Source organism: Amphiprion ocellaris, chromosome 23, assembly GCF_022539595.1.
Source record: "Amphiprion ocellaris isolate individual 3 ecotype Okinawa chromosome 23, ASM2253959v1, whole genome shotgun sequence".
NCBI classification, from domain to species: domain Eukaryota; kingdom Metazoa; phylum Chordata; class Actinopteri; family Pomacentridae; genus Amphiprion; species Amphiprion ocellaris.
The window spans coordinates 23794963-24076006 of record NC_072788.1 but is presented as its reverse complement, the minus strand read 5'-3'; the positions used below and the strand labels follow the sequence as shown (position 1 = coordinate 24076006).

The 281044-nt window shown below is 38.4% G+C and overlaps 26 protein-coding genes, 5 long non-coding RNA genes and 1 other non-coding gene across 69 annotated transcripts in view; 12 read left to right on the top strand and 20 right to left on the bottom strand.

The window, feature by feature from the left end:
- Positions 1–15683, bottom strand: part of LOC111583236 (butyrophilin subfamily 3 member A2-like) — a 16396-nt gene extending 713 nt beyond the window's left edge. The window contains exons 1-9 of one of the 7 annotated variants that reach the window (XM_055007476.1): positions 14309–14403; positions 13232–13449; positions 12218–12280; positions 11629–11868; positions 10070–10315; positions 9342–9584; positions 9054–9179; positions 8348–8403; positions 6641–6979 (exon numbers count right to left, since the gene is read on the bottom strand). In XM_055007476.1, coding sequence (XP_054863451.1) covers positions 8396–8403; positions 9054–9179; positions 9342–9584; positions 10070–10315; positions 11629–11868; positions 12218–12280; positions 13232–13262 — 957 coding nt within the window. In that variant the 5' untranslated portion in view covers positions 13263–13449; positions 14309–14403 and the 3' untranslated portion in view covers positions 6641–6979; positions 8348–8395. Of the gene's footprint in view, positions 969–1177; positions 1292–1371; positions 1651–3079; positions 3422–4718; positions 4810–6640; positions 8404–9053; positions 9180–9341; positions 9585–10069; positions 10316–11628; positions 11869–12217; positions 12281–13231; positions 13483–14308; positions 14404–15586 lie in introns of those variants that run through there. The other 6 variants (XM_055007477.1, XM_023292217.3, XM_023292220.3 and 3 more) reach the window with 6 other exon arrangements.
- A 340-nt stretch (positions 15684–16023) lies between these two features.
- Positions 16024–22195, bottom strand: LOC129348191 (low affinity immunoglobulin gamma Fc region receptor II-a-like). Its single transcript, XM_055008035.1, has 6 exons — positions 22144–22195; positions 21880–21927; positions 21376–21636; positions 20237–20512; positions 19554–19820; positions 16024–17648 (listed from the first exon to the last, which is right to left on the bottom strand). The coding sequence occupies exons 1-6, from the start codon at positions 22193–22195 to the stop codon at positions 17485–17487; spliced, it is 1068 nt and encodes a 355-aa protein (XP_054864010.1). The 3' UTR covers positions 16024–17484.
- On the top strand, positions 16549–16619 carry trnag-gcc (transfer RNA glycine (anticodon GCC)). Its single transcript has one exon. It is a non-coding gene; the product is annotated as a tRNA-Gly (tRNA).
- An 804-nt stretch (positions 22196–22999) lies between the features above and the next one.
- Positions 23000–30188, bottom strand: LOC118471777 (uncharacterized). The gene is made up of 10 exons (XM_035958118.2): positions 30170–30188; positions 29797–29847; positions 27196–27441; positions 26854–27111; positions 25945–25980; positions 25751–25810; positions 24262–24393; positions 23886–23960; positions 23668–23727; positions 23000–23501 (listed from the first exon to the last, which is right to left on the bottom strand). Exons 1-10 carry the CDS (start codon positions 30186–30188, stop codon positions 23455–23457), a joined length of 984 nt encoding a protein of 327 aa, XP_035814011.2. The 3' UTR covers positions 23000–23454.
- Positions 30189–31950: 1762 nt separating this feature from the next.
- On the top strand, positions 31951–39428 carry LOC111583234 (immunoglobulin A1 protease-like). 2 transcript variants are annotated; one of them, XM_023292214.3, is made up of 7 exons: positions 31951–32079; positions 32177–32261; positions 35769–36110; positions 36187–36444; positions 36538–36654; positions 36934–37254; positions 37430–39428. In XM_023292214.3, the coding sequence occupies exons 1-7, from the start codon at positions 32071–32073 to the stop codon at positions 38149–38151; spliced, it is 1854 nt and encodes a 617-aa protein (XP_023147982.3). In that variant the 5' UTR covers positions 31951–32070; the 3' UTR covers positions 38152–39428. The 2 variants fall into 2 exon arrangements, with proteins under 2 accessions (XP_023147982.3, XP_054863474.1); XM_055007499.1 differs by having other exon boundaries at positions 31953–32079; positions 36934–37245.
- On the bottom strand, positions 39420–46048 carry LOC111564312 (low affinity immunoglobulin gamma Fc region receptor II-b-like). 2 transcript variants are annotated; one of them, XM_035958134.2, is made up of 10 exons: positions 45736–46048; positions 45338–45595; positions 44673–44918; positions 43708–43857; positions 43465–43518; positions 42710–42787; positions 42507–42572; positions 42369–42428; positions 40981–41080; positions 39420–40449 (listed from the first exon to the last, which is right to left on the bottom strand). In XM_035958134.2, exons 1-10 carry the CDS (start codon positions 45890–45892, stop codon positions 40422–40424), a joined length of 1197 nt encoding a protein of 398 aa, XP_035814027.2. In that variant the 5' UTR covers positions 45893–46048; the 3' UTR covers positions 39420–40421. The 2 variants fall into 2 exon arrangements, with proteins under 2 accessions (XP_035814027.2, XP_035801139.2); XM_035945246.2 differs by having other exon boundaries at positions 40981–41077.
- Positions 46049–47515: 1467 nt separating this feature from the next.
- LOC129348128 (selection and upkeep of intraepithelial T-cells protein 6-like) lies at positions 47516–58944 on the top strand. The gene is made up of 16 exons (XM_055007724.1): positions 47516–47560; positions 48243–48336; positions 50465–50806; positions 51828–52118; positions 52204–52329; positions 52493–52647; positions 52853–52954; positions 53052–53156; positions 53378–53428; positions 53846–53956; positions 54847–54933; positions 55155–55238; positions 56154–56222; positions 57834–57944; positions 58209–58316; positions 58471–58944. The coding sequence occupies exons 2-16, from the start codon at positions 48252–48254 to the stop codon at positions 58555–58557; spliced, it is 1914 nt and encodes a 637-aa protein (XP_054863699.1). The 5' UTR covers positions 47516–47560; positions 48243–48251; the 3' UTR covers positions 58558–58944.
- Positions 58945–62885: 3941 nt separating this feature from the next.
- LOC129348190 (high affinity immunoglobulin gamma Fc receptor I-like) lies at positions 62886–64227 on the bottom strand. The gene is made up of 5 exons (XM_055008034.1): positions 64203–64227; positions 64053–64094; positions 63539–63790; positions 63201–63446; positions 62886–63046 (listed from the first exon to the last, which is right to left on the bottom strand). The coding sequence occupies exons 1-5, from the start codon at positions 64225–64227 to the stop codon at positions 62886–62888; spliced, it is 726 nt and encodes a 241-aa protein (XP_054864009.1).
- Positions 64228–65568: 1341 nt separating this feature from the next.
- On the top strand, positions 65569–74789 carry LOC111564317 (butyrophilin-like protein 1). Of its 3 annotated transcripts, XM_055007725.1 has the most exons (16): positions 65569–65625; positions 66646–66739; positions 68091–68426; positions 70891–71178; positions 71274–71399; positions 71555–71685; positions 71919–71966; positions 72051–72125; positions 72184–72231; positions 72367–72453; positions 72686–72727; positions 72825–72941; positions 73405–73458; positions 73698–73853; positions 74067–74174; positions 74284–74789. In XM_055007725.1, exons 2-16 carry the CDS (start codon positions 66652–66654, stop codon positions 74482–74484), a joined length of 1905 nt encoding a protein of 634 aa, XP_054863700.1. In that variant the 5' UTR covers positions 65569–65625; positions 66646–66651; the 3' UTR covers positions 74485–74789. The 3 variants fall into 3 exon arrangements, with proteins under 3 accessions (XP_054863700.1, XP_054863702.1, XP_054863701.1); XM_055007727.1 differs by lacking the exon at positions 72051–72125; XM_055007726.1 differs by lacking the exon at positions 72686–72727.
- Positions 74790–75759: 970 nt separating this feature from the next.
- Positions 75760–77460, bottom strand: LOC129348134 (high affinity immunoglobulin gamma Fc receptor I-like). Its single transcript, XM_055007757.1, has 5 exons — positions 77426–77460; positions 77302–77346; positions 76907–77170; positions 76588–76833; positions 75760–76403 (listed from the first exon to the last, which is right to left on the bottom strand). The coding sequence occupies exons 1-5, from the start codon at positions 77454–77456 to the stop codon at positions 76270–76272; spliced, it is 720 nt and encodes a 239-aa protein (XP_054863732.1). The 5' UTR covers positions 77457–77460; the 3' UTR covers positions 75760–76269.
- A 4579-nt stretch (positions 77461–82039) lies between these two features.
- LOC111564326 (golgin subfamily A member 6-like protein 4) lies at positions 82040–84794 on the top strand. The gene is made up of 3 exons (XM_023263827.3): positions 82040–82246; positions 83413–83506; positions 83747–84794. The coding sequence occupies exons 2-3, from the start codon at positions 83497–83499 to the stop codon at positions 84166–84168; spliced, it is 432 nt and encodes a 143-aa protein (XP_023119595.2). The 5' UTR covers positions 82040–82246; positions 83413–83496; the 3' UTR covers positions 84169–84794.
- Positions 84795–85478: 684 nt separating this feature from the next.
- Positions 85479–89841, top strand: LOC129348139 (uncharacterized). Its single transcript, XR_008600597.1, has 4 exons — positions 85479–85557; positions 86870–86946; positions 87220–87378; positions 89608–89841. It is a non-coding gene; the product is annotated as an uncharacterized LOC129348139 (long non-coding RNA).
- Positions 89842–90096: 255 nt separating this feature from the next.
- LOC111564325 (butyrophilin subfamily 3 member A3-like) lies at positions 90097–96728 on the top strand. Its single transcript, XM_055007740.1, has 6 exons — positions 90097–90366; positions 90758–90856; positions 93042–93383; positions 94475–94762; positions 94849–94968; positions 95290–96728. Exons 2-6 carry the CDS (start codon positions 90766–90768, stop codon positions 95844–95846), a joined length of 1398 nt encoding a protein of 465 aa, XP_054863715.1. The 5' UTR covers positions 90097–90366; positions 90758–90765; the 3' UTR covers positions 95847–96728.
- LOC111564328 (uncharacterized) lies at positions 92865–98989 on the bottom strand. Of its 2 annotated transcripts, XR_008600593.1 has the most exons (4): positions 98723–98989; positions 98233–98331; positions 94490–97169; positions 92865–93186 (listed from the first exon to the last, which is right to left on the bottom strand). It is a non-coding gene; the product is annotated as an uncharacterized LOC111564328 (long non-coding RNA). The 2 variants fall into 2 exon arrangements; XR_002745773.3 differs by having other exon boundaries at positions 92865–94942; positions 98723–98987.
- Positions 98990–110152: 11163 nt separating this feature from the next.
- Positions 110153–128457, bottom strand: LOC111564314 (uncharacterized). Its single transcript, XR_004846829.2, has 3 exons — positions 128245–128457; positions 127057–127071; positions 110153–110890 (listed from the first exon to the last, which is right to left on the bottom strand). It is a non-coding gene; the product is annotated as an uncharacterized LOC111564314 (long non-coding RNA).
- Positions 115895–118069, top strand: LOC118469853 (putative C-type lectin domain family 20 member A). The gene is made up of 4 exons (XM_055007751.1): positions 115895–116384; positions 116500–116865; positions 117381–117731; positions 117830–118069. The coding sequence occupies exons 1-4, from the start codon at positions 116345–116347 to the stop codon at positions 118000–118002; spliced, it is 930 nt and encodes a 309-aa protein (XP_054863726.1). The 5' UTR covers positions 115895–116344; the 3' UTR covers positions 118003–118069.
- A 1396-nt stretch (positions 128458–129853) lies between the features above and the next one.
- Positions 129854–137909, top strand: LOC111564319 (tripartite motif-containing protein 16-like). 2 transcript variants are annotated; one of them, XM_035945214.2, is made up of 3 exons: positions 129855–129934; positions 133993–134050; positions 135196–137909. In XM_035945214.2, the coding sequence occupies exon 3, from the start codon at positions 135427–135429 to the stop codon at positions 137107–137109; it is 1683 nt and encodes a 560-aa protein (XP_035801107.2). In that variant the 5' UTR covers positions 129855–129934; positions 133993–134050; positions 135196–135426; the 3' UTR covers positions 137110–137909. The 2 variants fall into 2 exon arrangements, with proteins under 2 accessions (XP_023119579.2, XP_035801107.2); XM_023263811.3 differs by lacking the exon at positions 133993–134050 and having other exon boundaries at positions 129854–129934.
- Positions 130175–141381, bottom strand: LOC118469854 (macrophage mannose receptor 1-like). Its single transcript, XM_055008033.1, has 10 exons — positions 141311–141381; positions 140830–141195; positions 139883–140236; positions 139693–139784; positions 139147–139294; positions 132831–132891; positions 132375–132505; positions 131170–131535; positions 130484–130837; positions 130175–130385 (listed from the first exon to the last, which is right to left on the bottom strand). Exons 1-10 carry the CDS (start codon positions 141348–141350, stop codon positions 130213–130215), a joined length of 2085 nt encoding a protein of 694 aa, XP_054864008.1. The 5' UTR covers positions 141351–141381; the 3' UTR covers positions 130175–130212.
- LOC111564315 (class II histocompatibility antigen, B-L beta chain-like) lies at positions 139215–144929 on the top strand. 2 transcript variants are annotated; one of them, XM_035945232.2, is made up of 7 exons: positions 139215–139333; positions 142993–143176; positions 143363–143430; positions 143509–143622; positions 143825–143938; positions 144445–144472; positions 144579–144929. In XM_035945232.2, exons 2-5 carry the CDS (start codon positions 143121–143123, stop codon positions 143875–143877), a joined length of 291 nt encoding a protein of 96 aa, XP_035801125.1. In that variant the 5' UTR covers positions 139215–139333; positions 142993–143120; the 3' UTR covers positions 143878–143938; positions 144445–144472; positions 144579–144929. The 2 variants fall into 2 exon arrangements, with proteins under 2 accessions (XP_035801125.1, XP_035801124.1); XM_035945231.2 differs by having other exon boundaries at positions 139216–139333; positions 144445–144929.
- A 193-nt stretch (positions 144930–145122) lies between these two features.
- On the bottom strand, positions 145123–148568 carry LOC111564321 (RLA class II histocompatibility antigen, DP alpha-1 chain-like). The gene is made up of 4 exons (XM_023263814.3): positions 147458–148568; positions 147106–147351; positions 146440–146724; positions 145123–146325 (listed from the first exon to the last, which is right to left on the bottom strand). Exons 1-4 carry the CDS (start codon positions 147525–147527, stop codon positions 146204–146206), a joined length of 723 nt encoding a protein of 240 aa, XP_023119582.2. The 5' UTR covers positions 147528–148568; the 3' UTR covers positions 145123–146203.
- Positions 148569–150733: 2165 nt separating this feature from the next.
- LOC111564320 (tripartite motif-containing protein 16-like) lies at positions 150734–153482 on the bottom strand. The gene has a single exon (XM_023263813.3). It carries the CDS (start codon positions 153038–153040, stop codon positions 151364–151366), a length of 1677 nt encoding a protein of 558 aa, XP_023119581.2. The 5' UTR covers positions 153041–153482; the 3' UTR covers positions 150734–151363.
- Positions 153483–155165: 1683 nt separating this feature from the next.
- On the bottom strand, positions 155166–162563 carry LOC118469856 (macrophage mannose receptor 1-like). Of its 2 annotated transcripts, XM_035945228.2 has the most exons (7): positions 162377–162563; positions 162250–162287; positions 162125–162163; positions 160277–160621; positions 158326–158682; positions 157179–157270; positions 155166–157029 (listed from the first exon to the last, which is right to left on the bottom strand). In XM_035945228.2, the coding sequence occupies exons 2-7, from the start codon at positions 162278–162280 to the stop codon at positions 156865–156867; spliced, it is 1029 nt and encodes a 342-aa protein (XP_035801121.2). In that variant the 5' UTR covers positions 162281–162287; positions 162377–162563; the 3' UTR covers positions 155166–156864. The 2 variants fall into 2 exon arrangements, with proteins under 2 accessions (XP_035801121.2, XP_035801122.2); XM_035945229.2 differs by lacking the exon at positions 162377–162563 and having other exon boundaries at positions 162250–162373.
- Positions 162564–167799: 5236 nt separating this feature from the next.
- LOC111564322 (uncharacterized) lies at positions 167800–172011 on the bottom strand. 7 transcript variants are annotated; one of them, XM_055007744.1, is made up of 4 exons: positions 171916–171938; positions 171588–171628; positions 171128–171202; positions 167800–169599 (listed from the first exon to the last, which is right to left on the bottom strand). In XM_055007744.1, exon 4 carries the CDS (start codon positions 169570–169572, stop codon positions 168391–168393), a length of 1182 nt encoding a protein of 393 aa, XP_054863719.1. In that variant the 5' UTR covers positions 169573–169599; positions 171128–171202; positions 171588–171628; positions 171916–171938; the 3' UTR covers positions 167800–168390. The 7 variants fall into 7 exon arrangements, with proteins under 7 accessions (XP_054863719.1, XP_054863717.1, XP_054863720.1 ...); XM_055007742.1 differs by lacking the exon at positions 171588–171628 and having other exon boundaries at positions 171916–171996; XM_055007745.1 differs by lacking the exon at positions 171588–171628 and having other exon boundaries at positions 167800–169596; positions 171916–171930.
- Positions 172012–175370: 3359 nt separating this feature from the next.
- On the bottom strand, positions 175371–178854 carry LOC129348132 (uncharacterized). Its single transcript, XM_055007752.1, has 2 exons — positions 178794–178854; positions 175371–176725 (listed from the first exon to the last, which is right to left on the bottom strand). Exon 2 carries the CDS (start codon positions 176696–176698, stop codon positions 175775–175777), a length of 924 nt encoding a protein of 307 aa, XP_054863727.1. The 5' UTR covers positions 176699–176725; positions 178794–178854; the 3' UTR covers positions 175371–175774.
- Positions 178855–182950: 4096 nt separating this feature from the next.
- LOC129348133 (uncharacterized) lies at positions 182951–185492 on the bottom strand. 2 transcript variants are annotated; one of them, XM_055007754.1, is made up of 2 exons: positions 185445–185492; positions 182951–184386 (listed from the first exon to the last, which is right to left on the bottom strand). In XM_055007754.1, exon 2 carries the CDS (start codon positions 184360–184362, stop codon positions 183457–183459), a length of 906 nt encoding a protein of 301 aa, XP_054863729.1. In that variant the 5' UTR covers positions 184363–184386; positions 185445–185492; the 3' UTR covers positions 182951–183456. The 2 variants fall into 2 exon arrangements, with proteins under 2 accessions (XP_054863729.1, XP_054863728.1); XM_055007753.1 differs by having other exon boundaries at positions 182952–184389.
- Positions 185493–189609: 4117 nt separating this feature from the next.
- LOC129348135 (uncharacterized) lies at positions 189610–192222 on the bottom strand. The gene is made up of 2 exons (XM_055007758.1): positions 192181–192222; positions 189610–191126 (listed from the first exon to the last, which is right to left on the bottom strand). Exon 2 carries the CDS (start codon positions 191097–191099, stop codon positions 190467–190469), a length of 633 nt encoding a protein of 210 aa, XP_054863733.1. The 5' UTR covers positions 191100–191126; positions 192181–192222; the 3' UTR covers positions 189610–190466.
- A 6747-nt stretch (positions 192223–198969) lies between these two features.
- LOC129348138 (uncharacterized) lies at positions 198970–202748 on the top strand. Its single transcript, XR_008600596.1, has 3 exons — positions 198970–199186; positions 200708–201029; positions 201218–202748. It is a non-coding gene; the product is annotated as an uncharacterized LOC129348138 (long non-coding RNA).
- A 13180-nt stretch (positions 202749–215928) lies between these two features.
- Positions 215929–221836, top strand: LOC118469857 (uncharacterized). Of its 7 annotated transcripts, none has more exons than XM_035945236.2 (2): positions 215929–216017; positions 220389–221836. In XM_035945236.2, exon 2 carries the CDS (start codon positions 220416–220418, stop codon positions 221397–221399), a length of 984 nt encoding a protein of 327 aa, XP_035801129.2. In that variant the 5' UTR covers positions 215929–216017; positions 220389–220415; the 3' UTR covers positions 221400–221836. The 7 variants fall into 7 exon arrangements, with proteins under 7 accessions (XP_035801129.2, XP_035801130.2, XP_054863724.1 ...); XM_035945237.2 differs by having other exon boundaries at positions 215935–216017; positions 220392–221836; XM_055007749.1 differs by having other exon boundaries at positions 215972–216113.
- LOC118469858 (uncharacterized) lies at positions 216515–224617 on the bottom strand. Its single transcript, XR_008600595.1, has 3 exons — positions 224369–224617; positions 223511–223571; positions 216515–217623 (listed from the first exon to the last, which is right to left on the bottom strand). It is a non-coding gene; the product is annotated as an uncharacterized LOC118469858 (long non-coding RNA).
- A 1982-nt stretch (positions 224618–226599) lies between these two features.
- supt16h (SPT16 homolog, facilitates chromatin remodeling subunit) lies at positions 226600–250343 on the bottom strand. Of its 2 annotated transcripts, none has more exons than XM_055007722.1 (24): positions 249959–250343; positions 247090–247182; positions 246539–246709; positions 245603–245755; positions 245379–245525; positions 243526–243677; positions 242077–242249; positions 240998–241088; positions 240837–240910; positions 240617–240729; positions 239833–239898; positions 238869–238967; positions 238346–238461; positions 238114–238267; positions 235873–236000; positions 235467–235729; positions 233923–234041; positions 232088–232326; positions 231918–231993; positions 230471–230640; positions 230231–230359; positions 229477–229610; positions 229182–229256; positions 226600–227474 (listed from the first exon to the last, which is right to left on the bottom strand). In XM_055007722.1, exons 1-24 carry the CDS (start codon positions 250022–250024, stop codon positions 227377–227379), a joined length of 3099 nt encoding a protein of 1032 aa, XP_054863697.1. In that variant the 5' UTR covers positions 250025–250343; the 3' UTR covers positions 226600–227376. The 2 variants fall into 2 exon arrangements, with proteins under 2 accessions (XP_054863697.1, XP_023119592.1); XM_023263824.3 differs by having other exon boundaries at positions 229477–229603; positions 230230–230359; positions 249959–250342.
- Positions 250344–252434: 2091 nt separating this feature from the next.
- tox4b (TOX high mobility group box family member 4 b) lies at positions 252435–273665 on the bottom strand. 4 transcript variants are annotated; one of them, XM_023263818.3, is made up of 10 exons: positions 273545–273665; positions 266135–266203; positions 265176–265226; positions 263299–263586; positions 262296–262550; positions 261776–262096; positions 260471–260551; positions 257520–258155; positions 256587–256741; positions 252435–253402 (listed from the first exon to the last, which is right to left on the bottom strand). In XM_023263818.3, the coding sequence occupies exons 1-10, from the start codon at positions 273548–273550 to the stop codon at positions 253345–253347; spliced, it is 1920 nt and encodes a 639-aa protein (XP_023119586.2). In that variant the 5' UTR covers positions 273551–273665; the 3' UTR covers positions 252435–253344. The 4 variants fall into 4 exon arrangements, with proteins under 4 accessions (XP_023119586.2, XP_023119584.2, XP_023119587.2 ...); XM_023263816.3 differs by lacking the exon at positions 273545–273665 and adding an exon at positions 270014–271038; XM_023263819.3 differs by lacking the exon at positions 265176–265226.
- A 4360-nt stretch (positions 273666–278025) lies between these two features.
- Positions 278026–281044, bottom strand: part of LOC111583416 (solute carrier family 12 member 6-like) — a 36897-nt gene continuing 33878 nt past the window's right edge. For all 7 annotated transcript variants that reach the window (XM_055007715.1, XM_055007716.1, XM_055007717.1 and 4 more), the window contains 2 exons: positions 280910–281043; positions 278026–279954 (listed from right to left, as the gene is read on the bottom strand). In XM_055007715.1, the coding sequence (XP_054863690.1) occupies positions 279863–279954; positions 280910–281043 (226 nt within the window). In that variant the 3' untranslated portion in view covers positions 278026–279862. The remainder of the gene's footprint in view (positions 279955–280909; position 281044) is intronic.

The following is a 281044-nucleotide window of genomic DNA, read 5'->3' as shown; positions in this document are numbered from 1 at the left end:
TCTCTATAATGTTGGAAGATCTTGATATTAACATCTACACTGACAATTTGAACCTTTTAACTTTAACACTAATGTAGAGATCAGGTCTGTTAATGCCACAGAATGGAAAAGAGACAACAAACCAGTGATGATGAAAAACAGCATTTCACTTCACTTTGACTTCATCCTGTGTCCACGTTTGGTCATGATCTGCAGGATGTGAGGAGATCAACCAATACAAACTGATGAAATCGTGTTTTTTACTGTTCAAATTGTCCTTTGGACTAAAGACAGACAAATTAATCAGCAAGGATTGTTGTGTTCTTCTTCTGGCTGATCCAGTTCTACCTGAGGTCTCCCTTGTAGCTGTTCAGTAGTTTGTTTATTGAGTGGTGGATTATCTTTGTCCTCTTTTCTTTCTGACTCTTCCAGTTTCTTCTGAAGTTCTATCTGCTGCTCTGTAGATTTAAGATGTTTCACAATTTGTTCCTTGTTTGTCTTTAGTTTTCCTTTCCTCTCTGTCATTTTCACAATCATTTCCTCTGTTGTTTCCAGTAGTTTCTCTGTGTTCTTTAACAGTTCCTCATGTTCTGTGTTTTTCTGAGCTGCCTCTTGTTTGGCCTTTTCTCGCTTCTGTTGTTTGTTCTTTTTGTCCAACAGTGGATCTTTCATCATGTCTATTTCTTTTATCTTCATCTTCTCCTTCTCCTGTAGTGACAGAAGTTTCTCTTTCTGGGTCTTCAGATCTTCCTTCTGCTTTTTAAACACTTCAATCACCTGCTGCACATGTTTTAATTCTTCCTCATTCTTCTGTAGTTGTTCATCAAATTTTGCCTTTTTCATTTCCAGATACTTCATTTTCTCCCTTCCTAACATGGACTGCTCTCTGTCTCTTTGTCCTTCCATCAGAAGCTCAAGTTCTACATCATTACCTATCATCCACATTTCTCTTTTCCTGAGTTCAGTTTCTTCTTTTTGCCTCTTGGTTCCTGTGTGAATTCAAAGCAGAGGATTGAGTTTTAGTTTTACAGGGATGTGATGTAAAATGACATCAAATTTTGGTTTAGTCTGGCAGAATTATGAAGTAGCTGAAGCTAAATAAACAGCTAAATAGCTAAATGTGGAAAAGCTAATCATGACCCTTCACTCTAAAGTGAAAATAAAAATAAAATTTGCAATAGGTAAGAATCAAACTCACTAGTTTGTCCCCATTTCCATACAATGAATACGACCACAGCAATAGTCATGACACAAGCAGCCATAGTGGTGGTGATACGAGCAGATAGATTAGAATGGACCATAAAGAGATCAGCTGAAAATACAAACACATGAAAGACATGTTTATAAAGCCACACTTCAACTATCTGACTGTAAATAACTCATAAATCTCACCGGAAACATGGATCCATGTGTCTCTGGTCTGGTTGATGTTGTTCTGCTGGACTCTGCAGGTGAACTTGTTTCCATGTTTCTTCTCCACAGTCACTCTGCTGCTGACACTATAGAGGTCATCAGGACCTCTGACTGTCTCTGTAGGTCCAGCAGAGAGGAGGTTTCCCTCAGCGTCCAGCCACAACACCTCAGGTTCTGGATACCAGCCTGCAGACTCACACTGTAACACAACTGAGCTGCTATCCTTTGAAACCTCTATTTCAGGTGAGGAAACAGAACCTAATAGAGAGAAAAATTAGTTGGAAGGTAACATTGCAACAACAATTAAATTATTCTTCAATCATCTTAGTTGTTCAACTTGGTCCAAATTCTATTCTAATGTACCTATATGCCCCTGTGGTGAACCTAAATACTCCTGTTGTGACCTCAAGTGCCCCATTTGGTCGAAAACACCATTCATTGAACCCCCATGCCCCTACATTCTCTCCAAGCACCCCTGTGGTTGTCCCATTTAAGTCCTGTTACACATCCAAGTGTCTGTCTAGTCACTTAAAAAAGTGCCCCTCAGGTTGGCCCAGAACACTCAAACTGACATTAACCCCCATAGTTAGCCAAACTACCCCTGTGGTAAGTCCTCATGCCCTTATTCCAAGTGGAAGAACCATTCTGGTTGGCCTAAATACCCTTTGGGTTTACCAGATTCCCTCTGTGGTTGGCACAAATGCCCCTTCTGTCAAACCAGCTGCCATTCTGACTGGTTCATATTCCCCAGTGGTTACCTGACTCATCTTCTGATAACTTTCTTGACCCAAGTTCACTTTAGCTCAGCAAAAATATCATTTTTTAAAAAATGTTTTGTCTTTTTTTTGGCCTTTTTCAGCTTTTTGTTGGATAGGTGTAGTGAGAGACAGACAGGAAACGGGGAGAAGACATGCAGCAAAGCGCTGTGAGCAGGAATGGAACCCGGGCCGCTGCGTCGGGTATCAGCCCCTGTACCAGGGTCACCCGCTTAACCTGTTGAGCTATACGGGTACCAGCAAAAATATCATTTTGACTGGTCCCAGTGCCCCCAGGTTGACCCAGTACACTCAAATTAACATTAACCCCCGTATTTAGTTAAACTCTCCTTCTGGTAAGCCCTCATGGCCTTCTTCCAAGTGCAAAAACCATTCTAATAGGTCCAGACAGTCACTGGGTTTGCCCTGCTTGTCCAGTGTGCTCTGGTCAAAGAGCTGCCTTAGATGGCCAGAACACCAGTAGATCAACTACACTGGACCAGTGATCAATGTAAGTCCTCTTTTTGTCAGTTTAAGTGCCTCGCTAGTCAGTCTAGTCAAATGTCCTTTTTGTTAGGCTTCCTGTCCTACATGCTCTGGTGCACTAAAGAGCCACTTATTGGCATTTGCCCCTCTGGCGCAAAGTGACTCTGGACTGGAAAGAGCCCATCTAGTTTGTCTGACGACCTGTGTTTTCAGACTTGATGTACTGGTGGTCAGTCCAGTTGCCTTAAGGTGCTACTCATATCATGTCAGCTTGGACAAAATGCCTTCTGTAGTCCGCTTTTGTCAGTTCCATTGACCTATTACACTGTGGATGATACATCTGAATCAGCGAAACATCACCTGGACATCCCAAATGCCCCTTTCATGGACCAAAATGCCCTCAGTGCCCTCGTCCCTAAGTGTAAAGGGAATTAATGCCAACTTACCCACAACAAGCTCAACTGCAGACTCTGTACCATATTTGGAAACGATGCATTTGTATGTTCCTGCGTCAGACAGTTTCACTTTGGAGAGTTTCAGGGAAACGTCTCCGGACTTCAGTTTGCTGATGGACAGTGATGTTCTCCTCGTGTACGATGGATTCTGCTCCGTCAGAAGATCTACACTGTCTCGCCTGAAGTGGATAATTCTTTGCTTCAGGTCAGGTCTGGACCACTCCACAGTCCGGGCTGCAGCGTCTACCGCAGGCTCCAGGCGGCATGGCAACACAATGTCATCACCAAACATCGCCACTATTGGCTGAGTCGGACCAATCAGCTGATGCTGACCTAAAGGAAAAACACAAGTCTGTTCTGACAGTTTTGTTGCTACATGACGTTAACAGATCAGACTGAATCACATTGAGAATGTGAACATACAGCAGTGATTCTTACTGCTACACCTCACTGTGACTTCCTTTGTTCTTAGATAAATTCCAACAAGGTTTAGCTAAGCTGTTGGTGCATCTTGCTTCATTGTGGTGGTCTGTGAGCTGTTTGTAAGGAACTGAGAGATCATCTAGGATCATGCATGGTCGACAAAGCAACCCACACACACCAAACTCACATTGTCCACTTGACTTACATTTTGAAAACATCCATTGCTTGGTTGGTTTTGTGCTTTCAAATGAGGTGATTTTGTCAGCTACGAAAGAATATCTTCATTAACAATTGCTAGTATGTTGTCAGCATGGCCACAAACAACAATGTGTCAAAGTTTTAGGATGACACTGTGTGTATTTGTGCTGCAGATCTGTAATTATTTCGATTTTTAGAGTAGCACAGACTTACAAAGTCTAATGTAGGAACTAGTCTGGTCAGGGTGGTGGTTTACCCATAAATGGGGCTGTTTGATATTCATTAGAGCATGAAGCCATTTTTTATTACTTTTATTACTTGAACCACAATCTTTCTCTGATTTCCTGACCTTAAAGAGCTCATTTTATATGTTCTGGAGGTTTTCCCTTCCCTGCATTGTGCTATATGGGTCCTTTTTTCTGCAACAGGTCTGCAACCTCCACAACAACGGGAGTGAATATCTCACACAGAAAACATTCTTTACCTGCCTGAAACTCTTCATTTACAGTCCAAGTTTTTCTTCCGTTACTTATATTTGTCATAATGAAATACATTTATAAGAAATATTCCATAAAATATTAAAACAGGGTGCTTAAGACAGAGGTGCTGAAACATTGTACAGAATGAGAAAAATCATGTCTTTTTTTTAAACATCTAAACTTATTCTACTAGACGACAAAAATGATATTATTTACTTGTAAGAATAATAATCAATTTCAAGGCAAATCACTGAATAAACCACGAGTTATTTGCTTTGAGGTATCTCATCTTATCCGCTCATGTAAAATATAACTTTATTGTGATTTTTATAGCCTTTTCCTACTTAATGCATGAATATTCAACTTGAAACTCTGCAGCAAGAATATTTCCATTTGCCCTTAGTCAATCACAAACTGAACAAACACCAGGAATGGATTAAAAAATGAAGTTTTATACACATATTGGTGAAAATGTCCTGCATTAATCATTGGTGTTGACATGATAAAGAGTGTGGCTGAGTGCAGTTTACCTTCAGAACAGTGAATCAGGAGAAGGAAAATCCAAACACTGAGCTCAGACTTCAAGAGGAGTTGGTCCTTAATGTGACTCATCATGGAGTTCTGAAAGTAGAAAAAAACCATAAAACTTAACTTTAAAACATGTGAGATACAAAATCGAAATGATCTTTGTCTAACTGTCAGAACATACAGCAGGTGAGAACATTAAACAGTTAAAGTAAAAGAAAATATGGCGGCAAATACAAGGAAATCCATAAAGAAATGCTGCTTTGTCCTTGACTACCGACACAACTCGAAGTAAAGAAGGAAATGCTTTTGATGTTCTATTTATGTTTAGTTTTCTCAGTTCTGTTGATAAACCTTCTTCTTTCGTTGCCCCTCATATACACTGTGGATCAGTTTAAGTTGCCACTTCACAGATTATACACTCGTTTTGTGTCGAACGGCTTCACAATCTGAAAAGTTCCTCTCAGATACAGACATACACCTGAGTTTATGCTTCACAAGCTGCTAACTGGTGCTGAAGAAACAGACGGAAATATATATAAAATAAAGCAGAAGATGACTGTAGTTTGACTTTCTATGACATAAATAATGATGTTAGATAAAAATCAGTAAATTTAATGTTTCATGTAAAAGTCCCACGTACCTGTTGTGCTGCCGAATGCTGCAGTCAGCCCTGAATAAAATATCCTGCAATAAAACATGTGGACTTTAGCTACTCTGTGGAGAGATAAGGTTCCTCTGCTCTACATTACATTCAAAGTGTTTCACATTTGCACGTCTGTTTGGTTGTAAACCTAAAAGAAATCATGTTCTGTGGATCTGCAGCTGTTGCAGTTATACAGATGGTTTATTTTCCATCTCAGCTTGTGGACATATTAAAGGTAAATTAAACAAATTAAAGCAGCTTCTACTCACATCTGAGGGAGTAACACTGACTGCTTGTTATCAGAGGTCAGTTTTTATCACATGGTTAGATTGAATGTGTGTTTGTGTGTCCTTGTAACACACTTTCTGTTTCATTCTCCATGTTTGTTTATAGTGTAGTTGTGCACAAAAACTGGTTTAAAAAAAAGAAATCCCACAGTAGCAGGTAAAACCAGACAGACGTACAAATGTAAAACTCTTAGAATGTAGTGTAGAACAGAGGAACCTCATCTCTCCAGTCTAAAGTACACATTGTTTATTGCAGGATATTTTATTCAGGCAGCACAACAGGTATGTGGGAGTTTTACATGAAACATAAGTTTATTGTTTTTTTTAATCTAACATCATTATAATTATTTATGTCACAGGAAGTCAAACTGCAGTCATATTCTGCTTAATTTTTTATATCCGTCTGTTTCTTTAGCACTAGTTAGCACCTTGTGAAACATAAACTCTGGTGTACGTCTGTATCTGAGTGAAAACTTAATGATTGTGAAGCTGTTTGACTCAAAATGAGTGGATTCCTCCTCAGATAAATCAACAGCCTCCACTCACAACCTTCACTGTTTTGGTTTTCCATCTTCTCCTAACACACTTCTGCAGAGGTAACTCACACACAAATGCAGTCCTCAGCTCACATTCAGGCTTTACAACTGAACAGGACATTAACATTCTACTCTATTCTAAGCCAACATAGAGTCCACAGCTGAGCTTTTTACAATCATGAACAAATCAAAATATACATAAATTTAAAGTCATGAAGAAATGTACACATTAATTTATGCTGAAAGGGAAATAAGGTCAGAGAAATAGCTTTGATCAGTGACTTCACTCTTTCTGATGATCTCTTTAACGTTTTCCATTTATGTTCTTGTGAGAAATGCAATTCAAACAAATACAATGATTCTTTCACAACAGTTTCCAGCACGTCTCCAAAGACGCCCAATAAAAGAACGGATAGATTTGGCAGAAACTGTATGTAAGATGAAAAACAAGCAGAATCTGGAAGAGAATATATTTAATGTACAAAACCAGAAATATACAAAAGACAATGAGTCTGAAGTAGAGCAACAGAGAGCAACAAGGAGAAATAATTAGAAAATATCATCTGCATTCAGACATTCTGTGTTGTGGAGAAGAGCGACAGCAACAACTTCAGCTGCAGAGTCCAGCAGAAACACAACCAGAGCAGATTTCAGGTTGGTTCATCCGAAATGTGGCTCACTTATGTTTTTGTCCTTTTTAAAGATTTTAAATTGACACCAGGGTGTTCCAGGATTCATTACTGCAGCTGAATGTTCATCAGGTTGTGCTGCTTATGTTGGTGTTTCCTCTTTGTTTTCTTTGTTGTGTGGAAACAGAAAAAAAAAAACAAACAAACCAATGTGTCAGAAGTTCCAGCTCTTTGACTATTAACTAACCAGTACAACATAAAACAATCACAGCATGATGCCTGTCTGCATGTCATCAGCTTTTCCTATACAATAAATTTGCATTTACTACAGAAAGAAATGGAACATTTTGCTTTTAATTATTCCTTACCCCCCAATCTTTAAACTCTAGCACTGAGAGGCATCTCCAAAACGACCATTTATTAGAGCCAGAAGCAAGAAAAACTTTGAACTACTCATGTGACATTTGTTTCTGTCAACAATGAACCAGATCAAAGCTTCCATTTGTGATGTTTCATCAAAAGTGCATTATTTTAAAATGTCGCAATTGAAAATTCTGTAAATATACACAATTTATTCGAAACAGAATTGGTTAAAAACTTTAAAAAAAATAAAATAAAAAAATCAGTATCTCTTGCTGCAACCTTGAAGCCTTTAATAAGAAAAATGCAGGAAGTTTGTGGAGTACCAAGTTTTCTTGTTGTGAAAATTGATCAGTTTGTTTTTTGTCAAATAAGTAATCAAAGAAACTTCAACTTCAGTTTTCTATTTTTCACGATTAACGTCTTTATAACTTTGTGGTACTTCACTGAAGATATTTCTGACTTTCTCTCTGCATCTTCATGGTTGTTTTGTTTCTATAGAGGTGCAAGATTTTAGATTGAACCACAGTGATGAATAATGCAACAGAAATAAAACACTAAAACCTGCAGCTCAACTTTTGTTAAATTTATGATTCATTAAGTCATGAAAATGCCTGTCAGTGTATCATTTCTCATAAGTAATGTTGCTGTGACTTATTAATTGTACAAATTATTTTCGGACCCCAGTGTTTCAGCAGCTTTCTGTCATGTTTGACTGACCAAACATCAACCATGACTTCTTTTCATAGAGACACAAGACGCTGTGGTTTGTCTGCTCAGGGTTTCAGAGACGCTTTCTGTGGTCAGAGAGGATCCAGAATCTGGAGACACCTGAGCTGAAAAAAGTCTGAACCTGAGCTGCTTTCACTTCTCAGAAATGTTTTCTCACACTAGACAGCAGCCACAGCAAAACTTCATCTACAGCTTTCAGCAATGAAATCAGCCAAGAACATCTTTAAACAGACAACAGCAGAAACCAAAGATGTTTTCCAACAGTACAATAAAATCACAAATTATTTCTAGAGAAATTTGCAAACAGATGGGAATTCCCTTTTCTTGAACAAAAAAGATAATAAAAAATATACTGCTTAAAAAATATACAGTTTGTCAATCACTGTTAAAAAGTACAGTGTGATACTAAACAAATGCAACTTAGAATGCTAATAAACATGATACCTCCTTTCTTTCCTTGTTGGATTTATTTGGATGCGATTTCCGTCCAGATTAGTCACCTGTGGGAATTGAAGCAGAAACATCTCACATGTTAACATCGTTCACATAATGGAGGTAATGCTGATTCGTCTTCAGTTATTTACAACAACATTAATGTTGATCTGCTGACTGCAACTAGTTCATCCCTACAACATTTTGTCAGTGCAAATACAACATCCATGTATTTAACTTTACCTCTATAAAACATTTGAGGCTATTCTTACAGTAATTTCACCATTTTTACTTTAAAGCTCTTGTCTTGGTCATTTTAAGGACGAGCCAGAACATTTCCAGCTCATCCAGATAATCCATCTTTTAATATGATGCAAATTTTAAAAAAAAATACGTTGACTGAAAGGTACAATTGTCTTTACATGAATCTTACCTTAACATGCTGGCTCACTGACATTTTGTTGCACCAACAAGCAACTAAAATTGTCGGAAAGGTAATTTCATGCGGTGTTTTTTTCCATATATCTTACACCTCGCTACAATATATACTCAGTAATTCAACCCAGAAGAAGAGCTTGTCGGGCATCTATCAGGCTCCAAGGCTTTCCTAGGTGTTGGATTATTGTTTGACTTTGACAAAAGTGATAAAGCATCATACTCTGTTGGTGTCAGACTCTACTTGAAGTGTATTTTGTCAGTGGAAAATAATTTATTTTACCTCCATGTTTCCAGCGGTGATATTTTCCCAACAGCAACAGCAGAAGCGTCGCAGATAAACTGGTACAAACAGTCTTTATGAGGAGGTAAATGAGAACTGGTACTTGACTAGAAGATGCTGGACACTCTGAAAAGATAATATAAAGTATTTGTCGAAAGTGATTTCAGTCATTTTAAACAATAAAAATGTATCCTCATGAGATATGATGAGCCACATTTGGGGGTTTAGGGTCCTCTAAGGAAATCTCATATGTGTCTTGAACTTATTAATGCCATAAGCTTTATGTACCTCTGACAGAGAGCCACCTGTCTTGGGATTCTCCAGCTCCAAGGATGTTACACTTGTATTGTCCTTGGTGTGATTTGGAAACACTGTGGATGCTCATGTTCCCTGTAGAGCTGCTTCCGATGAAGCGTCCATCTTTATAGAAGTCAGCAGTGATGTTGGCGGTCACCTTGTTCTTGCAGTGCAGCATTAGATCTTCCCCCTCCATCACGGGAAGGTCAGGACTCTCCAGGACCACAGGAATAACTAATCAAATATGAATTCAAAGAGGCAAAACTGACTAGCATCATACAAGACAAAGCCTCAGATACAGACAAGGAATGAGAAATAGGCTTTAAAACTATATTTATAGGCTAATCTATTATTGTTAAACTGATTCACACATTTTAATTAACATCCTGCTCCATATTTTATACATTATCTGTGTATCTATGCAAAATACATTCAGTCATTGGCAAGATTAATGCTATTATTAGCATAAAACCTTAAAATTGATTGTCACTTCGCTGTAGCTAGCTGCAAGATGGAAGGAAGTCATGCTACATCTTAGAAAACATGCAAAGTCACAGGTTTTTTCTTTCCGTTTTCTATGCAAGGGTCAATGCAACTGACTGCAGCAGTCTTTCTAGGCGAGGCATCCGTAGAACCACACAATCACAGCACAAAGTTCTAAATTCTCCAGATATCCTGTGCTGTGTCTGCTATGTCCATTGACTGACAAGTGCACTTACCTTTGACTTCCAGCCAGTTTTCTGAAGATTCACCGATTCCAGAGAACTTGCACTTGTAGGGTCCTTGATCTGACTTGGAGACACTCTGGATAGTCGTCTCTCCGTTGTAGCCGGTTGCAAAATGGAAGCCACGTCTGTAGAAATCCGCGACGTATTTAGCGAGAGTTTTACTTTTTCTGCAGCGAAGAGTCACAGAATCTCCCTCTGTCACAGGGTGGATGGGACTCTCTAGGATCACGACACCAACTGAAAACGTGAAAAATACTTTTCATTCTGCGGTCTGCAAATGACAATCATCCCTATATCTTTTGTTCATTTTGCTGTATTACTATGGTTTGCAGTTATATTCTGTCATGGTGTCCTGAATTGTTTTTTTTTTTTTATTAATAGTTTAGTAAATTAAGTTCTTGTTCCACGCATCATCCACAGATGCTCATAGAATTCCAAAAGAAAGAAAAGCAATACAAGTCACACCTTTCTATGTACTTCTCTAACCTCTAGAAGAACATCAGATAGAACCTAATAGAACAGCATAATATTATATAATGGAACTGCATATAAATTGCACAACAGTTAAGGCACATTTTGCTCGCCAGACCTACACATTTTAAGCTTTTCACTTTAAGCATTTCAAAACAACATGCAAAGTAGTGAGGACTAAGGTTGAGGACAGGGTCGTTTGTCACAACTACATGGCATACAATAAAATGCGAAATGAAAAAAAAAAAATTCTAATAGCATGCAAAACAACTTGGCTTGTTATCCACACATATTTCAATACCAACTTGAATTGTAAGCCTAAAGAGTAGGTGTCAACCAAGGCCTTAAAGCAGCAAGCCTCGCTTTCTGCTACTCTGCAGGAGTAACTTGCCGAGAGTTTTGTCATCTTCCAAAATACGGCTGTTTGCATCTGTATCAACTGCTCATTTATCAGGAAAACAAATGGTGGTATAACCCATCTTTTAAAGAACTGTAACTTTACCAGTCACTGCCAGACATTGGAGGTGCTTCAGTTTGTTCATGCTTTCCACCAACGATACGCAAACATAGTAGGAAGTTCTAAATTCTCTGGATATCCTGTGCTAATGTCAGCCCACTGACAAGGTGCTACAGCCTGATAAACAATGCAAGTTGCTGGTTTTTCAGAAACATCTACAGGGACCCAATGTGCTTTTCTGTCTTCTATGTAAGGGTCAATATAACTGACTGCACCAGACTGTCATGTACTTAATATAGCATAAACAAAACCATACAAACACCGTAGAAAGTTCTAAATTCTCAAGACAAGATATCTGATGTTATGTCTGCCCACTGACAAGGTGCTTCGCCTGATCTGTAAGTAGCTGTGATGTCCTGTAAAAGTGCAAACATTCACAGGAAACCTGTCTTTTTCTGTCTTCTATATGAGTCAATGTGACCGTCTTCAGCAGACCAACATGTACCTAACGTAGCATGAATAGAACCACTTGATATCTGCACCTGAAAGAGTTCTCCTACTTAAACAGACACTGATCATATTGCATGCTCTGGATCACTGACATCCATTCGAATCGGCCCACCTTTGACAACCAGCCAGCTCTCCTGCGATTCTCCAGCTCCATAAATGTTACACTTGTAGAGGCCTTCGTCAGATTTAGAGACGCTGTCGATGATCATGCTTCCTGTGTTGCTGCTGTTGATCAGGATGTCATCCTTGTAGAAATCAGCAGTGAGGTTGAAAAACGGCATCCGGTTTCTGCAGAGCAGAGTCACCGTATCTCCCTCCAACACCGGAGATCTGGGACCCTCCAGGATCACAGCTGAGCAACACAAACAAGTAATGAAGAACTCGACCTGTATCGACTCAAAACTGGTCATTAATGCAGAAGCGTAATGTTGACTGTAGTTACTAGTATTTATTCTGTTCATGTAGTATCATTGTGACCACTGTGCCACATCAGCAAGTGTAGGAAAAATGTATTACAGATTAAAAGCTTCACCTGATTTGTGGTAATTTTAGTAGAAACGTATATGCATGATGATAGCAAGCACAGTTTTTTCCCCCATTTATTCCGATGCATTACATAAAATTTTACTCGACATTTTTGTTCAATAATAGAGATTCTTTCTTTTAATGACAACTTTTATTGCAGTTTATCTTCTACTCACCAGCCTCCTGAGCATCATATTCGTCCTGTACTTGTGCAACAGGCAGCAGCAGCATGATCATCACTGGAGAAACAAAGGAACTGAGTTTATTTCAGATATTTCCATGCTGGCACAGACTAACAGTTAATGCATTTAGACAGAATTAAAAAGCAAGAATTATTTTGATGCATGTTAAATAATCGATTTAGCTGAGACTAACTCTTGTGTGCTACAATGCATTAAAATGAACAAAAGCAAATAGTTAAATTTAAAGTAACTGCGAGGTAAAAGATGGATCATTTGTCTTTGAAATGCTACAAAATTAAAGTATTTAGTTGTACAATCTTGAGGAACTGAACTTAAGTAATGCACTATGAGCAAACTCTACAGTAGACGCATGTAGTTACTCCTGTGTTACATTTAAAACTCCTGCATATGATCTAACATCGTGCTATTATCTTGAGGAAAACTACTTGTTAGGCATTTGCACACAATATTTTATGGAAAATAATCAATATTGCAGCAAAAATCCTTTTGCTTTACAGACTGATAGCCCTAAGATTATCAATCCAAGATATATTTGCATGTACCCAAGTTAAACTCTTCAACTTGCATCGCTGTTATAACATCAGACTCTACTACAGTAAGGTTTTCTAGATGAGGAATCAATCCTGAATGTAATTTTGGTGCCAGATAGTGGTCAGAGAAAGCAAAATTACATAATTTAAGAAATGCAGTGCCTATAAAAGTATAAGATCAATAAGATATAAGTACTATAAAATACTGAAATTAAACAATTAAGCTAAAATTGGGCTGGAACAGAACAGTAAAACATAATGCTGGCAGTTATATATGTATGACTGAATATTACACATAATAAAGAAGTATTACACCTGAAAATGAGATAAAAAAGGAATTTTGTCCTTCACACGACAATATAAAGTTAGTAAGAGGTGTCAGGAGAGCATATAAATCAATATTTAACCCTCACTGCTAGCCTATCTGATGTCCTACTGCATAAACAGACAGACTCACACAGTCCGATGCAGAGAGTTGTTGCCTCCATGTCGTCTTCTTCTTGACTGAACGTCCGTCTGAACTTCAGCTGAAGTGAAACAGTCGAGACCCTCCTCTTCGCTCTGACACTTCCTCATTTCTGGAGCGCAGAGGCTCATCTTAAGGTCGTGTCTTGCAGATAAAACACTGTGCTTCTATCTGATCTTGACTGTGGGTCACAGACCTCGTCTTTGCTGCTGGTGTAGAGTTACCACGAAACATCTGACAAACTGATTTGATCGTATTTATGACACAAACCACCCAACAAGACTGTATTCTTATAGTGGCAACAGTGTCCCCCATAAACTAATGTCTGATTCATTTCTAAAACTCTGGCCTCACTAGTTCTAAAACACCACTAGTGACTCCTTAAAACCGACTGGTACATCTCAAGTTTTAACTTCTTAAAATTATGTTGCTGCATTTCAATTTAGGGAGATTATGTAGCACCAAATGCAAAAAAGCACCTTCACATTCAAAAATAACATGAAATCAGTAACACACAGTAAAATACAAATTATAGGTTAATCTTTTTCAGTTAAGTTGATCTCAAGGTAAAGTATCCTTACAGTATGTAAAATCTGTGGATGCTTTTTTGCAGTGTGACTTTATTGACAGAAAATCCTACAGTTTGGGTAGAGGACCTGAGCAAAAGAGAGCAGACCAGGATGAAGAGTTAAAGCTAATTATTTCTCAAAGTTTTCAGCAGGAAACCACATTCTAACACTGTGGATACATTGAACAACTCAAAGCCTTGATTGTGACTCAACAAACTTAAACTTGTTGCTCTTATCCTGCAGGAGTATGCTAGGGACACTGTTTCATACGTGCTGCAAAGATCTACAATTACACAAGAGTCTGAATGGCTTGAATTTAGTCATTTCTGAAACCTTTACGTGGACCATTGAGACCTTAGTAGTGGGTATGCACAGCATATATGGATACAGCCAAAGCTCTCAAGTCTGGTGGAGCCGCTTTAATTCTTTATACACTTGAAAATTACTGTTATTTCTCTCTAAATGCTGCATCCTGCAAGCAAATTCTGCAGCAACTCACCACTCCCAGCGCTCCTGCAACATCTGAAACGCTGCCGACAAATCTGACTGCTTGCAGGTGTGAATTTGCAGTTTCACCGTGGATCTCAAAGTCTGTGCAAAGAAAAGACGTGAAATTCTGGTTTCAATGATTGCTTCAAGAAAAATAAAATTTAGACCAAAGAACTAGTAAATTAATTAAAAGTACAAGGCAGATTCATCAACAATGAAAGTAATCAGTAGTTGCAGGAGCACTGGGAGCAGTGTATCGCTGCACAGGGAGACTACTGAAGGAGATTTGGTTTTTATGTTTTCTGAACTTTTTACTTGCACCTCATATTGTAAGTCTTGATTATATTGACTATTTTTTCCCTCAGCTATCAGTGTTGATTATCACAGCACAGAGAAGAAAATGTCAGTTTCCAACTTTAATTAACCCTCCTGTTGTCCTCATTTACAGGCACCAAAAAATTTTGTTTCCTTGTCTGAAAAAAATCCAAAAATTCAGCAAAAAAATCCCCCAATTTCTGAAAATTTGCAAAAGCTTCAGGAAGAAAATTCCAATAATTCCTTAAAAGTTTCCCTTCAAAGTTTTATTTTAAAAAAATCCACCAAATTTGGCAAGAAAATTCTTGTAAATATTATCAAAAAATTAGTAAAAATCTTTCAAAAAAATCCTAAAAATATCTAAAGTGATTCCATATATATCAGTAAAACTTCTAATATTTTCTTTAAGAACATTCACATAAAAATTAACCAAAATAGAGCAAAATTTGTTGGATTTTGGTTGATTTTTTGTGAATATTCTTAAGAAACATTTTTAACCTTTTTTTCCACCAAAAAATGTTCAAAGATTTCCCAAAAATGTTGAAAATGTGGACATCAGAAGTTTCACTGTGAAAATATAAATTTTTCCCCACATTTTCGAACTTTAAAACGGGTCAATTTTGACCCACAGGACGACACGAGGGTTAAAAAAGGGACAAGAATATTGTCACGGCTTATCAAGGTGAGGGAGAACCCAAGTGCAAAAATGGATTTATTTACAGGATGTGAAAGTATGTACAGGTTCCAAATCAGGTGAACTAAATAGACCAGGGGAGTGAGGTGTGGAGAACGAGAAACCAAGCAAAACCAAACTAAGGACTACACACATGGGGCTACGTGAAACATCATGGGCTGAACCAAGTCCAACAAGGCCGCAGGAAGACAGTAAACAGAGACACAAGGACAGACTGAAATAAAGAACAGAGCAGAAACACCCAGAAAGTCAACACTAAAGACGAGGAAAACTTAACTGGGGGTGGAGTCCAGTGTGTTTTCCAGGCTGGAGATGGAGCTAAATCCAGGGAAAGATTGACGATCCTGCTGAGTGTGAAGGCTGAGCTGGGGTTTGATTGAGAGGAGTGATGATTGGAGGCAGGTGAGGCAGCTCTGCTCAGGTGTTCTCACTTCCTGCTGACTGGGGAGAGGAGGAGCAGAGACTGCAGCAAATCAGAGTCTGAGGCAGGATCCTGATAAAAATACTACTGAAACTGTCTCAGTACTCCATAAACTAGAAAACACAGCATCTTCTGAACACAGATAAACAATGAAGCTTGACTTTCAGATGGAAAAACAAAGAGAAAAACAGCTTGTGGAGGAAATATAGAACTAAAAAAGGCTGCAAATGAGAAAAAGTTATACATTTATAGGTGACAGTAGGGACAGCATTTTATTCATGAAGACTCCACAGACTGTGCTTTAAAGACGCTTTCTTTATTTGAGCTTAAAAACACAATCACAATACATGCAGAGCAGCTCAACTTGAAAAGCAACTTCATCTTCAACCAATAATACAAACATGAAGAAATTAAAAGGTGAATGTGATGCTAATGTTTCACTATATCTGTTTCCAAAGTGTAATAATTTAACTCCCTATAACTGAACATTACTGGTGGCCTCAACTTTACTTTGAGCCTTACAGTGGGTGCATTAATTGTACTGGGCACCATTTCTGCTGAACAAACAGTGGAATTAAGTTGCCATTTTTGTTCATTAGGTTTAAATAATAAATAAATTCATTTTACTTTTACTATGCCATTAAATCAATGCTGGTTATTTTCTGCGTCACCTCACTTTATTTGCAGCTAAATATTACGTCTCTGGTAAGGAAAATCTGTCGTTCTGTTTTTTGGGTGTTTCACAGTGTAGAAAGCTGTTGCTGACGTTGGAACAGCAGCTTTTCCTGTATTATTTTGTGCCAGTGACTCAGGTTGTCCAGCATTGGTGGTTCAGTGGTAGAATTCTCGCTTGCCATGCAGGAGGCCTGGGTTCGATTCCCAGCCAATGCACTCACACTTTTCTAAAATTCCCCTGCTGCAGGATCGCTAAAGGTTTAATCTCTCTAAATCTAGAAGGGTGTGCATTTACAGAACAGCCAATAGGAAAAATGACCTCATGCAGGAAAGACCTGCAGAAGTTTGGCAGTACTGGTTAGATATTCTGAAGTATAAAATCTGAATCAAGAGGCGTCAAGTTCCCTCTCAGACCAGGTGAAGTACCAAAAAACACAGAAACAACCTACATGATCTAGTTATAACTTCTCGCTGTCCAAATGTCAAATGTAAAAATCTATTAAAGCATGAGGCACCAAACAAAGGCGATGAGACAAAGTTGAGTTACTGCAGCACAATAATGAGGTTGAAGTTTGAAGTAAGCGAACATTATTTATTATTGTGGCTTCGAGTATTCATTCCACTAAAATAGACGTGCATTTGCTTGAGTGGTTTGTGTTTGAGAGGCTTGAATTTTAACCTGCAGCGTCTAAATAAAACCGAAGAAGACGTACTGATGAAACTCAATCGACGCCTTTTAAAATAGGACAACTGCATCTACAACATCTGTGGTTTTTGACCTGTTCTGCTTTCAGAGTGAACTCAGCCACTGCAAGCGTAAGACAGCAGAACTTCAGCAACAACTGTTTTCCTTATTTACTCTTCAAGGTATTTTCTGTGGTAAAATACATTATACGCTGTTCTTTTTCTCACGTAGCTTTCATAAACCTCAGACTTTGCACTTCTTCGATGTCTTTGCAGGCGCAATGATGCATTTAAGTGCACAAAACGTAAGTAAAATTAAACATATACCGATTGCAGATTAAAAGTAAAACATACAACAGTGCATAGTTTGTTCTTTTCTGTTTCATTCATGATCCTTTCATCTTCGAGTGAGGTCTTTGTGTCTACCTCCAAGTTTCCCAAAGTGAAGGAGTCCCACCAGCAGAAGCAGCAGAACCACCATCACCACAGTGAAAACAGTCCTCAAGAGCAGGAGGCTGTGGAAGAAGTGGTCTGACCAGAGGCAAGTTTCTCTGTGGAGCTCTGCAAAGACACAAGAAAAAAGATCTGCAGTCACATCATTGCAATGTTTGCCTCATTGTTGTTTTTTGTCACAGTTGATAATGCCACCACCATGCTCAAAGTGGTATAATGTTGTCATATTTTTGAACTGGTCAACATGTTGATCTACTACCAAAAGTTCTGTTGCTGTTGTGCATGAATGTAGTGCTTCTGGTCGTGTGCATAGGGGAGTTGCAGGCTTTTTTGTGACCACATGCAGGTGCATATTTGAAATGTTACTGTGGACATGGAGAAGACGATGTTGAGGATTATTGCTGGTTGTGTACATTGAATTCGTCCCCAGGTGTTAGACGGGCAACATGAGTTCTTCTGTAATGTCTTAAGGTGTCTAAGGGAGATATCTGACACAGATGACCTAAACTGTGTTGTGATTGGGGCAACTTCTTTAGTTCCCTGCAAGCTTTTTCTTATTTTCCAAAATTCAGTTCAGGTTGAAGGGTTTCTGCGTGGTGGATTAGATCCAGCTTGCGTTGCAGATGGTGCTCTATGTGTTTACAAATCAGGACTTTCAGGGAGGGTTATAAATATGGCAGAAACACTGGGAGCAGTTTTATGATTTTTGCCTTTTGTAAACACAGTAAAGAACTTTTGGATTGTACTCGCCCTAGCAGTGAAAGATTTGAGTTGGTTTAAAGGGTATGTTAAAAAGCTCATCAAAAAATGTCATACATGCAAGAATGACTGTTCTTGCGTTATTACTCTGCCAAAGAACACAGCAGAGTTATGTGATGATCGGTGTACGTTCGTCTGTTTGTCTTTCTGTGCACAACATTACTCAAGAACAGACTGATGGATTTGGATGAAATTTTCAGGGAAGGTCAGAAATGACACAAGGACAAAATGATTAGATTTTGGCAGATTATAGTCTGATCCATGGATTTGTTTAGGATTTCCATATCGTTGCAAGATAGCGACACAGTGTCACTGTAACTATGACGACAAGTGAACGCTACATCAGCTGCCTGTTGACGATCACGGTTGTGATCCTTCTATAAATCCACCACTACGGACTTATCAGAAATTATCCGTCGGAAATCATACAACAACTGAGCAGCCTTGGCAGAGTGCTGCACTACCTGAGTGCTTTTCTTGTTTTTTAACAGAGTCTCCTTTAACATCAATGCGTTAAAACTTCACTATCTCTTTGCAGAAAAAGGCCACACATCTTGAGCCTCCTAAAAAAGCATGCATGACTTCATTATCGCTCTGAAAATTGTGACCGCATCAGTGGGATTTCATTTGGGAAACAGATGGAAGTCAGACGGTGCAGGTCGGGTGAGCATACTGAGTAAAGTTTCCTCTCCTTTTTTATTTGATCGCTTCAAACATTCGAGTTTTTGTGGACAGTGACATAAGGCTTTAAAGTATACAGTTACACTCCTTGTTTCCAGGTGAAGCCAAGAACTTTTACTTTATATTGTAAAGTGGCATAGTGTTGGGTAGCAAACATCCATTCATCCATCATCTATACACTGCTTAATCCTCACTAGGGTCATGGGGGGGGGGGGGGCTGGAGTCTATCCCAGCTGACTCAGGTGAAGGCAGGGGACACCCTAGACAGGTCACCAGTCTGTCACAGGGCTACATACAGAGACAAACAATCACTCTCACATTCACACCTACGGGCAATTTAGAATGATCAATTAACCTCAGCATATTTTTGGACTGTGGGAGGAAGCCGGAGTACCCGGAGAGAACCCACGCATGCACAGGGAGAACATGCAAACTCCATGCAGAAAGATCCCGGGAAAGCCGGGACGTGAACCAGGGATCTTCTAGCTACAAGGTGAAAGTGCTAACCACTACGCCACTGTGCAGCCCGGTAGCAAACATAACATCTGTTATTGCCACATATCTACGTCTCACCTTTAACAGTCAGCCAGTTTCCTGGTGATTCTCCAACTCCAGATATCCTGCACTTGTAGAGTCCTTCATGAGACTTGTAGATGTTGGGGATGGTCATGGTCCCTGTAGAGCCGGTCCCAATGAAGAGCTCGTCCTTATAGAAGACAGCCGAGAGGTTGGCCGATAACATGTTGCTTCTACAGTGCAGCATCACAGCTTCTCCCTCCATGACAGGGTGAGCAGGACTGTCCAGGACCACAGAATCAACTGAACAACATGAAGACATACCTGAAACAACAAGAGAAGTGACCAAAACTAGTTAATTAGAGGCAATGAAGATCATACTTGACAATGATTCTCCATGTTTCCGGAACTATACCGGACATATAGATGCCATTCTTCCATAATATTTTTACATTTTTAATATGCAAGTTTGAACTGTTTGCTTGTTGCATCACTTCAGAATTTTCCACAGGTGTTTGGTTGGGTTGGAATGTGGCTTTGCTCAACATTTTTAGACTGTAATAGGAAGATAATGGCTTCATTTCTTAATGCATACAGTTAACATAGCTACCATTTGTACAGTATTCTTATTGTTAAAAAAAAGTGTAATTACTGTTAGACGCCATCGAAGGTCAGTCCCAAAAATTGTTGCATAGTGTGAAAACAAAAAGAAGAAGAATATGTAAGTAAAATCTAAATACCATCTTTGGTTTCTTCTTTTAAGCTGTTTTCCGTCACAGTCAGCCAGCTCTCTGGTGATTCACCAGCTGTGGAGATGCTGCACTTGTACAGTCCTTCATCCGACTTGGAAACATCCTGGATGATCATCTTTCCGAAGCATCCGGTCCCGATGTGGAGGCCGTCTTTGTAGAAATCAACTCTTTGGTTTGCAAGAGCTGCCTTGTTTCTACACACCAGGATGACAGTTTGTCCCGCCGTCACAGGGAAAGCAGGACTCTCTAGGATCACAGAACCAGCTAAAACACATTTTTACAAAGTATGTATTAGCATTTTTGAAAGCTGCTTTATGAGCATCACAAGAGAAAAAAAAATTCAGGCCCCGGATATTGAAATATAACAAAAATCTGTACAACAAAGATAAAAAAAAAACAGACATATAAACGATATCGGACAAAAAAGTGACTCATCCAAATCCAGCACATCTTCACAAAATTGCTGCTGCTAGATGCTTGCCAACATTACAAAAATTGCAAAGCTACTTGCTAAGCTAACTAATTAGATTGGCCTCCGCATGGACCAAGAATGAGCATAATTAATTTAAGAGATACGTTTGTCAGTTGTGAGTTTACCAGAGCTAACCTGTACTTGTCCAGCTTTTATTTTGTCCATTGAGTTATCATTTATCATTTCAACTCATCACGCTGGTGTGGAGTCAATATGGGGGACATTATTTTAAGTTATTCCAGTTGAAAAATTTTGAGTATTTTATTTGTATTTTGGCCGTAAGCCTTCACCAATCACTTCTAGTTTCCATCCATCTCTCCTTGGTTTGGCAGAATTTGTATCCTCAAATAGACAAACAGGCAAACAACCCAGAAACCGACAGCTATCATCGGCGTATTGCATAATAAGACAAAAATATGATCATGTAACTTTACTATGTGATAAGTTTGGTCAAGAAAGAATAAATGTTCCGCTACAATGTGTTAACTGGATCATAAATGGCTTTGATTCTCTTAAGTATGAGCAAGATGTTTGTGTCTCCTGCTCATCATAGAGTTGCTGCTGTCATTTTTGTTGTCTGTGAGTTATAATTGAGTTCACTGCAACGTTGTGCAAACATTTAGGTTTTTGGAAAGAATTCTTCTCCCAAACCTACCAGTAACAGTGATGTTGACAGCGCTGCTTCTCTCTCCTTCTTCGCTTTCACACCAGTATTTTCCACTGTCCGTTTCGAAACCGTGGAAGATGCAGTGCATCGTTGGCTTTCCTGTGTCGTTCATACACGTTGGAAGAAAATTGTCGGTGTTTCTCACCCCTTTCCATTTAACCGAGGGATCTAACCCCACACAGCGAAAAAAGATGGACTCGTATTCAAAGAACTGCTGTTTGGAGGTAACAGTATGAAGAGAAGCTGCATCTGAGACAAAGAGACCAAAAGAAAACGAATGAACAGACACAATTAGACTGAAGAGACACAACATATCAGGAAAAATAAGCTTAAAATTGTAATATTCAATCAAAATCTATTCATTCAAACGTTCATTCATTCAACCTGACTTTGGATTTCAGATGTAGTCTGTTATCCAACACATTTAAACAAAAAGGAGTAAAAAAACTTAGTTTGTGTCTGTGCATAAATGGTTAACTATTCATCCCTTACCTCCTTTCAGAGAGTAACTCAAGTGACCAAGTGCAACTAGCAGCAACACTGGAGAGAAAAATGACAAAAAGCTGCACGTCAGATGCTTTCATAAATGAGTTTGACATGATGAAGAAGGTGTTTCTTGTTATTGGACGTTACATCAAAGTAAACCTTTGAAATCAATACCTCCAACTTTGCTGTTCTTTTAGACTGACCTGATTGTTGATGACTTTAAATGCCTGAAATATGAAAAATAAACCAAAAGTTAATGCAGATACTCACACGCTCTGAAGCAGGAGGCTCTAACTTCCATGTCGTCTCGTCGTCTGAGCATCGCGAGTCTGCAGATAAAGTGAACGTAGCTCAGAGCTTCTTCCTGTTTGGTTTACTGTGGAGGACGGTGCAGGTTTGAGCTTCACCAGAGCTGATGTCAGTGGGAGGGTCCATGAAGGTGCATAAAAGGCAAAAAAGGAATCTTCTGCAGTAGAGGAAGAAAAAATTAAGACAACTTCCTCCTTTACTTTGGAAGTCTGTTAGTTCAGCATCAGTACAGTTCTTTTGGGAATATTTTGCACATAAAGCATTTCTACTTTTTTCGTGCAATAACATTATTTTCCACATTTAGAGGAATCTGTGCAACATGTAGAGTTTCTGCATGTAGAAGATTTTACACATTAGCAACAGTACTTATATATGTATATTGTTGGTTCATTTTAGTTTTTTTTCACCCAGTTCCATCTGTTTATGCACTTAGCTGCTGTAACGCTGTAGTTTTATCTTATCTTTTATGTTCTGATCTCAAACCAACCTTCACAATGGGAGCTGGATGCTTTACTAGGTAGTCATTACTACGTCTACTACAACTACTATACTACTGCTTTGAAAGTCAACTTTTCCAGTCTGCATGCAGGACTCTGTTCGATACTTTGCCCAAAATCTATGCCCACTCAGTAACCACGCTACAAGATCAGTGTAGTTTTATGCAGTACCTGAAATACAAAGAGGTTAATCTTGTACATGTGTGGAATATAGTCCTCCAAACCTCCACACAATCTTTTAGCATCTTCATGCACATGTACATGCAATAAAACAGTACTGTAAAAACTCTGACGAAACGACAAAACCTTTACTGTTTTGATGTTTTATATTATCAAAAACTTGAGAATACAAACACACTGGCATCGAAATATTTCACTAAATGAACATCTAAGAAATAAAACTGAACACAATCTCAGTAACTGTAATTAGAAAGCAAATTATCCCATTGTCTCCTTCATTCAGGGAAATTCTGCTGTCAGTGATCTTTAAGAAACAGAAACAGGCTAATAATCAGCTGCTTGCTTGAATTATTCATCATGAAAACAAAAAGAAAATCCTAGATTAACTTAACAGCATCCCAAAGGTAGCAAATAGAGTCTCATGACCACAATAGGGCTCTTTGTTGGAAAGTAAAAAGTCATTTTTGGCATTTCAGAGTTCTGCCTCCTTAATCGTGGTTGTTCTGTTTCCACAGAGGTGCAGGACTTCATGTTAGAGAGAAAACTGAGCCTCCAGTGAAGAAAAAAATGACATTAGCAAAAAACCTGCAGAGAGTCACCAGTGAGTGGACTGAAAAGTTTGAGGCAGGAATTCATCTTCATCTGAAAAAGAGAAAAATGGACAAATGAACATTTGCAGGTCTTTATAATGCACAGTAGCAAGTTAAAGCTAATTTTACCTTCCTGTCATTAACTGGGATAGGTTTCAGACTAACGTCAGAATACTTTTTAAGCTGCATCACGTAGCTGCAGACTGAAATGGTCTCACCTTTTTCTGGGTTCTTGCTGTGGTTTGTCTCGAAGTCGAGGCTCAAACTATCTGCAGCATCTGAAACGAAACATCAGAGATGGTGGGAGCTTCTAGCACAGCGCTTCTCAAGCATCTCTTGTTACAACACCCCAAAATAGCATCTCACTTCTTTTAACCTTTTCTAATTTAACTTTAATGCTACAAGTTGAACTTTACCATCGAGTGCGGTACTTTACCTTTGTTTTTCTTGACTTTGTTGGGCACTGGGTCCAAGTCCTTGCTGGGGTCAGTCATCTGTATCTCTAGTAAGACTGAAAGACCAAGGAAAATGTCATCCTGTGGCAGACAAGCATCTTAAAAATACTAAAATATTAGTAGAATTAGTCCATGCTGTAGAAGAAGTTTAGCATTTACTGTATTCTTTGGTTCTCTTAAGATGAAAATACAAGTGAGGTCCACAATTTATGTGAAGATTTATTTGCAAACCTCAATTCACTTAACATTTAATTACCGAAGCTTTGCTAAAAAAGCCACCTGCTGAAGGAAACGTGAATGAATGAAAGTCTGTAATTTGAGTTTACAAATAGTTTGTATTAAAAATAGGTGTTTTACCGAGTTGTCTCTTCCAGTAAAGCAGTCCCAACACTAGCAGCTGCAGAGTCAACACAACAGCGATGGAAACCCACAGCAGGACGTAGATATGGAGCAGAAAAGTCATCTGTTTGTTTGCTGCTGGGAACACAACTTAAAACATGACAGTAATTTCATTTGGTGATGAAAAGTCTTGAAATAGTTCATCTTAGAATCTTTCTTCCTTGTAGTGTCCAAAACCTGCTCACTGCATACTGAAGATTTAATCAATAATTAACAAGATTTAATTCCTTTGACTTGTTCAAATGGTTTTCTTTTGAACTACTGGTTAAATAAACTAGACATCTGAAGACATCACAATTCACTTTAAACTACATTGTTTTAGTATTTTTACAATTTTCTGACCTATTAAATGTCTCACATAATAAGATTTATTTCCACATGCCTGCTTTGGAGAATGGTCTGATTGCACCTCATTATTTTTTGGCTAGAGGAAAAAAAGAAGTTCTTTCAAAGGCAATTATAATAATCTTGGGCGGTGCGAAGCCCATTTACAAAAGTGTCCCTGCAAAACAGTGACAGGTGAAGTATTTTTGTCCAACATTTGTACACTGGGGAGTCGAGACCTGGTCACTGAAACAACAATTTGCCAATTTTCAGAATGCGAGTTGCTGCTTGGATTCTGTTGTTGCTTCCCCCTAGTGAAGAGGATTTTAATGTTTATATCTGCTGAGTTGGACGAAGCAAAATGTGGTATTTTGAGTGTTGGTTGCTGCTTGGAGGCCGGTGTTGTTTCCTGTCATTAAGGAGATTTGCATCTTAAATTTGCATCTGGGGAGTTGGCCTAAGCTTTAATGATCTTAATCTTTGGGTTTTGGACTGTTGGTTTGACAAAACTAGACATTGTAAGACATCACCTGTGATTTTGACTTTATAGATCAAACGACAATTGAGAAAGTGATCGACACATTACTTAAAATTGAGAATCAACCCTTTGTACTAATTTGTATGCCATTTGTACACTAGAAAAAGAGTAAAAACTGTTGATTTTTGACTTTTTGTAGTGTACAAATGGTGTACAAATTAGTACTAAGGGTTGATTCTCAATTTTAAGTAATGTGTCGATCACTTTCTCAATTGCCGTTTGATCTATAAAGTCAAAATCACAGGTGATGTCTTACAATGTCTAGTTTTGTCAAACCAACAGTCCAAAACCCAAAGATTAAGATCATTAAAGCTTAGGCCAACTCCCCAGATGCAAATTTAAGATGCAAATCTCCTTAATGACAGGAAACAACACCGGCCTCCAAGCAGCAACCAACACTCAAAATGTCAAATTTTGCAGAAGATCTGGATCATGCAATGAAGTAGTTCTCTCATGGTTGTTTAGGTGAACAGTTCTCACCTCCAAATGTGCAAATGTTGGGGAAAAAAGCCCCAAAACCCATCGATCGCCACTATTTTGCTGGGACACCACGGTTATAATTGGTGAAAATAAACTTTACCTTACCTGTTTTGTGTGTTTGTTGTGTGTTTGAGTCCTGACTTTGTTTCACTGAGCCTTTAGAATCTGAGATGTGTAGAATTTATAGCAAAGTTGTGTCAGTTCAGGGTTTTGCTGCATTACATGAGCACATGTGGATGAAATAACCTTTCAGTCAACAAATGTTTAATTGTATCTACACAGAGAGGCCAGCATCTCACCTTCATTCACAGGATTCTCTGGGGTCACGCCTCCACCTGAACACGATATAACATATTTTGTAATGACTGCCACTATACCATGAGAAATTCAGTCATACTAATACATGTTAAATAGTTTAAGACTGTGGCTGCCACTCAGAGTCCTGGAAACATGCATACATTGGTAAGTGAGCAGAATGCAACTGTTTGCTACCTGAACTTTAAATTATGAACAATCCATTGAACTCCCAAAATCTGTTGGTGGGTTTGAAAAGCATATTTTGTTTAAAAAGAAACTCTACAAAATGACACCAGCCAGAGCAGATAGGAGACCACAACACTGAGAGGAAAGAATTGAACCTACTGGATCATTAAAATAAATGCAGCATGGCTGAGAAACAGTGAACAGAGGAGCAAGTTGTTGGAGATACATTCAGCATGGTGAAACATCTTTCTATAAATAATGAGCAGAGTAGACACAAAAAGTTTTACAAAACTGTCACGAAGAGACATGAAATGACACAAATGAGGCAGGAAATGACAAAAACAGAGACAACATGAACCAAAAGAGACACAAAATCAAAAGAATGAGAAAAGAAATTATATAAAACAGCAAAAACAAGAGAAATTGACAGAAACGAGACAAAAACAACGAAAAAAACCAGACACAAATGACCCAAACTAGGCACAAAATGAAAAAAACAAGACAGAGAGTGCCATGAAATTACACAAAACAACAAAAATATGACACAAAATGACAGGAGGAGACAACAAGAGAGATTGAAAGGAAAATCAAAGCTACTGGATGAATAAAATAAATGCAGCATGGCTGAGAAACAGCGAACAGAGGATCAAGTTGTTGGAGATACATTCAGCATGGTGAAACATTTCTACAGCTGACGCTCACTAAAAGTGTGAAAGTAAAAATACCTGTGTTGGATTTACTCCTGACTGCCAGCCAGCTTTCTGGAGATACTTCATGTCCAGACATACACTTGTAGAGTCCTTCATCGGATTTAGAAAGTCTTCTGATTGTCAAGTTTCCCGTGGAGCTGCTCCCAGTGAGGCGGCCATCTTTGTAGAAATCAGCTGTGAAGTTGGAGGACGTCGTCTTGTGTCTGCAGCCAAGAGTCACAGCTTCTCCCTCCATTATGGGATGAACAGGACTCTCCAGGATCACAGAACCAGCTGACAAACACAGCAAACTTTGGTTTGCATCAGTGTGAAGCTTTACACTTTCATATTTGAACCCTTTAGTGAAAATAAACCTACCGGTGACGTTGATGCTGACAGCGTTACTCCTCTGTTCTGCATTTTCACACCAGTATTGTCCGCTGTCTGACACAAAGGAATTCTGGATGCTGCAGGTCAACGTTGGGCTGTTGGAACATCTCTGAATGAATTTCTTCATGTTCCTCACTTTCCATCCGGCGGAGGTGTTCAACCCATCGCAGATAAAAGAGACCGGCTCGTATTCAAACAGCTGAAGTCTGGATGGAACGATGTGAACATTTGCACCTGGGAAAGAACCGGAACACCAGAAATTAGCAACTCAATCACTAGAAGACAGAAATGAGGTTTGTACATTATCAAAACATGGTGAAGCAACACTGGATAATTTAACAACTAGAACAACAACTTGTCGAAGAATAAATATCAAAGAACCTACAGCCCACAGATAACATAGGAGATCCCAAAAAAAGTAGATCTGTATCCATAATGCTACAACAACATTTGTTCACAGCGCTGCTCAAAATCATTTTAAAAAAGTGCTTTAGGAACCATAAATGAAGAAAACAAGATTGCAAGGCATGGACTCAAAGTGTAAAATAAAACACTGTAATGTGCACAGAAATGGGACAATAATAACCGGGAAGCTCATATAAAGCTGGGACACTTCAAATGAAACATGCCGAAGAAGTTCTATTGAGAAAAGGAGTGGCAAAATCAGAGCATTGTTGGATAAGATGTGATGCAATCATGATAAGGAAGCTTCTGCCAGCTTCATTTGTTGTTCTTTAGATGCATAAGTGGGTCAAAAATAACCCGGTGAGGTCGTTTTCTTGCAATATCTTTCCAATGAAAAGCTGTCATTATTTCATTTTCCAAATATTCCTCAAAAAACATGTTTTTGATATCATTCCATTAAAATTTTTAAACTTCTTTTTATACTTTTTAAGAAATTCTAATATTTGTATTGCTACTACAAGCCTCCATAAATGGGTCATAAATGAGCCGCATGCATTTCACTTAGAATCTCATGTAAACTTGTGATTCTTGTCAACTGTGGCAGTCAGGAATATATTTACTGTGGACCACACACACTATGTCTGTCTCTCTTTGATTTCGGCATTGTAACAGAAACTTAAAATTAAAAACAGAAAATGATACAAAGGCAAGACGTAATATTGCAATTAAAATCAAACTAATAAAGTCATAGTGCACATGATAATAAAGTATCATCAGCATAGGAACCAAGGTCTTGATCAAACTCATTAAGGGGTCAGAAGTTCAGAAAGATTCTGGGAAACCTTTGGTATCATCAGCTAAATTGAAAAAAAAATAAAAAAAAACAACTTTAAACACATTCTCCAAAGAAAGGAATCCTCATAAAGGTAGGATTACATGGATTTACAGTCCAAATAACCACCAATGTCTTAAATTTACCTGCTGTGCAGCTAAACTCCATTCTTGTTCAAGTATTGAAAGAAACAAATCTATTTTATGCCTGAAAAGTAACACTGAGATGTCAAAGGAGCCTCAAAATCCACATAAGGAGGTAAGATGAAGGCAGCAGCAGGACTTTTAACCAGGAGACCAGAGTTTGAGTCCTTTGTGGAACCAATGCTCTTTGACTTAAGTTTTGTTTGCTAAATTTTGGCACCAGAACAACACAGGTAGACATAAGGAAACACCACGACTAGGGTTTAGATATATAAATATGCTACCATTCAAAAGTTTGGGGTCACACAGACGATTTCATGTTTTCCATGAAAACTCACACTTTTATTCATGTGCTAACATAACTGCACAAGGGTTTTCTAATCATCAATGAGCCTTTCAACACCATTAGCTAACACAATGTAGCATTAGAACACAGGAGTGATGGTTGCTGGAAATGTTCCTCTGTACCTCTATGGAGATATTCCATTAAAAATCATCTGTTTCCAGCTACAATAGTCATTTACCACATTATCAATGTCTAGACTGACTTTCTGATTCATTTAATGTTGTCTTCATTGAAAAAGCTGCTTTTCTTAATATAAAAAGCTGCTTTTCTTAAATAAGGACATTTCTAAGTGACCCCAAACTTTTGAACGGTAGTGTATATAGCTGTTGTTGATGAGTAAAGTGGCAGGTTCAGGCCTAAAGTCTACATCTGGTGAGTCAGACGACACTTTGGTCGACACTTTTACGACAGCAAATGTAATTTAGAAGCTTTGTCAAGTTTAGGCACCAAAACTACGCAGTTAGATTCGTGAAAACATCACAGTTTGGGTTAATATATGAAACTTTAACATCTTCTTCTCCATTTTCTGTGTTATGGTTTGAAAATCCCAACACATCTGAGATATTATATGTTAACTGGAAACAAACACATTTTCCTTCTGAGTTTAGCTGTATAATAATGCAACTTTTAGGAGAAAAGCCTCAAATGATACGAGATAAAAATACTGAAAACCTTCTTTGGAAGTCAAAAAGCAATAAAAGATTGGAAGATGAAGTCTTCACACCAGTGTTTAAGGTTATTACAAGTCAAAAAAAACGTTGGGTGGGCTTTTTAAAACCAACCATTGTGGTAAATGTTGGGAACAATTAACACAAACACATTTCTTCTACTTGAGTACGTTTGATGAAGTATCAGCTCCTTACCAGATGTCTGAGGATAACTTTGCTCCACATGTACAACCAGCAGCATCAACACTGCAGAGACAAAAGAAGGCAGTCATGTACAATTTCTATAAAGTTCTATCTTCAAGACACATATAATCATTGTAGAAATCTTAATATTTGCACTTATTGTTTCATTAAACTTCAATAATTCATAAAAACCAACAGAATTAGACAAAAAAAAAACCTCCATCAAAAGAGTCATTGTGCACACAGTAGATCTTTCCAAATACTTAAAATCTGTTTCACATGTTCAATCTTACAGAGAAACATTTTGGCATTCTGGGGAAATTTCAAGCAACTTACATGTGTATATGTTAAACATATGAGGAAAAACGACTAGTGTGCTACTCACTGAGAGCTGCAACCTCCATGGCGTCTTCCTGCTGGCTGTCTGAGCATCATGTAGCATTAATGCTAAATATAATGGAGCTGTAACTTCCTCTTCCTGAGCAGGTCATGTCTGGGGTTCAGCAGACTCTAGCGCCGCTTCAAACGTGCTCTACAGCAATAAATTATGTTAGATTTGGGTGAAAACGGCTTCAATAAAACACTTGAGGCTTTTATGCATCAAATGAATGCCAGCATGCCCACTTTGTAGTGTTTAGACACCAGTAAAAATACAAAATTGGGATTTAGAGATTCATTCATGTCTCAAAATCGTCAGAAAAGCACAGAAAATATGTTGGTTCTGTAATTGTAACAACACATTTGAACCAATGTGTAGCTGGAGATTTTAATAGATGAAGGAAGTCTTTCAACTGAGCATGAACTGACTGGTATTATCATGCAGTGACTTTAATGAACCAAGTTTTCTGCCAGTTTTACACATTTTCTCCATGAAACTCAAACTGGAGCTGAGAACAAACTCCATATTCATGTGGGTCTGTGGCTACCATCAGGAGAAGAAACAGCAGAAATCCCAGTGAAACCAGGATCATGTTCACTGTTTATGTAGATATTCTTCGACTTTGTTGCCCAGAATCAGACTCCCAACGCCAGCTTTAACATCTGGAGGTGTCTGACGGACATCATTTAACACAAATGAACCATGGAAAATGATGACAACGTGAGCTTTTTTCTGGCCAAAACAATCCTAAGTCTTTATCCACCCAGTCTGACAGATTTGGGTTCTTGCACTTTCTTCTTCTCTAAAGTTTTTGATCTCGTATGTGAATGTTATGGCTGCATTTTTAAATTTTAACTGATGACACCAGTAGAGTAAACAATGTTTTTGTCATTCGGATGGTTTGCTGTTAAGCTACCGTGAACTGGTGATGAAGCCTGAGGTAGAATGGATCGGTCTGGGTTTGGTGGTTGCCAGGACAACTGTACTACCTGACTGCATTGTACCAAGTGTAAAGTTTGCTCTAGGGGGGATTATGGTGGGGGCTTGTTTTTCAGGAGTTGGCTGCTGAGTTCCACTGAAAGGAACTCTTAATGCTTCAGAAAACCAAAACATTTTGGACAATTTCATGCTCCCAACTTTGTGGGAACAGTTTGGGGATGGCTCCTTCCTGTCCCAACATGACTGACACCAGTAAACAAAGCAGGTCCATAAAGACATGGATGAGTCAGTTTGGTGTGGAGGAACTTGACCGACCTGCACAGAGTCCTGACCTCAACCCAACAGAACACCTTTGGGATGAATTAGAGGAGACTGATCCAGCATCAGTGTCTGACCTCATAAGTGTGCTTCTGGAAGAAAGGTCAAAAGTTCCCATAAACACTCCTAAACTTTGTGCAAAGCCTTCCCAGGAGAGTTTAGGCTGTTATAGCTGCAGAGGGTGGACCAACTCCATATTAAACCCAACGGATTAAGAATGGGATGTCATGAAAGTTCATGTGTGTGCAAAGGCTTACGTCCCAATTCTTTTGGCAATATAGATGTAGTATTTTATTACAGTGGTGATCTGCTATCTGACAATTGGATCAAAGTGCAGCTTTTTATTTATATGTAACATATTAACTGTGACAAAGCAGGTACAGTCATAAAAGTTAAAAACTTGACTTTTGTTTATTAGGCATTGATGATTTCTGTCATTTATCCTTCTATTTTCAGCAAAAAAAATGAATCAGATTGATCTTCTTGGAGGCTTTTCCATCAGTAAAACACATTTCTCTGAATACTTTGCTGTATGAAAGTGAATCATTAGTTTTTACAGCAGGTCATACAGGCTTTAATCTAACAAGCAGAGTTCAGGAGATAAGACAGAGCAGGTTCAGGTCACAATTTTGTGTGAAGATCGAGGAAACATGCAAACTGTAAGGAACTCTTTTCATCTGTGATTTAACCTTTAATTTGCACCAACTTCTTGTGAATTTAAATCGTGATTTATTTTGATTTCTCACACTGCCACAGATGGACAGTAAATCCAAACTCCGTGCGACGAGCGCCTTGGTTTTCCACACTGTTCTCATTCTTCTGGTAGCACGCTTCTATACAGGTAACGTATTCCTAAATATATAATATTACAGAGTCCTTTTTCAATTTTAGATGTATTATCCTGCATAATTCACAAAGTAGTGGTGTAGATAAAATCTTCCTGAGCTTCCTGAAAGTGTTGACTAAACTGGATTATGGGCTTCAACAGATCAAACTTTTTTGAAAGTCTCTGAGTGTGTCTAAAAATTATACAAATGCTTAAAAATTAAACGTGTTTTTAGTAAAATCAACAACACATAAAGGGATTTAAGATAAATTTTAATTTTAAAAAGTTAGATTTAATATACGAGTGCAAAGAAGGGTGTGTTTCGTAATGTCAAAACCCGTATCCTTGTTCTTATTCATAGTGCATATTAAATATCAAAAATATGTTAATAACTGTAACCATTAATTGCCATTTTTATTTTAAAATATATGTAATTGTTTTATATACTTTTTCTATATTAACAAATATTTATATACACTACCAGTCAAAAGTTTGGACACACCTTCTCATTCAGTGGTTTTTATTTAATTATTTTATACATTGTAGATTATTACTGAAGACATCAAAACTAAAACAATACATATGGAACAAGAAAAGCACTCAGAGAACGCAGTACTCCACAAAGGCTGTTCATTCCCCCATCTGGCATTGTCAGAAATGCAGCATATTTTTGTACAAATGCAGCATTTTTTAAAATTAATGTTAAGCAACATGAGGTTTATATGCCTTTACTCATTATGTTTTGAGCAATGCTTTTATTCTGAAGGATGTGTGCACTGATACGTGGAAGTGAAGAATTCTGTGAGAGCTGGGAAATTGTTACTTGTTGTTTGGCAGTCTGTGTTGATGAAGTTCTGAATGAAGATGTGGTGGTTTTACTTGTTCCATGAAGAAGCCAGGAATTAATTCCTTAACAATTAGTTATTGATGGTCAGAAATCACAGCACCATAGAATGGAGCCATTTAATCTAAATGTGCCCACAAACAAAATGACCTTGTGCTGAGTACAGGCATGTGTTATGCATGTGTATACATATATATATATATATATATATATATATATATATATTCAGGACTTTCACTGAGAACTGAGGGCTGTGTGTGCAAATAGAAAAGTTATTCTGATATTTTCAGTCTTGTTTGAGAGATTCTGAATACACCATATATTACCATGATATTTTTATTCATTTTTTTTTGTAATTTTTCCTTGCAGTGGCCCAGAGTGTGACGTTGCATTTATGAATGATGTGTTTAGATTTCTGTGAAAGATCTTCAGCTGAGCTCAGAAATCAGATGAACAAAGATTCACGTTTGGATTCCAGTTAAAAAAGTGGAGTAGCAGCTTTGAATGCGGATAATCTCTAGTTACACTTTAACTCCAGTCTGACTGTGGAGATCAGTTCGCTGGTAAAAGCGAAAGTGAAAGTGTCTCGTGTTTGTTTGCATTTTATGGCTTGTTTGACTGCAGATAAGCTCTGACCTCGATAACGACTGGATTGTTTTACTACTGAGAGATAAATGCACCAGTTAATCATTAACCTTCTTCACTGTGCTGCCATGTTGATACGCAGAGTTGGTTGAACTGATTATAGTAGCTGCTGGTTTGCTTTTCAAATAAGGTTTAGGTCATTAAAACTGGATTTTTTTATGTTCCCAACTGGATAGAAAAGCTTCAGATTATTCAAACTCATGCCGATTTAAATTTATAGAGACTTTCTGATTTATCAATGCGTGTTTTTTTCTGGCTGGAAATCATATAAACCAGTGACATCAGATAGTAAGACATGAATGTTTCAGGTAAAATGGTCGGTTGAACTCCATAGGGGCATGATTGGAATTGATAAATTTTCCTAAAATGTACTTTGAAAATGACATTAAAGGGTTTTATTTCCCTACTAGTCTGGTAAGATGGAATCAGTTTTTTGAATTCATTTCATTCAACTTTTCAAAAGTTTAAGATTATTTTGTGATTATTATTAACAATAAATACTGTTATGCAGCTGGAATGAACCCTTAGTTTGTTGTGTTTAGTCAAACTGTGTGAGTACAAATACAGAGATTTTCCTGTCTTATATATTTGCAAGAAAAAGTATGTGAACCCTTTGGGATTACTTGGATTTCTGCATAAATTAATCATAAAATGTTTTCTGATCTTCATCTAAGTCTCAGCAATAGACAAACACAGTCTGCTTAAACTAATACCGCACAAAACATGATGTGTTTTCATGTTTTTATGGAACATAAAATGTAAACATTCAGAGAGCAGAGTGGAAAAACTATATGAACATTTGTATTTAATAACAGGTTGACCCTCCTTTAGCAGCAATAACTTCAACCAAACGCTTCCTGTAGTTGCAGATCAGACCTACACAACAATCAGGAGGAATTCTGGACCATTCCTCTTTAAAAAACTCTTTCAATGTTCTTGCGATGTCTGGTGTGAATCAGTCTCCTGACATCATTCCACAGCATCTCAATCGGGTTGAGGTCAAGACTCTGACTGGGTAACTCCAGAAGGTGTATTTTCTTCTGTTGAAGCCATTCTGCTGTTGATTTACTTCTATGCTTTGGGTCGTTGTCCCGTTGCATCACCCATCCTCTGTTGAGCTTCAGTTGGAGGACAGATGGTCTTAAGTTTTCCTGAAAAATATCTTGATAAACTTGGGAATTCATCAGCAATCCATCCAGGTGTTGAGGCAGCAAAGCAGCCCCAATCCACGATGCCTCCTCCACCATATTTCACAGTAGGGATGAGGTTTTGATGTTGGTGTGCTCTGCCTTTTTTCTCCATACAGCATCATGTGTTCCTTTCAGAAAACTCAATTTTAGTTTCTTCCATCTACAAAATATTTTGCCAGTAGTGCTGTGGAACATCCAGCTGCTCTTTAGCAAACTTCAAACAGAAATGTCTTTTTTTGGACAGCTGTGGCTTCCTTTGTGGTGTCCTCTCATGAACTCTGTTCTTGTTTAATGTTTTACTTCATGTAGATTTGTCAACAAAAATGTTAGACATTTCAGGTCAATCTCATCACATTGATTGGACTCCAGCTTGTCTGATTCTGGGCTCCAATTAGCTCTTGAAGAAGTCATTAGCCTAGCGGTTCACATACTTTTTCCACCCTGCTCTCTGGATGTTTACATGTTGTATTCAATAAAAACATGAAAACATATTATTTTTTGTGCGTCATTAGTTTAAGCAGGCTGTGTTTGTTTATTGTTGTTACTTAGATGAAGATCAGAACACATTTTATGACCAATTTATGTCGAAATCCAAGCAATCCCAAAGGATTCACATATTTTTTCTGTGACATCATGTGAATTACCTGGAATTTGAAAAGGTATAACCTTGAAAATAAATAAATAATAATATGTAATAGTCATCTTTATTGATTAAATTACATTAATCAATAAAGATTGATATATAATACTGCTGTGGCTCTGTTTTTGATGCAAACATTCTTGTCTTTAAAGACGTCTGTTTAACTGTTCTTAAAGATATAAAGAAGATGTTTTCTTACTCAGGCGAGGCAGTTGGTCAACATCAACTAGTGGAGGCGTCCATCGGCATCACTGGTGATGTCATGTTACCGTGCCACGTGGAACCTGCCACGGACGCCACCGACGAGTTGCTGGAGTGGTCGAGGCAAGACCTGAACCCCAGATTCATCCACGTGAGGCGGGACGGTGAAGACCATCTGGTTGATCAAAACACATCATACATGAACAGAACATCGGTGTCCGTCGATGGACTGAAACAGGGAAACATGTCGCTGAGACTCTCCAGAGTGAGGCTGTCTGATGAGGCCACTTACAGGTGCTTCAGTCCAAGATTGAAGACAGATTCTAGAGTTCAGCTTGTTGTTGGTACGTATACAAAACTCCACAGAAGGTTTTACTGTCAGGTTTAGTTTTCCAAAGCTTTTTCTCTTGTGTTTATCAGCTGCTGCCATTGAGATAACCAAAGACGGTGCTGGAGTGCTGAAGTGTAAATCTGCAGGCTGGTATCCAGAACCTGAGGTGTTGTGGCTGGACGCTGAGGGAAACCTCCTCTCTGCTGGACCTACAGAGACAGTCAGAGGTCCTGATGACCTCTATACTGTCAGCAGCAGAGTGACTGTGGAGAAGAAACATGGAAACAACTTCACCTGCAGAGTCCAGCAGAACAACGAGCACCGAGACACCAAGTTCCACATTGCAGGTTTGGATCCATGATCTGATCCCTGTTCTAGCTCCAAACAGCTGATGTCTTGTTAAAATAAACATCATGCTGTTTTGTGGTTTAACATTTCAGATGATTTCTTCACGGATCCATCAGTTAATTCTGCCATCCTCGCTGTGATTGGGCTCATTCTGTTTGTTCTGGTTGTTCTTGTATTTGCTTTATTTGCCTGGAGGCAAAACAAAATCAGTAAGTCTGTTATCACATCACATATGTCTTATAATAACAATGATCAAACTTGTCCTGATCACAGTCTCAGTCTCTGAACAGTGAGAAGATTTTAAAACTGATTTTCATCCAGGATGTTGCCTTGTAAATACATGTTTGTTTGTAGAAAGTTTACATTAACTGGAGGCTGCAGCATTTACTGTTAAGACTGAATAAATGTGTGTCATCATTTACACACTGTTGGTGCAGAATCACCAGGTTTCATTTGATGTAAATGATGTCTACTGTTTCTGCACGCAGACACCAAGAAGAACCCTGAGGATGAAGAATCACAGAGTGAAGAAAAAAAACCACTGATGAAGAGTGAAAAAGAAACACAACACAACATTGGAGGAACACAACAAGAACCAAGAACCCTTCAGGAACAGTGCGTTGAAAGAGGAGATGCAGAAAGTGTATCAACATCTATAAAAACAGAAACAGCAAATCAGAATCTGATGAATGAAAATGTGAAGGAAACATTGACTGAACATAGTGACACAGCAGCTCAGAAACCAACTAAAGGAGAAGAATCACCAGAAGATCCCTCAGCAGCAGAAACAAAGACAAAAAGTAAATCCAGTATGTTGCCTCACAAATATGTCTTTTTTGTTTGTAGAAAGTTTACATTAAGTGAAGGTTGTGGCATTTACTGTTAATGCTGATAAGCTAAATGTGTGCTTTCATTCACACACTGTTGGTGCAGAATCAACAGGTTTCATTTGATGTAACTGATGTCTACTGTTTCTGCACACAGACACCAAGAAGAACCCTGAGGATGAAGAATCTCGAAGCGTTGATTCAGAAGAAGAAATAGAGCAGCACAAAGAAGAAGAAAATAACACATCAGTACCTGAAACATCACAGAAGATAGTCGATAGTTCGATTAATGGTCAACAGCAAAGTGATGAACAATCTGTAAAGTCTGGAACAACACCTGAGTCTGAGATGGAACCTGGAAGACAAGAAGATGAGGACCTGACAGATGAAGAAAACACTGAGAATCAGACGACAAAACAAAATCAAGAGGAGTCTGAAAACAATGTGGAGGGAACACAGTCAGTTGAGACCAAACCAGATGGAGAACAAAAAGAGGCAGGTGCAACAGAACCAAGAATACCCCAAGAAAAACGTAATGATGTTGACAAAGGAGATGCAGAAAATGTATCAACATCTATGACAGCAGAACCAGCAGATCAGAGTCAGATGAATGAAAGTAAAGAGGAAACATCAGCTGACAATAGTGACACAGCAGCTCAGAAACCAACTAAAGGAGAAGAATCACCAGAAGATCCCTCAGCAGCAGAAACAAAGATAAAAAGTGAAGAAACACCGAGTTCAAGTTCAGCAGATGAGAACAACGGAAAAGATGAGCTGCCAACAGACACTAAAATACCAGAAATAAATATAAAAAATGGAGTAACAAAGACGGACCCTGCAACGAGAGAAAGTGAAGAAGCAAAACATCCAGAAAGTTGAACATCAGTTTAGGGTCCGAGACCGAGTTAAAGACGACAAACAAACCAAGACGTGATGTGATGACAAACATGGAAAGAAAAGTAGATAAAATGAGAGATGTGGTAGACAGAAGAACACAACTAAAGAGGACGTTGTCATGTTTAGCTCTTTTACGTGTCGGTTCATGGACATCTTCTTGGGACGTTTGAAAGTTTTTAGCTCTTTTGTTTGCTTCAGGATCCTTTAAAGTCACCAGTGAGCAGTTTCTCCAAACACTTGATATCTTTCTAAGTTTTGTTCAACGTCTTTTATCTTCTTCAGTTTTGTTTTGTTTTTTTTAGCCTCTTAACAGCTTCTGGGACCAAACTCCAAAGCTGCAGAAACTTTTCCTGCACTGATGAAGTCATTAAACACACCGACGTCCAGAACACCGTGGGGCCTGAACTCAGCTTAAATAAACCAAATTTATCAAATACCTTGAAGTAAAACCTGGAATGTGCCTTTAAATCACATAGAAATTGTGGAAAATATGTGTATTTGTCCCAAACATGAAGGAACTTTCTGAACAGAGATGCAACTTTCTGCTTCGATCTTAATCATGACTGATGATGCAGATTAATTTCATCATTTTCAAGGTTATACAGTTTAAATTGTCCATAAATGAAGGCCGATTTAACTTTTATATTTTACTTTTTTTTTCTTTAAATGAAACACAGTCTAGACTCTCCAGATCTTCCATCATTTGATTTGATGATACTTGGCCTTAACCTTTATTTCATGGGGAATAATCATATGTTTTTACACATATCTTACCATAAAATGCTGTCAGTAGAGATATTTTTTCAGATATTTTCACATGATGAACAGAAATGTGTCATTTTTTTAATTACTTCATTGTTCATGTACTTGCAGAGGTGGAAAACAATCATTTTTTTGTTATTATTATTTGGACATTTCTGACATTTTTGAATTTATTAGCAGCTTTTGTTCCCTAATTAAATATTCAGGCTTCCAGAAAAAAAAAACAAAAAACAAAAACATTGTTTCTAATCAGTTAAAAATGTGCTTTTTGTTTTATTTCAAGTCTTTTCTTGAAGTCATGTCCATTGTAGATGTTTGTATCACGTACTGATTATACATGTGATGTATTATATATGAATGCAGTTAGAAAAATTAAGGCAAGTTGGGAAAAAAAATCATATTTTATTCCATTTTAGATTTATCTGGGAATGTAAAGAATGAAATGATCAAGTGATTAAATAAAAAGTGAGATCAATAAAGCAGATATCAGTGTTGTAGCTCTGTGTTTTAATTTTTATTTGCTAAAGCATAACAGGGCAGTAAAGGATTTATTTTTCATTCTCTGATTCCATAAACAAATTATCTATAAGAATCGATAATAAAACTGAGTATTGTCTCAAATATGATAAGAAATGATCAAATAGATCAAGTTGTTCAGTTGTAAATGTGCTTTTTATCACAGAAAAATGTCACAAATATTCCAACTAAAGTCACATTTTCAGGTGCTTCATGTCACATTCGGTAAGTTTTCTGGTGAAATTCCTTCCAGACGTCACAGAAGACAAAACTGAGGTAAAGTTTTTATTTATAAAGCTGCAGATATAATAAAAACAGACGCTGATGCTGAATTAGATGAAGAACTGAAAGGATTAAAGGTGAGAAAGAAGCTGAATTTTAATTATTTAACTCCAAAAGAATATTTAGTTTAATTTATGCACCTAAACTGGATTTCCTTCTTTAACTTTATTACCAATAAAATACACTAAATTGACTCTTTTTTGTTGTTTTGAATTGGGTTTGAAACTTTTCTTATTTATGAATTTTGTCTTTTTTTTTTTTTAAACATACAACAATAAGACATTTTCAAACATTTTTTCAACATTAACTTCCTTATTACCTACTATTCACGGCTATTTTTAATTTTTAGGACACACTGGTGCATTTATTTTATATCTATGTTATGGTGTTTTATTAGAAAGAGACAATACAAGAGGAAACAGACAAAAAATCATCCATCAAATACAACATTTTGATATTTTCTGGCTCTGATAAATGCAGCAAGGTTTCAATAAGTATTTCCTTTAATAAACTAATAATGCTTTAAGAAGAAACCAGCTGACAGTCGTTTCTTACAGCAGGTTATTCACTAGTTCCTGTGTCTTAAATATGTCAGGAGGAAGAAAGTAAATTAAAAAAATGTCCAAAATCAACAATATTTCAACGCAGCTCAACGTTCAGCTCAGCTTTAATCAGAGTCTCTCCTCCTTTTCTCAGTCAGGCGTCTCTGATCTTTGTTGTCTGGAAGACAGAAAATCAAGCTAAAAACCAGAGATAAATTATTAAAGATAGATACATCCTCTGATTCAGGTGTTCTTCTGGGAACTCAGCATCTATTAAAGCCACATCTGCTGTATGCTATCACTTATACAGGTTTTATATTTTGAATTAAATGACATTACTTTGTAGAAATCTGGCTTCAGTTTGACATTAAATAGTCTTTTTTGTAAAATGTTTGTCAAAAAAAGCAAAATTAAATTGACCATAATTCAGTGTTTTTCACTGAATGTAACCTAAACAAAATTACAAGTACAGAATTAAAGTCATGAGTCAAAAAAGATCATTGAATATGATTGAAAACGTCAGTAAAATGTGAGACTAACAGTAATAATAATGAACCTGCTTCACTGAAGTAGAACACGTCTCTATAAAAACATCAAACTGTTCATGTTGAATCTTTCATTATAAATAAGGTTGACTTCAGACAGATGAGGAAGTTCATCACGTAGCTCAGATCATGCAGTAAATATTTAAATAATGAAGAAGATTCACCTTCTGGACGGCAGAATAGACGATTTCTTGCTCTTGTAAATTCGACTCTCAGCTGCTGTGGGATTTAAGGCCGACGTGGAGCCTGATAATCCTGATTCTGCTTCAGAAACAAACAGAATTCAGGTTTTATTTCAGGATACAAGAAATAAAACAACCTACAAAGAAGATATTAGTAAAATTACATAAACAAAAATGGTCAAATTGTCAGATTTTCCATCGAACATTACAGCAAAGTTGGTTCTGGACAACATGTTTGATTGATTGTCACCAAATGATTCCACCTGGTCAATCAGGAACTGTCTGGTTGTTTGTCTGGTCAAACTGTCAGGTCCCAGTAGATAAATATCTTGATCGACCCAAATCCATTAAACTCACAACCAGATATAGGAAGTGTTGTTGCCATGGCCACAAGTGAAGATGGAAAAGCTGCTCTTTCAGAGTCTGAGATTCATGCACAGGACATTAATTCACACTAAAAAAGTGGCCAAAACTGTAAATAACGTCCTCATAAAAAAATCTGTATTTTTACATGCTGTGATTAGTTCTTTCACAATGTTTGACTGAAAAATAAACTGTTTTACTGCATTCAAATGAGCAAACCATATTGTTATTTTTTCTATATAATTACCAGTATTTAAAAGTGTATATTAGAGGTTTAAAAACTTTTACTGCTTTTGTTTTGCTTTTGTTCAGTTACAGGTAATATCCAGTGGAGTCACAAAAGATACATTAATTTATATACTGACTGTAAAAAGAAAAAAAAATCCAAAACTGTACCTAAAGTAAAAAAAAAAAGATCTTTATTTTACACATTTTAGTTTGTTTTTAACCAACAAATTGCAGAGCTTTTCTGTATGCATCAGCAGAAATACAGACATTTGTCATTATCATCATTTTTATATATATTTTTTTAAATATTAAAGTATACAGTAACAGTCTTTTCAATTTATAGTTATAAGTTTTAGTATTATTTTACATTAGACATAAAATGACATTTTTTTTTCATTTATTCATGTTATTGTATTTATATTTAAAATATCTTAAAAAATAATATGCAAAATAAAAAGGAAAATATCTGTAAAATTACAGATTCTTTATTTAAGTGGACAATTTGCTGCCTTAATGTGGTCATAATTGTTGAATTCATTCATTTAATTTGTTTTTTTTGAATAGATTCCAAACGGACATGATAATAATTGACTATGATTAACAGTAACTGACAGCTAAAGTCTGCATTTGAACCTTGTTTGTCACATGCATTGGAAGGTTTCACAGCTAAACATGTTCATAAAGGTTCTTTCAGCGTCCCTTCATGGTTCTGCATCATTTCATTAAACATATGAAAAGTAATAAATGATCCAAACACATGCAGTTGATCAGATACCAACCAGGCCGTCGTGTCTCTTTCAAAGTGGAGTAAACGGCTTGAACTGAGGAATCGTCTGCATCTGGAGATGAGAAACCATCAGAGTTAAATATAAACACTGATGCAGACACACTGAAAGGTTTTTTTTTAACCCTCCTACCTTCTGTTGCTGGTTTTCTGCTGTGGTTTGACTCACGACTCAAATTATCTCCTGCATCAGCAGCGTCTGAAACCAAAATAAATCCAGGAGGCCTCAGCTTTCTGTGGTAACTGACACTTTGAGCTGCTTTTATTCTCCTGTTCTGAGAATCAGGCCTGGTTGTGTTCTTCACATGATGTTAAATGATGAAATTAAAAATAAACCTTTGTCTCGTCTCTTCTTAGTGAAGACGACTGCGTAGGTCAAACCGTCCACATCATCTCCAGCTTCACCTCCAGACACTGAAACATAACAGTTAGAAAATGTTAGTGAACATGAGCCAATATCTGCATTTAAACTAATAAAAAACAACTAAATATTCTCACATACACACATTTATAAACCAATGAATCCACTCTGAACTCTGTTTCTTAATTATTAGCATATGTCAGTAAAACTAAACATATTCTGTTAAAAAAAATCTCAATTTAAAGTTTGATTTCAGTTGATAGTCAGTTGCAGAGTTATTTTTTTTAAATGTAGATTCTTTCAAATAATTTCAAATTTCTGTAAAATCATGATAAAAACAGTGGAATATAGTGGAGTTTTCCAGTCAAACACTGTAAAAGAATAAAAAATAAATCTTTGTGTGGACCTTATTAACACTTTTGTTCTGTTTTCTTTCATTTAAGATGGAAATTTCCACATTTTCCCTTTTATTTCTTTAATTATTATCTGTAAAGTAAGAAAACAAGAAAAATTTGTAAAATAGCAGGAAATTTACATTAAAAACTGTGACAAAGCTTCATTTTTTACAGCGTAAATGAACACAGCACATTAAAATTATGATCAAAACTAAACAGTTTGTAGCCTTCAAAGTAAAAATGAATATTTAAAAATGTCCGTTTGACTATCTGGTTGCAAAGAATCTCAATTCAGACAAAATGTGCAGTTTTCCATCAGATCTGTGTTTTCTCACCTCCTAAAGCTGCTTCGTCTGAGTTTGATGCTGCTGTTGGCGTCTCTGAAGAAGCTGGTGGAGAGAAAAGCAAACATAAAGATCATAAAAGTGAGCAGAGACACCACAAAAAACAGGTTTCAGATGCAGATTATTGTTAAAAGGAATCTCTGTACTGTTTGATGCACTTCTGTTAGATGTTCTTTGCACTTGTGCAACACCTTAAAACTGTATATTTAGAGGAAACAATCCATTTTTCAGTACCTCTGCGTTTCCTGCAGTAAATAAATGCGACCGGCAGCAGAACCATCAGAGGAACCAACATCAGGACGAGGCCAAGAGGAGATTCAGGTTCATCAGACGGCGTCTCTTCATGAGGTGTTGGAAAGATGATGGAAACGGAATTTGCTGCAACTTTACAAATGACACCAAACATGGAGTTTTTTCTCTCTTTAAACCACATTTTGTGACTAAAAAAGGAATAAACAGCTACAACTTTGAAACTGGAGCAACAAAATGCTGAAGTTAGACTTTATTTTATACCCTGTGAAGTCAAAAAATCAGTTTAACTGTCAAACTAACTGCAGTTTGTACATTTAGCATCATATCATCAGGTATAATATCTACACTCTTATTGCCACTATTGAGTTCAAAATGGTTCCTTGAGGTGATGTTTCTAAAAGAAATGTTTTGTGGAGTTTGGAGATCCTTTGTAAACTTTATTATTATAGTTTAACTTTCTATCACCCAAATCAATAAAAAATATACAAGATTGTTGATGTTCCTCAGTCAGATGAAGACTTTTTTTCATTTTTATTATATATCTTTAAGCAATGAGACCTTTATATAAGTTAAAAATCTGTCTCTAAAAATCACATTATTATAGATATGTATTATAAATCTAAAGAGCTGCATTATTTATTGTGCAAACTGTTAATAGTTACTTGATAATTCATTACATTTAGTAGAAAATTCTATATATTATTGAAATATTGAGACTTTAAAATCTATTGATACTACAGAAAAACATGAGAATAATTTTCCCTTATCATAAAATAAACCAAACATGTTCAGATATCAGAATATTAGGTTTAAACAATAAAACTGATAAGGTGTAAATGCGAGTCTCTACAGTTCCCTAACAGGGTTCCTTGAATATCTGAGTTCCTTGAGGTTCTCCTGGTTCTAAATGTGGTTCTAAATGACCAAGATATCTTTTCCTGTCTCACCTCCGACAGCCAGGAAACTTTCTGGTGACGTTCCAACGCCGTCGATGCTGCACTTGTAAAATCCTTCATCAGACTTGGAGACGTTGTGAAGCGCCATCTGCTCTGAACGACTCCCTTCAATGAGGACGCCATCTTTGTAGAAATCTGCCGTTTGCTTTGTGGAAGTCTTTCTACTTTGGCAGCGAAGAGTCACATTGTCTCCCTGAAACACAGGAAATGCAGGACTGTCCAGAATGACAGAACCAGCTGAACAACGTGGAGGAAAAATAAAGTGTTAATGCTGTTAATCACAACAGAAAACTGAAGATAATGTAGAGACGTGAGGAGAAAGAAACCATAACGTGAAAATACAGAAATAAGAACATAGGCTTGGGTGTTAAAATCCACAAACTGGAAAAAAAAGGTTCTTATAACAGAGATAAATCTTACATTAATGTATTGATTAAATAAAGGCTGTTAATTTGTGGATCTTTTGCAAAAATGCTGATTTATATAAACAAATATCCGTAAAGTGTTCATTTGTTTTCAACTAAATCATTGCTAATTTTGTTGATTATATTTGGCAAAATATGGACAAATATGCAAAATATTACATTTCAGTGTCAGATTGGAAAAACTGGACAAGAAGCTTCAGTTATTATTCAAAAATAAATACAAAAACGTACCAGTGATGGTGATGCTGACTCTGTTGCTTCTCTCTCCAGCTCCAGACTCACACCAGAATTCTCCACTGTCTGTTGAATAAATTTTAGAAATCGTGCAGGAGGATGAAGTTTTCATGATTTTACAAACTGGATGAAACTCCTCAGCATTGCTGGTTCCTTTCAATTTAATGGAACCTTCGGTTCCCTCACAATGAAAAGACAAAGACTCATAGTCAAAGTGCTGAAGCCTGTTTGGATCGACTCGAAGCAAAACTGCATCTGAAAAAGAAAAGTTTGAAAGGATGTTTGTGGAAAATATAACAGAACATGCTGATATTTATTTGTAAAATATGATCAACTAAACAACATTTACTTTGAGGAAATTGTGCCAAAAACAGCATCTTTTCTTTGTTACTCACCACTTTTGTGAATGTGAATCTCCAGCAGGAATTCAAGCATCACTAGTAAAACAAGAGAATTATCCATAAATCTTGTGATGTGGGAGACTGTCAAAGTTTGAATAAAAGTCAGAAAGCTGAACTCACACAGCCTGAAGCAGAGAGTTGTAGCCTCCATACTGACTTGCTGCTGACTGCAGGAGGGCGACACTGAAATAGAGCTGAAGTATGACGTTGGGGAGGGAGGTGGGTTTGATCTTCCTGTTTGGTCTCATGTTCATGCACAAGTTTCAACAGACAGCAGTCTGACAGTGCTGATGTTATTATATTTGGAGAATAATCGAACCCAAATGAGAGTCACACAGAGAAGGCAGACAGGCAGAGTATCAGAAGGCTTTATTTAAACAAAAACCAAAATACATTAGCAAAAGGCAGGTACACCACAGAACTAATACAACTAAACTAGATGGGAACCTCACAGAAGAGGAAACTAAGATCGAGGGTAAAACTAAACCAAAACTTAATACAAAGAACAAGCACAACCCAAACTAAACTAAAAAGACAGACAGGCAGACAGAAACTAGATGAACAACAGGAGGCTGGATACAGAGACCAAACCGGTGGAAAAGAGCTGAGTCCATGACAGGATTTGAAGACAAAGCAAGGACAGGTGGAACTCCAAGTGGAAAGCTGAGTCCATGTGGGGATGTGAGTTTGGAGATGAGCAGGGATCTGACAGTCTATGGTCCAGCAGAGCCAGACTGAAAGAACCAGGCTTATAAAGTGTGCAGGTGAGCTGATTGCTGCAATGAGAGTCACCTGCAGTGATCAGCTGAGTGCAGACAGGTGAAGCAGGGAGAGACAGAAGGTGAATGAGAGGGAGAGAGAGAGAGACAGGCAGACAGATGCAAACAAAGGGAGCTAGAGGGACAGGTAGAGAGAGTGATATAGGAGGGAGAAAGAAAGAACAGCTTGAGAAGGAGGCAGAAGGGCAGGGGCTGGAGCAGGGATCATAACAGATTATGTGGAACATCAACTATTCTTGGCCTTTGAGTGATATTTGATGACATTCAGACAGAGGAATTGCGCTACAGAAAATGGCTTTGTGATGCTCTGATTCTGTACCTGTCTGAACTAAAGCTCCATATTATGCAGCATTCTGCAGACACAACATTCTTATTCTACATCTACTCCTTTCTACCAGTTCTCTATTTTTTTTTTACTTCTATGTCGTTTTGATTTTATGGTTCACTCACTTTGTGTAAATGTTTAAGATGTGTTTCAAAAATTACTAAATATTCTTCCCTCTGCAGCAACATATCAAACCCAACAAAAACCTCCTGAATGTTCTACATTTAGTTTGTTTATGAGACAAAGTAACAGTCTCATCGCTGTCAGTGGCTCTGATTGCAGTTTTATTATTTCATATTACGATCAGTTACCTGGCAACAGGATCAAAGGTCAGCCATTTACAAAGATGCTAAAACTAAAACTAAACTCTGGATAAAAATGTCCCCAGTAAGCTGTTTAATATTTAACTTATCAAGTACACAATCACTTATAAATCACAAATTCAGTCTTTGCAGTTTCCACTCTAATTAGCATTGAGGGCTGCAGACTTCAATTTTTATGTGACTTTAATTGTGACTTTGTTTACACTTAAAATAATAAAAACAACCCAACAGAATCTGTGAGGAAACATAATGTGAGAACACTTGAAGGTTTGTTAGGTCATCATCATTTACAATCCAGATTTCTGATAAGAGCCATAATGGAGTCAATGATTTACAGACTTTTCAATCTCAGAGCTGCAGTCAGTTGAAATGAGCGAGACACCAAACAACAGGTACGTCGACTTCTGAATTTAATTTAGCTATTCTTCATTGTTCATCTAACTCCTATTAAGAGGTCCTAAATTCAGTTTCATCTGTCAGAAGAACACCTTGTCTTAATTCAGACAATTCAAGAAACTATTAGGTTCATTTTAAAGTCTCAATAGAAAAGCAGTCTCCATACGTTGGATGTTAGAGACAGTTGAAAAGTAATTACTGTCGAAGCTTTAATTGTTTTTGTGTGTTTTTGAACAGCAGCCTGCTAGTTTCAAACCAATGTGTAGCATTTTAAGAACCTTTAATGTTTTATATGATTGCATATATGGAGTTTGCATGACAGAAAGTGTTCTTTTGTTGGATAAAATGTCGAACAATACCACCAACTTCATTATTTTTTAAATCCACTAATGAACAGCATTTGCCACAACCAACGTAAAACCATAATCTAACCTAATTTTCTTCTGTGTTGACAAAAGTTAAAGTAAAGCAGTATTTGTATGTCATGTGTTTGGATAGCAACAGAATGCTCTTTAAGTGCAATATAATTTTACATGGGGGAATAAGCTGATAGAACAGATAAGAATAATATATTTTCATCTTGATTTTTTACTGGACCACTGATCTCAAATATACACTACTTCAAAACTGACTTTTGTAATAGTTTCCATTGTATCCATGGTTTCTGTCCATTTTCAGAGCTGCAGGATGTTCCATCAGAAGACTGGATTGTTGCTTCAATCTACCATCACTGCTCTGCTCTTCTGTCTTCTCCTCACACACTGTTGCAGAGGTAACTTCCACACAAGTTCATCCATCCACCATCTATACAGCGCTTAGTCCTCATTAGGGTCACGGACAGGCTGGGGTCTATCCCTGCTGACTTAGGGTGAAGGTAGGGGACACCATAGACAGATCGTCAGTCCAAACAATCACACCTGCATTCAAAACTATGGACAATTTAGTTATCAGTTAACCTCAGCATGTTTTGGACTTTGGGAGGAAGCCAGAGGACCTGGAGTAAACCCATGCATGCACAGGGAGAACATGCAGAAAGATTCGAGAAAGACGTGATGCGAACTGTGGATCTTCTACCTGCAAGCTCAAAGTGTTAACCACCAAGCCACTGTGCAGCCCCACATAAGTACAGTTGTTTTAAAATCACTTCACTCTGTGCATAAAAAACAAATACGATAAGAAGAACTTTAAATGAGTGATAACAATGAGAGAAGTCACTCGCCAGCTTTGTCTCCCAAAAGTTACAATTCTATACAACTTAATTGCATTTTAGCTATGGAAACCAAGACTATATTTGTAACAGGCTGTAATCATGTTGATTTATGATGTAAAGTTTGATATTTTAACATGGGGGTCTATGGGGATTGACTCACTTCTGGAGCCAGCCTCGAGTGGACATTTTAGGAACTGCACCCCACAGTTGCCTTTATTTTTCAGTCTCAGAAGTTTGCTGCTTGGGTTTAGCACATTGACAAATATGAGCATACACTGACCAGGCAAAACATTTTGACCACTGAAAGATGAAGTGTCTAACACTGATTATCTCTGCATCATGGCTCCTGTTAGTGGGTTTGATCTATTAGGCAGCAAGTGAACATTTTGTCATCAAAATTGATGTGTTAGACGTTAGAGTATCTCCAAAACTGCAGCTCCTGTGGGGTGTCCCTGGTCTTGCAGTGGTCGGTAGGAAGGAACAGTGGTGAACCAGCGACAGGGTCATGGGCGGCCAAGGCTCACTGATGCATGTGGTGAGGAAGTCTGCCCCATGTGGTCTGACCCAACAGACCAGCTACTGCTGAAGAAGTTAATGCTGGTTCTGATAGAAAGGTGTCAGAATGTACAGAGCATCAGTTTGTTGTATATGGAGCTGCATAGATAGACTAGTCAGGGTGTCCATGCTGACCTCTGTGCACCACTGAAAGACCAACAATGGACACATGAGCATCAGAACTGGACCATAGAGCAATGGAAGAAGGTGGCCTGGTCTGATGAATCATGTTTTCTTTTGCATTATGTGGATGGCTGGATGCGTTGCTTACCTGGAAGGCACATGGCACCAGGATGCACTATGGGAAGAAGGCCAGCTGGTGGAGGCAGTGTGATGCTTTGGGCAATGTTCTGCAGGGAAACCTTGGGTCCTGCCATCCATGTAGATGTTACTTTGACATGAACCACCTACCTAAGCATTGTTGCAGACCATGTACACCTTTCATGGTATTTCCTGATGGCTGTGGCCTCTTCTAGCAAGATAATGTGCCATGCCACAAAGCAACAATGGTTCAGGAATGGTTTGAGGAGCACAACAACCAGTTTGAGGTGTTGAATTGGCCTCCAAATTCCCCACAGCTCAATCCAATCCAGGATCTGTGGGATGTTCTGGACAAACAAGTCTGATCCATGGAGGCCAAACCTCACAACTTCCAGGACTTAAAGGATCTGCTGCTAACATCTTGGTGCCAGATACCACAGATCACCTTCAGTGGTCTAGTGGAGTCCAGATACCACAGAACACCTTCAGGGGTCTAGTAGAGTCCAGATACCACAGAACATCTCCAGGGTCTAGTAGAGTCCAGATACCACAGATCACCTTCAGGGGTCCAGTGGAGTCCAGATACCACAGATCACCTTCAGGGGTCCAGTGGAGTCCAGATACCACAGATCACCTTCAGGGTCTAGTAGAGTCCAGATACCACAGATCACCTTCAGGGGTCTAGTGGAGTCCAGATACCACAGATCACCTTCAGGGGTCTAGTGGAGTCCAGACCTTGACGGGTCAGCAAAAGGCAGACCAACACAATATTAGGCAGGTGGTCAAAGTGTTTTGTCTGATCAGTGTATATGGCATTAGGATTTGATTCCTTCTGGTTCCTCCTCAGAAACTCATACAAATCTTTTCTTTCCAGGTCAGTCTCAGGTAATGGGTCCATCTCAGCCAATAGTGGCAACACTTGGAGATGACATCATTTTGCCAAGTTATCTGGAACCTGCATATGATGCTACGACCTTGACGGTGGAGTGGACCAGACCTGACCTCAACCCCAGATTCATCTATGTGTCACGTAGTGGTCATGACCTTGAAAAAATGAAAAATCCTTCTTACAAAGGGAGAACATCAATGTTCATTGATGAACTGAAGAACGGAAACATTTCACTGAAGATCTCTAAAGTGAAACAGGCTGATGCAGGGAGATACAGATGCTTCGTTCCTGAGCTAAATGAAGACACTTTCATGGAGCTTGTTGTAGGTTAGTAGATCTAGTAGTTGGTTTATGTGTGAATAGTTTTCACACCACTTTCAAGCTTTGATATCAAGTTGTGCATGTTTAGACAAGAAACATTTTCTCAGTTGGTTAAGACAGTACATAACTGGAAAAGTTTTACGCAACAAAGATTATGACTAGAAAGCTGAGAAGTTTTCTTTGTCAGAGAACATTCTGAGCAGTAAAGTTATGTCTCTCATGTCACACTTTCTTCACCACTTCATAGCTTCATCAGATACCATCAATTCTGCCAGTTAAAGTGCGCACTTATTTCTACTTTAAACAAAATTGCTGACTAACTGACAGGCATTTAATATGTTCTACAGACTCTTTTAAAATGTCTGTTTAGGGAGTTGTTCCGGTTTTTGATCCAGCAGTTAAGAATGCATTCATTGGTGTATTTATTAGAAAGGATTCACATTGACAAACATTGCTCTGAAGGCATTCAGGCATTCTGGACTTTTGTAGATGTTCCTACCACATCAGTAGAACCAGAAAGCCATTTATTGGGTAAAAAAAAGTACTGACTTGATGGAAGCTGCCCTGCACTGAAAGGTTAAACCATTCATAATGTCAAATTTAACTTATAGACCAACATTACAAACCTTCATTGTTCTATTTACGACACAGAACTGGAGCTAAGTTCAGTAGCTATGATTCGTTTTGGTGCACTTGGAGTTAATGTTGTAGTCAAAGAAACAGAAAACAATAGAAACAGAAAACTGAAAAAGCTGATTAAAGAGCTGTTCCTAAAAACATTTGAATCCCTCATCAAGTTCCTGCAGTGGAAATATGCCTCATAAGATACTTAAGCACAAAAAACTGTTTAGAAGCCAACAGAGTTTAATGGTCAAATATTAAAGAAACTGATCTGCTGTCTTAAAGTAGAGACTAAAGACAATGAATGATTATTTTTAAGGCGTTGCATTCTTTACCAGATGTAATGATAAACTCTACATCATTCCTTTGGTGACTGACTCCTGTTTTAAATGTGCTTCTTGTTCAGTTTCAGGTGCTGTTTCCCAACCTGTCACCACTTTAGCAGGGATTGATGGAAAGGGAGGAGTTGTGTTACAGTGTGAGTCTGCAGGCTGGTATCCAGAACCTGAGGTGTTGTGGCTGGACAATGAGGGAAACCTCCTCTCTGCTGGACCTACAGAGACAGTCAGAGGTCCTGATGACCTCTATACTGTCAGCAGCAGAGTGACTGTGGAGAAGAAACATGGAAACAAGTTCACCTGCAGAGTCCAGCAGAACAACATCAACCAGAGCAGAGACACATGGATCCATGTTCCACGTAACTATCACTTGTATTGAAGTTGAGAAAATCCATGGTTCAGTTTCATATAAATACCAAATTATTCCATGTTTTATCATTTCAGATGATTTCTTTGTGGTCCAGTCCTGTTCCACCTCAACCACAGTCAGTCTGGCTGTTTGCATGGTTGTTTCTATCATCCTGTTCATTCTAGCAGTTGTTGTTTTTGTTCACACGAGAAGACAAAACAGTAAGTCACACATTAATAATAATAAAAAGAAAAACTCTTGACCTTTACAAAGTATTGAGGATTTAATGAAAACTGTGAAATGAGAGGTTTCATTTTATTATATGCACCTGTCTAGATTATGTCCTTTATATATTTAAATACTGATGATTTTATTTTCTCAAAGGGACCAAAAGAAGAGAAGATGTTCAGGTTAAATCTGAAGAAGAAGCTCTAATGTTAATGAAGACTTTGGAAAAGGAAAAGCAACCAAAGAGCAAACGAGTAAATAAAGAAGCAGAAGTTTCACTGCTGGTCGATGAAGAAAGACACCAAGATCAGGTGATGACAGAAAATAAAGTCAAGTTTGATGTAAACAAACAATTATGGAATAAAGGAAGAAGGTTTGTGTCTCTAAAGCAGATCAGACATCAGTATTCAAGCTCTGACAGGAAGACAAGTAAAGAATCTGGACAGTTCAGAAGAAAAAAATTATTTGTCCAACTAAAACCATGTTTTTCATCTTGTCTTTGTTCATGTCTCTCAGTTAAAGGAGGAAGAACTGAAGCAGAAGGAGGAGCAAAGGAAGAAAGAGGCTGAGAATACGATACAGAGACTGAAAGAGAAGCTGGACATGAAGAAAACTGAGGTTAAATAAACATTTATAAACTACCATCACTAAAATATCAGGTCTAGATGGAGTGGAGACCAAATCAGAAATCTCAACCTTCTGGTTGTTTTTCCAGGTTAAAAACAAACAAAGTGAGCTGCAAAGATTCCAGGAGGAGAAGAAGAAGATTCAGGAGGATCTGAAGAACCTAATTAAAGACCTGAACACCAAGAATACAAAGGTTTATTTATTTGTCTTAATTCATCTGTATTTATAAAGAAACCTGAACATCTCTGCTGTCTGAGTAACTGGATCAGAAAACATCATTTACATCATCTGTCTTGAAGTTTTATTCACATATTCAGTCCACTTGACTGTATTTTACATTATTAGGTCAAATGATTCTGGTTCTGCTGTAACATGATGATCATGTCTTTGTTTTTCTCTCCTCTTTCCTCACAGCTGAAGACAATCACAGAAGAGTTAAAGTCTTTCTGGCCTTCCATTCTTTCGGTATAATCACAATAACACACTCTGAGTTCCATCATCATTAGAAAACAGTCATTTATTGATAAATCTCATCACTTATAGTATCAATATTATGACGTGTCCATTATTTTAACATAAAATCACTCATTGCTGGATTCTCTGCCAGTTATTCATTGTTACATTAACTTTAACTTTAAAACACTTAATGACTTTAACAAAGTTAGAGAGCAGCAGAGAGATTTTTATATTCAGTCTATCATAGACATAAAACACTGAAGAGAAAATGTTTCTGTCCACGTGACTGAAAAACACATTAGACACTGAAAAACAGAATTTCTACAAGAACATAGCAGGATTTCTCATGTGTTATTCAGCATTTATCGAAACCTTCATTTATTTTTTTGTATTTTATGTTCAGTCATGTGTCTTTATATGTTGCAGTCAGAAAAACAGAAGAAGAAAGAAGACAAGAAGAAAATACAGACAGAAATAGAAAACCTCAGCAAACAGCTGATGACCAAGAACACGGAGTTCCAGAACAAAGATGAGGAGGTTCATATTTTCAAACATTCAGAATCCTACTTTGTTGTTCTCTGTGATCTAAAATCTCTATTTTCTACTGAATTTATTGATTCCAGCGTTCTGTTGAAGCAGAATTCTTCAGGTCACATGTCAGGACTTCAAACTGAGGAACCAGCATCCTAGAAATGACCTTTTTAACTTCTCTCATATTTAGTTTTCCTTGGTTCAACCATCAGCAGTGACTGGGTTGTGTTCAGAGGCATCTTTTAGTGGCAGGAGGAGGTCGGGGTGGATGGAGGGTTTACAGAGACCACAGTTCACATTCAGACAGTCTCTGGTTCACTTCAGTTGCTTGAAGTCAGAGAAAGATGCTGCTTTTAGTTATTTAGAAATCAACATGTTGTGTCTGAAGTGTTTCCACAAACTAAGTCTAATAATGAAGTAATCACTACAAGTGTATATTTTACTGCAGGACTGGATATTTTGGCAGGAAAAAGTAGGTTGTCAGTGAGTTCCTCATGTTGTTAGAAAAGTTCATCTCATCTCAGTTACATTTCCATAGTTTTATTTTTTGCTATTGTTGTTTATTTGCATTAAAACATATTTTCTCAGACACAAGGTTCCACTGCAGGCTTTGTTTCCTCCAAACTATAAAGTTCTACATTCTGATCTTGCAGAAACATTTATTTAAAGCATTAATTTGTTCTGCTGAAACATGATCCATGCTTCTAATCAAACACATCGCTGCTGCAAATTAGCACCAGCTAAAAATGTGTTTCCAAGAGACATGATCTAACAATGCTGATATCAAGAGTTTTATTTTATTCATTTTTTATTTGTCACACATGTCAGTTTGTAGTATAAGATATAAACTGAATGTCTCTTATTTTGTTCCTCTTTTCCTTTTTCTCTCCTTCCAGTGTGAAGAAAAACAAGTTGAGCTGAAGCAGCTTCTGGATGATCAACAGAAGATGGAGACTAAACTGCAGAGTGAGGAGCAAAAACTGGTAAGTAACAAGGTTCAACTAATCATGTTGACATTAAACATAGTTTTGGAGAGTTTGGAGATCAGGATTTCTTCTGTTACTGACTCTAGTTTTATTTTGTTCTGTCTATTGAGGATCTTCTTCAATCTTTGTTCTGTCACTGAACCACAGTGTTATAAAACAGTAAATCAATGAACATTTCTCACATCTGGAACTTCTTCATGTCTGTTTTCACTCCTTAGATGAAGAAAGAATCTGATGATATCAAGAATCATCTCGATCAGGAGAAACAGAAAAATGAGACCCTGAACAGTCGTCTGATGAAGGTAAATCTCACCATCATCATCTTTTTTAATCAAATAACTGACATGTTCACTGAACTCTGTCTCACCATGATGTAATGTTGATAAAATAAATGAAATGAAATTAACTTTGAACAGAAATGATGATTTTCTAAATATCAACTTTAAATTTGAGCATAAATCAATGAGTGAAGGTCAGTAAAAGGAAGTAAAGTTTGGAAACACTGTGGTGTCACTTCCACTGCAGAAACATCCATCATTCTGAAAGCAACAATTATCTTCCTAAACCACTAAACTACATTCTCATTTTTCATTCAAATCTATTTTCTCACTAGAATTCTCAGACTGTGACGTTGTAGGAAAAGCTTAGAGTCTGAAAGAACCACAAAGTTTCCTGAAGAAGACATAAAACAGAAACAGGACTTTCATCCAGGAGACCAGGATTCATGTTCCATGTGGAACCTTTATTCTGACACTTTGGTTTCAGTTTCATTCACTGCTTGGTTAAATTTCTGCAACCAGAACTATGCAGTTAGAAAAACACCATGATTTGGGTTAAAATATGAACCTTTGAAAACATGTTTGAAGACTTTCCTCCATTTTCTCTGTTACCAGGTTGACAAGAAATAAAAGAAAAGATGTTGATTAGAAACGTATTAGTGAGAATCAAACATGTAGTTTAGTTAAATATGAACATCATTGTTGAGAGACAGAGTTACCTGAATTAAAATAAGGTGATAAAGTGAATGTTCCAAGCAGCTGGTTCAGAGGAGAACTTACTCACCATCTAAACCTCCAGAAACAGAGATTTAAGCAGAACTCAACTATGTTCCATGAACATGCTTTTAATGAGTCTCCAACCAATCAGAAGTCACACATTAAAGTCATGTACAGATGTGTTCAGATTAATATACTGGTTTGTGTCTCTCTTGTTTGCAGCTCCAGAATGAGAAGCAGAAGTGGACGGAGTCTGAAGGAAAACTGAAGACAGAACTCCAGGAAATGAAGGTTTATCTGCTGTCATCTCTCTTCTCTTTTCATATGAAGCTGATTTGTTGTTAGCAACAAGTCTACTCAAACCATCTATAAAAACTAATCAGAAAGATGAAATACCTGAGACTCAGTCATGTGGGTTTGTCAGCTCAATGGCATAAACTTGGTTGTTCAGATGGAGATGAATTTTGTTGATGAAAGTTTAGGAAGACGATGCTTTAGAGAGTGACGAGACATTTGTCAAAGTACATGTTGAATGAAAAGCTGAAGTAATGAGTTTAAAGCTGGACTCTTATTTTTTCTATGCGCTTCAGTAACTTGATGAATCTACGGAACGCTCAGTCTCACCTCAACAAATATGTGTGTTGTGTTTTTATGTCAGCTGGAGAAAACTAAAGCTAAAATTAAAGACTCCAGTTCTTCTAGCTACAGTTCAGCAGCTACAAGTGTCAACTCTGTAATAGAACATCTTCTCAGTTCTACCTCCACCCTCAGTCAGTTAACATTACTGTGAACCAGTGAACAGGAATATTGTGTGTTTGGAAAAATCTTATCTTTGACTTTCCAATATTTCACAGCACCAAGATGGTTACTAACAGATAAGAACCTGCTTTTACACACAGAGTTCATTTAATTATGTTCTCATGTTACGAGTTAAACAGACACAACCTCACTTGTAAAGCTCATGATGTTACACCGGGGGTGAACCCAAGCAGAGAGCACACAGACGAGTGGTTGGAATAGGAAAAGGAGTAGGTTTATTTGAACAAGTATACGGGACCAACTAAGGAGGCAGGCAGGGAACTAATTAAATGAATGGCTGTCAGGGAATTAACTACCTGGAACTCACTAATGGGGTGGGCAGGAGGGGTCCGTTCTGGGAACCGGCGGCCCAGGAGGCGCCTCCCTTGTGTGGGTTGGCGGCAGAGAAAGGACTGGAGCATCTTATTCCAGAAGGGCAGGCAGGAATTTCTGAGGTCAGAGTGGTACAGTTGGCATGGAGGTCCAGGGGCTGGAGGGGGGATCTGGAGGGTTTGGTGGGGAATCTAGAGGTTTAACCAGGTTGGCAGGATGGCAGAACCGAGCAGCTGGGAACTGTGGACCAGAGAACAGGTTCGTAAGGTCTTTTTACTGACTAGAACTGACTGCAGTAGCAGAGCTTACTATCTGGCAGGGTGTGGAGTGTGAGACTGGCTTTTATGGTAGTTGATGGATCACAGGTGTGATGGATCACAGGTGTGATGGATCACAGGTGTGATGGATCACAGGTGTGATGGATCACAGCTGCCCAGAGTTCTGTTGATGAGACTGATTAGTAATGTGTTGCTGCTGTGGAGAGCAGCACAGCAAGATTGATGTGAGAGGACAGAGAGAGAACTGAAAGAGAGGAAAACAGAGGGAATTAACAGCAAGGAGGGAGAATAAGAGAGATCAGGTGGGGATGATGCAGGGACCAGGGTGGAGGCCCTGAAACATGAATATCATGACAGCATTTACTTTCCAATGACTCCTATAACTCCAACCCCCCCCCCGACACACACACACACACACCTACACACACACACACACACACACACACACACACACACCTGAATAACTGACCTGTGTGTTGTCTTTCAACTGAAGGAAATCAATCAAAACAGCTCAGCCAGTAGGAGGTCAATGACAGCACCCATAATTTTAGAAATGCTCAACACATGGGAGAACTACATCCGTCTCAGGAACATTTCCTCTGAGGTAATGATGTTTACATACAGATGAACCTTCTGAATACTGTGTAAACATGTACAATAAGTTTTATATCTATATGATGATCAAATATATCCACAGATTTTCTAAATGGTCCATTAAATAACAGCTAATGCTGTTAACATCAGAGTGCATTTTGACTTGTAGATCAACATGTAAAGAGGTCATAATTTGATTTGTGGACACCATGAATGTAACACACTGGAGATTATTTAGTTTTTCTACCTTTGGTGTCTAATTTTCCTCCTGCAGGAGATAAATCTGGAAGGCTGGAAGTTAAAACTAAAGACCACCACCAGAGGACCAACCATAACCAAATGGAATCATCCATTAATAATTAAGGCTGAAGGGAGTCACTATGTGAGTCTTAACTTCAACTTATGCTGCTACATTTTTCACTTATTTTGATGACTTCTGTCTTTCTCACTATTTTTAGTTTGTACGTCTGTGACATTTGTATGTACTGCATCTATAGTTATGTTGCTTATATTGACACACTGTTTATCTCATTCAGGTGAACATCGACTTCACAGCCTGGAGGACTGGAGAACTGCAGATCACCCTCATTACCAATGAAGGAAAGGAATACAGACTGCAGTAATGTGTGTAAACATGAGGCAACATCATTGTTTTTGTTTATTTGCAGGTTTCTCTGGATGAACCAAAATGAGAGATTGTATACCTATTTTTAAATATCAATTATCAACAATATTATCTTATTTTATTTTCAGAAACATAAAACTTGTTTTGAAATGTTCATTTTGTATTTTTATCAAATTAAATTCAGGTTCATACTGCGGAAAACTTAAGTTTGTTGTTTTATTAAAGTTGTAATAAGCAGCAGATACAACAAGAAAAGACAAAATTCTGGAAAATATGTGCACAACATGAAAAACATGAATAAAATATCTTCCACAGGGAAACATCAGTATTTAATTTGAACCCCAATCTTGTGCTTTATTAAATAAATCTTCTTTCACTTAACAGAGTTTTTCTTTAGACATGAACTGTTTAATTTGTTTCTCTGTCTGCTTGATCTCATAGTTTTTATAATATTCAGGTCTGAACACATTCAGGGTTTTATCAGCTGTTTTTTTCTCCAAAGAGGATTTTGCTGCAATAGTTGGGATCAGTTTCTAATCGAGTTTCCAAACCAGAAGGAACAGCATCACGAAATAAAATATGTCTATATTTTATGGAACTAACGAGTCTATTAGTTTGGATAACATCCTGACAGCACTGACAGAAACACAACACAAACTATACAAAGTACATTTTATTATAAAACACAATAGCCCTTATATGCAGGATTGTGTTTTTTTCATGTCATTCTGAGTAATGTGTTGCAGCCAAATCATTACAATAGAGACATTAAAAAGAAAAACCTGATGTTACATCTATAAATGTCTTTTAAACAAAAGAATTAAAGGTTGATTTACTGTAGAAGTTAACACTGAAGTTGTGAAAATGAGCTTCTTGTTGTTTCTAAAGAGCCTTTCGATGAACTCTGCTGACTGTAAATAAATGCATCATTTGTTTTTCAGTAATTTTTTTATTTAAGCAGCCCTGAGTGTGTGATGTTGCATTTATGAATGATGTGTTTAGATTTCTGTGAAAGATGTTCAGCTGAGCTCAGAAATCAGATGAACAAAGATTCACGTTTGGATTCCAGTTAAAAACTGGAGTAGCATCTTTGAATGCGGATAATCTCTAGTTACACTTTACAGTCTGACTGTGGAGATCAGTTCGCTGGTAAAAGCGAAAGTGAAAGTGTCTCGTGTTTGCATTTTATGGCTTGTTTGACTGCAGATAAGCTCTGACCTCGATAACGACTGGATTGTTTTACTACTGAGAGATAAATGCACCAGTTAATCATTAACCTTCTTCACTGTGCTGCCATGTTGATACGCAGAGTTGGTTGAACTGATTATAGTAGCTGCTGGTTTGCTTTTCAAATTATGTTTTAGTCGTTTTAACTGGGTTTTTTATGTTCCCAACTGGACTCAAGTTTGCTGCTGATCACATGGACAAAGGCAGACAAAAGGCCTTCTGGAGGAAAGTTCTGTGGTCAGATGGAACAAAAACTGAGCAGAAATATGTTTGGAGGAGAGAAGTTGAGGCCTTTAACCCCAAGAACACCAAACCTACCATCAAGCATGGAGGTGGCAGTATCATGCTCTGTGGAACTGGAGCTTTACACAAAGTAAATGGAATAATGAAGAAGGAGGATCACCTCCATGATCTTTTGGAAAACCTAAAACCATCAGTAGAAGGTTGATCTTGGACACAGTTGGATGTTTCAACAAGACAATGAGCCCAAACACACATCAGACGTGGTAAAGAAATGGTTCCATCAGGATAGAATGAAGGTTCTAGACTGGTCTCCCCAAAGTCCTGACTTGAACCCATCAAAAAACTTGAAAGAGCCACAAAATCTACTTAAAAATGTGAAGGTACAAGTTAGCAACAGGATTTTCATCCAGGAGTCCAGGGTAGTTAGTCATGTGGGACATTTATTTTTAGACTTCCATTTAATTTTCACTCTCTGTTTGGTTAAATTTTAGTCACCAAAACTGTGCAGTTAGATTTAGAAACAGATTTGGATTAAAATATGACCTTTTTGCAACATGACTGAACACTTTACTGCATTTTCAGCAGGGTGACAAATCCATCTGGCTCATATGATTTCAGGCTGATAATCAATGACAATGAACCAATTAAAGAAATGCAGAAGATCTGTTAATTAGAAACATAATAGTGACAATCAGACATGTAGTTTAGTTACACATGAAGTTTAGTTACATGAACATGGTTTAAATGAGTCTCCAACCAATCAGAAGTCAGACATTAATGTCATGTACAGATGTGTTCAGATAAATATTCTGTTCTGTCTCTCTCTTGTTTCCAGCTCCAGGATGAGAACATGAAATGGAATGAGACTGAGAGACAGCTGAGGACAGAACTTGACAAGACTCATCTTGGATGAGTCAAGATGAGACTTTTTAAAAAAAATAAATATCCAAGTCAACATTATAGCTGTCATTTTTGTTTTGTTTTATTTTCAAAAAACTTGTTTAGAATTGTCCATTTTTTTTAACTTAGATGTTTAGTTCTGTGGAAAACTCATTAGGTTTGTTGTTTTTATCAAAGTTGTAATGAACAGAAGATACAACAAGAAAAGACCAGAAATATCCATCCATCCATCATCTCAACACATTCAGGGTTTTATCAGGTGTTTTTTTTGCTGCAATAGTTGGGATCAGTTTCAGAGCATCATGAAATAAAATCTGTCTGTACTTTTTAGAATTAATGATTCTATCAGTTTGGGTAATATCCTGATACCACTGACAGAAACACAACAGAAACCGGAAAAAAAAGCTTTATTAAAACACAATAGTCTGTATATACAGGATTGTATAAGTCATGTCATTTCCAGTAATGTACTACTATAAAAAGCATTCACCCCCCCTGGATGTTTCACTCTTTTGTCGCTTTTATCCATGAAATCATGGTCAAAATAATCTGGCTTTTTAGACAAGAATTTGCTCAAAAACAAACAAACAAAAAAACAAACCAAAACTCTTCAATATCAAAATGAACACATTTTTCCCCCCAAATCATGTCAATTAATTGCACATATATAAGGTAAATGACTGCATAAATATTCACCCCCTTTAAAGTGACTGACATAATTAAACAGAGATCCAGCTAGTTGATGCCAGCAGTGTCACAATTAGTAAAATGTAGATCACCTGAGTGCAGCTGATGTGTGACAAATGAATGTAGCATAAAACACCTGTAGCTGTTAGTTGCAACATGAAGACAAAAAAATAAAAAAATAAACACTCCAAGCAACTCAGAGAAAAGATCACTGTAAAATGTAAGTCAACAGATGCTTACAAAAAGAGTTCCACCTCACTGGACATCCTACAGAGTTCAGTTAAATCCATCATTAAGCAGTGGAAGGACTGTGGCACTTGTTTAATCTGTCTATAGCTGTCCTCATAAACTGAATGACTGGGAAGGAATAAGACCAGTGAAGGAGGCCACCAAGACACCTACAACCTCTCTGAAGGAGTTCAAAGCTTCAGTGGCTCTGATCTGACAGACTCTACATACAGCAGCTGTTTTCTGACTTCTTCACCAGTCAAAGCTCAATGGAAGAATGACAAAGAAAAAGCCACTGTTGGAAAAAGCTCTGATGAAATCTCACCTGGAATTTTCCCAGAGGCTTGTAGGAGACTCTAAGGTCAACTGGAAGAAGTTTCTTTGGTCTGATGACACAAAAACTGAGCTAAATACTGACCTGAAGGGGGTGGATATTTATTCAGTCATTTACTTTAACTTGCATATTTTCAATTAACTGATATCATTTTGTAAAAATCTGTTTTCATTTTGATTTCAAAGAGGCGTTTTTTTTTTTTGCAAATTCTTGTCAAATAAAACCGAATTATACTGACCATGATTCATGTATTAAAGCAACACAAGCATGAAACACGCAAAGTGGGGTGAATTGTATATCATTACATTACAGACATTAAAAAGAAAAACAGAAGAATTAAAGGTTGAATTACTGTAGAAGTTAACATTAAAGTTGCCAAACTGAGCTTCTTGTTGTTTCTAAAGAGCCTTTAGATGAACTCTGCTGATTATAAATATATACGAACATTTTCTCATGTAGTTGTGTCTAAGAAGCTCAAATTATCACCAGCATCTGCAGCATCTAAAATAAAACACAGAACTACAGCTGCAAAGAAAACTTGTCAGGTCTGATAGAAATAGTTCATGTATCAGTCGGGTTCTGTGGTTTTAAGACAATAACCAACCAGGTCAATTAAAAAAAACACACACAGTGAAGAAAATGGAGGCTGCATCTTCTTAACGTGTTCATGTCTTAATTTATCAGTCAGACATCTTCATACGTGACCATCACCTACTTCTGTGTGACTCTGAGTTTGAATGACAGTGAATCAGTCCAACCAGCAGCAGCAGCAGCAGCAGAACCACCATGATGATGGTGAACACAGTCCTCAGGATGAGATAAACATGTGAGTTAGAACCAGAGGATGGACAGATGTGTCTGTGAAGAGCTGCAAAGAGGAAAATATATCTGCTGTAACACCACAGGAACAGGAAGAGAACAGTAACATGCTGCCCAAAGGGATGACATTTACTCTGACACCAGTAGTTGGTGCTTTGGAAGTGATTTTAGATCAAATAATCAGAATAAAAGCAACGTGTTACCTCTGACAGTCAACCAGCTCTGTGGAGATTCTCCAACACTGGAGATGTTGCAGTTGTAGAGTCCTTCATCAGAGCCAGAAACACTGTGGAGGATCATCTCTCCTGCAGAGCTGCTCCCGATGAGGAGTCCATCTTTATAGAAAGCAGCTGTCAGATCAGAAGACATCTCCTTGGTTCTACACTTCAGAGTCACGTTGTTTCCCTCCATCACAGGGAGAACCGGACTCTCCAGGATCACAGAACCAGCTGGAACACATTTCTATTCAGTCCTAGAATATGGTTTCAACCTGTTTGTGAAGGATGTCTCCCACTGACTTCTTACAGAAACTCAAACCTACCGGTGACGGTGATGTTGGTGCTGCTGCTTCTATCTCCTCCGTCAGTTTCACACCAGTATTCTCCGCTGTCGGTTAGATAGGCTCTATGAATGGTGCAAGAGACCGTCACCGTAACATCACACACTGAGATAAATCCCTCAGTGTTCCTGATTCCTTTCAACTGAGTCGAGTTGTCGAGACCTTCGCAGTGGAAGGAGACGGACTCGTACTGAAAGAGCTGCAGTCTGTTCGAAACAATACGGAAAACTGCATCTGAGCCAGAAACAAGGAGAGAGTCAAACTAAAATCTCTGAAACGAAACATGTAGGATTGGTGGTAAAACACAACATTATGACAAATCAGTGTATATTTCGAATTTGGTAATTTATGCATGTATCCTTTTTGTGTGGACATCTGTAACTGAAGTTATACTGAGCAAAACATTGGTTTAAGTGACCTTTCGTCTTAAAGTCTGGTTTAAACATAGAAAGGAGTCAAATCTGATGCAAAAAGTCATCAATGTAACGCTACTTACCAACGCTGTGAACATGTAGCAGCAGAATGGATACAAGCACCACTGGATTCACAACAAAAAACAGATTATCACAACCTATTTAAATAGTATACAGAAATCCTGTTAAAGTAAAAAACAAACCTGAAAAGAACAAAAAACTGATGTACTCACACATGAGCACAGGTTTCACCTCCATGTCTGTCTGCTGACTGAACATCAGACTGAGATGCTGCTGAACTAATAATGCAGACGGAAACTTCCTCTTCCTCTACAGACCTCGAGGTGAAGAAACTCTGAAGTGTGAAAATAAGTCGGGTTGTCCTTAAAGAAACACTTGCAGATATATGGCAACCTCAACTGATGAACTACACAGATATTAAAAGTAAAAAGATACAGGATAAAGCAACTACGAAGGCAGTGATACATAAAATAAGTTTTAATAAATGTAATTTCTATTGTTCTGGTAAGAAAACACTGAATTTAGCCAACTGTACATAAAAAGATGACAAAAAAGAAGAAAACTGACTGTTGATGAGCTGGATGCTGATATGTTGGTTACGTAGCTGAGCAGAAATGGTTCCATGCAGCTCTGGATGTCCCATAATGTGATCCTAGAATGGTTTTGTTCCAAGAATGTTCCACGAAAGCTCTGCAAAGTTCTACTAAGTCACTTTGAAGTTTTCTTTTAGTTCCCAGAATGGTCTTCTTAAACGTAGGATAACGAGAAATGTTCTAAAATGCTTAGTGAGAACATTGTTAGACTGTTGTGACGTAACATTCTCAAAATTAATGTTCCACTAAGAACGTTCTTCCTTTTGTTGTCATGTAACATTGTGAGAACGTTTGTTAAAGTGTTCCTTCAACCACATCCTCAAAACATCCTGAGAACATTAAACCTTACTTTTGTTGATGCACCACAGGAAAGAACATTCTGTTGTCGGAGGTTTCAAAAACGTTTTTAAAATGCTTGTTGAATGTTGATGTGAGAGCATTCTTCCTTTGTTATTGAGGTAACTTCTTATAGAAGAATGTTCACTCAACAGAAAGGCAAATTGTTCTCCTTTTAACATCTCACATTACAGGAACATTTTAAAACGTTCTGTATTAAAAACATTCTGTCATCTGAAGCTTTGATAACATCTAGAAACCATTTTTTCAGTGTTGGTTTGGGAACGTTCTTCCATTATTATCATGGAACATTTCAAGAGGATTTTACAAAAGAACTTTCTAGAACGAGTTCCCTTAACATTGTCAGAATATCACAGGCAGAATGTTCCACCTTTTTTAAAAACTGCTAAACCTGCAAAGACCACTAACATCCTGGAGGTGGTGCTTAGTTTTTGGGTTGGTACGACATACGTGACTTCGTCTACTGCATGAGAAAGCAGCTGATATATATATATATATATATATATATATATACATTCAAAATTTAAATATTAGGCCAAACTACTGCACTAAAAGAAATAAAATCATGAGCTGTAGCAATATTTGCAAAACAAATTCCCTGAACAGCTCATAAAAGGTCAAAGTACAGACTTGACAATGATTTACACAGTTGGTCAGATAATGAGGTGACTGCAGCGATCGACAGGTACGTCGTCTTTAACACTGCTTATATTTCATATTAAACACATCAGAAAGGTTTGGTAAAGTTGGGTCTGCATGCCGATTTGTGCCTCTTTTCTACCACAATCTGATTTTCAGCAATTTAACGACTCATCTGTTGGTTTTAACACTAATTTGTTTACTCTTATATGGAGTCTTTGCTGTCATAGTAACGAACCAAGACACTTGCTTCTAATGTGCACTAAAATATTCATATAAACCAGCTTTCAAACATGTTTTCTATTCAGTAAGGGACATGCTTTAAAGTCTTAAGCTTTAAAAGTGAAAGTATAATGTGATTTTAGTGTAAAATGGACAGACAGGTAGGAGAGATCAAACTGTGGGTCAAAAGTGAAAGTAGAAAGTCAGTATCAGTGGAGGAGTCAATAAGAATAAATGAATAGAAAAGCTGCTGTAAATCAAACAGATAATAGATGATGGTGATATATATAAACTGCAATTTAAGTAGAGCAAAGAAAAAAATCATAAAGGATGTGTTTTATTTTTCTGTGACTGCAGCCTCCAGAAAAAAATCTAAAAAACTTTAAAAATCCAGATCTTGTTTGAAGCATATTTGAATGTGCTAAGCTTGACCAGAAAGAAACAACAGGACTATCCTGACAGAGTTCCCCAATTTGAAGGGGAAAATAATAGTGACTGAGGCGCATTTATCTGATTTATATTGATTTCCACTTCTTTTGAGTGTATATTTGTAGTTTTTCAACATGAGGATCAGAACTGCTGATAAGGGGGGAAAAAAAACTTACCAATTTGTCAGTTTTGATCGTTTCTGGCACCGATAAATAGTCAGTTGTTTGACCATGGAATTAAATCAAGAATACAGAGGCAAATGGAAAAAAAAACAAAAAAAACTGAGAATATTCTTCAGATAAGGTAAAACCTGTTGGGATGAACAACCTTGTGTACATGTCGCTGTATGACTTATTAAACAGCTATATTTTTATGGAACTCTGTACAGTTTTTACTGACTTGTGTTCATTTTCAGAGCTCCATGATGCTGGCTGAACCCTTCCTCACATCTCATCTGAGGACTCTCAGTGTGTTGGTTGTCCATCTCCTGCTAACAGACATCTGTAGAGGTAAATTACACACAAACACAATCCCAGTGTTGGTCAGTACGATGCCACTGATACAGTCGCTACAAACCCTCTCCACCACAAAAAGTTTCTATACTCTTGTAAAGACCACGTATAGCATGTAAAAAAACAATCATATATTTTGATTCATTCATCGATTTAATAAAGATTATCTGGAAATAAGATAAAATCTGCTACAGCAATGCTAATATTTGGTTAAATGTCCATCTCACCTCAGGTTCTTTTTTATTTCTGGTTTATCTTTGACTTCTTTGGACAGGATTGGTGCAGTTCAACTAAATTTGTTTGTTTTCTTGAAGAATGTGGAGGTGATCCTCCTTCTTCATTATTCCATTTCCTTTGTGTAAAGCTCCAGTTCAACAGAGCATGATAATGCCACCACCATGCTGGATGGTAGGTTTGGTGGTCGTGGGGTTAAAGGCCTCCCCAAAAAGGACTCCTCCAGAAGGTCTTTTCTTTGTCCACGTGATCAGCAGCAAACTTGAGTGGAGCTTTAAGGTTCTGCTTCTAGAAGAAGAACTTCCTTCTCCATGAATCCTTTCAGCTCGTGTTGATGTAAAACCCTGTGGACACTGACAGCTGTGTTCCAGCAGCTTCTCATTCATTCAGACCTGCTTTCTGATGATTCCTGCTTGACTCTTGATTATCCTGAACAATCATCTCTCAGCAGCAGGTGATAGTTTGTGTTTTCTTCCTGATGGTGGCAGTAACACAACTGGACCATGAACTTTATACTTATAAACAGATGATTTTGGATCTGAAGCTGCTTTGAAATGACTCCAAGTGACTTTCTGACTTGTTCAAGTCAATGATTTGCTTTTTATGTCTTTGCTGAGCTCCTCAGACTTTCCTACTGTTGTGATTTTACCAGAGTTCATTGAGTTGATCTAATGGTTCTATTTAAATTGGCGCAGAGGAATCAGCAGCTGTAGTCAATCATACTCATTCATGGGAAGTTAAGAGGTCATGCCATGAAGAAAGTTTGATGAACACATCTTTCTACATCACTAAAACTGATAGTTCAAGTTACTGTGTGTATATTTTTGACAGAGCAGATTTTGTCATATTTCCAGAGGAATTACGATAAATCTATGAAAGAGCCACAATGCATGATTGTTGTATTTTTTGTGCTAAAGATGCATGAGTTTCAGTGATTTCATCTTCGAAATTTCAGAGTTATAGGAGTCACTGTACACATCATATACATGGTCTTGACATGTGAATGTAAACTATTGTTTACAACTGTATGAGACAAACAGTATCAATAATGCAGTATCTCAAGACACTTACGTTGCTCATTTAGAAACACTAAAAGAAATGTTTGGTTTTACAGGTCAACTGATTGGTGCATCTCAGCCAATCGTAGCGACACTCGGTGATGACATCATTTTACCATGTCATCTGGAACCTGCTGAGGATGTGACAGAAATGACGTTAGAGTGGTCGAGACCTGATCTGATACCCAGATTTGTTTATGTGTGGCGCTCTGGTCTGGAACTTGAGGGTAAAAAACACAAAACATTTCAGGGAAGAACAACGCTGTTTACTGAGGAGCTGCAACACGGAAACATTTCACTGAGACTCAACAGAGTGAAACTCTCTGATAAAGGAACATACAGTTGTTATATTCCAACACTGGAAAAGCAGACCAACGTTCAGCTAGTTGTTGGTAAGTACACAAATACTTTTCTCATGATGCACATCTATGACTTTGTTTTTATGCCTCTAGAAAAATATTTCAGTAGAGTATGAAACATAAATGAGTAAGTTAGTTTGCAGTATCGCTGTCAAATGATTCAAAACTGTATCACCTTACAGCATTTGGAGTATTTGCAAAATTTCAGGAGTTTAGATTCAGTCATACTAAAAATATAGATCATACAGTAGGAGCTCAATTTAATAAAAGTCATTCTGCTCTGAAAGGGTCGTGTTGCTCTAACTAATGAATATCAAACACAGTTTGAGTCATTATGAACAATTCTGGGGCATTTTGGACTACATTTGAGTAATTTTTGACAAATTCAAGTCAAACCGAAAATTTTTAGGATATTTTGGAGTTTCAAGCGATGCTATATTGCCAGAAGCATTGGGACCCCCTCCCACCACGGCATGAAGACTGCTTCGACCAACATTTGTGAATGAATAGGTCACTCTCAAGAGCTCAGTGAATTCAAGCATGGTACCGCGATAAGTTGCCAGGTTGTGCATTCAGTCCATTCATGAAAGTTCCACAGTCAACTGGTAGTTGTATTATAATCTGGGGACAACAACAACTCACCCATGGAGTGGTTGGCCACGTAAAATCACGAAGCGAGGTCTTTGGATGCTGAGGTACAACAGTTTTCTTCAGAGTCAATAGCTACAGACCTCCAAACTTCAGATTAGCTCCAGAACATCGTACAGAGCTTCATGGATGGGTTTCCATGGCCGAGCAGCTGCATCCAAGCCTTACATCACCAAGTTAATGCAAAGCGTCAGATGCAGTGGTGTAAAGCAGCTGCCACTGGACTCTAGAGCAGTGGAGACATGTGCTCTGGACTAACCAATCAGCTTCTATATCTGGCAATCTGATGGACCAGTCTGGGTTTGATAGTTGCCAGACGAACTTCCTGATTGCAATTGTGCCAAGTGTAAAGTTTGCTTTAGTTGGGATTATGGTGGAGGCTTGTTTTTCAGGAGTTGACTGCTTAGTTCCAGTGAAAGGAACTCTTAGTAATTCAGACATTTTGGACAATTTCATGCTCCCAACTTTGTGGGAACAGTTTGGGGATGGCTTCTTCCTGTCCCAACATGACTGACACCAGTAAACAAAGCAGGTCAATAAAGACATGGATGAGTCAATTTGGTGTGGAGGAACTTGACTGGTCTCCACAGAGTCCTGACCTGAACCTCTGGCATGAATCAGAGACTGAGAGCCTGGCCTTCAGGTCCAACATCAGTGTTGACCTCACAAATGGTCAAGAATACCCATAAACACACACCTAAACCTTGTGGAAAGCATTCCCAGAAGAGTTGAGGATTTTGCAAAAAAACCTGGTTTCCACGTTGTTCCATTGTAAAAACTCTTGTGTGATTTTGTTCTCTGGATGGTTCTCATGCTGGAATATTCCCCTTCTTCAAGCTTCTGCAAATTGAAAGTGTTGTCAGCAGGTCTGTTGGTTTATCCACAGGCATTCATCTATAAATGTCATCTCTCCAACACCTTTTACACTCATGCAGCCCCATATCATCTCACTCCCACCTCCATGCTTCACTGTCAGGGCTGTGGTAGTCCTGATCAGGTTCACACCAAACATGCTGGACACCATCTAAGCCCACCAAATTTATCTGACCAAAAGATGTGTCAAGCTATGGTTTTTTTTGCTTTATTTTGCAATTTTGCACCAAAGAAGCAAGGACAGCTCTTTTTTATGTCCTCCGTCTATAAAGTTCGATGTCCTTCACACTGTCTGAGCTTCACATAAACTCTGACTTCCATTGATAACCCTCATGCCAAGACTGAAGCAGCTGTTGTCTGTTTTTCACAGTCACATTGTGAAAGTAGTTCACTGTCTGTGGAGTCATTTTTGGAGCTCTGATTCGTGGTACAATGGCTCTTTCTATATCTCCTGCTTACTGTTGTCACTGTTTCTTCTGATTTTTAGTTGATCTCTCTGAATCCTTTTACATCTTTGTGAACACTAACTGTAAGATTTTTCACTTCCTCTTTTCAATTCTTTTCCATGTGGAGCCATGATGAAGACATAGACTCAGCCCTTAGGTCCAGAACTGAGAAAGTTCAGTTTTTAACCAAGATCATGCAGTTAGTCTGACTGGAAATCACAGACGAATTCCGTTAATTTCAATGATCACAGGTGGATTCACTTTTGTTTAATTAATTTTCTACTTCGAGGCCTGAGTTATAGTCTTTCTCAAGTATTTGGTTTTGATTGAACATAAGAGCAAATACTAGATGGTTTAACTGAAAAATGTTGCAACTATTGAGAGAAGATGCAGTTTTGAATCTTTTGATATTCAACTGATATTGAACATTATCTGTAGGATACTGTAGCTTTGAACTTTTATTAATTTAATGCTTCATTCTGTATGATCTTGACAGCCCTGTTTTCATGTTTCCTTCTGTCCATGATCAGGTGCTGCTTCTCCACCTGTGATCAGTTTAGCAGGAATCAATGGACACACAGGAGGAGTTGTGTTACAGTGTGAGTCTGCAGGCTGGTATCCAGAACCTGAGGTGTTGTGGCTGGACGCTGAGGGAAACCTCCTCTCTGCTGGACCTACAGAGACAGTCAGAGGTCCTGATGACCTCTATACTGTCAGCAGCAGAGTGACTGTGGAGAAGAAACATGGAAACAAGTTCACCTGCAGAGTCCAGCAGAACAACATCAACCAGACCAGAGACACATGGATCCATGTTCCAGGTAAACTTGGCTTGAAATGTACTGCATGATGTGATCATCTTCAAAACCCCAAACTTTATTGAAATGTCTTGTAATTCTGTGTTTTATCATTTCAGATGATTTCTTCATAATCCCATATAGTTCAGCTGTTCCCATCATTGTTGGTTTGTCTGTTAGTTTGGTTGTTTGCATCATGTTGATTTTAGCATCTGGCTTTTTCCTGTGGAGAAAAAACAGAACCAGTAAGTCTCAAATGAATTAACATTTCATTGTAAATATCAATTTATTCTGAAAGTTCATTAATAAAAAGAATTATTTGAGACATACAGATCAAAACTATTCTAAAGTTGATTAAAAGTCTTTCATACTGTGATTCTCCTGCTTTCATTTTGCACAGAAACCAAGAGAACCTTGGACAAAACTGAAAAAGAAGAGAAGAACTGCTGTGAAACTGAAGCAGAGATGCTGATGTCACATGAAGTCGTGGAAATGCAGGATTTGGGAGAAAAAGATCCAATAAACCAACATGTAAGAAACAACAAAAACTGCAAGAATCAAAAAAAGAAATTAGAGAAACAGTTTGTATAGATAATAATCTTGCATTTGCATAAAAAACTATCTTGCATTAACAAATTTAGTTTAGTTCAGTAGCATTGAGGTTTACCAAAGTTCATTAAAATTTCTCAACATTTTATATTTATATACTTTGTAATCTCATACTGTAACTCTAAAGATTGATTTTTCTGTTTTCTTTTTTTCAGATGGTCCATGATGGGATACAAATGGATCAGGAGGCTGTAGAAGAAGAGGTTGAACAAAGTTCACTTAACATATTTCTCATTTATATGGATTGTAATTTTGTGTGGCAGTTCTAAAAATCATTTTTAAAATAGATGACCTATGATGAGGATCAGATGAGAAAGGAGGCTGTAGAAGAAGAAAAGACTCCAACTGAGGAGAACAATCAGGTTTATGTTTCTGTATTTATGAAAATATCTCAACTCTCCTGTTTGTTTTCTCTCCCAGTTGACAGGAAATCAAGCTGCTGGTTCCCAGACTATCTGGGATTTATTGGTAAGAAGACACACAAAACATGAAATAACAGTCAATCAACCAGTCTGTAGAAATATAAAAACAAACATGTGGGTTTACTCACATATTGTTAGAAAAAGTCACACGTGTTTGTTCTTTCATGTTTCCATGTCTCAGTCTGCAGTGAATCCCTTCAAGGGAAATCAGGCTGAGCAGCAGAAGAAGGAGGAGGCTGAGGATGAAGTGGCATCTCTGAAGAAGAAGGTTCTTCTTTGTGTTTTATACAAGAACATTCCTTTACAGCCCCTAAACTGTCAAGTTTAAATTTATTCTCACATTCACGGTTCCTTCAACACCTCAGAGAACTGGATCTGCATAATTTATAGTGGAACAAACACCAGGACAGATGGACTTGATTCTCTGTTTGTTTTGTTTGTCATTAATACATTTCATCCATCACATGGTTCAGTAACAGAACTGATCTCTCTGCTCTCAGCTGGACGATTTATCAGCAGAGGTGGAAATCAAGAACAAACAGGTTTATCATGGACAAGTCATTGACATACAAACAAATCTAAAGCACACAATCACACACTGATAATTCCTGTTAAAATCAGTGTTTATCTGTTTGTTAGCTAAAGGACGCACAAGAAGAAGCGAACAGGCGATGGAAGGAAGTCAATGACATCCAGAGAGAGTCAAGGACTAAACTGCTGGAAAAGGATGCAGAGATCAGCAAACTGAGAAGACAAGTAAAAAGACACAAACACTGAGAAGACTTTCTCCACATGAAGCTGCAGCTCAGATCTAAATCCAGCTACTGTCACATATTCAGAAGTCAAAGACACTAAATTTGAAGCTGCAGTAGAAGCTACAGTTACATTGTTCTGGTGCAGTAATAAACTATTGGACACAGTATCATGAAAATATAAAACATTTATCACTGCTTTGAGTGTTGTTGGTGTTACAGATGATAAATCCTGTTTAAATACAGATTGAACAGTAAAGAGGAACATGACAGGAAGTAAAAAGGTCACCAACCTGTTACTGTATGAATCTACTGAGAATAAACACTGAAGAAACCTGAACCAGAGGATCTGAACAGAACTTTAATCACATCTTTCTGCTGATCACATGACAGAATTTATTCAGACCAGAAAGTAAAGTTGATGTCTCGTTAAATAAAATGTTTCTCTAATTTGTTTTTCATACCAGTTGGACAAAAAAATCTGGGAGGAGAAGCAGAAGAATGGAAAAGATCTGAAAGAGGTTCATGCATTATCTTAATTTTAATCTTCTCCACTTGTTGATTTGTTGACATCAAATTAAAATCAGATCAAGTCTGAGACACCAAATATCTGAAACAGTTCAGCTTTTTCTGTCTGTCAGCTGGAGAATTATGAGATGAGGTGATGAAAAATCCTGACTAACACAAACTCAGAGATTTAAGTAGCTCAGAGTTGATCAGACTTTAATGTCTGATCTTTGTGTGTTTGTCTCTTTCTCAGCTGGATGGAAGTAAATCTGAAGATGTGGATCATCAGATAGAGTCCAGACAACAGAGCAGCAGAAGCTCAGATCATCACAGTGATCTAAGAGACATTATTTTGGATGAAGTTCACCATCAGGGCAAATATCTCCGTCTTAAAAACACATCCACTGAGGTAATAAAGTTTGTATGGATAAAGATAAGCATGTGCAATATATTTAACAATACAATAACCAAGTGGATCAGGAACTATTCCAGATGGATCTTTGAGAACAAGCTAATGCCAGTTAAATAGAATAGAGGGTATTTCATCTGGTAGCTGCACATTAAATAGATCAGTGACAAACCTTCAGACTTTATCTTCTTGTGTTTGATTTCCTTCCTTCAGGAGAAACTACTGGGAGGCTGCAAGTTAGAACTTCATATCAACAACAGAGAATTATGCACATACACATTTGATCAGTCCTTCAAAGTCAAGGCTGGGGGGGAAATCACTGTGAGTCTTTATTAATGTGACAATTAATGCAGCAGTTTTCATTCCTTTGCTTTTTCATCAAGATCTTTTAGTTGGAGGTTTTTGACATTTGCATTCATTGTATTTACAGTTATGGTGTGCAGATTATGGTCACCATGATCCTGCTATCAGTAACCTGGTTTGGAAAGACCTGAAGCCCTTGAAACGTGGAGATCTACTTCAGTTCATCCTTTTCAATCAGACTGGAGAATTCAAAGGAGTAAACTTTCACACTGAACAGATTTCATCAGCAACAGGAAAAGAAGATGACAGACTGCATCCTGAACAGTAAAAAGTGGTTTAATCCAGCAAACAGCAAACTTTAAACATCATTAAACATTAAATCACATCACTGCAGGGACGGAGCTGCATCATTTTCCTAAGTAGACTAAAAACTTTTTATGGATTTGAGAGTAAACTTTTGTTCAACTGTTCAAAAGATGTTTTGTTTGAAATGTAAAATAGAGTCAGATTTGTATTCTGTATTTTTGTGTCATATTTCATTCGTACATTATTGCTACACTCCTCATATGTGGTATTATTATGGTTCTTAAATGTCATTATCAATAAAAGAACCTGCAGAGCCTGATGGATGCACTTTGTATCCAGATTCTCATCTTTTCATCTCAGTTGCATCAGATGAAACCACAGAACTTGACTTTTCCAATGATGCTGTTGTTTAGATTTGTTGTTGTTTTATAGATTGTACTTGATCTCATGTACAGTCAATTTAGAATTACTTTATGTGTGTTTTCTGTCATGAATGGGGAAAAAAATCTGATGAATACATATTTACTTTTATCCTCATGGTCCAGATGTTCAGGTAGATTTTGAACTTCTTTAAGAAAAATCAACATCCAAATATGTTCTATTTTCGTACTTTTGTATTTAAAGAGATATTTGGACAATTTGTGATGTTTGGTGCTGACAGACATTTGACTTTTTTTCCCTGAAATTGTTCAGATAATTTTCCAACATTCCTCAAATTACCAGGACAGTATAAAAGTATTTATATTTAAAAGTACATCAGTGCATGAGTGAAGTGTAGCTGCAGATCCACATTAATCTTAACTGGCTGATCATTCATTCATGTCTGTGAATCTCAGTTTATCTGCATTTTATGCTTCAGGAGGATTCAGACATGATGTTGGATCACTTTGCAATAAATCCTGATGTTTGTACAAAGTTCCAACAGTTTGCATCATTTCATCCTGAACGTCTGAAGAAAAAACTGAAGTTGTTCGACTCTGATCTAATAAACTTTATCAAGTCAAAAGTTTCATTTGAAATCTGTTGATTAAACTTTTAAAAGTCTTTCTTATATTGTACATGGAGCTTATTTCTCTGTTATCAGAACAAGAACTTTAATGAAACCCAATGCAGAATGTATTGTTAAGTATCTATATCTTATATCTGCATTATTTTCTTTATTAACCAACTTCAGAACTTTCACTCATAATTTGCTGATTTAACTCCAGTTCAAATACTTCCATGTGTAATACTGACATTCCTGAAGAGGTAAAACAATCAAAACTTAGTGTAGCACAAAGTTACGACTATGTTCATCCTTCAGAATTCTATTTATTGCACATTTTCATGTTTTTTTTCTGCTGTCATAGACACATAAAGAGCAAAGCCAATGATGCAGTAACACAGCAGCTGGTTTAAAAGACGTTTATGTGATGCTTATTTCAATCACAAACCTCACAATCTGCTTTTATACTGTATGTCCTTATATATACATGTTGTAGTTTCCACTGACATACGTTTGCTTTCTCATGTGGTTTCAGAAGCTTGAATTAACACCGAACATCAGAACTGAAAAAGCCTGATGTCTGCTCTTTAGAAATAGTTTCATGCATCAGCCAGTACCTCTGTGGTTTCTGAGCTTTTCTGGCCGTGAGAAAGTCTAACAGAACTGACTGCAAGTATAAATATATCTGACAAATAGCATTTTACACCAACTTGAACATGAGCAGAAGTGAATATAAAACAGATTAAATCTGAATTCAAGTATTCTGTGAGACCAAACTGGCCTCCAGGATTCTCCATTGGTTACCTTCTACGTGAATTTCAGTTATTTCTGTGTGACTCTGAGTTTCCCAAAGTGAATCACTCCAACCAGCAGCAGCAGCAGAACAACCATGACGATGGTGAACACAGTCCTCAGGATGAGATAGATATGACTGGAATGAATCTGTCTGTGAAGAGCTGGAAGAACAAGAGAATATATCAGGATAACCTTACCAGCATGAAGCAGTTTGTCTGGAGGAGCTTCGTGAACGATTACAGTCCCACAGATGGAAAACTGATGATAATGTGCTTGTAGAATCCACTGAAAATGTAATTTACATGAATTTTAGCAGCTTAAATCATAATCAGTGTGATGTGTTACCTCTGACAGCCAACCAGCTCTGTGGAGATTCTCCAACACTGGAGATGTTGCAGTTGTAGAGTCCTTCATCAGAGCCAGAAACACTGTGGAGGATCATCTCTCCTGCAGAGCTGCTCCCTATGAGGAGTCCATCTTTATAGAAAGCAGCTGTCAGATCAGAAGACATCGTCTGGTTTCTGCAGCGTAAAGTCACACAGTCGCCCTCCATGATGGGCAGGACGGGACTCTCCAGGATCACTGAACCATCTGGAACACATCTCTGGTCATTTCCACCCAATTTCCTCTCATGCAGCGACTTTTTGTAAAAACTCAAACCTACCGGTGACGTTGATCCTGATGCTGCTGCTTCTATCTCCTCCTTCAGTCTCACACCAGTATTCTCCGCTGTCTGCTCGATAGGCTTTGTGAATTCTGCAAGACGCCGCTGGTGTTTCTGCAGCATCGCACACCGACAAAAATCCCCCGGCGCTTCTGATTCCTCGCAGCCAACTGGAACCGTCAAGACCTTCGCAGTGAAAAGTGAGAGGCTCGTACTGAAAGAGCTGCAGTCTGCTCGGAACAATACGAAAAGCTGCATCTGAGACTGAAAGAAAGACGGAGTTAGAAATGAAACACTAGTGAATTCTCTCATAGTTGTTAAACAATCAAAGAAGCTCATGTTACACCAAAGAGATGTTCATCCCTCTCAGCAAACCTCCATTCTTGTTGACTTACCACAGCTGTGGATGTGTGAACCCAGAAAAACCAATACAAGCATCACTGCACAGACAAGAGACGAAAACTACATGAGACAAACTTTAAAGGAACAAACTGAGAAACCTGAGACTCTGATACTCACACAGTCCAATGCTGCAAGCTCTGACCTTCATGTTGTCTTCCTGCCGACTGACTGAGCTTCAGACTGAAATACAACTTCAACACAACAGACAACTTCCTGTTCTTGTGCAGGCACGAGACTCACAGGTCTGTTGTGGTTTTCTGTAAGTTGAACTCATCCATTGGAGTTTTGACTCTGGGATGGTGTATGTAAACCCTTTAACCTGGTTCGTGTCCAGACAGGATACTTGTATTCTTAAGCCTTTAATTTTTAATGTGACCTTTCTCATGCAGAAGAAATATTAGTTACTAGATGTAACTCCAGTTCTACGACTCTGTATGAAGCCCTCTAACGGGCTTTGACATTGGTTCACTCCATCGAAGCTCCACCTTTTTGCAGTCACCGCCCACTTAAAGGTTAGCGACACCCACTGTGGTCCTCTACAAAACCCCAGTACAACAGAGGTTCATCCAGCATTCAAACATGGCAACGCACACTGACAAGCTTCTTTAGACCAGATGTTAGTATCTTATTCAGTATTTGGGTGTACAACCATGTATCCACAGTGTCTTCTGTAAGTGTCTTCAACACCTTTAGCACTCAGACAGCCCCATATCATCACACTTCCACCTTCATGCTTCACTGTGGTGGTCCTGGTCAGGTTCTCACTGAACATGGGGTTTTTTTCTCTCCACAACTGGTGTTTAGAATGAGTTTCAGAATGTACAGCTTTGAACAAAAATTTATATACACTTGGTAAAGACCATGTATGACAGTCTTTAGTTTCCAATGACTCCTAAAACTCTTAATTTTCTATAATAATGGAATCATTGAAACAAATTCATATTTGCCACAGTAAACAACTATGCATTTTGATTCTCTCATAGCTCATAGATTTACTGAAGCTCTTCTGGAAATATGACAATCTGCTGGGTCAAAAGCATACATACAGTAACTTGAATTATAAGTCCTGGTGATGCAGAAAGCTGCGTTGATTAATTTTCTTGATTTCTCTTAACTTCTTATGAGTGATTACAGTTCACTACAGCTGATGACTCCTCTGAACCAATTTAAATGGAAGCATCAGATGCACTCATTAGACTCAAACATTACAGTGGGACAGTTTGAGGAGCTCAGCAAAGATCTGACAAAGCAAATCATTGACTTGACCAAGTCAGAAAGTCACCTGGAGTCATTTCAAAGCAGATTCAGATCCTAAATCATCTGTTTGTCAGTATAAAGTTCATGGTCCAGTTGTGTTACTGCCACCAACAGGAAGAAAACGCAAACTATCACCTGCTGCTGAGAGACAATTGGTCCATAGTGTTTTACACCAACATGAGCTGAGAGGCTCCATGAAGAAGGAAGTTCTTCCTCTAGAAGCAGAACCTTAAAGCTCCACTCAAGTTAGTGCAGATCACATAGACAAAGAAAAGTCCTTCTGGAGGAAAGTTCTGGACTAATGAAGATGGAGGATTACCTCCACATTCTTCAGGAAAACCTAAAACCATCAGCAGAAGGTAATCATGCCTTGCAGATATCTTCATTATGCTTGCAGATACCGCAGCATGGATGAAAAATTGCCACTTTCAACTCAACTTCTCCAAGACTGAGCTCCTTGTCCTCCCAGCCAGTCCCTCTGTTCAACAAGAAATCAACACCAGCTTGAATCAACCCAACTCAAACCCACAAAGTCTGCCAGAAACTTGAGTGTCATGATGGATGACCAGGGAACCTTCAAGGCTCAATTTTAATAAATCTATGAAAAAACAAAATACTCAACTGTTTTTTTGGTGTTTGTGACAAAGACGCATGTATTTCAATGAGTTCATCATCAGAAATTAAGACATAGGAGTCACTGGAAACTCAATACTGCCATGATATAGGCGATCTTTACAAGTGTATCTACTCTTTTGTTTAGGACTATATGTGAAATAATCTTACATTCAACAGTCTGTTTAGAATGACAGTACTTCAAAGCCAGGTGACTTTCAGTTCCCACTAGTATTTATTTATGGGTACATGCTTTAACATGTAACATGCTTTAAACATCAACACGTATCATCCAACATTTTATATTTGTGTATCATGTATGTTAGAGCCATAAAGCACAACGCACTAATCAATGTCAGAACTGTTGGCTTCTCACAGTAATGCATCAGGCTACATTCAGATCAATATATCTTATTATTGTTTGAAGTAACAGATCATAAGCAAAGTAAATCTATCAGAAGCTTATTCTACAAATCACTGCTTGCTGATCAATACTTGTCAGAATAAGGTTTGTCAATTATGGAGCATTAATACCTGGACAAGGAAGTCCATCAAGCAGATCTTTATTGTTTGGTGCATCCAAACCTGGTCATATTTCTGTCAGTGCACCTATCAGGAGGTTCATGAAAACTCTCATGACATCTCCAAACACATCTTCCAGCGTTTCTTTCATTTTATAAACATCTGATTGTGGAACTCCCTGGATACGTTTCACTGCAGCTCTCAGTGCATCGTGGAGGACTTTCAGCTCTCCACCATGGCCTCCTGAACCTTCTTGTTATCTTGTTATCATTGTTATCATTATTCCTTGTGGATGAATCCTGGGGAGGCCACTGGCATTGACTGTCCATTTCTTGGTAAAACTCAGCCACAGTTCTGTGGAGAGGACATTGCGTTCCAGGAAACGCCTCAAATCTGGAGTTGTTCACGCTCAGCTCTTGATGGAGTTCTGCCAGAGTCTTTGTCTGCAGATATACAGATTCATATTCTGGGATGTTGTCGTCCCAGTGTGCACTGGCTAACCAGTCTTTGGTGTTGTGACTGTAACAGCAAAATGCTGTGCAGAGCATGGAAGGTATGTTCACCCTGTTGTTGAGTGTGTTGCTCATGCTGGGCCATGTTCCCGTCACTACAAAGCCTTCAGTGACGCCCTTATTATTAATGCAATAACTTTGCAGGACACATTTGGTGCAGCTCTCCATTTTTTGCCAGCTGCTGCCATTGAAAGATATTTCTTGTGGAACAATATTTGTCAGGGTAAAGGTTGACTTTTTGTCATTTGTGTCGAATGCATGAGTAACGGGAAATAAATGGCCCCTATTATAATGCGCATTGTTTCTATAATCACTGTTACTGGCCTGGTGGACGTATCGGGCGTCTCTCATGTTTCTTTCTTCAAGCTGAAAATGTTGAACGATTCAGTCAGTGGCACTGATAATGTATCAGCATGACAAAAAAATCTATGGGAAGATTATTTCTTTAAGACTTAAGATTTAAAACTAGCCAAAGTTGATTAGATTTAATCACACAATTCAGATTCTGCATATCCAGTGGCCCTTTGTATTAATTATTTAAAATGGTAAATAATTACTGAAAAACCTGTCTGTAGAAAATTAAATCAATAAAACAACTCCGACAGATCATCCAAATAAAAAACACGATCCCTATGTATGTATGTGTTTATATATATATTCCTTGTTTTCTTGGTACTTGTCTTTACATATTTGAAAAAATATCAATCAATCAATCAATCAATCAATCAATCAATCAATCAATCAATCCTTGTGTAACCTGACAGAGCTTCAGCAGATTTATAAAGGTGAATGAAAATTGCAGCATCCAGATGTTCCAGCTGTCATATTTACACAATCATTTATTTTATGTTTTCCATTTATAGTTGACATGACTTTATATATGCTGTCAGATTGTATATTTCTAATATTACAATGATAATGTGGATGTATAATGTATAACATTTCAGCTTTCATTTCCAGGTGTTTACTCTGCCAGTCAAAAGTTTGGACAAACCTTCTCATTTAATGCTTTTTATTTATTTGTGTTATTTTCTACATTGTAGATTAATACTGCGAATTAACACTTTTTTGTTTACAGCATAATTCCATATGTGTTCTTTTATAGTTTTGATGTGTTCAGCATTAATCTACGTTGTATAAACTAATTAAATAAAAACCACTGAATGAGAGGTGTGTCCAAACGTTTAACTGGCAGTTTACATCTGGATCTGATACACAATTTAGAAGATAGTATTATTTGTAACGGAACTCCAGCTTTTTAGGAGCGAAAATAGTGGAACAGATAGACTGAAAACAGATTCACCTGAAACACTGACAAACTTTAGACTGTTGATGTGTTTTCCCTTTGTTTACTTTGTATGATGTCCTCAGGTGTTATAAAGGGGCCTATAAATAAAATGTGTTGTTATTACTATAAGGCTTAATATGTAGTCGCAAATCCTTTGCTTGCAATAACTGCATCAAGCCTGTGACCCTCTGACATCACCAAGCTTTTGCATTCTTCTTTTTGTGCTATTTATTCTTTGAATAATCAGTGTAACACATCAGGGCAACAAAACACATCTGTCAAACTCTAAAGAGTCAAACTCTGGTTACGGTTCACATTTTTATTGACACAATAAACTCCAGCTGCAGTAAAACCACAAGTTCACCTATAAAGCTGGTATCTGCTGTGACCTACCAACAGAGCAGCTTGTGATAAGAGCACAAAGGCAGAAACCTGAACAATCCTGAAAAGAGACGAACCAGGAAACAGCCTGTAAAATCACAACTTGTCCTGCTGGTTATATTCAGCCACTTTAAAGAGTCCCAGTATTTAACATGCAGCGACTAGACAGAAGCTGTTAAAGATGAAGCTACACAGTGAATGAAAGTAGGTTTACACCTTGTGGACACTATGAGATAAGGAGGAGTGTGAGCTGCAACCAGGAAGCAGAGCAGACAAACAGACCTCATCATGTGACAATAAAGTGAAAGTACTTCAACCCCGAAGCTCATCGTCTCTGAGGTCAGTCGACTCAAACGCAACACGACGGTAAGCAGCAAGAAAACTCACGTTTTGTCTTTTTATTCTAGTTTTTACTCGAAACATTCATCTTTCCTGTTTGTGAAATGAAATCAGGTCACATGTTGATATATTTTCTGAACTTCGTCGATGTTTTTTTTTAAAATATTTTGGAGTCACTGTGGTGCACCAGAAAACAATAAGCGTTTTTAAAGCTAAATAATTTCAGTAAAGATTCTTCTTTTCAACATGTCACTGTGATTATTGATGTGATTTTATCTGAATATGAGTCGAGAATCAGAATGTTTTGTTGGGAAAAAACATTTATGTTTTTCATTTATTGTGGCAATAAAGACTTTTTGTGGCTGAGACAGTAAATGATAGTTTCATAGTGACAGAAAAGGTTCAGGTTTTAAGTGTATTTAAATGAACACATGATGCATGTGGCTGTTTTATTTTTATTAAACATCAGCTGCAGTCTGTGACCTTCATTTGTGTGATTCTGTAAAGACTTTAGTTTGATTCATGAGTAACTTGTTGGCATCTGCAGAAATCATGTCACAACGTTTCTTCCTCTTCTGAGTTTAATCCTCTGAGCGTTTTTATTTGCTACTGTCTCGTTTTTTCTTCCCAGCAACCTAAAGTCCTGCACCTCAGTGGAAACAGAAAAATCCTGACAGGAAGAACAGAGAACTCAGAAATGTTTATTCTGTCGTATCACTCAGTTAGAAAGCTATAAATCATTAAAAATCAAGTTGAAATGATGCCGAATGATCTAATAGGTTTGATTTTCCTCTCAGTCTCTCTGTGGAAACACTGCCTGCAGTTCAACCCAGTTATCACTGAATTTCTGACTGCTGGTCACAGCTGAGTCAGAATCTGGTCTTTACTTTTTCCAGATGTTTCAATGAGATGTAGAATAAAGTGATTTGAATGAAATATTATAATTTTAAATGGAATTGGCTTTCCTGGTTATTCAAATGTAAAATTGAAAATGTGATGATTCTTTCAGGTTTTATAGTTTCTAGCTTATAAATGAAGTGAACTTAGCATTTTTTTTCTGTCTTTCAAACCTGCTGGTTCAAAGAGAATGAGCTCATACGGATAATTAAATGTGTTTTGTCACTTTATTGACTTTATGATGATGCCACGTTAAATCTTGTTCACTCTTTCACATCTGTGTTGTGATTTTTCAGCTACAATCTACCAATCCAGCTACTCTTTAACTGACCTCTGCCTTCGTTGGACTGGTTGTTGCTGTTTCAGGAGCTGTTATCATCATGGGGAACTGTAAGTCACACTTATCACACATAAAATCAGAGTGTTTCAGTTGCTGTGGACATTTGAACATTTTATCATGGGTTTTGTTTTTTTTTTGGTAATTTTATTTTCACAACGTTATTCATCCAAAACATGCAGTATTTCATGTTTGAAAAACAAATAATACTGCAGGGAAGAGAATATCTAAGCTGATCTAAATCTAGTTGTCATATTAACAATCACATTCTGTTGTGTTTCTGTGTTGATCAGGCTATTGTTGTGGTCCCTCCAATGGTGGTGATGAGGAGCAAAGTTATGGTCCAATACGACGCAACAGCAATCCGGAGAACAGGATTCTATCACATGCAACACCAAAGACAGATGACATGAAACAGATGGTTACGCTGCTGGAAACACTGAAGGCAGAGATGAAAACACTGAAGACAGAGATGGAAAACCAGATGGTTGATGTCAAACGGCAACTTGAGGAGGTCGATGAGGAAAAGAAGGAAAACAAGAAGAAGCTCCAGGAAGTGGAGAAAGAATTAAAAGAGAGAGAAGAAAAGTATGAGAAACCAGAGAAACTGTTAAAAGAAAAAGAAGAACGAATACAAACTGAATGGAGGTTGGATGAGAAAAAGAGAATTCTTGAGAAACAGCAGTCTAATCTCATGAAGCTGATGGACTTGTAGAAACTCTAGTGACCAGTGCATTTCCTCCTGAGAACTAAATGAAAAACCATGATTACAGGAAGTAATAATGTGATTCTTTATGTACACCAGGTTTTTTGTGTTTCCACAGCCGACATGATCCAAATTTTGTGTTTGTTCTGTCAAAACTAAGTTTTTAAACAATCAAGCAGCAGTAAAGCAATAAAAACATGAAATAATACAACAAAATCTTCCAAAAGTAAACTTATTCAACTACAGTCACATTGTGATTTAAATATGATTTGAAGTCAGCTTACTGTTGAATAAAGCTGCTGCTAGTTTGTCCTGAAGAAGTTTGTTCTGTATTAGATCCTTAATGATTTCATATCTGGATGAACCTTGATGTGACTTGTTGTTTTGTTTTTTTATTTCTGACCTACTAGTTAAATATTATCACAAGATAAAGACTTATCTGTTGCTATAAGGATGTTGAATTGACTTTCTTTCCTGCTCAGACTGTGCACAGGTAAATTTTTGAACACTTTGGTCTCTGATTTTTCTTTACTTGTCAACATTTTCTGGCTTTACTTTTACAATTTGCATTAGCTTTGAATGTGATCTGATATAATACCCATTTTAAGAAATAAAACAGAATTTTGAACAGCTTTGGCCAGGTGAGCACATCTGTTGTATCAACACTACAGTAACCTGTTGCTTGTAATGGTTTCAGTGCACACAGTCACATTTTATAGTAATAAGTTCCAACTCACACAGAAAGCATAAGAAAAATCAAACAACTGATCTTTGGCCTTCTGGAGGAATGTTTTTAGGTCAGGTAAAACAAAAACTGGGGTGTTTGGCCACAACGAGCAGAAACATGTTCAGAAGATGAGAAGATGAGGCCTTTAACCTCAAGAACAGCAAACCTAGCATCAAGCATGGTGGTGGCAGCATCATGCTCTATGAAACTGAAGCTGTGTAGAGAGTTAATGGAATAATGAAGAAGGAAAACCTCAAATCATCAGAACTGATTCAAACTGGGGACATGTTTTAATTCAGTTTGTTTCCAGACTTGTCTCTTCTCTGTGTGAACACTGCCTGCAGTTCAGCTGAAAGCTTTAAATTTGTGTCATGTGACTGTCAGTCATCGCTGACTGAGTCGTGTCTCGTCAAACGCAGCAAGAAGCGAAGAATTTTTTAGATTTTTAAAGAACCTGGTTTGAGGAAATGGTTTATTTTGGGTAAATAAATTCTTAAATAAGACTCAACTTATTTACAGTACATTCTAGTAAACACTGCAGCAGACAGGCAGTAAAAGTGAACACACCTTTTCAGATTACAGTTGACTGAGGTGGAAGTACAGCTTATTTTCCTCCAGGACGTTTACGGTGCAGCTTCTGTCAAACTGAACAGACTTAATCCACCAATCAGGTATGTACAGTGAACTTTTAAAGAATTTTCAACTGTTTTACTTTCTGTTGAAGCTGTGCTAAATATTACAAATAGCTCAGAACAGTCTGCATGACCATAAAAGCACGTATTTCTTGTTCAGCTCTTTTTCTTACTATAGTCTATCTATGTATCTATCTATCTATCTATAGTCTATCTATCTATCTATCTATCTATCTATCTATCTATCTATCTATCTATCTATCTATCTATCTATCTATAGTCTATCTATGTATCTATCTATCTATCTATCTATCTATCTATAGTCTATCTATATATATCTAGATATCTATTTATCTATAGTCTATCTATCTATCTATCTATCTATCTATCTATCTATCTATCTATCTATCTATCTATCTATCTATCTATCTATCTATCTATAGTCTATCTATGTATCTATCTATCTATCTATCTATAGTCTATCTATCTATCTATCTATCTATCTATCTCTATCTATCTGTCTATCTATCTATCTATCTATCTATCTATCTATTTATCTATAGTCTATCTATCTATCTATCTATCTATCTATCTATCTATCTATCTATCTATAGTCTATCTATGTATCTATCTATCTATCTATCTATCTATAGTCTATCTATATATATCTAGATATCTAGATAGATAGATAGATAGATAGATAGATAGACAGATAGATAGAGATAGATAGATAGATAGATAGATAGATAGATAAATAGATAGATAGATAGATAGATAGACTATAGATAGATAGATAGATAGATAGATAGATAGATAGATAGATAGATAGATAGATAGATAGATAGATAGATAGATAGATAGATAGATAGATAGATAGATAGACAGACAGACAGACAGACAGACAGACAGACAGACAGACAGACAGACAGACAGACAGACAGACAGACAGACAGACAGACAGACAGACAGACAGAGATAGATAGATAGATAGATAGATAGATAGATAGATAGATAGATAGATAGATAGATAGATAGATAGATAGATAGATAGATAGATAGATAGATAGATAGATAGATAGATAGATAGATACATAGATAGATACATAGATAGATAGATAGATAGATAGATTAGATAGATATATAGCAGCAGATGAGACTGTTGCACAGTTCAGTTCTTCCAAAAGGAGTTAAAGGAAGAACTGTGCAACAGTCCCGTCTGCTCCCATCTGCTGCTATATATTTTTTAAATTCTTGCCTATAAAATGAAACACAGTATACATATTTTTGAGTTGATCTTTAAAATTCTGCTGAGCTTCTGTTTCCTGTTTGATTTTATTCCCGTTTCAAAAAGATGAGAAAATAAACCCTGCAGTGGAGAAGATAAATGTGGATAAGATGTCAGAGAAGCTCAATCCATCTCTTAAAAAGGTAGGAGAGAAAACAACAAGGGAGCAAATCGGTTGTTTGACCACAAATTTAAAACTGGAATACAGAGGCAAATAAAAAAGTAGGAAGTAGATAAATTCAAGAGAATATGTTTCACACAAGGTTTAAATTGTTGAAATGAACAACCTTGTACACGTCACTAATTCAGATTTAACGTCTGCTGGCAAATCACTTTGTTTTGGATGTGTAACGTATTCAAAAGCTCTTTTTTTATGTTGCTCTGTACAGTTTTTACTGACTTGTGTTCATTTTCAGAGCTCCATGATGGCGGCTGAACCCCCCACATCTCATCACTGTGACAGTCCTGGTGAGGTTCACACCAAACATGAAGACGGCAATGAGAAAATAGACCCTACAGTGGAGAAGATAAATGTGGATAAAATGTCAGAGAAACTCAATCAGTCTCTGATAAAGGTAGGAGAGGAAACGAGGGAGCAACAGAAAATGTTTGAAAGATGCAGAGAAAGGAAATAAAGCTTTGATGAGAACATTATGCAGAGATTTTCATTTAAATGTGGTTCCAGGATTGTATTTTAATGAATTCAGATTAAGTTCATTCTGATGTTCAAGTTTCAGCTCAAGTGCAGCATGTTAACGGGAGCTCAGGTTTCTAAAATATTCTGAGAAAGTTCTGTAAAGTTCTACTAATGCTTTTCCTTTTGGTCCCAGAATGCTCCTCTCAAAGATCCAGTAAAAAAAGATGTGTACAAAAAAGTGTGACAATAACATTGTTCCACAGTTATGCCCCTAAAACTGAATATTGTACTGACTGTTCTCACTTTGTTGTCATTGTGAGAATATTTTATAGATTCCCTCCGCAACATTCCCAAAACATTGTCAGAACATTGCAGACAGAACGTTCCACCTTTCGTAGTATTTCGCAGTTCAAGAATGTATAGTTATGTGAAGTTAAAATAACATCTTAACAAGTCCTGCAGCTCTCTGGAAACAGAACAACCATGAAGAAGGAGAGAGAACTCAGAAATGTCTTTGGTGCTGTATAAACAAGTTATAATGACATAAATCATAAAAAAGATGATATATTTTAGAACAACAACCCTAGAATCAACATGTCCAGCATTTTTCTAAGTGCTCATATGTTGTTAACAACACTGGAACAATGGAGGATCCACATATTATAGATAATTTACCATTTACATTTGAATTTGTTTTTAGATCTAAACACAGCCTGCAGTTCAACCTAGTTCAGCTAAAAGCTTCTGAATTTTTGTCATGTGACTCTGGAGCACTGAGTCCTAAATGTTTATTTTTTTTATTTTTTTTTTAAACTAAATCCGGTTTGAGAAAACGGAATTTATTTTCAGCTAATTGTTAAATGTAGAATGAAGTATAACAAGAAAAGCACTCAGAGATTGCAGTACTCCTCCAAGGCTGCTCAGTCGTTGTATCATTTCCAAGTCCTGATAAGTTCACAGTGGTGGATCTGTATTAGGATCACAATCATGTGATCATCAGCAGGCAGCTACAGTAGTGTTCACTTGTTGTCATGGTTACAGTGACGCTGTGCTGCTATCTTTCAATGATACAGAAATCTTTAACAAATCCGTGGATCCAGACTATAAACTGCATCACTGCCAGAATCTAACAAGGAGGTCCTTGTGTCATTTCTGAGCTTCTCTGAAAATTTCATCCAAATCCATTATTCCATTGTTGAGTAATGTTGCTAACAGACAGACTGACAGACAGATGAACAAACGTATGTCAGTCATCACATAACTCTGCTGCGTTCCTTGATGAAGTAATAAAGTGACATATCTATGTATAATTTTCAGATACTAGAGCAGGTCACAGATTAGTAGCTCAACGATTGTTGTAAACGAGGATTCTTCCAGTTTTTACATCTTCTGGCTTAAATTCACCTCAATCCAAAAGATAAATGTCCAAATGGTTCCTGTTCAGTAGTGCAGCAGGTAACTGTCTAAATGTGGAACTAGAGAGGAAGTGATTCATGCTGTGCAGGACTGGAGAATAAAAATATCTATATTTGAATCAGGAAAAAGTCTAAAAGCAAGAACATTTTTTATAAATAGATGCAGTCATGTGAATTTTTTACTTGTTTGACCTTGACTGTGAGCATTTTGTTATTTTGTGTGTTCATCGTGTCCTAAACATTTCTTTTTTCTACATTAAAACTCTTTTACAGTTAAAATCTACTCATTTGTTCTCCTCATTCACTGTGTTGCTGTCGCTGTTTATTTACTCTGAAACTAACAAGTAAATAAACTGTGAAAAACAGTATTTTTCTACGATTTCACAACTTTTTTTGTTCAACAAAACAGAACAATCTTCACCATTTCTCTATTCATAATGTCCATATTTTGTCGTTCCATTAACAACTATTTTTTATTTATTTTTTACTAATTTCAATACATTAAATCAGTGTAATTTTACAGTCAATGTGAATGAACAAATTATTTATTTTTTTAAATCGTGCTTTCTTTAATGTGGACATTGTTTTCAGTGTTAGCTTGTTTTTATGCTTAACATGTAATTTATTTCCTTTTCTGTGTTTTTGCTGGATACTATTTGTAATTTAACTAAACATGGAAAGTCTGTGAGATGCCAGTAAAATGTTGAACAGATTCCATTTAATGATTTCATTATTTATGTGTTTTATTATAGGAGCACACCTCTGCAATGAAAAAATAATGTCTAATGATTGTGGGAAGCTGCTGTGACCTATGAAGAGACATTTAGTTTCACTTTAGACGTCTGACTCTGGCCAACAGTTAAATATTAACATATCACTGTTGCTCTGTGTGATAAAACAAACGTCCTGTAAATCATTACATTAAATCTGCAATAAAAGCACAACTTCAATCATTTTCTTCAACTGCAATAAGGGTTCAGTAATTTGTTCACTCTGAGTTTTTACTGATAATTTAAAGCATGAAACTGAAAGTAGAGCCACCATGTTTATAATAAATAGTCCAAGTCAACATAATTTACAATATTAAAATTATATTTGGACAGACAAGATGCATTTGTACACACCTGGATGATGCACAAAAAGGTGAACGAACACTTTTTTATTTCATCTGTTCAAAGTACAAACAGTTTTATTAGAGGAGGAACAATGAGTTCAGATTAAACATTAACAAGACAATAAAACAACAAGCAAACTCTAAATTCTCATAGAAACATGGATTTATTTCTGTCTGCATTGTTTTAAAAGTTTAACTTGAAGGTTTACTTCCTGATAGATTTAATTCTGGAGGATGTTTTTAGATGAAGAATGAATAAATTGCAGCTCCAGGTGCATCAGCAGTGACCACACCTGGTTGTATTTTCCACATCCATGACCAGAGTCCAAACCTTATTGGAGGCTGTTGACCGTACAGCTCACTGAGAGGACAGGCGACGCTCTGACGCTCTCAACAGGTATTTTACTTTTTCTCAAATGTATTTCAGCTTTCATTGGAGCTCCTGTCACAGTTTCTAGCACTTTACTGTTATAAGAAAGTTGAATTAGACAGAGAAACAGCTTCCACAGCCAATAAATCAGAGACTGTGTGGAATTATGTTGCTGGAGATCCTGCATTCTGCTGCAGATATTATCCATTTAAACATGTATACACAGATTATTCAGCTAAATGCAACTGAAATGACTGTAAATGTTCCCTGCTTTATCAGAATCTGCTTCTGTAACTAGACTCAGGCATCTTTTGTTTAATTAGTTATTTTAATTGGACAGTTTTGTCTAAAAAATTGCATCAAACCTTCTTTTTTGAATAATTCTTCATATTTAATTCCTGTGTTTTTGAATGTTCAGCACTCAGGATGGTTCACACCATGGAGGGATTATCTCTTAAATCTCCACTCAGAAGCTTCAACGTGTTGGTTTTCCTTCTTCTGATGCACTTTTATGAAGGTAACTTTGACACAAACACACTAGTTGTATTTTGTGTTGAACCCAACAGATGCACTCTTCATCCAAACTCACATCTCTTCTTCTTGGTTGGATCGATCTCAGATATTTATTGGAGCACGAATCAGGTGAAACTGCATGACTTGACCTTAACTTTGACTTGACCTTCTGCCTGACAAAGAGTCTTGTTGCTGAATCTGACCTTGAATTTACACTAAATGTAACCATAGTTTCAAAATGTTATTGCAGCAACATTGAAAAGATTAGAAATTTAGATTTACTAGTGGCTCATTGCTTTTATATACATGGACAAAATAATGACATCAATATTTCATCTTTGGCTGATGTCAGACATCTAAAGTTAAACTGAACTTCATCTTCCTCAAAATTCAAACATTTCTGTCAGAATTCTGGCAAAAGTTAAACTTAAGACAAACATCAGAAATCAGAGTTTAAATTTAGAATTTAGACAAAAGTCAAATTTAAGTTTAAAGACAATTCAGAATTGTGGTGGTGCTTTGAAAAAGCTCAAAAAAAGGTGATAAAAATGAGAATTTAAGATGTGAATAGGATAAAATGGAATAAAAACACATGGCAGCAGGCTGAGAAAAGACTAAGCAAAATGATCATTTTGGATTGGAAGGTCACGAAGGGGATGAGACTTGAAAATGAAGAGGACTTTGATGAGACTTTGGAGGATGTCTAGTATTATGCTAACTACATTGTTGCAGAGTTCCTCCTGTGCTGTGATAGTTTTTATTCAATTTTTTATTTTTATTTTTTTTTGAAAAGTCCTTTTCCATTCCTTATTGTCTTGGTTCATCTTAATTTGGTTTGAGTCAGTTTGAAAGCAGGGGGTCAGTAGATGTGATAATGATACTAGTAACAATAACAATGATTTGTAGTGCTCTGAAATAAAAAGCTGGGAAAATGGTGATAAGATTCTCATGGAAGATGTAAGTAAGAAAAGATCATTAAAAACACACTGCAGCAGCCCAAAAAGAAACAAAGCAAAACAATCATTTTGGATTGGAAGAAAATGAAGAGGAATTTTGATTACAGTTTGGAGGAAGTCTATGGTCTTAACTACACTGTTGCGGAGTTCTTCCTGTATGATTGTAATTTAGAGATTTAGTTTTCTGGGTTTTTTGTTGTTGTTTTAAACCCTTTTGCTTTCCTTAGTTTCTTGCTTCAGCTTGATTTGGTTTGGATCAGTGTGAAAGCAGGAGGTCAGTGGAGATTAAAATGATCCTATCAAAGTCAAAACTGAATTTAAAGCCAGACTTTAGAAGAAAATCTGAATGAATGATGAGTGAACTGTCAGATTTTTGAGTATAAAATCAGAAATCTGAGTTGAAAGTGAGATTTCAGACATGGTCAGAAGGAATTCTAAGTTTAAAGACTTAATTAAGGATAAAAAGTTTGAACTGAAATCTGAGTTTTCAGTCATAAATGTAATATAATTGTCAGAATTTTGAATTTCAAGACTTTTACGTTTAAAGTCAGACAAAGGTCAGAATGAATTCTAAGATGAAAGACAGATTTCAGCTCAAAAGAGTAAGAATTGACCAAAAAGGTACGATTTCAGGTTAAAGTCGGAAAATTCAAAGTTGATAAAAGTCAGAATTCTGAGTTTAAAGTCAGAAGAAAGTTCAAAAGAGTCCGAATTCTCAAGGTAAAATCATAAGTTTGTGTTTAAAGTCAGAATACAGTTTAAAAGACTCAGAATATAAGTCAGAAGAGTGAGAATTCTAACGTTAAAGTTGGAATCATGTGTTTCAAGCCAGAATTCTGAGTTTAAAGTCAGAATAAAGTACAAGAATCAAAATTCTCACATTAAAGTTAAAAAGTCAGAAAGTTGGAATCGTGTGCTGGGGAGCCCTAATCCACTTTCTACAACGATTTATCATGTCTGACTTGTTTTATTGTTTAAGAAGATGAAACCAAGTAAAAACAGCAGCTACACAAACACACAATACAGAAACTAAAGGAGTCGACATCTACCACAGAAGAGTTTTAGAATTTTATTGTAGAAAATGTTTCATAAAGGTCTGCTTTGGACAAGACAACATTATAGTTGGGTCCAGAGCAAACATAGTTTAAATGACATGAAGCAAACGTCTACAGTTTTCACTGCAGCAACTTTAAGCTGTGATTGTTTGATATGAGCTCCATGTATTTTGTGCAGCTCAGTCTCAGGCGATGGCTCCATCTCAAGCCGTTGTATCGATGCTTGGTGGAGACGCTGTGCTGCCGTGCCGTCTGGAAGCTGGTTTAGATGCTGCTCAGCTGACGGTGGAGTGGGGGAGGCCGGATCTGGAGCCCAGATTTGTCTATATTTGGCACAACGGGAAAGAACTTACGAACAACCAAAACGCAGCCTTCAAGGGAAGAGTGTCGATGTCCACAGATGAACTGAAACAAGGCAACGCTTCCCTGAAGCTCACCCAACTGAAAACATCTGATAATGGAAGATACAGATGCTACATTCCCAAACAGGAAAAAGAATATTTTATGGAGCTCCTTGTTGGTGAGTAAATGAACGACACTCTTCTACATTTAGAACTTTTCATTCACCTCTATGATCAGCAAGCATCGCTACAGATCAGGACAAATGTGTTGTACAAGTAGAGATAAGAACTGAGGACCAACCTTCTTGTTGATGTCATTTAAAAATGTGTAAATTAAAGCATATTGCTGTTAGCACTAGAGCTAACGTTAGCTATGATGGTCCTGCTCATACACCTCTGACCGGCAAACGGTGTAGCCATCCCATAATAGACCACTTTTAGTTCATGAAACAAATATTTTTGTTTAGAAATAAAAAATGATGTTTCTATTAAAAAATCCAAATATTCCTATATTTGGATTTTCTACTTTTTGAAGGTCCTTGAATTACTTCTGCTGATGTTATGTGCCACGCAGTCTGAAAACCTGATGAAATCCAGGCTTTAAATAGTCACAATCACTTTTTTTCTACGTGTCATTCTTTAAATTTTATTATTTTAAATTACAAACACGTATATGTCTGTTCATTGATTCAATTGTCAACCAAAATTAATTTGATCTGAGAAACTACACTTATTGTGTCAAATATTGCTATTTGACAAACACGCAATTAATGGCAATGAATTAATTACAAAGCCTGTAATTAATTCGATACATTCTTTAATCGCATCCCACCATTAGTTGTAAACAAAAAAGTGTTACTCTTAAGTATTAGTCTATAATGTAGAAAATAATACAAACAAATACAAAGCACTGAATGAGAAGGTGTGTCCAAACAAACTTTTTTAAAATAATTTTTAACCAGCTGCTGCTGCTGCTGCTGCTGCTGTTGTTGTTGTTGTTGTTGTTGTTGTTAATAGAACATACTGTACTTGCCGTTTTTTTTTTTTAAAAACATATTTTCACCACATGCCATAATATGATCACTTTTCAAACAGTTTTTAAAGTTGCTTTTAAAAATATTCTATCTGATGACGTTTTTTGCAACATTGTTTGCTATTTTTTTTTTTAAGACAGATTTTTTATCACGCAAACTACAGCATTTTCTTCTCTACTTTTTGTTGCCCTTAAGCTCTGTGAAGTTCATGTCTGAAGTCTTTTCTCTCTCAACAGGTTCTGTCTCTTCACCTGGAATCAGTTTAGCAGGACTTGGTAGAACCAGCAGCTCAGTTGTGTTACAGTGTGAGTCTGCAGGCTGGTATCCAGAACCTGAGGTGTTGTGGCTGGACGCTGAGGGAAACCTCCTCTCTGCTGGACCTACAGAGACAGTCAGAGGTCCTGATGACCTCTATAGTGTCAGCAGCAGAGTGACTGTGGAGAAGAAACATGGAAACAAGTTCACCTGCAGAGTCCAGCAGAACAACATCAACCAGACCAGAGACACATGGATCCATGTTCCAGGTAGAAATAATGACAGAAAGGATGAGTTTCAGCTGAGAACAGTTGAGGTTTGGTGGTTTGTAACTGCAGTGTTTTTATGATTTCAGATGATTTCTTCAAGGTCTCGTCTAGCTGCGCTGCTTCTGTTGCCTTTAGTGTGATTTTTGGAATCATGTTGGTTCTAGCAGCTGCATTTTTTATCTGGAAATGGAAGCAAAACAAAATCCGTGAGTAAAAACTGAGTTTGATTTATTAAAAAATGTATTTCATGTGAAAGCTCTGCACTGATTAAGCTATCAAGCTAAAAAAAAAAAAAAAGAAAGATCCAAACAGTCATAAACATTCACTTAATGTTCACATATAAAAGTGAAAATTTAGATTTTTTTTTAAATGTTACAGAATCAATGTAAGACTGAAAATATACTTAAAAATGAGGTTCTAATTTTAAACATTTCATTCCATTTGTGATCTGATCAAAAACCTTTTGACACCAGTAGACGTGATTTTTACTTTGGGTTTTATGTTTTTAACTCATGTTTTTACTGCAGAAATGAAACGGCTCCAGCATCCACACGAAGAGAGACAAAAGCTGATGACAGAAATCAATAAAATAGAAGATTTGGACAAGAAAAAAGCAAAACTTGATGAGGAGTTCTTGAAGAATGAGGAAGAACAAAACAACGTGATACAGACGATTGAAGCTCTACAGAAAATTGCGGGGGAACTGAAGACGCAGAAAGAAAAGCTCGACTCCCAAAGTCAAGAGGCAGATAAGAAATCTGAAGAACAGGAGAAGAAGATGAAGTCACTGGATGAAGAAGTGATGAAGAAGGAGGGAGATCAGACAGCAAACAGAGCACAGGGATACATTAGACTAAAGGACATCATGACTGAAGTCAAATGGAACCTGGAGGACAGAAAGAAAGATCATCAACAACTGAACATTACCACAGAGAGTATCATGAAGGCTGTATATAATGAGGTTAATAAACAGAAAGAAAAGAAGCAGAAACTGGAGATCAGCAAGGAGCAGATGAAACAACAAATAGAGGAGATGGAGAATCACAAGAAAGTACTTCAGAGCAAACTACAGTCAGATAAATGAAGGAAAGTAACAGGATCAGATCTCATCTCCTCATCATGTTAACATGAGAAAATACAGAAACAGTCAGAGTTTATGTCTCTGATCTGTTCTTAGAGACATTTAGAATAAGATTCAGATGGATGGATGGATGGATGGATAGACAGATGGATGGATGGATGGATGGACAGATGGATGGATGGACGGATGGATTGATGGACGGATGGACGGATGGACGGATAGACGGACAGACAGACAGACGGACGGACGGACGGACGGACGGACGGACGGACGGACGGACGGACGGACGGACGGACGGACGGACGGACGGACGGACGGACAGACAGACAGACAGATCTGGACCATGTAGATTTACACGATGAACATGAATGTTTTTGTTAGTTTCATGTTATAGTGGCTTGATTATCTTTAGAATTTCACATAACAATCAGAGTAACACACTTGTACTGTAAACATGTTTTGTAGCTTTTATATTAGTGTGCACTGACTTCTGCATTATTATTATTCTTTTATTTTTAACTTTTGTTGTACTATTGTGTAACTTTTTAGTTTAGGTGAAACCACATTTTTTCACCACACTTTTGGCCTAAATAATGTTTAAAGCTTTACCATGTTTGTGGCTAACCACTCACTTTGTTATTTTCTAAACATTCACAATATGCAAATGACTATAAACAGAAATAAAGGGAAGATTAATGATTTGTTCTTTTCAATGGGGTTAATTGGGCCTTAAAATTAATAAAATGTGGCTTTTCTTTTTCCTTTTGTCTCAGTTTGCCACTAAACAATTCTTAAAAATGGAAATGAAAATGTTTGCAATAAATCCTTACACGTGTGATTCAACCTTTTTCTTTAAGAAACTATTAAAATTTGTCTGTAATGTTGTCCAATGTTGTTTTGTTGTTTGTTTGTTTTTTGTTTGTTTTTTTTTTGCATATGTTCTTGTTTGTACAATGTCCTTCAGGGCTAAAAACAATAATGTGTTAATTATTGAGACTTATTCATCACAAAAAGTACAGTGATACAATATTTGATAACAAACCTTCTGGTTACATCTGATTTATTGAACTTTATATGATTCCTTGAAGCAGAACTTGGAGGTGAAACTGTTCTTATAAACTTAAAAAAATATTAATGCGTTTTGGTCATTTGTAATTTCCTTCCCGTTGTGCCAAATATAGACAAATCTGGGCTCCAGATCCGGCCTCCCCCACTCCACCGTCAGCTGAGCAGCATCTAAACCAGCTTCCAGACGGCACGGCAGCACAGCGTCTCCACCAAGCATCGATACAACGGCTTGAGATGGAGCCATCGCCTGAGACTGAGCTGCACAAAATACATGGAGCTCATATCAAACAATCACAGCTTAAAGTTGCTGCAGTGAAAACTGTAGACGTTTGCTTCATGTCATTTAAACTATGTTTGCTCTGGACCCAACTATAATGTTGTCTTGTCCAAAGCAGACCTTTATGAAACATTTTCTAGTAAACAGTTTCATCTTCTTAAACAATAAAACAAGTAAAAGAAGAGTAATGTTTGGAAAAAGTGGATTTAGGCTCCCGTAAAAGAATGTAGTTCTGGCTGATTTTTTATCCTTAATTAAGTCTTTAACCTTCGAATTCCTTCTGACCGTGTCTGAAATCTCACTTTCAACTCAGATTTCTGATTTTGTACGAAATATTCTGACAATTACCCCTTATTCATTTTGATTTTCTTCTAAAGTCTGACTTTAAATTCAGTTCTGACTTTAAACTTAGTATTCTAACTTCAAAGTCAGAATTCTGACTTTTTTTTTTTTTGGCTTAATTCTGATTTAAAACTTGACTGACTTGTCTGATGTAAACATACAACTCTTACATTAAACTGAGAATTTAGAATTTTGACAATTCTGAATTGTCTTTAAACTTAAATTTGACTTTTGTCTAAATTCTAAATTTAAACTCTGATTTCTGATGTTTGTCTTTAAGTTTAACTTTTGCCAGAATTCTGACAGAAATGTTTGAATTTTGAGGAAGATGAAGTTCAGTTTAACTTTAGATGTCTGACATCAGCCAAAGATGAAATATTGATGTCATTATTTTGTCCATGTATATAAAAGCAATGAGCCACTAGTAAATCTAAATTTCTAATCTTTTCAATGTTGCTGCAATAACATTTTGAAACTATGGTTACATTTAGTGTAAATTCAAGGTCAGATTCAGCAACAAGACTCTTTGTCAGGCAGAAGGTCAAGTCAAAGTTAAGGTCAAGTCATGCAGTTTCACCTGATTCGTGCTCCAATAAATATCTGAGATCGATCCAACCAAGAAGAAGAGATGTGAGTTTGGATGAAGAGTGCATCTGTTGGGTTCAACACAAAATACAACTAGTGTGTTTGTGTCAAAGTTACCTTCATAAAAGTGCATCAGAAGAAGGAAAACCAACACGTTGAAGCTTCTGAGTGGAGATTTAAGAGATAATCCCTCCATGGTGTGAACCATCCTGAGTGCTGAACATTCAAAAACACAGGAATTAAATATGAAGAATTATTCAAAAAAGAAGGTTTGATGCAATTTTTTAGACAAAACTGTCCAATTAAAATAACTAATTAAACAAAAGATGCCTGAGTCTAGTTACAGAAGCAGATTCTGATAAAGCAGGGAACATTTACAGTCATTTCAGTTGCATTTAGCTGAATAATCTGTGTATACATGTTTAAATGGATAATATCTGCAGCAGAATGCAGGATCTCCAGCAACATAATTCCACACAGTCTCTGATTTATTGGCTGTGGAAGCTGTTTCTCTGTCTAATTCAACTTTCTTATAACAGTAAAGTGCTAGAAACTGTGACAGGAGCTCCAATGAAAGCTGAAATACATTTGAGAAAAAGTAAAATACCTGTTGAGAGCGTCAGAGCGTCGCCTGTCCTCTCAGTGAGCTGTACGGTCAACAGCCTCCAATAAGGTTTGGACTCTGGTCATGGATGTGGAAAATACAACCAGGTGTGGTCACTGCTGATGCACCTGGAGCTGCAATTTATTCATTCTTCATCTAAAAACATCCTCCAGAATTAAATCTATCAGGAAATAAACCTTCAAGTTAAACTTTTAAAACAATGCAGACAGAAATAAATCCATGTTTCTATGAGAATTTAGAGTTTGCTTGTTGTTTTATTGTCTTGTTAATGTTTAATCTGAACTCATTGTTCCTCCTCTAATAAAACTGTTTGTACTTTGAACAGATGAAATAAAAAAGTGTTCGTTCACCTTTTTGTGCATCATCCAGGTGTGTACAAATGCATCTTGTCTGTCCAAATATAATTTTAATATTGTAAATTATGTTGACTTGGACTATTTATTATAAACATGGTGGCTCTACTTTCAGTTTCATGCTTTAAATTATCAGTAAAAACTCAGAGTGAACAAATTACTGAACCCTTATTGCAGTTGAAGAAAATGATTTAAGTTGTGCTTTTATTGCAGATTTAATGTAATGATTTACAGGACGTTTGTTTTATCACACAGAGCAAACACCTGATGAGGTCTGTTTATCTGCTCTGCTGTCCGGTTGCAGCTCTGACTCTCATATCTCAATTTAATTCAATTCAATTTTATTTTATTTATGCAGTGCCAGTTACAATTGAAACTATCTCCAGATGCTTTGCAGAACCCATGTCCTAGCTTATTCACCTCATCTCATTCAGCTGTAACATACACTTGTTCTGTTAGAGCACCTAATATTTTGGAGAAATCTGGTTCTGAAATTACAACAAACTTCTGCATCGTCTCCAATGTAGACCCCTGCTTTGTATGAAAAATAACCACAAGATAATGAATTTAGTTTATTTACAATGATGCAAAAAGTGGTTTAAAAGACAAGTGGAAGTCACCTGCATGGAAAAAGGCTCAAGACTGCAGGGGCCCCAAACAAAATGACCATGAGGGGCCCCTGGTTTACCACCTCTGCAAGTCAAATACTGTATGTGATAAAATAATGATTCGTGTTGAGCTCATATTTATTCTAATTTCCATGTCAAACAGTATCCCATCCTCATGGTTCTTATATTAACAGATTCCAGATAATGTCTCTGACATAATTATACTAAGACATCTAAACTGCAACATTTTATTTTAGATCCATGCAAAAAATCATGTTTTCCTCACATGGAATAGGTCATTTCTTTGATATAAAGGATAACAACAATATCTGGAGGTGTTATCACATAAAATGATGGAAGATCTGGATAGCTGAGATGGTTCTGAATAAAACAAGGTACATCATGAGTGACTAAGATATAAGAGCTTAAATGGCCTAAAGTTTATGTTGTTGAGTCAACTTGAGGTGAAAAGAGGCTTTGTGACTGCAGAGGGCAGAGTTGTACTGTTTCCAGATGTTCAGATTCAGACCAGAACAGACAAAGGAGAAGAATACAATCATTATGGAGAGCTGAGGCTGATTTCACCCTGATTTCTACAGAATATGTTGCTTCCATCTATTTATCATGAACACAGATCTCAGGTCAGTTTGTTAGTCAGGCTCAGATTTGGAAAAGACGCAAACTTTCTGCACCAGAAACATTTTGAAACAGACAAATAAGCTAATAAAAAAACAAAACATGTTGCAGCTTCATGTCCATCAGTATTTGAAGTTTCTGACTAACTGTCTTTAACTTCTGCTGTCTCTACTCTGTGGATTGATGCACATTTTAAAGGTTGCTCACTCAGTTTTTCACTTTCAAACGTGCACTTTCCTTCTTTGACATCAAACCAGTGAGATTATTATCACCAGAGTAGCAGCTGCGTCTCATGTAGATATTTGTAGATGTGCTGCTGCTGCTGCATCAGAAATAATCTGGACAGGAAGAGGAGGTTCTGAGCTCCATGATGTGTCAGCAGTGGTTCAGTCTGATGTTCAGCATCATGGAGGTTACAGCTCTCTGCATCCCACTCTGTAAGTACAGATTCTGTCCACTTCATGTGTTCAGTCGCCACATGTTCCATCATCTGTCTGATTTGTCTCTGCAGTGGTGGATGTGTTCGTCCTGCTGGCTGCACAAGTGGACCACAGTTCCTCTGCTCACAAAGCTGGTGAGTTGGAAACGTAAAGGTCTGCTATCGCTGTCTGTTCCACCTCTGAACCATAAAACCTGCTGGCAGGTTCAAAAAGTATGTCATTTTTTAAAGATTGCCAGAATTTCACCACTTCTCTGCACCAGAAGGTATAAAAAATGTCAGATTTTCCATTTTCTGACAATCATTAACAAAACAAAAAGATAAATCTAATCCTAGAACTCTGATTGTTCATCACAGTCACGTTTTTTGAAATGTCACATTCAAAAATTTGTCAAAAATAAAGCGTTTGCACTGACTAGACTTGTTAGAAACAAAAGATTCTGCACTTTCCAACACAACCTTGAAGCTATCAGTCATTCATGGCAATAATTCAGGAACTTTTCAGCTGAACTGCAGGCAGCAGAAATGAAACCAGGATGAAAAACAAACTGGAACTGTAAATAGTTAAGTATCTACAGTTGTATTTTTAGTGTTGGTAACATCTGTGGACACTTGGAAATACTTTGGACATGCTGATTCCAGGTTATTTCAATTTTGTACAATAAAAACCCCCCAAAATCCCATTTCTGTCTTGTTTTGGTGACTCATAGTTATTTCATCTTGATAACATCTGTTCATTGTTTTGCTTTCAGATGCAGTTTTTCTTCGTGTTCATCCAAACAGACTTCAGTTCTTTGAATATGAGTCTTTCTCTGTGACCTGTGAGGGAACTGATGGCGTCTCTGAATGGAGAGTGATGAGGAAGCTGCAGAAAGAATTTGAAACTAATTCTTCTTCTAATACGTGCAACCAGTTGGAACCGTTCTGCACATTTGATCCTGCATTTAAAAAGCACAGTGGACAATACTGGTGTGAAAACAAAGACGGAGGAACGAGTGACACCGTCAACATCACTGTTGGTAGGTTGGGAGTTTTCAATGTGTTTTAAAATGTGTAAGTTTCAATCATAACTCCACACAACCTCCCATCAGGTTTCAAAGTTTTGTCATCTTTAAAGAATGTTCCAGAATGACACCGTGATTTAGAGCCAGAAACTGTAAAAAGGGTCATTCCAGAATTGGAAGACATTTGCGCTTCAAAATCCTTGAAAAATTTACTTTCTCTTTCACAATTTTCTGCTCCATATTCATCAATAATAGGTAATAAACTATCAAAGGCTTGATTGGCTCAGCTTCCACATCAATGGTAGCATTTTTATTCCATGTTTTCTGTGTTGTTTGCTAACCCTACTCTAATCACAGTAACAGGGTTGCTAATCCATGCTAATGGGATCTTTTTCTCAGCAGTAGAAGCTAGATATTTAGCTGCTGTTACTGCTGACCAAGAGGACAAACTCACTGATGGAAAACAGTCCAAAGAATGAGTCTGATCCTGATAATATGATGTAGAGTGAGACATTCAATCAAGGCTGACAGTGTTATGAAAATATGAAAAATAGAAGAGGGGACATAGCTTTGCTCTACCCATTTTTTAGGAAAACTGTTTGATGATGTCATTGCATTTGACAAGATACGACTCACATGTTTCAGATATGACTGACTTTTTCAAATGCGATGAATAAAATACCTTTTTATCATGTTTCTCAGCTGTTTCTGTGATGCTGGAAATTCCTGATCAGCCTGTGATGGAGGGAAATGATGTGATTCTTCGCTGCATCAACAAGAAAACTGAGTCTAAAGACACAGTTGATTTCTACAAAGATGGCATCCATCTCGAGACGCGGTATGACGACATGATCTACATGATCCAGAATGTCTCCAAGTCTGATGAAGGACTCTACAAGTGCAGCATCCCTGGATATGCAGAGTCACCTGAGATGTGGTTGACTGTAGAGAAACACAAGACAGGTGATTGGTTTTTTTGTTGTGTGTAACTGTGTTTGTTTAAGATGGTTAAGATCTTCATGTTTCAGATCTTTCCAGAACCCCCTGAAGACATTGATCTGTCAGACAGTGACGTCCCTGAAACCCCCATGTTATGGATTGTTGGTGTTTTATTGGTGGCTCTGCTGTTGTTGCTGATGGGAGCACTTCTCTGCAGCAAACACAAAGGTACAACAATCTTATTCTCTAGAAATTATGTTGACATGCCTGGTGGGCCCAACACCCACCAGGCAGGAAATTGGGGTTGGGTGCTATGTCAACCGGGCAGTAGGCAAGAGCGGGCGTCTAGGCACACCGCCCCCTGGTGGTGTAGACTAGCTCTGGGGACGTGGAACGTCACCTCATTGGCAGGGAAGGAACCAGAACCTGGTGCAGGAGGTGGAGCGATACCAGCTACATATAGTTGGGCTCACCTCCACACACAGCAAGGGTTCCAGAACCAGAAACCGGGAGAGGGGTTGGACTCTCTCTTTTTCCGGAGTTGTCCAGAGTGAGAGGCGCCGAGTGGGTGTGGAGATACTCACAAGCCCACGGCTGAGCACCACTTTGTTGGTGTTCTCCCTGGAGAACAAGACGGTTGTCTCTCTGCGACTTCATGTTGCAGAGGGGAAAACTCTGACTGTTGTTTTTGCTTATGCACCAAACAGCAGTTCAGAGTACTCGGCCTTCTTGGAGACTCTGGGTGGTTCCTGGAAGGTGTACCACCTGGGGACTCCATAGTTCTCCTGGGGGGACTTCAACGCTCACATGGGCAATGATGGAGAAACCTGCAGGGGGTGATTGGGACAAATGGTCTGCCCGATCTGAACCCAAGTGGTGTTTTGTTATTGGACTTCTGTGCTAGCCATAGACTGGCCATAACACACACCATGTTCAAGCATAAGGTTGCTCATAAGTGTACCTGGTACCAGAGCATCTTAGGTCAAAGGTCCATGATCGACTTCATAGTCGTATCATCAGACCTGTGGCTGTATGTCTTGGACACTCGGGTGAAAAGAGGAGCAGAGCTGTCAGCTGATCACCACCTGGTGGTGAGTTGGATCCAATGGTGGGGAAGACTGCTGGACAGACCTGGTAAACCCAAACGTGTAGTGAGGGTGAACTGGGAACATCTGGCAGAGGACCCTGTCCTTGGGATTTTCAACTCCCACCTGCAGAAGAGTTTCTCCTGCATCCCAGTTGAGGTTGGGGACATGGAGTCTGAATGGTCCATGTTCAAACCCTCCATTGCAGAAGCAGCTGTTAGGGTCTGTGGCCTGAAGGTCAATGGTGCCTGTCACGGCAGCAACCCAAGAACCCGCTGGTGGACACTAGCGGTGAGGGAAGCCGTCAGGCTGAAGAAGGAGACCTTTTGGGCCTGGTTTGCTCGGGGGTCTCCTGAAGCAGCCGACGGGTACCGGTTGGTCAAAAGGGCGGCAGCTGCGGCAGTCATGGAAGTAAAAACTCAGGTGTGGGAGGAGTTCAGAGAGGCTATGGAGAAGGACTTTTGGATGGTCTCAAGGAGGTTCTGGCAAACCATCCGGCGCCTCAGGAAGGGGAGGCAGGGCTTTACTCAGGCTGTGTACAGTGTAAAATGTAAATCTGGAACTTTGATAAAAATCAATGTTTAATCAATGACTGGTGAAGGATTAGAATAACAATGTATTTATTACTTTGAAACACACAAACAATTGTTTTTTCTATTTGTTACTTTTTTCAGTCTGTCTTTCATCTGGAAAATCATCACCAGGACGTGATGACAACATGGGTGAGAAACTCCGAACAAGTTCTACTGTATTAATGCGATAGAAACTATCAACTTTAACTGGCCCCAGAAACTGCTACAAGGAAAATTGTGCACATATAAGGTGGTTTTCCACTGCAGGAACTAAGAGCAGGTGCAAGATGGTGAATCTTTGTAGGAATTGGCCCTTTCTGTTGTTCTATTTCCATGTTGGTGGAATCAACATTATCCAACGATAATCCCAATATGTGTATGATCCACTTAGTCAGTGTTCTCTTTAAAAGTCTATGTAATCTGTTTTCACATGAAATAAGACTCAATATCTTTTCTCTGAGTGGATCTTCTCTAGTTGTTGTTATTTAATTCAAGAGACACTACAAGGTTTTCCACAGGACAGAAAAACGGCCACAAGTGGTTCAACTAATCAGAAACACGGCAGCTTTTTAGGTACCTTTACATTAACAAAGGCAAAGTTAGAGGAAACGCATCTAACTTGAAAAGGACAAAAATGTCCTTATGGTCACATAAGAGATAACGTAAGCATGCTAAAGTTAGCATTCTCACTTATGACTTACGACACGAGCACGTTGAGGATTTCAGAACGGAAGCATAACTGTGTAGCTTCATAAAGATTATGCTAAATGTTAGCAAATATTCATTCATGCATACGGTTGAGTCGAATTTTCTGTACAGCATTTTCTGACATCTTTGTTCTCCTTTTTTTTTAAAATCTTGTAGTCTTGAGAGAAGACAACGTGACTGATCCACATCATGCAACATATGCTGTCATCAATAAGCAAAGGAAGGAGAAAGGTAGATTACTTTCTAATGGGCTTTAATTCAGAAAATTATCAGAAAAGTAAAAATACAGTGAGAGACTGTGTTTTAGGAGGAGACGAAGCAGATGATCCAAACCACATCACATACGCTTTTGTTACAATGTCAAGTCAGCAGAAATGTAGTTTCTATTACATTATATTTAATTCCCTGTTAGCTGGTGTTGACTTTGCTGTAGAATAAGTCGTCTGTGGTGCATATTTTTGTTTGAAATAACATGAAACTTTGCATTCATAGACATAATTACACTGTAATCTTATGAACTTCACCAGCTGGCAGCGTTGGTGTACAATCCTGTCTCCAGAAAAGTTCAGTGCTGCATAAATGAATAGAAAAAACAAGCTTTCAGAGTTGAATTTCATATTAATTAGACGTCTATTTCTTTTTCTGTTTCAATCAACAGAACCAGCAGCGTCCAGTGCAGCCACCAGTCCACTAGAGGAGAGCGCCATCTATTCTTCAGTCAGCAAAAGTACGTGTTTTAAAATGTTACATCGCCTCTTCTTCTACTGATGGAAATGCTTTCTCACTCTTGCTTTTGTTTGGACGACACTTTCTCAGTAACTATTGAGGATAAAAACCTTAAATTTTCACTGTTGTTCCTTATCACGTCCAAGATTCAGGATCTGTAAGATTAGCTGAGTCGATCAAACAGCGCCTCATTACTTGGGAGCTGAAATATAACAAAAAAAACCCCTGAAGATGTCATGAAAAGTCTCAACTTTGAGCACATATTTTAAATAAAAACAACAATGCAGAAATCAGCTAGTGATATTTACTGAACTGCATGTAGCTGCATGTCACATTGATACAAAACATGTAGAATCCTGCAATATTTGTTGTTTTTTTTTTAACGTTCCACAACTTTTCTAGTCTCTTGTTGCTCATATCCCAGCGTTACTGAACTGTGTTGCTGCATGAAATTCCAAATGAGCACATAAATGTAATTTCTTCCCTACTCACCTTTGTACTATTGTACTGTTCTTGGTTTAGTTGATTTTCAGATTCTATTTACATTTTCCTCTCAACTTTTTCTTTTAAAAACTGAAGTTGTAGAAACAGGTCGGATCTTACTTGACTGACTTTCAATAAAAAAGAGCTGATATAAGTCTGTAGAGCAGCTTTCTTGCGAGTACTTGCAGTTTCAGGTGATAATTTGGTCACCTCAGTTAAAAACCACACGAGAGCAAACACAGGCTGAAACTAGGTCAGCGCGTTATTTAACCACCAACAGTAAGTTTCACTGTGGTTGGTTTTAAAGTTTTAAAACCAAATGTTGAACGTCAGCACAGTTTAAAAACAACTACAGCTGCATGATATATAACTTCGGCACCATTTTATCAGAGTTCTTCGGGACTTTAATTGTAATAAAACTGCTCCACAAGAAGCTGCTGCAAATTTAACGCAATATAACATAAGAAAAACCAAACTGTGCATTTTGTATTTATTTTTTTCCCCCAAACAGACACACAGGTGATGAGAGCAGCCAATGAGCCACATAGAAAGGAGGACGATGTCATCTACTCTTTAATTAACAGTAAGTTACTTTACTGCAACCACAGCACACATCACAAGGGTGTTTGTTTATCGCTCCTGTCTCAGTTTTCCTCACTGTGGGCTAATATTCCACTGCAATCTAAAGTCCTGCACCTCTATGGAAAGAGAACAACCATCAGTAGAAGTTGAGAGAACTCAGAAACGTCTTATGTGCAGAATGACAGACAGAATTCAAAAATAATTTCAAAAAGTTGAGGTTTGTACATTTTTTAATCTATATAATTGGAGATGCAGCGTGGAAACAACATGTACAACAAGTGACCACAGATGTTAACAACACTGGAAAGAAAGGGAGGCTCTTAATAGTACAGATATTTTAACGTTTAGATGTTTGTCTCCTATATGCTCTGTGTAAACACTGCCTACAGTTCAACCTAATTCTGCTGCGAATTTTAATCACATCACTGTTAGTCACAGCCGAGTCACTAATGGCTATTATTATTATTATTATTATTATTAGTTTATTTCTTTTACAGAATCTGGTTGGAGCAAACTGATTGCTTTTTTTAACTCACATAGGAATGATTCAAGAACCACCAGAAAGTTGAAAATCTGACAGTTCTGTCTGTTTTTACAGTTTCTCGCTTTGATAAATGGCGTGACGTTGACATTTTTTCAACTGTGAAATGTGGCGTCTACACTGAGGAAGGCTAATAACAGACTGGGATCATGATCTCTACTGTGTTATGTGCAGAGAATGTCTTAATGAATTCTGTTATGTAGTTTTATTCTGAGTTTGTGCATATCCTGTGTGTTTTACAGGAAAATGACGCCAGACTGAAGATGAGGAGACGCTCAGTTTAAAGCTCTGCTTCTGTATTTCACTTTGCAAAGGAGGAAAACATGCTCTGGGATGTTACAGTAACTCAGCACCTTTTCATTTCTGACAAAGTTTCCAATCTGTATATAACAATGTTTAAACTTGTAAAGAAAAGTAGGCTAATTTGCTACATTTCAAATTACTTGCAAAGCACATTTTTAACCAGTGATGTATTTTCCATCATAAACTAACAAGTGGTGTAAATTCTGTCCAATTACTGGTGTAGTTTTTAAAGAAAAGGTGCATCATCTGCTTTTACACAGGACACAATTTCCTTCCTGCGAGTGGATGTTTCTCTGGTTGTTGTAGTTCAGTTAAACAAAAACCATGATAATAAAGAAAAAAAAAGCCAAACATGGCCTTTACCAATGTTATGTTCTTGTGCAACACAGAGGTCATGGTGAGGTCACAGCAGAATTCACTGGAGATCTTTGACACCAAACACCAGGATTTCAGTTGGTGTGGAAACCAAAGACGTTTCAGTTCTTTAAAAATAATCAACTGTCAGGTTTTAGTGTCACTTCCTCAGATTCAAAGGTTTTCTTTTAAAAGCAGCCACAACCACAGGGAGACATTAGACTGTCTATATGTATAAATTTATATGTTTCATAATAGCAAAAGTAGTTGACAAGGCAGACTGACAGAAGGTGGATTCAACAGAAAAAGAAAGTTTAAATGCAGCAGTGTGACAGTATCCTCTACGGGGAGTTTTAGCTTTTCACAGACGTTTTAGCAAAGTGACTGAAAGCTTATATAAGACATTATTTTTCCAATAAAGCCTCCTTGTTACAAGAAGTTTTTTCATATATTTTCTTTTTAAAAATTGGTTTCTTGTCATTACTATAAAAACCTCACATGAGAGCATCACAGGCTAAAATAACGGGCTTTCTGGTGTCTTTATTTGACTGTAGTATCGAGCTTATGAAAAAGATTCGACACCTTCAGGTGCTTCACATGTTACTTGACCTTGAATGAGGTTTCTGTGGTTCATCGTCCTCTTTAGCATCGCATCTATTTGAAGAATGTGCAGTTTGCTGAAGACAAAGCGCAGAAGATGCTGCAGCTTTTTATACACTCACTGTGGTCAGTTAACAACGTGACGCTGGTGAAGAAGCAGACAAACCCACACGTCTAAAATACAATGAGTTTCCATTAACGTATGAAACCGCTCTCTTGGGGCTTTTTGAACCCACAGTTCTGACTGAAGGTGACTTTGACAGAAGAATCTTCTTTTAAATGTCTCTTTTTCATGCTACAGCAGCACCACAAAGCCTGGATTAGTGCAGCAATAACTTTTAAATATTAGACAATCGGTGTTGTAGTTCCACATGTGCACACAAAAGTACATGATGGCGACATCCTGACGGCAACAAGAAGTGCCGCTGCACTAACTTGCAGCTGTTTCTTGAGGTCTTTTGTCAGCTCATGCATGCATTTTCACAGATCACTCAGAAGAATTCTGTCTTTTTTCATCAATACATCCAGCTTCTTCCACTAAATAATTTCAGACATCCTTTAGTCCAGTTCCTCCTGAGGGTTCCATGGTGTTCCCAGGCCAGATGAGATATATCATCGCTCCAGAGGGTTCTTTATCTACCCAGAAGTTTCCTCCCAGATGAATGGAAAACCTTCAAAGGAAGGCATCCTGACCAGATGTTGAACCACCTCAGCTAATTACCCAGTGTTTATTTTCAACATCACTTTCTGTTTTAAAAATGTTTTTCAGCACATTGATTAAAGAGTAAAACTCTAAATCAATCATGTCTGTACAAAGTTATGATCCTATAACAAATAACTTTAAGAAATAAACACAATTTGTCACCGTGGCGTCTCAGAAAAGGTCCGACAATCCTTCTGTCATTTACGTTTGGCTTTCTGGTTTGGTATAGGTACCACAACTATGAGCTTAGGTTTAGAAAAATATCATATTTTGTTTAAAATGGTACAAACTTGACAAAGAGCTAAGAAAGATATTGTGGTTTTTATCCATCTCTTGAACATGGTTTAAACCAGTTTAGCTTCTTTAATCCCAACAACATGTTACAGTCTCACTTGTGGTCAACTGTGTCAGATGCAGCACTGAGATCCAGCAGGATTTTGCTGTGAAGCACCTTGAAACTTGTGTAAATGCTCAAAGAAACAATGGATTTTAAAGTCGGCAGCTCACTCTGTGACAATAACAGTAAAGGAGAAGTTGTGGTCAGCTGGAATTTGTGCTGCTCACAGAATAATACAGGAATAAAAAACACTCAAAGTGGGGAAAAAACATCAATAAGACCTTTAAAAACTTGATTTCATTTAGATTTTTAATAATGTTTATTCAATTTTGAACATGAATAAGATGCAGCAAATGTGAATTAATTTACCTTTATGTTTAAATTTAAAGTAATTCCCATAGTTTTAATGATTTTGATTTGCTGCTGCTCTTTGTTCAACTTCATCTACTTGTTGCAAATAACTCTTTTTTAAAATTTCACTAATTCGTTTTTTTTTCTGATGAAACACTGTCAAGGATGAGCAGTTGAAAGACAAATAAAAATCCATCAATTCGTTTTGTTTTGGCAGTTTTCAGGTCAGTTAAATGGCATCATTGTGGGTTTTTTTAAAAAGATGAGATGCTTTTCAAACCTGGTGGTGAGTGAGAAGATTTAATTTGATCGACAAGAGAGTAAATGTCTGAAAACAGTTCAGAATGCTTTAAAACATCAATGCATGATGTTTGGAAGTGCTATTAGGCTCCTGATTTAATAAGAAATGAAGGCGTTTTTACTACAAACTGATGGAGAAAGGCGACAAATGAAGGAAACTTTGTGTTCATGACGCCCATCTCCTGCTTATCTCAATGAAATCTACACCCATGTCAGAGGTCTAGCTGGAACCAGTGAGATTATTATCACCAGAGTAGCAGCTGCGTCTCATGTAGATATTTGTAGATGTGCTGCTGCTGCTGCATCAGAAATAATCTGGACAGGAAGAGGAGGTTCTGAGCTCCATGATGTGTCTGTCAGCAGTGGTTCAGTCTGATGTTCAGACAGTCGGAGGCAGCATCATGGAGGTTACAGCTCTCTGCATCCCACTCTGTAAGTACAGATTCTGTCCACTTCATGTGTTCAGTCGCCACATGTTCCATCATCTGTCTGATTTGTCTCTGCAGTGGTGGATGTGTTCGTCCTGCTGGAGAAAGGATTTAACACTTCTCAAGGTGTTGTATTTAACTACTTACATTTTCACAATCTCTACAAAGTGCATCTACTCTGTTCATCATCAGTAGAAAGATGTTTCACCATGCTGAATGTATCTCCAACAACTTGCTCCTCTGTTCTGTTTCTGAGCCATGCTGCATTTATTTATTGATCCTCATCAATCTTTTACACATTTAAATAGCAAATTAATGTAATAATGCTTTTGATTTATTTTAAATATACCTGTATTAAACAGATGCGTTCATTTGTTTCTCAAACAGAGCGACAAATGACCAAATGTGGCATCAAGCCTGGTTTACAAGAGGATGGTGTCACATGTTCTTCAGTCATCTACAGGTAAAACCACACAGTTAACATACTAAACTGTACAGAGAGTCCAAACAAGAACACCCTCAAAGATTTAGAACTAAAGCGAAATTATTTTTGTTATTTGGTGGCTAAAATTAATAATTGTTAACAACGTTTTCGTTCTCAGAGGGATAATTACTGATGTTATTTCAAAGCAGGTGGTATCTGAGCGATAAGATGAACTTAATTTAGGAGATATTCTAGTTCTGGCCCCCATAAGGAGGAATGGAAGTTATGTGATTAAAAGGAGGTTTAACAGGGAGAATAAAGTTTGTGTTCCGTGTTGTTTTCAACTCAGTTTCACTTTAATTTGTCACTTAAATTTTTTCACTCGCTTTTCTGGTTAAATTTAGGCAGCAGAACTACTTGGTTTAAATTTAAGAAAAGACATGGAACATTGCATGATTGTACATATGTAGTCCATTTCTGATATTCAGGGATTGTTATAGTTTTGTCTGGTGACATTTACTTTGAAAAATGATGATTAAAGGCAGCCAGTGCATTTAACTGTGACAACAACCTTCTTCAGTTTAGCTTCTGTCACTTTCCCCTTTCTGACAAACCTGTTTAAAAAGTCAGGGCAAAAGAAGTTCAAATAGCTCATCAGTTAATGTTTATTACTCAGATGTTTTGTATTTTCTGTGTTTTACAGGCCTCTGAAACCTGACTGATGATAAGAAAATGTGTTTTAAAGCTCTGCCTCCAAGTTGGAGTTGGTCATTGAGAGTCTCATTCAGTGATGTGACAATACATTAGTTATTTCTTTAATATTTCTAGAGTAAATATTCTCTTTAGCTTCATTTTTAATGAGTAACAAAACATACATTTTGCAGTATATGATGATAAATTGACACTGGTAAATTGTACTTCTTTCTAAAGTTCTTAAGAGTCTATAAAAACATACAATTTGCACAGAACTCAACACTTTATAAAGCGGCTGTGTGTTTATAACTGGCCTCGTTCTTCTCAAAGTGTTTTATTTTCTAAAGCAGACAGCTTTTCTTACCTGTCTTTATTTGGTGTTTACGGTTTGGTAACAAGAATCAGCTGCTTTATTTTCTATTCTGTCTGGTTTCTGTTCACACATCTGGAGATGTTGTTTATAAGAGCAGAGCTGCTGCAGCTTATTTAATTCACTCAATGTGGTCAAAAACCAACACGACACTGTTGATCTCAACTCTGAATTCACACTCTTTTATAATAAAGTAAATTTCCATCACGCCAACATCCATAACACACATTCACAGTGGTGGAGACACCCTTAAAATTTTACACAATCTCAAATCTTACCATGAAATATTTGTGGAAAGATCTTTTTTATGTTTCAAAAGGTCTGACTGCATTAGACAGCCACAAACAAACACAAATGTTGTTATTTGTTTGTTGTTTACAAGAAAAACTAACAAAACTAAATTCTACCAAAATGACCTCATACTCAGAATTTCTTATTTTTGTGGAACCAATCAATTTAAAGTTTTTAATGGCTTTTGAAGGATTGTTTTTTGTATTATGGCTGTGACTGTGCTGAAAGTAATTGCACTTGAAGACCTAAGAGTGATTCTCAATGCAGTATTTCAGAAATGGATGGGGTGTCTGAAAACCTTTTTTGCACCACTGTACATTTACTGTTACTACCAGTCACTGGAACATTTATGATAGTTAGTCTTCACACCACACTACTTTTAAAATGTTTCAAACTAGGTTCAACAAAAAAAAAAAAAAACATACTCTTTTAACATTGTGCCTCGACAATCCAAGAGTCCAGAAATGTTTCCAATTTTTTAAGGAGGTAAATAAGTCTAGGCATCCACTGTGTCATTCTACACATATAATATATCAATATTTGGCAACTGTTTTTAGAACTATACTTCTTGTGTTTTAATGATTTTTATCATTTGTTAATTCAATGTTTATCATTCGTTCTGACTGAATATTAAGACAAACAAAGGATGTTTGTTCCAGGAGCATCTGTAAGGTCACGTTTCAAAGGTTCAGTGCTGCCCCCTGATGTTCTACTCTGAGGCTGTTGAGTTCCTCATTGTTTTCTCTATTTGTTTCTTTATATCAAGAAACCATAGTGTGAAATTATGTTTTTAAGTATCGCGCCAGCAGTAGCAATGTCTTCAGTCATTTCAATAAAAAGCAAATCAATTATTTTGTGGTCATTTTTCATGCAAAATTGGTTTTAATCAGCGTAAGATGCAAGTTTGGCTGTTGACCATCATAAAAAAAACAATCACCGCTTTGACTTTTATTCAACCAAGAAGCAGAAGTGTGAAGAAATTAGTAAAGATGCTACTTTGCAGAAGTTTGATCTTTCTTAATGTTTTCACTTCAGGATGCAAAAACACATTGCAGCCAGAATGACAAAGGTCCAGTTGTGCTCTTACTTTCTAACATGACATTAACACATCACTGTGTAGATTCTAGCACATCTGCATAATAACATTTCTGTGCAGTGACAACTTCAATGAGAACACAGCTGCATGCAGGTTCAGGGTAGAGTTTAGTTGCTAATACTGAGTTCTATGACACTAAATCCAGGTTCATGATCAATTATACAAATCAGGGGCTCTGAAACAAAGTCACAAATCTGTGTTTGTGCAACTACATTTACAGAATTTACATAGTCAGTGAAAGGTCCAATAAAGATCCATTATGAAAGGCAAATTGTGTCAGTCCATGCAAAGTGAGTGAGTCTCTGTATTGGTGATGCAGGAATAAGAGCAGAACACTGGACTGATTAGATTCTGGTGGTGAGAAGCTGCTGTGGTCATTTGTTGGTCAGAACCCAACAATTCCTGCATTAAATATGACAAAGTCTCACATAAGTTTCTAATAAGACAGAAATTATCATGTTTAAAATTCATAATGTCAAATGTCAGCTTCACTGTAACATCATTACTTTCTATCAAATCACCTTTCTGGCCTTTGATCAACACCATGACTAAGAAACAGAAGTGACCATATTTAACATCTGGTCAGAAAATGAAATGGCTGAAGTTAAAAGTGTGTGAACCTTCCATGTTTTAGAGTTTACGGCAAAATGTACTTTTTATGAGTGAAAACAGCATATTTCTCAGGAAACTATGAACTGGAATCATACGTGTCATTATATTGATTCCTTCAATTGAACCCCATATCTTACCTTTTATTCAATTCTTTGAGTGTTTTCACTAAAATACATTTAATGAGTCTTGACAGACATGGATGGAAGCAGCAACAGACTGGTTGCTGGAGGCAGTAAATATCATTTAGTATGTAATAATAAACACTGAAAAAGCTTCTGGTTTGTTTTTGACATTTCTCTTGACAGAATGGGTGCAGTTAAACTAATTTGTTGTTTTTCTGAAACAGGCTTGTTTGTTCTTCAGTCCACAAGTTCTTGATTGTTTTAAATCAGGACTTTGGGGAGACCAGTCTAGAACCTTCATTCCAGCCTGATGGAACCATTTCTTCACCACATCTGATGTGTGTTTGGGCTCATTGTGGTTTTGAAACATCCAACTGTGTCCAAGATCAACCTTCTGCTGATGGCTTTAGGTTTTCCTGGAGAATGTGGAGGTGATCCTCCTTCTTCATTATTCCACATACTTTATGAAAAACACTCAGCATGATACTGCCACCACCATGCTTGATGGTAGGTTTGGTATTGTTGGGGTTAAAAGTTCCACTTTCTTTCCTCCAAACATGTTTGTGGACATTAGGGCTCAGGCTCAGAGATGGTGTGAGGACATTGGACAACCAGAAGAAGCTCAGAGTAGAATCGATGCTTCTTCATGTCGACAGGAGTCAGGTGAGGTGGTTTGAACATCTGATTCGGATGCCTCCGGTAGACTTCTTTTAGTGGTTTTCTGAGCATGTCTGCCTGGAAGTTAGTTCCTGAGTAGACTCAGATCTCGCTGGAGGGATTATACATGTATCTCATCTGACCTGGGAACAATTCAGAATCCCACAAGCTGGAAAGTGTTTGTGAGAGGAACATCTGGAAAAACTGCTTCACCTGCAGCCTCTACGACCCAAACCTCGGATAAGTGGAAGAAATGTTAAACAGTGTAATTGTAGGGTTATACATACTAAAAATCTGTCAAAAGAGATACTTTTGATGTGGAGAACCTGCCAACAGGTAGATTAGGATATGCATTAATGAATGCACTAGATGTTATGTATAATTTCATAAAACAGAGGGAATCTGTAAACAATGTTTTGAAAAATGTTTTACATGTCATCATTATTAAATAAGTTTCTTTTAAATAAGGAAAATGTATGGATAAAAATTCTGTTGAATTCAATACAGTAGATAATATCATAAAAAAATAAATGTCCATTTGTAAAATACAGATATTTGACATGGACCTTATTTACAGTATTGACCTGTTTTATTTTATTTTTTGTTTTTGATCAGTATGTCAGTGAATACTTCTTTTTCAATAATTTCACTTGATATTGCTAGAAAAAAATGGAAAATCTGCACAATAACATTTAGTGCTTTGTTGCCACCCTGAAGTTTCAATATGCAACAGTTTGTGTTCAAATATTACCTGGAAACTTCCAGTGTTATTTTGCTGATCAAATATGGTAAAATAATAATAATAACATTTTTAAAATGTGTAAAATTGCATATTAGTATTTATAAAAATATTGACTTTTTATGTGGACATTAGTTTTGTTTTGTGCTTTTATGGTTCACATGCACGTCCATATTTTTTTAATCGTTTATTTTACTACATAGTAACAGTAGTCATTTTTTAAATAGTTAAAATCACTGAATAAGAACAATGTGCCATTTTTGGGATTTAGACCACTGTGTGGATGTGATCCTCTGAGACATTTCTAGATCCATTTGTCTTCAAGGAGTGCCTGCATGCTGTCGTCTTATCTGTGACATTTGCATGGATGGTGTGAAAATAGGTCACTCAGGACAATGTGCCAAAAACCATTTCCATACAGTAATCCACTGCAGCACTTTTGCATACAGAGAACAGACCAATGATCGTTGTCTGAGAAACGAAGGAGAATTTCCATAGATTTTTATTATTAAGGCAGAGTCTCCTTTTACTGTCCACAGAGCTGCATCATGATGGAGGGCATCTGGCTGGGTGTCTGCTGTCTCTCAGGTCTGTACCTTCTTTATCGTTAAACACTGCTTGTTACTGTGTGATAATGCAGGAAAAGTACTTTGTTTATCTGGAGTCATGTAGCATTTTCTAAAGTTCTGTGTTTTCCTGACAGGGTGGCTCATCCTCCCCACCTGTCCCCTCCATCAGTACTACTTTATCAAAGAACCTTTAACTTGGAATGAAGCTCAGACCTACTGCAGACAGAAATACACAGATCTGGCAACCATGGAAAACGCTGATGACTTGAATCAACTCCAGAGGCTGCTTTCATCTTCTGGTCACAACTCTGGGGTCTGGTTTGGTCTGTACAGTAAAATCAACTGGAAGTGGTCGGATGGCTTCACAGGAAGTGGGGCTGAGTACCGGGACTGGGGCACCAATGAACCCCACTTTCAAATGGACCATTTCTGTGTGTACAAATATACAACTTGGTCCAGTTACAACTGTGATTCAGAGCTAAAATTTTCCTGTTACACAGGTAAGGATATCAAGATTAAAATTATATATTGTAATCTTAAATAAGGACTGCATTCTGAAAAATACTGTTCGTACTCAACAAAAATAAATTTGCAACATGGTTGACATCAATTTTTTCAGTGAAGACAACATTATGTTCAACCAACAAACTATATTGAGTTCTGGGAATTTGCTTTTCCTTGACAGTCAAAGCTATTTGGAATTACTTAATGAAAAGTACCATAAATTTCAGTCTTTAAGTTGCTCACCAATCCAAATTAAATCGTTCAAAATAGTTTTGCTACATTATGTAAGAGCATCTTTTGTGTGTTATGTATTTATTACCAGAATCATAAATTGATACGCCTCTAACAATTCAAATGATACTTGCTTTTTATTCAGGTTAATCTAAATTAATGAAGTAGAATTTTTATCTTGCAGTGCTTTTAATGGAGTGGTGGGAATAGGACACCTGAGTTATGTTCCCAAATGTTGTCAGAAGATCAGATTGTGAGCTCATCTCCCCTCAAACTGCAGGAACACCAGACAATCATCAATTGGTTCCTGTGACGAAAGCCATGAATTGGTCCAATGCTCAGAAGCACTGCAGGGAGAACTATGTGGACCTGGCCACTGTGACCAACGCCAACCAGGACCAGCAGGTCGGGAAACTGGTGCCATACATGGGATTTATATGGATCGGCTTATTCAGAGACCCTGAACTTTACTGGTCCGATGGGAGCAGCTTCTCCTGGTCCAACTTCGACCATTTTAAAACCACAATCAGCTCAAATACAGTCCTATGTGGTTTGACGTCTCTGCAGAAATCCATGATATGGAGGCTCTGGTACTGTGAAGAAAGGAAACCGTTTGTCTGTCAACTCACTGGTGAGTGTTTTACTGACCATCAGTTATTTACATTCATGTGCTTCATGTCACTAAAGCAGCTTCAAGTATTTCTGGTGTCTTTCTGTGTTTCTAAACAGTCAGAAGGCAGGTGGTGAAGTTGAGGATTGATCTGGGGGATTCCTCTGTGGATCTGAACGACGCTGCTGTCAAAGCTGAAATCCTGGAAAAGGCAAGTGTCCAAACTGCACCCCGAGACGTCAGAAACATTCAAAGTAGATCACAGGATGAAGGAAAACGAGCCTTTAAATAAATTCAACAGATTCAGACGAATGTCTAGCTGGCAGGGAACGTTCCCACAGCATCACCTATAAGTTCTAACAAGTTTTTAAAGAAAATGTTTGAATGACATCTTAAAGTTATTAAAATGTTTAAGGTCAGCATTCAGAGGAACACAAATGATGTTCTGAAATGATAAAGGAGGAACGTTCTAAAACCAGCATTCAGTAGAACCCATCCAGATGTTCTGAAGGCCTCATTGTGGGAAATTACAAAAATTAAATCATTAGAAGTAAAACTGTAAAAATGTGCCTGGCAGGGGCAGATTAATAGGGTGGCAAAGGGGTGCCAGATACATTTTAGGGGTGGTGTGTATATATATGTGTGTGTGTGTGTGTGTGTGTGTGTGTGTGTGTGTGTGTGTGTGTGTGTGTGTGTGTGTGTGTGTGTGTGTGTGTGTGTGTGTGTGTGTGTGTGTGTGTGTGTGTGTGTGTGTGTGTGTACTCTGCCAAGGAGGCGGAGCCTTGGCAGAGTTATGTGATGATTGGCATTGGTTTGTCCATCTGTCTGTTAGCAACATTACTCAAAAATGGAATGAAGAATTTGGATGAAACCAACCAGCAGGCGTTATCAAATTGTTGCAAATACTGCTGAAATAAGTATGTTAAATAAGTAAATATCATTTGTATTTGTCAGCCAATCCTAAAAATGAGTTGTACTTATTAGCTGTCAATCACAACATGTGATTTGATATGTCTAGCAGAAAGAGGAAAAGATTTAAACTGAAATAAAGTCAACCTTATACACTTTGAAGAAACCAAATGCTAGATATGTTAAAAATGTTTCTTAAATATAGCAACAAATTAGATTAAGACTAGACAATGTCTCTTTTATGCACTGTTTTGGGAAATCTGCATTTGTGTGATCTATGCTTATGTTCAGCCTGCAACAATGATTACATTATTAATTCATCTAGAACAGAGTCAGAGTCCACATAATTTTATTTATTTTCTTAGATTTGTGGTTTTATATTTTGATGCTCTGTATTTGAGACATTTCTTATAATAATTCTATAATTCCAATATTTGGATATTCTTAAGAATTAATGATCTACTTATCATCTTAAAATTAAAAGACTAACTACATCAGATAATAATTTGTCCAAAAAGGTAATTATTGTGACAGGTGTACCTCTTACTCAGATATATTATACTAAAGCAATATTCATAGCAGCTGGACCAGAGATAGTCTCTGATTTACCTTTCGCTGTCTGAGCTCTGCATGCCTTCATTTCTTTCTCTCTCTCTGAACTCTTCCTCCTCCATCTCCTCTCTGGGATGTTCTTCCTCCTCTCTTCTTTTAGGCTGGGAAAAGCTGCTGGTGGTTTCCTTCCTCTTCATTCTTTACTGTCTCCTACAAGAATCACACTGACTGAACTGTTTTTTTCCTTTGATAATTTTCATTATTAACTATGTTACAATCTGATGTGTACAATTTAAACATTTAAAGAGATACTTAACATATAAACGTTTTTTCAGCTGTAAACTAAACGATATGACTGTACTATGATGAAACACATCAATGTTGGTGTTACTATGACCTTGACACCAAAATTATAAAAACCAGCATTAAACAAGCAGGATGTAGTTTTCAAACAGTGCATGAAAACCTGGTGTGACTGGGGGTTTGGTTACACTTTAATGTCATGTAAAGTCTTAGTGAATGTGTGATTTATTTTGACTTACAGTCTGTTGTCAGAACCACAGGTTGTAATTATCAAAAAAAGAGAAAAACTTCCACAGACGATCCTCCACCATCCTTCTGTGGCTGTTCTCTAACATTAGCTAGCTACAGAAGTAAAAATTAGCAAGGCCCAGACTCACTGGAAACCGTAGCTCGTCTCACAAGCAAACACTTTATGTGAATTTAGACACTATTAGCATTTAATACATAGTGAACAGTTATATTAGCATGTAGTCTAACCCAGTCTAACTAGTGTCTTACTGCCACACCGAAGTCCAGCTGTCATCCACATGAGTGAGGTCTAAGAGCAGCTCCCTCCGGGGGGCGTGTCGCATCGTATCTGTAGCAGCATAGACTGTACAGGACGTGACGTCTCCATGGTGCATTCGAAAGCACTCGGACATCAGAGGTTCACTCGTTATTCGTCTTTCCTGGACTTTCGCTCTTTACGGCCGGCCACAACCTTTCATATACATATTTTTGAATTAGATCGTTCAGAACTGGGGTGGCAGCCGGGGTGGCAAGGCATCTTCTAGGGGTGGCAGTTGCTACCCTATGCCACCCCAGTAGATCCGCCCGTGGTGCATGGGATGTTTGATGGTTGCTGCCATGTTTGTCTTCCAGCTGCAGCAAAGACTGAAGGAGAACAGAGTGAATGGAGTCACCCTGAAGTGGAGAGAACAGCCTGATGGGAAAGAGTTCCACAAGGAGGAGGAGACTGAAGGAACCCACCTGTGCGTTAACCAGAGAGCAACAGCGCCCTCTTGTGTTTGAACTACTTTATTACTGCCTTTGAGTTTGTGGGATTTCATGCAGGCTCCTGTAAAACACAGGTTTTGTGTGTCGGTGAAATTTTCTTGCAGCTTTTGCTGTAAACTTATAAGCATTGCTGATTCTATTTTCGCTCATTTCTATTTAGTGCTTTATTGTTGGCAGTTTAATCTGTTTTTCTGCTATTTTGCAGAGTGGCTCTGGATGCAATATATTAACTGTGTGTTTGTAGTCATGTACAAAAAAGGAAATAAACAATAAGAAAAAATCAAATCAAAAGTAATCAAATTAAAACTATTCTGCAGAGTGGGAGAAAAATCTTCCATGGTGATGTCAAAGACTGATCACAAGCTTCAACAAACATTTAACTGCAGTTGCTGCTTTTCTTGTGAGATCGTACATTGACAATCCAGTTTTCTCTTTTCTGCCGTCCTTCATCACTGTACCTCAAGATGCACAAATTACAGTATGATCATGTGACTTACATCAATATAAAATAAAAAAACAGGAAGAATGTTTTTCTTTTCTAATGGCCCTTGAAAATTGTTAAAACTGTGATTTGTTTAAACCAAGTCCATTTAGTCTCATTTCCCTAAACAAAAAAAAAAAAAAAAAAAATCCCCAACAATTTCTGTCGTCTGTCAAAAAATAGTTTTCAGATGAACTGCAGGCAGTGTTTTACACAGAACAGAGGAAACAAGTCTAGGGGGGAAAATGGAGAGACTGGGGGCAAAATAAAACCCACTGGATCAATAAATAAATGCAGCATGGCTACAATATGATGGAAGACACATTCAGCATTGTGATACATAGAGGATGTAAATATGTAAGGAGTAAACAGCTTTCTATTCTTGGTAGCACCTGTGGACACTTGTGAACATGTTATCTGAAGAGATTCCAGTAATTTTTCTATTTTTTTAAGGAGGTAAATAAGTTTTGGCATTGCACTGTGTCATTCTGTATTTATAATATATCAATATTTGGCAACTATTTTTAGAACTATACTTCTTGTGTTTTAATGATTTTTATCATTTGTTAATTCAATGTTTATCATTCGTTCTGACTGAATATTAAGACAAACAAAGGATGTTTGTTCCAGGAGCATCTGTAAGGTCACGTTTCAAAGGTTCAGTGCTGCCCCCTGATGTTCTACTCTGAGGATGTTGAGTTCCTCATTGTTTTCTCTATTTGTTTCTTTATATCAAGAAACCATTGTGTGAAATTATGTTTTTAAGTATCGCGCCAGCAGTAGCAATGTCTTCAGTCATTTCAATAAAAAGCAAATCAATTATTTTGTGGTCATTTTTCATGCAAAATTGGTTTTAATCAGCGTAAGATGTAAGTTTGGCTGTTGACTATCATAAAAAAAACAATCACCGCTTTGACTTTTATTCAACCAAGAAGCAGAAGTGTGAAGAAATTAGTAAAGATGCTACTTTGCAGAAGTTTGATCTTTCTTAATGTTTTCACTTCAGGATGCAAAAACACATTGCAGCCAGAATGACAAAGGTCCAGTTGTGCTCTTACTTTCTAACATGACATTAACACATCACTGTGTAGATTCTAGCACATCTGCATAATAACATTTCTGTGCAGTGACAACTTCAATGAGAACACAGCTGCATGCAGGTTCAGGGTAGAGTTCAGTTGCTAATACTGAGTTCTATGACACTAAATCCAGGTTCATGATCAATTATACAAATCAGGGGCTCTGAAACAAAGTCACAAATCTGTGTTTGTGCAACTACATTTACAGAATTTACATTGAACACTGGACTGATTAGATTCTGGTGGTGAGAAGCTGCCATTTCTTGGTCAGAACCCAACAATTCCTGCATTAAATATGACAAAGTTTCACATAAGTTTCTAATAAGATAGAAATTATCATGATTAATATTCAAAAGGTCAATCAGCTTCACTGTAACATCATTACGTTCTATCAAATCACCTCTCTGGCCTTTGATCAACACCATGACTAAGAAACAGAACCCAACTCATCACTGACTGAACACCATCAAGATGCTTGGTGCACAACACACTCACTGTCTGCATCATTTGAATAGAGATTTGTTGTCATTTATGGATTATTTGCATTCTGTCAAATGTATTGTCTGACAACACGAAGGATCTGTTAAACTGCTCAGTCAAAATTTCTCACTTGTTTTATTCTTTAACAGTCCTAAAGGGCTGTTTGTCTCTCAGATATTACAAAGTGAACAGCTCTGAACCACTTCCACAGGCTGCATGAGGTCATAGGTCTGTTCATAATGTACTAGTATGTCAGTCTACCTGCTGATCCTAAACTACCTGTAGATCAAAGTTTGGGTGTGACGGACGGATAGACAGATGCATGGATGTGCATGGTTTAGTTTACAGTACTAGTGTCACACAGATTCCTATATTTGCTTTGCATCATGCAAAAATCCCACAGATTCATGTTGCTGAAACGTCATGCTGAAGCGTCATGGAAACAGGCAGCAGCATCACTGTACATTTGGAGTGAACAGCAGTCGCTCAGTTCAGCCAAAGTTATTCAGGAAAATCAGAAACACTGCAGACAAGGTGGGTGCTTTTTATGAACTTACCAATTATCAGCTGATGTTTTTATGGTGCATTTTTTCCCCACAAATGTTTAAATTCATGTTTTTTTTGCCACTGCAAATTAAGTCCAGCAGGCATTTTTATACAACAAATTTAAGCAGTTTTTTTTCTTTGTAGTTAATTTGCTCATTTATTCAGATCAAAATTCATGTGGTTACATCCAAAATAACTGTTACAGTAGCGGATGCATGTCTTTAGTGCCTCTCAGCTGCTTCGTTGTGGCTTCTTGTCCAATTCTGTTAGAATTTGCCGATGAATTTCTGAAATTTTTTATCTCCTGACAATGTAAGAAAAGTGAATAAATCACATCTGAATGGTGTGATTTCACAGATACATGTTAGTTAGTAATAAATAAATAAATATGAACAAAGTAAATAATAATACTTAAATAACCCGTGTTTACTCCCACTTCAGTGTTATGGTCATTTGTCAGTGATGTTTTCAAAGCACAGCTTCTTAAGATTCAATTTCAATCTCCCTTTACTCTTCCTCAACATTTCTTGACTGCTTATTTGTCCCAGACTTGGTAAGGTTTGGAGTTTTTGCAGTGTGCTTGTCAATCTGCAGAAGCTGATGGAAATGTAGATGCTAAATGACCTGCTGCTCTTCTCAACCCTGCAGCCTTTAGTCACAATGTTAGTCGTCACCAACATGGGAAAATGAGCTGCATTGTGTGTAATGTATGCACTGGATCTTGAGCAAGAAGATGAGATTTTGTGGAATACTAAAGACAACCTGCACCTGGTGCATCATTTGTCAATTCTGAGTCCAACAATGTTATCCGAGTTGCAGTGCTATAAGGGTGAAGTGCTTTATTTTTAATGTGTTTGTCAGTTAGTCACTTTTATCTTCTATAGGGATTTATCAGGTTTTAAGTGTCTGCAGGGTGTTAACTGCTTTGGATGACTCTACATTTGTTATTAGCTGGCTGCCAACACTTTCACAGCTATTTATATACTTTGGACATACATGCCCAGGTGTATTTAATATGGAGGTAATTGGTGCTTACTCATTACCCAATTCTGACCTTCACTTAGTAACCATTAAACTCTGAAGTCCAAGGAAAAATGTCCTCATAGTGCAGATACATGTTCACCTTGATGTGTCCACTGCTACTGAAAGATAAGACAACCACACTCAGAAAGCAAACCGGTGATTTGAATACTGTATTGAAATCTAATTGTGTGCATCATGTACAAATCCAATCATGTGGTAGATGATACTGTAACTAATGACAGAATAAATGGGTGAATGTGTTTGGCTCATTGCACCACCATTGCTCAAGCTATTCAAGCGTTGCTTCCTCTGTCAAATGTATGAAAACAGAAATTGTAATTTACTTCTGTTCTAAAGCTTTTCTAAATTTCAAAGTTGCAGCTACTCCTCTGTTTGACTGCATTCCTTCATTTTCCATTGTTGCAGTCATTCGTTCGTAGCAGTAAATTAACATTTTGTGTGATTAAGACTGCGGCTGTGAATGTCTTTTGGATACAGAGGTCAGTGAACTCAATTTATGGACTTATTCTGAAACTGATCAAGGTGATTTGATTTGTGGCACCTGCACATATTGACACATTTATGAATCAAATATCAATAAAAGACTGTCATCACATTCATTTTTGCACTTATGACAAAAAGCACAAGAAAAAATGACACCTGGACATACTATTGGTACTTTGAAAGTACACTGTTCTTTTTATCTTAATTTGCTTTCACAGTTCAAGGTTGAACTACTTAATCTACTGCAGTCACAAAATGCTTTGAATAACATTTCCTATTTCTTGTTTACAGAAACACCGACAAGACTCTCAGAACTTAAAGCAGAATTTGCCAAGTATCTACAGTGAATTATTGATCAAGAATTAATTTCATTTTTATAACCTTTAACTCTTTGTTTTACATGACTCTGCACATTTACTGAAAAATATTTTACTATTAGGAATGTATCTTCGAACAACTGTTGAACAAAGCCTTGAAACCTGACATGTGGACAGAGGTCAACACAGCAACCAAAACAGACATGGTTTGAATGAGATAAGATGGACGGAAGATAAAAATCCTGACACATTGAAGGGAAACACTCACCGGTCGTAGAATCTTCCTAAGGAGAAAAGTTTGTGATCAGAACTGACCCTGCCTGCTGATAGTTGCAGTGGAATGCTACCAGTCTTCATCCTGGACCCAAAGGAACCACAGGTTTGGATCAGACTCACATTTACTTCAATACAAAGTTAGGTTCTATTTAATGTTTAGGTCTGGTTAAACTGTTCTTGGCTGCACCCAAGAGGGAATTGAGTTGTATACAGTTATACCTCCATCACAGACAAAATTGTGGCCATAGTGGCCAGAGATCAGTGCCCCAATAACCTTAGGCCTGACAGACAAAACCCAGACACCTTCAACACAGCAGTCTGATTAGCTCAAGACTTCAAACCAACTGATTCACTGCAGATTCTAAAGTGCTCCTTTGCCATCATTATCTACTTCAAGACCAACTCTGTAGCTCAAACTCAAGTGTCACTACAGATGTTTCCACCAAAACTGCCTCCCTGTTAAAGACACTTCAAAACAAATTCAAGATGAACCAGAGAATCATCTTCCAGTCAACATAAAAACTTCCTGATTCACAGCAGAACCCTGAAGCATGCAGGTTACTGGTTAAGGTATAGAAATTATGTTCTGTTTTCAAACAAGCAGAAACTAAATCCTCCAAACTCTGACATCAGTTCTGTAGTAACCAAGATAAGGAATCTTCAATAAACAGAAGCAAGAGGACAACATGGTAACCAATGTAACAAACGTAGGTACAGACAACCATGTTGGAAACAACCAAGAGAAAGATCAATGCTCCAAATGATCTCAGATCTGACACAAACCCAGACACCTTCAACACACAGCAACCTGATTAGATCGAGACTTTAAACCAAATGATTTGCAGCAGAGTCTGAAACTTCTCCATTCCATCAATACCTACTTCAAGACCAACTCTGAAGCTCAGATCAAAGTCTCAAGCGTGATTACTTACGTTTCCCACCAAAACTGCCTCCCAGTTAAAGACACTTCAACCAGAACAAGTTCAAGATAAACCAGAGAACCAACTTCTAGTCAACATAAGTTGTAGTCACCAAGATAAGCAACTTTCAATGAGCAGCAACCAGACTGAAAGAAAGGCAGATATGAGGGGAAAGAAAAACAGAAACTGCAAAAAAAAAAAAAAAAAAAGTTCAATGCAATGCTGAGTCTAAACATGAGTTAGGAAGAGCAGCCACATTAGCAAGACAGAGGTCGACACGGCGACCAAGAGAACATAGAGAATAGAATAGAATAAGATCTGAGAATCAGGATGAGGCGCAGCGGCCAACAACAAGAAAAAGCCAAGACTGAAAGCTCATCTGGAGATGAACGTTTTTGCACTGAAACAACTATCAGATAACTACAGCATTAACGGATAAATGGGCTTCCATGTTGGAAAGCTGTTCAGAGGAAAACAGAGAGGTAAAAAAAAAAAAAAAAAAAAAAAATCCAACCTTTTACACTGACAAATTCTTCTGCATCAAAATGGATGTAAACTAAAGCAACGCACAGATTACTGGTGACATTTCACTCAAAAGACAAGCAGCAGTTGTAGACAGAAAGGAATGAACACCATACACAAGCCTGAAATGCCACATTTTATTGATAATAATCAAAGAAAATCATGGCACGGCAGCCATGTTGGAAAGCTAAGACATAAATACAGAAAGAGGAATAATAGTTTGCAAAGACAGAAAGAAACAAAGAAACCAGGATAACTGATCAAATCAAAAGACCAAAGCAAATAGTCATGGCACGGCGGCAACGTTGGAAAGATTAAAATAAAACAGACAAAGTTCAGAGGGAGATGTAAAGAATGCATAAAACAAAAAGACTTAAAGAAATTGGCACGGCGGCCAGGAAAAAAAAACAGAGAATTAAAGATAAAAATGAAACTCACCAATCGTAGATCGACCTGCAATAAGAAGAAAAGAAAAGCAGAGTTAGTGAATCCTCCAAGCATTTAGACTTCAGATTTACCAGTTCATTTGAATTTTGCAGTGCAAACTGTCAACCTGAGCTCTGATGGAATAAAAAATTAAAAATCCAACTCCTTCCATTTCATATGATTTAAATTGGTCTAAATCTGAAAATCTTCCTTGACTCCTTTGTCACCATTTACATGAGATCAGTTTGTCTCATTCATCCTTTAAGCAACCATTTCCCCAATTTTCTTTCTGCTTTCCATCCTGTGTACTAACAGGTCAGGGATCCTGATATTTTGTGCTGCTGCAAATGAATAAAACTTTTAATAGAAACTTAAAAGGCCCTGCTTCAATCTGGTCCACTGAGGTTCATAGACAATATTTGCCTGATTTCATTACTTTTATCAAATCAATCTTTTATTGACATTGTTAATAAAACAATGACATTTTGTTCAGAGCATGTCATAGTGATATAAAAAGTGCAAAAATTGATTACTTTTCTTGTTGAACTGTAAATACATTCATTTTATGGTGAGTTCGGACAATTACTTTGTAAATATAGACTCTATTGGTGTTATTTTTGTTATTTTTTGGGTCACAATGGATACAAAGCCATGTCAGAGCAGCCAGAAGCCACGCCTTCTGCGTGTGCGTCATCATGCACATTAAACTGAAATGCAATTATCTTCCACTCAAATAATAAATTCAGTAATAAACGAAATGGCACAGTTGTTAAATGGCCAACTCAGTGCGACGGTGTTTAAAATAAGTGGGTTTTGGGCCATTACAACAGTTTGTGGATCTCAGTGGATGAGACCGAGAGCTCGGAGGTGAGCTGACCGTCCTCCGACTACCTGCACCGGGTGAAGCGGAGGACGAGGAGCCGCTGGATCTGGAGACTCTGGAGGCTCCAACTAATGTCGCTGCGCTTTTGTGCGTAAATGTGTCCAAAAATGTCCTCAAGCACTTCACCGGGAAAACTATGAACGATGCAGCAAATGACTTTACTGTGAGGCAACTTCTCTCTTATCTCCTGAGCTGCACTCCAACTAAACTCTGCCAAATTATAGTTCAGTATGGCGACTGAATTTTAAAAAAAAAACAAACAAAAAAAAAACCTGTACAGCTTTGGGTAGAAATGAAATATGACCACTTTTACTCACCTGTGGGAGCAAGTTTTAAAGATCCTGCTGAAGCCAGATGAGGCCAAACCGAAGCAACAAACGCCTGTCCGGCTTGGTTTAGGCTCACATGAGGCCTGCAGGTGACAGAAAGACGCTGTGATGCTAAAAGAAGGACAAGAGGCTGTAAATCCAGAATATTTCTCCTGCAAGGTGCTGCCTTCTGGCGATGGTTTCACGGTTTTCTTCACTGAGTGTCTGGTAAACGTTTGCTCCAGTGGGCAGCTGATCCAGGTGAGCCGCTAATTAGGCCACGCCTCTGATTGGAGCAGGTTAATCACCAAACACCTGCTGCAATCAAGTCACAGAGAAAGTTTACCTGGCAGAAACCTCACCCTTCAACAATATGAACACCTTATCACCAGCATTTATTTTTCTTTTTTTGTTCAGTTGTTGTTCGTTTTGTGAACTTGCAGTAAAATCAACCCCCAACAAGTCCAGCTTATCATATTGACATGGCAAAATAATATACTAAATAGACAAAAAATATAAATAACCTCCACATCATCCGTGTATTTTTATTTTTACTGTTTTGAAATCAGCAAAAATATTGTTTATTTTTTATAGATATTTGCTGTTAGCCGAATAGAAAAAATATGGCTATTAAGGACTGAAAAATGGCAAAGAACTGCTGTTTTTGGTAAATGACAGATAATATGTGGTTAAATCACCCAAAACAAGTATTCATTTGTTTACTGTAAAAATAATAGTAGAAAATAAATATTATTAAATGTATTTAAATCTTGAAAGATATAGATTTCTTTCAGATGCTTGTCATGATTTGATGGAAACATTACATATATTAAGAATTTTAAAAAGGCTTTAAATATTTTTGCATCCACTTGGACTGGATGAGGAGGACTATTCTTAAATAGCTGCCTGTTCACTGATAACATGAATTCATATTTCTAAAAGCAATTTGCCTGTTTGTTCTTGTGAGCTGATCGTCTGTTGGATCTCGTTTGTCTTCATCTTTGTTTTGTCTTGTTTTTATCATTTTGCACTAAAACGAGACACGATTTTCAAAAAGGACAGTAAAATTTCCCACCTTTAGCAGAAAATGGAAATTCTTCTTTCAAGCCTTTTTTAACAGATAAACGAGGAGGATCTGCAGTAGAAAACTTGTGATATGTTTTCTTGCAGTATGTAGAATTTAAAAGATCCTAGAAGACAATTTTGTGGCATAAAATACAGAAATAAACAATGGGAGTGCAAAATGTGAAATTTTAAGAAACATAAAAAGAAGAAAAATTTGCTTCATGAAACAGAATTGACTTTTTCTGAAAGTTTTTTATTTTTCTTTCCTTTTATGTGATGCTAATACAAACACACACAGTAAATATAATCCAGAACCACTCTGCAAAACAACAGGAATACATATTAAACTGCCAACTATAAAGCATTAAATAGAAAATCGGTCAAATTGTAGATATCTGCAGTGATTATGAAACTGCCACAAACTCAAAGGCAGTAATAAAGTAATTCAGACACAAGAGGGCGCTGTTGCACTCTGGTTAACACACAGGTGGGTTCGTTCAGTCTCCTCCTCCTTGTGGAACTCTTTCCCATCAGGCTGTTCTCTCCACTTCAAGGTGACTCCATTCACTCTGTTCTCCTTCAGTCTTTGCTGCAGCTGGAAGACAAACATGGCAGCAACCATCAAACATCCCAGGTACATTTTTACTGTTTTACTTATAATGATTTAATTTGTGTAATTTCCCACAATGAGGCCTTCATAACATCTGGATGGGTTCTACTGAATGCTGGTTTTAGAACATTTGTCTTTAGTCATTTCAGAACATCATCTGTGTTCCTCTGAATGCTGACCTTAAACATTTTCATAACTTTAAGATGTCATTCAAACATTTTCTTTAAAAACTTGTTAGAACTTGTAGGTGATGCTGTGGGAACGTTCCCTGCCAGCTAGACATTCGTCTGAATCTGTTGAATTTATTTAAAGGCTCGTTTTCCTTCATCCTGTGATCTACTTTGAATGTTTCTGACGTCTCGGGGTGCAGTTTGGACACTTGCCTTTTCCAGGATTTCTGCTTTGACAGCAGTGTCGTTCAGATCCACAGAGGAATCCCCCAGATCAATCCTCAACTTCACCACCTGCCTTCTGACTGTTTAGAAACACAGAAAGACACCAGAAATACTTGAAGCTGCTTTAGTGACATGAAGCACATGAATGTAAATAACTGATGGTCAGTAAAACACCCACCAGGGTCTCCGTGGCACAAAAACGATTTCTTTTCTCCACAGTACCAGAGCCTCCATATCATGGATCTACTCAGAGCTGTTGTACCACACAAGACTGTATTCGAGCCGATTGGGGTCATAATATGATCAAAGTAGGACCAGGACAAGCTGCTCCCATCAGAGAAGTAAAGCTCAGGATCTCTGAATAAGCCGATCCATGCAGGTTGTGACTGTGGCTGGTGGAGCTTGACCTGCTGGTCCTTGGTGGCGTTGGTCACAGTGGCCAGGTCCACATAGTTCTCCCTGCAGTACTTCTGAGCATCGGACCAATTCATGGCTTTCGTCACAGGAACAAACTGAGGATTCTCTTGAGTTCCTGCAGTTTGAGGGGAGATGAGCTCACATACTGAATTTCTGAACACATTTTGGAACATAATTCAGGTGATCTATTCCCACCACTCCATTAAAAGCACTGCAAGATAAAAACTCTACTTCATTAATAAAAAAATAGCTTTGACTGTGGAGGAAAAGCAAATTCCCAGAACTCAGTATAGTTTGTTGAACATAATTTCAGTAGATGTTGTCTGAACTGAAAATATTGATTTAAACCATGTTGCAATTTTATTTTTGTTGAGTACAAACAGTATTTTTCAGAATTCAATCCTTAGTTGAGATTAAAATGTATAATTTTAATGTTGATACCTTTACCTTTGTAGCAGACAAAGGGTAGCTCTGATCCACATGTGAAACTGACCCAATGTTTGTGCACGTACACGCAAAATCTGTCCATTTGAAACTGGGGTTCATTGGTGCTCCACTCCCGGTACTCAGCCCCACTTCCTGTGAAGCCATCCGACCACTTCCAGTTGATTTTACTGTACAGACCAAACCAGACCCCAGAGTTGTGACCAGAAGATGAAAGCAGCCTCTGGAGTTGATTCATTACTGTAGCGCTTTCCATGGTTGCCAGATCTGTGTATTTCTGTCTGCAGTAGGTCTGAGCTTCATTCCAAGTTAAAGGTTCTTTGATAAAGTAGTACTGATGGAGGGAACAGGTGGGGAGGATGAGCCACCCTGTCAGGAAAACACAGAACTTTAGAAAATACTACATGACTCCAGATAAACAAAGTACTTTTCCTGCATTATCACACAGTAACAAGCAGTGTTTAACGATAAAGAAGGTACAGACCTGAGAGACAGCAGACACCCAGCCAGATGCCCTCCATCATGATGCAGCTCTGTGGACAGTAAAAGGAGACTCTGCCTTAATAATAAAAATCTATGGAAATTCTCCTTCGTTTCTCAGACAACGATCACTGGTCTGTTCTCTGTATGCAAAAGTGCTGCAGTGGATTACTGTATGGAAATGGTTTTTGGACAGCACATCGACCTAAGCAACCTATTTTCATGCCATCCATGCAAATGTCACAATAATAACGCAGGCACTCCTTGAAGACAAATGGCTCTAGAAATGTCTCACAGGACAACATACATTTTACACAGTGGTCTGAAACACACAGATGCTCAGTGATTTTAAAAAAAACATTTAAAGTGATTTTAACTGTATTGAACTGGAACTGGTGCTTTATACATGTAAATGAAAAGATAAAAGACGGAGGATCCCCCCGAGGAATCACTACCTTGTTATTGTCTAGAGGTTAAAGTGTCCCTGTGCTCCTGGAAACTGTTGTTAGAGGCAGTTGCTTGTGGTAGGGTCTGCAAAGGCAAACTGGTCCTGTGAGAGGGACAAGAAAACAAGCATTTCACAAAACCACAGTGAAATTGAAGTACAGGGTCCCTCCTGGATCCAAGTCCAGAAGTGGAGCTTGCTAATGTGCATCTGGTGGTCCATCCTTGCCCCGAGAGGCTCAGTCGGACTCAGTCTGAAAAGGCAAAGTGGGCCCACCACTCACAACGCTGGACATAGATGTCTGGTGCAAAGCCTTCTGGGTAGTGGACAGGGGTGGGCATGTAGGTGGGCTGCCAGCTGGTGGTGTAGACTGGTTGTGGGAACCTCACCTCATTGGCTGGGACAGACACTGAACTGGTGTGGAAGGTAGAGTGTTACTGACTCGTATAGTTGGACTCACCTCCACACACAGCAAAGGTTCTGGAACCAAACACCTGGAGAGAGGCTGGACTTTCTCCTCCAGAGTTGCTCAGGATAAGAAGTGCCAGCTGAGCGTGGGGACACTCAGAAGACCCTGGCACAGAGCTGCATTGTTGGAGTTCTCCACAGAAAATAAGAAGATCGCCTTTCTGTTGTGGAGGGGAAAATCTGACTGTTGTTTGAGCAAATGCACTGAACAGCAGCTCAGAGTATCCTGTCGTATTGTAGTCTCTGGGTGGTGACCAGGAAGGAGTTACACCTGGGGACTCCATAGTTCTCCTGGGGGACTTCAACGCTCATGTGGGCAATGATGACGAAACCTGGAGGAGAATAATGGGGAAGAACGGCCTGCCGGATCTGAACCCAAGTGCTACTCTGGTATTGGACTGTGCTAGTCATGGATTGGCCATCAGGGACACCAGAATGAGGTGGTTCATATGTGTACCTGGTACCAGAGGACCTCAGGCCAGAGGTCAATGATCGACTCCAGGAGAGAGTAGAGTCCATCCTCCTGTATGTCAAAAGCAGTTCGACACATCCGCCTGGGAGGCCTCCTGGACGACTTCATTTGGAGGATTTATGAGACGTCCACCTGGGAGGAGACCCTGGTGTAGACCCAGAACTCACTGGAGGAATTATATATCTCAGATGGAGGACTGATTCCCTCCACATTCTTCAGGAAAACCAAAAATCATCAGCCAGAAGGTTAAGTAGCCAGATGTCCAAACAAGACAGTCACCCCAAACACACATCAAACGTCGTAAAGAAATGGCTAAATTAGGCCAGAATTAATGTTTTAGACTGGCCTCCCCAAAGTCATGACTTAAATCTTTGGAAGGTGATGAAAAAACAAGTCTGAAGAAAGACAACATATTTAGTTGAATTGTACCAATTCAGCCAAGAAGAGGATCAAAGACACGAGCAGAAGTTTGTGCTACCAAAACCGCCTCGTTATTGTAATACATTAAGATGGATTTCAATATTAATCACAAAAAATGGCCCAAACTGTAAATAATGTTCACTTTAAATTTACATTTACAATGTGTGACTGTAAATTAGAAGTTTTACTGTATTTAATTTAGCAGAAAATATATCATTATTTCACAGATGTTTATTGGTATTTGAAAGAAAAATGGTGAATCTCAAGATATGAATGTCTGTTTGTTGAATGAATGAATGTTTGTTTTATTTAATATTTTGAACCCCACTTGTCTATTTGAACACACAATCTTTAAATTTTGAGAACAGAATCAACAAACATACTCTCACAAAGATGTCAGTACATTTGTTATCATCATGCAATCGTGTGTTTTGTGGCAGAGATATAACACAGTTTTTAAATTCATAGTGTTGTTCCAGCAGACAGATAAATCTGTGCAGCATTTATTGATGGACTTTTTTTTCTTTTTTTTGTGGTGAAGACGTGTATGCAGGTTCATGCAGTTTGGCACGATTTTAAACACAACAAAATATGCTCAAGTAAGTGTGACTCCTCACATATTTTAACAGGTATAAACATAATCCAGCATTTAAACTGTCCAGCATGAAGAGGTCAAATTAGCTCCCAAAAAGTTTGTTGCTATTACTTAAAATTCTCTGCCCCAGTGAATTTTTTGTTAATTACAATTTTGCCTTTTTCACATGTCGTCCAATCTTAAACAAACTTTGTATTTTACATGTTTAGAGGAGTCGTAACATTCTCCATGTATTTGATTTAACATACCATGTATCATGGGTGTGGTCAAATCAATACAAATTGCTTTATCTTCTGAACACTCAGTACTACAAGCACACTAAGTTTGGTGCTGTCAAGGCTAGAAACATGACTCTGTATTCAAATTCTCAACCATTAACATCTGAAACCACCAGAACGGTTCTGTATCTACGAGCTTTGCAATTACACTAGCATTTTCTGAAGGAAAGACATTCTAACTGCAATGAGATTTTTTTTTTTGGCCTTTTTCTTTATGTGGTTATTATTTATCTTTAACCTTTCCTCTTCATTTTTCCTTTTCTTTCCTTTTGAAAGGATGAAACCAAACTTCAAGTTATTATTATGTTGGAAACTTCAGAATGTTCAGTGTATAACTGGCTTACTTTGACTAAAATGTAGATTTAAATGCAGGATTTGTACTTGTGAGTGACCATTTCATGACTGTGGTATAAAAACAGAACCTTTACTGTCAGTCAGCAAAACATCTGACTAACTGCAGGTGACAGGAGTGAAGCTTATTCTGGATAAATACTGGAAATATCCACTGTGAATGTGTACAAGTGGCTCCACACTTCTAACATTCAAACTGGGAATGCTGTCAAACTAGAAAGTGTTTCCTTGAACCATAACATACTAGAACAGGGCAGGACAAACTGAAACTGCTGAGAATCTCACTGACAAACAATGAAGCAGATTTTTTATTTACAGTCACAAGCTTTGCTCAAGTCCAAAATTGAAGAACAGCGGGAATGGCTCCAACATACAATTGAAAGAAGTCATGATATGAAGTGAAAACCACAGATTTAAATCTGTTTACTTTGGGTGAACATGCTGCTAAAGCAGCTGACAGAAGGCTTTAATGTCAGCTTGAATGTGATGAACACTGATAACCTTCTCTTCTCTCCAACAGAGTCCAGATCTGATGGTAGATTTCCTGCCTCTTCACCTTTCATAGATCTGCCAGCTGATTGATTGGTGACGTTACAATCCTGCAAAGTACAAAACCTGACACATCTGACTCATGCAAATAGATGTGTGACGGTTGAATGAAACAGTTTGGGTGTGGCCTCCTGTGTGATGCCTTAAGTTGCTTTGAAGGAAGTAAAATCTCCGCAGACGTTTGCAGTTGCTGAGAGGTGAAATGGCACAGAGAGGACATCAGATGGATTCAGAAAAACTTTCTTGTTCCATCTGTCTGGATCTACTGAAGGATCCAGTCACTACTTCCTGTGGACACAGCTACTGCATGGACTGTATTAAAACACACTGGGATGGAGAGGATATGAAAAGCATCTACAGCTGCCCTCAGTGCAGGGAGATTTTCACACCAAGGCCTGTTCTGGAGAAAAACTTCATGTTAGCAGAGTTGGTGGAGGAGCTGAAGAAGACTGGACTCCAAGCTGCTGCTGCTGATCACTGCTATGCTGGACCTGAAGATGTGGCCTGTGATGTCTGCACTGGGAGGAAGAGGAAATCTGTCAAGTCCTGTTTGCGCTGCATGATCTCCTACTGTGAGCAACACCTCCAACCTCACTATGATGCACCTCCACTAAAGAAACACCAGCTGGTGGAGCCCTCCAAGAACCTCCAGGAGAACATCTGCTCTCGTCATGATGAGGTGATGAAGATTTTCTGTCGCACCGACCAACGGTTGATCTGTTATCTCTGCACAATGGATGAACATAAAGGACATGAAACAGTCCCAGCAGCAGCAGAAAGGATGAAGAAGCAGAAGGAGCTGGAGGTGAGTCGACTGAACATCCAGCAGAGAATCCAGGACAAAGAGAAAGATGAGAAGCTGCTTCAACAGGAAGTGAAAGCCATCAATGTTGATGCCGAAAAAACAGTGGAGGACAGTGAGAAGATGTTCGCCCAGATGATCCATCTCATCCAGAAAAGAGGCCAAGATGTGGAGCAGCAGATCAGATCCCAGCAGGAGACTGAAGTGAGTCGAGTCAAAGAGCTTCAGGAGAAGCTGAAGCAGGAGATCAGAGATCTGAAGAGGAAAGACGCTGAGCTGAAGCAGCTCTCAGATACACCAGATCACACCCAGTTTCTCCACAACTACCCCTCAGTGTCAGCACTCAGTGAGTCCAAACCCTCATCCAGCATCAACATCCATCCTCTGAAACACTTTGAGGAGGTGACAGCAGCTGTGAAAGAGCTCAGAGATAAACTACAGGACATTCTGAGGGACACATGGACAAACATGTCAATGACAGGGACTCAACCAGATGTTCCTCCATCAGATTCACAACCAGAACCAAAGACCAGAGCTGGATTCTTAAAATATTCACAACAAATCACTCTGGATCCAAACACAGCACACAGATACCTGTTATTATCTGAGGGGAACAGAAAAGTAGCATTAACGAATCAGCCTCAGCCTTATCCTGATCATCCAGACAGATTCACTGAATGTTGGCAGGTCCTGAGTAAAGAGAGTCTAACTGGACGTTGTTACTGGGAGGTGGAGTGGAGAGGAGTAAGAGGAGTTGAGGTCGCAGTCGCACACAAGAACATCAGCAGAAAAGGGAGATCAGATGAATGTCGATTTGGATTAAATGACAAATCTTGGGCTATACGTTGTTACACAGACAGACAGACATTTTTGCACAACAGAATGGAAACTCCCCTCTCAGGTCGTCGATCCTCCAGCATCGGAATCTATCTGGATCACAGAGCAGGTATTCTGTCTTTCTACAGCGTCTCTAAAACCATGACCCTCCTCCACAGAGTCCAGACCACATTCATTCAGCCGCTACATGCTGGATTTTGTCTTTGGTACCGTGACAACACTGTTGAGGTCATTAAACTCAAATAGAGTAATTCCAGTGTCTGAGGGTCGATCCATGTTCAGGCCTGATTTAGGTTCATGATATAAAGTTTACTTCTGCAGTGTTCGTAAGGATCTTTGATATTTTATCAGATGATAAGTTGATTACATTTATTACAGAAGAAATGCTTCTTTAATGATTTGTTCGTGGTGAAAACCACAGAAGACGTGCTAAGTAACAAACATGAGTTCGTCTAACAGAGTAAGGTGTCTTCCAAAAGAAAATAATACTGCAGTAAGATTACAGTGGTTAAACTTGTAGCTACATTTACATGTTGTACATCAACAACTCTTTTACCTTTTCATTGTGGCTGAGATTCACATAGGTTCCAGTGATTCTGCTCTTCATATATAGCATGTCTTAAATTTTTGCTCAGTTTGGTTAATAGTCTTATTGTCTAGTTGTGGTCGAGGGTTTTCATGATGACTGTCATTGAATCAAATATAGACAGACATTAGAGCTGTGGTGATTAGTCAGTGAGATGATGAGAAACTGATTAATTTGTAACCATCTTTGTTTGTGAATCTGCTTCCAGCTTTTCAACCATAGACATTTTATCACATATGACTATAGCTTCTTTGGGTTTTGGATTTTAAATGTTCAAATATAAAAAGAGAATTTGAATTCTTTTAGATTAGAATGTGCATTTTTATGTTTTATTTAGACTATGATTTTAAATATTTTCTGAGATATAAAATCACAGTGATTGTTGGAACCATGAATTTTGAGAATGCTTCAGAAGTGTTAAAGTTCTATTTGGATTAAAGAGTGTGAATGTTTTGTTGTACATGGAAACATCTGTCACAAACACACCTCTGTCTCTCTCACACACACTATGGTTACAGTCATTAAACTGGTACAAAACCAGTCCAACAGGTTAAACACATCAGGCATTATTTTCTCCTCTTTAATGAGCTGCTACCAAGTTAGACAAGCTCAAATTTGCAGATTCCAATTAGAAATAGACTGAAACATCCAACCATGATGCGTTAAAAAGTGCAGTTCAGGAATCAAAGCAACATGGATGCAGAGAGATTTTCCATCAGTGACCATTAAACACTGTCTCCAAACCACGAAGGTCAAATCATCATTCTCTTTCCTCCAGCTGTTTATTTCACAAGTATGTAACTAACTTTCCCTCACACTCGTTTTACAGCAGTCAAGTTACTGCACTGTGTTTATTTTGCAGCTACACAAGAAAATCAGCATTTTGACATCTAACACTTGTTGACTTGATGTCTCTGTAACTCTGTATTATAATTCTTACATCTTCATCCATATGATTTTCAATACACAATACCTCCATTATGTTTGCATTTAAAAACATGGTTTCAAAAGCTAGAATATTAGGTGTATTGATATGAAGCTTAAGACAGATTAAATTACTAAACAAGAGAGTGCTGTGGCAGTCGTGTGTGGTCTCCTAGTGCCTTTGATACTTCAGCTTTACAGCTACAAGGTCTACAGGAAAATAAAAATAAAAAATAAGATATGATGTTTGCTATCTGGAGGTGTCAGTTCATCTTTGTTTTGTCTTGTTTTCATCATTTTGCACTGAAACTAGATCCGATTTTCAACAATGACAGAAAAGTTCATCACTTTTAGCAGAAAACAGAAATTCTCCTTTCAAGCCTTTTTTTTTAAACAAACCAGGAGGATCTGCAGTAGATGTTTTCTTGCACTATGTACAATTTAAAAGACCCTAGAAGACAACTGTGTGCCATAAAATACAGAAATAAACAGTGGGAGTGCAAAATGTGAAATTTTAGGATCTATGAAAAGAGGAAAAATTTACTCCTCAAAACAGAATTGACTTTTTCTGAAAGTTTTTTATTTTTCTTTCCTTTTATGTGATGCTAATACAAACACACACAGTAAATATAATCCAGAACCACTCTGCAAAACAACAGGAATACATATTAAACTGCCAACTATAAAGCATTTAATAGAAAATCGGTCAAATTGTAGATATCTGCAGTGATTATGAAACTGCCACAAACTCAAAGGCAGTAATAAAGTAGTTCAAACACAAGAGGGCGCTGTTGCACTCTGGTTAACACACAGGTGGGTTCGTTCAGTCTCCTCCTCCTTGTGGAACTCTTTCCCATCAGGCTGTTCTCTCCACTTCAGGGTGACTCCATTCACTCTGTTCTCCTTCAGTCTTTGCTGCAGCTGGAAGACAAACATGGCAGCAACCATCAAACATCCCAGGTACATTTTTACTGTTTTACTTATAATGATTTAATTTTTGTAATTTCCCACAATGAGGCCTTCAGAACATCTGGATGGGTTCTACTGAATGCTGGTTTTAGAACATTTGTCTTTAGTCATTTCAGAACATCATCTGTGTTCCTCTGAATGCTGACCTTATACATTTTAATAACTTTAAGATGTCATTCAAACATTTTCTTTAAAAACTTGTTAGAACTTGTAGGTGATGCTGTGGGAACGTTCCCTGCCAGCTAGACATTCGTCTGAATCTGTTGAATTTATTTAAAGGCTCGTTTTCCTTCATCCTGTGATCTACTTTGAATGTTTCTGACGTCTCGGGGTGCAGTTTGGACACTTGCCTTTTCCAGGATTTCTGCTTTGACAGCAGTGTCGTTCAGATCCACAGAGGAATCCCCCAGATCAATCCTCAACTTCACCACCTGCCTTCTGACTGTTTAGAAACACAGAAAGACACCAGAAATACTTGAAGCTGCTTTAGTGACATGAAGCACATGAATGTAAATAACTGATGGTCAGTAAAACACCCACCAGGGTCTCCGTGGCACAAAAACGATTTCTTTCGTTCGCAGTACCAGAGCCTCCATATCATGGATCTACTCAGAGCTGTTGTACCACACAAGACTGTATTCGAGCCGATTGGGAATTTAAAATGATCGAAGTAGGACCAGGACAAGCTGCTCCCATCAGAGAAGTAAAGCTCAGGATCTCTGAATAAGCCGATCCATGCAGGTTGTGACTGTGGCTGGTGGAGCTTGACCTGCTGGTCCTTGGTGGCGTTGGTCACAGTGGCCAGGTCCACATAGTTCTCCCTGCAGTACTTCTGAGCATCGGACCAATTCATGGCTTTTGTCACAGGAACAAACTGAGGATTCTCTTGAGTTCCTGCAGTTTGAGGGGAGATGAGCTCACATACTGAATTTCTGAACACATTTTGGAACATAATTCAGGTGACCTATTCCCACCACTCCATTAAAAGCACTGCAAGATAAAAAAAAACAAAACTCTTATGTACTTTATTCATTTAGATATGCCTTCCTGAAAAAAAGTGCCAGTTGAATTTTTAGATGTGTCAATTTTAAAATTTGTGTTCATGAATATGGTAATTAAATTTGAAACACACAAAAGAAGATCTTTTGTTATGTGGGGAAACTATCTTGTTCAACTTAATTTACACTGGTGAGCAATTTAAGGACTAATGTTTGTGCTACTTATTAAATAATTCCAAATAGCTTTGACTGTGGAGGAAATGCAAATTCCCAGAACTCAGTATAGTTTGTTGAACATAATTTCTGTAGATACAATACAATACAATACAATGACTTTATTAATCCCCGAAGGGAAATTTAATTGTTGTCTTAACTGAAAACTTTGATGTCAACCATGTTGCAAATTTATTTTTGAGTACAAACAGTATTTTTCAGAATTCAGTCCTTATTTAAGATTAAAATGTGCAATTTTAATGTTAATATCCTTACCGTTGTAGCAGATAAAGGGTAGCACTGATCCACAGTCGCGAATGTACCATTTTTCATCCTTGACCACGCAGAAATGGTTGATTTGAGACTGGGGTTCATTGGTGCCCCAGTCCCGGTACTCAGCCCCACTTCCTGTGAAGCCATCCGACCACTTCCAGTTGATTTTACTGTACAGACCAAACCAGACCCCAGAGTTGTGACCAGAAGATGAAAGCAGCCTCTGGAGTTGATTCATTACTGTAGCGCTTTCCATGGTTGCCAGATCTGTGTATTTCTGTCTGCAGTAGGTCTGAGCTTCATTCCAAGTTAAAGGTTCTTTGATAAAGTAGTACTGACGGAGGGAACAGGTGGGGAGGATGAGCCACCCTGTCAGGAAAACACAGAACTTTAGAAAATACTACATGACTCCAGATTAACAAAGTACTTTTCCTGCATTATCACACAGTAACAAGCAGTGTTTAATGATAAAGAAGGTACAGACCTGAGAGACAGCAGACACCCAGCCAGATGCCCTCCATCATGATGCAGCTCTGTGGACAGTAAAAGGAGACTCTGCCTTAATAATAAAAATCTATGGAAATTCTCCTTCGTTTCTCAGACAACGATCACTGGTCTGTTCTCTGTATGCAAAAGTGCTGCAGTGGATTACTGTATGGAAATGGTTTTTGGCACATCGACCTAAGCAACCTATGTTCTGGCCATCCATGCAAATGTCACAGATAAGATGCATGCAGGCACTCCTTGAAGACAAATGGATCTTTCTCGCAGGACAACATACATTTTACACAGTGGTCTAAAACACACAGATGCTCAGTGCTTTTGTGCTCACTTTAAAAACCAACTTTAAAGTGATTTTAACTGTATTGAACTGGAACTGGTGCGTTTTAACATGTAAATATAATGATAAAAGAAGGAGGACCCCTACAATTTTCCTTTTTAATGAATTTTCATTTGACCCTCTACTGATAATTTAAATTCTGTCCATGCAGGTGCACGATGGACAGGTTCATGTGTCCAGACATGCAGGTTCACGTTAGGGTCCAGATGTGCCGGTTCACACGTCCACATATGCAAGTTCCGAGAAGCGACGGCCCCTAGATGTGCAAGTTCCTGTCTAGATGCACAGGTTCATGAGTCTAGATTATAGGTTCCCAGATGCACAGGTATATGTCTTCAGATATCCAGGTTCAAACCTAGAGTTGCACAAATTCATGTGTGAAGACATGAATGTTCAAAATTTGCGCATTTGTATGTCCAAATATGCAGACTGGTGTGTCTAAATGTGGAAATTCCCGGATATGCAAGATTATATGTCTGGCTGTGCCACTTCGTTTGGTATAGATATGAAGGTCCCCAGATGTGCAGGTAAATGCATCTAGATATGCAGGTTTCCAGATGTGCAGTACCCCAGATGTGCAGGTTGATGTGTTCAGGTGTGCAGGTTGATGTGCACAGATGTGAGGGTCACATCTGCAGATGGACAAGCTCATGTGTCCAGATGTGCAGGTTACTGTCTCTGTCTTTCTGTGTTTCTATGTCCTGATGACTCCACCCAGTGTCAAACCTGCAGCGTTCTGTGGAATTTGCCGATGATGTCATTTGTGTTTTATCAGTGTGTCATCCCAAAGTTTCCCTTTTTACTGGAAATGAATGTACTCCTGCTTCATCCACATGAATCAAACTTCTTCACTGTTCTTTCAGTGTTTAGTTTGAACAACCAGTTCCACATGTTTACAGGATCTCATACAAACATATTGTGTTGGGAAATGTTCAATAAGATGGAAGTGATTTGGGTGAAACTGTTTTTCATGATTTTCAGCTCAGATTTTGGGGATTTTTATGATGGAACTGCACATCACAGATGATATGTTCAAGTACTGTCTGAAAGTTAAAAATTTGACCATTCATTCTGTTTGCACAGTTTCTGATTGATAAACTGGGTCCTTTTAGTGATTTTTTTTGAAGACCACATTAGGTTTTGGAGTTCGTGGGATTCATGCTGAAACTGAATTTCCAAATATTGAACCTGTAGTAAATCTGGATGAACTGGAGATCTGCTTCATGAAACAGCTGAGACTCACATTGATTCTGTTGCTGTGACGACCAGCACTAACAGTACTGTGTGTGTTCCAGTTCAGCCCTATGTGGTTCTGTACTCCACAGCACTTCCTTCTAAACGTCATCCAGCTGTGCTGGTCTGCAGCGTCTACGACGTCTACCCCAAGCAGATCAAAGTGAGCTGGTTCAGAGACGGACAGGAGGTCACCTCAGAAGTCACCTCCACCGATGTGATGCAGGATGGTGATTGGTACTACCAGATCCACTCTCACCTGGAGTACACGCCCAGGTGAGTCCAGGTCCAGGTTCAGGTTCAAGTGCAGGTGCAGGTTCAGGTCCAGGTTCAGGTTCAAGTCCAGGCTCAAGCCCAGGTCCAGTTTCGGGTTCATGGCTTATTTTCAGGACCAAGTTAAGGTCCAAGTCCAGGTCCAGGTACAGTTTGATGATTGAGTGATGTTGGTTTGTGTTGCTGCAGATCTGGAGAGAAGATCTCCTGTGTGGTGGAACACGCCAGCCTGGAAGAACCTCTGAAGACCTACTGGGGTAAACACCTGTCCATGTCTACCTGTCTGTCTGTCCGTCTTTCACCTGTTTGTCTCTCATCTGTCTGTCTGTCCTCAGATCCATCCATGCCTAAGTCAGATAAAGAAAAGATCGCCATCGGAGCCTCAGCACTGATTCTGGGTCTGATCTTTGGTCTTGCTGGATTCATCTACTACAACAGCAGAACCCAAGGTCAGACCAGTTTACATCAGTCTAACATCTGTTCATACCAGTTCAAGACCTGTTTATACCAGTTTACACAGGTCTTGCATCAGTGTGCAATGGTCTCAGACCAGCTCAGACCAGCTCATACCAGTCTAACACCAGTTTATACCAGCACCCACAGTGCCTACCTGTCACTGTCTCACCTGTCTGTCTCTCTGTCTGTCCTCAGGTCTGTTTTTGTTTGAGTCAGAGAAAAACAAAATCGCTATCAGAGCCTCATGACTGACTCTGGATCAGGTCCTATCTCTTGCTAGATTCATCTACAGCAAGAAGAATGCCCAAGGTAAGACAGAGTTACACCAGTCAAAACCCGTCTACCCCAGTTCAGTTCCAGTTTGTACCAATCTAACACCACTTTACACCAGTCTAGCATCACTCTTTTTGCAAATTGTTGTCCAAGAATCAAAATATATTGGCCATGATTCAATGTTGAAATGCGAAAGAAGGGAAATATTTTCAAGGGAATGGATACATTTTAATAGGCACTGTACACCAGTCTAACACCAGTTTAAATCCAGTCAAACACCAGTTTAACACCACTTTAAATCCAGTTTAGTTGGCTATTTTCCTGACGTAATGAAATCAATTGTGGATGGTAATGTTTGATTCACACCAGTTCAGACCAGTTCAAACCAGATCCAGATCAGTTCACAACAGTCCACCAACAATCCAGACCAGTTCAGATGACATCATCCCAGTTTACTTCAGTTGGGACCATTACAGATGCTGGAACCAGTGTTATCAGTGTTATATTTCTGACACTGTAATTGTCTCTTCTCTATTTCACAGGATGTATTCTGGGTCCCTACTAACCAAGGCAAGATGCTGGTCCTGGTCCTGGTCTTGTTCCTGGTCCTGGTCCTGATTCTGTCTGTTAGATGACAGAAAATCTGCTGCTGCTTGAATCTGCTTTCTGTTTGCAGCTCAGCAAAGAGATGATCCTTTTTGGGCTGAACTCTCTAAACCTGACAAGGCTGAAGTCTGATGCTCCGCTAGTCTGGACCTGGTCTAGGACCACCACAGCGTGGATTCAGTTCTGCTGGTTGTTGCAGTGTTTCAGTGATGTGTGTTGGTCCAGTCCTGGATCAGGTTTAATGTGAGTCTCTGATGCTTCACTGTGTAAAACAGATCATTTCCAGCCTTTTGTATCTGCAGACTGACGGCTTTGAAATCATTTGTAACCAGATGTTTGAGTGATATGTGGCTGTAGCTCAACTGATTCACAGTTAACCTTTTATAGTGTACGTTTTTCATAAACCATCAGAAAAATCTGATTTGTGTCATTCATCTTGGTTATTTACCTGTTTATTTACCAATTTAAAACAGTTTACAAACCCATTTACAACAGTTCAAAACTGTTTATACAAGTTGACACCACTTTATAGCATTTTAAAGACTAGTTGACACCAATTTAAACCACTTAACACCAGTTTATAACATTTATAACAGTTAAAAGACTAATTCATATCAGTTAAACTAGTTTATTCCAGATTGCACCAGTTTAGTACAGTTCACAGGCCAGTTTACACCAGTTTTAAACATATGAGTTTACACCTGATTAAACCAGTTTATATCAGTTTACACTGGTATGAAACAGTTAACAGAGCAGTTTACACCAGGTAAATTAGTTTACACCAGTTTACACTAGTTTAAACAGTTAACAGACCAGCTTACACCTTTTATAACTAATTTATATCAGTTTACACTGGTTTAAACCTGTGTACAGAATAGGGCTGCCACAAACGACGCGTCGACTAATCGCCTGAGCACGATACGTCATCAAAAGCGGAAGTGAGCGCGCAATGCAACAGAAATCACCGTCCGAGTGGAGCGCGGAACACGCATGGACATCCGCGCTGTATCGTGCATATATAGTATATGCATATATTATATATATGCACAATACAGCGTGGACATCCGCGTTTACGATACAGCGCGGACATCCGCGCCGCATCGTGCATATACTATATATGCACGATACAGCTATACGATACACCTGTGGCTTATAGTCAGGTGCGACTTGTATGTGTACAAAACTTTTTTTCTTTTTAAATTTAGTGGGTGAGGCTTATATTCCGGTGCGCTCAATAGTCCGGAAATTACGGTATTTAGATTCACAGCAGCTGGTTGTATCACAGATGCTCATTTTCACTGAAGTCTAACAAGGAGTCTGAGTAACGGTAACAGAACTGAGGTTTTGGGGGTCAGAGGGAACAGAAACCTTTCAGACTGAACAGAAACTGATCACAGCCATCAGAAAGGAGAAACACTGAGCATGGAACTGAACTGAAACAGATTTGATGATTTGATGGAGCAGACACTTCAGGCTCTTGTTGCAGCAGCTGAACTGCAGAGAACAGTCAGAGTTGATCTTCAGGTGGAATCATGTGAAACCGGTTGTTCAAACTAAACACTGAAAGAACAGTGAAGAAGTTTGACTCATGTGGATGAAGCAAGAGTACATTCATTGACAATGAAAAGGGAAACACCTGGATTATCTCCAGATAGATCTACACCAAACACTGATGGCATCATCCGCCTCGACCAATCAGCTGCGTTTGTGTCCTTTGATGAAGAAAAAGAGTCCAGCTGCAACGCCGAGCAGACCGACAGTCAGACCAATTCCACAGAACACTGCAGGTCCAACACTGGGCGGAGTTGTCTGGACATCTGGACATAGGAACACAGAGACATTGACCTTCACATCTAGACCCATGAACCTGCCCATCTGGAGACATGAACCTACACATCTGAGGTCAGTCTCTGTTTGAATAAACCACTCACCCCACATTGCAGTCAGTGGTTGGCTCAGGGCTACATGTTCCACTGAACACATGTAGATGTCTCCTAGCTGTGGGATGAAGTCCAGTCTGGAGATCTGGGTGAAGGAACCATCTTTGTTGGGGAAGGGAACGTTGATGCTGGTTCCGTCGGTCACGTTCTCTCCATTCTTGGTCCAGAAGACTTCGACGGGGGCCGGATAGAACCCAGTCACATGACAGATAAGCGTGTTCTTCATTCTGAGCTCCAAGGTGTCTCTGATGTAGATGATCGGGTCGGAGGGAGGATCTGAACAGAAGCACAGTTCCTATCAATCATCACAGCTGCAGCAGTTGATATAAAAATGTACATGTTGCAGCAAACTCATTACTCTTCAGTGCTCTCTGTATAATAACTGTATCGCAACTATAATATCAGCAACATTAAAGACAAAAAACATCTGAATGGATGTTGAAGAGTGTTGAATATTTGTGTAAATATGAAATACAGAACAGGTTCTTTCACCAATAGTCACCTGTGCTCACAATGTTTGTTCTTAAAATTAATAAAAGTGGATGTTCGTCCATTTACTGATGAAGCTGTTTTACACCCCTGACACTTTATGGTGCCTGTAAAATCAGCTCAGTTACATCAGGAATTTCAAGAAGAGATTTAAATAATTATCTTCACCCTGTTCCACTGGGAGGTCCTTCATTGCGATTCGACACGTCTTCAGGTTCTGTCTGCAGACTTGTTGCTCAGCCACAGCCTCTTCATAAGCTCCTGGGATACTAATTGGATCTATGAAGTCTGGCTGAGGCATGACTCCTTTCTGGCTGATGAAGTCTGCGTACCAAACCTCTTCACGGTCCAGTGTGTACAACATCTCTCCATCAGAGTCTGAACAGCCACCGACCACAAGATCCTCATGAAGATCTGAAGGGAAAACAGAATCAAAGTGAACCTAAACCTGTTGACCTGTTGGGTTTCAGAAGAACCAACAGAGAGTTTCACTGATTGACAGTTTAAAATAAAAACTCACCTTCAGCAGAGACCCAGAGGATGCAGCAGAGGATGAGGAGCAGCTGTGACATCTTCATCACTATCATCATCAGCAGCAGCAGCAATAACAGTGTCGCTGTTGAACTTTGGATCTCAGGTAGTCGGACAGAAAGTGACACAAACTGCACCAATCACAGAGCAGAGTCACCAGTTTCCGGGCAGACAGAAGCAGCTGGAGACGCTCTGAACCTCACAGCTCGCATTAATGATGAATATCAAACTCTTTTCTAGCTTTTTTCACTCAAAAATGTATTTAATAAAGACAAATGTTCCCACAGTTCAGCTGCTGTGAAACAGAAGCACATTTCTCATGAACAAATTAAACATTTAAAGGAGAATTTTTATCTGAGGAAAAAAAATGGACTGAAAATGTTTTAGATGAACTTGTTTGTGACTTTTTGTTGACTGTGGTCCACGTGTCAGAGGGAATATTTTACTTTTACCTGCATCGCATTAGTCTCTCTGGTTACTGTACAGATTTAATATGAGGAAATACAAGCAGATGGGATAAAATTACCGTAATTTCCGGACTATAAGCCACTACTTTTTTCTCACGCTTTGAACCCTGCGGCTTATACAACGATGCGGCTAATGTATAGATTTTTACGTGTGAGCTTCATGCCATCAATACATTTAGTGTGTACATTTGTGTATGTGTGTGTGTGTGTGTGTGTGACGTGAGGAGGAGCGCTGCAGCGGTGTGTGTTGCAGAGATGAGTGTGGAAGCGGAGGCATAGTGAGATGCACCATGATGATACAGCCAGTTATACAGGACAAGAGTGGGAAGCCAGTGCACGTGGACAGTTGCTGCTGGTTCAATAAAGTGCCTCATTCTGCCCCTGCAAAGTTTGTCCGGACTTATATCTGGCGGTTACCATTAACGAGCCCCGCTAAGCTAAGCGGGCTAGCGCTACCCGAGGCTGCCCAACCGCTAAGCTAAGCGGGCTAGCGCTACCCGAGGCTGCCCAACCGCTAAGCTAAGCGGGCTAGCGCTACCCGAGGCTGCCCAACCGCAAAGCTAAGCGGGCTAGCGCTACCCGAGGCTGCCCAACCGCAAAGCTAAGCGGGCTAGCGCTACCCGAGGCTGCCCAACCGCAAAGCTAAGCGGGCCAGCGCTACCCGAGGCTGCCCAACCGCAAAGCTAAGCGGGCTAGCGCTACCCGAGGCTGCCCAACCGCAAAGCTAAGCGGGCTAGCGCTACCCGAGGCTGCCCAACCGCTAAGCTAAGCGGGCTAGCGCTACCCGAGGCTGCCCAACCGCTAAGCTAAGCGGGCTAGCACGACCCGAGGCTGCCCAACCGCGGTTCGGCGGCCGGCAGAATCGGGTCAGAAACACAGTTTTTAAGTTAAAGGCAACCGATCTGCCTGTCGAAGAAGGAAATAGAGCGTAAGCTTGATATCAATGAATCAATGGTGAGACGTTGGAGTCGGCAGCGTGAACTGACTCAATGCGTTTTACTGCGATGTTACAGGCACTGTTCGGAAAAAGCATACTTTAATTAAAAGTTTAAAAAAAAAATCTTTCTGTGTAAATATCTCATGTTACAACGTGGACACCTGCGGCTTATAGTCAGGTGCGGCTTGTATATGTACAATTTTTTTTTCTTTTTAAATTTAGTGGGTGAGGCTTATATTCCGGTGCGCTCAATAATCCGGAAATTACGGTAGATGATTTATTGCTCAGCATTCAGAGCTCAGATTGTAACTGATTCTAGAGACTTCGCGGTTTCACTTTGTACTGATCACAGAAATAGAATTTCAAATCATTAGGAACAACATCTGCTCAGTCATCTTTTTTCAGTTTTTCATGACATAAAATATGGTTATTTATAAAGATACTTTTGAAATTTCAGCTCAATATATTAAATACGTTGAATCACATTTCAGCATTTTTTTCCACACATTGAAATTTGAGGCTGTTTGAACAACAATTTATCAGGAATTATTAAAGACAAAAACCTGAATTTTTTTACAATTATTTCTCATCATGTCATTAATTCAGAATCTGCAACATTAGACAAGTAGATCAAATAACCTCTGATTGTGGGTGAGTTGAAATATGAAAAAAAAAAGTGAAGCTGTTACGAAAATTCCATCTTTGAGTTGACATTAACAAATAAACTGATAGAGGTGAAGACGACTAGTAATATTTTCTGAACCACATGTAGCTAAATGTCACAGGAATACAGCAACAAACATATTGAATAGTTGTGAATGTGAAATACTTGGAAACTAAAATGAAATTGTTGTGTGTTATTTTTATTAGCCATGACGAGTTGTACCATTAAATAAAAACAACTTTTGATATTTGAATAAGAGTAGAACAGAAGTCTGGAGTTTCAAAACTTTGCTTTTTAATATTTTAATGTTATGTAGGTTTCTTGTTTTGATGCCAACATCTTTTATTCTCTTACTCAGCTACATTATAAATAAGGTCTCAGTACCTCAATGTACTCTGAGCTGAAATGAAGAAGGAATCAATTAATATGTGGCGATGCTCTGCCTGTCAGAATCAGTTCTGGGCAAAGAAACAACTGACTGTCTCCACAGCATATTGCATAATTTAGGTTAATCTAGATTATATTTTGATGTGTGTGTGATGATGTGTGACCAGACTGGACTCTTGAAATGACATGTTTTGGTTTCTCCACATGGATGCAGCTGCTTCAGAAGACAGGACACTCAGCAGCACTTCTGGTGAGTGTCCTGTCACTTCTACTGGTGTTCAGTAATCTGCTCTGTTTTAGTCACATGTATTGCAACAAACGCATACATAAAGGAAGAGGCACGAAATAAAGCAGTCACGTTAAAAACAGCATTTGACTACTCTGCTGCAGTGGTTTAACTGTTGTGAAAGAAGCATGGGGGAGTGTTTGCACTATATTTGTGAATGAAAATGCAGGTCCTTTTAAGAGGCAAGTGGGCTCGAGTTTACAGGGAATAAATGTTTAATGTTCACTGAAAGAAAATCTCTCTGTGTCCATGTAGCTTTGATTCCTGAATAAATCATCACGGTTGGATGTTTCACTCAGTTTCTGAACTTTATTTGCAGGTTTGATCTTGTCTAACTTGGTGACAGATGGTCAAAACAGGAAACAGTCATGCATGATGTCTTTAACCTGTTGGACTGGTTTTAAACCAGTTTCATGACTGTAACCATAGTGTGTGTTAGAGAGACAGAAATCTCTTTGTGACAGATATTTTCATGTAGAACCAAACATTTCCACTCTTTAATCCCAATAAAACCAACACTTCAATCATTCTCACAATTTCTACTTTATTTTTGTTTACAATGCAGTTCGACTGCACAGCAACAACAACAAAAAACACCAATTTTGATCTATAACAGCTCAAGATTTCAGATTGTGTTATATTTCAACAGTTCGTATCAAAAACTAAACAAATTCAGTTTACTGTCACGTATAAAACAGAAAACCAACATATGTTCATGTTTCAGAAGCTGAAAGCAGCTTTAAAAATGACAAACAATTACAAATCACTCAGTTTCTTCATGTTTCTACTTGACAGTCTTCAGGAAAATACTTACAGCAACTATAGAATAAAATTATGAACCAGAAAAATAAAACATTTACACAATATGAATAGCAGTATGATTGAAATAAATGTAGTTACATGTTTAGTCACTGTAGTATCACTGCAGTAGTATTTTCAGACACCAGTGGAAAACACATTTCTCTGTTATACTAACTCATGTTTTGCTACTTAACACATCTTATGTAGTTTTCACCACTTTAAAAGTCACAAAGGAAGAATTCCTTCAGTCATTAATGTCATGAACTTATCATCTGCTAAAATTTCAAGGCTACTTCAGAAAATCATGTATCATGTATGTAAATCATGGCTGAACACAAGTCGACTCTCAGACTCTATTTGAGTTTAACGAACTCAGCAGTGACTCCAGCATTACAAAGCAGAAAACCAGCATGTATGGGTTCAGTGAATGTGGTCTGGACTCTGTGGAGGAGACTCATGGTTTCAGAGACGCTGTAGAAAGACAGAATACCTGCTCTGTGATCCACATAAACTCCGATTCTGGAGGACCGAGGACCTGAGAGGACAGTTTGGACTTTGTTGTACAAAAATGTATATCTGTCTGTGTAACAACGTAAAGCCCAAGACTTGTCGTTGAATCCAAATACATAATTATTTGACGTCCCGTCTTCGCTGACATTCTTGTATGCAGCTGCTACCTTAACTCCTCCTCCTCCTCTCCACTCCACCTCCCAGTAACATCGTCCTGTCAGACTCTCTTTACTCAGGACCTGAAAATATGTATTAAATCTTTCTGGATGATCAGAATAAGACTGCTGTTGATTCAATAATATTACTTTTCTGTTTCCCTCAGATAGTAACAGATATGTGTTTGCTGTGTTTGGATCCAGAGTGATTTGTCGTGCATAGATTAAGAATTCCTCTCTGGTCTTTGGTTCTGGTCCTGACAGTAAAGCATCCTCTTCAGTGATTGTCGGTGAGATGTTTGACCAGGTGTCCCTCAGAATGTCCTGTAGTTTATCTCTGAGCTCTTTCACAGCTGCTGTCACCTCCTCAAAGTGTTTCAGAGGATGGATGTTGATGCTGGATGAGGGTTTGGACTCACTGAATGCTGACACTGAGGGGTAGTTGTGGAGAAACTGGGTGTGATCTGGTGTATCTGAGAGCTGCTTCAGCTCAGCGTCTTTCCTCTTCAGATCTCTGATCTCCTGCTTCAGCTTCTCCTGAAGCTCTTTGACTCGACTCACTTCAGTCTCCTGCTGGGATCTGATCTGCTGCTCCACATCAAAGCTTCTTTTCTGGATGAGACGGATCATCTGGGCGAACATCTTCTCACTGTCCTCCACTGTTTTTTCGGCATCAAAATTGATGGCTTTCACTTCCTGTTGAAGCAGCTTCTCATCTTTCTCTTTGTCCTGGATTCTCTGCTGGATGTTCAGTCGACTCACCTCCAGCTCCTTCTGCTTCTCCGTCCTTTCTGCTGCTGCTGGGACTGTTTCATGTCCTTTATGTTCATCCATTGTGCAGAGATAACAGATCAACCGTTGGTCGGTGCGACAGAAAATCTTCATCACCTCATCATGAGGAGAGCAGATGTTCTCCTGGAGGTTCTTGGAGGGCTCCACCAGCTGGTGTTTCTTTAGTGGAGGTGCATCATAGTGAGGTTGGAGGTGTTGCTCACAGTAGGAGATCATGCAGCGCAAACAGGACTTGACAGATTTCCTCTTCCTCCCAGTGCAGACATCACAGGCCACATCTTCAGGTCCAGCATAGCAGTGATCAGCAGCAGCAGCTTGGAGTCCAGTCTTCTTCAGCTCCTCCACCAACTCTGCTAACATGAAGTTTTTCTCCAGAACAGGCCTTGGTGTGAAAATCTCCCTGCATTGTGGGCAGCTGTAGATTCTTTTCATATCCTCTCCATCCCAGTGTGTTTTAATACAGTTCATGCAGTAGCTGTGTCCACAGGAAGTAGTGACTGGATCCTTCAGTAGATCCAGACAGATGGAACAAGAAAGTTTTTCTGAATCCATCTGATGTCCTCTCTGTGCCATTTCACCTCTCAGCAACTGCAAACGTCTGCGGAGATTTTACTTCCTTCAAAGCAACTTAAGGCATCACACAGGAGGCCACACCCAAACTGTTTCATTCAACCGTCACACATCTATTTGCATGAGTCAGATGTGTCAGGTTTTGTACTTTGCAGGATTGTAATGTCACCAATCAATCAGCTGGCAGATCTATGAAAGGTGAGGAGGCAGGAAATCTACCATCAGATCTGGACTCTGTTGGAGAGAAGAGAAGGTTATCAGTGTTCATCACATTCAAGCTGACATTAAAGCCTTCTGTCAGCTGCTTTAGCAGCATGTTCACCCAAAGTAAACAGATTTAAATCTGTGGTTTTCACTTCATATCATGACTTCTTTCAATTGTATGTTTGAGACATTCCTGCTGTTCTTCAATTTTGGACTTGAGCAAAGCTTGTGACTGTAAATAAAAAATCTGCTTCATTGTTTGTCAGTGAGATCCTCATCAGTTTCAGTTTGTCCTGCCCTGTTCTAGTATGTTATGGTTCAAGGAAACACTTTCTAGTTTGACAGCATTCCCAGTTTGAATGTTAGAAGTGTGGAGCCACTTGTACACATTCACAGTGAATATTTCCAGTATTTATCCAGAATAAGCTTCACTCCTTACACAAGTCATTAATATATAGAATAAACAGTTGTGGTTCCAACACTGACCCCTGGGGGGCACCACACGTAACATCTAACAGACTTGATTCCCTGTTTAAAGAAGAAATGATTATTTTTCTGACATTGCAGCAATAGCCAACAGCCAATACTCAACATGAATTTCGACTGAAGGCTGTGACAACTGTATCTGAGAAATTCCAATAACTTTAAGATTCTTCAAACAAAAAATATAAAATAAAGAAATCAATATCATTCAACATCACTGAAGTAACCAATAAAGTAAATATACCAGATATAACAGATCTGCAGATGTAAACATGTTTAATCATGTTTTAAATAAAAGACTTAAAGTAGAGTTAAACACAAAGTCAACTTGAGCAAAAGGATGATTTATTTAATTAATAAGGCAGGTGAAGACATTCATCAACTCATTTGAAGCAAGATGCTGTGAATAATTACACATAAATACACAAAAGCAAGGCTTCCAATATCCAATATATTTAGCAGAACAGTTTAATTCACTTTGATGTGGTTGACTCTGCTTAACAATCAGCATCCTGCAAAGAGAAAAAAACAGCTTTTTAGTCAATTACTTAAAATAATTATATAATAATGATCATAATGAAAGAAAGCTGGTTGGATTACAGCATAAAACTCACTCAGGGCTTCTTGTAGGTTTTCCAGCTAACTAATAAATAACCTTTTAACTAACTTATAAACAGCTTTCCTGCTACAGGAGGCTCAACTTATTCAACATTCTCTCTCAGGCCTGCAGGAATACAGTAGATTTATATGTTGGTTGGTTTTCAAAATGTATCATATCATCAAAGAACCACAACTGATGATTCTGACTTCGTCGCTGCACCTTGATGATCCAAAACCCCCTTTGAAAACACAACCTAACATTTTTTAAAATTTACTTCAAAGGTGTCAAACTCATTTCAGTCCAGTTTGATCTAAAGTGACCACTGTTGTGGAAGTTCAGCGATGTTGAAGCAGACACAGAAAGACACACTGGAGACTCAGATGATTTACACTGCTGTTCAACAGTTTGGGGTCACTTAGAAATGTCCTTACTTTTGAAAGAAAAGCAGTTTTTTTTCAATGAACATAACATTAAATGAATCAGAAATCCAGTCTAGACATTGTTAATGTGGTAAATGACTATTGTAGCTGGAAACAGCTGATTTTTAATGGAATATCTCCATAGAGGTACAGAGGAACATTTCCAGCAACCATCACTCCTGTGTTCTAATGCTACATTGTGTTAGCTAATGGTGTTGAAAGGCTCATTGATGATTAGAAAACCCTTGTGCAGTTATGTTAGCACATGAATAAAAGTGTGAGTTTTCATGGAAAACATAAAGTTGTCTGGGTGACCCCAAACTTTTGAACGGTGTTGTCAGTTGCAAGTGACACCAACAGAGCAGCAGTACATACAAGCAACGCCAGCATCAGCTCTGAGGATTCTTTCTGATCTTCAGGTATATTTTGCAGTTGGGAGAAGGTCAGATTTAAAGTATAGACCAACACTGAGGCAACTTATCTGCTTAGTCGCATCAGACAATATCTAATCTCCTACAGTGTCTGCCTGCCTAAAGGTCATTATGACCTCAGAAAGGTGGGAGAGTAATTTTTCCTTCACAACCAATAAAATCAGAGCATATTAACTGTTGTGACTCAGTCTGCCTGCTAAGGGCCAGTGATGGTCAGACAGCTTTGTCACACACATGGTCAAAAAATCAATTCTGGATCAAAAGTTGGAGTCTTTAAAAGTTCTCAAGAAAGAGTCTTCAAGCAGTTTTCAGAGTCTGATGTGAATAATATTTATTCACTACAGATGTTGTAAGAACAAACATGAGCAAAATCTCGAGATTTTAACTGACTACACAAAGCGTTACATCGTCTTTTATGCCTTTTCTTAAACGTTCCTCTTCCGTTCTGGAAGCCACAACCCATCGTCTTCAGACCCAATCAGGATACACATGAAGCAATCGTATCCAAAGTTAGACCACCTCCTCTTTTTTATTTCTGCTAGGTTGGCATTATTTCTGCTTGTCTCAGCATTCCCTAAGTTTCACCTCATGAGTGCAGACATAGCGAGGGCATGAACTTCCTGTCTCGTGCCTTATATGGGCTCTATAGGTTTCAGTTGGGTTGCCGCTTTCCACAGGATTATTCAGTGCACTCATAGCTTCAGTTGGCACGTGAGGTCTTCCGATCTTATCTTTATTAGCTCTTAAATTTGATTTATACATCTTATTCGTCTAATTTTATCATTTGTTCAACCTTAAAATGCCACAACATAACCTACAAATAACCACGACTCCAAATGTCCCCTTTGTTTTAGTACAAAAACTCTAAGTACATTCTGAAAATGTTAACGTTTAATCAACTATCTGACATTTCTGAAGAAAAACAAGTTCAATTCCAACAATATTATGCCTCAGTTTATCATTTACACAGATGAAAGCTTATCAGGAACTCAACAATGTAATATTTACGGAATCAGAAAAAGCTTTATCAAGTGACACAAGGAATTTGTCTAACTGAAACTTACAGTACTCAGAAAAAGTTCGATAACAAGATAGCAATAGATAGAAGATCGCAATTAGAAAGCAATAAATATAAAACCTAAAGTCCTAATAAATCTGACAGTCTAGCAAATTTAGATAAGAGAAGTATGATATGAAGACACAAATATAGCTTCAGCCATGCTGCACGTGTTATAGGTGAGTAGATAAAAGTGGAATTTACAGTCTAAGTGAAGATAAGAAGTACTATGAAAACAGTGGCATTATATTTCCATAATAAATGAAATAAAGTACAATATTACAGCATGAGTTCGATATTTTAAAGAGTCTATTTGTGGTTAACTGGTTTAGCATTTATGACCAAAACAACTTATCAAGATCTGGAAATTATTTTAAATTTACACCACCTGAACTGACACACCATTAAGGAAGAAGGTTAATTTATCCTCCTGACTTGTAAATGCATAAAATTTATACATAGAAGTTGTGGCGGTGAAAGAACAACAGGGTTCCACCAAACCTGACATCATATTGCAACCGAGTCTTTAAATATTTCCACAGTAAGTATTAATTTTCACAGAAGTTTATTCTTCAGGATGTAAAAATGTTTAGTTAGAACTGTGATGTGTAAACGTCTGAGCTGTACGGGGGCTATGGACAGACCCACGCTTCAAATGTAGAATGTAAAAAGCTACACTTGCCCTTTTTCTGAGCGACCTCCTGCTCCTCATAACGTTGGAAGACGAGTCCACGTTTTTCACTTCGCCAGCCGAGTTTGAAGTCAGTCATTTGTTGAAGTCTCAGGTTCGTCTCCAACTAAAGGACAAATACAAACGTGAAATTGTCTGAAAACCTGAAAATATTAATTAAACTCTGTGTAATTTGAGCACTGATATGAATCATCCCTTTCAAATGCAAATGTATACAGAACATGTCCAGTGTTACTTTATCAGGTATTTCTGTACCTTCTTCAGGAGTATATCGCTGGTTTTGGAGTCAGACGGATCCACATCAGAATTCAGCTTCATCTTTATCACCATCTTCTTTTTTTTAAGATCTGCAGGATTCCAACACATATTCATACAGTGAGGGATTTTTATTTTTGATTGACTTTAGCTTATTATTTCAGTACATCAGGGATGAATTCTGAACGTATCGTCGTTTACAGAGCTGTGAAAAAGTATTTGCCCCCCTATAGAAACCTTCTGTTTTTGCATATTTGTCACACTTAAATGTTCCAGATCATCAAACTAATTTTAACATTAGACAAAGATAATGCAAGAAAACACAAGGCTCTGAAAAAGCAGCACATGATGCCACGTTCTAAAGAGGTTCAAGAACAGATGAGGAACAAAGTCATTGACATTCATCAGTCTGGAGGGTTCCAAAGCCATTGCTGAGGCTCTGGGACTCCAGAGAACCACAGTGAGAGACATTATCCACAAATGGAGAAACATGGAACAGTGGAGAACCTTCCCAGGAGTGGACCAACCACCAACATTTCTCCAAGAGCATCGACATCTAATCCAGGAGGTCACAGAAGAACCCAGAGGAACATCTAAAGATCTGCAGACCTCACTGGCCTCAGTTAAGGTCCGTCTACATGATTCCACAATAAGGAAGACTCTGGGAGGAAATGGATCCATGGGAGAGTTGGAAGGATCAAACCACTACTGACCAAAAAGAACGTAAAGGTTCATTTGGTATTTACAAAAAAATATACGATTGAGATATTATTGATTTAATTTCAGATTGGACACCTGATCTTTGGGTTTGATCATGAAAACTATCAATAAAACAAATCCTGAGCTGTAGAAAAGCAGTCATTCATGTTTTAGTTTCTGCTGGAACCAGAACCTGTCAGACATAGCAGATTTTTGACTCTTTCAGGTGGGCTTCATATTTTGGGTCTGCTGCTATGTCCATTTTTCTTATACAGTCTATGATTAAGCCACATTACCTCAACATCTCCGCTGGTTTTTAACTTAGTTTCACTCCTAACCCCTTGTTTTCTAGTTGCAACCAAAAGGAATCATTGCTGAGTTTGGTTCTCCAAAGTACAAAGCACACCAGTAACGTGTCTAGGAATGATTTTGAATGTTAGGAACTCACCTCCCTGACAGAAGAACGTGGCCTTCTGGTTGCAGTTCAATGCAACCCAGCGTCCCTGTTGGTTCCCTGCAATGGAAGCACAGTTTCCTCCAGAAGTGGCGCCTCTCAGCCAGAACCTGAAGGAGGTTTTTCCTCCATCCGACCACATCCAGGCGTCTCTGAACAGACCGATCCACGCTTCATTGTGCACCCCAAAGAAGCCCGTCCACGTTTTTATCATATCCACAATCTTCAAGTTCTCCTCATCCGTCCTCACACTGGCCATGTTGGTGTGCCTCTTCCTACACCACTCCAGACTGTCTTCCCAGCTGCTTTTCTCAGAGTAAAACGTAAACTCATGCTTGCCATTGTCCCGACCTAAAAAGACGGAGGAGAAGATCAGTAGTCAAGAAAGATATCAGGAGAAGATAAAGGAGGGTTGCATCATTGAAAACTGTATGCAATTGAATGGAAAGTGATAGTTTTTATGCAGTAAGCTGGAAATAAATGCTGTTTAGGTGCCATTGAGCGCAGTCTACTTTTGAAAGCTATCATTTTGAACATTTTTGTTTTTAATTCTCAACGATTTTTATCCTCTTGCAACCATTAAATTTTCCTTTGGGACAGCTTAAAGATTCCCAGTTTTGATCTCAAACAAGTCCAAGGCCCTTTAGTCATATAAATCATGTCTACGTATGCAATTCAGAAGACTGAGTTAACTAAGATTACACTTCATCTACTCTTATGCGACTTAATTTTATGCCATTCAAGAAAAACATACATTGTTACTATATTGTGTTGGCATGGCAACTTTTGCTAATTAGCGCTACATGAAAAGCACAGTTAAGGCTGATGGGACTGTCAGTATGTATCCGGGTAAATTAAAGTAGTAAATAATGCAAAACTTGGATCTGATGATAGAATAGAATGGAATATCTTCATTTGTCAGTGTACATGACCAACCAAATTGTATGCAAACCAATTTAAAGTGCAGGAAACAGCATCAGTCACAGGTGGCACAAGATCAAGTTCTTCAAATTTCATTTCAATCGGTTCAGAAATTGCTATAACATTTCACTCAAAGACAGAATGATCAGTCTCATAGTGGACAGAAACTGAAAGAATCTCTAAAGTCTGCTGGAGTAAACATCCTCTGTTTGTTGAGTTATTACACTATGGACCAAAGTAGTGGACCCAACCAACACAGGGACAATCTCACCACTAAAAAATCTCATCTCCATTTTGGTTATTCAGCTGATAATGTATAATAAATATCCATTTTTAGGCTTTTTCTCCAACATTATTAATGTAAACTAACATTTAATACCATCAAAAGATTTAAAACCTATTCTTGGGACCTGAGGTTTGAAAACCACCTATTCAGACGTGCCTTTGAATCCTAGGACTGTTTTATGGTTTTTATGATTTTATGATTTTCATGGTTTTATGCTTTTATGGGTTCTATGGTTTTATAGTAATCCTAATTGTATTGTTTTGTTTTATTATGCTGTCTTCAGTGATGTTGTTGTAAAGTGCTCTACTAATAAATTTTGATTGATTTGATTGATTGGATGTTGCCACATGGATTTTAATGATCATATTTTCCATCCATCTGTCCTTCCTGTTTTACAACTAACTCTGCTCACAGTAAAAAACTCTCACTTTGGTACATCATGTGAATTATGAATAATCTGCACTTTAAAAACCCTTATGCAACATGTATATTCCTACATATTCTAGAAAATATCCTGTTTCCTTCAGTCTGTGCAATAATAATGCTCATCAGTATTTCCATGCAATACCTTTGATTTGTGCAAAAATGTTCCTTTTTTTAAGAACTTCTACTTTGATTTTTATACTTCATTCCTTAAATGTTTGCACCATGTTTTCTGTTGTAAAACTGCAAATTGCCCCTTTTAATGGCTTTAATCAGCTATAAAGAAAAACCTCAGTGTGTGTGTCATTTACTCACGATCATAACATATAAAATCTTTTTTCTCTGCACAGGAAACGTCGTTCCATCTGCCGGAGGAAGACGCCTCTGCACACCACTCATCAGCTGCAAGCTGGTTTGGTTCCCCTTCTGTCCACCTGGTGAAGAGCGCTTCGCCGCCACCATCCGCCCACATCCACCTGTCTGAGGCTCCTCTGTGGAGGCCGATCCAGGTGAGACTCACCTGACCGCCCAGCGCGTCCAACAGCTTGTTGTTGTTGTACATGTTGTTGATGGTGACCAAGTCGGTGAACTTAACTCTGCAGAATCTCTGAGCCTCGTACCAGCTCAGGGGAATGTCCATGAAGCTGTACCGCTGAGGCACTTTGGGAGGAAGTTCAGACATTATTTTCAATCTATAACTGCTACAAATTACACTCTGTTCTGATTAGCTTGGAAGAATTTTCAGCAATAAGCTACGTGTAGATGTGCACAAACCTCAGCCACAACAGAATTACTGACAATAAAATACGCAAAGCTCATGAACAGGTGCATCTCATATTATTAGAATACAATGGAAGACATCACTCAAAGAGAAAACTAAATATATTCTCAGCTCAATTAAACTGAAACATCTGAAGCCTTTATTTGTTTTAACTTTGATGATAACGGCTTACAGGTATTAAAAAAAAATCAATCTCAAAGTATTGGAATCTTTCAAAGGATGATATATATAAATAAAAAAATTCTCTTTGTGTGTACTGAGTCTAGAATATGCAAATTTGTCATTTTGAGCAATGTCTGATGAGCAATATTGAACCTTTACCAATATATTCTAATAATATGAGATTCGCATGTATTATTACTATTATTGTTATTATTATTATTAACTACATTTATATGACTACGTTTAGTGATATTGCAGAAACGTGTATTTACTGAATCAGGTTTGTTGAACTGCACCATAGTCTTTTCTTCTAATGTATTCACTTGTGTGACTGAAGAATGGAAGCGTATTTATATATTATCAAGTTGTTGTTTTTTCCTGTCAATAAATATGTTAAAAATTGTACCTTTAAAAATGTGTTATATTACAATTTAGACATGATTTTAAAGTAGATGTTTAATATGCAACTATGTGATGGAAGAAAAACATCAGGGGACTCACAAAAAATCTACATAATTTTAGTGAGTTTCACACAGAGTCCTGCATGCTGTCTAACTTAGAAAAGCCATGGTTTCAATGCTAGACCTTCATGAGGGGAAATATTTGTCAAATAAATTTGCTGCTTTTCTACACATCTGTATGAAATGATTCTATAAAAATCAAAAATTCCGTTTAACTGCTAAATCTAAACTTTTTGCCGACATCCAAAACTTCCGCTGATATTTGTTGATTCTGGTTTTGAAATATGGTTTGCACTGTTTTCATCTGGTAAGTCAGTCAGAAAATACAAACTGGCAGAAAAATGTAAAGCTCTCTGACACTGTCTTAGCTGATATTAATGTAAATTTGATGCATTGATGATGATAATAATAGTAATAATAATAAGGTGTAGATAAATTAAGGATGCAAGATAATATATATAAAATGTTTTTTAAAATTATAGAAAATATCATCATCAGCTCAAAATAGACCAAAACTGGCTAAAAGTTGACAAGTTACAAAATAAAATGTAACCTAAAAATGCAGATGGCAGATATTTACAGGCATATTTTTCTCATTTTGCCCTGAGAGTCTACACATTTGCATTGTATCTGCAAGTTTGTCACCCTGATAAGAATAATAATACGTTGATGTTCCCTGAAATTAGTCATAAAACATATTAATCTTACCAGTAAAGATCCAGTATTGTCCGTGTCTAACTGTAATGTTAGATTACTTACGCAGATAAGCACCGATCCTCTGGAGCCAAAGCACAATCCCTGTCAAATCAACACAGTTATTTATCGTTTCTAACAGCCGTTAAAGTCTGAAAATAAACAACTGAGGCTCCACTAATCAAACCCACCGATGAAGGGGATCACACCTCGTAGCTGCATTGTGTGTCTGCAGAATATACGAAAAAAAGTGGTAGTTTATGGTCAGAAAGGAGGGAAAAACTTCTAAAAGTTTCTATGAACTGTGTGTGTTTTTACCGGTTGTGTTCAGCCTCCTGCCACCGCCTCTGGGAGAAAACTTTCCAACATTGACTTCATGGAAATTTGGTCAGTTTTTCACGTCCTTTCATGCAAAACTCCCCCAGCAGCAGCAGCAGACATGAGGGGAAAGGATTTGGTTATCACTGGTCCTTTGACTTCCTGGCCTTGAACAAGCTCATTTGGTTTCCAAGTCCTTCCATTTCCTCCTTCTTCATTTCTAAAACACCCAAAGAAAATGGAAAAATAGACCAAAATCACACTTAGAAATTGCTTCAGTGCTGCTATTAACTGTCATTTTCATGTTACTGGCTGCATTTAAAACTTAAATATGTAGGAAAACAACTAAATATGGACTTTCTTGGTGAATTCTGTTGCTGAATTTTAAAAAACTATCTCAAATAAATCAGTGCCGACCACCTGCTGTTATAATTCTTTGATAAGTTTACTATATTTCATTTCTTTAATCTTCATACTATGAATTTTAGAGCCCTCATAACTGGAAAACACGCTCTTGTATTGATAGAAAACGAGGAAAAGAAACTAAATGTGTTCCAGAAACTTCAAATGAAGAACTTTGTGTTATCACAACTTTAGAGGTGAATCTCTTCTGAATATTTCCTCATTATTTCTTCAAATCAAATTATCCTAAAGCGTTTTATGAGCTGGATTTTCTTAATGGTGACTTTACTGTTTGTTGTTCATTTGTTTAACCAAATTTACCGTCAGCATGAGGTCATAAATGTAGACGATCAGAGAATAACAGAAGCTTACAGAAACACTAAATCCAATCATTTCAAGGTTAATTGGCAAAAAGTGTAACATCAAGACACACCCATGACAGGAAAGAAGTATTTTATTTACTCTCCTGCATTTTATCTGGTAAGTTTTTTAATTAGCTCTGCAGTAAACTGTCACAAACAGGTTGTTGTGAATTTCAAGAAATCTCTGAAACTCCAATCAGATTTAGTAGTAGCAGTAGTAGTAGTAGTAGTAGTAGTATTAACCACGACTATAACTACAACTACTGCAACAACTACAACTACTACAACAACTAGAACAACTACAATAAAAACTACAACAACTAATACTACTACTACTATTAATAATACTACTACTAGTAGTAGTACTACTACTACTTCTAATAATAATATTAAGATGATGCTTTTTCAAGGACAAATTCCAGGCAAAACTGTGGCACAAAAAAACAATTAAATTTGTTGACCACTAGAGAAATGTGACAGATGGAGGAAGAGAGGGTGAAATATGTAAAATTCATAAACATATTTTAGTTAATGGGGAAAAATATAACTCTCAAAATATTACAAAATGTATCATTAATACAAAGGATCAACAAAGATCAATAATATATATTTCAGCTTATGTGTACTGAGTGGAGAATATATACATATATTTGACACTTTGAGCAACGTCTGATAAAAAATATTGAACTTTTTCCACTATATTCTAGAGTAAGTGTGTTTTCAGCTGTAGTTTCCCTGTTTTAAAAGCCTTTATTAGTATTAATTATGTCAAATCTACATCTTAAGATTAACAGATACTTTTAACATTAGACAAAAGAAGAAAAGGTGCCAATTATGTTTTTGGATCAATAAATGAGAAGTTTAGTTTTAATTTTAAGTTCCAACTTGTCCTTTAATCTGTTGTGTAACATCTTCACCTTAAGAGTAGCTGACGCTGTCAAACAAATGTAGCAGAGAGTAAATATTTCCCTGTGAAAGGTGGTGGTGGAGATGTATACCTTAGCTGCCATACACCAGCTTCTCACGTTACTGAGGATTCATTTTCATAAGTTTGCACTGAGATGAAATTTACATGTGGACAAAACAGCCACCAGGGAGGAGATGTGGTAAAAAAAACAATACCACAGATTAATATCAGTAGTTATCTGAACACGCACGAGAAGCTGTACGAGCTCAAGGCCGACATTTTTAGCACTTAAGAGTGTTTTTGAAAGTAATTAATGCTGGAGGAAGAGCTTTCTAGTCTTCTGAGCAAAGGTTACTTGTCAGTGGATAAGAAAATGCATTCAGAGTCGAGTGTCTTTTCTGTCTGAGGATATTTATGACCTCCTCTATTCAAGGGCGTCACACCGCCAAGATATTCCTGGAGGCCACGTTCAGTTTTTATGATTATGATACTGTTGCATGATAAGATTTATCTGGTCTCTTTATGGAATTTGTACTTTGTGTTAAACACTGACATTGTAAAGTTATAAACATCAGAAGTACTACAACCTTGTAGGCTCCAGTCCTGCATGGAATGTGGTGATAGCTAAGTTTCAAGACATCACTTTATAACCTGATCTGTAGAGGTTGAACCGCCTTAAAAAGTCTTTCTGATATAAAATTTCCTCATTCATCGTGTAAATGACGATCATAAAAACACTCCGGATGAACTGAAGGGTTTGAAAGCAGAGTGGTTTAATCCACTTTCTGTTGTTTTTTAAGAAAAATGGCTTCAAAAGTTTGTGTTTTCAAGAATGGTCTAACACTCTACTGTAACGCTGTATTTCATTTGTGGGCTAGATCACTTTACCACTAAAATCTAGAGCACAAAATATTACAAAAATTATATAAAACTCAGATTTTTGGATGGTTAGACCTTTCTGCTTCTAACCCCCTCATTTGTCACAGTCTGTTTTATCCCCAACCTGAAATACCAATATGTTCATTTTATTGGCTTTTAATCTACTGGTTTAGATTCCATTCAGGTCCTGAAAACAAAAGGAACCAACAGCGTTTAATTCTGGGCTCTGATAATGGACTTTTGCTGTAATTTATATTATCTTGTGTTTCTAGGACAGCAGAGCCCACCATACAGTGCTGTGAAAAGTATTTGCCCCCCTACAGAAACCTTCTAGTTTTACCAGCATATGAAGGGTTTGGAAGCAGAGTGGTCTGACCCACTTTCTGTAGTTCTTAATGAAAAATGTCTTCAAAGATTTGTGTTTTCAAGAATGGTCTAATATTCCACTGTAACCCTGTATTTGAGCTGTGGGTTAGACCACTTTACCACTAAAATCTAGACCATAAAATATTACAGAAATTATGTAAAACTCATATTGTTTCAGCCATCTCTGCCACTTGGTTGAGGTACATTACTAAAAAAGAACACTAGATGTCACTTTGTTTTGAAATAGCATGCAGAAGAAGTGACTGTGCTCACAGGAAGTTAGCAATAGCAAAATCACTCCTGACATGAGGCCTCTGTTTGCTGTGATTTTCAAAGGTAAGCTAATATTTTTTTTACATATTGTCATGTCTAAGGAGTTACTGGACATAACTGTGTAAACTGAAACATAAAAAGAAAAACATAAAAGGGTCAAATAATTTTTGCAAAACATGCTCTACTGTTTGGTAGAGGTCAGTATTTCCAAAACGGGGGTCCAGGGGGTCTGTTCATCAAAAATTAATTGATTGTTGTTATTAGTGGCCCAAGGAAATAAAAAATACAAAGAAATAATTTTTTCATTGCTTTTTTCTTGGTGAGGACATTAAAGGGTTAAAGCAGTTTATTTTCATGAAAAATGATCAAAATCAAGACGTGAGCAAGGTCACTAAAGTACAGTCTGATGCTTAATTCCATCTAGAATACTGTTGGAAGCACAAATTCTCCATTAAACAAGACAACACGGTTAGAAGAGCGACTTCAGACTGTTGAAACTGGGAACATTTACTTTGGATTCATCTGAGGAACATTAGAGGAACATTTCATGCAGGATAAAGGATTGATCAAGTAAACTGGTCTCCATTGGAACTTTGCCCTGATATGTTCCCATCATTGCTTCCAAATATATAGAAAGATATTGCAATTCAAGGTTCTGCATGAAAAATCCACTTAACTAAAAGTACAAAGCAGCAAAATGTAGTGTTACTTGAAATGTATAACAGCAAAAGTCCTGGTTTGTTGCCTCTGACTGTCATACAGTTAAATATATAAACAATATATGAGGGGGTTAGAAGCAGAGTGGTCTAACCCAGAAAACGTTCAATCTGAGTTTTTATCATTTCTGTAATATTTTATGGTCTAGATTTTAGTGTCAGAGGGTCTAACCCACAACCCAAATACAGCGTGACAGTGGAATGTTAGACCATTCTAGAACAACTACAGAAAGTGTGTCAGACCACTCTGCTTTCAAATCCTTCAAATATGTTAATAATGAAGCATCAGTGTGTCCGGTTTATACACAGATAAATTTATTGTGATTCATGGGAGGGAAAAGTTCAGATACACAAAAATTTAGCGTAATCTAAAACTTTTTCTCTAATTCTACTCTTTGGTGGAGCTGCTAGCAACTCACTGACATCTGACAGGTGTTTATAAGAGGGCAAAAAGTTGGAACAAATGAGCGTAATCTTTGACATGTTGTATTTAAGTTTGCTGTGTAAAATTTTAATCTTCAGAGTAACTAAAGCTGTCAGATGAATGTAGTGGAGGTCTGGGGAAATAACCCTCTCAATGTTATGGTTGTAGGTGTGTTTATAGAACGGATCACAAAAGAACACAATAATCTGTTTAATGGCTTTTTATGAGCAGTGGAGAGAAAATAAAAACCGTCCAGCACAAAGGCCATGTGTGATAAACACATTGCTGTGAGAAAGTATTTGTCACCCAACAGAAATCTTCAGTTTTTCAGGGACTGAATGAAATACGATGAAAAAACAAACCAATTTAAATGTATTGTTGAATAAAGTTTGTCTAAATTGAGTTAATAAGTCACATTAAACTCACAGGTTGAAGTTAGAGCTATTGAAATCATTGGATTCCTCTCAAATGTTGATAATTTTAAGGAAAGTCAGCTTTAAGTTTTCGAATTTGCAAATGTTTCTGATTGCTTTAAGCAAGTGCAAAACATTAAAACACAAGTTTGCATTTTTGCTTTCCGTTTTCTGTGATTTTACTCACAGAAAAGTTTAAAGAAACGTCATGGTGTCAGACGCTAAAGGGGTATTTTGTTTTTGTTGCACTTCAACCAACATTAGCAAGCCCATTTAAATGGACAATATACAAGTTGAGATTCAAGATTCAAAACAACGCAACAATTTGCATCAGTGTAGTCAAGTTACGACAACTTCTACAGTAATTAATACACTGAGTGAAGGGAATTAGCCGCACAACTTTAAATGACTTTATAATTAACAGCATCAGCACAGGTTTTTAAGGTTTTTTGACTTGGAATCAAGTTATCAAGCCAATTTAATTAATTTATTACAACTTGAATTGTGTTTTAAATCAATTGACACAGAAATTTGAGTTTAAATTACAGATATCCAGTGCTGTGAAAAAGCATTTGCCTCCCTCCAGAAGTCTTCTGTTTTTGAATATTTGTCACATTTAGATGTTTCAGATCATCAAGCTAATTTTAATTTGAGACAAAGAAAACTCAAGAAAGCAAAAAATGCAGTTTTCAATTGACTGATTGATTTTATTATTTTTTTGAAGAAAACACTGTCCATGTGAAAAAGTAATTGCCCCCTCACTTTCCAATCCAAAAAAATGACCAAGACATTAAATGAAACAATCCAGATGTGCTTTAGTTACAGACTTTCAGCTTTAATTTTGAAGGTATTTACATCCAGATCAGGTAAACGTTGTAGGAACTACAACATATTTCAGATGTGCCCTCCGCCTTTAAGTAATTGAACAAACCAACATATTGAACAGATGTTTCATTTTGAAAAGTTTTCAAAGTTGCTGCTATTTCCGTAAACTGTATTTTATACAGCTCTCCACTGCCTGTACATTATGGAAGTATTTACACATTTCTTCTTGCTTCATGCTGGATTTTAAGTCAGACAGAGAGGGTGAAATGGTGATTTTCATCTGTGATTTCAGGGTTTATATGAATAAAGCAGGAGCTGCACCCTTCTGTCCAACAGATACAATCCATGAGGACAGCAAGAATTCTGAATTGTGAAACAACGCTAGGTTATCCACCAGTGGTTGGGATGTACATTGATTTTTATGGTGCAGAGACATAATTTTGATCATTATTGATATACATTTGTAGAACCAGTGAATCCTGCATTTTGGAAACCCAGCTTTTGTTGCTGTTGTGGTTGCCACTGTTGTTGGCGCCACTGTTGTTGCTGTTGTGGTTGCCACTGTTGTTGGCGCCACTGTTGTTGCTGTTGTGGCTGCCACTGTTGTTGCTGTTGTGGTTGCCACTGTTGTTGGCGCCACTGTTGTTGCTCTTGTTGACGCCACTGTTGTTGCTGTTGTGGTTGCCACTGTTGTTGACGCCACTGTTGTTGCTCTTGTTGACGCCACTGTTGTTGCTGTTGTGGCTCCCACTGTTGTTGGCGCCACTCTTGCAGTTGTTGTTGCTGCTGTTGCTGTTCTTCTCCAGAAGGCAATTTCAGGAACAAAGCACACTGGAGTCCATCGAAAATGAGATGAAGGTTTGTGAAATACAGAACATTAAAATAAATATTTTGGTAATTCGCTAAGTCGGTAACATTGGCTGCGGTGTACACGAGGCACTGAAGAATGAAAGTGGGGACGTAGACAACCAGGAAGTTGCACATTGCAACAACCATGATCAGTTTCTTCAGGGTGGAAGTGGACGGGGACAAGGTAGGCCTTCTAGATGCTACAATGATGGACAGAGCAAACAGAAACATGAAAGCGGCCAAAGTGAATGTGGGCACGTTGTAGACATACAGAAAAAGTGGGACCATAATGATAATCACCACAGAAACCAATGAGTAGGCGATGCGAACCCTGGCTACACTCAGTGGCTGATGCAGATTATAGATGGACAACGAGGCGTTCACAAGATGAATAATCACTCCAAACCACCTGGACAGGAACCAGATGTTTTCAGCCAGAACACAGTTGATTACATCGCAGGACAATGCAACCAGTGTAGCTCCCAAGATTATTGCCACGATCAGATTCAGAGCATCCATGGTGAGCAGAGTCAACAGACAGCTGTAGACGAGTTGAAGACCCATGAGGCTGTTTTCCTGGCAGGTGAAGGATATGATGCAGGATCTTTTAAAAAGACTGAGATTGCGTTGATTGTACAAGAAGGCCCCGATGATGATGAGGAAGCCCAGCAGGGAGCTTCCTATCAGGTATCCTCCTGCCAGGTACGGGTTTCCGACAACACCTGATCTGAGCATTGCTGCCTCCTGGATGGATTCCAAACTGATGGAACTGTTCTCCATGATGTGTTGGACTCAGTTGTCGACCTGCTGGAGGATGGAGAAAGAACATCATTTAAACACCATCTGCAAAATACAGAGCTGTGAAATTTCTTTGATTGTCGTATATTTCTCACACTCAAATGTTCCAGGTCAAGAAACTAATATTTATATTGAGTGAATATTAGACAGAGATAATCCACAAAACACTACAATTTTGAAATGATGATTTACTGAAAACCAGTATCAGCCCTATGAAAAAGTAATTGCCCCCCTAAACCTAATAACAGGTTGAGCCATCATTGGTTCTCTGGAGTCCCAGAGCCTCAGCAATGGCTTTGGAACCCTCCAGACTGATGAATGTCAATGACTTTGTTCCTCATCTGTTCTTGAATCTCTTTAGAACGTGGCATCATGTGCTGCTTTTTCAGAGCCTTTAGCTACTTCACAATGAAGACAGGTTCTATTTAGTGATGTTTAGGTTCAACAAGCCTGGCAGTAATCATATGTGAGTGTGGATGGAGAAACTGAACCCAACTGATGAATGAATTTGGTCATTTGGTAGATTGGTAGCTAAGGGGGCAATTACTTTTTCACATCGGGCAAGATGAGCTGGACAATATTTTTCCCTCAATAAATGAAATCATGATTTGAAAACTGCATTTTGTGTTTTTGTGGGTTATCCTTGTCTTATAATAAAAAATAGTTTGATGATCTGAAATATTTAACTGTGGCAAATATGCAAAAATAAAAGATTTCTGTAGTGGGGCAAACTTAAAGTAGATTTCCCCTCAAATTCTGAACATTTGAGAGAAATCCAATGATTTCAGTAGCTCTTATTTCAACCTGTAGCTGTAATATCACTTGTTAACTCAATTTAGATAAACCTGATTCAATAATACATTTAAAATGGGTCTTTTTATCAGCATATTTCATTTAGTCCCTGCAAAAACTCCAGATTTCTGTAGGGGGGCAAATACTTTCTTACAGCACTGTGTTTATCACACATCACCTTTGTCCTGGATGTTTTTTTCTCTCCCTTGCTCATAAAAAGCCATTAAACTGATTTTTGTGTTCACTGATAATCAGTTCTAAAAACACAACTACAACTATAAAATTTAAAGAGTCGTTTCCTCACACTGGTTTGTAACGCTGCAGCAAAATGTTCATGGAGGTTTTTATACTGAAACATTTAAATGTGACAAATATGCAAAAATAGAAGGTTCCTGAAGGGGGGCAAATAACTTTTCACAGCCCTGGATGTCTGTAATTTAAACTCAAATTTCTGTGTTAATTGATTTAAATCGCATTCCAAGTTGTAGTACATTAATGAAATTGGCTCAATAACTTGATTCCAAGTCATAAAAACCTTCAAAACCTGTGCTGATGCTGTCAAGTATGAAGTCATTTAAAGTAGTGCAGCTAATTCCCTTCACTCAGTGTAGTAATTACTGTAGAAGTTTTCATAACTCAACTACACTGATGCAAACTGTTGCATTCATTGTTTTGAATCTTGAATCTCAACTAGAAATTGTCCCTTTAAACTGGAACTAATTTCAATGAAAGCGCAAAAAAATACCTTTTTACCATCTGACACCATGAAATTTCTTGAAAATTTTCAGTTTTCCTTGGCGAAGACCACAGAAAACAGCAACTATAAAAGCAAAACTATGTTTAAACATTTTGCATTTGGATGAAGCAAAGAGGAACGTTGCAAAAATGGGAAAATTAAAGTTGAGTTTCCTTAAAATCACTTTAGAGGAATCCAGTGATTTCAGGAGCTCTAACTTCAACCTGTGGCATTAATATCACTTGTAAACTCAGTTTAGATAAACTTAATTTAAATTGTCTTTTAAAATGGTTGAAAAGATTCAATTTTTTCAGGTTATTGCATTCAGTCCTGATCCCTGTAAACTTAATCAGGTCATTAATCCAACTCTTTAAATTGACTGTTGGTCTTTCAAACTATTTGCTGCTGAAAAAAACTGGCATTTAAAGTAACTTCAATAAGACGCCAAATAGTCATTACAAAAACAGACCTTTAACAGTGAAGTTTTCTGATCAGATGCTGCAATCTCTCCTTAAAAACAAGAAAACTAACAGTAATCTGCAGCAAAACATTCAGATATTCAACATATTTTGTACTTTTTGCTCGTCTGACTTCTCTTCTACAACTTTAAAGATGTTTTCACCTCTAATCCAGTTGCTTTTTACACTAATCACAGAGAAAATGAAGATGATTACACTAAACAGCTGACAAAACTTGGACTAAAGTCATTATTTCAAACTCTCATCTACTCGTTATTAATTATCTGCAGTGCTAAATAGCTTCTAAAAACATTAAAAACTGTCAAAATTGTGTCTTACTTGATGTGCAGAGTGTTGAGGCTGTTTGCTGGTGGAGGAAGTGACTGACTGTCTCTTTGGCTGCACATTTATGGCTGTAAAGCTGATTGGAAAACCATGAACCAGTGATTTATGTGCATGTTATCTTTTGTATCAGTGTATGTTTTCTCTTTTCCCTACATTTTTTTCACGTTTAAAAGATCCCTCTTATCACAATGCAAGCTCAGAGGTCTTTTCCACCCACACACACACACACACACACACACACACACACACACACACACACACACACACATATATACTGAATATGTATACATAAATATAGATAGATAGATAGATAGATAGATAGATAGATAGATAGATAGATAGATAGATAGATAGATAGATAGATAGATAGATAGATAGATAGATAGATAGATAGACAGACAGATAGATAGATATTTCTATCTAGATAATCACCCCTGTTGGCTGACCTTGTATTAGTAATATTATTTCTCTTTTGCATAAAATTCCCCAGGGGTGGTGGGGCCATCCCATTCATAGACTTTCATTATAAACAAGCACTTTTAAATGATTTGAAAATCTCAAGGCTTAGGAATTGAGATTTCTTGAAGATTGCACAATGATGGAATGACTGTGGCTTTTTGTCAAATACCTTGATGGCTTTTTTTTAATAAAGCTATTCAATGGGTTTTAGAGCAGTGATACTAGCAAACGACCAGGTTATGAAGCAGTACTCAATGTGAGATAGGATTGTGCAGTGGAGGTAGGATTTAGGGGCTTCTGTTGCATTGAAAGGCTGAATTAGTTTAAAATTTTCTATGTTAAATGTTGTTATATTGGTTACCTTTTTGATGTGTTTTTTTAAATTGAGGCTGGAGTCCAGCACAATCCCAAGGTTCTTGAAGTGAGTTACCATCTATCATCAGCGATGTTAAATAGCTTCTAAAAACATTAAAAATACTCACAATGGGATCTTACTTGATGTATGAAGCATTGAGGCTGTTTGCTGGTGGAGGAAGTGATTGAGTGACGGACTTTGTCTCTTTGGCTACACATTTATGGCTGTAAAGCTGATTGTAAAACCATGATCCAATGATTCATGCACATGCTCTCTTTTATTTCCTTTATATCGTCATTTCTTTATTGACTTTAGACCAAATCAGACAGGATTTTATTTTTGATTGCATCTGTTAACGTGAAACATTTCCTCTGTTTAAACCGCTGCTGCTTGAACTGTATCCATCTTTTGCTTCCTCTACGACATGAATTAAAGATGTGATGATGAAAATACAATCCAAAAGTCACTTCTTCATTTATTGAACCTCCTCCACAACTATCAACTCAGAGTCTGGATCAGGTCTTATGACGGCAAATACTGGAAACAATCGTATATGTTTATTGTTTTTATTGTTTGGAAATCATCAATAAAACTCTGACCTGAAATTAACCAGTTGACACTGCACTTTTTTGAAGATTACAAGCTACTCATCAACATCTGTATCATGTAAGTTATGTAAATCATCTTGATGTTAACAATAGAGAGGGTGTCCGCCTCCCGAACCCAAACTGGGAGCTGGTTCCACAGGAGAGGAGCTGATAACTGAAGGCTCTGCCTCACATTCTACTTTTTTGAAATTCTGAAATTTTGGGAACTATAAATAAGCCTATAGTCTGACAGCAAAGAGTTCTGCTAGGATGATATGGTATGGTGTCGATGGTTGACTGTGTCAAACGCCTTCAAATGTATCACACTGCTTCCACCAGCGGGCCTTCACTGGACCACGTCTGATAGATCCTGACCACTGCAGACCAGGAACACCCCACAAGAGCTACAGTTCTGGAGATGCTCTGACCCAGTCGTCTTGTCAGTCTGGCTCAAATTCTTACACTTGCCCATTTTTCCTGCTTCTATCACACCAACTTTGTGTCACAGCCACAGCTAGAGGCTGTGATTAGTGGCAGTGCTTTCCTCTGCTCCAGGCCTGGGTTCTCTCTCACTCCTAGGTGTACGTTGCTGCAGGCTTGGCAGCAGCTGCAGCTGATACGCTAATCAGCAGATCAAGTACAGGTGGGAGTCATCTAATCATTTACTCCAGATCCTCTATAAAACCTGAGGCCACTCTACATCCTATGCTGGACTGTGAAGCTTACTCCTGTTAGAGCTGTGAGTAGTTCAGTCTGTGCCACGTTTCTGTTCCTGCAGTAATCTTGTTTAGAACTGACTCCTGCCTGCTGATGTTACTTGGATCTCCTGGTTTCTCTGCTCAACTGCTGTCTGGTTCTCAGCTTGATTGTTCTCCTGGCTGCAGTTGGTTATCTGTGGATTCTCCATGTTCTGGAAGGAAAACGCCTGCTGCCAGCCTCGCTTCAGCTAAAACCGGCCACGCCACTTCTAGCGCCAAGCTACCACCACCGGCTACCAAAACAACTGGGAATCAGTTCATTCCTTCCGACTGGACTGGCTGGAACAAGACACCCAGTATAGACACTCAACCCGTCTCTGTAGGTTAAGTTCACAAGCCTCGACTTTACCAGACATGCTATAATTAATCAGTTGCTGGTTTACGTTCTGCTTAGACCTGATTAAGTATCGTATTTCTGTTTGAAGTATTTAACCTGGAGTTAGTTTTTCAGTCAGGGAGCTCTAGAATTGGATTGCTGTAGGTTTTTGAATTATTATTGTTCTGGTGTTCATATTTAGTATTTTTCCTGCCTTGGTGTTACCAGCTGTGGGTTAACTTTGTTTTTTCATAGATCCTGTCTTTAGTCTGCCAAACCACTAGAGGGTATCTTGATCCATTCCGCCCTCGGTGGCCTTGGTTTGATCTGGTTCTAGTTCCAGTTTACTATTGTAGTTCTTTGATTTATATTTATTGTAAATAAAAGCATCTAGAAATCGTTATTTGACTGCTCTCATTTCCTGCACTTCAGCCTCTGTACCCGTCACAACACTTTGAGGACAAATGTTCACTTGCTGCCTAATATATCCAACCTATGAAGAGGAGCCATGATGAAGAGATAATCGGTGTTATTCACTTCACCTGTCAGTGGTCACAATGTTACACCTGATCAGTGTTTGTTAATATGAAGCATCAACATGTTGGGTTTATACACAGATAAACGTGAGGTGTTGTCACATGATTCATGGGAGAGGAAGGTGTAGACCCACAAAAAGTTTAGCTTTTTAAAAAACTTTTTCTCTAATTTTTCAATTTTGTAGAGCTGCTATCAACTCATGAGAGCAAAAAATAGAAAAGAAATTCTATTGGAATATTTGTCACACTTAAGTGTTTCAGATCATCATACTAACTTTAATGAGACAAAGAACCCAATAAAACACAAACTGTTTTCTATTTTTTGGAAGACACACTGTCCATCCAATCTTGCCCTAAGTGAAAAAGTAATTGCCCGCTTATCTACCAAATGACAAGGACTTGAAATGAAACAATACAGATGTGCTTAAAGTGCAGACTTTCAGCTTTAATTTGAGGGTATTTACATCCAGATCAGTTGACCATTGTAGGAATTCCAACATATTTCAGATGTGCCCTCCACCTTGAAGCAATTGGACAAACCAACATATTGAACAGATGTTTTATTTTGAAGTTTTCGAAGTTGCTGCTATTTTCATCAACTTTATTTTATACAGCTCTCCACTGCCTGTACATTATGGAAGTATTCACACATTTCTTCTTGCTTTATGCTGCATTTTAAGTCAGAGAGGGTGAAACTGATTTTCATCTTTAAAATTCAGGGTCTATATGAATAAAGTATGAGCTGCACCCTTCTGTCCAACAGATACAGTCCATGAAGACAGAAATCATTTTGAATAGTGAAACAATGCTAGGTTATCTACCAGTGGTTGGGATGTTGGATGCTATTGATATACATTTGTAGAACCAGTGAATCCGGAATTTTGGAAACCCAACTGTTGCTGTTGTAGCTGTTCTTGCTGCTGTGGCTGTTCTTCTCCAGAAGGCAACTTCAGGAATAAAGCGCACTGGAGTCCATCGAAAATGAGGTGAAAGTTTGTGAAAATCAGAACATCTGCATAAATATTTCGATAATTCAAGAAGTCAGAAATGTAGACTGCGGTGTACACGAGGCACTGGAGAATGAAAGTGGGGATGTAGACAACCAGGAAGTTACACATGGCAACGACTATGATCAGTTTCTTCAGGGTGGAAGTGGACGGGGATGAGGTAGATGCTGTAGATGCTACAATGACGGACGGAGCAAACAGAAACATGAAAGCAGCCAAAGTGAATATGGGTGCTTTGTAGACATACAGATAAACTGGGACCATAATGATAATCACCACAGAAACCAATGAGTAGGCGATGCAAACCCTGGCTACACTCAGTGGCTGATGCAGATTATAGATGGACAACGAGGCGTTCACAAGATGAATAATCACTCCAAACCACCTGGACAGGAACCAGATGTTTTCGGCCTGAAGACAGTTGATTGGATTGTAGCAGGACAACGTAACTAGTGCAGCTCCAAAGATTAATGTCACGATCAGATTCAGAGCATCCATGATGAGCAGAGTCAACAGACAGCTGTAGATGAGTTGAACACCCATGAGGCTGTTTTCCTGGCAGGTGAAGGACATGATGCAGGATCTTTTAAAAAGGCTGAGATTGCTGCGATGGTACCAGAAGGCCCAGATGATGACGAGGAGGCCCAGCAGGGAGCTTCCTATCAAGTATCCTCCAGCCAGGTACGGGTTTCTGACAACACCTGATCTGAGCATTCCTGCCTCCTGGATGGATTCCAAACTGATGGAACTGTTCTCCATGATGTGTTGGGCTCAGTTGTCGACCTGCTGGAGGATGGAGAAAGAACATCATTTAAACACCATCTGCAAAATACAGAGCTGTGAAATTTCTTTGATTGTCGTATATTTCTCACACTCAAATGTTCCAGGTCAAGAAACTAATATTTATATTGAGTGAATATTAGACAGAGATAATCCACAAAACACTACAATTTTGAAATGATGATTTACTGAAAACCAGTATCAGCCCTATGAAAAAGTAATTGCCCCCCTAAACCTAATAACAGGTTGAGCCATCATTGGTTCTCTGGAGTCCCAGAGCCTCAGCAATGGCTTTGGAACCCTCCAGACTGATGAATGTCAATGACTTTGTTCCTCATCTGTTCTTGAATCTCTTTAGAACGTGGCATCATGTGCTGCTTTTTCAGAGCCTTTAGCTACTTCACAATGAAGACAGGTTCTATCTAGTGATGTTTAGGTTCAACAAGCCTGGCAGTAATCAGATGTGAGTGTGGATGGAGAAACTGAACCCAACTGATGAATGAATTTGGTCATTTGGTAGATTGGTAGCTAAGGGGGCAATTACTTTTTCACATAGGGCAAGATGAGCTGGACAGTATTTTTCCTTCAGTAGATGAAATCATGATTTGAACACTGCATTTTGTATTTTCTTGAGTTATCCTTGTCTAATATTAAAATTAATTTGATGATCTGAAACATGGGCTGCACAGTGGAGTAGTGGTTAGCACTTTCGCCTTGCAGTAAGAAGGTCCCTGGTTCGCGTCCCGGCTTTCCCGGGATCTTTCTGCATGGAGTTTGCATGTTCTCCCTGTGCATGCGTGGGTTCTCTCCGGGTACTCCGGCTTCCTCCCACAGTCCAAAAATATGCTGAGGTTAATTGATTACTCTAAATTGCCCGTAGGTATGAATGTGAGAGTGCTTGTTTGTCTATATATGTAGCCCTGCGACAGACTGGCGACCTGTCTAGGGTGTCCCCTGCCTTCGCCCGAGTCAGCTGGGATAGGCTCCAGCCCCCCCCCCGCGACCCTAGTGAGGATTAAGCGGTGTATAGATAATGGATGGATGGATGGATCTGAAACATTTAACTGTGACCAATATTCAAAAAATAGAAGATTTCTGTAGTGGGGAAAATTTAAAGTAGATTTTCTCTAAAATTATGAACATTTGAGAGAAATCAAAAGATTTCAGTAGCTCTAATTTAAACCTGAAGCTTTAATATCACTTGTTAACTCAATTTAGATAAATGTGATTCAATAATACATTTAAAATGGCTCTTTTTATCAGCATATTTTATTCAGTCCTTGCAAAATCTCCAGAGTTCTGTAGGGGGGCAAATACTTTCTCACAGCAATGTGTTTATCACATGTCGCCACTGTGCTGGATGTTTTTTTCTCTTCCCTGCTCATAAAAAGCCATAAAACAGATTATTGTGTTCATTTATAATCAGCTCTATTAAACACACCTACAACCGGAAAATTTAAAGGCATGTTTCCCCACACTGGTTTGTAACGCTGCGGCAGAATGTTCATGGAGTTTTTAAGACTGAAGCATTTAAATGTGACAAATGTGCAACAATAGAAGATTTCTGTGATTTCAGCATATTGCATTCGGTCATGATCCCTGTAAACTTAACAAGCTCATTAATCCAACTCTTTAAACTGATTATTGAATTTTGAAAGTATCTGATGCCGAAAAAAAAATGGCATTTAAAGTAACTTCAGTAAGTACCGTCAGTCAGACGGTAACTCATCATTACAAAGACAGACATTTAACAGTGAAGTTTATGGATCAGATGCTGCAATCTCTACTTAAAATCCGGAAAACTAACAGTAATCTGCAGCAAAACATTCAGATATTCAACACATTTTGTACTTTTTGCTCATCGGGCTTCTCTTCTACAACTTTAAAGATGTTTTCACCTCTAATCCAGTTGCTTTTTACACTAATCACAGAGAAAATGAAGATGATTACACTAAACAGCTGACAAAACTTGGTCTAAAAATCATTATTTCAAACTCTCATCTGCTCGTTATTAATCATCAGCGATGTTAAATAGCTTCTAAAAACATTAAAAACATTCAAAATTGGGTCTTACTTGATGTGCAGAGTGTTGAGGCTGTTTGCTGGTGGAGGAAGCAACTGAGTGACTGACTTTGTCTCTTTGGATGCACATTTATGGCTGTAAAACCATGAACCAATGACTAATACACATGCTATCTTTTATTTCATTTATATCACCAAATAATCACTGATGTCATTTCTTAATTGACTTTCGACCAAATCAAGCAGGATTTTACTTTTGATTGCATCTGCTAACATGATCAATTTTCTCTGTTTAAACTGCTGCTGTTCTAAATCCATCTTTTGCTTCCTCTACAACATGAATTAAAGATGTGACGATGAAAATACAACCCAAAAGTCACTTCTTTATTTATTGAACCTCCTCCACAACTATCAACTCAGAGTCTGGAACAGGTCTTATGACAGAATCACATGAAACAATCCTATATGTTTATTGTTTTTGTTGTTTGGAAATCTTCAATAAAACTCTGACCTGAAATTAACCCGCTGATGCTGCACTGTTATCAAGATTACAAGCTACTTATCAAAATCTGTATTATGTAAGTCATGTAAATCAGCTTGATGTTTTTCCAGCTGAAATTTAATGTCAGGCTCAGTAAAGGTGAAAATTACAACCAAATAAATCTCCTTCTATTTATACACCTATCAGATATAACACTTTGACCCCCTGCCTAATATTGTGTTGGTCCCTGATCTGTCGAGGTCTGGACTCCACTAGACCTCTGAAGGTGATCTGTGGTATCTGGACTCTACTAGACCCCTGAAGGTGTTCTGTGGTATCTGGACTCCACTAGACCTCTGAAGGTGTTCTGTGGTATCTGGACTCCACCAGACCCCTGAAGGTGTTCTGTGGTATCTGGACTCCACTAGACCCTGAAGGTGTTCTGTGGTATCTGGACTCCACTAGACCCTGAAGGTGATCTGTGGTATCTGGACTCCACTAGACCTCTGAAGGTGATCTGTGGTATCTGGACTCCACTAGACCCCTGAAGGTGATCTGTGGTATCTGGACTCCACTAGACCCCTGAAGGTGTTCTGTGGTATCTGGACTCCACTAGACCCTGAAGGTGTTCTGTGGTATCTGGACTCCACTAGACCTCTGAAGGTGATCTGTGGTATCTGGACTCTACTAGACCCCTGAAGGTGTTCTGTGGTATCTGGACTCCACTAGACCCCTGAAGGTGATCTGTGGTATCTGGACTCCACTAGACCTCTGAAGGTGATCTGTGGTATCTGGACTCCACTAGACCCCTGAAGGTGTTCTGTGGTATCTGGACTCCACTAGACCCCTGAAGGTGATCTGTGGTATCTGGACTCCACTAGACCTCTGAAGGTGATCTGTGGTATCTGGACTCTACTAGACCCCTGAAGGTGTTCTGTGGTATCTGGACTCCACTAGACCCCTGAAGGTGATCTGTGGTATCTGGACTCCACTAGACCTCTGAAGGTGTTCTGTGGTATCTGGACTCTACTAGACCCCTGAAGGTGTTCTGTGGTATCTGGACTCCACTAGACCCCTGAAGGTGATCTGTGGTATCTGGACTCCACTAGACCTCTGAAGGTGATCTGTGGTATCTGGACTCCACTAGACCCCTGAAGGTGATCTGTGGTATCTGGACTCCACTAGACCCCTGAAGGTGTTCTGTGGTATCTGGACTCCACTAGACCCTGAAGGTGTTCTGTGGTATCTGGACTCCACTAGACCTCTGAAGGTGATCTGTGGTATCTGGACTCTACTAGACCCCTGAAGGTGTTCTGTGGTATCTGGACTCTACTAGACCCTGAAGGTGATCTGTGGTATCTGACACCAAGATGTGAGCAGCAGATGCTTTAAGTCCTGGAAGTTGTGAGGTGGAGCCTCCATGGATCAGACTTGTTTGTCCAGCACATCCCATAGATCCTGGATTGGATTGAGATCTGGGGAATTTGAAAGACCAAGTCAACACCTCAAACTGGTTGTTGTGCTCCTCAAACCATTCCTGAACCATTGTTGCTTTGTGGCACGGTCAATTATCCTGCTGAAAGAGACCACAGCCATCAGGGAATATCGTTTCCATGAAAGGTGTACATGGTCTGCAACAATGCTTAGGCAGGTGGTTCATGTCAGAGTATAACATTCACATGGATTCGGTTCAATTTTATTTATATAGCGCCAATTACAATTCAGATTGTCTCAAGACACTTTACAGAACCCATATTTTTGAATTTACCACCAGCTATATATGTAGTATATTTAATGCCAGAGTCGTACACCGTACACCATAGCAGTAAACTATAATCAGTTTCCATGTCAGTTGTACTTTGCATGTATCATCTGTCTTATCATGCATGTATCAAACTGTGTGTTTTATGGTCCTTGACCATGTCCTCAAGAACCTCCGTCCCCAGGTGAGCCAGTATCTGGATCCACTGTAGTTCGCCTACCAGCCGAACATTGGAGTGGATGATGCAGTGGTCTACCTGCTGCACAGATCACTGACTCATCTGGAGAAACCCAGCAGCACTGTGAGGGTCATGTTCTTTGACTTCTCCAGTGCTTTCAACACAATCCAGCCTTCTCTGCTCAGGGTGAAGCTTGAAGGAGCAGGAGTAGACTGTCACCTGGCTGCTTGGACCATTGACTACCTCACCAACAGACCACAGTACGTGAGGCTTCAGGACTGTGTGTCTGATGTGGTAGTCAGCAGCATGGAGGTCCACAGGGGACAGTCTGTCCTCCTTTCTCTTCACCCTGGACACATCGGACTTCCACTACAACTCTGGGAGCTGTCACCTCCAGAAGTTCTCCGATGATACAGCCATTGTCGGGTATCTGAGGGGGATGAGCGGGAGTACAGGACGGTCATCTCTGACTTTGTGGACTGGTGTGAGCGAAACCATCTGCAGCTCAACGCCAGTAAGACGAAGGAGATGATCGTGGACTTCAGCAGGAGGAGGACACCTCAGACTGCACCGGTGAACATCCAGGGTTTGGACATTGAGATGGTGGACACATACAAATACCTGGGTGTTCACCTCAACAATAAACTGGACTGGACACACAATACAGAGGTTCTGTACAAGAAGGGCCAAAGTCGTCTCCACCTGCTGAGGAGACTGAGGTCGTTTGGAGTGTGCAGGACTCTGCTCAGGACATTTTATGACTCTGTGGTAGCGTCTGCTATCTTCTATGCAGTGGTCTGCTGGAGAGCAGGGAGCACTGAAAGGGACAGAAAGAGACTAAACAGAAGGTCAGGAGGAGGTTCTGTCCTGGACTGTTCCCTGGACTCCATAGAGGAGGTGGGTGAGAGGAGGATGTTGGCAAAGCTCACATCCATCATGGACAATCCCTCTCACCCACTGCATGACACTGTGGGGTCTTTAAGCAGCTCCTTCAGCAGCAGACTGAGACATCCACCCTGCAAGAAAGAGCGCTATCGCAGGTCCTTCATTCCATCTGCTATAAGACTTTACAACATCAGCATCACTGGCTGATGTTAACATAAACTGGACTCATATCATATCATCCCAAACCATAAAATTTGCACTGACATTCTTGCACTGCTACATCTTTGCACTTTTTAAACTTATTTTTTCAAGCCACTTTATATTGCATTGTCTTACAGTGTGTCAATACTGTACTATTTCATCCTCATTTCTCATCCCTGTACATGTTGTAAATATTATTTCTACTATTCTATTATTATTTTATTTCTATTACTACGTCTATTGCTACATAAGCTGCTGTAACAATGTGAGTTTCCCCTGGCGTGGGGAGAAATAAAGGACTTATCTTATCTTATTTTATCTTATCTGTCTTCCCCATCTAAGAACACAGAAGACCTGTTTTGTGTTTCTGGTCGCAATTGTGAACATCATAAAAACGTGTTTTTGGTGTGTTCAAATGAGCAAAAAACATGTTCAGTCTTTTGCAAAAAGAGTGCAAGAGTTTTGGAAACTGTGTGCAAACCATGAATAGTGTCCAAAATTTAGACAGCAGAGTCCTGTTTTTGAGAAATGTGTGCAGTGAATGGAATTTAGCATCCTATCATTTGAGAAAAACTGTAATATGAGACAAAGATAACCCAAGAAAACACACAATGCAGTTTTCAAATGATTGATTTTATTTTTTGAAATAAAGATACTGTCCATCCCATCTTGCCGTATGTGAAAAAGTAATTGCCCCCTTACCTACCAATCTACCAAATGACAAGGATTTGAAATGAAACAGCACAGATGTGCTTCAAGTGCAGACTTTCAGCTTTAATCTGAGGCTATTTACATCCAAATCAGGCGAACATTGTAGGAATTACAGCATATTTTAGATGCGCCCTCCACCTTTAAATAATTGGACAAACCAACATACTGAACAGATGTTTTATTTTTAAACGTTTTCAAAGTTGCTGCTATTTCTGTCAACTTAATTTTCTGCAGCTCTCCACTGCCTGTACATTATGAAAGTATTTACACATTTCTTCTTGATCTTTACTGGATTTTAAATCAGACAGAGAGGGTGAAACACTGATTTTCATCTGTGATTTCAGGGTTTACATGAATAAAGTAGGAGCTGCCTCCTTCTGTCCAGCAGATACAATCCATGAAGACTAATAATTCTGAATAGTGAAGCAATGCTCAGTTATCTACCAGTGGTTTGAATGTACATTGATTTTTATGGTGCAGAGACATAATTTTGCTCGTTATTGATTTACATTTGTAGAACCAGTGAATCCTGCATTTTGGAAAACCAACTGTTGTTGCTGCTGTTGCTGTTCTTCTCCAGAATGCAACTTCAGGAACAAAGCACACTGGAGTCCATCGAAAATGAGATGAAGGTTTGTGAAATACAGAACATTAAAATAAATATCTTGATAATTCGCTAAGTCGTTAGCGTTGGCTGCGGTGTACATGAGGCACTGAAGAATGAAAGTAGGGACGTAGACAACCAGGAAGTTGCACATGGCGACGACCACGATCAGTTTCTTCAGGGTGGAAGTGGACGGGGACAAAGTAGGTGCTGTAGATGTTACAATGACGGACAGAGCAAGCAGAAACATGAAAGCGGCCAAAGTGAATATGGCCACTTTGGTGACATACAGATAAAGTGGGACTATAATGCCATTCAGTACACCAATCAGTATTTCGATGCTGCGAAACCTGATTACACTCAGTGGCTGACGCAGATTATAGATGCACAACGAGGCGTTCACAAGATGAATATTCATTGCAAACCACCTGGACAGGAACCATGTCATTTCAACAATATCACACCTGATTACATCGCAGGATGATGCAACCAGTGTAGCTCCAAAGGTTATTGCCACGATCAGCTTCAGAGCATCATTGATGAGCAGAGACACCAGAGTGTTGAAGATGACTTGAATACTCATGATGCAGTAATCCTGACAGGACGAAGACATGGCGCAGGCTCTTTTAAAAAGGCTGAGATTGCGTCGATTGTACCAGAAGGCCGCGATGATGATGAGGAGGCCCAGCAGGGAGCTTCCAATCAGGTATCCTCCTGCCAAGTACGGGTCTCCAACAACACCTGATCTGAGCATTGCTGCCTCCCGGATGGATTCCAAACTGATGGAACTGTTCTCCATGATGTGTTGGACTCAGTTGTCGACCTGCTGGAGGACGGAGAAAGAACATCATTTAAACACCATCTGCAAAATACAGAGCTGTGAAAAAGTATTTCTTTCATTGTTGCATATTTGTCACACTTAAATGTTATAGATCACCAAACTAATATTTATATTTAGCGAATAGTAGACAGAGATAATCCACAAAACACTAGAAGTTTGAAATGATTTACTGAAAACTGGTATCAGCCCTGAGAAAAAGTAATTGCCCCCCTAAACCTCATTAAAGGTTGGGCCATCATTGGTTCTCTGGAGTCCCAGAGCCTCAGCAATGGCTTTGGAACCCTCCAGACTGATGAATGTCAATGACTTTGTTCCTCATCTGTTCTTGAATCTCTTTAGAACGTGGCATCATGTGCTGCTTTTTCAGAGCCTTTAGCTACTTCACAATGAAGACAGGTTCTATCTAGTGATGTTTAGGTTCAACAAGCCTGGCAGTAATCATATGTGAGTGTGGATGGAGAAACTGAACCCAACTGATGAATGAATTTGGTCATTTGGTAGACTGGTAGCTAAGGGGGCAATTACTTTTTCACATAGGGCAAGATGGGCTGGACAATATTTTTTCCTCAATAAATGAAATCATGTAAACTTAATCCGCTTATTAATCCAATTCTTTAAATTGAGAATTGATCTTCCAAAGTACTTGCTGCTGAAAAAAAATGGCATTTAAAGTACCGTCAGTCAGACGGTAACTCATCATTACAAAGACAGACATTTAACAGTGAAGTTTATGGATCAGATGCTGCAATCTCTCCTTAAAATCCGGAAAACTAACAATAATCTGCAGCAAAACATTCAGATATTCAACACATTTTGTACTTTTTGCTCATCGGGCTTCTCTTCTACAACTTTAAAGTTGTTTTTACCTTTAATCCAGTTACCTTTTACAGTAATCACAGAGAAAATGAAGATGATTACACTAAACAGCTGACAAAACTTGGTCTAAAGTCACTAATTCAAACTCTCATCTCCTTGTTATTTATCATCAGGGTGTTAAATAGCTTCTGAAAACATTAAAAACACTCAAAATTTAGTCTTACTTGATGTGCAGAGTGTTGAGGCTGTTTACTGGTGGAGGAAGTGACTGAGTGACTGACTTTGTCTCTTTGGCTGCACATTTATGGCTGTAAAGCTGATTGTAAAACTATGATCCAATGACTAATACACGTGCTATCTTTTATTTCCTTTGTATTGCTAAATAATCACTGATGTCATTTCTTTATTGTCTTTATACCAAATCAAGCAGGATTTTACTTTTGATTGCATCTGCTAACATGATCAATTTTCTCTGTTTAAACTGCTGCTGTTCTAAATCCATCTTTTGCTTCCTCTACAACATGAATTAAAGATGTGACGTGAAAATACAACCCAAAAGTCACTTCTTTATTTATTGAACCTCCTCCACCACTATCAACTCAGAGTCTGGAACAGGTCTTATGACAGAATCACATGAAACAATCCTATATGTTTATTGTTTTTGTTGTTTGGAAATCTTCAATAAAACTCTGACCTGAAATTAACCCGCTGATGCTGCACTGTTATCAAGATTACAAGCTACTTATCAAAATCTGTATTATGTAAGTCATGTAAATCAGCTTGATGTTTTTCCAGCTGAAATTTAATGTCAGGCTCAGTAAAGGTGAAAATTACAACCAAATAAATCTCCTTCTATTTATACACCTATCAGATATAACACTTTGACCCCCTGCCTAATATTGTGTTGGTCCCTGATCTGTCGAGGTCTGGACTCCACTAGACCTCTGAAGGTGTTCTGTGGTATCTGGACTCTACTAGACCCCTGAAGGTGTTCTGTGGTATCTGGACTCCACTAGACCTCTGAAGGTGTTCTGTGGTATCTGGACTCCACCAGACCCCTGAAGGTGTTCTGTGGTATCTGGACTCCACTAGACCCTGAAGGTGTTCTGTGGTATCTGGACTCCACTAGACCCTGAAGGTGTTCTGTGGTATCTGGACTCTACTAGACCCCTGAAGGTGTTCTGTGGTATCTGGACTCCACTAGACCCCTGAAGGTGATCTGTGGTATCTGGACTCCACTAGACCTCTGAAGGTGATCTGTGGTATCTGGACTCCACTAGACCCCTGAAGGTGATCTGTGGTATCTGGACTCCACTAGACCCCTGAAGGTGTTCTGTGGTATCTGGACTCCACTAGACCCTGAAGGTGTTCTGTGGTATCTGGACTCCACTAGACCTCTGAAGGTGATCTGTGGTATCTGGACTCTACTAGACCCCTGAAGGTGTTCTGTGGTATCTGGACTCCACTAGACCCCTGAAGGTGATCTGTGGTATCTGGACTCCACTAGACCTCTGAAGGTGATCTGTGGTATCTGGACTCCACTAGACCCCTGAAGGTGTTCTGTGGTATCTGGACTCCACTAGACCCCTGAAGGTGATCTGTGGTATCTGGACTCCACTAGACCTCTGAAGGTGATCTGTGGTATCTGGACTCTACTAGACCCCTGAAGGTGTTCTGTGGTATCTGGACTCCACTAGACCCCTGAAGGTGATCTGTGGTATCTGGACTCCACTAGACCTCTGAAGGTGTTCTGTGGTATCTGGACTCTACTAGACCCCTGAAGGTGTTCTGTGGTATCTGGACTCCACTAGACCCCTGAAGGTGATCTGTGGTATCTGGACTCCACTAGACCTCTGAAGGTGATATGTGGTATCTGGACTCCACTAGACCCCTGAAGGTGATCTGTGGTATCTGGACTCCACTAGACCCCTGAAGGTGTTCTGTGGTATCTGGACTCCACTAGACCCTGAAGGTGTTCTGTGGTATCTGGACTCCACTAGACCTCTGAAGGTGATCTGTGGTATCTGGACTCTACTAGACCCCTGAAGGTGTTCTGTGGTATCTGGACTCTACTAGACCCTGAAGGTGATCTGTGGTATCTGACACCAAGATGTGAGCAGCAGATGCTTTAAGTCCTGGAAGTTGTGAGGTGGAGCCTCCATGGATCAGACTTGTTTGTCCAGCACATCCCATAGATCCTGGATTGGATTGAGATCTGGGGAATTTGAAAGACCAAGTCAACACCTCAAACTGGTTGTTGTGCTCCTCAAACCATTCCTGAACCATTGTTGCTTTGTGGCACGGTCAATTATCCTGCTGAAAGAGACCACAGCCATCAGGGAATATCGTTTCCATGAAAGGTGTACATGGTCTGCAACAATGCTTAGGCAGGTGGTTCATGTCAGAGTATAACATTCACATGGATTCGGTTCAATTTTATTTATATAGCGCCAATTACAATTCAGATTGTCTCAAGACACTTTACAGAACCCATATTTTTGAATTTACCACCAGCTATATATGTAGTATATTTAATGCCAGAGTCGTACACCGTACACCATAGCAGTAAACTATAATCAGTTTCCATGTCAGTTGTACTTTGCATGTATCATCTGTCTTATCATGCATGTATCAAACTGTGTGTTTTATGGTCCTTGACCATGTCCTCAGGAACCTCCGTCCCCAGGTGAGCCAGTATCTGGATCCACTGTAGTTCGCCTACCAACCGAACATTGGAGTGGATGATGCAGTGGTCTACCTGCTGCACAGATCACTGACTCATCTGGAGAACCCCAGCAGCACTGTGAGGGTCATGTTCTTTGACTTCTCCAGTGCTTTCAACACAATCCAGCCTTCTCTGCTCAGGGTGAAGCTTGAAGGAGCAGGAGTAGACTGTCACCTGGCTGCTTGGACCATCGACTACCTCACCAACAGACCACAGTACGTGAGGCTTCAGGACTGTGTGTCTGATGTGGTAGTCAGCAGCATGGAGGTCCACAGGGGACAGTCTGTCCTCCTTTCTCTTCACCCTGGACACATCGGACTTCCACTACAACTCTGGGAGCTGTCACCTCCAGAAGTTCTCCGATGATACAGCCATTGTTGGGTATCTGAGGGGGATGAGCGGGAGTACAGGACGGTCATCTCTGACTTTGTGGACTGGTGTGAGCGAAACCATCTGCAGCTCAACGCCAGTAAGACGAAGGAGATGATCGTGGACTTCAGCAGGAGGAGGACACCTCAGACTGCACCGGTGAACATCCAGGGTTTGGACATTGACATGGTGGACACATACAAATACCTGGGTGTTCACCTCAACAATAAACTGGACTGGACACACAATACAGAGGTCCTTTACAAGAAGGGCCAAAGTGGTCTCCACCTGCTGAGGAGACTGAGGTCCTTTGGAGTGTGCAGGACTCTGCTCAGGACATTTTATGACTCTGTGGTAGCGTCTGCTATCTTCTATGCAGTGGTCTGCTGGGGAGCAGGGAGCACTGAAAGGGACAGAAAGAGACTAAACAGAAGGTCAGGAGGAGGTTCTGTCCTGGACTGTTCCCTGGACTCCATAGAGGAGGTGGGTGAGAGGAGGATGTAGGCAAAGCTCACATCCATCATGGACAATCCCTCTCACCCACTGCATGACACTGTGGGGTCTTTAAGCAGCTCCTTCAGCAGCAGACTGAGACATCCACCCTGCAAGAAAGAGCGCTATCGCAAGTCCTTCATTCCATCTGCTATAAGACTTTACAACATCAGCATCACTGGCTGATGTTAACATAAACTGGACTATATCATTACCACCCCAAACCATAAAATCTGCACTGACATTCTTGCACTGCTACATCTTTGCACTTTTTAAACTCATTTTTTCAAGCCACTTTATATTGCATTGTCTTACAGTGTGTCAATACTGTACTATTTCATCCTCATTTCTCATCCCTGTACATGTTGTAAATATTATTTCTACTATTCTATTATTATTTTATTTCTATTACTACGTCTATTGCTACATAAGCTGCTGTAACAATGTGAGTTTCCCCTGGCGTGGGGAGAAATAAAGGACTTATCTATCTATCTTATCTATCTGTCTTCCCCATCTAAGAACACAGAAGACCTGTTTTGTGTTTCTGGTCGCAATTGTGAACATCATAAAAACGTGTTTTTGGTGTGTTCAAATGAGCAAAAAACATGTTCAGTCTTTTGCAAAAAGAGTGCAAGAGTTTTGGAAACTGTGTGCAAACCATGAATAGTGTCCAAAATTTAGACAGCAGAGTCCTGTTTTTGAGAAATGTGTGCAGTGAATGGAATTTAGCATCCTATCATTTGAGAAAAACTGTAATATGAGACAAAGATAACCCAAGAAAACACACAATGCAGTTTTCAAATGATTGATTTTATTTTTTGAAATAAAGATACTGTCCATCCCATCTTGCCGTATGTGAAAAAGTAATTGCCCCCTTATCTACCAATCTACCAAATGACAAGGATTTGAAATGAAACAGCACAGATGTGCTTCAAGTGCAGACTTTCAGCTTTAATCTGAGGCTATTTACATCCAAATCAGGCGAACATTGTAGGAATTACAGCATATTTTAGATGCGCCCTCCACCTTTAAATAATTGGACAAACCAACATACTGAACAGATGTTTTATTTTTAAACGTTTTCAAAGTTGCTGCTATTTCTGTCAACTTAATTTTCTGCAGCTCTCCACTGCCTGTACATTATGAAAGTATTTACACATTTCTTCTTGATCTTTACTGGATTTTAAATCAGACAGAGAGGGTGAAACTGTGATTTTCATCTGTGATTTCAGGGTTTACATGAATAAAGTAGGAGCTGCATCCTTCTGTCCAGCAGATACAATCCATGAAGACTAATAATTCTGAATAGTGAAGCAATGCTCAGTTATCTACCAGTGGTTGGAATGTACATTGATTTTTATGGTGCAGAGACATAATTTTGCTCGTTATTGATTTACATTTGTAGAACCAGTGAATCCTGCATTTTGGAAAACCAACTGTTGTTGCTGCTGTTGCTGTTCTTCTCCAGAATGCAACTTCAGGAACAAAGCACACTGGAGTCCATCGAAAATGAGATGAAGGTTTGTGAAATACAGAACATTAAAATAAATATCTTGATAATTCGCTAAGTCGTTAGCGTTGGCTGCGGTGTACATGAGGCACTGAAGAATGAAAGTAGGGACGTAGACAACCAGGAAGTTGCACATGGCGACGACCACGATCAGTTTTCTTCAGGGTGGAAGTGGACGGGGACAAAGTAGGTGCTGTAGATGTTACAATGACGGACAGAGCAAGCAGAAACATGAAAGCGGCCAAAGTGAATATGGCCGCTTTGGTGACATACAGATAAAGTGGGGACTATAATGCCATTCAGTACACCAATCAGTATTTCGATGCTGCGAAACCTGATTACACTCAGTGGCTGACGCAGATTATAGATGCACAACGAGGCGTTCACAAGATGAATATTCATTGCAAACCACCTGGACAGGAACCATGTCATTTCAACAATATCACACCTGATTACATCGCAGGATGATGCAACCAGTGTAGCTCCAAAGGTTATTGCCACGATCAGCTTCAGAGCATCATTGATGAGCAGAGACACCAGAGTGTTGAAGATGACTTGAATACTCATGATGCAGTAATCCTGACAGGACGAAGACATGGCGCAGGCTCTTTTAAAAAGGCTGAGATTGCGTCGATTGTACCAGAAGGCCGCGATGATGATGAGGAGGCCCAGCAGGGAGCTTCCAATCAGGTATCCTCCTGCCAAGTACGGGTCTCCAACAACACCTGATCTGAGCATTGCTGCCTCCCGGATGGATTCCAAACTGCTGGAATAGGTCTCCATGATGTGTTGGTTTCAGTTGTCGACCTGCTGGAGGACGGAGAAAGAACATCATTTAAACACCATCTGCAAAATACAGAGCTGTGAAAAAGTATTTCTTTCATTGTTGCATATTTGTCACACTTAAATGTTATAGATCACCAAACTAATATTTATATTTAGCGAATAGTAGACAGAGATAATCCACAAAACACTACAATTTTGAAATGATTTACTGAAAACTGGTATCAGCCCTGAGAAAAAGTAATTGCCCCCCTAAACCTCATTAAAGGTTGAGCCATCATTGGTTCTCTGGAGTCCCAGAGCCTCAGCAATGGCTTTGGAACCCTCCAGACTGATGAATGTCAATGACTTTGTTCCTCATCTGTTCTTGAATCTCTTTAGAACGTGGCATCATGTGCTGCTTTTTCAGAGCCTTTAGCTACTTCACAATGAAGACAGGTTCTATCTAGTGATGTTTAGGTTCAACAAGCCTGGCAGTAATCATATGTGAGTGTAGATGGCAAAACTGAACCCAACTGATGAATGAATTTGGTCATTTGGTAGATTGGTAGCTAAGGGGGCAATTACTTTTCACATAGGGCAAAATGGACTGGACAATATTTTTTCCTCAATAAATGAAATCATGTAAACTTAATCCGCTTATTAATCCAATTCTTTAAATTGAGAATTGATCTTCCAAAGTACTTGCTGCTGAAAAAAAATGGCATTTAAAGTACCGTCAGTCAGACGGTAACTCATCATTACAAAGACAGACATTTAACAGTGAAGTTTATGGATCAGATGCTGCAATCTCTCCTTAAAATCCGGAAAACTAACAATAATCTGCAGCAAAACATTCAGATATTCAACACATTTTGTACTTTTTGCTCATCGGGCTTCTCTTCTACAACTTTAAAGTTGTTTTTACCTTTAATCCAGTTACTTTTTACAGTAATCACAGAGAAAATGAAGATGATTACACTAAACAGCTGACAAAACTTGGTCTAAAGTCACTAATTCAAACTCTCATCTCCTTGTTATTTATCATCAGGGTGTTAAATAGCTTCTGAAAACATTAAAAACACTCAAAATTTAGTCTTACTTGATGTGCAGAGTGTTGAGGCTGTTTACTGGTGGAGGAAGTGACTGAGTGACTGACTTTGTCTCTTTGGCTGCACATTTATGGCTGTAAAGCTGATTGTAAAACTATGATCCAATGACTAATACACGTGCTATCTTTTATTTCCTTTGTATTGCTAAATAATCACTGATGTCATTTCTTTATTGTCTTTATACCAAATCAAGCAGGATTTTACTTTTGATTGCATCTGCTAACATGATCAATTTTCTCTGTTTAAACTGCTGCTGTTCTAAATCCATCTTTTGCTTCCTCTACAACATGAATTAAAGATGTGACGTGAAAATACAACCCAAAAGTCACTTCTTTATTTATTGAACCTCCTCCACAACTATCAACTCAGAGTCTGGAACAGGTCTTATGACAGAATCACATGAAACAATCCTATATGTTTATTGTTTTTGTTGTTTGGAAATCTTCAATAAAACTCTGACCTGAAATTAACCCGCTGATGCTGCACTGTTATCAAGATTACAAGCTACTTATCAAAATCTGTATTATGTAAGTCATGTAAATCAGCTTGATGTTTTTCCAGCTGAAATTTAATGTCAGGCTCAGTAAAGGTGAAAATTACAACCAAATAAATCTCCTTCTATTTATACACCAATCAGATATAACCCTTTGACCCCCTGCCTAATATTGTGTTGGTCCCTGATCTGTCGAGGTCTGGACTCCACTAGACCTCTGAAGGTGATCTGTGGTATCTGGACTCCACTAGACCTCTGAAGGTGTTCTGTGGTATCTGGACTCCACTAGACCTCTGAAGGTGTTCTGTGGTATCTGGACTCCACTAGACCTCTGAAGGTGATCTGTGGTATCTGGACTCCACTAGACCTCTGAAGGTGTTCTGTGGTATCTGGACTCTACTAGACCCCTGAAGGTGTTCTGTGGTATCTGGACTCCACCAGACCCCTGAAGGTGTTCTGTGGTATCTGACACCAAGATGTTAGCAGCAGATGCTTAAGTCCTGGAAGTTGTGAGGTTTGGCCTCCATGGATCAGACTTGTTTGTCCAGAACATCCCACAGATCCTGGATTGGAGTGAGATCTGGGGAATTTGGAGACCAAGTCAACACCTCAAACTGGTTGTTGTGCTCCTCACACCATTCCTGAACCATTGTTGCTTTGTGGCACGGTCAATTATCCTGCTGAAAGAGACCACAGCCATCAGGGAATATCGTTTCCATGAAAGGTGTACATGGTCTGCAACAATGCATAGGTCGGTGGTTCATGTCAAAATAACATCCTTCCATCCATCTATCCATCATCTATACACAGCTTAATCCTCACTAGGGTCATGGGGGGGCTGGAGTCTATCCCAGCTGACTCAGGTGGAGGCAGGGGACACCTGGACAGGTCACCAGTCTGAAACAGGGCTACACATAGAGACAAACAATCACACTCGCATTCACACCTACAGGCAATTTAGAATAATCAATTAAACTCAGCATTTTTTTGGACTGTGGGAGGAAGCCGGAGTACCCGGAGAAAACTCATGTATGCACAGGGAGAACATGCAAACTCCATGCAGAAAGAACCGGGGATCTTCTCGCTGCAAGGCGAAAGTGCTAACCACTATGCCACTGTGCAGCCCTCAAAATAACATCCACATGGATCCAATTCATCCATCCATCCATTATCTATACACCGCTTCATCCTACCAGAGTCGCGGGGGGCTGCAGTCTATCCAAGCTGACTTGGTACGAAGGCAGGGGACACCTGGACAGGTTGCCAGTCTGTCACAGGGCTACATATACAGACACAATCACACTCACATTCACCCCAACAGGATATTTAGATAGTAAATTAGGGATCTTCTAGCCACAAGGCAAAAGTACTAACTATGCCATTTTGCAGTCCCGGATTCAATTCAATTCAATTTTATTTATATAGTGCCAATTACAATTCAGACTGTCTCAAAATGCTTTGTAGAAACGATATGCTTGAACCCCCAGAGCAAACCCTAAGGCAACAGTCTTAGGCCTGGGCTCAACAATAGAGAGGATGTCCGCCTCCAGAACCCAAACTGGGAGCTGGTTCCACAGGAGAGGAGCTGATAACTGAAGGCTCTGCCTCCCATTCTACTTTTAGAGATTCTGAAAGTCTGGGAACTACAAGCAAACCTGCAGTCTGAGAGCGAAGAGTTCTGCTAGGATAATATGGTACTATCAGGTCTTTACGATATGATGGAGATTGGTTGTTAAGAGCTTTATATGTCAGAAGAAGGATTTTGAATTCTATTCTAGATTTAACAGGAAGCCAATGAAGAGAAACCAGTATAGGAGAAATATGATCTCTCTTGCTAACTCCCGTCAGTACTCTGGCTGCAGCATTTTGGATCAGCTGTAGATGTTTCAGAGAGCTATTGGGACAACCTGATAATAAGGAATTACAGTAGTCAAGCCTAGAAGTAACAAATGCATGGACTAGTTTTTCTGCATCACTCTGAGACAGGATGTTCCTGATTTTCACAATATTTCTCAGGTGGAAAAAGGAAGTCCTACAGATTTGTTTTATGTGCGAGTTAAAGGACATGTCCTGGTCAAAGATAACACCGAGGTTCCTCACAGTAGTACTGGAGGCCAATGTAATGCCATCCAGCAACCTCCAGAGTAAAATGGATGGCAGGACCCAAGGTTTGCCAGCAGAACATTGCCCAAAGCACTTCATTTCTTTGTTTATTTGGACAGAACAGTGCATATTAATGAACGCACAATCTCATAAAGTTGCACAAAGTTGTAGTAGATAAGACAGATTTAGCATAAGTGCTAATTTCCATCCGTTGTCCCAAACCTAAAAGAAAAACATACAGGGTTACAGATGTATTAAAAACAAAACAGTATAACAACAATGATGATAAATTAATTCTGGCTGGGTTAAACCGTTTATTTAGTAAAATCTTTTTAAGGCAGAGTCTGTCATAAAGTGCTAATAGTTAAAGTGCCTGATTTTCTCAATGTTCACAACTTTGATTGTTCATCAGCCATACTTTATACTGTCGCTTAAAATTGACAAAAGTGGAGCTTTCTCTCATAGCCAAAGGTAAAGTATATCAGTTTGTGCAACCTTTAATTAATAAGAGATTAAAGCTTTTAGATTTTAGATGTGCCCTCCACCTTTAAGTAAATGGACCAACCAACATATTGAACAGATGTTTTATTTTGAAAACATTTCAAAGTAGCTGCTATTTTCATCAACTTTGTTTTATACAGCTCTCCACTGCCTGTACATTATGGAAGTATTCACACATTTCTTCTTGATTTATGCTAGATTTTAAGTCAGACAGAGAGGGTGAAACTGTGACTTTCATCTTTAAATTCAGGGTTTATATGAATGACGTTGGAGCTGCACCCTTCTGTCCAACAGATACAGTCCATGAAGACTAAGAATTCTGAATAGTGAAACAATGCTAGGTTATCTACTAATCTTGTCTTAATGCAATCCAACCCTCACTGCTGAGGGTGAAGATGGAGAGGTTGGGGGTCAGTGAGCAGCTGGCTGCATGGACCATGGACTACCTCACTGACAGACTTCAGTATGTGAGGCTACATACAGTGTGTCTGATGTGGTGGTCTGCAGCACAGGAGCCCCTCAGGGTACAGTACTCTCACCTTTCCTCTTCACCCTCTATACATCGGACTACTGCTACTCCACAGACAGTTGTCATCTCCAGAAGTTCTCCGATGACACTGCCATCATAGGATGCATGTCAGAGGGGAATGACTGTGAGTACAGGAAAGTCATCATGGACTTTATCTACTGGTGTGAGCAGAACCACCTCCAAATGAACGCCAGCAAGACAAAGGAGATGGTGATGGATTTCCACAGGAAACCCTCATACACTCCACTGCTGAACATCCAGGGACTTGACAGTGAGAGAGTGAGGACCTACAAGTAGCTGGGTGTTCACCTAAATAACAAACTGGACTGGACAGATAACACTGAGTGTCTTTATAAGAAGGGTCAGTGTTGTTTATACCTGCTGAGGAGACTCCCATCATTTGGTGTGAGCAGGACACTGCTGAGGACCTGCTGGTCTTCTATGCAGTGGTGTGCTGGGGAGGGGGGTGATCTGAGCATCATAAAAACAGACTAAACAGACTGATAAAAAGAGCAGCATACCTCACCTTCTTGTATATAGTATTCTTCATGGTATTTTTAAAAAATCATCTGAATATAATGTTATCTGCGATTTTTGCACCCTCTTTTTTCTTATTTATTCTTGCATTGCCTTTATACTTCTATACTTTTTCTTTGTAGCTGCTGTAACGGTGAACTTTCCCCATTGTGGGCTCAATAAAGATTATCCTTATCCTTATCCTTAATGGTTGGAATGTACATTGATTTTTATGGTGCAGAGACATAATTTTGCTCGTTATTGATTTACATTTGTAGAACCAGTGAATCCTGCATTTTGGAAACCCAGTTTTTGTTCCTGTGGCTGGTGCCACTGTTGTTGCTGCCACTGTTGTAGCTCTTGTTACTGTTGTTGCTGTTCTTCTCCAGAAGGCAACTTCAGGAATAAAGCACACTGGAGTCCATCGAAAATGAGATGAAGGTTTGTGAAATACAGAACATTGAAATAAATATTTTGATAATTCGTTGAGTCGGTAGGGTTGGCTGCGGTGTACACGAGGCAGTAAAGAATGAAAGTGGGAACGTAGACAACCAGGAAGGTGCACATGGCAATGACTATGATCAGTTTCTTCAGAGTGGAAGTGGACGGGGACGAGGTAGGCCTTCTAGATGCTACAATGACGGACAGAGCAAACAGAAACATGAAAGCGGCCAAAGTGAATATGGGCACATTGTGGACATACACATAAAGTGGAACTATAATGATAATCACCACATAAACCAGTGAGTAGGCGATGCGAACCCTGGTTACACTCAGTGGCTGATGCAGATTATAGATGGACAACGAGGCGTTCACAAGATGAATAATCACTCCAAACCACCTGGACAGGAACCAGATGTCTGCAGCCCGAACACAGTCGATTGGATTGTAGCAGGACAATGCAACCCGTGCAGCTCCCCAGATTAATGTCACGATCAGATTCAGAGCATCCATGATGAGCAGAGTCAACAGACAGCTGTAGACGACTTCAACACCCATGAGACTGTTTTCCTGGCAGGTGAAGGACATGATGCAGGATCTTTTAAAAAGGCTGAGATTGCTGCGATTGTACCAGAAGGCCCCGATGATGACGAGGAAGCCCAGCAGGGAGCTTCCTATCAAGTATCCTCCAGCCAGGTACGGGTTTCTGACAACACCTGATCTGAGCATTGCTGCCTCCTGGATGGATTCCAAACTGCTGGAACTGTTCTCCATGATGTGTTGGTCTCAGTTGTCGACCTGCTGGAGGACGGAGAAAGAACATTTTAAACACCATCTGCAAAATACAGAGCTGTGAAAAAGTATTTCTTCTATTGTTGCATATTTCTCACATTTAAATGTCCAAGATCAAGAAACTGATATTTATATTTATTGAATATGAGACAGAGATAATCCACAAAATACTACAATTTTGAAATGATGATTTACTGAAAACCTGTATCAGCCCTGAGAAAAAGTAATTGCCCCACTAAACCTAATAACAGGTTGAGCCATCATTGGTTCTCTGAAGTCCCAGAGCCTCAGCAATGGCTTTGGAACCCTCCAGACTGATGAATGTCAATGATTTTGTTCCTCATCTGGGGCAATTACTTTTTCACATCGGACAAGATGGACTGGACAGTATTTTTCCTTCAGTAAATGAAATCATGATTTGAAAAATGAATTCTGAATTTTCTTGAGTTATCTTTGTCTTAAAATAAAATTAGTTTGATGTTCTGAAACATTGAAGTGTGACAAATATACAAAAGTAAAAGATTTCTGCAGTGGGGCAAACTTAAAGTAGATTTTTCCCAAAAATTATAAACATTTGAGAGAAATCAAATGATTTCAGTAGCTTTAATATCACTTGTTAATACAATTTACATAAACTTGATTCAATAATGCATATAAAATGGTTCCTTTTTTCAGCCTATTTCAGTCAGTCCCTGCAAAAAATCCAGATTTCTGTACTTTCTCACAGCAGTGTGTTTATCACATATCACCTCTGTGCTTGATGTTTTTTTCCTCTCCCCTACTCATAAAAAGCCATTAAACTGATTATTGTGTTCATTTTTAATCCGTTCTAAAAACACACCTACAACCATAAAATTTAAAGGGTCATTTCCCCACTCTAGTTTGTAACACTGCGGCAAAATGTTCTTGGAGGTTTTTATACTGAAACATTTAAATGTGACAAATATGCAAAAATAGAAGGTTTCTGTAGGGGGCAAATACTTTTTCACAGCACTGGCTGTCTTTAATTTAAACTCAATTTTTTGTGTTAATTGTTTGAAATTGCAATCCAAGTTGTAGTAAATTAATTAAATTGGCTCAGTAACTTGATTCAAAGTCATAAAAACCTTAAAACGTTGTTATGATCCTGCTCCAGCCTCTGCCCTTCTCCCTCCTTTTCTCTTTTTCCTTCTTTCTCCCATTGTTCCTCATCTGTTTGTTTTGACCTGTCTCTCTCTCTCTGGCTCCCTCTGTCTGTCTGTCTGTCTGTCTGTCATCTCTCCCTCCTGTCTCTCTCTCCCTGCTTCACCTGCCTGCACTCTGTTTGCTGATTACTGCAATGAGTGTCACCTGCACTAATTAGTTGACTCCATTCACCTGTTCTCCACCTCACCTCCAGTATTTAAGCTCTGTGCTTCCATTCACTCCCTGCCGGATCATAAATTCACATCCTTTCTTTGATTCTGTTTCTCCCCTGGATTCTGTTTCTCCCACCAAGCCTGCCACCTTCAGACTGCTTCAGCCCCATGGACTCTGCTGCTCCCCCCTCCTGGATTTTCCCTTCTTGGACTCCATTTGCTCCAACCTGTTCATGGATTTTCCCCAGCCTGTTTCCCCCCTCGGTTCTCAGTTTCCCCATGTTGTGAGTACCCCTACCCAGCTTAGTTTTATAATTCAGTTCAGTTTTGTAAACTTCCGTTTTTTGTATTCATAGAGTTAGAGTTTTAGAAGTTGGTTTTGTTCTGTTCCCCCAGTTCAGGTCCCCATTAATGTACTGGTTCAGTTGTTTAAATAAATCTCTTTCTGTTATTCTCCTGTCGGCCAGTTCTGTGTGTCTGTGCTTGGGTTCTCCTGCTTCCCCCGTCGTAACAAACGTGGAAAATTTAAAGTTGATTTTCCTTAAAATCACTTAAGAGGAATCCAATGATTTGAGTAGCTCTACTTTCAACCTGTGGCTTTATTATCAATTGTTAACTCCATTTAGATACATTTAATTTAATATTTCTTTCAAAATGGTTGAAAAGATTCTCTTTTTTTCAGCATGTTGTATTCAATCCTGATCCCTGCAATATTAACCAGCTCATTAATCCAACTTCTTAAATTGATTGTTGGTCTTTCAAACTGTTTGCTGCAAAAAAAAAAAAAAAAAAAAAAAAAGCTGACATTTAAAGTAACTTCAGTCAGACAGCAACTAGTCATTACAAAAAAAGGCCTTTAACGGTGAAGTTTTCACATCAGCTGCTGTAATCTATCATAAAAGAACTAAGAAACTAACAGTAATCTGCAGCAAAACATTCAGATATTTTAAACACATTTTGTACTTTTTGATCCTCAGACTTCTCTTCTACAACTTTAAAGATGTTTTTACCTCTAATCCTGTTGCTTCTTACACTAATCACAGAGCAAATAAAGATGATTACACTTTACAGCTGACAAAACTTGGACTAAAGTCACTATTTCAAACTCTCATCTACTCGTTATCAATCATCAGCAGTGTTAAATAGTTTCTGAAAACACTGAAAACACTTAATATTGTGTCTTACTTGATGTGTGAAGTGTTGAGGCTGTTTACTGGTGGAGGAAGTGACTGACTTTGTCTCTTTGGATGCACATTTATGGCTGTAAAGCTGATTGGAAAACCATGAACCAACAATTCATGCATGTTATATCAGTGTTTCTCTTTTTTCCTGCATTTTTTTTCAAGTTTAAAAAGATCCTCTTTACAATGCAAGCTCAGAGGTCTTTTCAATGCAGGCAGGCAGATAGAAACTGATAGAAACGCATTCATTCAATGGAATGGAAAATTACAGAACTACAGAACCAATACATCGTTCTCTTAAAGACTAAACCTACATAATGTCAGAACTATATTCCCTGTAATAAACCTGAATTTAACAGTTTCATCTGGCAAATATATAACAAATGGAGAATTTGTAAATGTGCTGAATGAAAAAGCTTGAATGTTCTTTAAACAAAAGAAACTTAAATGGTTATTCAGTTTCAATTATATTTTATTTATACTAGACTTTTCTAATTGTATAGATATTGACTTAGATTTTCTCAGTCCTGTTGGTTTTATTCAGCAAATCCACTATTGTGATGTGTTTGGTGTCATTGAAACTATACATACTGTCTGTTCTCTGCTGTTTCTTCTGTCTTTCAGCTAAAGAATACATCACAGCTGTCGTTGGACAGAATGTGATTCTACCATGTAAAGTTCCCAACAACAACAAAACCATCAGAGCTGTAGAATGGAGCAGACCTGGGCTGGATCCAGAATATGTTCTCCTGTACCGGGATGAATGCTTAGATGTAGACAACCAGCATCCATCTTATAAGAACCGGGTGGATCTGCAGGACAAAGAGAGGAAGGATGGAGACGTTTCTCTGGTTCTGAAGGATGTGATGATGGAGGACGTTGGAGTGTCATGTTCTTCAGGGAGAAACAACCTCTAAAACCGTCTACCTGGAAGTTCATCCACCAGGTGAGTTTGTGTTCAGAGATCAGTTTGTGTCTCTGATGAAGCTGCTTGGTCTCAGATCAGATGTTTGTGGTTTATAAAGATGTTGCTGATGAGACTTTGGAGAAAACAGCTGATCTGACTGATGTTCAAACACCTGATGTCTCTCATATCTCTCATACCTCTCATATCTCTGATACCTCTGTCTGCAGGAAAGAAGAATGAAAACATCAGAGTAGGAGTGAACAAGGTTGGAGGAAACAAGGACGGAGCAGACAAGGATGGAATCATTGTAGGAGCAGCAGTGGGTGTGATTCTTCTTCTTGCTGTGGCTTTGGTTGCTTTTCTGATCTGTACACGACACATGAGGAAGAATCCCGACCTCCCAGTTCCTCCTGATGATGAAGCAGCAGCTGAACAGATGTTATGAAACAAAGACATGAAAGTTTTTCTGGACAGCAGCAGAACAAAGCACAGCTTCTGTAACTCTAATGGAACCAGCAGCAGCAGAACAAAGAGAATCCAGGTGTGGACCAACCATGTGGTCTCTCCTTTAACTGCCACCTTATGGTGGTGGAGGGTTTGTGAGCTCAGAGGATGCTGGGAGATCTGCTGTCTGGAGTTCAGCTCCTGGTAGGGTTTCTATTGGCAGACTGGTCCCAGATGATGATCCAGACTAAGAGCAGTTTTCCTCCCTGCAACATTTTAATCTGGTTCATGGTCATGTAGAATATTTTAGCTGTAAAATATCAGAAACATAAACAGACTTTAGAAACAGATCCTGAACCTTCTGAACCCTGAGCAGGGAGGTGAGTTTGAAATGCATGTTGTCTTTCAAGTGAATTATCATAATTGCTCCATTTATAAGAACGTACAACTGTCAAAACAGAATCACCTGATTTTTAACTTTCCGATGGTCCTTGAACTACTCACCCATCAGGATACGTCACCAAATCTGAGACGAAAATTCAGATGTTTCATGAAAACCAAGACAAATATCTGATTTTCTGTGACAAGATTATAACATTCCATTAATGACTCATCCACACCAACAGTCGTATGAAAACTACTCAGAGGTTTCGGTTGAACTGCAGGTAGTGTTTACACAGAGCAGACGAGATGAACATAGACACAAATTAAAAACATAAATATTGAGAGTTTATTTCCAGTGTTTCAGCTGTTAGTTGATGTTCTGAACTGTTTACAGGATAAATGTGGAACCATTTTTATGTATTTTATATATTTTTTATACTGCTGAGGGGTTTGTAGGTTGATCTTCGTAATATATTCTGTTTTGCTGTTAATCTGCAGAGAAAATACAGATAAATGTAGTGCAATAAAATGCATGTTATTTGCTACTGAACTGTAGTAAAGGTTGAATAGAATATACATTTATTGTACTGTTAGAATGTACTGAGGTACTTCAGAGTAATGATTGTTTATACTGTAACAGACTGTAAATAATGAACTTTTTTGCACTTCTGGTTTGATGCCAAACTCATGGTCTTGGTACTTTTCCTCTCTGCAATGACAAAGTTGAATCTAATTAGTGGTCTGTGGTTCGTTATAATTTCTATATCTATAAATGTACACACATTGATACTCCCTCAAACATTAGCTGTTAGCAGCTCTGCTAATGTTCTGGTTCATGGTATTCGTTCTGACACAACATGGTGATGATGCTTGGATGATTTTTACTGATTTATTATTGCAGAGAATAAAAAAATACATTTTTAACTGAAAGTGCAGCACTCTGGATGTTTTTTATCTGCAGATAACTGATTATGAAACGTGTTCGTCCTGCAGTCGACGTCTTCATGTAAACCTGATGTAGAAATGATGGGAAACAAGCTTCACGTGAGTTCATTGTTGGTTTTTGCTTGTAAAACAGAACAATGTTATTTTATTGGTTTAATGATGTTTTCTTGCCGACACCAGTGTAGAAGCTGTACAGTGGATTAGTTTGCTGTTAGTAATTAAACTGAATTAGAATTTATTTGAGTGTTTGGTCACTTTTGGACCAACAAATACTAAAAAAAAAAAAATCAATGTTGGCCTTTAAAGCTGTTTCACAGCACTTGCCACAAACTTGTACATGATGATGTTATAGGAAAGTTTATTAACGCTTCCTATAACATTTGATGGACTGATTTTCTTCAAAAGCTTAGTAGAGCTTGTCGGTAATGTTATGAGATGTTGTGGAACATTCCATGTTAAAACCAGTCAAAGGATTGGACTCTAAAAGCCAATATTATGTAAAAGACGTGTTATTAAGTCTAAGAAGCTGATTGGTGATGAACTGTCTAGAAAAGTCTGAGTTAAAACGATAAAAACGTCTGATTTTACCACGAAGGAACAAGATGTTACAATGTCGTCAACAAACGGAAGCATTAACATGACTCCTAAAGATTTGGGTTTCTACATGGAACCATGTCCAGAAAAGAGGATTTAAAATGGAACGAAGTGTCCAGATAAACGTGTTTAAGTGTGTTTCTGTCAACAAACAAACATGTGGAGTCAGTGTGAGTTTATTAAAACGTTGTTCAAAATCCAAAACACGTGCAAGAATCAGCTGTTACTGTTTCTATCACCAAAAAAGACCCATAACTGATTTTCACCAACAGCCTGTTTCCACATAGTTCCAACTGTACGAACTGCGCCACCTGGTGTTGAAGGCAGGGACACACGTTCCAATACAGATGGATGGAAACTGTTCTGCAATAATCTGACTTTATTCCTAAAGCACATTCTAAAACAGTTTAAAGAAGGCTGGTCAGTCCAAACATGGTGAAAGATCCTCAAAGTAAAAGAATACGACAAATAAATAATAAAATACCAAGTCAGCAAAAAAAAAAATATGGAGTAAAAGAAAAACGCTAAAATCAGAAACACAAGGATAAAAATGATAGTGTTAGGAAATAAGTACAATAAATACACAAATATAAGGAAATAAAGAATAAAAGAATAGTTGAAGTTCAAAAAAACAGATGATAAAAAATACTACGAATAATAGATAAAATATAACTTTATCAATAGAGTTTGAGTTAAATAGAACAAGTTCATGAAGCTTTACTGCAACTAAAACAGAACCAATAATACATGAAGAGCAAGTTTAGTGAAGCCATTAGTTCTAAATGTTCTCTCTATGCTACACAGCTAGCTTGAGCTGAACTATCTAAACTACCTCATTTTATAATTACACATTTACAAGATTTAATGTCCTCTTCTGGAGGACGTCTGGATGGGAAGGCAGGTTGCTCCGGCGTCTACAGTGTCGCACCACGTCTCGCCAGTGTTGCCAACTTGGTGACTTTCTCGCTAAATCTGGTGACTTTCCAAAGCCTCCTGGCGACTTTTTTTTGGTCAAAAGCAACTAGTGACAAAGCTAACGACTTCCGTGGGGGCAGTGTTACCCCCCGTGATCTGATTGGCCACCCCGTGTGCCCCCCCCCCCCCCTCAAAATTTTCATTGGAAATTTACATTACTGAAACTCCGATTTCCGACGCTCCTGAAATCAACTTCGTTGTCCGACTGCAACTGAATGTACCAATGAAATTAGTTTGACCTTTTGATTGTATTTTGTTTGGATTTGAAGAAGCTTTGAAGACGTTTCTTGATGCCGGAGGAGAAGACGAGCAGCTTTGAACCTTTGCGGTAAGAAGACTATGGCCGTTTCTCAGGACGTAACTGTCCGTACCTGGAGCTCACATACACGTGAAACATCATAAAGGAGACTGCATCAGACCAGACTAGTGAGCATGGATATGAATCAGTAGATAGGAGTAGCTGCAGCTACCATAGATATGAATGAGTAGATAGGACACGCCCCTTTGAGCTGTGTGCTACAGCGAGGCTAAGCTAGTGGGGGCAAAGTTTCAGTGCATTCCGTTGATGTAGACGGCGTGAAAACGGAAACAACAAGTATGCCGGCTCACTGTGCTGCAATACAGTTACACACTGCGTCGTACGATTGAGACAAGGAAACTTGGAATGACTTTTCAGGTAAGAATAGTTCTTGGCTCATTTTTCATTATTAAATCTTGTTGAGAGCTTCCAACCAAATACCAGACGATTAATAGTGGCTGTAGGATAGTTGTACAAGCAGTAGTAGTAATACTAAATACTAAATATTTCATTGCACAAGTAAAAGTATAGTAATTTTAAAAACTGTTCAAATTCTTACAATATGTTGCTAAAAAACAACAACAACCCCCCCCCCCAAAAAAAAACGTCATAGTAATATGTCAATTAAAAAAGCCTATAGTATAGCATGTCACCCAACAAACGTCAATGGTCATTGGTCATTTGGTCCAAAAAACGTCACAGTATAGCATTTCCTCTCTGAAAACATCATAGTATAGCATGTCGCTGTAAAAACGTCATAGTATAGCATGTCACTCTAAAAACGTCGTCGTATAGCATGTCGCTCTAAAAGTGTCATTGTATAGTGTGTCGCTCTGAAAACGTCATCGTATAGCATGTCGCTCTAAAAACGTCATAGTATAGCATGTCGCTCTAAAAACTTCATAGTATAGCATGTCGCTCTAAAAACGTCATCGTATAGCGTGTCGCTCTAAAAACGTCATCGTATAGCATGTCGCTTGAAAAACGTCATAGTATAGCATGTCACTGTAAAAACATCATAGTATAGCATGTCGCTTTAAAAACGTCATAGTATAGCATGTCGCTCTAAAAACATCATAGTATAGCATGTCGCTCTAAAAACGTCATAGTATAGCATGTCGCTGTAAAAACGTCACAGTATAGCATGTCGCTTGAAAAACGTCATAGTATAGCATGTCGCTTGAAAACCGTCATAGTATAGCATGTCACTGTAAAAACATCATAGTATAGCATGTCGCTTTAAAAACGTCATAGTATAGCATGTCGCTCTAAAAATGTTATAGTATAGCATGTCGCTTGAAAAACGTCATAGTACAGCATGTCGCTCTAAAAACGTCATAGTATAGCATGTCGCTGTAAAAACGTCATACTATAGCATGTCGCTGTAAAAACGTCGCAGTATAGAATGTCGCTGTAAAAACGTCATAGTAATGTTATTCACAGCACGCTTTACATTATTTCATCATATGGCACGTTTTTACAACATGTTGAAAAATCGCTTTTTTTTTCGACATAGTACACTATGGCGTTTTTTTTGTGCCAAAATTCATGATGATTTTTTTTTCAAAGAAGACCTTTGTGGAGTGTTTTTCACAGCCTGCTTTACATTATTTCATCATATGGCATGTTTTCACGTTGAAAAATGGCATTTTTCGACGTAGTATACTATGGCGTTTTTTGTGCCAAAATTCATGATTTTTTTTTTATTCAAAGAAAACCTTACCGTAATGTTATTCACAGCGTGCTTTACATTATTTCATCATATGGCATGTTTTCACAACATGTTGAAAAATCGCATTTTTTTCGACATAGTATACTATGGCGTTTTTTTGCGCCAAAATTCATGATTTTTTTTTCAAAGAAAGCCTTACCGTAGTGTTATTCACACCGTGCTTTACATTATTTCATCATATGGCATGTTTTCACAACATGTTGAAAAATGAAATTTTTCGACATAGTATACTATGGCGTTTTTTTTTGCGCCAAAATTTATGATGTTTTTTTTTTTTTTAAAGAAAGCCTTTCTGGAGTGTTTTTCACGGCCTCCTTTACATTATTTCATCATATGGCACGTTTTTACAACATGTTTGAAAAATGGCATTTTTTTTCGACATAGTATAGTAAGGCGTTTTTTTTGCGCCAAAATTTATGATGATTTGTTTTTCAAAGAAAACCTTTCTGGAGTGTTTTTCACGGCCTCCTTTACATTATTTCATCATATGGCACGTTTTTACAACATGTTTGAAAAATGGCATTTTTTTTCGACATAGTATAGTAAGGCGTTTTTTTTTTCCGCCAAAATTCATGATGATTTTTTTTTTCAAAGAAAACCTTTCTGGGGTGTTTTTCACGGTCTCCTTTACATTATTTCATCATATGGCACGTTTTTACAACATGTTTGAAAAATGGCATTTTTTTTCGACATAGTATAGTAAGGCGTTTTTTTTGCGCCAAAATTTATGATGATTTTTTTTCAAAGAAAACCTTTCTGGAGTGTTTTTCACGGCCTCCTTTACATTATTTCATCATATGGCACGTTTTTACAACATGTTTGAAAAATGGCATTTTTTTTCGACATAGTATAGTAAGGCATTTTTTTTCCCCAAAATTTATGATGATTTTTTTTTTCAAAGAAAACCTTTCTGGAGTGTTTTTCACGGCCTCCTTTACATTATTTCATCATATGGCACGTTTTTACAACATGTTTGAAAAAAGGCATTTTTTTCGACATAGTATAGTAAGGCATTTTTTTTCCCCAAAATTTATGATGATTTTTTTTTTCAAAGAAAACCTTTCTGGAGTGATTTTCATGGCCTCCTTTACATTATTTCATCATATGGCACGTTTTTACAACATGTTTGAAAAATGGCATTTTTTTTCGACATAGTATAGTAAGGCGTTTTTTTTTTTCCGCCAAAATTCATGATGATTTTTTTTTTCAAAGAAAACCTTTCTGGGGTGTTTTTCACGGCCTCCTTTACATTATTTCATCATATGGCACGTTTTTACAACATGTTTGAAAAATGGCATTTTTTTTTGACATAGTATAGTAAGGCGTTTTTTTTTGCGCCAAAATTCATGATGATTTTTTTTTCAAAGAAAACCTTTCTGGAGTGTTTTTCACGGCCTCCTTTACATTATTTCATCATATGGCACGTTTTTACAACATGTTTGAAAAATGGCATTTTTTTTCGACATAGTATAGTAAGGCGTTTTTTTTTGCGCCAAAATTTATGATGATTTTTTTTTCAAAGAAAACCTTTCTGGAGTGTTTTTCACGGCCTCCTTTACATTATTTCATCATATGGCACGTTTTTACAACATGTTTGAAAAATGGCATTTTTTTTCGACAGTATAGTAAGCCGTTTTTTTTTGCGCCAAAATTTATGATGATTTTTTTTTTTCAAAGAAAACCTTTCTGGAGTGTTTTTCATGGCCTCCTTTACATTATTTCATCATATGGCACGTTTTTACAACATGTTTGAAAAATGGCATTTTTTTTCGACATAGTATAGTAAGGCGTTTTTTTTTGCGCCAAAATTTATGATGTTTTTTTTTTTTTTTAAAGAAAACCTTTCTGGAGTGTTTTTCACAGCCTGCTTAACATTATTTCATCATATGGCATGTTTTTACAACATGTTGAAAAATTACATTTTTAAAACCATAGTATACTATGGCTTTTTATACGCCAAAATTCATGATGATTTTTTTTTCAAAGAAAACCTGACCGTACTGTTATTCACAGCGTGCTTTACATTATTTCATCATATGGCATGTTTTCACAACATGTTGAAAAATTACATTTTTCAACATATGGCATTTTTTTTGCGCCAAAATTCATGATGATTTTTTTTTTCAAAGAAAACCTTTCTGGAGTGTTTTTCATGGCTTCCTTTACATTATTTCATCATATGGCACGTTTTTACAACATGTTTGAAAAATGGCATTTTTTTTCGACATAGTATACTAATGGCGTTTTTTTTGCGCCAAAATTCATGATGATTTTTTTTTCAAAGAAAACCTTTCTGGAGTGTTTTTCACGGCCTCCTTTACATTATTTCATCCTATGGCATGTTTTTACAACATGTTGAAAAATCACGTTTTTTCGACATAGTATAGCATGTCGTCCAAAAAAGTCATAGCATAGCATGTCGTCCAAAAAACGTGATAGTTTAGCATGTCGTCCAAAACACATCATAGTATAGCATGTCGTCAAAAAACATCATAATATACCATGTAGCTCTACAAAAGTCATAGTTTAGCCTTTAGTCCACAAAACGTTGTTATGTCCCGGCTGTCTGATGTAGGTGAGGAGCAACACAAAAACAGTCTAAACGCTGGTTTCCAGAGGGTTAGACGAGTATTTATTTGAAAGAGTAAGTTTACAACAACACAACATGTGAGGAGGGATAAAAGCAAATGGGTGTTAGTAAAATAAAAATAAATAAACAGAGCTAAAAGTGAACTTCATGTTGACATTGATGGACATTCCAACCAGGAACAAAGTAAAAGATAATATGAAAAAAAAACTCTTCCTGTTCACCTCTTAAAACCCCAAAACACACCGCAGTAGCACCCTAAACTAAAACTACCAATGGGTTCCCTGTTTTTCTTTCTGAACAATTCAAAGGTTCCTCTCTATCTCCCCACACATCCACCAACCACTGGAACACATCTCCAAAGTTCTGCTGGACCAGCTCAGCTTCCCCTCAGAAGAAGTGGTGCCACCTGCCAGATGAAGGAGCCTTTTGAGAGGCAGCTGGCATCGTGATTGGACTGTACTTTGGTCTGTTCCAATCCAGCTTCAGTGATTTGATTGGTTATACGTCACAAATAAAACTCCTTTAACTTAACATCTGTAAACAAAACAAAAACCTATCAACAAAGTTTTCTGTTAGAGTTTGTGTTCTTCTAAGTTTAACTCCAAGATTTTAAATATTTTCATTTACTGCAAATGAATATCTACTCCAAATGTCTCACTAATAATCATTATCAGCCTTAAAAACCCACAAAACACCCCTCTATACTCGACCACACTTAGTACAGTCCGGTTCCCCCTTCTATAAATCTGCTTGGAATCATCCACTTCCTGTTTGTCAAAGTGGCCTTCTACCTGGACAGGTTTTGTTGGAGCTCATGCAACAAACATTTTGGGTAACTGCACTTTAATATGGATGGATGAGACTGAATTAGAGTCTGTTTTAATGAGACTGAGTCACGATGTGTAGCTCTGTCATTAAATAGGAAATTATTTCTCAGAATTCACAGAGAAAAGTCTGAAATGTTTGCTAGGTTAGCGTCCCACATGTTCTTTGGCTCAGCTACAGCTAACTCTCTCCAACTTGTGGATCTCTTGAGTTGCTTGTTGTTAAAATATCTTGCTGGAGGTGCTGAAGCTCAGAAAGTCTGAGATGTTTGTTCAGAATAAGCTCATTCTCAAGTCTGATCTGAACTGTCCTCTTTTGTTTGAACTTTCCCTAAACTTAGGAGTTAATGACAGAGCAGCACATCCAGACTCAGTCTCATTTATGTAGAGATTAAACTTCAGTGTCATTCATTGATGTTAAAGTGCAGTTTTTCAAATGTTTGTTGCACATGCTCTCGACCAAACCAGTCCAGGTGGAAGACGATGTGAAGAGAAAAGCTCCAGAGGATGAATATCACACATTTACGTTGGAAATAATGTCCTTTAATTAGACATTGTCATGCAAAAGTTGGATTTCCATTTAATGACGTTCAAATCTTTGAGTGTTTTGTTGATGTTGGTTTCTAAATGTTTTTTGACACTCGATAAGATAAAAAGTGAAAAACTGCCTGATTCCTACATCATGAATCTTTTTGGTTTTTATGACAGTAAACTGAATATATTTGGGTTTGACATTTTATAAACCAAAACAAGAAATGAATTACTGGAGAAATCAATCAACAGATTAATGGACAAAGAAAATGTGTTTTCCAACATATATGGCTGAATTACTCCAACATTACAAGATACATACAGTTTTAATTCTATTTTATTTATATAACGCCAATTACAGGTCAAATTGTCTCAAAACGCTTTATTTTTACATTAATATATAAAACATATTTAAAATATGACAAAGTAAGAAATTTAAACCTCTTGACTAATCCAATTTATTATTTGGTTTTTAAGAGACTAATGGACAATTAAAATAAGTTTCTCCACTAAAACTAATAAACATGAGGTCAAATAGAAGGAACAGTTTTAAATACTGCAGTCCCACGATGACAAGAATAAAGTTTGTCAAGAAAAACAAAATCTGCTGGTGGATTCCATGAAAGTCCTAATAAATGACAATAAAGTGTGATACTAAAGGTTTGTGGTGCTAAAAATCTCCAAGATATCAAGTTGAACATCTGGATGGAGGTTGATAAAAGTTGACCTTCCTTCATTTCTCTGGAGCGACTCCATGGATTTTATGGATGCTGGTTAAAGACCTGCTCTTCTAGTGGTCTTCCTTCTAGTCGCTGTAAAAAGTCAGTCCATCCTGGCCGACTTCAACATCTCTTCATGACAACTTGTTCTGCCTCTGACCTGGTGGAAACTCCAGAAACTCGAGAAAACCTGTGGAGACTCGAAGAACTCGTGGAGACTCGAAGAACTCGTGGGGCGGGGGAAGGTGTGGTGGGTGGTGGGGGTAGGTGGGGGAGTAGAGGGGGGAGGCCGCCACCCACCTCCCCGCCTACTCTCCGCCCTGACTCCACCCAGACTCCGCCTTGGTTCCGCCCATGTGGTCACTTGAGGAACTACGATGCCAAAGGGACGACGAATTTATGTCTTTGTATCTGATCTGTAGCTCAGTGAGTTAAGGATTTGCCTATGGAGCTGCAGGTCGCTGGTTCAAGACCAGACACTTCTTAAATTATTATCAAAATTCTGACAAAGACAAAGAAAAGTGCCGGTGGCGGGTCTCGAACCTGCGACCTTCCACTTGGTAGTCCTCTTCTTATCCTCCTGAGCTACTCGCTCAGATACTAATTTTACTTTTTTTTGCGCATTTATCATCTATTTTTTGTCGTTTTCGAGTTTTTTTTTTAACTCGAGTCTCGACTCGACCGTTTTTCTCAGGAGGTTGGGCTTCAGCCTTTGTTCTGGAGGGTTGAACCTTCAGTTCCAAGACTTTCCAAAGCCTCCACACCTCCCGAGTCCTCAGGACCTGAGCTTTCACACAGTCTGAGGGCTGAAATTTTCTAAGTCCCACAGTAGTTCTCTGTTAGTTTGAACCTTCAGACAGTCTGAGGACTGAAAACCTTAAAGTTCTTGAGTAGTTCTCTGTTAGTTTGAACCTTCAGACAGTCTGAGGACTGAAAACCTTAAAGTTTCTGGGTAGTTCTCTTTTAGTTTGATCCTTTCGACAGTCTGAGGACTGAAAACCTTAAAGTTCTTGAGTAGTTCTCTGTTAGTTTGAACCTTCAGACAGTCTGAGGGCTGAAGTTTTAGAAGTTTCTCAGTACTTCTCTGTTAGTTTGAACTTTCTGGTTAACAGAAGCCTTAAAACTTGTGACCGTGAGTCTTGATTTCACATTTAGATCATCCATCTGAGTTCTTCGCAGACCTTCACCTGTGGGTTTTTTAGAAATCCTTAACAAACTTTGATTCTCTTCACTGAACAGTAAAGTTTGTGGAGATCAGAAGGTAACATTAGTTTGATCCATGCCTTCAACTACTATTAGACTTTATCTGGAAAGCAGTTTTCTGAAATGAGTTCTTAGTAAATCTGTCCACAATCAAACCAAGAACATAGAAAGAGGAAATGTTTGAAGAAACAACTTGATGTTTTCATTTCAGACTAGAAAACGCTTTAAGAACTTTATCTGTTTTTGCTCTTTTTCATCCTTTTATTGTCTCTTCTGTTTATTTTCATCTTCTAAAGTTTAACTGGTGTCTTTTCAAATGTTTTGTCTTTAGTTTGATTCTTCTTAAATGTTTAGTTTTGCTCTTTTCTCACCTTTTATTCTTTTCTAATGTCTGATTTGAATTCAAAATGTTTTGTCTTTTTAATGTTTGTTGTTTTTTCAAATGTTTTATCGGCTTGTTTGAATAATTTTCTTTTCTTTCCCAATATTTAATTTTTCGATTAAATCTTTAAGGTTTTTCTTTTTAAATGTTTTACCACCTTTTAATGTTTAATTTTCTTTTTAAATGCTTCATTGTATTTTCTGTTTAATTCCTATTTGAAGTTTTATTGTCTTTAAGATTTAATTTTCTAATTAAACATTTAATTTTTTAATTAAATGTTTTGTCTTGTTTAACGTTTAATATTCTATTTAAATGTTTTGCATTTTTTTAAATGTTTAATATTCTTAATTGTGTTTTTTAAATGTTTAATTATCGAAAATATTTAATCTTTAATGTTTATTATTTTTTTAAAATTGTTTAATTTCATAATTACATTTTGTATCTTCTATTTAATTATCTAATTAAATATTTTGTCTGTTTAATATAATTTAATTGTATTTAATGTTTAATTTTATTTTTAAATGTTTTATTGTATTAAATGTTTTTTTCCTTTGATTTAATTGCTTTTTTTAAATGTAGTTTATTTCTTTAATCTTTTTTTCTGTCAAGATTTTAACCCCAACCTTAAAAATGAAATAAACCCTTAAATCACAATGAAAATACTTCTGTTGCCACAATCATGAGTTAGTCAATTATTCAGTTTATCAATTCAACTTTATTTATTTAGCATCTTTCACACAAATGACAAAACTAAACAAGCAAAGAGAAAAAAACTATGCTAAAACTATGATTAAAACTGAAAAACATAAAAAAAAGATTTAACGTGGTAATAAAATGTGTTGTGTTCAGGGGATGGAGGGAGTTTATTGAAGTCTTCTTGGGCTCACATGGGAAATCATTTAAAATATAAACTTGATATTCAGTCTAAGGAAACTGGAAACTGCAGAGCGACAGAAGAACCAACAATATCTCCTGTTTTCTCCTTTAATGAGTCGACTCTTCTTGTGCTTTCAGACCAAAGAACTACAGACTCTTCACAACCTGCTCAAACTCTTGGTACAGGACCTCACCACACGGGTCAAGAAGGTTTCTGTCTCATTTCTACTCTGAAGCTCACCTTCTCCTGCTCAAACTGCTGACAAATGTTTCTGCTGCTCTAAAGTCTGCTCTCCAGAACTTCCTAAAAACTCTCAAAGTCTCTTCTGCTGCAGGTTGCTTTGTAGAACTGTTCCAGAAAACCTCACTAAACCACATGGAGGGGCCTCAAGATAGTCGTCCAAATGAAACCATACAAAAACCAAACTAGTACAACCCAAAGGCTAAAGTCTCCTGCAGCCTACCAGAGAACCTCTGAGAACAGAGAATCAGGACAGAAACTCTTACCTTCTGGACAACCAACGCTGGTTCTCAAACAAGAATACAGAATGTGTCTGACCAAAAACCTCTGAAGACTCACTACAGCCAAGCTAAAGACACAACTCAGCTGCAGCAAATCCACTAATCACTGCACACATTAGCACCATGTGCTAACTGTGGCTAAAGAACCACATTTACCAAGACAACTATCCAGTACAAAGCCCTAAAACACACCAAGAAACACATTAAAGATGATTTTACTGCTGGAAGCTGCAAGCCAACGCCTAAAGAACACACTAAAGCAACGGGACCAAACCTGGTTCTGTGGTGAACAGAAGCAGAGGAAATGTTTTTCTGCAGCTAAATAAAGCAGGAAGACACTGAGCTGCTCAGGTGTTCCTGATAACACCAAGCAGCTCAGGTGTTCCTGATAACACCAAGCAGCCACCTGGACAGCCAATAGGAACACAGCTTCCTGGAAGTCCAGAGGGCGGGGTTAGTGAAGGAAATTTAATTTAAAGTTGAAGCAGAAAGTTAACAAAGAAAGTTGAAAACCACAGCATCCCACTGCCTGAACAGAGGAGACCCACATCACTCTGTGTCCAGACAGCAGATGAATCGTGGAAAGTTGCTGCAGATCCCGTCCTGCTTACAGAACTGGATGGAAATGAAAATGTTTTTTCACTGTCACACTAAAATAAATCACTGCATTTAGCCTCTAGTTCAGAAAACTGTAATACTCCAAAATTATGTGAAAATGCATTTACATTCAGTGAAATAACATAACCTCTGTCTCATTGCCTCTAGAAACAGGAAACACACTGCAACTCACTGACAGTAAAATAATCCATCTCTCTGATGCACTTTGCCATGACAACAGAAACATGCAGAAACATGTAGAAGCCTGGCAGACTTTATCCTGTCAGCAGCTGTGTGGTTAACTAGCAGCTAGAACTGATGAGAATCACACAGGATGCTCTCTTCAGTTCATCAGTCATCTAGAAAACACTGCTGCAGAACCTCCTCTCCATCAGGACCATCAGTTGTTCATGTTCTCCCTCAGGACTCTGGGTTCTAGACTAGCGGCGCTGAGCTACAGGGAACATCTGGACACCTCAGGGCAGTGAGGAACGTCTACGTAGATGTTGTTTTATTTATTATTTTGGGCCTCAAAGACTTTTACACACACACTTACAAATAAATAAATAAAATCAAATAGAATTTAAAAAAAAAAAAAAAAACAACTTTGACAAAAGGGCACTTTGGGCATCAAGGGGTAAAGGGGCAGGTGCTTCAGCCCCCTCTACAGTGAGGCACAGTTACACACTACAGCTCCAGAGAGGGCGCTATTGAGCCACCAGCAATACATGAAAACCTCATTACAGCAAGTGGAATTATTTACCATACACTGTTACAGCTGCAGGGACACAAAACGATCACAAATACACAACAAATACAGATAACAGTATCTTTGTTCTTTTTAAATAGCTTTACAATTGTAAAAAAATAATAATAATAATAAAAATAGGCTGTGAGTTTACAACCTCTAACTGTGAATAACAATAAAATGTTCACTGTTTTTATTAAAAGAAAACTGAAATATTTTACTAAAGAAATGACACCACAGAGGTTTTTGGAAAACATTATGTCAGTAAACTGTTTTACTGTCTTTTTAAAAACTTCTTTAAAACTCTTTTTTTTTTTGGCCATTTCCATCCACAAGAAACCTGTTGGTCAAAATAAAATTCACTAAAAAATTTAAATGCATCATGAGTGTGAAGAATTTTGCAGTTGACTGTGATAAAAGTCACTAATGCATGTTTTTAAATCAGCATACCAATAATAAACTGCATTTTTTTGTCTGCAGTTTGACAGATGAACCAGCTGATGTCTCCACAGTACAACCAGCGCTTCACTTCCTCATATAAATACAAGCAGCTTCCATCAGCTGGAGTCTTTAGTGGACGTTCAGCCTTCAGCTAAGCAGCTTCCTTTGGTTCTAGTGGATCATTAATTAATGCTTCTGCTGGTTTCATGGTGTGCAGCTCAGGTGTGTTTTCTTTTAACCTGAATCATACCTGTCTGCTGATCTGGATTGTTGCTCAGTGCCAGTAATCTGATTTTTTACAGGTTTCAGCTCCTTTATGTGAGTATTTCCATGTTTTTCTTTTTGGACGTTCAACTCCATTACATTTATTTACTTTCTTAGAAGCAGATTTCAAACCGGATAACAGAAGGAGCTTTTAAAACTCGGCACGTTGTGACAGACAGAAATTATAATGGTTTCTAGTTATAAAATATGTATGTGTTTGTGTGTGTGTGTGTGTGTGTGTGTGTGTGTGTGTGTGTGTGTGTGTGTGTGTGTGTGTGTATCATATTGTGCTATATTTAAACTCCAATTTGTCTTATCAGAGTGAAGTTCTAACTGTGTAACAGCTACATATTGTATTTAAAGTAACTGGAATTTATACTTTTTGGATGTATTTTGAAATGTTTTATTGTTTTTGTTGGTCTGTGATTTCTTTGACTAAATGAAGACTCTGAAGGGTCTTTAAAAATTGTTTATTCTTGTTATAAATTCTTGTAATGGCAATTTACAGTCATTTTACAGCAGATTTGCAACATAGGTTATTGTATATTTTAGGAATCTATTAACACAAAAAGCACAGAAAGAAATATTGCCAATATGCGCCCTCTGCTGGTGTACAGCAACACTAACTATCACTTACAATTGAAGAAACGGTTAATCCTGCATTATAAAAATCCAGCTGTTGTTCCTCTTGTTGCTGTTCTTCTCCGGAACCCAACTTCAGGATGAAAATGCACAGAAATCCATCGAAAATGAGGTGAAAGTTTGTGAAAACCTGAACATTTGCATAAATAATGAGCTCATTCACAAACTCGTCATAGCTGTGTGCTTTGAAAAGGTGCTGCTAAAGACTGACAATGGGGACACAGATAACCAGGAAGTTACAGATGGCGACCGCCAGGATGTGGGTCATCAGGGGTTCAGTGGACAGGGACGAGGGAGGCAACGTAAATGATACAACTCCTGCCAGAGCAAACAAAACAATTAAACTGGCCTCAATGGATGTGGCCGCTTTGGGGATATGCAGATAAAGCGGGATCACAATGATGATCAGCAGAGAAATCAGTAAGTCGACGATACGAACCATGGCTACACTCAGTGGGTCACACAGATGATTGATGGACAACGAGGCGTTCAGAAGATGAATAATCACTCCAAACCACCTGGACAGGAGCCAGACAATTTCGACATTAACACAGTTGATTCCTTCACAGCAGGACGATTGAACTATTGCAGCTCCCAAGATTAAAGTCACGATCAGATTCACAGCATCTATGATGAGCAGAGTCATCAGAGAGTTCTATACGACTTGAACGCCCATGAGGCAGTTTTACTGGCAAGAGCAGGTCATGATGCAGGATCTTTTAAGAAGGCTGAGATTGCTGCGATGGTACCAGAAGACCCAGATGATGATGAGGAGGCCCAGCAGGGAGCTTCCTATCAGGTATCCTCCAGCCAGGTACGGGTTTCTGTCAACACCTGCTGATCTGAGCATTGCTGCCTCCAGGATGGATTCCAGACTTCTGGAACTGGTCTCCATGATGTGTTGGTCTCAGTTGTCGACCTGCTGGAGGACGGAGAAAGAACATCATTTAAACACCATCTGCAAAATACAGAGCTGTGAAAAAGTATTTCTTCAATCGTTCCATATTTCTCACACTCAGATGTTCCACATCATCAAACCGGACCTTCAGGGGTCTAGTGGAGTCTAGATACCACAGAACACCTTCAGGGGTCTAGTGGAGTCCAGATACCACAGATCACCTTCAGGGGTCTGGTGGAGTCCAGATACCACAGATCACCTTCAGGGGTCTAGTGGAGTTCAGATACCACAGATCACCTTCAGGGGTCTAGTGGAGTCCAGATACCATAGGACACCTTCAGGGGTCTAGTGGAGTCCAGATACCACAGAACACCTTCAGAGGTCTAGTGGAGTCCAGATACCACAGAAAACCTTCAGAGGTCTAGTGGAGTCCAGGCCTCAATGGGTCAGGAACCAACACAATATTAGGCAGGTGGTCATAATGTTATGTAGGGTCAGATTTATTTGGTTGTAATTTTGGCCTTTGCTCAGCTTGATAGTAAACTTGAGCTCTAAAAACATCAAGATGATTTGATTTACATGATACAGATTTTGATAAGTAGCTTCTAGTCTTAATAAAAGTGCAGCATCAGCGGGTTGATTTCAGGTCAGAGTCTTATTGAAGATTTCCAAGCAATAAAAACAATAAACATATATGATTGTTTCATGTGATTCCCATCCTAAAACCTGTTCCAGACTCTGAATTGATGGGTGTGGAGGAGGTTCAGTAAATGAAGAAGTGAGTTTTGGGTTGTATTTTCACTGTCACGTCTTTCATTCATGTTGTAGAGGAAGCAAAAGATGGATTCAGTTCAAGCAGCAGCGGTTTAAACAGAGAAAATGTTTCACGTTAAAGATACAATCAAAAGTAAAATCCTGCTTGATTTGGTCTAAACTCAATAAAGAAATGAGGCCCAGCTTTGTCTTGTGATACAGAGGAAATAAAAGAGAGCATGTATTTGAATGGTCTGGTTTTACAATCAGCTTTACAGCCATAAATGTGCAGCCAAAGAGACAAAGTCAGTCAGTCAGTCACTTCCTCCACCAGTAAACAGCCTCAACACTCTGCACATCAAGTAAGATCCAATTTTGAATGTTTTTAATGTTTTTAGAAGCTATTTAACCCCCTGATGATTAATAACGAGTAGATGAGAGTTTGAAATAATGATTTTAGTCCAAGTTTTGTCAGCTGTTAAGTGTAATCATCTTCATTTTCTCTGTGATTACTGTAAAAAGCAACTGGATTAGAAGTGAAAACATCTTTAAAGTTGTAGAAGAGAAGCCCAACGAGCAAAAAGTATAAAATGTGTTGAAAATATCTGAATGTTTTGCTGCAGATTACTGTGAGTTTTCTTGTTTTTAAGGAGAGATTGCAGCATCTGATTTGAAAACTTCACTGTTAAAGGCCTGTTTTTGAAATGACTAGTTGCCATCTGACTGAAGTTACTTTAAATGTCAGTTTTTAAAGAATTGATTTAATGGGCTGATTAAGTTTACAGGGATCAGGACTGAATGCAATGCAGTGAAAAAAAGAATATTTTGAACCATTTTACAGGACAATTTTGCTTTTATCCTAGCTGTTTTCTGTGATCTTTATGAAAGAAAACTGAAAAAGTTAAAGAAACTTCATGGTGTCAGTCACTAAAGAGTATTTTTTTTGCATTTTAACCGAAATTAGCAAACCAGTCAAAGGGACAATTTCAAGTGGAGATTCAAGATTCAAAACAATTAACACAATAGTTTGCATCAGTGTAATTGAGTAATGACAACTTCTACAGTAATTACTACACTGAGTGAAGGGAATTAGCTGCACTACTTTAAATGACTGAATACTTGACAGCATCAGCACAGGTTTTAAGGTTTTTATGACTTGGAATCAAGTTGTTAAGTCAATTTCATTAATTTACTACAACTTGAATTGTGTTTTAAATCAGTAAACAGAAAAATTTGACTTTAAATTACAGACATACAGTGGCGTGAAAAGTATTTGCCCCCCCCCCCCCCCCCCTTCAGAAACCTTCTATTTTTGCATATTTGTCACATTTAAATGTTTCAGTATAAAAACTTCCAAGAACCAGTGTGAGGAAATGTGCCTTTAAATCTTATGGCTGTAGGTGTGTTTTATAGAGCGGATCACAAATGAACACAATTATCTGTTTTATGGCTTTTTATGAGCAGGGGAGAGGGGACAAAAACGTCCAGCACAGATGCAATGTGTAATAAACGCATTGCTGTGAGAAAGTATTTACCCCCTTACAGAAATCTGCAATTTTTCAGGGACTGAATGAAATACGCTGAAAAAGACACATTTTAAATGTATTCTTGAATCAAGTTTATCTAGATTGCGTAAACAAGTGATATTGAAATCACAGGTTGAAGTTTGAGCTACTTATTTGATTCCTCTCAAAGGTTCTTAATTTTAAGGAAAGTCAATTTTTACTATTCTACAGAGAAAAGTGGACCAGAATTCCTCCGTGGTGATGGAAAACACTGATCACAAGCTGGAACAAACATTTAACTGCAGTTGTTGCTGCCAAAGCAGTTATTAGGTTCAGGGGGGCAATTACTTTTTCACAGAGTGATACAGGTTTGTGGGTTATCTCTGTCTAATATTCAAATAAATATAAACATTAGTTTGATGATGTGGAACATCTGAGTGTGACAAATATGCAACAATAGAAGAAATACTTTTTCACAGCTCTGTATTTTGTAGATGGTGTTTAAAATGTTGTTCTTTCTCCATCCTCCAGCAGGTCGACAACTGAGTCCAACACATCATGGAGACCAGTTCCAGAAGTCTGGAATCCATCCTGGAGGCAGCAATGCTCAGATCAGCAGGTGTTGACAGAAACCCGTACCTGGCTGGAGGATACCTGATAGGAAGCTCCCTGCTGGGCCTCCTCATCATCATCGGGGTCTTCTGGTACCATCGCAGCAATCTCAGCCTTTTTAAAAGATCCTGCATCATGTCCTTCACCTGCCAGGAAAACCGCCTCACGGGTGTTCAAGTCGTCTACAACTCTCTGATGCTTCTGCTCATCATGGATGCTGTGAATCTGATCGTGGGAATAATCTTGGGAGCTGCAATGATTCAATTGTCCTGCGATGTAATCAACTGTGTTCATGTAGAAATCGCATGGTTCCTGTCCAGGTGGTTTGGAGTGATTATTCATCTTCTGAATGCCTCATTGTCCATCTATCATCTGCATCAGAGTGCAACCTTGGTTCCCAACGTCTACGCATCGATTTTTGTACTGAATGTCATTGTGGTTTCACTGTATCTACATGACACCACAGTGACCCTATTCATTTTGGCTGTTTTAATGTTTCTGTTTGCTCTGGTTGTCATTGTAACATCTATAGTGTCTACTTCGCCCCCGCCTACTGCCACCTTGAAGAAACTGATCATGGTTGTTGCCATGTGCAACTTCCTGGTTGTCTACGCCCCCACTTTCATTCTTCAGTGCCTCCTTTTCAGCTCACATGACTATGACGAGTTAGTGTATTATCAAATTATTTATGCGAATGTTCTGGTTTTCACAAACCTTCACCTCATTTTCAATGGATTTCTGTGCGCTTTAATCCTGAAGTTGCCTTCTGGAGAAGAACAGGAAGAACAGCAAGAACAGTGGCAACAACAATGGCAACAACGACAACAACAGTGGCAACAACAACAGCAACAACAGTGGCAACAACAACAGCAACAACAGTTGGGTTTCCCAAATCCAGGATACACTGTGTCTACAAATGTAAATCAATAATGAGCAAAATTATGTGTCTGCACCATAATAATCAATGTGTATCCCAACCACTGATAGATAATCCAGGATTGTTTCACTATTCATAATTATTCCTGTCTTCATGGACTCTACCTGTTGGACAGAAGGATGCAGCTCCTACTTCATTCATGTAAACCCTGAAATCAAACATTAAAATCACCGTTTCACCCTCTATGCCTGATTTAAAATCCAGTACAAAGCAAGAAGAAATATGTGAATATTTTCATAATGTGCTGACAGCGGAGAGCTGTATAAAATGAAGTTGATGAACTTTTCAAAATAAAACATCTGTTCAATTTGCTTGATTGTCCAGTTAGTTAAAGGTGGAGGGTACATCTAAAATATGTTAGAATTCCTGCAATGTTCAACTGCTTTGGATGTAAACACCCTCAAATTAAAGCTGAAAGTCTGCACTTAAAGCACATTGTGTTATTTCAAACCTTGGTCATTTGGTAGATTAGTAGCTAAGGGGGCGATTACTTTTTCACATCGGGTAAGATGGGATGGACAGTTTTTTTTCTCTCAACAAATAAAACTCAGATTTAGATTACAGACTAGACTAATATGGAGAGAACTCATCTGTTTAGTGACATCAGAATAAACTATATCTAACCTTGACCAGAGAACAGAGTCCTGACACATCTTCCTCCTACAGCGTCTGCCTGTCGGAAGATAATTTGGGATGACGTCAGCCAACAGCTGCAAGGTAATACCTAAATGGTATGGATGGATTTAAATAGAATCACAAATTTTCACTGTTGGAAAACATCTCTGAAATATAGTAAAATCATCATCATCACCATTTAAAGTACAATCTGTCTTTTAAATAACAGCATAATTGTATTGTTTAACAGAAATATTAAATTTATCTACAATATCTGGCTTTGACTGTAGAGATTTCCATAAGAAATTAAGGAAAATTCAAAGTAACTCACATTTGTCTTGTCAGGGTGGAGTTCTAACTGTTAAATAACAGCTTCATGCTGTATTTAAACTAAGTGGAAATTTTAGCTTTTCAAAGTTTTTTAATGAGTTTTATTGTTTGTTTTTGGTCTGTGTTTTGTTTGACTAAATTAAGACTCTAAAGTGTTTAAAAATGATTTATACTTGTTATAAAATGATTAATTCTTGTCATGGGAATTTTGTGTAAAAAAAAGTTATTTTTGTGCATTTTAGGAATGTGTTCTCTTCACATGAAAAGCACAGAAAGGAATATGTACAGTCAAGCCTGAAATTATTCATACTTCTAGCAAATTTTGACTTCAAGGTAGTTTTTTTTCAAAAAGCAAGGGGTTTTTTGGTTGAAATTGACACAGGTATTTCCCAAAAGATAATAAGATGATGTACAAGAGGTATCATTGTGGAAAAAATAATTTCTCAGCTTCTATTTACATTTAAAAGTAACTTTAAGTCAAAATTTGCTAGGGGTATGAATAATTTCAAGCTTGATTGTATGTATTTATAGGTAAAGATCAGCATGAAAACATTTTATTTAACTCACAGCAGTAGAGTTGCGCCCCCTGCTGGTGTACAGCAACACCACTAGAACTGCAGTACACTGTAGTACTGGAAGAGGTTGTAATAATGATGTCAATGTAGTTTACAGGTTTAGTTATGATACATTCACTGGTGATTATTGAATATTGGAAAGGATGTGTCATTTCACTATATATTATAATTATGCCTCTGAACATGTTACATTTTAATCTGAGCAAAAAAATAAAAAAATAAAAACAAAAAAGAATTTGGCTTTTTTTTTTTTACGGGAGTTGATGTGCTTGATGATTTCTCACTTTGTGAACTGATTTCTATGTGTCTATGAACCCACTTATCAGGTACTTAGACTGCAGTCTTGAGATCCATCCCCCCCAGTATCACCACCTTCACCTGGCAGTTTCACAACCATTCAAACTTTGCAGCATGTGAGTCTTGGGTTGCTAATGAGAGTTATGAGCTATGTGATTTGTAAGTGACTTCATTGTGTACACTTGGGACTGGATGGACAAGACAAAGACAAAAGACAAGGAAGACCAACAACTCAGCTGATGTTTGAACTACGCAGACTTGGATTAATAAAGTGCATCTTTTCCTACCTGTGAGCAACAGGACAGTCAGCATCCACTTCATGTCTGAAAGACTTTCTTCACACATTTTCTGTAACATACATACAAATCAACCTTTTACCAATCACTAACCAGTTAAACAGTCACATCTTTCACTAATAAGGTGTAAAAGCCCCCCAGCAGTTGTTGGAATATGAGCCCCAGTGCTGTAATTTAGCATAATTTAGGGTTGAGAATGTTGCTCTTGCACTTTTGTTACTGCCTCCTTCTATCTTTCAAAAGGGAACTTTTTTTTTTAACTGAACAACATTCTTGAGACAGGTTTAGTTACTTTGCACATTAAATTATCCCAAACAAAAACTGACACCTCATGTTATGTGATGCATCGACACATACCGGACGACTAAACAGCGGATAAAGCACTTCAAATGAGACTTTACAATTGTTGATTATTCTTACATTTTTAGGATATTAAAACCTCCTAGCTACAGTTGTACTTATAAATGCTTCTACTTTTACCAAAATCAAGTATATTAATGTGACAAATTCACTTAACTAGCAGAAAAATGTCAAGTTTACCTTGACATTTCTACCTCACAATCTTTAATTCAATCAATTTATCTATATAGTATCATTTCACAACATGAGCCGAGCTGTCGGGAGAATATCACAGGAGCCAATGGACAAGAAATAATGCTTCGTATCGCCCCTGAATCTGTTAAAAATCATGATCTTTAAGTGTTCATCACCTTTAATAATATTACTAAGGAAAGTGTGGAAGCATGTAAGAAATAGAAATAACCTAATTATAACAAGATAATTCAGTTATAAAGGATATTCATCTCACTACCTTTAATCTTTTAGAAAAACAGATTATTATGGTCTTACCTGCAGCTGCTGCTTTGCACTCTTTAGTCGCTAAAGAGTGTCGAGCTCGAGCAGAAAACAATTTGCTTTGTCTGAGTTGTGGGGAAACTTCTCACCGGACAGGTTCCTGCTTCTAAGCACTTTGTTCGCTGCACATTGTTTTCTCCAAGGATTGACGGGGAACAACTTTCCAGAGCAGAACAGGTTTTGGGTTGAAGGCAGATGCAGCCTCGAAGGTTCATAAAGTTCAGTCACTTTAAACACAGAGCAGCTTCTGATGAGGTAGGAAAATGGAAACGGCAAAAACAAGGTGGTCAGTGTCAGAAGGTCAAAGGGAGAAGATTGATCATGAGTTTGATCGAGTAATATTGATTAAAATATTGCAGTTGCATCACAGAAGTTCAACGTTTTGTCAAATACACAGCATTAGTTCATAGTCCAACTCTAACAAGACCTTTATGATCATTTTTAATGGGACTAAATAAATTAATTAAATTACATAATGGTCCGTTTTTGCCTTAAAAAGAAATTAAACGTGGTGTCCTTATATTCAGCTGTATGAACTGTAACCTCACGTGCACTTAAGCAACCGTGAGCCACATTAAAAACACTCAGAGGTGAAGTTTACAGCATTTATCATCTCACTACAACACAATGTTCTGTTGGTATTTACAGAGCTGTGAAAAAGTATTTGCCCCCCTACAGAAATCTTCTATTTTTGTCTCACTTCATTGTTTCAGATCATCAAGCTAATTTTAAAGCAAGACAAAGATAACCCAAGAAAACACAAAATACAGTTTTCAGATGATTTGTTGAAGGTAAAATACTGTCCAGTCCATCTTGTCCAAATATGAAAAAGTAATTGCCCCCTTAGCTATCAATCTACTAAATGATCAAATTCATTTGTCAGTTGGGTTCAGGTTGGGGGGAGAGGGGTTGCTTCCCCAAGCAAGGGAGTTTAAGTATCTTGGAATCTTGTTCATGAGTGATGGGAGAGTGGAGCGTGAGATGGACAGACGGATTGGTGCAGCGTCAGCAGTAATGCAGGCATTGTTTCAAACCGCCATGGTGATAAACCAGCCCATCTACCTTCCAACCCTCACCTATGGTCATGAGCACTGGGTACTTACCAAAAGAACAAGATTACGGGTACAAGCGGCTGAAATGAGCTTCCTCCGCAGGGTTGCTGGGCTCTTAGAGATAGGCTGAGAAGCTCAGACATCCAGAGGGAGCTCTGAGTAGAGCTGCTGCTCCTTCACGTTGAAAAAAGCCAGTTCGATCGCCTCTGGGGAAGCTTCCTTTGGAGGTTTTCCGAGCACGTCCGCCTAGGAGGAGACCCCAGGGCAGAGCCAGAACTCACTGGAGGGATTATGTATCTTATCTGACCTGGGAACACCTCAGGATCCCCCAAGAAGGGTGGGAAAGCATTGCTGGGGGGAGGGATGTCTGGAATCACCTGCTGCCTCCGGGACTCGACCCCGAATAAGCGGAAGAAAATGGATGGATGGATGGAGTTGGGTTCAGTTTCTCCATCCACACTCACATATGATTACTGCCAGGCTTGTTGAACCTAAACATCACCAAATAGAATCTGTCTGGCATTAGGGCTGGACCTGAACATTCAGTCGTTATGGTGGTATCGGAATATTTATTTTGAGATTCAAATATTTGGATCGAGGTCCATCTATATGATTCCACAATAAGGAAGAATCTGGAGGAAATGAAAAGACCGATCACAAGCTGGAACAAACATTTAACTGTAGTTGTTGCTGTCAAGAGATCAACCAGTTATTAAGTTCAGGGCGGCAATTATTTTTTCCAGGGTGATACAGGTGTGTGGATTATATCCGTCTAATATTCAATAAATATAAATATCAGTTTGATGATCTGGAACATTTAAGTGTGACAAACGCGCAACAGAAGATAGTTTATCACAACATTGACGGATGTTAGTGCAGCAGCCTTCCTCAGTTAGTAGAAGCTGATGGATCGAGCATCTACTGAATGAGCTGAGGGGAGACAGAACAATCCACAAGACTTAAGAAAAAGTTCTGACGTAATGTCCCGGTGTGGTTTTGGTTGCATGAGGGGAAACGAAACATTCCAGCAACGGTAACTTGGGGTTCAGCGTCTTGCACCTGGTTCAAGCTCAACTTCAAGGAAAGGGTCGGATTAAATCTACACTAAACCTGGTAATGTTTCACCCCGAAGCACCAGCCGTTCAAAAACAAAACAGGCCACTGAAAACAAACTACAGTTCCTTTTAATTTTATTACAAAAACAAAAACAGGATTTTCAGAATTAACAGTACAACATCATATCTACTCAGAATGAACAAAAAAAAGGGAGGCAACAGAAAGGAGGACAAGTGCAAGGGAGATGGTGTGTAGTTGTGTGTGTGGAGGTGTGTGTGCGCATGTATGCATCAGTTTACAAACCCCTTTAAAAAAAAACTGAATAATCTGAAAATGTGATTCTGCCCCCCACAACCCCTCTGAAAAAAAAGAGACAAACGTTCCATTTTACTACCACAAACACTGAAGAAAACAAGGTGGAGAGGAGAGAGGATGGAGGGGAATCATCGGTTTCTCCGTTTTTATATAAAAATCACTTGGCAGAGGATATGTCAAGACTTCTCTTTTATTATCCATTAATTAAGAAACTCATCTTCTTTTGTTTTTGAACAGAAAATAAACAATGATTGCAATAAAAACCCATTTAAACACACATGCACGCACACACACACACACACAAACAAGAAACCCTGATGATGCCTGGATGGATGGAGGTGGAGACAGGAAGGAATGGAGCTAATGGATGAAGTCTGACTGTCCTGCTGGTTCTTCCACCATCTCAACGCGACACTTCAGCGACCAACACGGAGATCCTACGTCTATGTACAGGTGGTGTGTGTGTGTGTGTGTGTGTGTGTGTGTGTGTGTGTGTGAGCATCAGAAAGAGCCGGTCAGGGTAGGAGGGAGGTTGGGGTCGACTAGGTTTGGCAGTATGAGTGTGTACGAGACAGAGATTTAGGACCGTCGCTTCTTCTTGCTGGGCGGAGCTGATGGCCGGACCTTCCTCTTCCTGTTGGAGGTGTCCTCGTCCTCATAGTGGCTCTCTCTGTCAGCTAGAGGGAAAAACAAAGTTGTGGTACATCAGAGGACTAAGTCCAGCACATCCAGATTTCCTTTTTGCGAATCGGCTCGACAGAAAATAAAACCTCAGTCAGAGATAACAAGAATCATGAAGGTGGCTTTTAATTTTCTTTTCTGATTCAGTTCACATAAACGAGGTTTGAATGGAGAACAATGAGGAACATGAAAATCTTCTATTGTTGCATATTTCTCACACTTGAATGTTCCAGATCACCAAACTAATATTTATATTTATTGAATATTAGACAGCGATAACCCACAAACATGTATCACTGTGAAAAAGTAATTGCCCCCCTGAAACTAATAACTGCTTTGGCAGCAACAGCTGCAGTTAAATGTTTGTTCCAGATTGTGATCAGTCTTTTCCATCACCATGGAGGAATTCTGCTCCGCTCTTCTCTGCAGAATAGTTTGAATTCAGTCACATTAGATGGTTTTAGATCATGAACTGTCCTTTTAAGGTCTTGTCACAGAATCTTGGCTAGATCCAGAACCTTCATTTAGTTCTTTCTGAGCCACTCAGAGGTGGACTTCCTTGTGGTCTTTGGGTCTTTGTCTTGCTGCATAAACCATTAGTGTTGAGCTTTAGGTCATGAACTGATGGTGGATGTTCTCCAGGAGGATTTACTGATAGAGAGCAGAATTCATGGCTCCATCAGTGATGACAAGTCGTCCAGGTCCTCCAACCATCACACTACCACCACCATGTTTCACTGCTGGTATCATGTTCTTCTTGTGGAATGCAGTATTAGCTTCATACCAGATGGAACAGACCCATGTCTTCCAGAAAGTTCCACCTTTGACTCGTCAGTCCACAGGATGTTATCCTAAAGTCTTGGAGCTCATCCAGATGTTTTTTTGTAAATACCAGATGATACTTTATGTTCTTTTTGGTCAGTAGTGGTTTGATGCTTCCAACTCTCCCATGGATCCATTTCCTCCAGGGTCTTCCTTATTGTGGAATCATGCAGATGGACCTTAACTGAGGCCAGTGAGGTTTGCAGATCTTTAGATGTTCCTCTGGGTTCTTCTGTGACCTCCTGGATTAGATGTTGATGCTCTTGGAGAAATGTTGGTGGTTGGTCCACTCCTGGGAAGCTTCTCCACTGTTCCATGTGTCTCCATTTGTGGATAATGTCTCTCACTGTGGTTCTCTGGAGTCCCAGAGTCTCAGCAATGGCTTTGGAACCCTCCAGACTGATGAATGTCAATGACTTTGTTCCTCATCTGTTCTTGAATCTCTTTAGAATGTGGCATCATGTGCTGCTTTTTCAGAGCCTTTAGCTACTTCACAATGAAGACAGGTTCTATTTAGTGATGTTTAGGTTCAACAAGCCTGGCAGTAATCATATGTGAGTGTGGATGGAGAAACTGAACCCAACTGATGAATGAATTTGGCCATTGGGTAGATAAGGGGGCAATTACTTTTTCACATAGGGCAAGATGGACTAGACAGTATTTTGCCTTCAATAAATAAAACCATCATTTTAAAACTGCATTTTGTGTTTTCTTGGGTTATCTTTGTCTTATATTAAAATTAGTTTGATGATCTGAAACATTTCAGTGCAACAAATTTGCAGAAACAGATTTCTGTAGGGGGGGCAATACTTTAAGACACAAATGTTCTCCGTCTGCAACTTTTCAGCCTCCTCATGTCGACGATCTGATGTGATACGAACCTTTTCTGGCTTCTTCCTCCAGCTCATCCCAGTCTTTGCCGCTCTCCTCCTCGCTGCCCAGTGATGCACTGTAATCTGTGAGTGCAAAGAAAATACTCGTTCAGATACCCGTCATTTGCTTAAAAAGTTATTTTCTTCTTCGTTGCTCCACAAAAACAAGAAAATTAGAAATTCGAATCCAAAATGTTCAGTTTACACTCATGTATGATAAAGGAAAGCAATAAATCTTTAAACTTGAGGAAGCCGGAAACAGAAGTGCAGCTCTATGCAGATAATATGAAACTAAAAGTCATACCAGAGTCCTCCGTCTCCGAGCTGTAATCCTCATCACTGTCTTCCTCTTCTTCCTCCTCTTCATCTGCAGAGGGGTTGAACGTCTCATCCTCCATTTCCGACTCCGAATCTTCCTCTGCGCCGCTTCCCTGAGTCAAAAAACGAGAAGTGCCAAGAGAAATATAAGTACAAAAGCAAAACAAACAAAGAAACTACAAAAGTATTATTATTTGTGAGCTCTTAATTAGTCGGGCTTGGTGTTGTCAAGTTCAAAGTCATTAAAGCAAGTTTAGAGTCATTCTGGATCAGCTTAGAGCAAGTTTTACTGTTCGACAATTTTTGAGCCATTTTGTCCAAGTTTCAGGTGTCTATCTGTACAAGTTTTGAGCCATGTTAGAAAAGTTCTTCTTCATTTTGACTAACTTTTGAGTAATTCTGTCCACGTTTCAGGTCTTTTTGAGCAGGTTTTGAGAAATGTTAGAAAGTTCTTTTTAATTTTGATTAACTTATGAGTAATTTTAGACAAGATTCAGGTCTCTTTGTACAGGCTGAATCATGTTAGAACATTTTTTACAATTTTGACCAACTTCTGAGTTATTTTGGACAAATTCTGTTCAGTTCCACATGATTATGATTGAAATGGATCTCAGGAAAGGAAACAAGGCATTTTAGCAAAAACATCAGGAGAGAAACCGGGAAGCACAAGATTTTTTGATTGGTTTATGAAATGTATTAAAAATCTGACGCCGTTTTTTGCCTGTTGTACTCAACACACCTCGCTCTCTGGGTCCAGGAAAGACCAGCCGCCCTGCTCAAAGAAGCCCTCCGGATCGTCCACAATGGTCTTCATGATCTTAGTCCAGTTCAGAGACTGGACTCCCTCCGTGTACTTGATGTCACATGAGCTGAGAAAGACACAAAATGTGTTCATTCACAAAAGAAAAACATCCCGTTAACATTAAAAAGCCATCAGATGTTGTTTCTTTTCCATTAAATTCCTTTTAAATCCGCCTCACTTGAGCCACTCCTTGATGGGGTCGAGGGAGTTGACGGGCACGGCGTTGATCATGGTCACTTTCTTGTTGTAGTCCTTGTAGACGATGACCACATCAAAGTTCTTCAGGTGAAACTGCACACGTTCAAAGTGGACCAACTCCACCTCGTCCAGGGTCACGACAAACGGAGGCTACGGATAGAAAAAAGAATTTTAACAAAGAAAGACCACCAGGAGAAAGGCAAAAACATTTACGAAAAAATGAAAAGAAAAATGTCAATTTATATGAAAAATGACAAAGAAAACTATATCTCAAAAAAAATGTTTACAAAAATGCTTCCAGTAAAACAGAAGTAGAAGCAAACTTTAAGAGAGAATCATTTATGAAAATTAAGACCAAATAGTTATTTTAAAAGAAATCACAAAAGAAAGACAAAAAGCCAGAACTGTGCTTTGAATCAGCCGGCAGTAAAAGAAAACTTCAAGACAAAAGCAGATACCACAAAAATTCTGGCAATTAAAGAGATTTCAAAAATTGTTTTAAAAAAAAAAAAAAAAAAAAAAAACTAAACAGAAAATTTAGAAAAAATAAAATAAAATATGAAAATATAAAAATTTGAATAAAACAGAGTTCAAAGAAAACTTGAAAAGATAAAAACACTTCTGAAAGTTAAGACCAAATATTTTTTTAAAAAATGCAAAAAGAAAATAAAACAAAAACCAAAAACGTGCTTTGAATCAGCTGGAAGTAAAAGAAAAACTGACATTAAAAATTTTTCTGAAAATTATTTAAAAAATACTGAACATTTCCAAAAACAATTATAAAATAAAATATGGAAAAGTTCAAACTGTGCTTTGAATTAAACAGGAGAAAAAAAAAACTTTAAAAGAAAAAAACATTTATGAAAATTAAGACCAACTTGTTTGCTTTTTTATTTTTATAAATCACAAAACAAAACGAAAAATTCTGACAATGATTTTCCGACAATTATTTGAAAAATACTGAAAAATTACAAAGAAATTATAAAATAAAACATGGAATAAGTCCAAACTGCTTTGAATAAAAGCAGAGTAGAAAACATAAAAAAAAAGGTCTGAAAAATATTTCAAAAATTATTTATAAAAATACACAAAATTTACCAAAAAAAACCCCACATAAGAGCAGTAAAAATAAATATTAAAAAAAAGTCAGAAATTATGCTTTGAATCAAACAGAAGTGGAAGAACGCTTAGAAGGATTTTGAAAAAAATTACATAAATTCTAAAAACTACATTCTGTGGATTAATTAATTAACCGGTTAATTATTTATTTATTTATTTTTTTTTACATTTATGCTTTATTGTGTTCTTTTTTAAAAAACTTCACTTAATCAACATTCCCTGAGCTACTCTTTCCAGTTCAGGTGATTTACAGATAATGTTTTGTGGTCCAAGGATCTGTTCCTCCTGAGCTCAGTGTGTTTACTCACCCATTCAGTGACGTTGACCAGGGAGCTGGATGTGGGTTGGAGCAGGCAGGTACTCCTGTAGGGGGCGCCCTGGAACCTGGAGACAAACATGCAGAGGTGAGTCCAGATGTTTCCTCACCCTCCATCTCAGTTGTTATTTATTTTACATTCACGTGGCCGGATCTTCTCACCCCAGGTCTCTGAAGGGAACCTCGAACTCCAGCTCTTCCTTCGTCAGCGTCTCCACCTTCTCGATGAAGTTCTTGAAGGCCGACTTGAGCTTGTGCCTCATCTCGCGCTCCATCTGCTCGGCATACAGGTCGTCTCGGTCGTGCATGTGCTGGTGTTTGCCCAGGTCGGTGGTGATCTCACCGACCTCCGTGTAGAACTGGACGTCCGTGTGGCGCCTCTTACCGAACATGATGGCGTTCTGGAGCGAGAACATCAGCACAGAAATTACTCGAGTGTTTCAAAAAGACTTCATCCTAAAACTAACTAGGACTCACAAGATTCATTTAAAGGAAGAGTTCAACATTTTGCATTTCTTGAAGAGAAAACCTATTATTACCACTCAAAAAGACGTAAACCATCAGCAAATAATTCTTTATTTCCCTTTACTTCCTACTCAAAATAGAAGACAAGAGGATCCAGATGCAGTAAAAGTATTTGCCCCCTTCCTCTTGTCTTCTATTTTTGCATATTTGTCACACTCAAAGATCAAACTAATATTTATATTTATTGAATATTAGACAGAGAAAATCCAGAAACCTGTATCACCCTGTGAAAAAGTAATTGCCTCGCCGGACCTCATAACTGATTTGGCAGCAACAACTGCAGTTAAATATTTGTTCCAACTTGTGATCAGTCTTTTCCATCACCATGGAGGAATTCTGCTCCACTCTTCTCTGCAGAATAGTTTGAATTCAGTCACATTAGATGGTTTTAGATCATGAACTGTCCTTTTAAGGTCTTGTCACAGAATCTCAGCTAGATCCAGAACCTTCATTTAGTTCTTTCTGAGCCACTCAGAGGTGGACTTGCTTGTGGTCTTTGGGTCTTTGTCTTGCTGCATAAACCATTAATGTTGAGCTTTAGGTCATGAACTGATGGTGGACGCTCTCCAGGAGGATTTTCTGATAGAGAGCAGAATTCATGGCTCCATCAGTGATGACAAGTTGTCCAGGTCCTCCAACCATCACACTACCACCACCATGTTTCACTGCTGGTATCATGTTCTTCTTGTGGAATGCAGTATTAGCTTCACACCAGATGGAACGGACCCATTTCTTCCAGAAAGTTCTACCTTTGACTCAAAGTCCACGGGATGTTATCCCAAAGTCTTGGAGTTCATTCAATTTTTTTTTTTGTAAAAACCAGATGAACCTTTATGTTCTTTTTGGTCAGTAGTGGTTTGATCCTTCCAACTCTCCCATGGATCCATTTCGTCCCAGAATCTTCCTTATTGTGGAAACATGTAGATGGACCTTAACTGAGGCCAGTGAGGTCTGCAGATCTTTAGATCTTTCTCTGGGTTCTTCTGTGACCTCCTTAGATGTTGATGTTCTTGGAGAAATGTTGGTGGCTGGTCCACTCCTGGGAAGGTTCTCCACTGTTCCATGTTTCTCCATTTGTGGATAATGTCTCTCACTGTGGTTCTCTGGAGTCCCAGAACCTCAGCAATGGCTTTGGAACCCTCCAGACTGATGAATGTCAATGACTTTGTTCATCATCTGTTCTTGAATCTCTTTAGAACGTGGCATCATGTGCTGCTTTTTCAAAGCCTTTAGCTACTTCACAATGAAGACAGGTTCTATTTAGTGATGTTTAGGTTCAACAAGCCTGGCAGTAATCATATGTGAGTGTGGATGGAGAAACTGAACCCAACTGATGAATGAATTTGGTCATTTGGTAGATTGGTAGGTAAGGGGGCAATTACTTTTTCACATAAGGCAAGATGGGCTGGACAGCAAAAAGCAAAGCGTGACCTTTTTTTTGTTGTATTAGATAGATGATTTAATAAACGAACCTTGAGATGGAAGTGCAGTACGATGATCATCTCGCCGTCACATGGCTGGAAGATGGCGTGTTTGATGTTGTTGTAAAGAATGTCCACTTTATCACCGCGGACCGACGTGAAACGGAAACCTGAGCAGGAAGAAAAGACGCGAGTTTCCCATAAAAACAATGACGAGGTTTAGACATCACAAGTTCAACGTATCCAGACTTTCTTTGTGTGAGTCGACTTGACAAAACCTCAGTCAGAGATAACGGGTATCAGGAAGGTGGTTATCAACTTTCTTAGTTAACTCAGACTTCCTGCTTCAAACTCTGTTCACATAAAACGAGTCGTTTAGCGCGTCTTGTAACTCTTCTTCTGCACTAAATGAACAGACGGTGTTCAGCTGCTTCAGTCAACAGGTTGTTTTAATGGAGAACAATGATGAACATAAAAAGTATGATGGCAAAAAGCTGCTACAGCAGGAATGCCGATAGAAAACTGCTAAATGTGCGTTAATATATTTATTTTACTGATCAATGCAGCAGGGCTGCACAGTGGCGTAGTGGTTAGCACTTTCGCCTTGCAGCAAGAAGGTCCCTGGTTCGCGTCCCGGCTTTCCCGGGATCTTTCTGCATGGAGTTTGCATGTTCTCCCTGTGCATGCGTGGGTTCTCTCCGGGTACTCCGGCTTCCTCCCACAGTCCAAAAATATGCTGAGGTTAATTGATTACTCTAAATTGCCCGTAGGTATGAATGTGAGAGTGATTGTTTGTCTCTGTATGTAGCCCTGTGACAGACTGGTGACCTGTCTAGGGTGTCCCCTGCCTTCACCTGAGTCAGCTGGGATAGGCTCCAGCCCCCCCCGCGACCCTAGTGAGGATTAAGCGGTGTATAGATAATGGATGGATGGATGGATGATCAATGCAGCTGCACATTAGAGCTGTTAAACTTTAAACTTCATATATTTATACATTATTTTGTATTGAAGTGCATTTAGGTCTGACTTTGTCTCATAATGAAGGAAATCAGGTTAATTTGTGGCCAAATGAAAGTGGAACTAATGTCACTGATTGAATATTCTCTGTGATAAATACTGATAAATAATCAGTGTTTGATCAGCTGCAGTACCAGCAGTTCAAACATATTTGTAAGATTTCTGCATCACCAGCTGAATATATGTCAAGTTTCCATGGCAACATGATGCATACAGTGTGTGATACTGTAACTACAAGGCTTCATTCAGTGATTTTAATAACGTACAGATCAACAGGTGTACAGAAAAAACTTTTTCCCTCAGCTGAGAATCTGTATCTCTCATAAATAATTGTCAGGAAATTATTTGTTTAAAAGAGAGATGCTTCTTCCAGACAATGCAAATCTGAAACTCTGAACAGAATCTGGATGACAGCATCAGTTACCATGGAGACCTAGCTCCACAGCATCTGCTACCATGGAGATCTAGCAGGTTAAAAGACCTTCCTGACACTAAAAACTCTGACTCAGCATCCCTTTTAACACTCTAGTCTGTCCTGGTAGTTTGGCCCTCTGGCCTCCCGTTTATCTCCACCTCACCATTAGTATGCGCCTCCAGCGAGCCCTGCATCCTCTTCTGTGCGATGTTGGGTCTGATATAGAGGTCTTTGAGTTTGGGGTTGCTGCGGTTGAGGTTGATGACCAGCGAGTCTTGCTTGACGATGCCCTCCTTCTCCTTCTCCTCGGCCTCTCGCGTCTTGTAGCGCTTCTGGACCTCTTTAATGATGCGGAAAGCGTTCTGCAGGTTGGTGGACGGCACCGACGTGTCGCCGGGAGCCTTCAGGTTGGACGCTCTGTACGTGCTGAGGGAAGGATGAAGAGCGGTTGAGGAGGCGGAAGTGGTTTTTGGTTACTTTAACGGTGGATTTCAGTCGTTTATCGTCTTTAAAACAATCCAGTACGGCACATTACTGATGAGTGGCACCAAAAGTTTGGAAATACTTACATTTCTTTGACAAATGTGGCGTCAGGGTTGGGGAAGATGTTTCCTTCCTGTCGTCCCAGGGAGCTGCCGGGGACGTAGAAGTTGATCCTCAGGTAGGTGTAGTCTCCTTCTACAGACATACTGATGTTCTAAAGACATCAAGACAAGCAAAAAGAGGAAACAAGAACAAAAAAATAAAAGCAATCAGTCAATATTAAAAAAAGACACACAAAGAGAAGAGTTCCTCATAAACTGGTGCCATTAATTCAGTTGGTGGACAGTAGGGATTTTAAATATTAAAAGTCTCACACACTTAGAAATGCCCTTATTTTTGAAAGAAAAGCATTTTTTTTTCAATGAAGATAACATTTAATTAATAATAAATCCAGTCTAGACATTGTTAATGTGGTAAATGACTATTCTAGCTGGAAACAGCTGATTTTTAATGGAATATCTCCATAGAGGTACAGAGGAACATTTCCAGCAACCATCACTCCTGTGTTCTAATGCTACATTGTGTTAGCTAATGGTGTTGAAAGGCTCATTGATGATTAGAAAACCCTTGTGCAGTTATGTTAGCACATGGATAAAAGTGTGAGTTTTCATGGAAAACATGAAATTGTCTGGGTGACCCAAATTTTTGAACTGTAGTGTAAGTAGATAATAGTAGATAATTCAGACAGTTTAGAATGGTCTGTCTGCACCTTATCATTCTGCTATGGGGGTAAAAAAACTCTCAGCTGTAGTTCCTGGTTACGCCACCAGGTGGAGCCTATTACTGTCTAATGAAATAAAGTTACAGGTGTGTTTGCTGACTGCCTCTAAAGGTGGCATAAAACAAGCGCACCTCACTGCTGTCAAGCTGTTAGCATCAGGTTGTGAAACGTGTCTGGAGGTTGTCCGGGTTAGCTAGCCACCTGAGGCTCATGCTAATGCTAAAGCAGTACTTTGCAAACGCTAACACAAGCTGAAACACTCGACTAAAATTAAGGAGCAGCAGTAATCGGATTCCGAACTTCTAACAACATTAAAAGTGATGATCTGCTGATCTACTCAATAGATCAACTATGAAGATTATTTTGATCATCTATATTTAACTGAACAAAGCCGATGTTTAACAGTTTCACCAACATTTACTCACTTATTTCAATGATTACTACCACATTATCTTCAAAAACAGAGAACTCTGCAGGCATTGGTGGACAATAGGGATGTTAAATATTAATAGCCTCACACAGATAAATCCTTCATGATTTGCAGAATGGTCTGACTGCACCTTATCACTCTGCTATAGGGGAAAAAAACACATCTTTATATTTCCTTAAAAAAATCTATTTTTTTTAATCATGTGGTTATTTTTGCTGTTAAAACTTAAAACTCACGCAACCTGCTGTTCATCTGTTCACCTATATTTAACAAAAAAAGAGGCAGATTTTTGATAGTTTTACCAACATTTGAAGGGTCTGGAAGCAGAGTGGTCTGACCCACTTTCTGCAGTTTTTGAGGAAAATGGGTTCAAAGTTTCGTGTTTTCCAGAATAGTCCAACATTCCACTGTAATGCTGTATCTGGGTGGCGGGTTAGACCACTTTGACACTAAAATATAGACCCTAAAATATTACAGAAATTATATAAAACTCAGTTTGGATGTTTTGTGGGTTAGACCACTCTGCTTCTAACCCCCTCACTTGTCAGTTCACACTAAGATCCCAGTCTGTTTTATCCTCAACCTGAAACACCAACATGCTCATTTTATTGGCTTTTTATCTATTTGTTTAGATTCCATTCAGGTCCAGGAAACAAAAGGAATCCACACAGCGTTTAATTCTGGGCTTTGATAATGGACGTTTGCCGTACTTTATACTATCTGGTTCTTCTAGGACACCAGAGCCCAACATACAGAGCCATGAAAAAGTATCTGCCCCCTACAGAAACCTTCTATATTTGCATATATGAAGGGTGTGGAAGCAGAGTGGTCTGACCCACTTTCTGAAGTTTTGGGGAAAAAAATGGGTTCAGAGAATGGTCTAACATTTCACTGTAATGCTGTATTTGGGTTGTGGGTTAGACCACTCTGCCCCTAAAATCTAGACCATAAAATATTACAGAAATTATATAAAACTCTCATTTTTTGTAGGTTAGACCACTCTGCTTCAAAACCTCTCATTTGACATATATTTTATTTATTTTAATGACGAAAAGCTGTTAATATGGCAGACTATCGGTTGAGTAAACCCCTGAAATTTTGCCTCCCTCGACGTACCTTGATGGTGGCGATGTGGAACGGCGTGGCGATGCCGAAGACCGGCATGACGACGGTCTCGTATTTCTTGTCAATGAAGATCTTCATGTCTCTGATGTCCTTTTCTCTGGGCATCTGGGACACGTTCTTGTAGGAGACGTTAGATTTTCTGGCCCTGAGAGGAAATAATCAGTTAACGAGCAGAAGCTTAATTAAAACCCGTGAATCTTCCCACCGCTCCTCCGACACTCACTTCTGGATCTGCTGCTCTCCTTTCTGCTCCGTCAGGCGGCGCTTGGCCTCCTCGTTCAGGTGGTTGGCCAGCTCCTTCTGGTGAGCCCGCCTCTTCTCCTCCGCCGTCATCTCGTTCTACGTTGGACAACAGACACAACTGAGCGATCACACAGAGAAACGCTGGAGAACTTTTTAAAAGGAAGATGAGGAAGACAACATACATGCAGAACAGACGTGTGTTTGTGTGTTACAGCTTTTGGATGGTGAAAAGAATCAAAAACACATCAAAAGAAGTAGTAAAAAAAAGAAGGGTCACTCAAACTAAAATGACAGCTTTTCGTCCCATCAGCGAGGGGATTTTTAATGACTAAACCACTTCAGCCGATGAGATTTGAGAAGAAACGATGAATACTTACCTTTCCCAGTAGCTGGTAGAGTACAAAGACATTCACACTCTTAGTTACTGACGCTCTGTCAAAGAGGCTAAACAAAAAAAAAGCTAATCACCATCCAGCGGTTGAACAACAGATGGAAACACTTACTCTGGTTCTGTCAGCCAGCAGGGCGGCGCTACGAGCTCCTTTCCCCAGCAGCTCCTCGGCATCGTCGCCGTCCTCCTCTTCGTCTTCCTCGTCGTCATTCTAACAAATAACAGATTGTGTTTTGGTGAATTTGCAGCTCTGTAACAATGCAGTAGCTCCGATTTATGCAATTAAAAATGATTAATGTGCTGTGAGTTTACTATTACCGACAGTTAAACTTATAATTAAAATATTATTGTTACTTAAATAACTTGTACAAGTATAGTTATGCTTGAAAAAAAACACCAAATATGTTTATGTCTTTAAAAAGTTGCTGCTGGAACAGATCATCAGAGCTATTTATGTAAAACAGCATAAACAATGCATGAAATATTCGAGAAAAAGGTCACATCTGATGGGATAAAGTGTATAAACCCATAAATACACTACAAAAACACAGCTGCATATCTACACTACCATTCAAAAGTTTGGGGTTACCCAGACAATTTCATGTTTTCCATGAAAACTCACACTTTTATCCATGTACTAACATAACAGCACAAGGGTTTTCTAATCATCAATGAGCCTTTCAACACCATTAGCTAACACAATGTAGCATTAGAACACAGTAGTGATGGTTGCTGGAAATGTTCCTCTGTACCTCTATGGAGATATTCCATTAAAAATCAGCTGTTTCCAGCTAGAATAGTCATTTACCACAATAAAAATGTCTAGACTGGATTTATGATTATTTAATGTTATCTTCATTGACAAAAAATGTTTTTCCTTCAAAAATAAGGATATTTCTAAGTGACCCCAAACTTTTAAACACTAGTGTAAATCATTTACCTTGAGAATAAACAAATATAGTCCCAGTAAAAGGCAGCTGCTATTTAAGACATGCATGTCCAATGTAAAAAAGGTGGAGGACATTATTTGTTTAATTCCTCAGAAAAAAGCTGAAATGATGAGCAAAGACACATACCTTCAAGAAGATTCCCACATTCTTTATCTTTTTCTTAACCGGTGTGAGTATCGTGGCGGTTTCTTCCTGTTAGGGAGAGATTTCAGGTTGTTGACAACATGTTTAGGGGAAATATTTCTGACTTTTCTGGACATTTTTAAAGAAAACATCTCAGTTTAAGGTTGACAGGGTCAGAAATACATTCCAATTTCAAGTTCATGTAATTTAAAGTCATCATTCCGCCCCATTCATGCTTGGTATTAGATTTTTGCAGTTATTTTCCAACTCATTTTATGTCTCTCCTGTGGTGAAATTAACAAGATCTCTGGTCTCACAGTGAAGCTGCACTCATAATAAACGCTGGGTATAATCAGCTGAAAACTACTTAAATGCAAAACACGGCAAATTTCATTTTTCTGCAAGATTTTTAATCAAAACTTTAAAAACCCGACGGCTGTTGTTCTTTCTGGGGTCATTTTGATGATTCTAAAATCCAAAAGTAAGCCCTCAAAAGTACAAAATAGATCCAATAACATGCCTTTATTTGTGAAATCCTTTCTACAGAAGCCCATAAGTTGAATTAAAATGCCTCCTATGTCGCTTTGCAGCAGGAAATATACTTCAAACTACTCTGATAACAAGGCCTGGGGTTGACTTTCTCTGGTTTCTGTCTCTCAAATGTGAAGATTTGCCGCTTTTTTCTCTGAATAGTGTAGCCTTTTGAAATGTTGTTCTAGTTGACTTGTGGCATTTTAACTGACAGAACTAAACGCAGACATTTCAGTTCTATAAATGACCGTCTTACCTCATTGATCTGTATTGTGTCGCCGATAAACAAGGCGTACTTCTTCTGCTCGTCTTTCTTGGCGTCTTTGTTTACAAGGTCAGCAAAACCCAAACTGATGCTCAACACCATACCTGGTGGAGACACACCATTGATGCTTATTTAGAAGTTATGATACAACAAACTCAAGCAAAAAAATAACTGTGACGTCAAGTCATAAATAAACTGAGAAGATCCTCACCTTTTTTCAATTTGTACTGGTTTTTAGCATTCAGAACCAAGGAGCCTTCTCTGAACTCAATTCCCATCGCAAAGCTGCAAAGACCGAAGAAAAGTAAAGATCTGAGTGCTGGAAAGTGACTGAGTTTACTGAAGAATAAAAAGGCATCTGAGGGCTTTTACCCAAGGTTTTTGGTGAGCTTCGCCACAAGGTCTGACTTCTCTTTCTTCACATACTCCAGAACTGTGCTGTAGGCGTCACAGATCTTAACACCTGAGAAGGAAACAAACACAAATATAGTCAACATTCCTCCTTTTGGAGAAAGCATTTCCCCTAGTAGAAATCTTCTATTTTTGCATATTTGTCACACTTAACTGTTCCAGATCAAACTAATTTTAATATAAGACAAAGATAATTCAAGAAAACACAAAACACAGTTTTTAAATGGTGATGTCATGTCTTGAAAGAAAAAGACTTTCCAGGCCATCTTGCCCTATGTGAAAAAGTAATTGCCCCCTTAGCTACCAATCTACCAAATAACCAAATTCATTCATCAGTTGGGTTCAGTTTCTCCATCCACACTCACATATGATTACTGCCAGGCTTGTTGAACCTAAACATCACTAGATAGAACCTGTCTTCATTGTGAAGTAGCTAAAGGCTCTGAAAAAGCAGCACATGATGCCACCACGTTCTGAAGAGATTCAAGAACAGATGAGGAACAAAGTCATTGACATTCATCAGTCTGGAGGGTTCCAAAGCCATTGCTGAGGCTCTGGGACTCCAGAGAACCACAGTGAGAGACATTATCCACAAATGGAGAAACATGGAACAGTGGAGAACCTTCCCAGGAGTGGACCAACCACCAACATTTCTCCAAGAGCATCAACATCTAATCCAGGAGGTCACATAGAATCCAGAGGAACATCTAAAGATCTGCAGACCTCACTGGTCAAACAAACATTTAACTGCAGTTGTTGCTGCCAAAGCAGTTATTAGGTTCAGGAGGGCAATTACTTTTTCACAGGGTGATACAGGTTTGTGGATTTTCTCTGTCTAATATTCAATACATACAAATATTAGTTTGTGTGAGAAATATGCAAAAAATAGAAGATTTCGGTGGGGGGGCAAATACCTTTTCACAGGACTGTACATACAAAAATGCTAAGGATTATCACCTAAATCAAGATCAGTCAGAATTTATTTAACTGCTAACATCTTCCTAAAGCTCCTACACCCCCCAACATGTTCCTGAACTCACCGTGCTTCAGCTCCTTCAGCAGCTCCTCTTCCACCTGCAGCAGGAAGTTGTAGTTGTCCTGCATCTCCTGAGGAGGATCCACCATGAGGGTGCGAACCAGGTTGGAGCAGTACGACTTGTAGCGGATCCCCATGGCACACGTTATGGCACCGAAGTGCATGTGGTTCTTATCGCTGGTGTGAACAGGGAACAGTTTTATCATTCAATGTGGTCAGAGCATAAACCCAAATATTAAAGAGAGTCATGGTCTTTGGTACCTGATGAAGCTTTCAGTTCATTCATTTTATAAAAAAAAAAACAATTCAGAAGAAGTTTAACATTCAAAATATGCAGACAGAGTTGTGCACCAAATATGTATGACTCGGCTCACATTAAACACTAAAAAAAAAAAAAAAAGAACAATTTGCAAGTCTTTCAAACAACAAAATCTAATGGCACTTTTCCATTAGCACTTACTCAGCTCGACTCTTCTCGGTTTGTGAGGTTTTTCATTAGGACTAGTACCTGGTACCAGGTACCAATGAGTGCTTTGTGACTTCAAGAAACTTTTACGTTACATATCCCATTGGTGGTAAGCTCACTTTAAACAAACAAGTATATTTTGAAAGTAACGTCATTGTCTCCTGTATGCAGACAATAAGCTAGCTAGTTAGCCATCAACGCCAAGTCCGTGGATGGCCCACCCACAGAGTTAGCGTCTCCACCCACGATGAGTTGGTACTCAATGGTAATGGAAAACAACCTAAGCAGAGTCGAGTCAGTGCTAATGGAAAAGTGCCTTAAGGCACTTCTAAAGTTCATTAACTCTTGACACTGTGTTGGTTTACCCCACGTCGTAATTAAAATACAACAACAAGCTGATAAATCCACATCAGTGGTTATCAGTCTTTATGCTAAGCTATGCTAACTGCAGCTATTTTTGTGCACATTTACCAAAATGTGGAACTATACCTTAGACTGTACCTGAACTTTACGTGTTCATGGACACAACATCGGATTTATTATTTAAGGCAAACTGGCAGGAAGATTTAGCGCAAAAACATTTCGCTATTTGAATAACTGACAACCTCACCCAACCAGTCAAGGCAGATGGCCACCTTCCCTGAGCCTGGTTCTGTCGGAGTTTATTCCACTTCCCCATTTCAGGGCTTTTTTTGTTCCTTCCCACCATCGTTCATAGGGAAACTAAAGGGATTGTTGGGTTTTCTGTTCTTTGTTTAAGATTCCTACGGTCTGTATTTACTATGCTAAGCGCTGTGAGATGATGAATGTTGTGAATCTGTGCTACATTAATGCATTTAATTGAATAAAATACACTAAATACTTCACAGTGGCAGCATTTGTATTGTTAAATTTCCATATTATCAAACATAAACTGGTTAAGGACACGAATAAAAAGTAGTTTTTTCCACCAGATCCAAAGCGTGAGTTTTTCTGGAGGGTAGCTACCTGACGACGCTGAACTTGAGGCTGTAGTTGCCCCCGCTCTGGATGATGGGAGGGTAACACATCTCCACCGTGGATGGATCTGCACCGCCCAGGTACTTCTTCTCCTCGATGGCCTTCTCCACCGACTCCGCCAGCTTGCTGTGACGCACTTTCTGTTGGTGACAAAGAGAGGTTAACGAGGAGCAGGATGAAGTACAGCTACACCACCATGAAACTACCACAGAGACACTAATAGATGCTTTTATTATTGACGACTGTAATAATCTATCTGCTCTCCATAAGACGACTTTTTTTTTATTTTTATATATATGTATATATATATATATATATATATATATATATATATATATATATATATATATATATATATATATATATATATATATATATATATACATACACACACATCTTCTACAACTTCTTCAAAACTCTGAGTTCTAACTAAGACCAGGAGAGCTTTACAACAGATTTTAAGATTCTTTTATTAGTTTGTAAAGTTCCTAATGGATCTAATTAAACCTAAACATCTCTGGAACAGCAGAGAGTTTTAATATTTTTACATGTAAACTCATTTTCATAAGTCTTTTCATTGATTTGACATTCTATTTATTTACTCCTCTTCCTAGAACTAATTTTATCGACATGTTTTTTTCACCTTTTTACATGTTTTAGTGGATTTAATGTGCAGTTTATTACTTTGTGTTTTATCATTTTTATTGTTTTTAACATTTTTGACCTTCATTTTCTGTCTCTATCTCTATTTTAATAATAGATATATTTATTTAGCTTATTTTATTAAAGTTTATCTCACCTGGAGTTTCCTCAGTCCTTCAATTCCAGTGTTTTAGAGCCCTTTATTGAAAGCTTGACTCTTGGGAATCAGGTTTTGTTGCATTTTTTATTTTTGTAAGGCACATCGAATAGATGTTTTTATTATTGACTACTGTAATAATCTCCTATCTGGTTTCCATAAGACGACGATACTTCCTCTACAACTCGAGCAAAACCCTGCAGCACGAGTTCTAACTAAGAACAGAAGAACTTTAGAAGAGATTTTAAGATCCTTCTATTAGTTTATAAAGCTCTTAATGGTCTCGGTTTTAGCTGATGAGCCATCAGGTCGTTTGGTTTTCTAATTGAACCTAAACTCAGAACAAAAACATACGTTGAGGCAACATTTTCAGGGCAGCAGTGTTGATATTTTTAAAAGAGTCTCAGAATTAATTTTATTTATTGACTTCTGCTTGTGTTTCGTCTATGTAACGTGCAGTTCATTAATTTGTTTTTAGCATTTTTATTCTGTTTTTAACATTTTTGACTTTTATTTCCGTCTGTAGCTCTATCTCAGTTTTAATAATAAATATTTTATGGTGTTTTATTTACTTATCCAGCTTATTTTATCTCACCTGGTGTTTCCTAAGTTCTTAAATTCCAGTGTTTTATTGATAACTTGACTGTTGGGAATACAGTTTTAAAGCATTTCTTACTTTTCTACAGCACTTTGTGTTGTATTTTTGTTTTTCGTAATGTGCTGTATAAATAAATTCTGACTGATTGGCTGATAGAGGAGAAAACATTCAAATTAAATGGCTATTTTATTCAAATCAAGTTGGAAGATGTGATTAAAATACGCAGATGAAGTACTGTTAATTCTGAATTCACACATCATCACAGGAACAAGAAAACGTCTCTTTATTCTCTGTTGCTTGTATTGTTGTCATATTTCACTAATAAATTTTCTGTCAGTTTTCAACTTCTCATGTGATCTCTTTATATTTTATGAGTTTGTTTATAGAAGTAGTGAAAGAAAAACGGCTTCACGAACATCTCAGACGAGTGTTTCCTGTCCTCACCTCGTCTGCGTCGACGATCTCCATGACTCGCTCCTTGAAGAACTTTGAGTAGACCTCGCTGGTGATGGCCGCCGCCTTCTTCATCAGGCTGAGCTCTCCGTCCTCCTTCACCGCCATCGTGTACGCCACCACGGCGCTGATGTCCACCTGCAGGAGAGTGCGACTCCGTTACATCCAGCTCAGAGGCCCTGAAGGCACCGTTAAACCCTGGACTCTGATCTCACCTTCTCCAGCCCCTCGGCGGTGATGGTGTCGTTCCAGCTCTTCATGTACTCTCCGGGGAACTTGTCCTTGCTGAAGACTCCCACCGTCTTTCCCTCTTTGCTGCCTCTTATCGCCTCGATCATCTTGTCAAAGTTGGCCTTGTTGCTTTCGTTCTGAAAAACACCACGAGAAGAGTCAGGTTTTTCCAAGAATCGGAGAGTCTTACACTAACATTACATTTTTCTTCTGGACAAGTATTTCTACTCATATTTATATTTGTAGGACATATTTTTCAATTTATTTTGCTATTTTTAGGAAATATTTTTCGACTTATTTATTACATTTTTAGGACATTTTTCTACTTATGTTTACATTTTTAGGACACTTTTTTATTTAATTTGATATTTTCAGGACATTTTTAGAATTATTTTTTAAAATATCTTCGGGAAACATTTTTCTACTCGTGTTTATATTTTTAGGACATATGTTTCTATTTATTTATTACACTTTTAGGACATATTTTTCTATTTATTTGGATATTTTTAGGACATTTTTCTTCTTATTTTTTCATCTTTTTTCATCGCTATATTTTGTACTTTATACATTTCTAAGGCTTCGAATGGGAGCAATTACCCCTCTAGGAAGAATAAAATATTATTATATTATATTATTTTTTTATAACTAGCATTACTGCCTAGGAAGGCCAAGAAACAATATTTTGTTCTTTTAAAAACACTTAAAAGGACATTTTTTTGATGAGAAAATTGAATCAAGAAAGCTGCAGACGCACCGATTCATGGTGCTGAACTGTTTTTGAAGGGAAAAATAACCCTCTGCTAGTGTGTTTAACAATATTTATATTAATTTATGCAAAGAAACCAACTATGTTTTATGCTTTGCTAACACACAGCAGAGTACTCATGAGGAAATCACATCTTTAAACCATCCAGTTGTACCTTTTCCCTGGTGAGCAGAGTGATGGGCGGGACTCCGTTGGCGTTCTCGTTGCCTTTGGTCACAGCCACCTGCTTCAGGAAATCCACCTTCTTCTTGCTGGCGAGGAAAAAGATCTTGGTGTCGCAGAAGACCATGATGGTGTCAGTCAGCTCGTAGCCGAAGAGCCAGGTCTGAGGAGGAACGAAGATGAGACACAGGAAGTGAATCATCTGCCTTTAAAACCCCGAGTACGGCTGAATAATGTTAGGAAAAACTATTTTAGAAAAACACTGCGGCTGTGAGATTACATTCGGGGGGAAATAATTGTGATTTTTGACATGTTTTCAAATTTCAGTTCAGTATTTTTTGCATTAAAGATTGAAAATGAGACGTAGAATTAAACGGAAACTATTGAGACGATATTTAAACTAACAAAACTCAGATTTAAAGGAAAACCAACTTCCTAAAGGCTCAAGCAAAATATTTACTTCATAATGTCGTGATAAGACTTGAAAAACAAACTCCAGTGAAGTTATTGGTCTTTATCCTCCTGTGGCTGTTAAACTCTCACCTGTATCGCTGTGGATTTGGCATAAACGATTTCCTCATCCACTCCCACAGACACCACAATGGCGTCCACTTTACCGAACTCATCTTCTCCTTTCTGGAATAAAAAAAACAAACAAAATGCAGCTGAGCAGCATGAAAAATAGATAGTAGTGTCAGATGTTTCTATGGAGGGGAGCATTCCTGACAGTTTATTCTTTTTTTTTTGAAGGGACTTTTTAGGAAATAAATGTGTGATTTTTTCAATCAGGGATACAAATAAACATATTAATTTCTAAAAATGTGGGATCCTAGAAAATAGTAAATTACACTTTTTCACAGTTGCTTTTATGTTCCGAAATGCAAATTTGCAGGCAGAAAGATGACTATTTTCTACCACATTACTGCTTTAGTTCATTTTTTAATCTATTTTTGTTTAAACACATCGAGGAGAGTTAACAGATTAAACTGAAATCACTATAAAACTTCTCCAGATGATGATTTACAATGAAGCAATAATGTCATCTCGGTGTAAATAAAAAACTACCGTAGGTCAAAATATTTAAATACAAATCATGACTTACATAACATGCTTTTATGGAGAATAAATGACCCCCAAAAAATTACACAACACAATGTTTAAATTAATAGCTTTCAGATTTTATAAGTTTTGACTAAAAATTATGAGGCAAAATTAAGTCAAATTCAGTCAAATTTTTACTTCCTGTTCAATGATTTTAACTTGAAAGGTCAAAAACAATGAAGCAAAAAAAAAGTACATTTATTTTTTTATCTGAATCGATAACGGGATGAATTTAACTCAAAAAGACAAATATTGGCTCAGTGAATCACATTTTCATTTAAAATCCACAGAAACCACACAGAAGTCATTTCATGTCAACTTTAATCTCATAATGTGGACAGAGAATGTCTGTTTCTAGTAGTTAAGTCACTCTTAACTAGTGTTTTGTGTCACTACTTTTCTGTAATACTATGTTTGAATCTGCAAATGAGACATTTTACACCCAAAATCCCCGGTTTGTTGTTTTTTTTCTTCTTTTTAACATATTAATGGCAGAGGTTTTTTTGAAAAACGTGGCCGGACCGCTGGGAGCAGAGTGTCACTGCACAAGAAGACGGGAAAATTAAAATCATTTATGCTTTTTGCTTTTTTTGGGGGGCAATACATCAGAAAATCTTGACTGCACTTCAGACACCGTTTCTTTAAAATCATCTCTACAAATAAAATTAATGTCAACAGCCAGAAAAACTATATATTTTTCAGCACATTTTAAGTAACAAAATGTTTTATAATGCAGGCTATAATAATAATAAATTTTATTTGTTTTGCACTTTTCAGGCCAAAGACTTTACAGGTAAAAGACAAATAATAAATCATAAAATAAAGTCTGATTTTGATGCAGAAACAGTAAATCCTACAGCCTAAATGTGGAAATTTTCTATCAGTTAGATTAAAAAAAACAACCCAAAATTTAAAAGAACTAACCAGTGTATGATGTGTGCTTATATTTATTGAAAGGTAAAAGGAATTTCTTCTTTTTTTGTTTTTCTCATATGAAAAAATTTTTTTCTAAACATGAAGTGTCAAAACCAGCAACTTCTACCAGGTAAAACTACTTTCCTAAACCAAAAAACAAAACATTTAAACCATAAATATCACGATCAGTTTGATGAATCTTGCAAATATGAGTCCAGATCTGAGCTTTTGTTTTTTTTCTAATTGAAAATATGTTTTAAAATTATCCTTTGACTGTTTATCACCCCAAAAACTGATTTATTATCATAAAAATAATAATATTATGAGCAAATAAGCAAACCATTTCCAGCTAATGTCATTTGGACATTGCACTGGGCCTTAAACATGTATTTTTTGTATAAACTACTGAGCCACAATCATGAATTTTTGCTCTACGTGGAATAAAAATTTTTATTCCAGAGTAAAGACAACTTCTGGCAGACAAAGAGTTGAACTACACCTGATGGCAGTGATGTGTGAAAGCTGGAAGCTAGCTGTGTTAGCATCACTTAAAGTTGACTTGCAACACTCGCAGGCTTCACAAGCAGCTTCAGCACCAGATGCTGGAACATCTGGATGAATATGAGTGGATTTAAGTCTCCTGAAGCTGTTTTAAAAGACGTTAAAAACACTTTAAACTCTGATTATTACACCTGAGACGTTTCTATGAGCGACTGGGCTTCAACTTAAAGTCGCTCGTGCTGTTAAAAGTTATGAAAATACCCAGAAAAGTAGCTTTAATGTGACATGAAGTAACGGAGTACTTTGTTTAAAGTACTTTCCAGAAGCTGCGGGCATCCTGCACGCGCTGCCAGGATGCTGTCGTTATTCTCCTGCTAATTAGCCAGTTAGCATTAGCATGTAGCGACGCCGCAAAACCGGGACCGACCGTGAACACGTTTGCAGTTAGCCAGGTGTCAAGCACACCTGAGTGACTTATCGACTCCCCGCGGGCGCTTTGTCGACACTTATTTGTCAAATTAGCCCACGCTGGACTCTTTTCACGCTCAGCGGTTCGGCTAGCGGGCTAGCAGGCTGAGCTAGCAGGCTAGCTAGCGTGGTGAATGGGGAGCTAACATGAGGCAGCTAGCAGACACGGGAGCCCGAAGGAGCCCGTGTGTTGTGGAGGAGTTTTGGGGGTAAAATAAAGTCCTTAAATCCGAGCGGACATCAGCCCGGTTCTGGAGGTTCCACCGGAGCGACGGGCAGCTGAACAGTCGGCAGAAAAACGCGGCTAACGTAGCGCCTGGCATCCCCCAGCAGCAGCAAACAGTAGCGGCGGGTCACTTTCTCTACAACAAGCCGCTAAAACACCCCCACGGCTCCCCACACAGGCTCCACTTCCACCCGTTTTTACCTTCCAGTTGCTGTACAGCCTCTTGATCCGGCGGTAGTACGCTTCCTTGTCCAGGTTTACCGCCATGGCGACTCCTCTGCTGCTAACTCCAGCTCCCGGCTCCGCTCCTCTTCAGGCCGGATGGTGGTGATCAGCGTCGACCAACAACAACGCACTTCTCTTTCCACGCCTGCTGGGATCCAAACACCGCTACGATGCTGCTGCTTCCTTCACTAATTCACCACGCAGGCCTCGTGTAAAAACAAAACATTAGCATCGATTTGCATTCGCCTGATTAAAAAAACAGAAAAATAAAAACATCGCTAATTATTAAAATCAAATATAATTTCTCCGCTTTTAATTTTTTTCCGCCACACACACACACAACAATCTGTTATAATTAAGTCCTCGCCCCCCTCCTTCTCTTCTCCTGGCTTCTTTTCCCTCCCTCCCCCTCCGAGTATTCAGCTTTTATAATAATCAACATTATTCAAAACCGCAACTTCCCGCTTTATTTTAACTAAACAAAAACAAACACATATTTCAACGCATATTGGATTAGCCCCCTCCTTCGTTGTCACTTTTTGATTTTATTTGCTGTTTTGTGGCGCATTTTTTAATGTGATTTGTTTCCCTGCGTTGAACAACAGCGCCGCCTGTCTGGTGTTGACCACGCTGCTTTTTCCCGCCATGGTGGGGTTCCCGCCATCGTCATCAAACGCTAGGCCTGACGTAAATCTCGCGATACAAACCGAGGCTACGGTTCTATACAGTTTTCCTTTTTTTCTTGGGAGTTTTTAAGTGAAAACTGTCATTTTTTTTCTAAGAGAGACACTAACGGATATTTATGTTAATTAAAAAAAATAACAAATTACACCTTTTTTAACTAGTAATACTGTGTTCATAAATGCAAATTTGCAGGCAAATAGATTTTTAAACATTTTCTAAAATTTGGGATCTTAGAAAGTAGTAAATTGCACTTGTTTTTTGCAAATAATTTATTCTATGTTCATAATGCAAATTTGCGGGTATAAAGATGATTTTATTTTTATTTTTTTAAATCATCTAAATTCATTTCTTTAAAATTGAAATCTTAGTAAATAGTATTTTTTTTTACCATTACATGCAAATTTGCAGGTACAAAGATGATTAAAAAAATATTTTAATCATCTATAGTATTTTCTTGAAATGTGGGATCCTAGAAAATAGTAAATTACATTTTTTTATTGTTAATTTTAAGATCATAAATGCAAATTTGCAGGTAAAAAGATGTTTTTTTTTATTTCTTAGTGATTTACATTAATTTCTTCAAATTTGGGATCCTAGACAATATTAAATTACACTTTTTAACAGTTAAATGCAAATTGGTAGGTAAAAAGATGATTTTTAAACATTTATATCGAAGATTTATCATGTTCCTGTCTCGGATCATTTTCTAATAATCCAAAAGCTTATTTCTGGCGTATTTTTGTTTAAAATTAAGGAGATTTAACTAATTATAAAAGTTCCCCAGCTGACATCTTACAACGAGGCATTAATTGTTTTGTGTCACTAGTTTTCTGTAATGTTGTTTGAAAATGCAAATGAGGCATTTTATCCCCAAAATCTCCTCAGTTACATTTAAATCCAGAACATGAATCTTGAAACGCTGGATGATGACAGCTTCCAGTGTTTTCCATTAACTTTCATTTCATTTTGTTTATTTTACTTTTTAGGACCAGAGGTTTTTATGAAAAATGAGGCCGGAGCATTGGGAGCAGAGCATCGCTGCACAAGAAAAACGGAAAATTAAAATTATTCATGACTTTTGCTTATTTTTTGGCAAATCTCAGAACATCTCAACACCGTTTCTTTTAAATCATATCTATAAGTAATAAATACTGTCAACAGCCAAGAAAACTATATTTTTAGCACACTTTAAGTATTAAAATGTATTATAATTCATGTTATCAGAATAAAAAAAGAAAGTTTACTGTTAAAGTGTTACTAAAGTGAAGATTTCTTTAAAGATATGTAATAAAACTGCATTACACAGGTAAAAAGAAACAACATGGAGTAAAATAAATGCCTAAATGTGGATATTTTCATTCCACTAATTAAAAAAAAAAAAGAAGAAAAAAAAAAAGCCAAAACTGACCAGTGGATGAGAAACAATGATTTTGTCGCAGTCTAGAGTTGCACATTTGGCTTCAGTACACCATGATGTCAGCTTATATTTATTGAACGGCACAAGGAAGTCATTCTTCTGTTTTTTTTAATCCCAAAAACATTTTTTTCTGACAGTCAGGTGTCAAACTCAGTGGCTTCAACCATGTAACACAGTTCTCCTAAACCAAAGAACAAAAAAAAAAAGAATATTTCTTCTTAAATGAAGAAATTAAACACAAAAGTCTGTTCAGCTATAATTAAGAGGCCAAAATGTCTATCACCAAAAGTATTTTAAAACATAAAATATGTTTATTTCATCGCTAAAAACATTCCAATAAACCAGACTGACCGCTGTCTTGTTCTTTTATTTTTTTCTTTTTGGAAGCAACCATCCCTTCCGCCATGATTCAACAGACATTGTGTTAAAAAATAAAGCTTTTATACTGTATTCCCTTTCCCTTTACAGTAAGTAGTGTTCATCAGAGCTGGTGTGTTCGTTTCATTCCAGTATATATCTTTTTTAAATTCTCAAAAAACTGAAATTTTCACCACAAGTCTTCGTCGCGAAGCAGAATCTGCACCACATGTTCAGAAGCTCTTCAGCATCAAAGGACAACAGACGACAACATTTGTTTTTCCTGAATCTTAGCACCTGTTCGGAGCGTAAAAACCGTCCATTTAGAGGGTTTCTCTTCGACTAAAGTGGCTTTTGAAGGTGATGGCGGATTCATCAAAATGGCTTCTTGCGCTTTAAGACTGTTTGTGCTTCGTTGGGTCTTTTCCAGAGTCGCCACAGATCGCAGAAGAACGTTCAGACTTGGTTCACATTAATCGCTGTAACAGTAAAGGGAAGAACGTGTGGAGTTGAAGGTTTTGAAATGAATAAAATAAACTGAACACGTCGGCAAGAAACTTCTCAAAACAATTAAAAACACCATGAGTCCATATAAAATGATCTTTTTTGTTTTTTTTAAACAATTCCATACGTTAAATTCGTGATCCATGACCGAGAGGAAATGTGTGGAGGTTTCTTCTTCAGTGTTTTTATTCAGCCGTCTGTAGGATTTCGTTTTATTCTGCTGGAGAGTCATTTGTGCAGGGAGAGAACCACAGGAAAATAAATTACCACGACGTTAAATACTTTCCTGTCTTTGTCCCCGAGGCGACGCGATAAAACAAACCATCACGAGCCGAGTCGTTCTCTCTGTTCGTTTGATTTTCACGTCTAGTTTTTGTCCTCTAGTCTCTGCCGTCCTTCCCTATGTGACCGTGGTGGACTTCTGTCCTCGGATGGCGCACCAGGCCATGAAGACGTCTCTGTGGAGGAAACAAAAAAACACGAACAAAAAGACGAATTACCAACGTGAACATCAAGTTTTGTAGATGCACTTGTAATCTAACAGTCGGGATCGGAGAAAGATCATGAAATTATCACACACTGCCTGTCCAAAAAAAAAAAAAAAAAGTCACCACCTGGATTTATCTAACAAATAGTTGACTATCCAGTTATCTCCATTGGATAATTACTGCAGAGATGAATATGATCCTGTGGTCGTAGAAAGCATGTTCATCTGTCTCAGAAGGGTCAAATTATTGACCTGCATCAAGCAAAAAAAACAACTAAGGAGATTTCTGAAACTACTAAAATCAGTTTAACAACCATCCAACGTATTATTAAAACCTGAAGAATAGTGGTGAACCATCATCTTTGAGGAACAAATGTGGTGGGAAGAAACTCTTAGATCAGGGGCCACATTCAGCCCAATTTGATCTCAAGTGGACCGGACCAGTAAAATCAGAATATTAGAATATTAATATATCAGAATATTAACCTATAAATAATTTCCTCTGTTTTAGTGCAAAAAAGTACATTCTGAATATTTTCACATTTAAGGAATTATCTTTTTACAAATTATCGTGAACAACCTGAAATTTCTTATGAAAAATAAGCTCAATTTCAACATTATGCCTCAGTTTATCATTTACACGTTACAACTTCCAGATCACAGTTTATCTACAAAGACACAAAACATTTAGTCACAGGTATCTGGGACTGAATGATATATTTTACTTAAAAAAAGACAAAAAACAACAAAAACAAGACAAAACATTACAAAAATGAGACACAAAACAAAAGCGAGAAACAAAATGACAAAAAATGAGACAAAAAATTTGACAAAAAATGACAAAAAAACAGACAAATGAGACCAAAAATTACACAAATGACACAAACGAGGCGAAAAATGGCAAAAGCGTGAAGCAAAACGACACACAAAACAACAAATAAAGCACAACACAAAGTGACAAAAATATGACAAAAAACAAGCGAGACAAAAAGGAAACGAAATGACAAAAACGAAACAAAACGACAAAAGTCAGACAAAAAACAAGACAAAATATGGCAAAAATGAGACACAAAATGACAAAAGAACACTGAGCAATCTAGTATTTCACTTTATGGCTAAAACAACTTGTCATGGTCTAGAAATTATTTAAAATTTATAGTTTTACAAATTTACAAATTGCAGTTTTTACACTTTACAAATTCATCCACATGGAGCCACATGTTTGACACCCCTGTCTTAGATGATGGTAGGAAATCAACAGTAGAACTCACAGCTATGTTTAATAGTGAAAGTAAGAACATTTCCACATGAAGGGAACTCAAAGGATTGGGACTAAACCGCTGCAGCTCTAAGAAAACCACTGATCAGCGAGGTTAATCAGAAAAAAAAGAGGCTTCAGTTTGCTAAATAGCATAAAGATTTGACTCCGGAGCAATGGAAGAAGGTCATGTGGTCTGATGAGTCCAGATTTACCCTGTTCCAGAGTGATGGGGGCATCAGGGTAAGAAGAGAAGCAGATGAAGTGATGAACTCATCATGGCTAGTTCCTACCAGCCTGTGGAGGTTATGGTTATGATCTGGGGTTGGTCAGGTTCAGCAACATTATGTTCCCAAAGAATGAGGTCAGCTGACTACCTGAATATACTGAATGACCAGGTCTTTTCACCAATGGAGTTTTTCTACCCTGATGTTCATGGACATGTTCCAAGATGATGATGCCAGGATTCATGGGACTCACATTGAGAATGAGTGGATCAGGGAGCATGAGATGGATTGACCTCCACAGAGTCCAGACCTCAGCCCCACTGAGAATCTTTGGGATGTTCTGGAGAAGACTTTGTCTGACTCTCATCATCAATATAAGATCTTGGTAGAAAATTAATGCAACTCTGGACAGAAATAAATGCTGAAATAGCAGAAGCTTATCGAAACGATGCCACAGCGAATGTGTGTCGTTCTTGAAGCTAAAGGCGGTCCAATGAAATATTAGCGTGTGCGACTTATTTTTAAGTCAGGCAGTGTATTATACTAATAAAATTCTACATTCCAAAGCAACGTCCATCTGAGAGTGGATAAGACGCCAGCAAGGATCTAGTCAGGAGAAAACAAGCTGGATGAACAAGTTCCAGTGTGATAATCGAACCATGGTGCTTTCAGGAAGTCTGGAGGTAACAGGAATTTTAGTTTTTACATTTTTTTCTTTTGCTTATTAGGTGTTCAGGTGAAGACTGAGATGCAAGATGGAACAGAGTTTGGTAACTCAGAGGAGAAGCTCAGAGGTGTCAAACATCCGGCCCATGGGAAGTTATTTTTTTGGGCTTTTTGAGCCTTTATTACAGTTGACAGTGGAGAGAGAGACAGGAAACGAGGGGCAGGAGAAAGACCTGCAGCACATGGTCGTGGGTCGGACCCGAACCCACGGGGCGTTTCTCCAACCATACAACCCATGGGACGACTTTCTGAAGTGTGAAAATTACAGAGACGACATTAAATGTAACTTTTCAATAAAAGTAACCGCTATTTTAAATATGTCCACTGCACAACTTCAATATATTTATATGTATAAACATTCTTCCTTAATAGGGAGTCAGCTACTGCACAGACGTGGAAATGAATGTAAATTTTAAATAATTTCTAGAACTTGACAAGTTGTTTTGATTGTAAAGTAAAATACTAGATTGCTCAGTTTCAGATAAACTGTGATCTGTAAGTTTTAATGTGTAAATGACAAACTGAGGCATAATAATGTTGAAATTTCATTAATTTTTCTGAAGAAACTTCAGATTGTCCATGATGTTTTGTAAAAAGATAACTCCTTTTTTTTTTGCACTACAACACAGTTATTTCTAGGTTATTAAGGTCTGATTTTACTGATCAAATTGTTCTGTACGTGACTCCTGAACTAAGATGACAGACCTGCTCTGTTGTGGTTTGATGAATGATAAAGTTCAGGTAGGATGGAGCTGTTTTCATTCTAGTTTTGTAGGCAAGTGTCAAGAGTTCTGACTTTTATGCGGGCAGCAAATGGAAGTCGTGTTAGCGAGAAACAAATTCTGTAGAATCAAATTGAGATGGTTTTAAAACAAGCAGCTCTTTTCAGGAACCAGCAGAAACATTTCCAGCCTACACCAGAAGTCTGACGGCTGCTTTAATACCTGCAGTGTGTGGCAACACACTCGTTGCTACAGTACTCCTTGTCCCAGTCTTTGCTCTCCACGGCCGGATTGGTGCAGCCGGCACGAACACAGATGTTGGGGTTTGAAGCCGGAGTCACACTGGGACCCGGAGCGACGGTCACCTCCACCTGCATCTGAGAGACATGTACAGAGACATGTTGGTGTCTAATTATAACAGGCTTTGTGTGCCTGACCCAGCTTGTACACAGTAACAGCATAAATAAAACAAAGTGTCTGTGCTGGTCTAGACAATATTTACAACCTGTAGTATAAAGATTTAAATATAAAGTGACTCTTGTGTTGTTGTGATGTATAAATATGAGTGTAGAGTCTGTAATAGTGTGAAAGTTTTAACTCCTCAGACACCAACCTAAAACAAACCTCCATGTTCTACATATTGATGTTAAGTTTTATATATTTGGAAAGCTGTGGTTGATTTGCTTCCTGATTCTTCTTCGTTTCCCTCCACAGTGAATCATCTGCTTCCATCTAACCCTGTCCTCTGCATCCTTCATGTCCTCCTTGTCTTTACTTTTACATCCATAAACCTCCTCTAGGCCTCCAGTTCAGAACTCAGCATTCTTCTACCAATATTTTCACCATCTCAGTCTGGCCTCTGTGACTTCATCTCCAGAGCATCTAACATCCCTCTGATGTCTTCATTCCTGATCCTGTCCATCCTCCCAAAGAGAACCTCAACATTTTACTCTCTGCTACCTCCAGCTCTGCCTCCTGTCTCTAAACCAGAAACATGGCTCTTTTACACCTTTCCTTTCATTCCTGCTGATATTTGATTCACAGGTTTAACATCGGCTGTCCTTCCTGACACGACCTTCTGTGTCTATCTGGGCTTCGGAGGACACTGGCTTCTGATCTGCTTCCTGATGGTTCAAACTACATCAAACTGCTCACCCCGTCCTCTCCTTCTGCTACTTCCTCTCCGGCCGCCACCACGGCCGCCGTCTGTCCCACCTCCACCTTCAGAGCCGAGGACGACGACGATGTTGTCCCTTCGCCGGCCGACGTCACGATGATCGGCGCGCTGGAATCCGACTGCCGCGACGACGGGACGACCTTAATCTGCAGCGGAGGAGGAGCGGTGGTGGCGGCGGCGCCTCCGCCTCGAGGCTTGGCCTGCAGAGGAGGCGGAGCCTGGGCGTGGACCATCTGCTGCAGCCGAGGCGGAGGCGGCGTGCTCTGCATCTGCTGCAGGGGCGGCGGCTGACGTGGCGAGGAGGCGGGCGTCGCCGTGACGGACACGCCGCCGGAGGGCAGCGGCGTCTGCTTGATGATGATCTTGGTGACAGTGGGGGGGTTGGGGGCGGCGGGTGGAGGCTGGGGCTTGATGGCGCCAGTGCGGGAGCGTGTGGTGACCTGAGGCAGGTCCAGGATGATGTTGGAGGTGCAGATATTGGTGATGGTGTTCTCCTCAGGGTTGTAGTGCTGGGACCTGGTGGGGCGAGCGGCGGGGGCGGCGGCTGGTGAGGCGGTGATGGCAGGAGGTGGAGGAGGAGGCGATGGGGATGTGTCCATCACCTCAATGGGAGCCTGAAGAGGAAACACAATGAACAAGATGAGAGCTTTAACACATTATCTGATATAACATCGCTCTCCAACTGTTTATGCATCACAGAACGGTACCAAGCAAGACGATTTTCTACAGACCGGTCATCACATAACAAGCTAGAAAAGCACTCAGAGAGCAGTCCTCCTCCAAAGCCGTTCATTCCCCCGTATGGCATTGTCAGAAAGGCAGCATTAGTTTATTAGTTATTGATGATCAGAAATCACTGCAACATAGAATGTGCCCATTTAATATAGATGCACCCACAAACAAAATTACCTTACGCTGAGCACAGGCGTGTGTTATGCATGTGTACATTATTTACGGATACCAAATCACATGACCTAAATATGTAGCAGGCAGCGGGAATTGATGGGACTCGGAAGCACCTCCACAATTTAATCACTTGTTCCTTGTATCATTTCTGACAGACAAGTCCTGGTAAGTCCTCAGTGGTGGATTTGTAGTAGGATCACAATCATGTGATCGTCAGCAGGCAGCTGACGTAGTATTCATTTGTTGTCATGGTTACAGTGATGCTGTGCTGCTATCTCGAAATGATGCAGACATATTTAACAAATCCGTGGATCCAGACTATAAGCCACATCACTGCTAAAATCTAATCACTTGGTCCTTGTGTCATTTTTGACCTTCCCTGAAAATTTAATCCAAATCTGTTAATCCGTTTTTGAGTAATGTTAACATAATTCAGTCGCATTCCTAGGCAGAGTAATAACAATGTTTGGTTTTTTTCTTTTACAAAAAAGTGTCCTAAAATATTTTTTTAATGATGTGAGTCTACATGCTGAATACTTGTGAAAAGTTCGGTTTGAATATTCTTGAAGTGTATTTTCTAAACCTTTCAAAATAAAGAATTGAAAAAAAGTGTTCTAAATGAATTTAATTACTTTTCATTGCTAATCATGTATTCACTTTTTCTTCTGTTTCAGTCTCCTTTTCAAAGAAACTCTCCAGAGACGTTTGTTTTCTATTCATTTTGGCAGATCAACGGCTTCATTTAACAAAAGATGGAAGTGACAGGAAGACAATGTATTAATTTTTCAAAATAAAACACCCTGCAGACTCCACTGGAAATAAAATAAAAAATAAAAGTTTTTATTCTTTCTGTGTGGCCCGGTGGTTGGGGACTGTACTATAATATACTAAATACATAATATAAATGTTATTTACTATCTAAGCACTGACCAGTTTCTGCTGTTGAAACATTTTTCTTCACTATGGTTAATTTTTCACTGCAATATGAAGTCCTGCCCTTAATGGCAACAGTTGAACCATGACTAGAAGGAGGTTTTATAGTGATCTCAGTTACATCATAACCACCTGTAGTGTCTCTCCTTAATTTTTTTGGCCTTTTATAGGATTTGATGCAATGAATGAAACTGAAAGTGCCTTCAATTGCAATTTCAAACTAATTTTGGGTTATTTTTCCTGACAAAAACCACGCATTGCTCATCATATGTTAAAAGAACATCAGAAAGTTAGACAATCCAATGATTTTAGGCTACAATAAAACCCAATTTCTAAAGAGAAAATGTGCATTTCAAACACAGTTTTGGGGTTCAGAGGGTTAATGGTGATGCTTTGCTGCATGTAAATGGCATCCAGACAAAGTTTTACTGGTTCCTGTGGTGTCAGAAAGCATCCCAGACTTTACAACGTGGACCACCAGTGTTTAATTACCTGCTGTGCCATTTGAAAACCAGAAACAGGACTAGGCTGCACCAGTGATGGAAGTTTTTCCCCAATAAGACATTAAGTACGATCACAATCCAGTAACAAAGCTAAACACATGCCAGCCTTTTAGGAGAAGATTTCTCTGAACAGCCACAGCAGCGTTGGTTGAGTTAGCGAACCCCTATGAAACGTGTTTTGGCATCGAAAGTTAGACTAGATGAAAGACCGGCGCGCCCTCAAAGGATACTTTTAATGTTCATGTAAACAGTCTGTAGCCACAACAAACGGAAAATTCCAAACACAGATTGGTAACTTTAAGTCCAAAACAAACACAAGCACAATCTGCCACGCAAATAAACCAAAGTGTTACCATGTGTGTTTTAGATGTCATCAAACCCGCTATTGGGTTTTTTCAGTTCCAGTTAGCAACATGAGTTCATAGTTTATTTACACAGTGTATACAGGTTCTAATCATTCCCCAAATTCAGAAATCTACTATTTGGTCAACCAGTATAAGATGCAAGGATATTTGGGTGAGTTTCTAAAATCAGCTTTATCGAGCCGACGTTGTTTCAATCGACTACAGCTGCCAAGTTTTACTCACCTGAGAACTCTGGCCGTCCCGGTACTCTGCCAGGGCCTTCAAGTAATCCTTCTTTGCCGCTTCATTTTTCCTCTTGTAAACCTGAAAAAAAGAAAGCAGTAACTGTATCTTACTGAAAACATGTTTTTGTGCAGTACTTTAATGCCCCAAATCTTTGCTTTGCTTCACTCAGTTGTCAACTTTGCAAAGGTGGTTGCTGGACCATCTAAGAATCTGTTGAAACTTTGTAGGAATGATCTTTGGCATCTCAAACTGAGGTCTGCCTGTTATTTTTAGCTGAAATTCCAACATTTTCATCATTTTTCACCCAATGGAAATTTTCAAAAAATCTCTCACGAGTTGGAAATTGAATGAGATGCCACTTTCAGATTTCCACATTCTCTTCAAGTTTACATCGTGGAGTCTTCAAGTTTTCAAGAGATGTTCAGAAGTTTCGACATTTTCACTATTCTTAACCCAATGGTGAAAGGTTCAAATCCTCTTTAATAAAGAAAGGCCTCCAGTTGCCTTGTCTTCAATCAGTGAGTTGAATTAATTGGTTAAATAGATGAAATATTTCAGCTTGAAGACAACACGGAAGGTTACTGAAATTTGGCAGACAAGTAGATGTTACTTCCATCTCTTACTTTCCCAAATTTTATCAACCTACACATGATTCAAGACGTCCGTCTGGCTGTTTGGATTTTTTTTTATCTGTGTCAACTTTGATAGGCTGTAACTCCCACTTGTACTTGAAAGCTTTCTAAGCATCAGTAAAGTCATTCAGACAGTTATTCTCACAATAACATTGTGAGATCCTATGTCTTAGAGATATATTCTTCCTCATTTTTGGAAAATCTATTTTTTTTGCGATTTTTGAATAGACCCTGACTCTGAGAGGTCTCAAGCACAAAATTGAGGCTTGTTTGCCAGAATTTGCTGCATTCTCCCCAATCACCAGATACTTCTGAACATGTACTGCAAATGTGAAGACTCCAGGACAAAAACTTCAAGAGATAAAGACATCTGAAAGTGACATCCTGTTCAATTTCCAACGGGATCCAATGAAAATTTCCATTGGGTGACAAATCATGAAAATGTTGGAATTTCAGCTAAAACATTAACAAATGTCAGTTTCCAATTCCAAAGATCATACCTACAAATTTTCAAGAGATTCTGAGATGGTCCGGCAACTGACTTCCTCTAAGCTCACTGAGTTGAGAAGGAATGACCCTTATAAAAGCATTGTATCTGTGATTACAAACTTCCACTTTCATTACAGTAAAATAAATTCGTAATTTTCTACAACAATGTCCAGAGTCGTACCTGTTTCTGTTCCTCCCCCAGACTGTCCCACATCGAGGCCACTATCTTCGAAACTTCTCCAAATGTAGCGTTGGGATTCTGGCCCTTGATAGCCGCCTGTGTGTCCCTGAAGAACAAAGCGTAGGCCGACACAGGTTTCTGAGGCTCGTTGGGGTCTTTCTTCTTCTTGCCCTTCTTGCCTCCTCCTGCACCTCCTTTCCGTCCGACCGCGGAGGAGGCGCTGGATGTCGGGGCTGACAGAGGAGCCTCGGACAGGGAGGGGTCCAGGGAGATGACGCCGGGGGAGACGGCCAGAGAGACTGGAGACTCAACGAGGACACTCTGATTGGACAGGGGACATTTAATATTTAGTATGTGGAACACAGAACCTTGAGGAAATGAGATGTACGTCCCAGACAAAAAACGTCTGTTCTTACAGTGTTTTCGTGTTAAAACAGATGTAAAGATATTACTGGGTATGTGCTGATACCAATCCTGATCTTAGGATGTAGGTCCCATTAATATGACTAATGTGACTCACCCTCCTAAAGTCGTCCATGTCGTCGTCCTGTAGTGAGCTGGTGGGTGACGCTGTTGCTGACAAAGGGTTTTCGGGGGACTGGGGTCGCTGCAGTATGTTCCCACCTCCCAGGCCGAGTCCCAGTTGAGCGCTGAGCTCTGATTGGTCAATAGTGGTCAGCTGGTTGGACCCCAGTAAGCTCTGGCCCATGTCACTGACATCAATGGTTACCGGGGATGAGCTGCTGAACTGAGAGCCAATGGGGTGACCGAGATCCTGAAAAGAAGGAATCAAAGTGTTGAATTATTTGGTTAAATAGACGAAATATTTCAGCTTGAAGATAACATGGAAGGATTTTCAAACTTGGAACACAAGTAGATGTTACTTCCATCTCTTGCTAACCCAAATTTCATCAATCTACCCATGATTCAAGATGTCCATCAAGCTGTTTGGAAATTTTTTTTACCATATCAATGTTGATTGGCCATAACTCCCATTTCTATTAATATATGAAAGCTTTCTAAGCAATGGTAAAGTCATTCAGACAGTATTCTCACAATAACACTGATCAAATAGATCCTATGTCTTCGAGAGATGTTTCATAATTTTTGGAAAATCCATTTTATTTGCAATTTTTTTTACAAATCCTGCATCTGAGAGGTCTTGAGCACAAAACTGAGGTTTGTTTGCCAGAATTTGACAACTTCTGAACATCATTTGAAAATGTGAAGACTCCAGGACGAAAACTTCAAGAGATATGGACATCTGAAAGTGGCATCTCGTTCAGTTTCCAACTTGTGAATGATTTCCATTGGGTGACAAATTAAGAAAATGTTGGATTTTCAGCTTTAAAAAAATGAGCAGATGTCAGTTTGAGATGCCAAAGATCATTCCTACAAAGTTTCAACAGAGTCTGAGGTGGTCCAGCAACCACCTTCACTGAGGTGAAATGGAATGCCCCAAGAGGACGGCGAGTCAAACTGGTGATTAATGCTGAGATACCTTCAGAGTGTCTCGTACTCACCATCCCCAGTGATGATCCCAACAGAGCGCTTCCTGCCGACTGGTTCATGACCCCCAGACTCAAGTGTTCGAGCCCCTGCGATGGAGCGCTGACGAAGGTGGAGGCGAAGGAGGGATCATCCCCTTCCACGACGGCATTCCCAGGTACCACCACACTGTCGGAGGGGCCGGTGTCCGACAGCTCCCCAAAATGGGACACCACGTCAGACACGGTGAGGGCCGAGTCTGGGTCCAGAGAGATGGGAGGGATCTCGAACTCTTCATCGCCGAGGCTGGGTGTGTGGAACGTCTGAAGGAGGCAGAGATGGAAAGTAAAAGTGGGGATAGAAGAGGACAGACAGAACAAATTAAGGAAACAAGCCGACGACCATTGGAGGAGGAGGGAAAGAGAGCCACAAAAGAGTTAGAGAATGATGAGTAATTCAGCTTTCAAAAACAAAGAACTTTCACTATATTGGACAAAAGTTATTCAGAAGGCTTATTTAAGTGTCTTCAGTTCTTCCCGTTTCAGTCTTCAGAAGCCACGATCACAAAAATTGGGTGTTTGGGCTGGTTTTCTGGTATCACAGAGCTGGTTCATTTTAACCCTTGTGGATCACCATGGTAACCTGTGGTGCACAACCTTAGATGATCCAATAAAAACCTGTCTGGAGCCCAACTGCTGGACAATCAGATACTGTCTTTACTATGAAGACAACTGGCAATAGAGCAGCATTTGCATCTAAGTGTAATGGGGTCTACATAATTTATACATTTATTTACAATGTCTGTTTATTATCTAATATACATCTACAGTTTGCTGTTGTATTCAGATTGCGGTATTGATGTATGTGTCGCCCAACACGCATCAATATTGAAACTATTGGGCTGTTCTGCAGAACATTATGCAGAAAAAGATGATTAGGGAGGTTGAGCAGAGTGACTGCAGCTCCACTGTTTATACTGACTGCAGCACATGTAGCAGAGCCTACAGCAGTGCGGAGTCGAGAAGGGTCTTCACAGAAAGTTGTTGACTAGTTTGTGAAATATGTTGCTGGGAAGTTAAACTGTACATATATATCAAGAATATCAGCCAATATATTAATAATTTGGGACTTTTTTACTCCCTAAATATCAGTTTCGTCCCCTCCCCCGCCAAAAAAAAAAATATTATACTGGGTTTAAGAATAATCTTGTAACATACAGTGGCCACTTAAACAGGTACACAATCAGGAACAAACCTAATAAACACAGCCACTGAGTGTGTTTAGCGTCTGTTAACATCACTTGTTGCTGCTACAACACGCAGTTTTATGATGACTTTATGACTATTCATGATTCCACTGATGTTGAATGGGACCGACTGGAAACTCTGCCTCTTTTCTATTAGCATGCTAATAGTTCAACATGAAAATAGAAGGTTAACGGAACCAGATGCCAATTGTGATACCAGATGCAGCGAGGCAACGTAGTTTGTCAAGCTAAACTGGCTATTGCATCAAAAACACATTTCAAATCAGTCAAACCTGCACTGAGCTGAAGTCCGAACAGTAAACCTGAGCATTGCAATGAGAAGTATGAGCACAAATCCACCACCGAAGCTTTAGACCAGCAGTTTGACAACATTTAAAGCTACATATGAAACTGTTCTGTATAGGTTTTGCATAATTACAGCTCCTCTCTTTATAACTCTGTCTGTTCTGAAGGCAAAACCACGCCGAAGAAAAACTGAAAAGTTGGACAGAAGCTCGACTGAACCGTCGAGTCTTCCCATCACTCGACACCTTGGATGAGCAGCTTCTTAAATTCTGCTCGATGATAGTAAACTGCAGCATCATTAGACAGGAATCGGAGCAGGAGGTGTGTGAAATAAATAAAGTATTTATAAATAGTTCATACTCCACCAGCGGATCCAGCGAGGTTGAAGAGGTCAATGGGTTTAGTGGAACGCTAAAAAATGTGAGTATGTCAGTAAGTGCATGTTGAAGTAGATCACAGACATCATGGCTCATGTCTGAGGAACTAAAATGCTTTGATGTGCATTAAAGAATCCATACATACAGCAGAAAGACTATATTTTGCGTGACTCACACATCATTTAGAATTTATGAAAGCTGGAAAGAAATCAAACATTAACACGGCTGCAGCGCTAAAGAACATCATTTGCCGTCTTGCTTCAAGTCACAACCTCTGAAAGATAAAGTCATCTTTGAAACGCTCAAAGGGTCGCTTAACGACACTCATCAATGCGCTGAGGGTGTTTTCAAAGACTCTCTTAAATGTGTGCATAAAAGAATACTCAGCCTGCTGCCAGAGAAAAGATTCTCACAAGTTGCAAATGCATTTAATTACCCCCAAAAAGACACTCCAAGGAGGTTTTTTTAGCTGATTTTCAAGAATTACTGTGCAATTTTACCCCTCAAAACCTCTATAAATGACTGAAAGAAATCAAAATTAAAGGTAAAATCTTGCTTAAATCATTCATAAAAGGATTCCAAGCGGATATTGCTTCATGTCAAGGGGCCTGGAGGCAAAAGGGCTGGAAAAGAGAGGCTTAAACGACAGCTAAATGTCCATTAAAGTTCATGTTTCACTTCATTTGTCTTCAATTTGTCTGTTTTACAACCAATTTCTTTGAATTAGTAGTGAAATATCTTTTAACTGAGCAGCAGAGATTCTTTACTCGTCCAGTTATTGCACAAATCTTTAAGGATTTTTGGAAAAGTAGCCCAAATATTGATCTTTCAGGAACATAAATCGACATCTGATCGCCTCATGAGATGGATGGCAAAGTGTGCATATATTAGAAATCTGAGGTCCTGTATACAACGATTAATAACGGCGTAAAGACGTCGTACCTCTGAGGAGGAGAGGAAGGGATGACCAGACCCAGAGATCGTCAGGTAGTTGTCGCTGCCTCCAGGGAACTGAAACACAAAAAAGTGGACAAGTTACAAAAAAAAAAACGTCTTGGACAAGTTAGAAAAAAAAACGTCTTCATCGTCCGTTTGGAATAAAAAACACACGTTAGTTTTTCTACAAGGAGGCAGAAACCCAGCAACCTAAATTCAGTGTCCAGGAAACAGGAGGATAATATCTGACTCTAGTTGGATCAGATGGACGGAAACAGCTGCTCCATGGATGAAGGAAGTGTTCGGATGTTTTAGCTCAGTAAAAGCACAGAAGTTGTAAAAACACTACAGAATGTGTGACTGAAGGTTCTTCAAAGCGGCTTAATTAAAATATTAAATAATCTACTACAAGAAAAGCACTTGGAAAGCACAGTACTCCTCCAAGGCCGTTCATTCCCCCATATGGCATTGTCAGAAATGCAGCATTTGTTTATTAGTTATTGATGATTAGAAATCACGACAACATAGAATGTGTCCATTTAATATAGATGTACCCACAAACAAAATGACTTTTTACTCTGAGCACAGGTGTGTGTTATGCATGTGTACATTATGTACAGATACCAAATCGCATGACCTAAATATGTAGCGGGCGGCGGGTTTGATGGGACTCAGAAACACACCCACAATTTAATCAGTTGTTTCTTGTATCATTTCTGACGGATAAGTCCTGACAAGTCCGCAGCGGTGGATTTGTAGTAGGATCACAGTCATGTGATCGCCATAGTGTTCACTTGTTGTCATAGTTACATGCCGCTATCTCACAATGATACAGAAACCTTTAACAAATTTGTGGATCCAGACTATAAGCCACATCTCTGCCAAAATCTAATCAGTTGGTGACTATGTCATTTCAGAACTTCACTGAAAATTTCATCCACATCCGTTAGTCTGTTTTTGAGTAATGTTGTGAACAGACAGACAAACTTACACTGACCGTCACATACCGTAATTTCCGGAATGTAAGTTACTTTTTTCACACGCTTTGAACTCTGCAGCTTATACAGCGACGCAGCTAATGTATAGATTTTTACAGGCTAACCAGCGTCATGCCGCCAATACGTTTAGCCTCGTCACATCAGACCAATGAAATTACCGAACAGGTCGTAGTGGACCAATGAAACTGTTCGAATTAAACGCACTCACACTAAATTCTTTAGATCAGTCATTTTGTGCTTCATGCACACACCCTCATCATGGAAAACACATGAAGAAATGGATATGATGCAGCTTTTAAGTTGAAGGCAATCGATCTGGCTGTCAAAAAGGAAACAGAGCTGCTGTACGTAAGCTTGGCATCAACGAATCAATGGTGAGACGTGGAGTCGGCAGCGTGAACTGACTCAGTACATTTTACTGCCGTGTTACAGGCACTGTTCGGAAAAAAGCATTTATTTAATAATTTTTAATAATTTATTTAAGAATCTCATGTTACAATGTGGACACCTGCGGCTTATAGACAGGTGTGGCCTATATATGTACAAAACTTTTTTTCTTTTTAAATTTAGTGGGTGAGGCTCAGGTGCGCTCAGTAGTCCGAACATTACGGTAACTGTCGTGTTCCTTAGCGGAGAAAAAGTATCGAATAACCTAGTATTTTTATAATTGTAAATGAAAAATTACTCTTTCGCTTTCCTGAGGTCATAATGACCTTTAGACAGGTAGATGCTGCAGGAGATTAGATATTGTCTATTCTGACGTGACTATGTAGACTATCCATCCATCATCTATACACTGCTTAATCCTCATTAGGGTAATGGGGGACTGGAGTCTATCCCAGCTGACTTAGGGTGAAGACAAGGGACACCTGAACAGTAACAGTCTATCACAGGGCTACATATAGAGACAAACGATCACACTTACATTCACACCTATGGAGAATTTAGAGTTACCAATTAACCTCAACATGTTTTGGACTGTGGAGAGGAAACCGGAGTACCCAGAGAAAACCCACACATGCACAGGGAGAACATGCAAACTCCATGCAGAAAGATCCCAGGAAGGCGGGGGCGAAAAGCGCGGTTCTCCCAGCTGCAAAGCAAAAGTGCTAACCCCTACGTCATGAGCAGAAGAGCTGTCTCCATGTTGGTCTCTAATCTAAACCTGAAGATCAGAGGTAATCCTCAGAACTGATGCTGGCATTGCTTGCATGTCCTGCTGCTGTCGGTGTCACTTCTCCTGGTATCAGTAAACATTACTCTCAACCTAAGTCATCTGAGTCTCCAGTGTGTCTGGATCTGCCTCGACATCGCTGGACTTCCACAACAACAACCAGTTAATTGATTTGGGCTTGGTTTTTTTTTGTTATTTTTTTAAGCGAAAATTCTCAGACTGCAGCTTCTTAAATCTGAGTATTTTCCAGTTTCTTTCCTCCTCTATGACTGAATATCTTCCTGGGAGACTTTTTTCAACATTTACTGGCATTTTATAGACCAAACATAATCAAGCAACCAATCAACAATGAGAAATAACTTAATTATTGAAATCTTACCAACGACGCCCACATTTACTTTTATATTTTGGACTTTTAGGTAGAAATATAAAACATACACTAGAGGCTAAAAACTTGGACGAGAAAAGGTCTTAGTTTCATTGGTGCAACCAAATAAACGTGATTATTATATCGAGTCACTCATCACAATAGGTTTTTACGATAATTATCAGGTATTTTTATCTGTACTCTTGAGATTTACTGGGATTTTTGTACACACAGTGTAAACGTTTTGCTTTTACACTGAAGGTGTGACTCCAGTAAATCTTCTCAATCCTAAAACTAAGCCCTTCTTTTCTTATGCTAACATTTATTCAGCATTTCCTGGTAACTTCAACGTATACCTGAAGATAAATTGAGGGAAATGTCTGATCCTGCAGTTAATACATCCCAGAATCCATACTACTTATTATTTTTACCTTTTTAAGAAAGAAGTTGTGAACAGAAACTTGACTATTTCATTAAAAAAACAACAACAAGCCTATTCTACTCTTTAGTTTACAGTTTAAATGACATTATGTGAGAAAATTGAACTATTTTACAGGGACATACAAGATAACAGCTTTTAAAACCAAATTTATAACTCAAGTTGTTACATTTTGCTCACAAAATGAAGAAATTAAACATGAAATACAATAAAAATAATAATTTGTGTGCACATTTCTAGAAATGCCTTGAATGCAGGAAAATAAATTTTCAATCGATTTTGACGGGACGTTTTAATGAACATCAAATTATTCGTGTTTTTGTTGGACTGAGATGAAACTCAGATTTTCTAACTTCATAATTTTTCAGTCAAACTTCACATTTAAGGTCTCAGTTTAGATTTAGAGAGAATAAAACACAGACAGGCCTCAGTTTCTGTATCTAAATTCAGAAAACTTAACAATAAATCAATAAATTTAAATATATATATATATATATATATATATATATATATATATATATATATATATATATATATATTATATATATATATATATATTTATTTTTTTTTTTTTTTTTTTTTTGTAGATTTAACTTTTTGTCCGATTAATGATTCCAGATAAAAACTAAATGATCTCGTTAAGACAGATTTTATGTTTAAAATGATTAAAAAACAACATCTTTGGTGGAAAAAATGACCAGATGCTTTTTCTAGCCCTATGATGAAAAAAATCACCAGAAAAAAAAAATCACTAAAAATGACTGATTTAATGTCCAATTATCGATAATTATCGGTGTTTCTGTTAAATATCGATCAGTTCCGACTGGATTTCATTCTGACGTGTTTTAAACCGGAGACATTCTGATAAATGGTCTAAAATCTGCCGGTTTCCCCTCCGGTCGGTCACCTTGTTGTCCGAGTCGAAGCCGTTAAAGGACTGCGGGTCCAGGAACTCCGGGTCCCCGTCGTGCTGTCCGGTTCCGTCCGTTAAATCCGAGTAGAAATTCAGGTCCATGTCGTCAGCTGGGCCTCATACGGCTCCGGTGTTACGCAATTAACCGAAATCCCCTCGCGGTGTTTTTTTTTTTTTTTTTTTTTTTTAATTTTATTTTTTTAAGCTGTGAAACTGAGCGGTTCGGTTCCGCCGGTACCGGAGCCCCAGTTAGCTAGCTCAGTAGCCGCCGCCGCTGACACAGGCGTCGGTGAGGCTCCCACGGCGGACACGGAGCATGTATACGGCAGCGACCGAGCCAAGAATAACCGGTGTGCTGGCCGGTTAGCCACCGGGGGAACGTGGCCGGTGACCGGACTAACGCGGGTTAGCTTTAGCCGCTTTGACGCAAGGCGGCGGTTCTCCCGGCCCCGCGTGTCCTCCGGTCCCGTTCCAACCCAACCGGAATGCGGACGGTTAACGGATGAGCTCCGGGGGGAAAAAAACGGCCGCGATCGTTTCAAGGTGTCTGACAGCGAAGGAAAACACCGAAACCCGGATCTGGCTCCGTACTGGCCCTGGACAGGACGCTCAGCTGAGCCCCGAGACACGGATCGATGGTCCGGAGCTTCGAGTTACCCGGATATAACACCGCAAGCACGGAGACGAGGCTGTCAGAATAAAAGCACATTTCCGGTGTTGTGCCAAAAAGTGGTAGCAGATATCATTTGGACACTGATTTTTATTATTAGATTAGAATAGAATGTCCTTTACTGTCATTATACAGTGTACAACGAGATTGGAGAGCTTCTCCTTTTCAGTGCAAACACGGTGCAAAATAAAAGTCTTTAAAAATCCTAAAGGTAGTACAAACAGTCTCTATTTACAAATATACAATAAAAATGTCACAAATGATAAATATCTTAAAAAGTATATGAGAATTGAGAAGAAAAATAATGTATTGCACTGTAAAAAAGTGTGTTGCACACTTGGTATGATTGTATTGCACGGGTTGAATTAATATGAGGTAGTATAGAGCAGTGATGTATATTATTATGATTAATATTATTATTATTGTTATTATTATTATTATTATTATTATTATTATTATTATTATTATTATTATTATTATTAATATTATTATTATTATTATTCATAATAATAATAATAATAATAATAATAATAATAATAATAATAATAATAATAATAATAATTGTTAGATTATTATTATTATTATTAGTATAATAAATAAAATAATAATTTTTGATGCTTAATTATTAATAGTTTCACTCCTCAACCCATCAGACTGTTGAACACCTGATAACCTGCTGTTTTCAAACTGCAGATATACAGGTCTTTTTTTTTTTTTAAAGATATTACTTTAAAGTTTTACACTGTATATATTGTGATAATTTAGACATATATTTTAGAATTTTTTGGTTTGTTTTAACCAGTCCAATGGCGAGCAAATGCATCAAAATTTCATTCAAATGTGCACCAACTAGTGTATCTTTTAGTCAAACTTCACATTTAACATCTCAGAATTGATATTTTATACATATAGTTTGGAATTTTTAATTTTTTAACAGTCCGATGGCGAGAAAATGCTATTCTATTCTATTCTATTACCAATCCAGCTGTTTTTGTCTGCTGAAATAACTTAAAAGAACCGATTCAACTCACATAATGCAGTTTAACTTGTGAGTACAGCCTCGACATTGGGACTGAAATGACTGATTCGGAGATAATAACTTAAAGGAATAAGTTCTTCAAAATCATGTTAATTACAGTCTAAAAATGACGTTACCAACCCTATGCTAAACATTGGAAAAAACACATTACCTGTAATATATTATTAAATGTAAGGCCAGATTACTCTATAAATTGAGAAAACAAGTTTCACAAAAGACTACAGATATAAAACTATCTCAGCATTATGACTCGATTCAAATAAAAGCAGCTGTCTGCACAAAACAGCTTGAACATGAAGCACAACACCGTCAAACTGATATCTTAAGGGAACCTTCAAAGGACAGTTAACTTTTGCAAATTTGACGAAAAAACAAGAAAAAACAAACAAAAAACTCTCCATTGCTTGAATGTTCCTGTTGGCTAGGAGAGTTAACTTATATTTTTACTGTTAGTTAAAAGAAAAAAAATTAAGTTGCTTTTGCTAGAAAATGTTCAAAATAAACGATTTTAAAAAATCTTTACCAAAAACAACATTAAAAAGCAGCACAATTATACATACAATAAAAAACTATTCTCATAACTGTGGCCATAAAGTGACCCACACAAATACCCCCAAGTGGATGGAGGCAGTAACAATAACAACAACAAATATAATAATAATTATTACAAATTCTCATTATTAGATTACATCATTATATTACTGAAATATTTTTATACTTAATAATAATAATAATAATAATAATAATAATAATAATAATAATAATAATAATAATAATAATAATAATAATTTTTTTTGGGGGGGGGTTGGACAAATATTCCCTCTTCAATCCCAATTTTAAAGATTTTTTTTTTTATTCAGGATTTATGTCACACAATGTCTCTGACCTATTAATTTACGTTTTTGTTTCGGTGGTTTTAAAAATGTACTTGTTACATGTTTTAAATCTTTTCCACGTCGTATATTCAGCTGTAGCAGGGCTATAAAAAATAGGCTGCAAATTACATCACAATATTTTTCCAGAAAAAAAAAATCCAATTAGACATTATCCTAAAATAATTTAGCACATTTCTGTATAATCTTAAAAAATAAATAGAAATAAAATACTGAGTTTTTCTATATTATATTTCTCTATTTTTAATCTCCTTTATTGAATATCCATGCCGCTGTAACAACTTAGTTTCCCTCCAGGGATTAATAAAGTCATATAAATCTAAGAATTAATCCTGAACTAAATGTTTCTACACAGGTTTAATGATTCCTGGTTTTATTTTGAAGGCTACGACAGGAAGCGGCTTGTTGCTGGGTGACATCCGGCCGACACAGCAGTTCCCTTTATTTCATTTTTAATCCGCTCTAACGAACATTTTAACACCTGACACCTGATTAGACTCGACATTAAGTCATCAAAGAGTTTAGTTAATGACATTTAACCGGTTTTAGTTAAACTAGTCTCGTGTCGTGTTTTAGTTTCAACTCCCGCTCCTTCCGGTGCTTCGGTCCACTGAAATATTCCAGCTCAGTGTTCAGTTTAGGGACATTTTTCACACATTAAACGACTAAACGTGCAGCTTGTGGGCAGATATTTGAGCTGCTTCGGAGCCGGTTTGTAGCTTTAAACTGTTTAAACTAAGAACAGGAGCGGCTGGTTAAAGCCGGTGAAGGTTCTAGAGGGGAGTTTAGTTGAACTAAGCGGTTTAATTCAGGGAGAACAACCATCAGGCCTCCGTCGTGTTTGTGACCAAACATCGTGTTTTGAAGTAAACAGCGGCGATTGTTTTGTTATGACTAAAGTTGCTAGTTCCAGCTACTCTTACCTCCATGCTCACCCCCGAAACCTGATTACTGTTTGGTTTTTATCCCACTTTTAGCCACTGAACTTCGCCCAGAATTGATTTCCTCAAATATCACAACATGGCACCGACTTCCGGATTGTACGTACAGGCGGAAGTGACGCCAGCACGCAGCAAAAGGAAGTGAGCGTTCCAAAATAAAAGACTGTGTGTATCTTCTCAGTTTGTGGAAATCCTGAAGGCTGCAGTAAAAAAAAACCCATTGGACTTTATGTTGTTGAAGAGGCTATATTATGCTAGCTAGGATATGCAAGCAACTAAATAAATAAATAAAAATAATAACAATAGCAATAATAATGTGTATATTTTTATTATTATTAGACAATAATACATTACAGCAATCTGATATAATAATAATTATTAATTATTAACTGTTCGCTGTTTCCCCAATAACAAACCCTGGATCACAAGTGACATAAAGGCAATCCTCAACCAGAAAAAAAAGCTTTTAGAGACGGTGACAAAGAATGGCTCAAAGAAGTATAACATGAGTTGAAGAGGAGACTGAAGGTGGCAAAGCTAGAATACAAAAAGAAGATAGAGGGGAATTTTCAACACAGCAACATCCATGATGTGTGGAGAGGAATCAGTACCATCTCTGGACATAACAATAAAAAGAAAAGGGAGCCAATAGTGGGTGATTTGGAAAGAACTGATGAACTCAACCTGTTCTCCAACAGATTTGACACTGTGGACACACCTACTTCCACTGCTGCTCCTCCTTCTCCTCAACTTATGTCTTCTCCTAAACATGTCTCCACAGCTGCAGCCACTTCCCTTCTAGCACCTGTAACCTTCTCTGTCTCAGAGACAGGGCTGATGCTGGAGCTTCAGAGACTTTGCTCTGGGAAGGCAGCTGGTCCAGATGATGTGTGTCCAAGGCTGCTTAAAGACTTAAAGTGCTGCACAACTATGTCAACCTCTCCACAGAATCTTCAATCTGAGTCTACAGCTGGGGAGGGTGTCTGCTCTATGGAAAACATCCTGTATTGTACTGGTACCAAAAATCAAATGTCTGGCTGAACTAAATGACTACAGACCTATTGCCCTTATCTCACACATCATGAAAACTTTGGAACGGTTGATTCTATGACTACTGAGGCTTGAGGTCAAAGACAAACTCGATTCCCTGCAGTTTGCATACAAAGAACACATTGGAGTGGATGATGCCATCCTCTTCATGCTTCACCGTGCCCTGTCTCATCTGGAGCAGTACTTGGGCTCCACAAGGAACAGTCCTGGCTCCATTCCTGTTCACACTGCATACATCAGACTTCAAATACAGCACTGAGTCCTGCCACATTCAGAAATACTCTGATGACACTGCTATCATGGCATGTATCAGAAATGGACATGAAGCTGAATACAGGGATCTGATAAATGCCTTCAGTGACTGGAGTCAGAAAAACTGCCTGCTACTCAACGCCTCTGTAGTAGTAGGACAATTGGACTACACGTCCCATGATGCTTTGCACCTACGGGTTGTGAAAAGTTGGCTAATGTCTGAATACAGTGTCCTGACAGAACTCTACCGCGTCCTGGTCTTTTATTATACATGGTGTCAGAAGCGGCGAACTGTAAGTCTCCGCGATATTTTCAGATGCAGTATAGTGCAGTTAAATTCCGGAAGAAGTTTTCGTGTGGTTTTCGATCGGAAATGACCGACAAAAAGACGTCGGCAGATCGTTTTTGGCGCTAGCTGCTAGCTGCTAGCTGTACGAGCGTTGCTACGATACGGCCCCACTCGGCGTATGTCGGGCGGCGGAAGGAGAAGTACAGAGAGACGGTGCATTAAGTTCGGAATCTGACCGTGAAGAGACGAGGGATTCAGCAACGGAGATGGCGACCACTGTGCAGTTACTTCCCCCAGAGCCATTTGACTTTTCATGTCCGTCAGAATGGCCAAAGTGGTATCAGATAACGGCCCGCAGTTTTCATCAGAACAGTTCAAAGAGTTTGCAAAAGAGTACCAGTTCAGGCACATCACGAGCAGCCCCAGGTACCCCCAGGCTAACGGAGAGGCTGAACGCGCTGTTCGCACCATCAAAGACTTGTGGAAAAAGGACAGTGACTTTAATAGGGCACTGCTGGTGTACAGAGCCACCCCGTTGGAACACGGGTTCTCGCCAGCTCAGCTACTAATGGGGAAAAACCTGCGCATCTCTCTTCCCCAATCTTCAGCCAAGTTGGAGCCTAAGTGGCCGGACTTGCAAGCTTTTCGAAAGAAGGATGAGGAGGGGAGGCGAGAGCAGGCAAAATACTACGACCGGAGACACCGCACCAGACCACTTCCAAAACTAACACCAGGACAGAAGGTTTGGATTACTACAGAAGGAACTACAGGAGCAGTAGTTAGACCGGCCAGTACCCCCAGATCTTATGTGGTAGAGACTGAGAGAGGTTTTCTAAGGAGAAACAGGATTCACCTTAGACCTACAGGTTCTGTTACAAGGTCTGGTCGAGTTGTGAGACCACCCGATAGATTAGGTTGGTGAACTACGGGACACATGTTCATTTAAATGACAAAACAAATGTTTAAGATGCTGTTTATTGCATAGTTTAAAACACTTTGTGTTTATGTTTACAGAAAGAAAGAAAGAAACAGAAATGTTACGATATTCTGAAACGTTGAAACGAGATGCAGCACTTTAGTGTTCATGCTATCTGTCAGAAACATTATTTCTGTCTGCTTTAAAATGAGTTTGACTTTAGCTAAAAGGAGGAGGTGTAGTAGTAGGACTATTGGACTACACGTCCCATGATGCTTTGCACCTACGGGTTGTGAAAAGTTGGCTAATGTCTGAATACAGTGTCCTGACAGAACTCTACCGCGTTCTGGTCTTTTATTATACAGCCTCAAAGACAAAGGAAATGATCATCGATTTCAACAGATCCAAACCCCCTTTTCAGCCAGTGAACACTTGTTGCATGGACATGGAGGTGGTGACATCGTATAAATACTTAGGTGTCCACCTTAATAATAAGTTGGACTGGTCTAAAAACATAGAGTTCATCTACAAAAAGGGCCAGAACCGACTTTTTAGCCTCAGAAGACTTGGATCATTAGACATCTGCAATAAGATGCTGCAGATGTTTTATCAGTCTGTGGTAGGAAGTGTCCTGTTTTATGCTGCAGTCTGCTGGGAGGTAGTATAAAAAACAAGGATGCAAGGCGTCTGAACAAACTGATTAAAAAAGCTGGCTCTGTGGTAGGAATCAGATTGAACTCATTGGAGGATGAGGTGGAGAGACAGGCACTTAGAAAGATGGAGGCCATTCTGACAAACATGGATCATCCACTTCACATCTGCCTCAGTTACCAACAAAACATCTGTGGACGACTCCTATCCCTGCGCTGCAGGACTGAAAGATTCAGAAAATCTTTCTTGCCATCAGCAATCAGACTATTTAATTCAAAAGTAAACAGATGAGACCAGACAATTTAATTTCCCTTCGGGGATTAATAAAGTCATTGTATTGTATTATCATCATTATTAACAACAACAATTATTATTATTATTATCTCATGTTGCTGTAATTTATTATTGTCTAAAATAATAATACAAATCAAAATAATAATGCTGATAATCATAGAAATAATTATAGAAATAATAATTATTATTATTATCACTATTATTGTCATTATTAACAATAACTATTAGTATTATTTAAGGGTGCAGTAATGTATTATTGTCTAAAATATAATATTAATAATAATGCAAATAAAAATAATAATCATGATTGTCATAATTATTAATATAAATTTTTATTTTTATTAGATAACAATGCATTACAGCAACCTGAAATAATAATAATAATTATTATTATTATTATAAAAACAATAATATTATTAGGAACTATAATTATTATTTCAGGTTGCTGTATTATCTAAAATATAATAATAATCATCATCATCATTATTATTATTATTAATGATGATCATCATCATTAGTCTTAAATATTTTTGTTAGATAATAATACATTACAGCAACCTGAAATAATAATTACTGTTATTTGCATCATCATTATTCTTAATAACAATAATCATTATTATTTCAGGTTGCTGTAATGTATTGTTGTATAATAATAATAAGAAGAAATATCATTATTATTATTATTATTATTATTATTATTATTATTATTATTATTATTATTATTATTATTAATTATTATTTTTTCAGCATGCTGTAATGTACGAGTGACAAATCAAAGCTTCTTCCGCTATAAAATATCACATCAAGATATTTTAAAATAATAACTACATAAAATTAAATATTAGAATTACCGTCATTCTCTTTGGTTAATGTCTGTAAAATGGTTTCATTTGTAAAAATAAAAAAATTCTTTTGGTGCACAGAATCTGATAAATGCCCCTAAAAAACAATAAAAATAGAACAGTAGTTAAATTTTAGAAGCAACATCAGGCAACAAAAACAGACCCGATCTTCCAGCTTCTTTCAAAACTGCTTTTATTTTCTTCCCATATTTTTTCAAGCAAAGTTTTTATGGTTCCTTTTTATATTAATGTAATTAAAAAAAGATAAAACTCGGGATCTTTTTTTGTCTTTATGTACAAGCAAGAAAACAATATTAGGAAATAACAACGAACAGAAAACAATCCCTGCACGGTAACACTGTAAAAAATAAAGGAGGAAATGAACAAAGCGTTAGAGTGGAATCAAACAGAACGGAGCTCCTGAACTCAGCAACAAGCTACGAGCTCTCACACACTCACACACACTCTCACACACTCTCACACACTCACACACACATAACACACACACACAGCAGGTGTTTCCAGGTGTGGAGTTTGAGGACATGAGCTGATGTTTGTCTCTAGAAGGAATGAAAACACGGTGATGTCGAACCAACATTCATACTTTCACACTCATACAATTCGATGGTCCAGAGAGTGAACAAACTGTTTCCTAAATTCTTCTCTGCAGCTTTTCAAACTCCACTAACCAACTAACTATTCACATGCAGGCCGAACTCCAACCGTTTCATTTGGTTCTTTCAGCAAATCCATGAAGGAGGTGCAGAAAAACGGCTCCTCTCCACCCGACAATATTCACATCAGACTGCTGCCGCTTTAGAGCGTTTAACAGATAAACATATGTGCCATTGGGAAACTAAGACATTTCTGTCATTTGTTGTAGAGGTATGGAAGCCCATTCCTGCCAAGAAAAAAAATTAAAACCTACTAAAATAAAATGATGAACTTATCTCATAATGTAAACTTATTTAATAACAAAAACGAAATTAGACTTTTAATTTGTACATTTTGACTTTTGTTTTTTAGGGGGTTTTGTAATCTTAATTTAGACTTTTTTGACTTTCTGGTCAGTAGTACTCTTAAAATGTCCCCGTAGTGTTTTGTTGTTGTGACTTCATTAATTAAATCTATCTGCATTTTTCAGGTTTTTTAACCTAATAATAAAAAAAAAAAAAAAACGATATGTAATTTTTCAAAGTTAGAAATAGAAGTCAGTTTTGTGTTTTGTGGGAGAAATGGGCTTCCATACAGGAGACCAGAGTCTGAGTCTTGCTGAACTTGACTGTGGATATGAAAAGAGATCATCCTGATATGGAGTCTCCTCTAAACCTCATCTGGACTCTGAGGAGGTTTAAAACTGGACCTTTCTTCGATGCAGTGTTACTTTTCCAGACTGGAATAAACATTTTCATGTCTTCAAAAATGACATTAAAAGGAAATGTAAAAAAACGACTAAAACAACATTCAGGAGATACTCAACTCACACCTGCTTCCAGAATACATTCTAAGAGCAACCCTGAGTCTCGTCAGAGAAACAAACAAACGCTCGGTTCAGGGACGCTTCACACACAACACGGATTCTCAGTCAGCGGACAAACGAAAAGAAAGAAAGAAAAAACCCACAATCGCTCCTAAAACAAGGCTGGTCCCTTCAATCACACACACATGCACGCACACAGACACACACACAGACACACACACACACACACAGACACGCACACAGACACACACACTCTCTCAGGTGTTTCGTTTGTTGGCGTTTCGTGTGGACTTAATAGAAACTGCTGTCACAGCAGGAAAGTGTGGAGATGAAAGGGAAGGGGGGGACTGAGGGGGGTGTTGGCGTGACGACCGACGCTGCAGCCAATGACAGTCTCTCTTTTTGGGCCGACGCCCACTGAGCTCCCAGACTCCGCCTCCTCCCTTTGCTTACTTCTGCATGACCGACTGCTTGTTTTTTTGTTGTTTTTTTTTTTGTTCCCGGTGGCTTCCTGGTGTTCATCCAATCAGGAGTAGATGGTGATGACCTCACTTCCTCCTCCTCTGACCAGCAGGACGCGCTCCAGACCTTCTGTCAGGACCTCCAGGAACTCCATGTCTGGTTGGCGAGTTAAGGATGTTAAACACGGACGGACGGACGGACGGACAGACGGACTGACAGACGGATAGACAGACAGATAGATGGGCGGATGGATGAATGAATGACAGATAGATGAATGGATGGATAGAAGGATGGATGGACAGATACTTTATTAATCCCAAGGGAAATCCATGTATAATGCTGTCGGACCGGTGAGCAGCATCCTTTAACACCGTGAACAACTGGCAGTGTGTTTTCTAATCTCTGGATTGAGTCAGTGTGTTTGTTGCTCTCATGTTAGCTGAATATAGAGTAGCAACCAAATGGGGCTTCTTCCTAAATCAAGATTATCACCAAGTCATCTCCAACATCCTCGTCCTAATAACATTTCTCTTCTGGAGTTCAAAGTCTGAAGATACAAACATTAAAGCAGAAATCTTTCTTGCTTGTTCCAATAATAAGCAGCCAATCAGGGCTGTCGGAGAATCAAATAAAGGCTTTATGTTAAATAAAAGCAAAACTGTGTTTATTTTTTCTTTTTTAATTTTTTTCTGGAACATGCAGCTAAGCATTGCCCCTTTCAGACCCTTTTACTGGGCTGTTGTTCAAACCAGAAGTGATCCAGATGCGGAGATTTCAACCAAAGTCAACTTCAGCTGATCAGACAGAAACCTGACGCCTGCTTTTCATCCACTGTTTCAAATTGTACTAAGAATATTAGGTGGTAAATCTTAATAAAATAAATGAATAAATCAAATTCTGACATATTGTAATTTAATTTCTAATATCACTGTTTAAAAGTGCTGCTTCAGTTGAATATTGACTGTGTGATCATTTGGAAATCCACTGAAACGCCACAACTCCAGGTCTGACATGAAGCTAAACTGCATCATTTCGAACCACAAATCTGAGTAAAGGACAGTTTATAAAAGCCGTTAACATCAAGTCTCTAAATATGTGGCGTGAAGGATACAGTTCTCGTCTCCATCGGGGTTCCTCGGGGGTCCCGGCATGTTGAGCAGGACGAGCCGAGCATCGTGGGATTTGTTGACGATGACCTCGTTGAGTTTGACGGCGGTGTGCATCCGTCTGACGTTGGAGTGATCCC

What these genes read in the sequence shown, in the direction of transcription:
- LOC129348128 (XM_055007724.1), top strand. Translation starts at nt 48,252, where the DNA reads ATGTTCCATCAGAAGACTGGATTGTTGCTTCAATCTACCATCACTGCT. An exon ending in TGGACATGAAGAAAACTGAG is followed by an intron (nt 52,955 to 53,051) that starts GTTAAATAAACA and finishes TTGTTTTTCCAG; the next exon opens with GTTAAAAACAAACAAAGTGA. An exon ending in TGAACACCAAGAATACAAAG is followed by an intron (nt 53,157 to 53,377) that starts GTTTATTTATTT and finishes CTTTCCTCACAG; the next exon opens with CTGAAGACAATCACAGAAGA.
- LOC118469854 (XM_055008033.1), bottom strand. Translation starts at nt 141,350, where the DNA reads ATGATGGAGGGCATCTGGCTGGGTGTCTGCTGTCTCTCAG. An exon ending in GGGTGTCTGCTGTCTCTCAG is followed by an intron (nt 141,196 to 141,310) that starts GTCTGTACCTTC and finishes TTTTCCTGACAG; the next exon opens with GGTGGCTCATCCTCCCCACC. An exon ending in ACCCTTTGTCTGCTACAAAG is followed by an intron (nt 130,838 to 131,169) that starts GTAAAGGTATCA and finishes CTCAAACTGCAG; the next exon opens with GAACTCAAGAGAATCCTCAG.
- LOC111564315 (XM_035945232.2), top strand. Translation starts at nt 143,121, where the DNA reads ATGCAGGATGGTGATTGGTACTACCAGATCCACTCTCACCTGGAGTAC. An exon ending in CACCTGGAGTACACGCCCAG is followed by an intron (nt 143,177 to 143,362) that starts GTGAGTCCAGGT and finishes GTGTTGCTGCAG; the next exon opens with ATCTGGAGAGAAGATCTCCT. An exon ending in CTACAACAGCAGAACCCAAG is followed by an intron (nt 143,623 to 143,824) that starts GTCAGACCAGTT and finishes GTCTGTCCTCAG; the next exon opens with GTCTGTTTTTGTTTGAGTCA.
- LOC111564322 (XM_055007743.1), bottom strand. Translation starts at nt 169,572, where the DNA reads ATGGAGAACAGTTCCATCAGTTTGGAATCCATCCAGGAGGCAGCAATG.
- LOC111583234 (XM_023292214.3), top strand. An exon ending in CACCAAGTTCCACATTGCAG is followed by an intron (nt 36,445 to 36,537) that starts GTTTGGATCCAT and finishes TTAACATTTCAG; the next exon opens with ATGATTTCTTCACGGATCCA. An exon ending in AAAGACAAAAAGTAAATCCA is followed by an intron (nt 37,255 to 37,429) that starts GTATGTTGCCTC and finishes TTCTGCACACAG; the next exon opens with ACACCAAGAAGAACCCTGAG.
- LOC111564321 (XM_023263814.3), bottom strand. Translation starts at nt 147,527, where the DNA reads ATGATGATAGTGATGAAGATGTCACAGCTGCTCCTCATCCTCTGCTGC. An exon ending in CCTCTGGGTCTCTGCTGAAG is followed by an intron (nt 147,352 to 147,457) that starts GTGAGTTTTTAT and finishes TTTTCCCTTCAG; the next exon opens with ATCTTCATGAGGATCTTGTG. An exon ending in GGACCTCCCAGTGGAACAGG is followed by an intron (nt 146,725 to 147,105) that starts GTGAAGATAATT and finishes GCTTCTGTTCAG; the next exon opens with ATCCTCCCTCCGACCCGATC.
- LOC129348133 (XM_055007754.1), bottom strand. Translation starts at nt 184,362, where the DNA reads ATGGAGAACAGTTCCATCAGTTTGGAATCCATCCGGGAGGCAGCAATG.
- LOC118469857 (XM_035945236.2), top strand. Translation starts at nt 220,416, where the DNA reads ATGGAGACCAGTTCCAGAAGTCTGGAATCCATCCTGGAGGCAGCAATG.
- LOC129348132 (XM_055007752.1), bottom strand. Translation starts at nt 176,698, where the DNA reads ATGGAGAACAGTTCCATCAGTTTGGAATCCATCCAGGAGGCAGGAATG.
- supt16h (XM_055007722.1), bottom strand. Translation starts at nt 250,024, where the DNA reads ATGGCGGTAAACCTGGACAAGGAAGCGTACTACCGCCGGATCAAGAGG. An exon ending in GCTGAAGGAGCTGAAGCACG is followed by an intron (nt 241,089 to 242,076) that starts GTGAGTTCAGGA and finishes TTTCCTTCTCAG; the next exon opens with GTGTTAAGATCTGTGACGCC. An exon ending in GCCACATTTGTCAAAGAAAT is followed by an intron (nt 235,730 to 235,872) that starts GTAAGTATTTCC and finishes TCCTTCCCTCAG; the next exon opens with CACGTACAGAGCGTCCAACC.
- LOC129348135 (XM_055007758.1), bottom strand. Translation starts at nt 191,099, where the DNA reads ATGGAGACCTATTCCAGCAGTTTGGAATCCATCCGGGAGGCAGCAATG.
- LOC118471777 (XM_035958118.2), bottom strand. An exon ending in AGAGAATCCTGTGAATGAAG is followed by an intron (nt 25,811 to 25,944) that starts GTGAGATGCTGG and finishes TACACATCTCAG; the next exon opens with ATTCTAAAGGCTCAGTGAAA. An exon ending in ACAACAAACACACAAAACAG is followed by an intron (nt 24,394 to 25,750) that starts GTAAGGTAAAGT and finishes TCATGTTTTAAG; the next exon opens with TTGTGTTCCCAGCAGCAAAC.
- LOC118469853 (XM_055007751.1), top strand. Translation starts at nt 116,345, where the DNA reads ATGATGGAGGGCATCTGGCTGGGTGTCTGCTGTCTCTCAG. An exon ending in AAAATTTTCCTGTTACACAG is followed by an intron (nt 116,866 to 117,380) that starts GTAAGGATATCA and finishes CTCAAACTGCAG; the next exon opens with GAACACCAGACAATCATCAA. An exon ending in GTTTGTCTGTCAACTCACTG is followed by an intron (nt 117,732 to 117,829) that starts GTGAGTGTTTTA and finishes GTTTCTAAACAG; the next exon opens with TCAGAAGGCAGGTGGTGAAG.
- LOC129348134 (XM_055007757.1), bottom strand. Translation starts at nt 77,456, where the DNA reads ATGAAGGTCAGAGCTTGCAGCATTGGACTGT. An exon ending in TTCACACATCCACAGCTGTG is followed by an intron (nt 77,171 to 77,301) that starts GTAAGTCAACAA and finishes TCTTTCTTTCAG; the next exon opens with TCTCAGATGCAGCTTTTCGT. An exon ending in GAGCTGGTTGGCTGTCAGAG is followed by an intron (nt 76,404 to 76,587) that starts GTAACACATCAC and finishes TTGTTCTTCCAG; the next exon opens with CTCTTCACAGACAGATTCAT.
- LOC111564325 (XM_055007740.1), top strand. Translation starts at nt 90,766, where the DNA reads ATGGTTCACACCATGGAGGGATTATCTCTTAAATCTCCACTCAGAAGC. An exon ending in TCTGATGCACTTTTATGAAG is followed by an intron (nt 90,857 to 93,041) that starts GTAACTTTGACA and finishes TATTTTGTGCAG; the next exon opens with CTCAGTCTCAGGCGATGGCT. An exon ending in TTTTATGGAGCTCCTTGTTG is followed by an intron (nt 93,384 to 94,474) that starts GTGAGTAAATGA and finishes CTCTCTCAACAG; the next exon opens with GTTCTGTCTCTTCACCTGGA.
- LOC129348190 (XM_055008034.1), bottom strand. Translation starts at nt 64,227, where the DNA reads ATGGAGGTGAAACCTGTGCTCATGT. An exon ending in GGTGAAACCTGTGCTCATGT is followed by an intron (nt 64,095 to 64,202) that starts GTGAGTACATCA and finishes TTGTGAATCCAG; the next exon opens with TGGTGCTTGTATCCATTCTG. An exon ending in CACCAACATCACCGTCACCG is followed by an intron (nt 63,447 to 63,538) that starts GTAGGTTTGAGT and finishes AATGTGTTCCAG; the next exon opens with CTGGTTCTGTGATCCTGGAG.
- LOC111564312 (XM_035958134.2), bottom strand. Translation starts at nt 45,892, where the DNA reads ATGGAGGCTACAACTCTCTGCTTCAGGCTGTGTGAGTTCAGCTTTCTG. An exon ending in AGACGAAGCAGCTTTAGGAG is followed by an intron (nt 42,788 to 43,464) that starts GTGAGAAAACAC and finishes GTTATGTTTCAG; the next exon opens with TGTCTGGAGGTGAAGCTGGA. An exon ending in CAGAAAACCAGCAACAGAAG is followed by an intron (nt 42,429 to 42,506) that starts GTAGGAGGGTTA and finishes TCTCATCTCCAG; the next exon opens with ATGCAGACGATTCCTCAGTT.
- LOC111564320 (XM_023263813.3), bottom strand. Translation starts at nt 153,040, where the DNA reads ATGGCACAGAGAGGACATCAGATGGATTCAGAAAAACTTTCTTGTTCC.
- tox4b (XM_023263816.3), bottom strand. Translation starts at nt 270,121, where the DNA reads ATGGACCTGAATTTCTACTCGGATTTAACGGACGGAACCGGACAGCAC. An exon ending in TCGCTGGATCCGCTGGTGGA is followed by an intron (nt 263,587 to 265,175) that starts GTATGAACTATT and finishes TGCCTCCTTCAG; the next exon opens with ACGTTCCACACACCCAGCCT. An exon ending in TGTGTTGCCACACACTGCAG is followed by an intron (nt 253,403 to 256,586) that starts GTATTAAAGCAG and finishes TTTCCTCCACAG; the next exon opens with AGACGTCTTCATGGCCTGGT.
- LOC111564319 (XM_023263811.3), top strand. Translation starts at nt 135,427, where the DNA reads ATGGCACAGAGAGGACATCAGATGGATTCAGAAAAACTTTCTTGTTCC.
- LOC118469856 (XM_035945228.2), bottom strand. Translation starts at nt 162,280, where the DNA reads ATGCAGCTACGAGGTGTGATCCCCTTCATCG. An exon ending in GAGGATCGGTGCTTATCTGC is followed by an intron (nt 160,622 to 162,124) that starts GTAAGTAATCTA and finishes TTCCTCCCAAAG; the next exon opens with TGCCTCAGCGGTACAGCTTC. An exon ending in CACGTTCTTCTGTCAGGGAG is followed by an intron (nt 157,271 to 158,325) that starts GTGAGTTCCTAA and finishes GGAATCCTGCAG; the next exon opens with ATCTTAAAAAAAAGAAGATG.
- LOC129348191 (XM_055008035.1), bottom strand. Translation starts at nt 22,195, where the DNA reads ATGCTCAGACGACGAGACGACATGGAAGTTAGAGCCTCCTGCTTCAGA. An exon ending in TGTCAACATCACTGTTACTG is followed by an intron (nt 20,513 to 21,375) that starts GTAGGTTTGGGA and finishes AATGTGTTTTAG; the next exon opens with CTGGTTCTGTGATCCTAGAG. An exon ending in AAAAGAAGAAACCAAAGATG is followed by an intron (nt 19,821 to 20,236) that starts GTATTTAGATTT and finishes TTGTTGTTTCAG; the next exon opens with GTATGTCTTCATGTTGTTCA.
- LOC111564317 (XM_055007725.1), top strand. Translation starts at nt 66,652, where the DNA reads ATGATGCTGGCTGAACCCTTCCTCACATCTCATCTGAGGACTCTCAGT. An exon ending in CAACGTTCAGCTAGTTGTTG is followed by an intron (nt 68,427 to 70,890) that starts GTAAGTACACAA and finishes GTCCATGATCAG; the next exon opens with GTGCTGCTTCTCCACCTGTG. An exon ending in TGGAAATCAAGAACAAACAG is followed by an intron (nt 72,728 to 72,824) that starts GTTTATCATGGA and finishes TCTGTTTGTTAG; the next exon opens with CTAAAGGACGCACAAGAAGA.